This window comes from Colletotrichum karsti (assembly GCF_011947395.1).
Source record: "Colletotrichum karsti strain CkLH20 chromosome Unknown Scaffold16, whole genome shotgun sequence".
NCBI classification, from domain to species: domain Eukaryota; kingdom Fungi; phylum Ascomycota; class Sordariomycetes; order Glomerellales; family Glomerellaceae; genus Colletotrichum; species Colletotrichum karsti.
The window spans coordinates 715,488-978,620 of record NW_024065916.1 but is presented as its reverse complement, the minus strand read 5'-3'; the positions used below and the strand labels follow the sequence as shown (position 1 = coordinate 978,620).

General features: G+C 53.7%; 78 protein-coding genes across 78 annotated transcripts; 36 read left to right on the top strand and 42 right to left on the bottom strand.

Annotated features, from left to right (window-relative positions):
* Positions 1-416: 416 nt before the first annotated feature.
* CkaCkLH20_05816 (uncharacterized protein) lies at positions 417-4,231 on the top strand (the record flags this gene model as incomplete). The annotated part of the gene is made up of 5 exons (XM_038888534.1): positions 417-716; positions 774-821; positions 888-1,053; positions 1,104-3,505; positions 3,557-4,231. The coding sequence occupies 5 exons, from the start codon at positions 417-419 to the stop codon at positions 4,229-4,231; spliced, it is 3,591 nt and encodes a 1,196-aa protein (XP_038746431.1).
* Positions 4,232-11,590: 7,359 nt separating this feature from the next.
* Positions 11,591-13,355, top strand: CkaCkLH20_05815 (high-affinity nicotinic acid transporter; the record flags this gene model as incomplete). Its single annotated transcript, XM_038888533.1, has 6 exons — positions 11,591-12,069; positions 12,133-12,317; positions 12,378-12,553; positions 12,608-12,816; positions 12,872-13,041; positions 13,096-13,355. The coding sequence occupies 6 exons, from the start codon at positions 11,591-11,593 to the stop codon at positions 13,353-13,355; spliced, it is 1,479 nt and encodes a 492-aa protein (XP_038746430.1).
* Positions 13,356-14,620: 1,265 nt separating this feature from the next.
* CkaCkLH20_05814 (MFS myo-inositol transporter) lies at positions 14,621-17,119 on the bottom strand (the record flags this gene model as incomplete). Its single annotated transcript, XM_038888532.1, has 8 exons — positions 14,621-15,241; positions 15,298-15,439; positions 15,630-15,649; positions 15,701-15,927; positions 16,142-16,314; positions 16,367-16,502; positions 16,555-16,615; positions 16,694-17,119. 8 exons carry the CDS (start codon positions 17,117-17,119, stop codon positions 14,621-14,623), a joined length of 1,806 nt encoding a protein of 601 aa, XP_038746429.1.
* A 2,422-nt stretch (positions 17,120-19,541) lies between these two features.
* Positions 19,542-21,653, top strand: CkaCkLH20_05813 (uncharacterized protein; the record flags this gene model as incomplete). The annotated part of the gene is made up of 6 exons (XM_038888531.1): positions 19,542-19,625; positions 19,741-19,944; positions 19,999-20,260; positions 20,317-20,609; positions 20,668-20,786; positions 20,840-21,653. The coding sequence occupies 6 exons, from the start codon at positions 19,542-19,544 to the stop codon at positions 21,651-21,653; spliced, it is 1,776 nt and encodes a 591-aa protein (XP_038746428.1).
* Positions 21,654-23,333: 1,680 nt separating this feature from the next.
* CkaCkLH20_05812 (uncharacterized protein) lies at positions 23,334-24,418 on the top strand (the record flags this gene model as incomplete). The annotated part of the gene is made up of 3 exons (XM_038888530.1): positions 23,334-23,607; positions 23,663-24,044; positions 24,121-24,418. The coding sequence occupies 3 exons, from the start codon at positions 23,334-23,336 to the stop codon at positions 24,416-24,418; spliced, it is 954 nt and encodes a 317-aa protein (XP_038746427.1).
* Positions 24,419-24,550: 132 nt separating this feature from the next.
* Positions 24,551-25,190, bottom strand: CkaCkLH20_05811 (uncharacterized protein; the record flags this gene model as incomplete). The annotated part of the gene is made up of 2 exons (XM_038888529.1): positions 24,551-24,966; positions 25,025-25,190. The coding sequence occupies 2 exons, from the start codon at positions 25,188-25,190 to the stop codon at positions 24,551-24,553; spliced, it is 582 nt and encodes a 193-aa protein (XP_038746426.1).
* Positions 25,191-25,631: 441 nt separating this feature from the next.
* On the bottom strand, positions 25,632-30,548 carry CkaCkLH20_05810 (choline transporter; the record flags this gene model as incomplete). Its single annotated transcript, XM_038888528.1, has 11 exons — positions 25,632-25,834; positions 25,891-25,980; positions 26,055-26,900; positions 28,635-28,709; positions 28,768-29,004; positions 29,060-29,171; positions 29,243-29,448; positions 29,499-29,978; positions 30,036-30,132; positions 30,198-30,280; positions 30,338-30,548. 11 exons carry the CDS (start codon positions 30,546-30,548, stop codon positions 25,632-25,634), a joined length of 2,640 nt encoding a protein of 879 aa, XP_038746425.1.
* A 2,750-nt stretch (positions 30,549-33,298) lies between these two features.
* CkaCkLH20_05809 (uncharacterized protein) lies at positions 33,299-34,426 on the top strand (the record flags this gene model as incomplete). The annotated part of the gene is made up of 2 exons (XM_038888527.1): positions 33,299-33,489; positions 33,538-34,426. The coding sequence occupies 2 exons, from the start codon at positions 33,299-33,301 to the stop codon at positions 34,424-34,426; spliced, it is 1,080 nt and encodes a 359-aa protein (XP_038746424.1).
* A 538-nt stretch (positions 34,427-34,964) lies between these two features.
* CkaCkLH20_05808 (uncharacterized protein) lies at positions 34,965-36,168 on the bottom strand (the record flags this gene model as incomplete). The annotated part of the gene is made up of 3 exons (XM_038888526.1): positions 34,965-35,566; positions 35,641-35,739; positions 35,790-36,168. 3 exons carry the CDS (start codon positions 36,166-36,168, stop codon positions 34,965-34,967), a joined length of 1,080 nt encoding a protein of 359 aa, XP_038746423.1.
* Positions 36,169-36,876: 708 nt separating this feature from the next.
* On the bottom strand, positions 36,877-38,030 carry CkaCkLH20_05807 (gpi anchored cell wall; the record flags this gene model as incomplete). Its single annotated transcript, XM_038888525.1, has 2 exons — positions 36,877-37,295; positions 37,349-38,030. The coding sequence occupies 2 exons, from the start codon at positions 38,028-38,030 to the stop codon at positions 36,877-36,879; spliced, it is 1,101 nt and encodes a 366-aa protein (XP_038746422.1).
* Positions 38,031-39,605: 1,575 nt separating this feature from the next.
* CkaCkLH20_05806 (nucleolar gtp-binding protein) lies at positions 39,606-41,995 on the bottom strand (the record flags this gene model as incomplete). Its single annotated transcript, XM_038888524.1, has 4 exons — positions 39,606-40,345; positions 40,401-40,677; positions 41,009-41,747; positions 41,838-41,995. 4 exons carry the CDS (start codon positions 41,993-41,995, stop codon positions 39,606-39,608), a joined length of 1,914 nt encoding a protein of 637 aa, XP_038746421.1.
* A 355-nt stretch (positions 41,996-42,350) lies between these two features.
* On the top strand, positions 42,351-43,373 carry CkaCkLH20_05805 (uncharacterized protein; the record flags this gene model as incomplete). Its single annotated transcript, XM_038888523.1, has 1 exon — positions 42,351-43,373. One exon carries the CDS (start codon positions 42,351-42,353, stop codon positions 43,371-43,373), a length of 1,023 nt encoding a protein of 340 aa, XP_038746420.1.
* A 462-nt stretch (positions 43,374-43,835) lies between these two features.
* On the bottom strand, positions 43,836-47,313 carry CkaCkLH20_05804 (ABC transporter; the record flags this gene model as incomplete). Its single annotated transcript, XM_038888522.1, has 4 exons — positions 43,836-46,519; positions 46,573-46,869; positions 46,922-47,034; positions 47,162-47,313. 4 exons carry the CDS (start codon positions 47,311-47,313, stop codon positions 43,836-43,838), a joined length of 3,246 nt encoding a protein of 1,081 aa, XP_038746419.1.
* Positions 47,314-49,503: 2,190 nt separating this feature from the next.
* Positions 49,504-50,763, top strand: CkaCkLH20_05803 (aminotransferase class I and II; the record flags this gene model as incomplete). The annotated part of the gene is made up of 2 exons (XM_038888521.1): positions 49,504-50,007; positions 50,050-50,763. The coding sequence occupies 2 exons, from the start codon at positions 49,504-49,506 to the stop codon at positions 50,761-50,763; spliced, it is 1,218 nt and encodes a 405-aa protein (XP_038746418.1).
* A 382-nt stretch (positions 50,764-51,145) lies between these two features.
* On the top strand, positions 51,146-53,599 carry CkaCkLH20_05802 (elongation factor g 1; the record flags this gene model as incomplete). The annotated part of the gene is made up of 2 exons (XM_038888520.1): positions 51,146-53,490; positions 53,545-53,599. The coding sequence occupies 2 exons, from the start codon at positions 51,146-51,148 to the stop codon at positions 53,597-53,599; spliced, it is 2,400 nt and encodes a 799-aa protein (XP_038746417.1).
* A 1,256-nt stretch (positions 53,600-54,855) lies between these two features.
* Positions 54,856-55,984, bottom strand: CkaCkLH20_05801 (isocitrate dehydrogenase; the record flags this gene model as incomplete). The annotated part of the gene is made up of 2 exons (XM_038888519.1): positions 54,856-55,901; positions 55,960-55,984. 2 exons carry the CDS (start codon positions 55,982-55,984, stop codon positions 54,856-54,858), a joined length of 1,071 nt encoding a protein of 356 aa, XP_038746416.1.
* Positions 55,985-59,152: 3,168 nt separating this feature from the next.
* On the top strand, positions 59,153-61,077 carry CkaCkLH20_05800 (uncharacterized protein; the record flags this gene model as incomplete). The annotated part of the gene is made up of 2 exons (XM_038888518.1): positions 59,153-59,243; positions 59,435-61,077. 2 exons carry the CDS (start codon positions 59,153-59,155, stop codon positions 61,075-61,077), a joined length of 1,734 nt encoding a protein of 577 aa, XP_038746415.1.
* Positions 61,078-61,602: 525 nt separating this feature from the next.
* CkaCkLH20_05799 (40s ribosomal protein s8) lies at positions 61,603-62,091 on the bottom strand (the record flags this gene model as incomplete). Its single annotated transcript, XM_038888517.1, has 1 exon — positions 61,603-62,091. One exon carries the CDS (start codon positions 62,089-62,091, stop codon positions 61,603-61,605), a length of 489 nt encoding a protein of 162 aa, XP_038746414.1.
* A 1,157-nt stretch (positions 62,092-63,248) lies between these two features.
* On the top strand, positions 63,249-64,639 carry CkaCkLH20_05798 (uncharacterized protein; the record flags this gene model as incomplete). Its single annotated transcript, XM_038888516.1, has 2 exons — positions 63,249-63,444; positions 63,504-64,639. The coding sequence occupies 2 exons, from the start codon at positions 63,249-63,251 to the stop codon at positions 64,637-64,639; spliced, it is 1,332 nt and encodes a 443-aa protein (XP_038746413.1).
* A 4,126-nt stretch (positions 64,640-68,765) lies between these two features.
* CkaCkLH20_05797 (uncharacterized protein) lies at positions 68,766-70,219 on the top strand (the record flags this gene model as incomplete). The annotated part of the gene is made up of 2 exons (XM_038888515.1): positions 68,766-68,879; positions 68,957-70,219. 2 exons carry the CDS (start codon positions 68,766-68,768, stop codon positions 70,217-70,219), a joined length of 1,377 nt encoding a protein of 458 aa, XP_038746412.1.
* Positions 70,220-70,976: 757 nt separating this feature from the next.
* Positions 70,977-73,042, bottom strand: CkaCkLH20_05796 (uncharacterized protein; the record flags this gene model as incomplete). Its single annotated transcript, XM_038888514.1, has 3 exons — positions 70,977-71,742; positions 71,805-71,941; positions 72,107-73,042. 3 exons carry the CDS (start codon positions 73,040-73,042, stop codon positions 70,977-70,979), a joined length of 1,839 nt encoding a protein of 612 aa, XP_038746411.1.
* Positions 73,043-74,990: 1,948 nt separating this feature from the next.
* On the top strand, positions 74,991-75,901 carry CkaCkLH20_05795 (uncharacterized protein; the record flags this gene model as incomplete). The annotated part of the gene is made up of 2 exons (XM_038888513.1): positions 74,991-75,312; positions 75,366-75,901. 2 exons carry the CDS (start codon positions 74,991-74,993, stop codon positions 75,899-75,901), a joined length of 858 nt encoding a protein of 285 aa, XP_038746410.1.
* Positions 75,902-77,373: 1,472 nt separating this feature from the next.
* CkaCkLH20_05794 (MFS monocarboxylate) lies at positions 77,374-78,810 on the top strand (the record flags this gene model as incomplete). Its single annotated transcript, XM_038888512.1, has 2 exons — positions 77,374-77,639; positions 77,712-78,810. The coding sequence occupies 2 exons, from the start codon at positions 77,374-77,376 to the stop codon at positions 78,808-78,810; spliced, it is 1,365 nt and encodes a 454-aa protein (XP_038746409.1).
* A 69-nt stretch (positions 78,811-78,879) lies between these two features.
* CkaCkLH20_05793 (uncharacterized protein) lies at positions 78,880-79,671 on the bottom strand (the record flags this gene model as incomplete). The annotated part of the gene is made up of 1 exon (XM_038888511.1): positions 78,880-79,671. The coding sequence occupies one exon, from the start codon at positions 79,669-79,671 to the stop codon at positions 78,880-78,882; it is 792 nt and encodes a 263-aa protein (XP_038746408.1).
* A 2,449-nt stretch (positions 79,672-82,120) lies between these two features.
* Positions 82,121-83,290, top strand: CkaCkLH20_05792 (minor allergen alt a 7; the record flags this gene model as incomplete). Its single annotated transcript, XM_038888510.1, has 4 exons — positions 82,121-82,147; positions 82,452-82,537; positions 82,600-83,061; positions 83,110-83,290. 4 exons carry the CDS (start codon positions 82,121-82,123, stop codon positions 83,288-83,290), a joined length of 756 nt encoding a protein of 251 aa, XP_038746407.1.
* An 857-nt stretch (positions 83,291-84,147) lies between these two features.
* CkaCkLH20_05791 (uncharacterized protein) lies at positions 84,148-85,351 on the bottom strand (the record flags this gene model as incomplete). Its single annotated transcript, XM_038888509.1, has 4 exons — positions 84,148-84,463; positions 84,522-84,723; positions 84,798-85,012; positions 85,077-85,351. The coding sequence occupies 4 exons, from the start codon at positions 85,349-85,351 to the stop codon at positions 84,148-84,150; spliced, it is 1,008 nt and encodes a 335-aa protein (XP_038746406.1).
* Positions 85,352-86,736: 1,385 nt separating this feature from the next.
* On the bottom strand, positions 86,737-87,702 carry CkaCkLH20_05790 (uncharacterized protein; the record flags this gene model as incomplete). The annotated part of the gene is made up of 1 exon (XM_038888508.1): positions 86,737-87,702. The coding sequence occupies one exon, from the start codon at positions 87,700-87,702 to the stop codon at positions 86,737-86,739; it is 966 nt and encodes a 321-aa protein (XP_038746405.1).
* A 1,055-nt stretch (positions 87,703-88,757) lies between these two features.
* CkaCkLH20_05789 (uncharacterized protein) lies at positions 88,758-89,657 on the bottom strand (the record flags this gene model as incomplete). The annotated part of the gene is made up of 3 exons (XM_038888507.1): positions 88,758-88,900; positions 88,964-89,169; positions 89,224-89,657. The coding sequence occupies 3 exons, from the start codon at positions 89,655-89,657 to the stop codon at positions 88,758-88,760; spliced, it is 783 nt and encodes a 260-aa protein (XP_038746404.1).
* Positions 89,658-90,159: 502 nt separating this feature from the next.
* Positions 90,160-91,830, bottom strand: CkaCkLH20_05788 (major facilitator superfamily transporter; the record flags this gene model as incomplete). Its single annotated transcript, XM_038888506.1, has 2 exons — positions 90,160-91,111; positions 91,163-91,830. The coding sequence occupies 2 exons, from the start codon at positions 91,828-91,830 to the stop codon at positions 90,160-90,162; spliced, it is 1,620 nt and encodes a 539-aa protein (XP_038746403.1).
* A 12,912-nt stretch (positions 91,831-104,742) lies between these two features.
* Positions 104,743-105,756, bottom strand: CkaCkLH20_05787 (hard-surface induced protein 5; the record flags this gene model as incomplete). The annotated part of the gene is made up of 3 exons (XM_038888505.1): positions 104,743-105,285; positions 105,343-105,550; positions 105,605-105,756. 3 exons carry the CDS (start codon positions 105,754-105,756, stop codon positions 104,743-104,745), a joined length of 903 nt encoding a protein of 300 aa, XP_038746402.1.
* A 2,236-nt stretch (positions 105,757-107,992) lies between these two features.
* On the top strand, positions 107,993-109,274 carry CkaCkLH20_05786 (set domain-containing protein 5; the record flags this gene model as incomplete). Its single annotated transcript, XM_038888504.1, has 4 exons — positions 107,993-108,184; positions 108,238-108,512; positions 108,565-108,912; positions 108,968-109,274. 4 exons carry the CDS (start codon positions 107,993-107,995, stop codon positions 109,272-109,274), a joined length of 1,122 nt encoding a protein of 373 aa, XP_038746401.1.
* Positions 109,275-110,313: 1,039 nt separating this feature from the next.
* On the bottom strand, positions 110,314-111,477 carry CkaCkLH20_05785 (uncharacterized protein; the record flags this gene model as incomplete). Its single annotated transcript, XM_038888503.1, has 3 exons — positions 110,314-110,526; positions 110,578-111,216; positions 111,271-111,477. The coding sequence occupies 3 exons, from the start codon at positions 111,475-111,477 to the stop codon at positions 110,314-110,316; spliced, it is 1,059 nt and encodes a 352-aa protein (XP_038746400.1).
* A 469-nt stretch (positions 111,478-111,946) lies between these two features.
* On the bottom strand, positions 111,947-114,045 carry CkaCkLH20_05784 (fungal specific transcription factor domain protein; the record flags this gene model as incomplete). The annotated part of the gene is made up of 4 exons (XM_038888502.1): positions 111,947-112,856; positions 112,944-113,126; positions 113,181-113,831; positions 113,885-114,045. 4 exons carry the CDS (start codon positions 114,043-114,045, stop codon positions 111,947-111,949), a joined length of 1,905 nt encoding a protein of 634 aa, XP_038746399.1.
* A 600-nt stretch (positions 114,046-114,645) lies between these two features.
* On the bottom strand, positions 114,646-119,802 carry CkaCkLH20_05783 (uncharacterized protein; the record flags this gene model as incomplete). The annotated part of the gene is made up of 9 exons (XM_038888501.1): positions 114,646-115,476; positions 115,531-115,692; positions 115,747-115,779; positions 115,834-115,979; positions 116,038-116,406; positions 116,955-118,021; positions 118,072-118,820; positions 118,872-119,553; positions 119,609-119,802. The coding sequence occupies 9 exons, from the start codon at positions 119,800-119,802 to the stop codon at positions 114,646-114,648; spliced, it is 4,233 nt and encodes a 1,410-aa protein (XP_038746398.1).
* Positions 119,803-121,010: 1,208 nt separating this feature from the next.
* Positions 121,011-122,656, bottom strand: CkaCkLH20_05782 (uncharacterized protein; the record flags this gene model as incomplete). Its single annotated transcript, XM_038888500.1, has 3 exons — positions 121,011-121,849; positions 121,905-122,092; positions 122,226-122,656. 3 exons carry the CDS (start codon positions 122,654-122,656, stop codon positions 121,011-121,013), a joined length of 1,458 nt encoding a protein of 485 aa, XP_038746397.1.
* A 614-nt stretch (positions 122,657-123,270) lies between these two features.
* CkaCkLH20_05781 (uncharacterized protein) lies at positions 123,271-124,855 on the top strand (the record flags this gene model as incomplete). Its single annotated transcript, XM_038888499.1, has 9 exons — positions 123,271-123,528; positions 123,592-123,685; positions 123,741-123,847; positions 123,898-124,051; positions 124,106-124,129; positions 124,182-124,203; positions 124,254-124,296; positions 124,349-124,574; positions 124,626-124,855. 9 exons carry the CDS (start codon positions 123,271-123,273, stop codon positions 124,853-124,855), a joined length of 1,158 nt encoding a protein of 385 aa, XP_038746396.1.
* Positions 124,856-125,487: 632 nt separating this feature from the next.
* Positions 125,488-127,434, top strand: CkaCkLH20_05780 (uncharacterized protein; the record flags this gene model as incomplete). Its single annotated transcript, XM_038888498.1, has 1 exon — positions 125,488-127,434. The coding sequence occupies one exon, from the start codon at positions 125,488-125,490 to the stop codon at positions 127,432-127,434; it is 1,947 nt and encodes a 648-aa protein (XP_038746395.1).
* Positions 127,435-129,381: 1,947 nt separating this feature from the next.
* On the bottom strand, positions 129,382-131,031 carry CkaCkLH20_05779 (WD repeat domain-containing protein; the record flags this gene model as incomplete). Its single annotated transcript, XM_038888497.1, has 2 exons — positions 129,382-129,878; positions 129,936-131,031. 2 exons carry the CDS (start codon positions 131,029-131,031, stop codon positions 129,382-129,384), a joined length of 1,593 nt encoding a protein of 530 aa, XP_038746394.1.
* Positions 131,032-131,789: 758 nt separating this feature from the next.
* CkaCkLH20_05778 (uncharacterized protein) lies at positions 131,790-132,490 on the bottom strand (the record flags this gene model as incomplete). The annotated part of the gene is made up of 4 exons (XM_038888496.1): positions 131,790-131,882; positions 131,939-132,005; positions 132,064-132,219; positions 132,390-132,490. The coding sequence occupies 4 exons, from the start codon at positions 132,488-132,490 to the stop codon at positions 131,790-131,792; spliced, it is 417 nt and encodes a 138-aa protein (XP_038746393.1).
* A 1,631-nt stretch (positions 132,491-134,121) lies between these two features.
* Positions 134,122-135,517, bottom strand: CkaCkLH20_05777 (methionine aminopeptidase; the record flags this gene model as incomplete). Its single annotated transcript, XM_038888495.1, has 4 exons — positions 134,122-134,255; positions 134,311-134,857; positions 134,919-135,320; positions 135,377-135,517. The coding sequence occupies 4 exons, from the start codon at positions 135,515-135,517 to the stop codon at positions 134,122-134,124; spliced, it is 1,224 nt and encodes a 407-aa protein (XP_038746392.1).
* Positions 135,518-136,312: 795 nt separating this feature from the next.
* Positions 136,313-138,210, top strand: CkaCkLH20_05776 (kynurenine 3-monooxygenase; the record flags this gene model as incomplete). The annotated part of the gene is made up of 4 exons (XM_038888494.1): positions 136,313-136,424; positions 136,687-136,904; positions 136,960-137,379; positions 137,431-138,210. 4 exons carry the CDS (start codon positions 136,313-136,315, stop codon positions 138,208-138,210), a joined length of 1,530 nt encoding a protein of 509 aa, XP_038746391.1.
* An 882-nt stretch (positions 138,211-139,092) lies between these two features.
* CkaCkLH20_05775 (FMN-dependent dehydrogenase) lies at positions 139,093-143,911 on the top strand (the record flags this gene model as incomplete). Its single annotated transcript, XM_038888493.1, has 8 exons — positions 139,093-139,174; positions 139,231-139,541; positions 139,598-139,708; positions 139,762-140,062; positions 142,549-142,885; positions 142,938-143,067; positions 143,121-143,680; positions 143,734-143,911. The coding sequence occupies 8 exons, from the start codon at positions 139,093-139,095 to the stop codon at positions 143,909-143,911; spliced, it is 2,010 nt and encodes a 669-aa protein (XP_038746390.1).
* Positions 143,912-144,387: 476 nt separating this feature from the next.
* CkaCkLH20_05774 (oligopeptide transporter protein) lies at positions 144,388-147,242 on the bottom strand (the record flags this gene model as incomplete). The annotated part of the gene is made up of 5 exons (XM_038888492.1): positions 144,388-144,890; positions 144,947-145,004; positions 145,068-145,687; positions 145,735-146,673; positions 146,738-147,242. 5 exons carry the CDS (start codon positions 147,240-147,242, stop codon positions 144,388-144,390), a joined length of 2,625 nt encoding a protein of 874 aa, XP_038746389.1.
* Positions 147,243-149,380: 2,138 nt separating this feature from the next.
* On the top strand, positions 149,381-150,300 carry CkaCkLH20_05773 (uncharacterized protein; the record flags this gene model as incomplete). The annotated part of the gene is made up of 2 exons (XM_038888491.1): positions 149,381-149,982; positions 150,030-150,300. The coding sequence occupies 2 exons, from the start codon at positions 149,381-149,383 to the stop codon at positions 150,298-150,300; spliced, it is 873 nt and encodes a 290-aa protein (XP_038746388.1).
* A 2,893-nt stretch (positions 150,301-153,193) lies between these two features.
* Positions 153,194-154,068, bottom strand: CkaCkLH20_05772 (putative short-chain dehydrogenase; the record flags this gene model as incomplete). The annotated part of the gene is made up of 2 exons (XM_038888490.1): positions 153,194-153,653; positions 153,713-154,068. The coding sequence occupies 2 exons, from the start codon at positions 154,066-154,068 to the stop codon at positions 153,194-153,196; spliced, it is 816 nt and encodes a 271-aa protein (XP_038746387.1).
* Positions 154,069-155,868: 1,800 nt separating this feature from the next.
* On the top strand, positions 155,869-157,497 carry CkaCkLH20_05771 (phthalate transporter; the record flags this gene model as incomplete). The annotated part of the gene is made up of 5 exons (XM_038888489.1): positions 155,869-156,123; positions 156,251-156,497; positions 156,553-156,632; positions 156,745-157,051; positions 157,103-157,497. 5 exons carry the CDS (start codon positions 155,869-155,871, stop codon positions 157,495-157,497), a joined length of 1,284 nt encoding a protein of 427 aa, XP_038746386.1.
* Positions 157,498-158,114: 617 nt separating this feature from the next.
* On the bottom strand, positions 158,115-158,902 carry CkaCkLH20_05770 (GNAT family acetyltransferase; the record flags this gene model as incomplete). Its single annotated transcript, XM_038888488.1, has 2 exons — positions 158,115-158,353; positions 158,446-158,902. The coding sequence occupies 2 exons, from the start codon at positions 158,900-158,902 to the stop codon at positions 158,115-158,117; spliced, it is 696 nt and encodes a 231-aa protein (XP_038746385.1).
* Positions 158,903-159,395: 493 nt separating this feature from the next.
* Positions 159,396-160,621, bottom strand: CkaCkLH20_05769 (putative alcohol dehydrogenase; the record flags this gene model as incomplete). The annotated part of the gene is made up of 4 exons (XM_038888487.1): positions 159,396-159,570; positions 159,620-159,974; positions 160,043-160,136; positions 160,196-160,621. The coding sequence occupies 4 exons, from the start codon at positions 160,619-160,621 to the stop codon at positions 159,396-159,398; spliced, it is 1,050 nt and encodes a 349-aa protein (XP_038746384.1).
* Positions 160,622-163,380: 2,759 nt separating this feature from the next.
* Positions 163,381-164,976, top strand: CkaCkLH20_05768 (alpha amylase; the record flags this gene model as incomplete). The annotated part of the gene is made up of 1 exon (XM_038888486.1): positions 163,381-164,976. One exon carries the CDS (start codon positions 163,381-163,383, stop codon positions 164,974-164,976), a length of 1,596 nt encoding a protein of 531 aa, XP_038746383.1.
* Positions 164,977-165,492: 516 nt separating this feature from the next.
* CkaCkLH20_05767 (uncharacterized protein) lies at positions 165,493-167,486 on the bottom strand (the record flags this gene model as incomplete). The annotated part of the gene is made up of 4 exons (XM_038888485.1): positions 165,493-165,651; positions 165,707-166,256; positions 166,334-166,550; positions 166,616-167,486. The coding sequence occupies 4 exons, from the start codon at positions 167,484-167,486 to the stop codon at positions 165,493-165,495; spliced, it is 1,797 nt and encodes a 598-aa protein (XP_038746382.1).
* Positions 167,487-167,750: 264 nt separating this feature from the next.
* Positions 167,751-169,578, bottom strand: CkaCkLH20_05766 (vitamin H transporter; the record flags this gene model as incomplete). Its single annotated transcript, XM_038888484.1, has 5 exons — positions 167,751-167,978; positions 168,037-168,386; positions 168,459-168,811; positions 168,873-169,160; positions 169,214-169,578. 5 exons carry the CDS (start codon positions 169,576-169,578, stop codon positions 167,751-167,753), a joined length of 1,584 nt encoding a protein of 527 aa, XP_038746381.1.
* A 997-nt stretch (positions 169,579-170,575) lies between these two features.
* On the top strand, positions 170,576-173,350 carry CkaCkLH20_05765 (uncharacterized protein; the record flags this gene model as incomplete). Its single annotated transcript, XM_038888483.1, has 7 exons — positions 170,576-170,675; positions 170,752-171,446; positions 171,498-171,700; positions 171,752-171,772; positions 171,844-172,242; positions 172,304-172,626; positions 172,680-173,350. 7 exons carry the CDS (start codon positions 170,576-170,578, stop codon positions 173,348-173,350), a joined length of 2,412 nt encoding a protein of 803 aa, XP_038746380.1.
* Positions 173,351-173,406: 56 nt separating this feature from the next.
* Positions 173,407-175,008, bottom strand: CkaCkLH20_05764 (unsaturated glucuronyl hydrolase; the record flags this gene model as incomplete). The annotated part of the gene is made up of 2 exons (XM_038888482.1): positions 173,407-174,693; positions 174,745-175,008. The coding sequence occupies 2 exons, from the start codon at positions 175,006-175,008 to the stop codon at positions 173,407-173,409; spliced, it is 1,551 nt and encodes a 516-aa protein (XP_038746379.1).
* A 1,604-nt stretch (positions 175,009-176,612) lies between these two features.
* CkaCkLH20_05763 (phosphorylcholine phosphatase) lies at positions 176,613-177,695 on the top strand (the record flags this gene model as incomplete). The annotated part of the gene is made up of 1 exon (XM_038888481.1): positions 176,613-177,695. The coding sequence occupies one exon, from the start codon at positions 176,613-176,615 to the stop codon at positions 177,693-177,695; it is 1,083 nt and encodes a 360-aa protein (XP_038746378.1).
* Positions 177,696-186,651: 8,956 nt separating this feature from the next.
* On the bottom strand, positions 186,652-188,001 carry CkaCkLH20_05762 (HET domain-containing protein; the record flags this gene model as incomplete). The annotated part of the gene is made up of 1 exon (XM_038888480.1): positions 186,652-188,001. The coding sequence occupies one exon, from the start codon at positions 187,999-188,001 to the stop codon at positions 186,652-186,654; it is 1,350 nt and encodes a 449-aa protein (XP_038746377.1).
* Positions 188,002-188,591: 590 nt separating this feature from the next.
* On the top strand, positions 188,592-189,032 carry CkaCkLH20_05761 (uncharacterized protein; the record flags this gene model as incomplete). Its single annotated transcript, XM_038888479.1, has 2 exons — positions 188,592-188,899; positions 188,966-189,032. The coding sequence occupies 2 exons, from the start codon at positions 188,592-188,594 to the stop codon at positions 189,030-189,032; spliced, it is 375 nt and encodes a 124-aa protein (XP_038746376.1).
* Positions 189,033-190,001: 969 nt separating this feature from the next.
* CkaCkLH20_05760 (uncharacterized protein) lies at positions 190,002-190,648 on the top strand (the record flags this gene model as incomplete). The annotated part of the gene is made up of 2 exons (XM_038888478.1): positions 190,002-190,143; positions 190,425-190,648. 2 exons carry the CDS (start codon positions 190,002-190,004, stop codon positions 190,646-190,648), a joined length of 366 nt encoding a protein of 121 aa, XP_038746375.1.
* A 1,352-nt stretch (positions 190,649-192,000) lies between these two features.
* Positions 192,001-192,288, bottom strand: CkaCkLH20_05759 (uncharacterized protein; the record flags this gene model as incomplete). Its single annotated transcript, XM_038888477.1, has 1 exon — positions 192,001-192,288. One exon carries the CDS (start codon positions 192,286-192,288, stop codon positions 192,001-192,003), a length of 288 nt encoding a protein of 95 aa, XP_038746374.1.
* A 3,139-nt stretch (positions 192,289-195,427) lies between these two features.
* On the top strand, positions 195,428-196,215 carry CkaCkLH20_05758 (fkbp-type peptidyl-prolyl; the record flags this gene model as incomplete). Its single annotated transcript, XM_038888476.1, has 5 exons — positions 195,428-195,608; positions 195,668-195,725; positions 195,783-195,824; positions 195,879-195,952; positions 196,010-196,215. 5 exons carry the CDS (start codon positions 195,428-195,430, stop codon positions 196,213-196,215), a joined length of 561 nt encoding a protein of 186 aa, XP_038746373.1.
* Positions 196,216-196,673: 458 nt separating this feature from the next.
* On the bottom strand, positions 196,674-198,080 carry CkaCkLH20_05757 (uncharacterized protein; the record flags this gene model as incomplete). Its single annotated transcript, XM_038888475.1, has 1 exon — positions 196,674-198,080. One exon carries the CDS (start codon positions 198,078-198,080, stop codon positions 196,674-196,676), a length of 1,407 nt encoding a protein of 468 aa, XP_038746372.1.
* A 1,310-nt stretch (positions 198,081-199,390) lies between these two features.
* Positions 199,391-201,187, bottom strand: CkaCkLH20_05756 (putative alpha methylacyl-CoA racemase; the record flags this gene model as incomplete). The annotated part of the gene is made up of 3 exons (XM_038888474.1): positions 199,391-199,686; positions 199,755-199,906; positions 199,959-201,187. The coding sequence occupies 3 exons, from the start codon at positions 201,185-201,187 to the stop codon at positions 199,391-199,393; spliced, it is 1,677 nt and encodes a 558-aa protein (XP_038746371.1).
* A 1,969-nt stretch (positions 201,188-203,156) lies between these two features.
* On the top strand, positions 203,157-203,925 carry CkaCkLH20_05755 (uncharacterized protein; the record flags this gene model as incomplete). Its single annotated transcript, XM_038888473.1, has 2 exons — positions 203,157-203,343; positions 203,453-203,925. 2 exons carry the CDS (start codon positions 203,157-203,159, stop codon positions 203,923-203,925), a joined length of 660 nt encoding a protein of 219 aa, XP_038746370.1.
* A 2,732-nt stretch (positions 203,926-206,657) lies between these two features.
* Positions 206,658-207,937, top strand: CkaCkLH20_05754 (uncharacterized protein; the record flags this gene model as incomplete). Its single annotated transcript, XM_038888472.1, has 4 exons — positions 206,658-206,872; positions 206,931-207,140; positions 207,200-207,386; positions 207,440-207,937. The coding sequence occupies 4 exons, from the start codon at positions 206,658-206,660 to the stop codon at positions 207,935-207,937; spliced, it is 1,110 nt and encodes a 369-aa protein (XP_038746369.1).
* A 274-nt stretch (positions 207,938-208,211) lies between these two features.
* CkaCkLH20_05753 (uncharacterized protein) lies at positions 208,212-210,094 on the bottom strand (the record flags this gene model as incomplete). The annotated part of the gene is made up of 5 exons (XM_038888471.1): positions 208,212-209,115; positions 209,172-209,312; positions 209,378-209,545; positions 209,600-209,654; positions 209,710-210,094. The coding sequence occupies 5 exons, from the start codon at positions 210,092-210,094 to the stop codon at positions 208,212-208,214; spliced, it is 1,653 nt and encodes a 550-aa protein (XP_038746368.1).
* A 4,519-nt stretch (positions 210,095-214,613) lies between these two features.
* On the top strand, positions 214,614-215,267 carry CkaCkLH20_05752 (cvnh domain-containing protein; the record flags this gene model as incomplete). The annotated part of the gene is made up of 3 exons (XM_038888470.1): positions 214,614-214,882; positions 215,008-215,126; positions 215,179-215,267. The coding sequence occupies 3 exons, from the start codon at positions 214,614-214,616 to the stop codon at positions 215,265-215,267; spliced, it is 477 nt and encodes a 158-aa protein (XP_038746367.1).
* Positions 215,268-215,597: 330 nt separating this feature from the next.
* CkaCkLH20_05751 (uncharacterized protein) lies at positions 215,598-216,685 on the bottom strand (the record flags this gene model as incomplete). Its single annotated transcript, XM_038888469.1, has 4 exons — positions 215,598-215,776; positions 215,834-215,909; positions 215,967-216,577; positions 216,628-216,685. The coding sequence occupies 4 exons, from the start codon at positions 216,683-216,685 to the stop codon at positions 215,598-215,600; spliced, it is 924 nt and encodes a 307-aa protein (XP_038746366.1).
* A 1,010-nt stretch (positions 216,686-217,695) lies between these two features.
* CkaCkLH20_05750 (amidase) lies at positions 217,696-219,324 on the top strand (the record flags this gene model as incomplete). Its single annotated transcript, XM_038888468.1, has 1 exon — positions 217,696-219,324. One exon carries the CDS (start codon positions 217,696-217,698, stop codon positions 219,322-219,324), a length of 1,629 nt encoding a protein of 542 aa, XP_038746365.1.
* A 2,351-nt stretch (positions 219,325-221,675) lies between these two features.
* Positions 221,676-224,457, bottom strand: CkaCkLH20_05749 (uncharacterized protein; the record flags this gene model as incomplete). The annotated part of the gene is made up of 5 exons (XM_038888467.1): positions 221,676-223,069; positions 223,125-223,552; positions 223,606-223,815; positions 223,884-224,266; positions 224,392-224,457. 5 exons carry the CDS (start codon positions 224,455-224,457, stop codon positions 221,676-221,678), a joined length of 2,481 nt encoding a protein of 826 aa, XP_038746364.1.
* Positions 224,458-225,344: 887 nt separating this feature from the next.
* Positions 225,345-227,239, top strand: CkaCkLH20_05748 (MFS hexose transporter; the record flags this gene model as incomplete). Its single annotated transcript, XM_038888466.1, has 6 exons — positions 225,345-225,516; positions 225,574-225,738; positions 225,794-225,954; positions 226,014-226,512; positions 226,565-226,810; positions 226,863-227,239. The coding sequence occupies 6 exons, from the start codon at positions 225,345-225,347 to the stop codon at positions 227,237-227,239; spliced, it is 1,620 nt and encodes a 539-aa protein (XP_038746363.1).
* A 218-nt stretch (positions 227,240-227,457) lies between these two features.
* On the bottom strand, positions 227,458-228,334 carry CkaCkLH20_05747 (uncharacterized protein; the record flags this gene model as incomplete). Its single annotated transcript, XM_038888465.1, has 2 exons — positions 227,458-228,025; positions 228,153-228,334. 2 exons carry the CDS (start codon positions 228,332-228,334, stop codon positions 227,458-227,460), a joined length of 750 nt encoding a protein of 249 aa, XP_038746362.1.
* A 392-nt stretch (positions 228,335-228,726) lies between these two features.
* CkaCkLH20_05746 (gpi mannosyltransferase) lies at positions 228,727-230,036 on the top strand (the record flags this gene model as incomplete). Its single annotated transcript, XM_038888464.1, has 2 exons — positions 228,727-229,433; positions 229,481-230,036. The coding sequence occupies 2 exons, from the start codon at positions 228,727-228,729 to the stop codon at positions 230,034-230,036; spliced, it is 1,263 nt and encodes a 420-aa protein (XP_038746361.1).
* A 457-nt stretch (positions 230,037-230,493) lies between these two features.
* CkaCkLH20_05745 (FHA domain-containing protein) lies at positions 230,494-233,083 on the top strand (the record flags this gene model as incomplete). The annotated part of the gene is made up of 5 exons (XM_038888463.1): positions 230,494-230,530; positions 230,595-230,660; positions 230,715-230,797; positions 230,848-230,999; positions 231,052-233,083. The coding sequence occupies 5 exons, from the start codon at positions 230,494-230,496 to the stop codon at positions 233,081-233,083; spliced, it is 2,370 nt and encodes a 789-aa protein (XP_038746360.1).
* A 210-nt stretch (positions 233,084-233,293) lies between these two features.
* CkaCkLH20_05744 (heme steroid binding protein) lies at positions 233,294-234,376 on the bottom strand (the record flags this gene model as incomplete). The annotated part of the gene is made up of 1 exon (XM_038888462.1): positions 233,294-234,376. The coding sequence occupies one exon, from the start codon at positions 234,374-234,376 to the stop codon at positions 233,294-233,296; it is 1,083 nt and encodes a 360-aa protein (XP_038746359.1).
* A 1,732-nt stretch (positions 234,377-236,108) lies between these two features.
* On the top strand, positions 236,109-239,021 carry CkaCkLH20_05743 (uncharacterized protein; the record flags this gene model as incomplete). Its single annotated transcript, XM_038888461.1, has 1 exon — positions 236,109-239,021. One exon carries the CDS (start codon positions 236,109-236,111, stop codon positions 239,019-239,021), a length of 2,913 nt encoding a protein of 970 aa, XP_038746358.1.
* A 2,097-nt stretch (positions 239,022-241,118) lies between these two features.
* CkaCkLH20_05742 (phospholipase carboxylesterase) lies at positions 241,119-241,748 on the bottom strand (the record flags this gene model as incomplete). Its single annotated transcript, XM_038888460.1, has 1 exon — positions 241,119-241,748. The coding sequence occupies one exon, from the start codon at positions 241,746-241,748 to the stop codon at positions 241,119-241,121; it is 630 nt and encodes a 209-aa protein (XP_038746357.1).
* A 578-nt stretch (positions 241,749-242,326) lies between these two features.
* Positions 242,327-242,616, bottom strand: CkaCkLH20_05741 (uncharacterized protein; the record flags this gene model as incomplete). Its single annotated transcript, XM_038888459.1, has 2 exons — positions 242,327-242,487; positions 242,544-242,616. 2 exons carry the CDS (start codon positions 242,614-242,616, stop codon positions 242,327-242,329), a joined length of 234 nt encoding a protein of 77 aa, XP_038746356.1.
* A 3,763-nt stretch (positions 242,617-246,379) lies between these two features.
* On the bottom strand, positions 246,380-248,267 carry CkaCkLH20_05740 (uncharacterized protein; the record flags this gene model as incomplete). The annotated part of the gene is made up of 2 exons (XM_038888458.1): positions 246,380-246,642; positions 246,695-248,267. The coding sequence occupies 2 exons, from the start codon at positions 248,265-248,267 to the stop codon at positions 246,380-246,382; spliced, it is 1,836 nt and encodes a 611-aa protein (XP_038746355.1).
* Positions 248,268-252,816: 4,549 nt separating this feature from the next.
* CkaCkLH20_05739 (uncharacterized protein) lies at positions 252,817-253,543 on the top strand (the record flags this gene model as incomplete). The annotated part of the gene is made up of 2 exons (XM_038888457.1): positions 252,817-253,002; positions 253,088-253,543. 2 exons carry the CDS (start codon positions 252,817-252,819, stop codon positions 253,541-253,543), a joined length of 642 nt encoding a protein of 213 aa, XP_038746354.1.
* Between the last annotated feature and the right edge of the window lie 9,590 nt (positions 253,544-263,133).

Below are 263,133 nucleotides of genomic sequence, written 5' to 3'. Positions count from 1 at the left end.
TTAAAAATAATTTGAACTTTTTTCCTTGCCCCCCCCCCCCCCCCCCCCTCCCCCGTCCGTTCAATAAAACACAGAACGCGGCGACGCGGTTACGCGACTACACGATCCCTTCCGACGCGACCCCCAGCAACTGCCGGCCTTCCAGTCCCAAAAAGGTACACACCTACCCGCGCACGCCTACCTCACTCTGTCCCTTCTCTATTCGCACCTTGTTGAGAGATACTGTTGATTGAGGCGAGCGTTTCCATCCCGAGGGATTTGGTGGACTTCCGTAATACTCGTCGACTGTCTCTTCCTTTTACCGATTCTTGTCTACTCACGTTCCTTTGCCCTAGACTGGGAGCATTCATACTCGTCATTGTCTTGTTACAGCACTCTCCTTCCAAGCAGCTCCCGCCCTGAGAGACTCGACCATTATGGCAGGCAAATCGTCACCGGCGACTCGCACGCCTGCGAAAACGCCCTCCCTCAAGCGCCAGCCGTCTTCCTCCGCAGGAACCCAGAGGACTATAGTGCAGTTCTTCTCAAAGTCTGCCTCCAAATCGACGCCCAAGCCCACGGCCTCGGCTCCAGATTCGTCCCCGTGCCTAAGAGAATCTGCGCGAACGAACGAACTCCCCAAGACCAAGCGACCACCCAGCATAACTCATGTACCCAGTAGCGATGTCATTGAGCCCTCGAGCTCGCAGGAGAATATGGACGGTACTGGACTCAAGGTAGCTCAAGACTCCTTGCCATCTCCGTCCACTCCGGCTGAGACTGTGACCCCGCAGGTCACTGGTAGCAGACAAGTTCTGCCGTCTTCTAGCCCTACGCGAAAGGTAGATTTGCCACTCTCTTTCAGCCATTAACTGATGGATAGCACGCTGACTCTGCTGTCCGTATAGGCTAGGAAGCCCGTCAATTACACCGAGCAGTCCGACGACGAGGACGACGACCCGTTCGACCGCATTAGAGCTGCAGGCACGCGCCGTCGCACGAAGGCACCGGCCGCACCCGCTGACGATGGCGATGACTATGAGGACGCCGCTAGCAACGATGAGGATGCCGAAGGTAAGGGCCCATACTTGACCTGGACTCGAACTTCGCTGACAATGCACTAGAAATGGACGATTTCATTGCTTCGGACGAGTCGGACGCTCCTTCGCGCTCCAAGAAGAGGAAGCGCCCCCAAGCCCCGAAGAACTCTCAGCCCAGGAAGAAATCGGCTGTCTCTGCTCCCATCAAGGAGGAAGAAGAGGGCGATGAAGATGAGTTGATGGAAGACCTCCCTTCCACCTCAACAGCCCAGCAGTGGCGCTACGACCCCAACAACGTCGCTTCGTCTGCCCCTCGGTCTGTCCAGAGCCCGGTGGCACGTCGGCCGGCAGCTTCGAAACGCAAGGAGAAGGCTCACGTCACGGAGCCCGAGGCCAGGTACCCTTGGCTGGCTAACATCCAGGATATCAATAAGAACCCCCCGGGCCACGCCGAGTACGATCCCTCTTCCGTCTACATCCCCCCCGGTGCTTGGCACAAATTCTCCCCTTTCGAGAAGCAATACTGGGAAATCAAGCAAAAACTCTGGGATACTGTGGTCTTCTTCAAGAAGGGCAAGTTCTACGAGCTCTATGAGAACGATGCCACCATTGGACACCAGCTCTTCGACTTGAAGCTCACAGATCGCGTCAACATGCGCATGGTGGGTGTTCCTGAGAGCTCCCTCGACATGTGGGTCAATCAGTTTGTCGCCAAAGGCTACAAGGTTGCTCGGGTTGATCAAATGGAGTCCGCTCTCGGTAAGGAGATGAGAGAGAGGGGCGATACTGCCCCCAAGGCGAAGAAGGCAGACAAGATTATCCGCCGAGAGCTGGCCTGCATCCTTACGGGCGGCACTCTTGTGGATGGAAGCATGCTTCAAGACGACCTCGCAACCTTCTGCGTTGCCATCAAGGAGTCTGTGATCGATGGCAAGCCTGCTTTTGGAATCACTTTCGTGGACTGCGCTACTGGCCAATTCTTCATCTCCGAATTCGAAGATGATGCCGACCTCACAAAGTTCGAGACCTTCGTCGCCCAGACCAGTCCTCGAGAAATCATCCTGGAGAAGTCCCGTATTTCCACCAAGGCCGTTCGGATTCTCAAGAACAACACCTCTCCAATGACCATCTGGAATTATCTCAAGCCGGGTACCGAGTTCTTGGACGCCGACATGAGTCGCCGAGAAATCTCGAGCGGCGGCTATTTCTCCAACGAAGATGGCGAGGAGACCTGGCCTGAAGCCCTGGCCAAAGCCAAGGAGAAGGATCTGCTCATGTCTTCTCTGGGCGGACTGATCCACTATCTCAAGTTCCTGAAGCTTGAAGGGAGTCTACTGTCTCAGGGTAACTTTGAGTGGTACACGCCTATTCGCCGTAACGGTACGCTCATCTTGGATGGCCAGACCCTGATTAATCTGGAGATCTTCTCCAACACCCTGAACGGCGGCCCGGAAGGTGCACTCTTCACTTTGCTGAATCGCTGTGTTACACCTTTCGGCAAGAGACTGTTTCGCCAGTGGGTGTGCCATCCGCTTTGCGATATCAAGCGTATCAATGAGCGTTTGGATGCCGTCGACCTTCTCAACTCCGACCGAAGTGTACGAGAACAATTCTGTTCTCAGATGACCAAGATGCCCGACTTGGAACGTCTTATTTCTCGGATTCACGCCGCTTTGTGCAAGCCTGAAGATTTCGTGCGTGTTCTGGAAGGGTTCGAGCAGATCGAGTACACTATGAGCCTCCTCGGTGCTTTTGGTGGCGGTAACGGGCTTGTCGACCGACTCGTTTCGTCGATGCCTAATCTCAATGAACCGCTGTCTTACTGGAAGACTGCTTTTGATCGAAAGATGGCGAGGGAAGAGAAATTGCTCATCCCCGAGCGCGGCATCGAGGAAGACTTCGATAACAGTCAAGACCGGATCGAAGAGATCAAACAGGAGCTGCAGGGACTCTTGGGTAGAAAGAAGTCGGAGCTGAAGTGCAAGACCATCAAGTTTACGGACATCGGCAAGGAGGTTTACCAGATCGAAGTTCCCAAAGCAGCCAAGGTGCCTAACAACTGGCGTCAAATGTCCGCAACCTCGAGCGTCAAGCGCTACTACTTCGACGAGCTGACAGATCTGGTTCGTGAGCTCCAGGAAGCGGAGGAGACCCATTCTCAGATTGTCAAGGAGGTCGCGGCGCGCTTCTTCCAGCGCTTCGATGCCGATTACGAGACGTGGTCGCAATCAATCCGCATCATTGCTCAACTCGACTGTCTCATCAGTCTTGCCAGGGCTTCTTCTTCGTTGGGCGAACCCAGCTGCCGCCCAGAGTTCGTTGACGAAGACAGGAGCGTTGTCGAGTTTGAAGAACTGCGCCACCCTTGTATGCTCAACACGGTGGCTGACTTCATCCCCAACGACGTGAAGCTGGGAGGAGATTCGGCCAAAATCAACCTGCTGACCGGCGCCAACGCTGCGGGAAAATCAACCGTCCTTCGAATGGTGAGAACATTGTGCTTTCTTCAGTAGGGTTTTTTGCTAATTCTGCAACAGTCTTGTGTCGCCGTCATCATGGCTCAGATCGGATGCTACGTTCCTGCCGTGTCTGCCAAACTGACACCTGTTGACCGAATCATGTCACGATTGGGAGCCAATGACAACATTTTCGCTTCTCAGTCCACCTTCTTCGTTGAACTGTCCGAAACGAAGAAGATTCTGTCCGAAGCCACACCGCGGTCTCTGGTTATCTTGGACGAGCTTGGTCGCGGTACCAGCTCCTACGACGGTGTTGCCGTTGCGCAAGCTGTTCTGCACCACGTGGCGACGCATGTGGGCTGCGTGGGCTTCTTTGCAACTCACTACCACTCTCTCGCCACGGAGTTCGAGAGCCACCCCGAGATTGTGCCCCGTCGAATGCAGATCCACGTGGACGAGGAGGAGCGACGCGTGACATTCCTCTACAAGTTGGAGGAGGGTATCGCCGAGGGCAGCTTCGGAATGCATTGCGCAGCCATGTGCGGCATCTCGGACAGGGTCATCGAGCGAGCCGAGGTAGCCGCCAAAGAATGGGAGCACACGAGCAGGCTCAAGGAGAGCCTGGAGAAAGCCAAGTCAGGTTGCTACATCCCTCTGGGTATGCTCAGTGACGTGGCATCCCTGCTGAACGGCGGCGATGAGGTTGGAAAGAGAGGTGTCGAGGTGCTGCTGAAGGCTGTCGAGGCTCTCTAAGCCATCGACGTGTCGGCGTCAAAGTGTTTGTGAAGGCGGCTCGCGGCTTGGGATGTTTGCTTGCTACTATGATAATGTGGGAAGGTCCTGGCGCATGGAGTATTTGCAATTTTAGAGGGGAACACGTTCAGTGTTGTCCATGTATAGATAAAAGGCGTGTGTTGCTGGTATATGGATGGGCATATTGGCCCTCGACAGAGATGCGTGCTTTTAATTGCCAATTAAGTCAACATGACTCCCATTTCTCTCACTGCATTGAACATACTGCATGCATCTCGTGACGCTCCTGTGCATCATATCCAGGTGAGGAGCTTGTTCCATCACTCTTTGCCATTCGCAGTCCGGCAAGACGAAGAGACGAAAGACATGAGCATCAACGTCGAGGTGTAGAGAGCTGCAACGGGTCTTGGGCGCTCGTATCACGATACAGAAACCTAAGCAGACACGAACCGTCCGGCTCTTCACAGTTCGAAACTATTACGAGGTTGTGATACTGAACTAGGTAAGGACATGAGAATCCAGGACAGCTGTTCAGTTGGTAGTTGCTTACTTCTCAAGAGAGTCCACGCCCACGGCCGTAAAAGTCGTAAGCAATATATGAAACGCATATTAAAGCTGTTTAGCCGTCCGCCACCCCGGAAGCTGAGAAGACTTGAACCTGCCAGAATAAGCTCCGCGGTGTATGTCGTGTAATCACGAGCTGAAAGGTGCGCATTGCTGGTCGCACCCGACAGGAATCCTTCACGGCAAGTGCCACCTTGCCTGCCAACCGGGACGGGCTACCCTCCGGAGCGCATATGTTCGTTGCAGCGACAGTGAGAGGTCTTCTGCGAGAACTACCTTAAATAGCCGGCGGCGATGTACAAAGCACGCGGTTCATCCGGTCCGGGTGTGGTACACGACAGCGTTCTGTGCGTCCGAGGCGTAGGTGCGAAGCTGTCTATTCACTGATCGAGACTGCCCAGTTCCTGAATTCATTACGCAACTGGGACCGGGACTATTGACGCACCACAACGGGCTGGTTGTCGGTGAACTCGGTGAGACGGGAGACTGAGGACGAGGAGGAACTGGGGATCTGGGACTGACACTCTGAGTCGCTCTCACACAACTGGTACTCATCTGCCTGAGCAATTGCAATGTGACATGTTACATGGAAATTTCGCATACGCCGTGCTCTATAGCCGTGTCTGGGGAGAATCGCATGTCTTTCTCAATGTATTTCGACCAGGAACGTTTACCCAAAGCAGAAATGGGCGTGTTCTCAGGCTTGTAATTTCGCGACAGTTTTTGGTTGAGGATACGAGGTCTAGACTTTTTTGTCCCTTGAAAAAAGGAGGAGGACCCCTAGTAAGCACGCAGGCACGTAAGCGAGGACCTGCATGGCCTATGGTGAGGGATGAATGTGATTGTCTCATCATCCTGAATGTGGATTTCATGTCTGCTTTTTCATCAAGAGATATTGCTGCATCTGGCGCCACGCGGGACGAGAGCTGCACGCACATTCCGGGCGTCCTTGGGTAGCCAAAAAGTTCCTCGCGATCACCGAGACGCAAGTGGACAAAAGAGCACGCGTCTTGAGCTTGGGTTGAAGGAAGATGGGCAGAATTATCTTCCAGTTAAGATGAACGCCGAGAGAAGATCGGCACTCTATGATAAGCAGGCATCCATCATCCTCTACTGTCACGTCTCAAGACCTTGAGAGCAAGGAAAGCGTGGTGTACTTACAGGGGAGAGAAAGGTTGCCACAGACCTGGCACACCTGTAGTACTGCGTACTTCGTACACCATCGCGGGTGGGCTCTGCGACGTGGGTTTGTCTTTCCTCACAAGATTCACCCTTATTCTCTCCCCCGCGCGAGGGACGGCATGGCATTTGAGGCTGTCTGGGCGCCGAGACAGCCTTTCGTCCGACGGATGTGATGGATCGAGGATGAGGGTGTCGATGCAAGATGACAATGGTAGATGGATTGCTTGACCTTGTCTAGGGAGCAACCCGATGTGCGTGCCCGATCGTGGATAGCTTCCTCCCCGCTTGGGGCAAAGTCTGGGGTATCCCCTCGCACTAATTGGAGGCGAGAGCCAACGGCAGACGGCTCGATTGGTATTCGTACACAGTCCATCACTGTCGGTCTTGTGAAAACGAGTCAGGCTTTCCTGGCACTAGTAGGCCAGAGCAGGAGCGAACTTGATATACGCATGCTCGAGGCCAACCTCCAATCTCCCGGCGAGCGATGAAATTTGAAAGCCAGGCGAGCCGGTCTTGTGTCGTTGAACTCGCCATTTGATGTTGCTCAAGATTGCTCGCACGGGGCATAGCCAGCAACACGAGGAGGTCGACCTTCGATCTTGGTTCGCGGAGGAGTGAAATCAATGCCGTAATGATGTGCGTGGACGGAGGATTGGTCCCAATTCAGCCTGGTCTACTTGAATGGTGAGAGATGGTAGAACCAATTCAAGGGCTGCCGGGTTCAAGACCGGGGCGGTCTCGAAAGAAACGATAGGGTTGGTTCTATCCGTAGAGGCGCCATAAAGGAGATTTGGAAGAAAGAGGGCGGGGGCTGCGGCGTGAGCATTTGGATTCCGGGGGAACAAGACGTTGTGTGTAGCCAAGAAGCGCCAAGAACACCCTCATGTCGTTGAGTTTGGAGAGTTGTCGTTGGCTTGCAGGATTCGGTGTGGAAGTCTGGAAGGCTTTCTCGCCTAAAAAGGGGGCCTCCCCCATGTGCATGTCCATGTCCAATGCTCCCCCTCCCTCACGAGGCCCCCCCTGGTCGGGACCCGACGCGTCCCTGGGGACATGGTTGTCGTATGCATATCCATGGTTGAGGTTCGGATAATCCTAGGGTTGGCTGCAGAATGAAGGCAGATAGGCCATCCGTCAGCGTCGCATTCATCTCTGTGTTTCGTCAGCAACCAACGGGCCGGCAAGATCCTGAGGACGTCGTCCACCAATACCGTTCGTCTGGGTCTGCCGTGTTTGGGTGTGGAAGCGAGGTATTCGAAATGCTGCATCTTGATGCAGGTCAGCGAGGAGGTGAGGCGGTTGAGATGGAGTAAGATACTTTACTGTAGGTATGTGCCCAACAGCAGAAGCGCGTTAAAATGCAGGAGGGCAGGACAGGTGTCTTCCTCCGGTTGCTTATGATTGAGATCAGATATCAGATCTGTACTAGAGACGACTTTTCTTCCAGTTCCAGCTCATGAGGATAGAACGTCCAGCGCGCACCGGTCGCGACTGCCAATCGCCAACGATAATCTGAAGTGGTGAGAAAGTGTCCCACGGTGGTCGGCCCTAATCTCAGTTTCTGCTCTTCTCACTGGACGAACCGGTCCCACTGCAAATGTGGTCATATGGATCCAGCAACGCGCGAGCAACCTTGCACAAGCCACTCAGAGCTCTGGGAATTCGCAGTCAGCGCTTCTCAGCAAATCACAGACAGCGCGCGGGTCAGTGCCTCGACCCAACTGGTCCCTCAACCCCAACTACCCTGCCTAAACTTAAACCTAATCTGGCGGGGCAGCACACGTCGCTATCAAATCATGGGGTAAGTACCTACGTATCTTCCCGTTTAGTGTGTGCACGAATATCTTTCTTGCCTTCCATGACTGGAGATTCTCGTAAGTGACGCTCTACTTTTTTATTTTATTTTATTATTATTTTTCATAGATGGCGGCCGCTAGGGCCGAAGGATCAGCCATTTGCGGGAGCGCTGGCTAACGTTTAACCTTGAATAACGTTTGCTTATCCCGTATCTGTGCCTTGACGGCCGATGTCTCTCCTCGTGTCAGCCACGTTCTTGCTGGATCTAAGCGTCCATTTGATCGTCTGTTCGCTTCGTCCGTGTTGCATTTTTGTTTTGTTCTTTTTGCTTTTTCAATGCTGATCAGTTAGCTCAACTGATTACTTCTGGGAAAGGGATTCAGTCCAGCTTCGTACCCCGTATGGATACGCCCACAAAGAAGCGACGGCCCCTCTCCCATCTTTTCCAGGCCCGGCTCGCAGCTCCTCCAGTCTTTCCCCTCAACACTGGCCTGGAACAGGGACCTCTGAAGCTTCCAGGAGCGGGCGCACCCCGTGTCTTGTCAAAACATGTGCCTGCTTTGCCTGCACTGGAGTCAGCGGGGAACCGTGGCGGAGCAAGCTAGTGCGTGCCAAGCTGTCGGAAACTCGGTCTTCGTGCCTCTTTAGGTTCGCTTCGTCCGGGCCCCTGCCAGCCAAGACTACGAGTACACGACAACACCAACAACCACAACCACAACCACACCCACAACACGACATCTTCCATGGCTTTCTGAAGTTTTGAGCCTTCTGTGTCCAACACTCCCTCCCTCCTGAAGCGCGGGTTCGCAGCTCGACTAGCCTCCCCGAGAGGCCCGACCGTTTCTGGTATCAGTACGGATATCTTCACAGTCTCTCTTGACCCTTGATCCAATGGCCCTCCTCCATGCCTTCTCCCATTCCAACCCAGCCTGGCATGGCGTGGCGTATCACATTCCTCCCGTCTTGACTGCATTCGCCAGCTTCAATCCTCGTGGCGCCTTCCTCCCTCCCTCCCTCCCTCCCTCCTCCTCGCCCCAAGCTTCCCCTTCTACCGTCCATCTCTCTGCCGTCCTGCGCCCCAATCTCTTGTCGATGCTCTCTGAAGCCTGAAAAGCTTGCTCATTGAGGAAATTTTTCCATTCGACCGGCACTAATTCTCTCTAGTCCTCCCGTGCACGTGGCCGCCGGCTTTGCCAAGACCTGGGCAGCATGCCTTCATCACCAAGGAATCCCTCCCGCTGTCTGTGTGACTCTTGGTGCTTTTGTGGCTTGGGTATCCGTTGGTGACAAGAGGCAACATCTTTCACCTCTCGGTGGAAAGGCACATGGTATCATGACGACCATTCTCTTGGCTGCCGCATGCCGTTGCTCTGCCGTGTGATGGCTTGAGATTCGGATACCAAGCCCATGTCGTCACACTCATGGCGAGCGCCATCTAGATTATTGGGAATATCACCACTGGAGAAACCGCGCGCACTCGGTCAAGTGCCAACACCATCTTGGCTTGCGGAGCGGAGGCCTCGGCCGCTCGCTCCTTTCTGTGACACGGTGCAGGTCCGTATTGCTTGGGTGCCAACTGTCTTGCAGTCAATATTTCGGACTATCTGCTGTCTCAACCAGCCCTGCGGATTGCGACATCTTGATAGCAGTATCTGAGCCGCCTGGGAGGAACTCGCAGACCAACGTTACTTTACGGCTTAGCCAGCCGCATTCCGTGGCTGCTTGAGCTCTTCCGTCGCGTCCTGCATCCCTGCCATGGAATAATTGGGTGCAGATACAGTGCCTCAGACACGGAATCGCCCAAGCAGGAGCATTCCGATGCAGTGACACCTATCCGTACTATTCTCACGCTGACGAGGTAGTACGCCGGATGTGGGGCTTGACATGAGTTCTTGGACGAGGCGGTCATCAGTGAGCTGGGCATACTGCATAGTGAATCCCCAACGGCCAAGCAGGTTCAGCAGGCGCAGTGAACATCAGGTGCCCGTAATTTGGGAGCTCATTTCATGACGAGAAGCAGAGAGATGGTCGATATCCACTCACCCGAACTGCAGGCGTGGTTGGGGTTGGGGAACCCCAGCTCGGCCTCCTTGGCAGCTGCGTTTTCACGGGGTAAGCAGTGGGAGCCAGGCGGAAGAAGAGATTGGCATGCGGGGGAAAGATTGGATGCGGAGGTGCAAAGGACACAAGGGCCCAGAGTTTGTTTGAGAAGCTGGGATGGCAGCGACAGGGACCTTGGTGGTGGTGGTGATGGAATGAGCAAGTGAAGGAGTAAATGGTGAGGAACATGGGACAGGTGGCGACGATGCGATGCGATGCGATGCAGCCGTTGGCTTACTGTGGTTAAGGTAGCGTGATTGCGTGACCCATGGCCGTTGCTAATTACTCCAGGACTGCAGAGAGCTCTATATCAAGCCTGGCGCGAAGAGGCAGACGCAGATGCGGTGAGAACAAGCGTGGAGGGAGGATCGCACAGCTGAAGTGTTATTTTGGTGAAAAGAGCGGTCGTGTCCCACGATGATTCCTCAGATATCCAAGACGCATCTATGATTATCTCAAATGCCCACCACCATTCCATAAGCTGCCAGCTGCACATCTGCGGTAAGGCCAGGTCAGGTCAAGGTAGGGATACATGGACTTGACGGTGCAACCGTCTCAGCTACACTAGGGCGAGATGAGCATAGAGCGCGGGTGGAATGCGGCGTCGGGGAACCTATGACTGGCCCGGACTCGGCTGGCCATGAGCCAAAACGGGATAAGCTGACAGGATCCGAATCCTCAAGAGCGGTAGGGTGGTAGTTCTGTGGCTTCTAGTCTCGGAGGTTGATGTAGCGTTGAGTGCATGTACAAAGGCACTCTACTCTGTACGTGCGTCTCAGTCTCAGTCCCTAGTCCCCAGTCCCATGCAGAGTATTCGTAGGTACAGAGTAGAAGCCATACAGACCCCGGTCTGCCTGCTCGTCGAGTCGGACTCGGGGGACAGCCCTTCGGCTTCCTCGCCCGGCGAGACACCCGGACCTTTTTGGTCAATTGTTGTTATTTGTTTTTTCGTTCGATTCACACCATGAATTTTACGCAGATTGCCAAGAATTTAGGCAAGATGGACAGATGGATGCTACCAGGCTCAGTGATAGGTTCCAGGGCTCATGGATTCATTCACCTTAAGGTACCTTAAGGCGCAGGAAAATAACCTACCAGGTATTCTACTCAAACCTGCTCCTGCCCTTGCAATCATTTAAAGAGGGCAGCTTCGTCCGGGGCCGCCCTCGACTTGATCCCAGAGCTCCCTTCTTGCTCCTTCTTCTTTTTCTCACGCTCGGTTTCTGACGCTCTTGCACCTGCACTTGCCTTCGCATCTGCGCTTGCCTTGCGGCCGATCCAATTCTCTCCTTCTTTTCCCTGAGAAAGGAGTGAACGATAATTCAGCCGGCTTCAATAATACCCGTCATCTCGGACAACAGCACCGGCGCCTCTCAAAAATATCAACGCCCTCGTCTCACCTTACCGGTGTGTACGCCTTGCGAGCCCAGAACCTCGGGTCAGCTGGAGAATCGCGGATAGTCGCATCAGCCCTGCTCAGCTGTGTTTTCGTCCCTGCCGTCTCGATTGGCTTCCGAATCTCATCTCTCACTCATTTCCGAGACACTCATCGGCTTTTTGTGTGCGACCTGTCTCGACCCTCGTCCAAGCACTTACATCGAATCCTTCCGGCACCGACCTTGCCGATATTTCATCACCTTGCGACCCGGCTTTCTCAACCGTCGTGTTGGCTGAATACCTTCAACCCCGAAAACAACGCGTTTCTGAACATCATTCATCATGTCGACATCTTCCGAAAAGGACGTCAAGACCCAGGGCGCCGTCGACCCCTCCATTGAGGTCGAGTACGCGAGCGACCCTGAGAGAAACGGTTTTGACCAGGCTGCTACCAAGAAACTCCTGCGAAAGATCGATTGGGCTCTCATCCCTTTCCTCGCTCTGCTCTACCTGTTGTCCTTCTTGGACCGCACAAACATCGGCAATGCTCGTCTCGCCGGTCTTGAGACCGATCTCGGCATGAAGGGACTTGACTACAACGTCGCGTTGTCAGTTTTCTTCCCCTGGTATGTCGCCGCCGAGATTCCCTCCAATTTGGCCATGAAGCGCTTCCGCCCATCCATCTGGATTCCCTCCATCATGATCGCCTGGGGTATTTGCTGCACTCTGATGGGTCTCGTTCACAACTACGCTGGACTTTTGGCTGCTCGTATGGCTCTCGGTCTTGCCGAGGGTGGTCTCTTCCCCGGAATCACCTACTAGTGAGTACTTGTCCTCCCTCATCATCATTTCGCTGTTACGCATTCTAACCCACCGATTGTCAGCATCACCATGTGGTACCGTCGTCACGAGTGCGGTCTGCGAATGGCCATCTTTTTCTCGGCTGCCACCGCTGCCGGCGCTTTCGGTGGCCTCCTTGCCCGAGGTATCGTTGAGATGGATGACGTTGGTAACAGACCTGGCTGGGCCTGGATTTTCATCCTCGAGGGTATCATCACCCTTGCTGTTGGTAAGTACCTAAAACGTACTCGCTCACTTGTACTCTCATACTGACACTCACGTCCTCCAGCCATCGCAGCATTCTTCATCATGAACGATTATCCCGCCACCGCCAAGTTCCTCACAACTGTCGAGAAGGAAGAGGTCACCCGCCGTCTCGAGGCCGATCGCTCCGCTCTCGCCGATGAGTTCAGCATGGTTTACTTCTGGGATGCCCTGAAGGATTGGAAGATCTGGGTTCACATGGTGAGTCAATCTAGCGGCTAGGATTCCCCGGAAGTGCGTTCTAATGTGCGGCAGTTCATCACCATTGGCATCTACACCCCCCTCTACTCTTACTCTCTCTTCCTCCCGACTATTGTTCAGGGCTTGGGCTACACCAACAACACCGCCCAGCTGATGACTGTGCCTCCTTACGTCGTTGCATGTGTCTGCTGCATCAGCGGAGGCTGGTTGGCTGATCGCCAACGCCAGAGAGGCATCTACATGATCTTCTTCTGTGCTGTAGGGTAAGTAAACCCAGTGCTCAGAGTCACCCCAACGTCGTCTTACTGATGGCTCCAGAATCGCCGGCTTCATCATGCTTCTTTCTTCGCAAAGCAACGGCGTCAAGTATGCTGGCTGCTTCTTCGCTGCCTCCGGTATTTACCCCAACGTCCCCCAGGGTGTCGCCTGGAACGGCAACAACATCGGAGGCTCCGTCAAGCGAGGTGTTGGTATTGCCATGCACGTCGGTAAGTTTTTGGTCTCACTCTCATTCCTCTACTCCCAGATACTAACATACTTAGGTTTCGGTAACCTTGGTGGTGCCATCGCCGGCTTCCTGTACCAGGCCAAGGACAAGCCCCATTACTACCCGGGCCACGGCACTCTCGTTTCGACCATGACCATGTCCATGATTCTGTCCACCGGCATGACTATCTACCTCCGCCGCGAGAACGCCCGCCGCGACCGCGAGTACAAGGACCCGAGCCAGTACACGGCCGAGGAAAAGGCTGCTGAGCGCCACAAGGGCGACAACGCCACCTTCTTCCGCTACACTGTCTAGGGGGGCTTATGTTTATAACGATTTGATGCGAGCTGCTTTGCGTTCGGCGGAATTGCCATCTCCTCATGAGGACGGACAGGGGATTTAAAAAGGCAGGTACATGCTACGGCGCAAACTATAAGAGCCACGAAGGATAGCAAGGGAAGACTGGATATATTCAGCGGCTCCATAGAATTGCATCACAGAAATAGAGGACAATCCATGCCGAATCTTTCACGCATACTCCGTGTTCACTTTGCTTATCCTACTGAGTTCCACCAGAGGGCTTATCACGAGACAAGGCTCGACGTGAAAACTGCTCTGCAAGTTTCATGGTAAACAGTGATACTTCGGCAAGGCGACGTTCTCATCACATCGGGACGCCTCCGGATCATCCAGTATGGCGACCAAGTCCCAAAAGACGCCAAGAGTCTGTCACTTGACACCGGCGCCAAGCATGTCCAAGCCACGATTTTCACCAGACTAATGATTTCCGGATGACAGTCCGCCATTTCAGAGTGCGGCCCCGTTTCTAGTCGTTTCTGATGGCGCCGTCTGTGAGTTAAGCTTGTTTCTTGGCGCCCAACATCCGTTCTCCCGAAACGTGGGGTAAAAACGTGGGGAAGCAGGTTGGGGTAGCTCTGATGCAGGCACCGCCTGGATACGGTAGTCTGGGGCAGTGGAGGGTCTGGAGAAAGGGTTTGTTCCGTGAACCTGGACAAAGACGCTGACGGCTTTCACAAGCGCATGCATATCTGCCTCCATGATTCGATCCTGATGCTGCCGGCCATGTGTGGAACGCAGTGGATCTTGCAGTGGTTCATTGGAACAGCCCGGGCAGATCCAGCTCTTTAGTGGGGGTGGGAATGGCGGTTCCTTGTCTCCGGCTGGGGGTGGAGGGAAGCATCAACGCAGGGGATCCGATTCGGGGTTCGTCAGGTCTTAAGATGACACGAGGTTGGATGGCCCCGGGGCCAGGGACTCGGGATTAAGTGAGAATGTCGCATCTCCGCGGTGCTGTCAAAGTCACATGTATGACCTCATTTTCTCATCCGGCTGATCACCTGTTCTGCTTGCGGTCTGGAATTATGTCCATTCTTTTCCATTTAGTAAAGATAGAGTACACTGCCACTTATCTGGCGGGATTGCCGTGGACGAACGATAGATTCGTTCCGCGGTTCTTTCAGATATAAAACACAAAACTCCATGTCCAGCCTGCCCCTCTCGCATTCCGCTACCGCGATGGGTATCTCAGATTATAACATCGTCCTATCACTTCTCGTACATTACCTAGCGAAGCCCGTTTCCTTCTCACCGGTGTTGCCGGAAACCAGTCCACTCTCGTTGTGCTGAACGTCCGCCTTGTGTTGCCCATCATAGTGGTCGTGGTGATCGTCAACCTCGTATAGGGCAGGGAAAGGCGGCACATCCCGGCGGAATAAGTACTTGTTCATATACCAAGGCGCCTTGGACATGTAATACTTGGCATGATCGCGGTTGCGGACCGAAAACACGCTGTCGAGCTCCTCGAGCGTCAAGTTCTTCGTCTCGGGGAGGAAGAAGTAGGCGACGACAAAGCCGAATATGTTCCAGCAGGCGTACCACATAAAGGCGCCGGTCGGGGTGAAGGCATTGGACATGGATGGCCACGAGAAGCTGATGATGAAGTTGAAGCCCCACGTCACGGCCGTGGCGCTGCTCATGCCAATGTCGCGGATGTGCAGAGGGAACGCCTCGGCGCAGTACGTGAAGGGTACAGGGCCGGCTCCGGGAGAGTAGACGGCCGCGAAGATGTAGATACCTGTCGCGATGCAGGCGAGTCTCGCAGTACTGCCCTCGGGGATGTAGAAGCTGAAGGCAGTGAAGATCAGAGACAGCGACATTAGAGGGAACGTAACCAGCAAAAGCTATTCAAGGGTTAGTTGCAAGGTTGGCGATTCCTTGGTTTTGGGGGCAGACTCACGTTTCGGCGACCGAATGTGTCAATGGTGTAGAACGCTGGAAGTGCGAACAGCCAGTTGATAAGTCCCATTCCCATGCTTGTGAGCAGGGCCTCAGATCTCGAGAACCCTCCTCCTTCGAAAATGGCCGTGCTGTAGTACATGCTGTGTGACAGTTAGCTTATTTGTCTCTGTCTTCTGATCATGGTCGTAACAGTTGTTGAGGTGCACCGGATCCAGCGGTCCGCGACATTCGGCACCGTCGCCCCACTGGATATCGGCGGCGGCGACAGTGGGCCCCGGTGTCCGGCCCATAATTGAATCGGACTTGCTGAAAATGGCTGGGAATACTTACACGACATTGATTCCGCAGAACTACTCATCTGTTAGATTAACCGTGATTTTCAATCTTGGCCGTGAACGTACCTGCTGCATGAACATGACAAAATACGAGAATGTAGCAGCGCGTCTGTTCCTGCGGACGGTAAAGAAATCCTTCCAGTTTCTACCGCTCCGAGCTTGGGTCTCAACCTCGAGAAGCTTGTGCGCATAGTACATGTCCCTGGCTGCCTGGATTGTATGCTTGCGGAGTCGTCGAACCGAGCGGAAGGCCTTGTCGTACTTGCCCTTTTCCATGTACCAACGTGGGCTCTCTGGACAAAAGTAGACCTGAGAATATGTGATGAGACGGTGAGGTTTTGTGAAATATCTCGACAGGGCTTACCTGACACATGACGATCAATGGTGGAACCGAGGTGCTGGCCAGCATCCAACGCCATTGTGTGTTTTCGCCGAGGAAATCAACATTGCGGAAGGCGACAGATACGATCAGACCCAAGGCAATTCCGAATGCTTTCATTTGTTAACCATGAGTATCTTCTGCCTCAGGAATAGACTTGCCTGTCCACATCTGCCACATCATAGTCAAGGCGCCGCGGATGGTCTTGGGCGTGCTTTCGGCGCTGTACACGGGCGTGGTGCTACTCTTGGCGCCCACAGCTAGACCCAAGCCGAGACGAGCAATGAAGAGGTTATACCAGCTGAGGCTTGCATTAGGCGGGGTTCAATTCTACCTGATGAAGAGAGACTTACGAGTCGGCGGCAGCCATCCAGAAGCCCGTCACAACGGAGAAGAAACATGAGACGAAGATAGTACCACGCCGGCCAAACCATTTGTTGAGGTACGGGCTTGTCCAACATCCGAAAAGCGCACTGCACAAGTATGGAGCTAAAGCCAACTGTCAGTAAATCCCCTCATACCGGCCAGACGCATTGCATACCGCCGTTGATCAAGCCTTGCATCAAGGGATCTTCGATATTGAAAGTTTCGTAATAGTATTCCTGAGCCGCGTCAGTCCATCGGCCCCAAACTCGATTTCTTCCAGTCTGGCTACCCCAAGCCCTGTGTTTTGCACATACCTGAGCGCCATTGACGGCTGTTTGGTCCATGCCCTGGACAATGGCCGAGCCGGCACATAGAGAGCAGAGGAAGTAAAGCATGAATGGCTGTTCCCATCGATGCTTGATCTCCCTTCGAAGCACCTCCTTTTCTTCCTCGGAGAGTAGCGTGACATTTTCGAAGCCGTCGGGTCGGTTACTGGCTCGAGCTACTAAGGCGCCTTTGCGGAAGTCTTCCTTGTACTCGTTCAAGCCGAACTTTTCCGTAAAGCTGTCGACGTCTTTGATGAGCTCGTCGTGACTCAACCCAACGAGCGGGTTGCGTAGGAGGGCAGCGGTGGAAGCACGCGCCGCCTTGTCCAGATTGGCGTCGCTGGCGGATGTGCGAGTGCCCGTATGGAGCTCCTCCGATGGGGGAGACTCCGTGTCTACCTTTGGAGAAGGCATTGCGAGATGTCAGATGACAAAACCAAGCAGCGTTGAATCAAGCCCGCAAGTATGGTGGATCAATTCTGGGGAAGAAGCAGCAATCCTTGGGAAAGCAGAAAAGAGGAGAGTACGGGGAAATGGGGAAAGAAAGGCAATCGGTGATGTTTATAGTTATCAAACCCCACGGGCACGACCTTCTCGGCGTCAACAAGACCTTTCATGTGGATCCCGGGGCTCCAAGCTTGAGGGGTCTTCTCGATTCATGATGGCATACATTGCTGCGCACCAATACCTGTACACAACGAAGATGGAGGAGTGGAACATCCAAGACCGCACAACCTAAAGGACGGCATCAGAGTCGCAACCAGGCTTCGTTTGCAGGGCCATCTGACCGCCTCTGGATCGAATGTACGCAATTTTCCTGTCCAAGCCAAGCAACATTTAGTGGAGAATGGTGTTGCGAGCCTGACAAACTACGGCCTCGAAGGCGTAGTACCGTGTAAGCGGTCGCGGAGGCCGACCACAGCCGTGGGATCTCATGGCGGTGGGCCTCTCAGACGTGCAGAGAGCGGCAGTCGAGGGACTGGAGCAACCCACATGCGATGCTGCACTTGCATACGGAGTTCCATCATGCTGCCTGCCATCAAGATGTCAAATGACGTGGTTCAGCCTTTGCGTTGCTTCCAAACGGTCAGTCTTGTACCCCCTTGTTGCCAGTGCAATGCAATGCTGCTCGCGGTCTACCAGATGCAAAGCCGCCCCTCCGGCGAAGGCAACACAGTTGGAGATTCATAGGACACATCCATGTCGCGAGCCTTGCCGTACGACTTGGGCCGATGAAGCCACTGCGGCAACGAAGGACAATACCGGCAGGTAGCCGTCAGCCGTGCGGGCGATTGGACGTCAATAATGGACTTTTTGTCGGCCAGCCTCCCAAGCCGGAGACCAACAAGATGTTGGTGGTAGCCGGATGATGATCAGCGGCGCCGCCAAGCTGCCCTCGTGCTCGGCGGCGGGGCCTCCGACTGTAAGGCCGCGTTGTGCGGACTTCCAAGAGGTTGAAAATCGGCAGACCCCCTGAACTTGGTCTCGGCTCGCGGCGCGGCACTCGTCACACCCACGAGAGGAGCGCTCTCGAGACCAAAATACCTCGTCGTACCGGCCTATTGATGCACCACATCTCTTCCGTTTCCTCAGATAATTCACGAAATTTTCAGCCGCTTGGCAGAATATGACTTCATACCAAGCCTTTATCAAGTCTGGGCCTTGATCCTTCCGGTCGTTGTGAGGCACCTTGAATCCTTGCCGAAGAGCCATCAACGATCGCTCCCGTCCGCATGTGGACGAACTGCTTTCCGTTCTCCTTGCCACTGCTCGGATTTCTGGTCATTTCACCAAAGCTTTTGCTGTGCATTCATTGAGCGCCCGTCAATGGGCATCTGGGAGGCAGTGGCAACAATTCCTCTGCCGTCATCATCGATTGCAATCGCAGGAAATAATGTAACGACTGAAGAGGAAGGCAAACACGTGACAATGAGCTGGCGCGCGTTGCCTTCGGGTTCCCCGTTGTGGCTCTCCGCGCTGATCGGGCCAGTATTTCATTCTGCCTTCCTTTTATTCGTTTGCGTCTAGACGACCACTGTGCGTCTGACACCAATTGTAGTAGCCACAAACCACGACAAGACGCTACCCCCACACCAAGAACACCAAGACAAGACCAGAGTCTTCGTCGTCTCGTGTTCTATGGCGTGGGGTTTGTCCGTATATCGAAACAGCAGTGCACGGGAATCGACCAAGTATCCCGAGTGCGTTCCCGAATTTTGACTCCGTTTGAGCTTTGAAGTCGGGCCGGCGCATGATTCCAGGAATGTCCAACTCCTTGCGCAGGCAGGCGTATTATCGTGCTTAGAGTTGTTGAAATCCGTCTGGTGTCTCCACGTTGGTGCGATACTCATCCACAGCTCCCGGTCGGATATTGCCCCCAAAGGAGTGCCTGAGATACATTATCGAAGAGATAGAGCGGAGTGGAGGAATGAAAGCAGGACGATAAACATATATGTATAACCTAACCAGCTGAGGAAAGCAGAGGTGGAAGCATTCAGCCGGCTTGCGCTTGCCGCGCTTGAGGGATTTGTTCAAGTTAAACGGGCGATTTGAAAACGGTATGGCGTACCTTAGCGGTCGGGGGGACATGTGTCTAAGCACTGTAGGCATCAAACCAAGGTATATGCTGCTTAGCCCATTTTAACCTCAATCACCTTACGCCTCAATATCTCTATATCCAAACACTTCCTTCACCATCTTTCAGCTCCAGCGGTGGCTGAATCAACAGCATGCCAGTGGCCAAACTGTCCCTTTCATCTCGTTTTCAGCTGCTCAATATTATCACAATGCGACGTCTCGGTCTCATCTCTCGACACGTCAAGTCCGCTCAGTCACCATGGCCGAAGCATCGAAACCACCGCCGAAGAGGCGGATGAGAGTACAGAAGTCATGCACAGAATGCCAAAGAAGGAAGCAAAAGGTGAGTGATCGACGTCCCATGTGCTCCGTACGAGCCGTTCGGTTCTTCTAGAAGTGTCCCGGCTCGGCCCGGACTCCGAATCTACCTGAATCGACGCTGAGCACAAGGGTTGCAGTGCATACTCCGGCGGCCAGACGACCCCTGCGTGAACTGCTCGAGGCGCTTCCCTCCGGTGGAGTGTACCATCACGCAGGTCGAGTCGATCCCGAAGTTGGCCTATGAGGATCAAGTCCTCACGTTTGAGCTGCCTTCCTTCTCTGTGGGGTCTGGCAAAGGACCCGACTTACCATTCTTGAATCACGACTCGAGTGATACGCTTGTGTCCTCTTCTCCATCGGCGCCTGTATTATCAACTTCACGGTCAAAGTCGCAGAGCAAATCGGTAGCGAAGCGGTCTAGCAGTTCAGATGGATCATGGCCAGATTCGAGAAGATCCTCGAACGGCCAGCAAGATGGGCAAAAGGCCCTAGTCACCGCGAAGACTCGGTCCAACCTCTTCCTCGATGGCCACGGCGACCCATCGGCGTTGTCCCACAACATCATTGCGTCCGTCGGCGGCTTGCTCACGGAAGTCACCACCCTTAACGGAATGCCACTGCCTCAGGGGCCCAGAACCACGGAACTGCTTCATTTCTGTGAGTTTGTGAGCTGCCCACCACATTGTCGAGCCCAAGTTGACAGGCCGGCACAGATATTCGAGTCGTCGCTCCTAATATGGTGTCAATTGACGGTGAGAGCCAGCCTCCAGTCTTTCTCGCCGAGGTCCTGCCCTGGATGCTCCAGTCTCCTTTGTTTCCCAACATTGGGATCCTCATGTCTTCAATGACTCAGTCGCTCGAGCAAGGGCTGGAGGTCACCAAGAACCCAGAGTCGCTCGCGATCAAAGCTCGAGTCTTGTCAATAATCGCCGAATACATGGCACGACCTTTCGACGCGATCGCTGTCGAAATGGTCCGCACCGTTGTGAATCTGGTGGTCATGGAGGTGAGAAACTTTGCCAAAGTTGTGCCCCACGAATTCGTGTCTTGACCAAGGTTTTCAGTGGTTTTGGGGTGCCGATGAAAGCATGTTCGCGCACATGAGAGGCATCAAAAGAATGATCGGGCTGCGAAATGGCATGAGGGGCTTGAAGGACATCGTTGGCGAGTCCATCATGATTCTGTAAGATTGTCTCAAGACGGGCGGGCGGCACAGCCTACTTACGCAGTATCCAGGACCGATTATGAGATTGCGTGCTGCTTCGAGACGGATCTCTATTGGCAGGAGAACGACCCAGTCCGAGATGAGGAAATACCAATCCCAACAGCGTGGCCCGACCGGTACGATAGTCCACTGTTGGGGTCGTCGACGAGCTTTGAAAGCATCGCGGAAAAGTTTGGAATGTGTGTGGAAACGGCAAGAATCCTCGACGACGTGCGTTTCCTCACGATGTCTGTCACTTCGGTGGCGACAATGCCGACGGGTGCTCCGAAGATCCGAAGCACTGCGTCGTGGCTGTACGATAAGCTACGAGGCATGCCAGGTCTGCGGCCCACAGCGACCAGCTCAGAGGCGGACTGGATGCGTGAGACGATCAGGCTCGCGGCTCTGATCTACAGCTGGGCGGTGAAGTCTCTCCGCCAAATTTCAGAGTTTGACGATCAGGAGGTGCTCGAGGACGCGTACACGGCAATGAGAAGGGTGAGGCTCGTGACCTGGAAGAAGATGCCGGGGGTTTTCTTGTGGATCATGTTGGTGGCGGCACCCAACGCGGGACCGGACGCCAAGGGCAGATTTGTCCGGAGGAAAATGGCCGTGACCGGGCTCTCGATCGGGTTTGAGGACTTCGTGCTCGGGATATCGTATCTGAAATCATTCTGGACCGTCCAGCAGTGGATCGCCAAGGAGGGCGATGCAGGAGTGCAGCGGCTTGAGGACAAGTGGTCGAAGCTGGAACTGGAGCAGCAACTGAGAAGGGAAACGGAGCCGGAGCCCAACAGAACGGAACGATGTCGGTCAGGCTCTAGAGTTGGTAAGAGAGTTGGGTAGTGTGTCTGGTTCGTGTTTGGCGGTTACATTGCGTGTTCGAAAGGAGTCATGCGTCCAGTCAAACTCACGATCGCATCAGGGTCTGCGTCTGACTGACCTTCAGAACTTTGCAATTCGGTGGCGCAGAAGGAAGCATGTTTGATGAGCTGGTCGTCGACATGGAGAAAGGGAGAAAGGGATGAGCTTCTCGGATTGCCTAAAGGGGTAAGCCGTGGGGGTTTTCCATGCAGGGCCGCACCTCCAGACTCCGCATTTCCCCCAGACTCATCTCCACCTCGAGGATACATCGCCATGCTCACGGATGGTCTGGACTGGGGTGGAGTGTGGACTCAAAGTCTGGACTTGTTGTCCTGCAGTAATCCGCACCAACTTTGCAGTAGATGGGCAGGGTTCTCGGTCCCTGCGCGGTGGTCACGAAGACAGAAAAAAAAAGGGTTCACCAGACCTTTGACCCATCTGGCATGTATCGTAGCATCCCAATAGTGTTTGGCCCGGATCCCAGCAGAACCCCATCAGAACTCTGGACTCCCTGGATCAGGATTAGAAACGTCCATCCTACCCTTGAACCTGGGATAGCTATTCCGATGTTCCGACGAATCAAGTCTCCGTTTCATGTCAATCGTGAACCAACGGATCCCGCCGGTGTGTTCCGCCGCGGGGCCAAGGGTCCTTGTGGGCGCCTCCAACTGCTGTTTCTGAGCTTTTTTGGTGTTGTGTTTCTGCTGCATCTTCTGGCCTGTCGTTGCTGCCGCTGCCGTCGCTGCTTCTTGCTGCCCAGGAAGAGGGGGGGATCTCGAATCTGATATCTGACAACCACCGCATGACCTGTCTCGGAAACTGGTTGACCCTCTCTTTCAGCGTTCTAGCCTCCCCACGAGAGCTCATGCGGCCGCGACGTGCAGATGGGACGGACGATGAGGCCGGGGTTGGGACCTGGCACCGAGCCCGCGACCATGGCCTTGCCACCTTTCAGCGAGATTTGACGATGCTAAGAAAAGAAAACAGCTGAGGCGATGGCGGGAGCTCCGGCCAAACACGAGGCTCGTCGCGTCGCCAGTCCGAATCCGGACCGGGAATATTGTTCCAATGACCAACAGCGCCCCCTGGATTCACACCAATCCTATCCTGACATCCCGGCGCTAGCTGTTGGGCTTGGTGCAATCGTTACCGTGCCGTGACATTCCACGCTACTCGGGGATATGCTGATCTGAGAATTGGCAAATGGACTGAAGAGAGGCGTGAGGGGGGAATCCTGTGCGGGGAAGGGAGGGAAGACCCAAAGAGGCATGCCAAACCAAAGTCCACGATACCCGTCGACGAAAGGTATAAAGGATGAGAGGAAGAATCACTTCCCAGGTCCTGAGAATTGTGTAGCTCATCATCACTCAGACAACAAACATTCCTCATCACCCGAATAAACTTCCGCCTTCCCGTCATTGACGCCGCCCTCCTCCTCCCACCTTACAATCTTAGACTTTGCGACCAACCTACAACTCCAACTCCAACTCCAACGAGACCTACTCCGGACACACGATACCTTCAAGGAACCTCCGTTGGCCAGTTTCCTCCTGCTTCTTGACCTCCAAGGACCTCGTATAACTTCTCTCAATTGTCCAATTTGACAACATGTCTCGGTATGTAACCCGTCTGAGGCCGTTCTATCGGGGCGCCCAACTCAACATGGCGCAACATTCCAGAGTCGCAACCCAGCCCATCCCCGTGGCCACTCTCCCGGTCGAGCCCGCCGCCGCCCAACCTCTCGCCGTCGAGCCTCTCGTTGCCCAGGCCAGAAGCTTCCACAACAGCTCCAAGCAAGCCCTCAACATCACATCGCCGACCGTCACCCGCGTCCTCCCCGAGTTCAGCCTCCAAGGAAAGGTTATCGTCGTCTCCGGCGGCGCACGAGGCCTCGGCCTCACCCAAGCTGAGGCTCTCCTTGAAGCCGGCGCAATCGGTAAGAAGCGCGTGTAATGACTTTCACTAGAAGACAATGCTAAAGAAGTGCTCAGTTCACGCCATTGACCGTCTTCCCACGCCCGACCCCGACTTTGAAAAGGTCGCTCTCAGGGCCAACGTTGAGCTCGGCACTTCTCTCACATACCACCAAGTCGACGTTCGTGATGTCGCCCAACTCAACGATATAGTCGAGGGTATCGTCAACCAGCACGGCCGCCTGGACGGCCTCATCGCCGCCGCCGGAATCCAGCAGGAGACTCCCGCTCTCGAGTACAAGGCCGAGGATGTCGACAAGATGATGGGCGTCAACGTCACGGGCTGCTTCATGACTGCGCAAGCCGTCGCCCGTCAGATGATTCGCCTCAACACCCCCGGTAGCATTGTGATGATCGCCAGTATGAGCGGCACAGTCGCCAACAGGGGATTGATCTGCCCGTAAGTCCCTCTTGGCCCGCAAATGCGAATAATCGCCTCGAGTTGGTGACACAAAACTGACGTAACACGCGCGCAGTGCATACAACGCCTCCAAGGCGGCGGTTCTGCAACTCGGACGCAACCTCGCGGCTGAGTGGGGTGTGCACAACATCCGCGTGAACACCATCTCGCCCGGCTATATCGTCACCGCCATGGTCGAGGCTCTCTTCGAGACATACCCCGAGCGCAAGACGGAGTGGCCTCAGCACAACATGCTCAACAGACTGAGCAGGCCAGACGAGTACCGCGGTGCTGCCGTCTTCCTGCTGAGCGACGCCAGCAGCTTCATGACGGGCAGCGACCTGCGCATCGACGGTGGGCACTGCGCTTGGTAATGGAGGCGAAGACGAGAAAAGTCCATTTATGATTTGATTAGTTGTCATGGTCAGACAGCAGGAGTCTAGCGTTATCTTTATGGTTTTTATACATATATAATACAGTCTTACATCTTCAATTGCTGCTTTCCCTCAAGCAACACTCGTGATGCCACGTCGGCCGAGCTTTTCAAGGAGGCCCTTCCTCAAGTTGAGTCGTTCCTCGATTTCAGCCGGCGAGTGACCCTTGTCACGCATCAAGTGCATTTGCACAATGGTGTTGAGGTCCAGTAATGATCGTCCCTCGCTGCCGCTCCTGCCGAGGCCTTCGAACTCTTCGTCAGCCCGCTGTTGCAGGATTCGCCTCGCTTCCAAGGTGCCCAGTGTTGTATTCCTTGAAGTAGGAGGGAAAAGAGGGCCCGGGTTTTGGATTGCTGCAGCGTGAGGAGCTGGGCCTGCTGTCGACGTGGGGGAGAAGGTCGGGTTCGGCTGGACGACTCCCATCTGGCGCAAGCGAGAAGAGAACTCATCCGTCACGTTATTGGGGTCGACAGAGTCTTGGACGATATCTGATGGGAATCACGCGGTTAGAGTCGGCTTCCAAGAAAATCAAGGACAGGAACTCACCATCCGTCTTGGCCGTGGCAGCCTTCGCCGTCGGCCGGCCTGGTGCGGGATGCGAGTGAGGGGGCGCCGGAGCTGCTCTTCCGGCTGATGTTGGCACCGCGCCGGGCGTGCGGGTCGGAAACTTGCGCGCTGTGCCCTGTGCAGCTTTTGACGAGGATGCACCCATTGTGCTGTGGTAATGTGGTTTTCAATTGATCGTCGGCTTCAAGGCGAATCGAATCGGTGATTTGTAAAGTGGAAATCGAGCATCGCAACCGGGCGGAAGCTCGAGATTCTTTTCCAGCGGGCAAGCTTATCGATAAGCGCAATTACAGGGGCAACCGCTGCCATGACGCACCCATGATCACTGCACCCTTTTGGGGTAGAAGGCGGGGACCCTGTCAGACGATTTTCTGTTGATTTCATTGGCTCAATCAAGCCTGACATTCACACCACCAGATTTCCGTATCTGGCATCCCGAATATCTCGACATGAGTTTCTCATATTCCATCCTCTTTCCATTCGTCAGTTGCATAGAGTTGTTCAATATGTACAGCGAAGAAACTATTTGCGGCATCTCTCACCATCTTCTCACTTTCTCTTTTTCAACCACCACAACAGACATCACTCAACCGATAGTGGCAACGTGGTTCGTCACCAAGCAGGTCCATTCATCCGTGTTGTAGTAGATCGTGTTGCCGTCGTTGTGCGTCTGTCCGGTGCTGATAGTATCGCCAAGTTGCCAGAAAGCATCAGCAGCCATGCCGGGGGTCGTCGCCGACGTGATCTGCCAAGGCCTCTCCAGCTCGCAATGGCGCTCAGGGGTGCCATCTGAGGTTGTTTGTGTTAGCCTCGATTTACGTCGGCGGAAGGCTTCATCAACTCACATTCTTCAAAGAAGCAAGGCTTGTTTGCGGCGGCGCAGTGGACCGCATGGTCGGTCACCCACTTGTTGCCGGCGTCGTACCCAACGCCCCCTATTCCATGTCAGCCACTCCCCTCTAACTTCTAACTGCTTGTCCCTAAGGTGAGAGCTCGTCTCTGCACTTACATGAGTTGGGATAGAAATGGAAGGTCGCAAAGTCCAGCGTCGTGATGTTCAGCAGACCCACCCAGTCGGTTCCCTCCGAGTATCCATACGGGTATGAAGTGGCACCGGGCAGTCCCATGCCCTCGTCGCCCAGAGTCACCATGTGGTTGGCGTCGAGGCTCTTGACGTACTGGGACGTGGACTTGGCCCAGTTGTAGATGACATCGGTGCTGCAGCCCTGGCAGCGGGGCTCGTTCGCAAGCTCCCACGCGAGAATCGCCGTGCTCGACTTGTACCGGCTGACCACGGCTTCGATGTACTTCTTGTACTGCGTCTGGGCAGCCGTGTTGGTGTACCATCCGTTGTGGTCACCACCGAAAGCGTTCGTGTACGCCTTGATACCACCGTAGTCGTCCCAGTTGTTGACGAAGTTGATGACGAGCTTGATGCCGTTCTTCTCGGCCGATGCGACAACCGTGTCGAGGCGCTGCAGACCGTTCACGCCCGTGTTGATGGTCGAGCCCGACGCCGTCAGGTGCTGGAACCAGTTGTCGTACTGCGGGACCGTGTTAACGTCGTTGAAGCCCCAGATGCGAAGAATCTTGAGGCCGGACGTCTTCAGGTGTCCCATGACGAGGTCGACGTCCGCCGCGTTGGTCAAGAAGCTGCACCAGTAGCAGTTGGTGCCGGCGTAGTACTTGGTCACGCCGTCGATGTTGAACTTCGTGCCGCTGGCCTTGGGGAAGCCGGTGCTCGGGGGCGTTGAACCTGACGAGGTTCTGGTGGAGGATGTCCGGACCGAGGACGAGCTCGCTGACCGTGTAGACGTCGCGAGCGTGCTGGTCCGGGAAGTCGTCGCAGCGGTGCCTAGGAGAATGAGCATCCGATCCTTCTTTCAGAGGTTCGGGAGAGCATACCAGGAACACACTGAGAATACCACTGGTTCGCATACTGGCAAACTGAGCCCGAAACACAGGTTGTCGGCCCAGTCCAGCCCTGTCCACCGCATTGTCCATAGAGAGCCTGCTGCGCCGAAGCAGCGGCAACAAGAGAGAGCACTCCAGCAACGACCGACTTCATCTTTGGAAGTGTTGATGTTGTTCCTGTAGACAACTAAACAAAAGCTTTCCAATTCAAGCCGGTGGGATATTGCCATTTTGTAGTCTTACTGACATCACGCAGAGTTGTCGATTCGCCTGATCGGAAGCATCAGCCGCAGCGGATCGTCGTCTTCCATCCCCTCGAAAGCTTCTTGCCATGTGACTCTGAAATTCCATCAATGGCGTTCCCAGACTCACAGGCACCGCGGACGTCTGGACCCTGGGATCGACTGACAGGTCACTCCGCTTTGAAGGAAACACATCCGAAAAGACGGGGCGCAGACGGAGTTGCACCACACGAACGATCAACACCACCCCGGGTCTGGAGGCGGATGAGCCGACGTACCTGCACAACCAGGTTACTATGTTGCATTGCATATGCGGGCCGCCAAATACTTTCGCTTTGCCATCCTCTGGAACGATTGAACCAAGATCTTTGCTTTCGCTTCCATCGATCTACCCATGATGAGGGCGTCTTGTTTCACCACTGTGGTTGAGGAAGAAGACCCGACCAGGCATTTACCATCCACCTAAATCTGTTCTTCACGATCCTTTCACTTGAGTGCCGGCAAAAGATTTAGGTGGCAAACACATCCGGCAAATTCAATACTAACGCCGGTCGCCTTTCCTGGAGTTTACTTCCGCCTCCGTATGGGGCTGCAACAGCGGATGGTGGTCCCCCGAATTCCGCTTTTGACATCGCGCCCTCAACCCCGCGAACGGAAAACAACAACGCCAAGCTTCCCGTCTCTGCGTTGTTTGAACTATCAACGCCCAAAAGCGAGAACAAGGTCATAGTTATCGCAGCTCGGGTCCTGACATTCCTGGGTTGGTTCCAGTTAGACGTTCTCAACCTGCGGGGTGTAATCAATGTAAGTGGCGGGCTCACCTGAGCAGCTTTGATCCGCACACCAACCAATACAAGTAACCAAAACAACTCTGAACGACTCGGCATGCGATGAGATTCGGGGAAGCCAGGTTGCACAGCATGTTGACAGGAATTGTGGCTCTTGATATGGCTTGAGTCCGGACTATCTTGCCGAAGTGGTGCGAGGCGGCCAACGCATCACTAACACGAACAAATTGGATGTTTAGCGGCTCAGTCGGCACCCTAATGGAAGTATAGACATCTTTCAACGGCATAATTTCCCTTTTGCCACAAGCTTGGTGTTCGAGCTTTTCAGCAATGAATTTCTCACACTCCCAGAACATATAGGGAAGTACTGGTAAGAGTGCGACCGCAGCAGCCACGACATCGGCAATAAGGAAGTGGCATGGCGGATAGTTGCGACCACAACTATGAACGCGATGCTTGTTTGCGCAGCTTCAGTATCTATCTACCTTATGGTGTTTATCTGTTCGTTACTCTTAACGTCTGTCGCTGAGGATTCTACTCGGCTCTTCTCTGTTGTTATCGGCACGATCCCGTCAGTACTGATATATAACGCCATCACTTTCGGACCGGGATAATGTTTTACTGCATGAGCAGCCCACCAGAGACCAGTGATCGCCACAGTTCCCACCAGTATAACGCTGCTCCAGTTCATAGTTGCTTCCGTGGTTGGCAGGACGAAAGCTGGTGAACGGATCAGTATTAACCAAGTGTACGCCGTCGGGGGCTGGCTCAAACTTACGGAAGCAGAAGAGAATGTCAAACAAGACTATGAACAACACTGCAAGTCCGTTGACAACGTAACCTGCTTTTCCCAAGTGAAACGGCCCACGCGGAAAGTACTTCCGCCCCGACAACATGTTGGCCGCGAAGGGGATGGCGTAAGACACGGAAGTCAAGATGATGAAGGACCCAGCCAACGCAAGGAAAGCAGTTGGACTCCCGAGAGGAATGGCCCCCAAGCCAGTCGCGAGCATACCTGGGATCAGTTGTCAGCCCTGATACGAGGTCACGCAATGTTCAACATGACTTACAGACAAACAAGGTTGACCAGACGGGACAACTGAGTCGCTCATTGACCTTACCAAACAGGTTTGACAACGGCACAGCATTGTCTCTTGCCAACGCCCAGTAAGTCCTGGAAGTCTAGATTTAGTTAGCAATTGACACGACTCAGACTCAAGTGACAAAAACTATAGACGGGCGGTTGCGCTTACAGTCAATGTCAAGCCCACGCAACATGTCAGTGTACAGCCAAGCATGATGAACAGCAGCCCAAAGGCCGCGCCAGGATTTCGGACTCCAGTAGCGCTAGTTGTTGCTTGCACATAGATATTTGTCAACGGAAAGGTATTAAACCCGCCTTGAAGGGCGGCAATGTCCGTGATGGCATACGACAAAGCAACAGCAAAACAGAAGGCATCTGCGCCAAGTCAACTAGATGTTTTTCCTCAACAACACAGCGTAACCTACAGATGAACCCCAAGATGATTTGCAGCATGATGGCTTTGGGGAGATCCTTCCTGGGATGCGGCATTTCTTCAGCCATGTGCGTGACCGAGTCAGGGGTACCGATCGTGAAGGCGCCGTTCAGAACACCCAGAAGGAAGGCGACCCCTCCCGACCAGCCGGTTGCGTTATTCTCATCGAAGGAGGCCCAGACAAAGTGGTTGCTTGCGTGGCGTTTGGGCATTGCAGCAAGGATGATGATGGTGACGATGCCGCCGACAATGACGAAGAACGTTCCTACATGCTGCGTATGCGGGGCGTACTTATTCGCAAAGACGATGAAGGCCGCCGAGCCCCAGAGTATGATGAGATATCCGCTGAAGACGTGAGAGGGCTGGCTGACGTAGGTGTCCAGGTTGTACACCGCATACATACTCACGGCAATGTTGCTCGATATCTGCAGAAGCGACGCCAGAGAGAACATCCACCCGTAGAAGTTGATCCCTGGATTGTAGTCGTGAGCACAATGCTGCTGAGCTATGAGACGGAAATTGAACTTACACCCGGTGAAGAATCCGAGGAACCTGCCCCATCGCGGGCCGCCGGCGATGGTCGCCCAATGATAAACACCGCCAGCTGTAGGGACCGACGAGGCAAGCTTGAAGCCGGGTCAGCTCAACATCTCGACGTTCCGTGCGGGGAAGCATCTATTGTGACGCATACCTCTGACAGGCTCAATCCGATGAGGGAGTAGTAGAAGACGGCGACAAGAAGACCATAAATGATGCCAGGGGGTCCACCGTTAACTAGATAAACCCCGGTTCGTTATGAGCTTCAGCGGGGGAGGGTCGACCTGGACTCACGGATTGAAACCGAAATGGACGATCCCAGAGCGACCCAGGCATTGTCTACCGTGAGGGCCATGCTGGCGAGTCCGAGGAGTCCGTATTGACGCGACAACTGATCTCGGTGGCCAGCTGCGTTGAGAGGTACGCCATCTTGAACCACGACAATTGTTTCATCGTCGGAAGTAGTAAACTCCAAGACGCTGTTCCGTGTCGTCGATTCCCTCATCCTAAACTTTCACAACACTACGTTAACAAATTTGAGCGAAAAACTGCGCCGAATTTTCACTTGTGCTGTTAAGCAATGTCGGTGAGCTTATGTAGGGGTTGACCGCTCCCAACCCACTACGAGCAGACAGATGCGGAAGCTGACAACGTGCAAGGCCTACAGAGTAGTAGCTTGCTCGGGGTTTTAGTGTGAAGATGCAGAACAGACGGAATATTTATCAGTCAAAGCAGATATTGTATCTTCTCAAGCCGTGCCACCGTGGCATCGAATAGCGCCATATCTTGAGACGAAGACATAGGACAACTCATCCCTAGACTCGCTTAGACGCTGCGTGACGGCGTCGTGCTAAGACTGGCGTTACATGGCTTTCGGCCTGTCAGCCTGCAGGAAGCGTCTGCGACCTGTGTCTCAGATTACTGCTTGTAAAACCGAACCTTGGATAAGCAGAGCGTGGATCAATTGCACACAGGCATTGGAGAGATATTAGCAATACCCAGGACGTACTGTATAGTAATCCAGTTGTAAGGTTCGCTTCATATTCGCGCCACCTCGGAACGTGATGCGGGCTGTCCAATATATGCCGACGTGATCAACCACTCACAAGAGCAGGATAGCCAGTGTTTGGCAAAAATGAGGCGCAACGTTTGGCTGTGCGTACGGGAAAGCCCAAGCCGCCATCGCCATCTAAGCTTTTCGGCCGTCTTATAGCGTGGCGGCTACGTAGTATTCCCCCAACCTCAGTGCTTAGCAAAACGGAACGGAACGAAACGAAACGAAACGAAACGTCTTGGCCTATGATGGTCACGGAAGGGAAATGGTGCCGAGATGGGATAAATACTCGGTGTTCGAAGAAGAAGAAACACCAGCCGAGGCGCACTGTGACCTGTGCCTGGAGCGACGGCCACACTCGTGGGATGTGCTCACCAACGTCTTTCTGGCCAGATACTTCAGCATAACGGCGGATAGAGTTCACGATGGAACTCGTATCGCCGTGTTTGCCATCAAATTCTGGTCTTCTGGGCTACCATTCTCAAGATTACTGAAGTAGAATTGGCGCGATGTGACCCTGACACCTGCAGGAAAGACGACATATCCTGTGTCCGTCCGTAGGAGGCCTGAACCAAAGGTCTTGGTCATGTTTACCTGAGAATTACCCTAATACCTATATTGAACGATGCTAAGGGGGAAGTCTGGGATGGAGACATCTCATCGGGGCATGAGCTGCTTGGGTGCTTGAGAATAGAGTTGGAGATGCTGACCATACGTTGAGTGGCCACGATGATTGGGACTGACGATAGTGATCATTACCCAAATTGGCTTCTGGGTGGACTATAAGCTTTATGGATCAGGATACTTGGGATAACATCTGTTGAAAAGAGATGGTCTGATGCAAGTGAGGTCCTCTGAGAGATGGGCGAGTCAAGTTGAGTTGACGGGAATGAAATTGAAGAGACCAGAGGAATAAGGTAGCCGCTAAGCCGGGTCGAGTCCACCCCCCGTGGGCCACTGTCATTAACCCCGCAGTTCGGCAGCTTAGCGCCGATAGCGCCGTGGAACTGCCTCGGATTTCCATTTCGCGCTTAGTGCCGTCCCTTTTCGGTCGCTTTAGCGAAACCTCCCAAAGCTTAACCGACCTGATAGCGCTAAATAATGGGGAGGTGGCCCTGAGCACAGCATTTCAATCATTTGAACCAGTGTTCCATCAACATCGAACCTCACATCTCCCTGTCAAACACCGAGGCATATGCAGGTCATTCAAAGCCAATTCGTGGAATACCGATCATTGTTCCTAAAAATGAGTAAGTTATGCTAGTTGATCCCTGGGTCCACGTTGCGGCACCAGTCGGCAGTCGTGCCATTTGGCAGTCATTGGCTGCGAAACCGCCATTAAACCTTCACAGTCGTCTTACCCCTGAATGGCTTCTAATACCGGCAACTTTCTGATTGCACACTGAAATCTCGCGACCCCAAGCGCGAAGCCGCGAACTCTTATCCAGGAGCAAAGTCTCCTGCAGCGACCTGGTCATGCTGTCGACTGGTGACGCATCATTGGCAATCTTACTTCGACGGATCTATTCCCGTCCACCCTAATACCCCAAGAGATCTTACTCTAAATGGCAATTTTTCTTCTTCTGAGTTCTTGTCTACCTCTCATCAATTCCTCCAACTTACGCTGGAACTTTTCTAATGGCCAAGTGGCTCGAATGACAAGCATTCCCTTGCCCGAACGGCCGCCGACTAGCACGTCCTCGTCCAATACCCAACTTACTTGTACGAACTCAGAACATCTCGCCACTGCCGATATCGACACCCAGAAGCTGTCATTCTGAAATCCCTGACATGATCTTAACTGCCGGTTCTATCATCCGGGGATGATGTTGGTAACCCCCCTGCTGTTCCAGGTCACCCTTTCCATTCATAATCCCATCCTGAGTATTACCTTGCCATGCCTTCGCGAATCCTCCAGGAATGATTATCATGTCAGGAACATGTTAGGGACCCGTGGGAACCGTGGGAACAACGCTAGTTTCCTTGCAGGTATCAGCCATACGTCAAGTCAGGGACTAATTAGCCCAGTGGGGCGCGACGGTTGTGATCATCATGGATGCAGAGCATACATAGACAAGCGAAACCCGAAGGTGTATGGCATGAAGCTCCAGCGATATCGATTTCTGTCTTCGTCTTCATTTCTTTCGTTGCTGCTGAGTGTTTCCATGCTCTCCAGTCAAGAACGCACTGCTTGCTGGACAATGGGAGGCATTCGGCCTGTTCTAGCAGGCTTCGTCTTCGCCTTCATTGCCCTACTTGCCCATGTAGAAGCTGTTCCCAAACTCCCGAAAACCTGTCCTCCGTTTACAAAAGGGAGCTTCACAATCCAGCAGTACCAACTTTACCCCGAGAATGCGGACTGGGACGTTGACAACTGCATCGTTTACTTTGGGTGAGTCCATCATCAAACTCATTCACGTCAGCATACTGATACGTCTAGATCACTGTTTAACGCAAGCGTTGTCGTTTATGACCCCTACAAAGATTCGGTTATCGACATCATCACGTTTGACGGCATAACCCACAACCCAAACCTGCACATAGGCGGCGTGCAAGTTGACGCCCATACAAAACTCGTTTCTGTTGTCGTCGATGCCGCTGCTGCCTTCAACACCGCCGGCAAGGATATATCTGGCGATAACTTCATCATCAAGTACGACCCCGCCAAAAAACAAGTCGTCTGGAACAAGAACATCACTGCTGTGACGAAAGGTCAGTACGGCGGCTTTCAGGATATCGAGCACGACCCCAGCGGAAACACCTACGTCGTGGGATCATTTCCGGGGACCATCATGAAGGTCGACCCCAAAGGCTCTGCCGTGGAATCGTGGTTTCTCCCGCAGCAGTTGGTCCCTTCGAAAATGGGCTTCTCCGGACTTGCGGCAACGGGGAACATTCTCTTGTCGAACAACAACGAGGACCGCCAGATCTACCGATTCAACATGAAGGATGACAAGGGCAAGCCGGAGCTCGTCCCCCGTACCCCAGAAGCGAGCCTCGATGCAACTGACGCCATATACTTGCCGCCAAGATACGAGGGGAAAGTGCTGCTTGTCGCCGAGAACCTAAGGGGCATCACCGTTCTTCGATCGAAGGACGGTTTATGGAAGTCGGCCGAGCATTTGGGCACGGTTCCTAACAACTCTTCGGCGGCACAAGGCGGCATCGTCACGGCTCCCGTTCAAATTGGCGATAACCTCTTCATGGTAGAGGAGTTCTTCACGGATACACCCGTGCCTGGCTCGACTGCTGGAAACAGAACAAATTTTCCTTTGGTTGATATCACATCCGACGTTGAGAAGCTACTGCGCAAGTCGAACGGTTGTTAAGGACTAGACAGCCGCTGCATAGCGAGAGCGTGACAGCATGAGAGCAAAACTACAGTTCTTCTTATGACATTTAGGTACATCTATTACATACCCAACTATCTGCAATATTGGCCGGATGTCCTCATGACGAATGCTATACGGGCAGCCAAAGCATTCAGCAAGAAGACTCTTCCAATAGATATCGTGTACAACCAACAAGACGGTGAACGACCTTTGGGTGTCATCAACCCGCTGAAGCCAAATCAGGCCGCCGAAACCCCTCCAACTCTCAGCCAATCCTGCGCAATTTCCAACTTCAAGGATCGAGGCCCTTGTGATGGTCGAATAAATTCGAGAAGGCGTCGCCGCCGTCACGAATGCCTAGGACCTCATTTGCTTCCCTGATCCAAGCCGGGGTCGGTCCAAACTGCGCTTCAGGCAGCTGAGCTTCTTCGAACTGGGCTCCGGGTCTGGGTGACTTCACTCCCATCCAGGCGTCCTTGGAACGGAACGTCCATGGGTAGTTATCTTCCTTGGGCTGTATAGGCATCGCCGGATTCTATCCGGTGCCAAACACGCACGCAGCGGTGCGGCCCTCTTTGAAGCCATGGAACTCGCCCTTGTCTCCCCAGATTGGTATTCCACTGTCAAGTGGCGTGACCTCGGGGACATGTTGTCTCGTCCTAGTGTCAACATAACAGAAGCCTCCCTCACCATCGGGTCTCATCAGAGCGATTCTCTTGGGCTCACCAGTGTCCGTGTCCACCAGGCAGAGATACCGGCCGATCCGAAATGGTCCGCGGTGACCGATCTTAGCGAAGCAACGTGCTTCCGCCAATTGAGCGGCACAGTAGGAGTTGTAATCATTGGGCTGGCTCTTCCATGGTTGGATCTGCAGGTATGGCTGCCCCGTATTGTTACTGGGGTTGAAGGGATCAAGAACAGGAACCTCGCGAATGGGGCTGCTGCTCATGATCGCACCCGACTCGTATCGATGAGGAGAATGGCCAATGGTGCCGGTCGAGATCGTGTTCGAAACCGTCCCGGAGGAACAAAACCTGCGTTTGCGGAAGGCAGAGTGAGAGCATGGTGTTGATGGGAGGTCACTAGGCTGCGGGCTTCGGGATCGGACGACACTCGCTCGGTTGTTTCTATCGGTGTCTGAAAGATCAATAAGTTAGGGCATAAATTTTGGACAAATGAGGTGTGTCCTGAAGAGCGGGATAATTGCATACAAAGATAAGCTCGAATATGAGGATGGCCTCCAGATGAGAAAGCGGAAACCATGGGATTCTCCGTCGGTCGGCCAGACGGACTGAATAGCGACACCGTCGCTTGGTCTTGTCAGTCGATGTCATTCCAAGAAAATGCCTAGAAGACTCACGAGAAGACAGCTCCTGGCGCACCTGTGACGTAGGCGCACCATCCATATTCAGCCAAGGAGGGCTGCTGGAAATGGAATCTTCGGATGGAACTGCCGCAGCACTGGGATTACTAGACGACTGAGGTCTTCCATCCGAATCCGAATGATCCAAATCCGAGTGTGCTACCGTGCGAGGAAGATTCATGTTCTTGCGAATCTTGGTGGCCCGATGCATGATGACCTTCTCGGCGTGATGACCCGGAATCGCGAGGCGGCCGCGGACTTGGTTCGCTCGGTCTTGGAGTCGGGGCTCCGCGTGGCGGTCCGGGATCGTAAGTCGCGCCCGAACGACATCGGCACGAGCCCGAATTTCTTCTTCTGCTCCTCTTTTTGGGGCCATTGAACCGACGATATGGTTAGACACCGTCTCTGGCAGGAGGGTCGTTGTCAAATATCCCCTGTAGTCGTAGAGGATGCTGCAATCCCCGCGATCGACCTAGGAAACGAAAGTTGAAAGACAGAACCAAAAAGAGGGTGCTTCGTGGGGTGTTGGGATAGCCGGAAAAATAATCAAATATTTCCAAGCTAAGGATGGGAAGAAGGCCGGCAGGATCTCGGATGTTGAGTGTGCACGAAGGAATATCGAATCGTGTATCTCTATCGAGAGAATTAGCAAAAGATTCTTCGTCTACAGAGAAACACTGGCTGTGTGTTTGGAAGGCACACCGCAGCTGTCTTACCTAGGAAGGTGGCATCCCTTCTGCGGCGCCTTCCTTCTATGGCGTGAACACCTTTCTTTGAACCTCAGCAAACATGATCAGGAAACAACACCCTGCTTGTCTCGTCACAAGTCTTCGTCCATAAGATGAATATCTTTTTCATTCTTCCTCCTTCGCTCTGAGTTCTCGTTCTGTATCGAGATTCAGGCAGTAGTTCCGTCATTATCTACCTCCATACCCAGTTTAGACCACCCAAGATATCCTGCATCCACGACTGAAAGCAGCATAATTATCAGGCTCCAGTCCTGAAACTTCCCCGGTTTCCCACGTGCCCGGAAAAGGGCCTCTGCAGTGTCCGTTAACGCAACTGGATGATGCTGTCCTTGGCCTTACATAGGAGGCATTGAAGGCGGCGGCTTCGAGGTTCCGTTGTTGGGAACGGATGTCCCGTTATTCGGAGGAGAAGGGTTTCCTTTGCCGCCTTTGCCGCCCTCGCCTCCCTTGCCGCCGCCCTCTCCGCCTTTACCACCGCCCTCTCCTCCTCCTCCTCCTCCACCACCACCACCACCGCCGCCGCCGCCTCCACCACCTCCGCCTCCGCCGCCTTCCCGGCAGCCGTCGGCATACAAACTGACCTCAGCACAGTTCGCGCCCTGGTCGCCTTTGCGATAGACGTTGTACTGCTGGTTCTCGGCTTCACACTGGAAGAACCGCGTCTGATCCTTGAACTTGATGCGTCCATCACAGCCAACCTCAAATCCAGATTCAGGCTGCTGGCCGACATCACACTGAAGAGTCATAGTAGGGGCTGGAATATTCGTTAGCTTTCAGTCCCCGTCAGATATAAAAGGAGAAACTTACGGGTCCACCAGCAGCCTCTCTTCTTGCCATCAGTAAGCTCCCCCTTTTCCATTCTCAAAGTCACCGGCTCAAGTCCGATTCTGAGCTGTCCGCTGTCCAGTTGACCAATGGAGCCGGAAACGGAGCCCTTGGCCCGAAGCTTCATCGACTTGCACTCCTTGAGGCCACCGCCCCCCTTTCCTCCGCCTTCGCCTTTGCCGCCGCCCTCACCCTTTCCGCCGCCGCCCTCTCCGCCGCCTCCGTGACCGCCTCCCTTGCAATCATCACCCCCTTTTCCGCCCCCTCCACCGCCGCCGCCGCCGCCAGGAGGAGGCTTAGGCTTGTCACCCTCTCCCGGCTTAGGCTTGTCGCCTCCTTCGCCGGGCTTAGGCTTGTCACCTCCTTCGCCGGGCTTGGGTTTGTCGCCGCCTTCTCCCGGCTTGGGTTTGTCACCACCTTCGCCGGGCTTAGGCTTATCGCCACCTTCTCCCGGCTTGGGCTTGTCGCAGCCCTTGCCCCTCCCATGCTCGTCGCTCTCGATCGACGAGCCATCGCCGTTTCCGCCTCCGGGAGGTCCGCCCGCGGGGCAGTCCTTACCGCGGCCGTGTTCGGCATCCAGGGTACTGTTATCGCTCCTGCCAACGACGGCTAGAGCGAGGGAACTCGTAGCCAAAGAAACGACAGTAAGTATCGAAAGACGCATGATGCTGTCCTTCAAGAAGGTGTCGGGGAATTTATAAACGTATGAGTGTATATATGTGTGGCGGTCCGAGGACTGAAGAGAAGAAGACGGATGACAACGAGCGTCACACGGAAAGGAGCAATCCCACTTCGTCAGGGAAGCGATGTCCTGGGTCAAAGACCAAAGGAGTAAGGTGAAAAAGAAGTCTTCTCTTCTCAACGCAAAAAGCGAATGCTGATGAAGGGCCAGGAAGGTAATTTCCACGATGGATGAGGCCACAACGAGGTCTTTCTCTCTTATTTATGCTTTCTTGAACCCCTCAAAGGGCAGAAAGACGCCATCGGAGGGGGGATATCGCTGCGAACACGAAGCAAAGTGAATTCGTCTGACTAGCCGGTAGAAGCAGAAAAAGTCTGGCCGGAGGAGGGTCCGGCGCGGAAATGCGGGATGGTGAGGGGGATGGGGGGCACGAAGAGTCCGACGACGATGTCAAGATCATGAGAGACGGAGAGTCATTCAGGGGGTGGGCAGCAAAGACCAAGGCACACGACAAGACTCATGGCCGTCAGGAACACCAAGAACACCAGAAAAACATCGGATACGCAGTTCACGTGGGCTCAAAGCCACTTGCCGACCCTCCTGCCCATCAAGAGTGAAAGATCAAGCGAACAACATCAGATGTAAGTCCGATCGAGATGACAACTCGTAGAAAAGGGGGAGGCGATGAACGTAAAATCAACGAACTAATGGACGAACAAAAAACAGTGATTTCCCCGAAGAAGTGGTTCGATTGGGCCAAGAAACAAGAAAGCTTAGATGGCCTCCCAAAAAAACTCTCTTGCTTAGTCCTGGAGGAAGTTTAAACCTTGCCATCGAATCCCCTCCTCGCTTCCCCTCTCAATCGGCCGATGTTTCCGGGGAGGACGCTGCGAGAGCGGGAGGTGAAGCGAACGGCACAGGTCGAAACAAGAAACATGGAGAGGAACCGGAGGGAAACAAACTTTTCATTGTCAAAGTTTTCATCGACGAATCGTGTTTTTCTTTGACTGACTGATGAACGAGGCTCGTCGACCTCTTCTATTCTGAAATATCTTGCTATTCTTGCGAGAAACTGAGTCGCACGCGAGCACGGAGTAACAAAAGTTGTATCATCTCTGTCACGATGTCCTTTTTCCACGGGGTAAGTACGTTGTCCTTTTCGACAAAGTCATGGGTATCATACGGTTAACAAAAATATCAAGCTCGACTCTTCCCGGGATGTGCAGAGCCTCGGAAGAAACACCTGCGGCTGAAAGCCCGTGCTGAGCTCTGGACAGGGAAGCAGGGGGTTCGCGATCTCCGGAAGAGCCGCATTCGGGTCGCGGACTACCGAACGACAGCAGCCTTGGGCTGCATTCAAGTTTTTAAAGTACCGTCCTGACCCTCTGATCTCATACCAGAGGTGCGGCCGTCGCACAATGGTAGGCGCCCAACTTCGGACACGAAGTCCTGAGTCGCCCCGACCAATAATGGTTGCTCTTTTATCCCACCTGGAGTGGGTGATGCTGCCGAAACTTCGGCGGCGCAGCGGGTGAACATCATCTAGCTTTCCCAGCTTCATGTCTTTCTCCTCTTCTTAGCCGTGCTACTCCTGGTGCTCCGGTCCGAAATAGCCCGGACCGAGGTATTGTAGCTCGTCTCCGAGGCCGCGCCGTCACCACTCTCGTCATCGCTCTCAGAGTCGTCATCAGAGATGTCGTCGAGCGGGATCACGTCGTCTGAAGCCTCGCCAGCATCTTCGGACGCCTCGGCCAAGGATTTATCACCCTCAGCGTTATCATCGCCGGAGCCGAAACCCTCAAACTCGTCATCTTCCTCTTCCTCCTCTTCTTCGCTGTCGTCACCAGCAATGGTGGACGGGCCCATGGATGTGTCGGGCATGCTCTCAGCATCGTCTCGCTTCCGCTTCTGCGGCATCTCTCCGAGCCTGCCACCGCGGCCCTCAATGGCCTCATCAGTTTCGGCAGACTCATCAACCGGCGCAGGAGTGAACCAAGGGATCTTTCCGCGCATGAAGTCGTTCAGAACCATCTTGGCAACACCATCCAAATCGGGCTCTCCCTTGCGGAGGAGACGACCGCTCTTTCGGGCGATCATCTCCAAGAACTCCATGTGGTTCTTCCAACCCTTTAGCTCGTAGGTCCTCTCCATATGATGGGTCTTGACCTTGGCGAGCACCGCGGGGATGTACTGTTCCGGGTTCTCGACGTTCTCAACACGGACGACACCGCGAAGGAGCAAGTCCTGAGGGGTGTCGGATTGAGATGGGGGTACGATACCAGGGCAGTCGATGAGGTCTAGAAAAATCTTAGTCTGTGTTGGGGAAGGAAGCTCGACGACGGGTTGACTTACAGATCTTCTTGGTGAGCGTGATATACTGCCACACCTTTGTCTCGCCAGGAATGGGTGCGACGTTTGCAACCTTCTTCTTCCTCAATGTGTTGACAATACTGCTCTTGCCAACGTTGGGGTAGCCGATGAGACCGACGGAGATTTGCTTGCGCTCGCTGTGCAGCTTTGCGTACTGCCTGAGCAACTCGATCAAACTGCCCTTGCCAAAGGGGTTGGTGATGCTAGAGTGCATCGCGAGTGTTGGACGAATCTTGGAAAAGTATCGAACCCAGCGGGCCTGTGTTCAGTTAGTTTCCATACTGAGGAAAAAACAACAACACAGTCATGTATGAAAATTTGTATGCTTCGCTACTAAGAAATACCACCATCGAAAGGCTCGAAAGAGCACTGGCGGACTTCAACTCAATTGAGGCAATTTCATCTCATGATGGGAGATCCAAAACGGACCCCATCAGCTCTGGTCCGAAAACCAGAACAGCGAGACGACCCTTGATATTCCCAGCGTGTAACGGAGAACCTTCCATTGGGGGCACGAGTGTGCGAAAGGATTCCTGACAAAACGACTGGGGTCTGGAGAAAGAGATGTGAAGAAAAAAGAATAAACTTACAGCAACAGTGGTAGGCACCAAGTCAGTCTTGTTTAAGACGAAGATGAGGTGCTTGTGAGGCGCCTCCTCCTTGAGGTACTTCTCAACACTCAAGCAACGAGTTCCCAAGGGATCGCGAGCATCCAGGGCGTGGATGATCACGTCGGAAGAGTCCAGCACACGGTACAACTCGTTCCAGATACGCTTGCTCTGACCCTTGTTGAAGATTGGCTCGATCGACATGGTGACGTGACCCTCGTCCTCGCCGCCAGCGTCTGCTCCCGAGTTTCCACTCAGCAGCTTAGCCTGCTCGAGGCGCTCGTTGTAGGTGTCCAAGCTCTTGTCAGCATCTTCCATCAGGTCCGAGATGGTACCTGCGCCAATCTTGACGCGCTTGCGCTGCGACTTGGGGCCGAAGGTATCGCCGAACGAGGATGTCTCAATCGTCATCTTAGCCTGGTGCTGCTTGACGCCGTTGGCGTTGTTCTCGGTCTCCTTGATCAACGACATGGGCAGCTTGTTGCTCTTGAGCAGGACCTGGTAGGGGTCGTTGGCCTTCTCCGCCATGGCTGAACGGAACGCCGTCAAACTCTCCTGGGAGATGACGCGCGTGTTGTTGAACCACTTGCGGTTGGGCTCAATCCGGGCGTTGGGGATATCACGGCTCTGGAACGAAGCGGCCTTGGTGATCTCGCCGTCGGCGTTGCGCTGGGCCTTGCCATCCTTCAAAATGTTCAATTGGCGCACACGCTTGGCAGTACTGCAAAACCCCTTCGTGTCAGCGATGCGCGCTAAGAATGAAACGGTTCATGCTCATCCCATGGGAGAGCAGAAGAACAAAAAAACTTACCGATAGAAATTTTCGCCCTTAGTCTTGACATTGGCCATGCCATCGCCGGTCTTGCCTTGACGAACCTTTCGGTTCGCCTCCTTCTTTCCGGTTCCCATCTTGACCGCGAACTCGCCCAGTCGTAAACTTGAAGAAAGGAATGGGGTGAGACTGGGCAGGAGTTGAAGTCGGTGAGTTGTAAAGAATGAGAGAAGGAGGTTGGAGCTCGCGCAAAGTAGAAGTCCTTTCTGCGGTGGTGGGGTCCAGGGATTTTTTTAGTGGAGTTGCTGAAATTTTTTGGAGACTTCGGGGCGACCAAGCGCCGCTCCCCCGAACAGCCAATCATAGTCTCAGAAAATACCCCCATAGCTGTGGCATCAAATTCACCCCGGCGTCTGCCATTTTTGACGCAGCTCGCAGCCGACGAGATTCAAACTCGTCACCAAGTTACGCTACAAGTGTGACACACCGGCGTGGCCCTATCAAACCCTGACATTCGAGAATTTCTCAAGTCCATGATCCCAACACCACAGCTTGCATCTCAAGCCCCGACTCGGCCCTGTCTCCCGCGCCGCATCTCCCCTCACAATCGGTGCCATTGATCTGGCAGAAGCCGTCTTGCTCACAATGTCATCAAGATGCGCCTGCGCGCGGTTGACGCGGCTCCCCGTCGCCGCTGGATCTAGCCTCAACCTCACACGACCATTCTCGACTACGAGCGCGAACCTCAAAGTGCCCCCCGAATCCCCAGGCTGGATTCAGGTCCCAGTGCCGCCTCAATCTCAATCCTCCGAACAGAAGCTCCCGGTTGTGAAGGGAACCCTTCCCATCCCTCGAGACCCCTTCCCGCGCAAGGAGGCCGACCGCAAGGTCCAGCCCGAATACCTCGAACAAACGGCTCGCAAGCCCACCAACGAAGCCTCGCAGAAGCCCGCAGCGCCCGGCTCCCGCCTCGACCATCGCCGCCGTATGGCCGAAAACCGTCGCGAGAACCTCGAAACTGCCTTGAAGGGCCTCTACAAGCGCAAGAAAGAGCGCGTGGATGCCACCACCGCCGCCTCGAAGCAGCGCCTCTGGCAGCATCAACAGGCGGCCGTGGCCCCAGAGCGTTCGGACGATCTTATTACCCGCAGCTCGGTTCTCTCTTCCTTGGAGACCTCGACCGCCGTCGAGCTGGACCCCGCACGTTACGAGCGCGCTGCGGAGAGCAAGGCCAGGACCGCAGCCCTCGCCAAGCAGAAGAGTGAAGCAAAACAGGACGCGCTCATGGAAATGTACATCAACGCTGCCAACTTCATCGTCGACGAGCAGGATTTGAACGAGCAGTTGGACCAGCTGTTTTCCGAGGACTTCTGGAAGCGCCAGGGCAGGTCTATGGCTCACATGTCCGACAACGCCTGGGGTGTATGGGGACAGCCCCCAACGGTGCAGTCCATGCTGGACGAGATGTTGCGGAGACAGCAGCGTGCTATCGACTTCCAGCAGAGCGAGCAGGAGAGGACCGTGACGAGGCAGAAGACGATTGCCGAGGAGTTGACGGGCGGCAAGATGGAGTAAAGGGACTTGTTGAAATGGCCCGCTGGTTAGCAGGGAATCGGCTCATCTGGCGCGTTGTTATCAAAATCGTGTATCGACCCTGTGAAACCTCACATCTCTACTTAAGTTGTGGTGGCTCGGATCAGACAGCATCACGTCTACGCGCATCACATTAAACCTGGGTGCCAAGTCACCTGGAGCGCACAAGTCAAACTGTACTACCATAGATTCTTTGTAGCATTATAAAAAGCCACCAATTGAACTTAACATGACATGATACATCCGCCAACGCCTGCGAAGAAAAGTCCCCATATGCACATTGACAAACTATTGCCATTCGAAATATACCTGTTGTATGTGTCTCTGTGGGATCTCTATGAAAACGACCGAAGCCGCCACGATGGTCGTACGACGGTCTTGATGCTTCGTATTCGTACACACGTGTATATCAGAAGTGCATTTCTTACCCCCGCGGGAAGGCAATCACCTCTTCTCGACAAGAAGAATGTGCATGGCAGAGTATGCCAAGACGATGAAGACTACTCCAAAGCATCCTAGGCTGATGACATCGGTCCACAAGGCGTCGTTGTTGAAGCCAAAGGAGCTCAGAATGGCTGCTCCAGGGACCGTGATGTCTAAACCATACTTTTTGTCGACCAGAGTAAGTTGAAGAACTTCATTGACAATAAGCGATTCGAAACCGTAGTGGAAGATTGAAAGGGCTTGAAGCCAGAGAGCGGCCTTGGGGATGGCATTGTGGTTGAGCAGCAAGCCGGCGAAAAGCAAGCTGAAGAGCATGACCAAGCTGCCAATAAGATTGGCAACGCCACCATCCTTACAGATAATGCCAATGAAGAGGCAGATTGCAGCAGCGGCGAAGTTGAAGAGAACCAGGACCAAAATGAACTTGAAAAAGTGGCCAGCATCGGGAACCAGACCCGTCATGGGGTAAATAATGGCACCCATAATAAGGGGCGGAACGATGCGCAGCGGGATGATATCGAAGAGAATTTTGGCGGCGAAATACGTAATGGGATGGTAGTAGCCATTGGCCCTCTCGCGGACAAACAGAAGTCTCTCGGTAGCGAAAACGTTCAGACTCGTCAGAGTGCTGAAACCGAAGAGTGCCAGCAGGAAGAAGAATAGACCAAGACGATTTTGGAAGCCCGGAATGTCGTCGGTCAGACCGTAGAAGAGGTAGCCAGAGAGGACAGCGAGGAGGATGGCGATGGCGTAGTGCGTCAGCATAAGAATAGGGTTCCTGTAAAGGTTCTTCCATGTTCGCTGAGACAAGATGATGAACTGCCGACCGAGACCTACGCGAGCGTAGCCCTTGCCGATGGCACTGATGTTGATGTTCGGGCCCTCTGGGTTGTAACCATTGGCATTTCGACCGTTGGCGCCTTGTGCAGCTGTAATGGATTGCTGGATCTCGTCATGCGTGGATCCCGCAATGTCTGACTCGGCAAAGGAGCGAATCAGCATATCCAGGTCGGTACTGATGTAGGCAGCAGGAGGCAGGTCATGGGGGTCTTCGACGTGGATCGAGGGAACGAAGCCGCCGGGCTGGTTTTGCAACTTGTAAGATCCAACATCCTCGCCACCAGCATCAGAAGAAGCTGCTGTGTCCACTGTGTTCTTGCGACGAGTGAACAGTTCTCGTTCTTGTCGAACCTTGACCGAATCTCGACGCTTGTTTTTGGGTCGCGAAGACGAGGACTCAACGCCGCTGTCCTCGGCAATGCTTCCAGGGATGCTCGCGATTGACTTGACTGCGGTCGTGCTGCTTGGGCCTAGGCTGGCAACTTCGGCGTTGAGAGTGCCATCATCTTCGGAAGTTGTAGAGCCTGCGTGCATGGTAAGATCGACAAGGTAATCGGCAATGTTAAACCCAGGAGGACAAGAATATCCAATGCGGTCAAAGTAGTCTTGACACTGAGAAAAGGGGCCAGAGTAAACAGCCCCTCCACGGGCCAAGAGGACTAGTCTGTCGAAGAGGGCAACAATGTTGGATCGCGGCTGATGGATGGTGAAGACAACGGTGCGCTTGTAGTTCTTTGCCAGCGTGACCAAGCACTCGATGACGTTAAAAGCATTGTAGGCGTCAAGACCACTAGTGGGCTCGTCAAGGAATAGAATCGAGGGACTGGTGACGAGTTCGCAGGCGATACCAACTCTGCGCTTCTCTCCGCCAGAGATGCCTCGTCCCTTGCCCTCCTCCGAGCCGATGAGAGAATCCCGAATGTGGTGGATACCGAGCTGCTTCTCGACTTCGAATACGCGCTGCTCCTTAGCGGCCCGGCCCATGTTGCGAGGTAGACGAAGGAGAGCGCTATTCAAGATGGTTTCGTGTACAGTCAGGGTCGGCAACATGGTGTCCTCTTGATCGACGAAACCAATGACGTTTCTGTAGTCGGTGTCGTTGACCTTTTCGCCGTTGACGAAGAAGTCGCCAGTGACATTGCCTCGCTTGTTCTTCCGAGCCAAAATATCGAGGAACGTCGTTTTGCCGGCTCCGGAAGCACCCATGATGGCTGTAACCTCTCCGGGATGGGCCATACCCTGAATCCCATTCAAGATTCTCTTCCCGTTGAGCTCATAGGCCACATTCTCAAAGTACAAGGAGGCGGGTTTGTGGTCCGTCATGAGCTTCAAGCTCTCGTCGTCCGAATCGTCCAGCGTGATTGCGCCGTACTTGAACTGTCTCCGAGACAAGTACCAGGTGAGGAGGATGACGGCGACGACGAACAGAGAGCAGGCAGCGATGATACTCGCAATAAGTGGCGTGTTGATCTTCTTGACGGGACGTTCATAGCCAGGCACTTCTGTATGGTACAGACACTCGCCGGACCTGCAGCTCAGTTGGATGCTGCTGTCGCCAATCAAGGACAGAATGAGATCGTCCATTGCCGGTTCGGTGAACTTGCAGTTGTTGGTGCCTCCGTTCTTCTGAAGACATTCAAACCCAGCGGGGCCCTTAATCTCCTCGACGAGGAAGTCGCTAATGTCAACGGAACCATTTTCACCGCAAAGCATGCGCTCGGAGATGCAGTTGCAGTCGATTTTGCCGCACTTGTAGCTGGTGCTGTTTTGGCTCTCGTTGATGTCGGCATCGGACGTGCACTCGGTCAAATGGCAGTAGAAGGACTCGCGCTCCTCGACCCAAACTGGGAAGATTAGCAAGACTGGGTCGGAGATCGTGGTCACGGCTGGGACTTACACTGGAAATCGCAGTTGGCCTCCTCCTTCTTACATGTGAAGGTGACCTGGGGGCGCTTGTCTCCCAGGAGGTCGGTAATCTTCTTGTTGGTGACGTCGCAGAGTTGGTAGTTGTGGTTGATGACCTCGCCATTCTGGTAGCAGACGCCACCTTCCTGGGAAGGCATGAGAGCGTCGCAAGCCTTGTTGGAGGTGCAGACATTGCAGTTGATGCCGGTCCAGCCGTCGTCGCACTCACAGAAGTCGCCGGTTCGCCTCGGTCTGTCGGTGTTATCGCCACGGGAAAGAGAGCCGCATACTAGCAGGTGTGTCAGTACTGCGACAGAGCGGTGGGGAGGGTCATCGCATACGTGGTTCAAGGCAGTCGTCACCGCCGAAGCCCTCGGGGCAGTTGCATTTTCCGGTGAAATCGTTGCAGCCGGCGAACTGAGTACACTTGTGGGCAGGAAGCAGACAGTTGAAGCTGCGCGAGGCATGATTAGCTACTGGTCGTCATGGCAAGTTGGCCACAGTCGGCAGGCCGAGCACGGGTTGGGCGACAGCAACAGTAACAGCAACATCAACGGCGCTGGGTTGAAATGCGAACTCACCACGGAGGGCAATCGGCGGGGCGATCGTCAAGCAGCGTCAGCTGGGCTCGCAACATGTCGGCGGTGGTCGAGTAGTTGCGCTGTGCCACCGCGACGGCGGGAAGACATGCCAGGGCCCCGATGAGGAGGCTCCTCAAGGCGGGAGGAGCCATGATGGGCGATGAGATGGAGAAGGACGCCGAATCGATAAGCAGACGAAGGAAGCTTGCTCGAGGTTGTCGACGGGGTCGAGGAGGTTGTCGGGATAAGGGAAAAGAAGGCAGCCAGAAGAGAAGGATCGCAAGATGATGGAACAGCAGAGCGACGGATGGAGGAGAAGCTCTTGGCCGCTCGGGTTGGACGAGGAAGAAGAGCGAGGCAGGGCAAGGTATCCGTAGTCGGTATCCGTACCTTTACCTTGAAGTTGGTGCTTGCGCACTCTCGGATGGCTGGTGAACGAGATTAGACGAGGTACGGGTACCTGGTTGGTCACTGACACCGTACCAAGGCGCCCCAGCAACGACCTGCGCCTGGAGACCTGGAGGGAGGCCTAAAAAAGGTACGTACTGATAGCCTGAGGACCTGAGTGAGCGGAATCGGTGGCGTCACAGTGGACACGTCGGCCCCACAGCGCCTGTCCGCGTCGGAAACACGCACCAGCGTCCCGTGGGGTGGCTGAACACTGGACCTTCACCACGACCCGACTGGACACTGGATGAGCCAGATGCAGATGGACAAATGGACAGTTCCATTGAGGACGAAGGTTCGGGTGCCTGATCTTGGTGCGGTGTTTTCCGGGCAACCGACCGGTTGGCAGGCGCTAAGAATAACACCGGACAGCCCTCTAGGGCGATAAAATGCCACCTACCTTAACCTGTAGCGCGATACGTACTGGTCGATTGCTACAAGGAACACGCCAGGACAAATGTCATGAGCATTACACTCTACGTTCACATCTACACAGGACGGACTCAGCTGCCTGAAGATTGAAACGACACATTGCAATGCGATTTCACATCTAAGCGCGAAACAAAGAACACGTTTACAACAACACCGGTATAGACCATTACGCACCTGTTGATCTGAGCTACCTACCTTACCTTAGTCCGGAGGACACGACGCAGACCGAGGGCCTAGAGGCATCCGTCCAGATAGCCATGTACGGATACGTGCACCAAAGGCCTCAACTCATCTGACAAACAACTTGGCATGTACGCGTTTGACTTGTGACAGACACTGACATCAGATTCCCCAGGCGAAACCAAGAGCTGGGGAGGTGTGGAGTAGCCCAGCAAACAACTCGATCCTCACCGGACCTTACCTTATTCAAGCAAGAGGCAATCATGGCAACACATTGGATCCAACTCAACCACACAAACGTTGCTTCAGCCACGAGTCGTTGATGGCCACCAGAGGACTGGTCTCGTGAGCACCAGCCTAACTTGGGTAAGTTGTCTTGCCTTCAGGCCACAGCCGAGGTTGTCTACAGGTCTGCCTACCTTGCTGCATACATACATGGTTATGGAGTACCTACCTTACCTACTTGCCTCAACCTTGTCAGTCCATCTGGCCTGAAGAAGTCCCTTTCAATTCAGTGCTTACGCTGTTCGGTTTGAGCATCCGCGTCGGCTAAAAAAGCTGGCAAAACTGCACTGGACAATTCCTTCGCTGCAAACCCCGCAGTCAGTCACCGCTGTCCGGAGTATTTCGACCGGCTTGAATGGCAAAGCGGCGCAGCGCGATCCCAAATGGCAAGTTGACAAACGGCAACAGCCTGGTTTTCTTCTTCCGCCAGCCATGTTTGTCATTGAATTGCCTCGGGCGATTATGAGAGCCTCAACTCTCACACAACTCCCCAAGTGTTGTGTCTGACGTACCTAGACTCAACCCTGCAGGTCAGAGCTTCAACATGGAAGTCCGCTTAGTCTGATCTGGCCCCAAGCCGTTGCACCACTGCTGTGCGGTGGCCCGGATCTGAATTACCATCAACATACTTTCTCCAAGGATGCGAACCATCTGTTCGTGTGCCCTTTGGTCCCTCCGGCTGCTCTCCCTAGTCTTGCCGGTCTCCATGCGCCCTGTTGACGGGTCTTTGACATGCATTAGGCTGCGGGAGGGCGCTGTTGTCTAACAAGTCGCCTGCCCGTGCTTTGGCGCGCTGATACGCGATACGTACTCGTCAATAAGAGGTCGAAGCGGCCCTTGGAAGTTACCGCCGTCAACTGTTTGAGATCTCCAAATCCGCCGTCTTTGACTTCTTGGCATTGTATCAATCTACTTTTGCTCACTCCTGTCGCTGACCTCACGCAATTCGCCTGTTGGTAACCTGATTGCTCAACAACTTGTCAAACCCAACTTTCACAATGGTCCGAATTGCGGCGTTCGAGGTGGAGCAATGGATGGACGAGTACGAAACTACACCGGGATGCCTCAACATCGCCGAGACCTGCGCCGCTTCCGTCTCCATCGATGAATTGGTCGGTCTCTCCGAAGACAAGACGGTCCCGGGTCCCGTCGATTTTTCAACCAAGCTGGTTTACGGTCCCATCCGCGGCTCGCCCGCCCTCCGCCGACGAGTCGCCGAGCTCTGCGGCGGTGATGGCTCGGGCGCCCCCAGCGTGCTCGCCGACGAGGACGTTCTCATCACTCAAGGTGCCATTGGCGCAAACTTCTTGCTGCTTTATACCCTCGTCAACCCCGGCGACCATGTCATCTGCGTCTACCCCACGTACCAGCAGCTTTATGGCGTCCCCGAAAGTCTGGGTGCAGATGTCTCACTCTGGAGGTTGAAGAAGGAGAATGGCTTTGTGCCCGATGTGAAAGAGCTCCAAGGTCTCGTCAAGTCCAACACAAAGGCATTCCCGACCGTTCCCGTTTAGTACAACGGTGTCGAACTAACCGTGTTCCAGATGATCATCATCAACAACCCAAACAACCCCACAGGAGCTCCAATCCCCACGGCAGTTCTCCAGGAGATCGTCGCCTTCGCCAAAGCCCGCGGTCTCATTCTCTTCTCGGACGAGGTCTACCGCCCGCTGTTCCATAATTTCTTCGAAGATGACGCCGATGTTCCTCCCCCGGTCACGACCATGGGTTACGACAAGGTAGTCGTCACGGGCTCCATGTCCAAGTCGTATGCGCTGGCGGGCATCCGCATAGGCTGGATCGCATCGAAAGACAAGAAGATCATTGAGGCCATCGCCTCGGCAAGGGACTACACCACCATCAGTGTATCTCAGATCGACGACCAAATCGCTTCCTACGCGCTGTCGAAGTCCGTGTGGAAACCACTGCTGCAGCGCAACGTTGCGATCGCGAACACCAACAAGGCATTGCTAGAGGCCTTCATTGACAAGCACAAGAACGTGTGTTCCTGGGTCAAACCCAAGGCCGGCACGACGGCCTTCGTCCAGTTCTCCCACAACGGCTCGCCCGTCAACGACGTCGAATTCTGCTTAGATGTGCTTAACAAGACCAAGGTGTTTTTCGTTCCTGGAGCAAAGTGCTTTGGTGACGGCAAAGACTTTGCAGGCTACGTCCGTATTGGCTATGTATGCCACACGGAAGTTCTCAAGGAAGCTTTAGAGAAACTTACGACATACGTAGAGAGGAAACTGAAGTAGAAAGCAAAGCATGGTGAACATGAAGAAGAAGAGCAGAATACCTGACCTAGGTACTTCATTTGCAGTGTTCCCATCGTTGAAATACCACCTCCCGTCCCCCCCGCTAAACCGGCCGGCGTAATCCCGCCGCAGCGATTCGTCCGCTTCCGTGAAAAGACCCACTTCTCCACGAAAACACGTGCCGTCGCGGCCGGTGCGATTTCGGGACCCGCAAAAAAAGTTTCGTCCGCCGAGAGAGAGAAAAAAATAGAGGTGCCGTATCAGACCATCCTGTCCTGTCCCCCCCCAATGGGTCCCTACTCCCTTCTCTTGTAATTCCACCTTGTCCATTCTTTCCCTTCTTTTGCTTCCTGTTTAAGCCGCCCATAACCTATTCGTCACGATGAGGGCTCCCAGGGCCGTCAGAGTGCCGAATGGCGGCCTCTTTACAGGCGCAAAGCCAACGAGTAGGGCTTTCAGCTTCGCCGTCAACGTAAAGGCACCCACAGCGACCCAGGCGACACCGTCGTCATGGAAGCTCGCCGCCGAGACCTCCTCCAGACGCGCCTTCTCCACGACCTCCCGCGCCAGGTCCGCCGCCGCCGAGGCCCTCCGCATGGCCCAGGAGAACGCCGCTGCCCTGACCCCCGAGGTCGTCGCCGCCAAGATGAGCCCCGAGGAGGCCCAGCGCCTGTCCCGCGTGCGCAATATCGGTATCGCCGCCCACATCGACTCCGGAAAGACCACCTGCACCGAGCGAGTTCTGTTCTACTCGGGCAAGATCAAGGCCATCCACGAGGTCCGTGGCAAGGACTCCGTCGGCGCCAAGATGGACTCCATGGATCTCGAGAGAGAAAAGGGCATTACCATCCAGTCTGCGGCTACCTTCGCCGACTGGAAAAAGGTCGAAAACGGAAAAGAGGAAACATACCACGTCAACATCATCGATACCCCCGGTCACATTGACTTCACCATCGAGGTCGAGCGCGCCTTGCGCGTTCTCGATGGTGCCGTCATGATTCTCTGCGCAGTCAGCGGTGTCCAGTCCCAGACCATCACCGTCGACCGTCAAATGAAACGCTACAACGTCCCCCGCATCAGCTTCGTGAACAAGATGGACCGCATGGGTGCCAACCCGTGGAAGGCCGTCGAGCAGATCAACAAGAAGCTCAAGATCCCGGCTGCCGCGATCCAGGTCCCCATCGGTGCCGAGAGCGAGTTCCAGGGCGTTATCGACATCATCGAGAAGAAGGCTTACTATTTCGAGGGCCCCCGTGGCACCCAGGTCAAGGTCACCGACACCCTGCCCAACGGCTACGCGGACATTGTCGAGGAGAAGCGCCAGGAGCTCATCGAGAAGCTTGCCGACGTCGACGACGAGATTGCCGAGATCTTCCTCGAAGAGCAGACCCCGACCATTCCCCAGATCAAGGCCGCCATCCGCCGTTCTACCATCGCCCTGAAGTTCTCTCCCGTCATGATGGGTTCCGCCCTCGCCGACAAGGGCATCCAGCCCGTCCTCGACGCCGTCTGCGACTACCTGCCGAACCCCTCCGAGGTCGAGAACAAGGCTCTGGACAAGAAGCGCAACGAGACCGAGGTCAAGCTGGTTCCCTACAACTCGCTCCCCTTCGTCGGTCTCGCCTTCAAGCTCGAGGAGAACAACTACGGCCAGCTCACCTACATCCGCGTCTACCAGGGCAAGCTCCGCAAGGGAACCTACCTGTTCAACTCCCGCACCGACAAGAAGGTCCGCATCCCCCGTATCGTGCGCATGCACTCCAACGAGATGGAGGACGTCAGCGAGATCGGCGCCGGCGAAATCTGCGCCGTCTTCGGTGTCGACTGCGCCTCCGGCGACACCTTCACCGACGGAAACCTGCCCTACACCATGTCCTCCATGTACGTCCCCGACGCCGTCATGTCGCTGTCCATCAAGCCCAAGCGCACCAGCGACGCCGACAACTTCTCCAAGGCCATGAACCGCTTCCAGCGTGAGGACCCCACCTTCCGTCTGCACGTCGACGAGGAGTCCGAGGAGACCATCATTTCCGGTATGGGTGAATTGCATCTGGAGATCTACGTCGAGCGTCTGCGCCGTGAGTACAAGGTCGACTGCGAGACCGGCAAGCCCCGCGTCTCGTACCGTGAGACCATCTCCCGCAGGACCGACTACGACTACCTCTTCAAGAGACAGTCCGGTGGTCCTGGTGACTACGCCCGTGTCGCTGGTTGGATCGAGCCCTTCGAGGACCCCGAGAAGAACTACTTCGAGACCCAGGTCGTCGGTGGCACTATCCCCGACAAGTTCCTCACGGCTTGCGCCAAGGGTTTCGAAGAGGTCACCGACAAGGGTCCCCTCCTGGGCCACAAGGTTATTGGTGCCAAGATGATTGTCAACGACGGTTCCACCCACGTCACTGATTCCTCCGACTACGCTTTCAACCTGGCCACCCAGATGGCTTTCCGCAAGGCCTTTGACGAGGCCGGCGGCGCCGTCCTGGAGCCTCTGATGAAGACCACCATCACCGCCCCCAACGAGTTCCAGGGTAACATCATCATGCTGATGAACAAGCGCAACGCCACCATCCACGACACCGAGATCGGCACTGAGGACTTCACCCTCATCTGCGACTGCAGTCTGAACTCCATGTTCGGCTTCAGCTCCCAGCTTCGCGCCGCCACCCAGGGCAAGGGCGAGTTCAGCATGGAGTTCAGCCACTACGCCGCGGCTCCTCCTCACCTTCAGTATGTTTCCACTGGTCCTGCCATGCCGAGTATGACTTGCTAACAGCCGCACAGAAAGGAGCTTGTTGCCAACTACCAGAAGGAGTTGGAGGCCAAGCGCACCAAGTAAACGACACGAACTGCCCCCATCTTGGGATCGTGTAACAAAACCGTGGCCCAACAGTGGCATCACGTCGTGTATCAACATCGAGCCGATGCTCCCGGCGCCATGAGGTCGCCGAGAAGGGCCGGTCGTACGCCGCCTATTTGGGCAGCGTACATAACGTGTATATCTAATGTCATGTCAGGATTGTAGAGCCTGGACATAAAATCACCATCTGGCGCCCTGCATAGCCAGGGTTATAGGGGTATGTGATTCATGATAGAACTAGACTTTGAACAATACAGAACTCGTCTTCTCTCCCACTTCCCATGTTCGACGCAGTATCGTCACTGGATGGGTCATCATAGGGCGCGGCTGTTTGGGTGTTGTCACACGTTCTGCTCGATCAACCTCTTGGAAGGGCCTTTTGATCCGCGGCTCGATGCTCTGCTCGGGAAAGAGCTGGTCCTCTCGGAGATTTCCCACGTGTAGTAGGGTGTAGGCCGCCGACGCAGCGTCTTGCGCGGGACACCGAAGCAATCCAGACCCAAACAGCCCGTTTCCTTTACTGATGCGTCATATGTGCTTGGAAGGTTGATTTCGTATTTCTCCGCCTCCCGTGTTGTGGCTGCCGCTTCATACTTGGGCTGTCGGCGACGGTTGTGAAAACGCCCAGCCCTGTTTTGCAGCCAAGACCGCATTCTGCCGGGACCTGCCGAGACCCCGTGGTCATGGGAGTCGAGCGACGAGTCATAAGGCGAAGCCATCTGTGGATCGTAAGTCAGTAACTCGTCTTTTTCGTGTTTAATACACGACAGGCACGTCGAGGATTGGCATGCAGCTGAGCTTGGGTACAGACGAACATTACCATACCAAAACATCCTCGGGCTCTTATTGTCGGCGGAAAGGTACAAGTGATGTCGGGAGGGGACAGAGGCGCCAAATTAGGAAGACTACGATGCTTCGCGGTGCGTCGGCCAGAGATAGAATGAGGGCGCAATTGCTTGAAGGTGTAAGCGTCCGCAGAGGTTGTTAGAACAAGGCATAGGGCTTCGCTATATTGCTATTCGTTGCACGGCAGGAGCTTCCCTTACTCAAAAGTGTTGGAAGGAGACACGCGGATTATCACATCATAGGGGCAAGAGCATCCAAACTCGAGAGACACCAGTTCAAGTCCGAAAAAAATGTGCTTTTAGTAATATGGTAGGTATCATAGACGCAGATACTGCGTCGACTGCCATATCCAGTCACGGGAGTTGCCTCCTTCTAGCTTCTTTGGCTACTTAAAGTCTGCGCAGAATGTCCTCAACAACCTCGGTCGTCTTGGCAGAACCACCGAGATCGGGGCTGAGGAGCTTGCCCTCCTCGAGGTTGGCGTCAACGGCGGCGTAGATCTTGGCGGCGGCGGCCTCCTCGTTAAGGAACTCAAGCATCAGGGCGGCGCTGCGGAGGGTGGCAATGGGGTTGGCGATGTTCTGGCCCTGGATGTCAGGGGCGGAACCGTGGCAGGGCTCGCCAATGGCGAAACCCTCACCGACGTTGGCGGAGGGGACGAGACCGAGAGAACCGACGAGGGCGGCGGCACCGTCAGACAGGATGTCACCGTACAGGTTGGGGGCAACGATGACGTCGTAGTCCTCGGGCTGGCGGAAGAGCTTGTAAACCATGGAGTCGACGATCTGCTCCTCGACGTTGACGCCGGAGAACTTGGGGTTGGCGAGGGCCTGCTTGGAGATCTGGCGGAAGAGGCCGTCGGTTTGGGAGAGGACGTTGGACTTGTGGGTGATGGTGACGAGGGGGCTCTTGTGGATGCTGGCAGCGCCACCCTGGCGGATGTTCTGGCGGCGGAGGGCAATCTCACCGGCCATGGAGGCGATGCGGTGAGAAGCCTTCTCGCTGATGCGCTTGATGGCCTCGGCGACCTTGCCGTTGGGGCCGTCGTAGGTCTTCTCCTCCTTGACGTACAGGTCCTCGGTGTTCTCGCGGACGATGACCATGTCGATGGGCTTGGGGGCGGTCATAACGGTCTTGACGGGGCGGACGTTGGCGTAGAGGTCGAGCTTCTTGCGGAGGGCAACGATGGGGGAAGAGTAGCCCTTGCGGGGGGTGGTCGGGGAAGAGACGGCACCGAAGAGGGCGCCATCGCACTCCTTCTTGAGGATCTCGACGGTCTTGTCGGGGAGGGCAGCGCCAGTCTGCTCGAAGGTCTCGAAGCCGGCCTTGAGGTCGGTGAACTCGAACTTGAGGCCGAGGGAAGCGGGGAGGGCCTCGAGAATGCGGCGGCCGGCGGGGATGACCTCCTTGCCGATGCCGTCACCGGGGATCAGGCCTAACGGGCGTTGGTTAGTCAAATGGCCGTCAATTGGGGTAGACTGTGTGCGACCTACCGATTCTGAGAGTTCTGACAGACATTTTGGGCTTGAATTGACGGCCAGAGGGTTGTACGTCTTCTGGTTGCAACAATAAAAGCTCGACTGGACGCACGCACAACCAACAAGTCGCGAAAAAAAGTGACCTGCAGCTGCGGTCGATATCGGAGGTCGGGCCAGCCACACCGAGGGCCGTTCGGCGAGCGACCAACGGGCGGCCGTCATTTCTGGTGCAGGGTCCAACACATCGGAGCTTTCAAACGCGGCTAGCCCCGCGCTAATTACTGCGTCAAGTCAGAGGTGACAATGGCGCGTTTGCATTCAGAAGAACAATTCGAAGCATTCTCAATGCACGATTCACCGTCGCATCTCGTCTTGTGCAGTCTCATGCGCTGTTCGCCCTACATCACGATTACACTAGGACTTAAGGTATCCCCCCCGCGCGCGCGGTACGAGCCGGGTACTCGGACCACCGTTCATTACCGCCAGCAGCCGGCCCAGCTCCGGTCAGGCACTGAGAGCAAGAGCAAGAGAACCTAACCTGACACTGCAAACTTGGGGCCTGACCTCCCCAGCGACGGAGATTGTATGGGCAAGGTTGAGGCCGGCTGACGGCCGAGGGATGTGAGGGACGTGACGACCCCTGAGAGAGTCCCCCCACATTCTGCGCTTCTAGCGCGTTGGGGAGCTCAGAGCGCAGAGAGAGAAGAAGGAGGGCGGACTGGGATTGACTGGGATTGGAGAGGCTGGAGCTGCTTTCGAGAGCTTCCCCTCGCGCGCGAGTCTCCAGTCTCCAGTCTCCAGAAGCTCTTTTCCCGAGGTGGGAAATCATATGGAAGGAAAAAGGGGGTCGCTGGAGACTGGAGTCGTGTTCCAGATACAACGTCCATTTTCCCACCTTGCCACGATGCTTGTGTTTGTGAGTCTTTTTCTTCTTAATTGTTTTAAGGGAACGAGAAACACAGTTGCTGGAGCAGCCGGATGTACTAGCAATCATGATCCCGCTTGTGTAAACAAAGACGGCTGATTCTTTTTTCCTGAGCCGTCTTTCGCGTCGCCGTTTTCCCGTCGCCCCTTTCCGGAGTGATGCATACCTCGGATAATGGGTTAAGACCAAAAAGCGGTAAGGCAAGCCCAGCACCGTTAATGCACAGTTTGACTATGGATATTGACTTGACGAGGCGCTCTGAAACAGGAGGCCGTGCGGTGTCTTCGAACATTGGCTTTTCCCGCTAAGAAAAAAAAAATCAATGAGGTGAGGCCGGAGGGAAACCAAAGAAAGAAAATGCTCACAGAGAGAGACACATCACCTCAGAGACGCGCCTCGTGGTGGATCAAGTGCGGGAGCTTACATTTCGACCGAGACAACGCCTTCTTTGTCATTGCGTCCGGCTAGTAGTTTCCGATGGCTGCCAGACTGTCGCGGTTCCTGATTTCTGGCATCTGATTTCCCTTTTTGATCTAACCGTGCCCAACAGTCAGGCACTAGCTGCAGATGCTTAACTCAAGCGGAATAGCACGGCCTTCTTCGGCATCAAGTCTCTGGCTGCGAGCCTTCAATGACTCTACGCGGTACCCGTAAGGGCAAGCCAAGGTGTAAGGGACGGAGGGCGAAAAGTGACAACAGGGGGACGGACAGAGACAGAGAGACTCATGAGTCTTCGCAAGCTCTCGTGTATCCGTAAGGTAATGATTATTGACCAATTCTTGGGATCCCGGGGCCTATCACCACCCACCTCCAAATCCCAAATGACACCTCGTCGAATCTGTGACCAAGAGCATTGGCTGTTGATGAGCAGCTTCCAGAACCATGTTCGACGACCCTGGACCAATGGATCTGCCATTTGGAGCCCTGCAGACATTTCGACAAGCGAGAGCACCACGAGCACCACAGAGGAGAGGAGAGAAGCACATGAGAGAAAGAGAATACAGACTATCCGTACTGCAATCATACCTTGTACATGCATAACGCCTCCGGTCCTTGCATAACGCGTCCCCACCGCCTCATATCAGGACGTGAAGCGTGTCTCGTTCTTCTGTGACAGCACTGAGTGAGCTGGCGTCGGGGCGGTTTGGTAGTGTAGCAGTAGAAAAAGAGCATGTGCATGTATGGGAACCCCTGAATACTTCTTCCCACCCCTCACCACGCCGCCGCCGCCCCTTTATGATGTGATGTACAAGCTATCCTGTTCTGTCCTATCCTATCCCATCTTGTGGACGTGGTCTAGGTACTGTACACGAACTCTGTATTTACCTCAAGCCACGTCCGCAAGGGACAGCTCGTCAGTCCTGTACAGATACTTCATACATGACGCCGAGGATCGAGAAAGAGAGCCAGCCGTGGTCTGGTGCGTTCGAACTGGTAAATAGTGGCCTCCCGCGTGGTGGGCTTTTTGATCGATCCGGTCCCCTTCTGATTATGATTGTGATTATGGGATTATGGGGTGGCCGTAATTTAAATGCCAGCCCTGACGGGACAGCAACCTCACTTCCCCTTCTCGAACCACGTCCACCACCACTTTGCTCACCTCACGCATATCCACCAATCTGTTCCATTGCCTGTGCCCTTCCTCGCTTTGAGCCTGAGCCCGAATCTGAACCCGAGAGACAAGACAGAGACTTTGACTGAGACACCTAAACCACGCACACCACCACCACCAGTCCGCAACAACACACAACAACCATAACCTTTCTCCTTCCCCCCGTTCACAACTTCGACCAAACCACCAACACTCTGCTTCAATCATGCATATTGCATAGCGACTGGCTGCTCTCCCGTCTCCCGTCTTTCGCCTCGAACCCGCCTCTCCACACAACAATCCACGTCGAAATACCCACCGCTGATCGTCCGTCTGCCTCGCTCGCTGCACTGACACCGCCGCCCCCCGAACTCCTGCCCTCAGCCCCCAAACCCACGAACTACCTACGTCGCGACATCCTTCGACCACTCTTGCCAAAGTCACCGGCTCCTCTGCTCCGCGAACAGCACAAGAACCTGGAACCCCGACTCGGCATGCGCTTGCCTGCTGGACCCCTTCCAGCGCCGAGTCCTTGCCTTCACACCTTATAGCCTAGAGCACCTTGCGCCGCGCTCCCGTCGCCCACCATATCGCCAAACGAGGTCGCCGTCGCAACTCCCACCTCCCTCACAGCTTCCACCGAAAGCTTAGCTGAATACCTCGTCGCAAGGCAGCGACCCAACACCGTAGCCATGTCCGCCGTTAAGAATCTGCGGGCCATGTTCGAGCAAAAGCAGGACGCGAGCCCGCCAGATCGAGGCAGGTCCCCAGGCCTTTCCTCAAGTAAGTCTTTTGCCGTGTAGCTCATACCTCTCCTGTACTTCTGCCCTGCGGATGCACCTGCACATCTCGACCTCCAACTTGTGATCTGCTTGCCGTGGCATCTTGCTCCACAGATTCTGATCTCATAGCACATCATCATCATCGCCTGTCCTCGCCTCCGTGAAGCTTGGCTAACAAACCTTCTCTCCCAGACGGCACCGAAACCCCTCCTCCCTCTACCCGCCCACTCTCTAAAATTCGCACAAGCTTTGTCGCCATTGAAAAGGACGGCAGAGTAGGACTTCGCCGGGATCCAAGCAACGAATCGAGTCTGTCCCAACGACGACTGAGTAGCCACACCGAGGGAGAAGCTTCTGTATCTGGCCAATCTGATAAGACCATGGCCACGGAAGAGACTTCGGGCGGCTTCAAGACGAGCATCCTCGGCGAGACCATTCCCGAGTCTCCTCGCCGTGCTGAAGCGAACAAGTCCGCCAACGGAAGTCCCGCACGAAACTTGGGAGCTTTGACGGACAAGCCGAGCCACAATCCTGACAAACATGTCGATGTCGAGACACCCACTCCCGAGCTGCTGCCCGGCGACCCGACTCAGAAGACTCCCGCGCAGCCTTCGGCGTCCAACAGCCCTGCTGCCGTGAAGAAAACCACCAAGCCCAAGGATGCCGCAAAGCCTGCCCCGAAGACCCTCGCGCCCCCGGCTACAATCAAGGCCAGATCGAAGACGCCCACGAGGTCTCCCACTACCGCGAAGGCGCCATCCCTGCACTCCGGTACCAAGCCGAGTGCTCCCAAGCATGAACCGGCCAAGAAGACGACCGAGAAGTTGGCTGCCACCACTGCCGCCGCGAAGAGCGGGACCAGAGCGACCGGAGCCGCCAAAAAGCCTGCCCCAGTGAACGTCTCTCCTCCCAAGGAGGCTGGCTTCGTCAAGCCCAAGCCTAAGTCGCCGACGCGGCCCGTGAGACTCCCGGCTTCTCTGATGGCTCCGACCGCTGCGTCGGTATCCAAGGTCAAGGGGGAGACTCCTCGCGAGACTCTTTCTCGTGCTTCTGGCAATCAGGGACGCCCGGCTAGCAGAGCGAGCGCCGCTGGTGCCGGCCCTACCAAGACGCTGAAGCGACAGAATTCCGTCATCAACCGCCCCAGACCCAGCATCGGTCCCCCGCCGAAGAAACCCCTCCAGGACCACCCCATCACCAAAAAGGAGAAGGAGGTTGATGAGAACTTCCTGGCGCGCATGATGCGTCCCACCCAGAGCTCCAGCTCCAAGACGACAGAGAAGGCCCCCGTCACGCCTCCTAGACACCGTAGCTCTACCCAGGGTAGCGGCAAGCAGTCCTCTGTCTCGGCTTCAAGGAGCCCCAGGAGGACCATGAAGCCTTCGCCCGATTCAGCTCGCACGGGAAGCCCCTTCGCGAGAAGGGCCCCCCACATTGAGCAGGTTGCGCCGGAGACCGCTCAGGTCGAGACCGCGGAGGAGGTAGTTGAAGCTGCCCAGCAGGTCGAGGAGCCCGTCGAGGTCAAGGCTGAGCCGGAGCCGGTCAAAGCCCCCGCCACACCGGAACCCATCCCGGAGGAGTCCTCTTCCGATGACAAGACTACCGACCCCGAGCCTACCGCCGTTACCTCTGGATCCGACGGCGTGAACGACCAGCCCGAGTCTCCCGAGTTCGAGGAACTCGCCCAGCGGGCTGCTAGACTCTCCATTGATGAGTCGGACAACCACGAGCTTAAGAGCCCTGATGAGTTTGAAGAGCTTCTTGAGGAGGAGCAGGCGGAGGCTCCTGCTGCTCCCAGCCAGGCGACCACAGAAGTCAAGACTGAGACAGCATAAAGTACCGCGTCGGAGCGTGGCGGGAGGTGGATGTTTAGTTTTAGAACCATTGGGGTGTACAATGATACCTGACCGACAAAAAAGGCGTAAATTACTTCTTCGTTCGTAAGTTTTTCGGGTTCCGGAGCAAGGAAGCTGGGTGTCTGGAGCCTCTGAAGCCCAAGATTCAATATCAGTTATAGAATGAATACCAATTGTAAAGCATTTCAATTCTACCAGCCAATGTTCTCATCAACTTCGCAAGCCTGTGAATGGGTGTGATGTGTCCCTTGTCTGTCTCCCTCGATTGTATTGGAATCAGGCCCAAAACGTGAAGAAGCGCGAAAATGATTTGTGTTCAAGTCTTCTAAAATACAGATTTTTTACAGTATTTGGAGGACAGTAATTCCCGTCCGCAGGGCTCCCGCAGGTCAACGGGCTGGGCTGTCTTGTGGTCTTCCCACCCAAGCCCCGGGTTGAGGCCATCTACCCGAACGACCCAGTTTCTCGTCCTCACTCATCCCCTTTCGAGATTTTTGTTTTCTTTTACTTCGCTCGGCACAGCACCATACCGCCCACTTTCCTGGCCAGCGCCTCTCTCGCCTCCAATACGCCCTTGTCCGTAGAGATGAACATACACTCTCCCATCACGAGCCCCTTGATCAGGCCGTTTTTGCTGGTGAACCCTCTCACAACCTGTTCCAAGTCCTCGATTTTGATGTTGATGGGCCGCTTAGGCTTGGTGACTGTTCTCAAGCCGTTCAGGACGGGCTCGTTGTTCCAGTACTTCAGTCCGAGCCACAGGCGGCGGGTGGCCGCGTTGGCGGTGGTGATGGGTACCGGCGGCTCCGACATCTGCTCAGGATTCGGCGGCGACGGGCCGCCGCGGTAGACGGAGGAGATGAAGCCCGCGCGGTGCAGGGCCATGGCGAGGTTGAGGTTGTGCTTCGTGTTGACTATGGAGGTCATGCCGAGGCGGGCGCGCGAGGCGTTTTGGAGGTGCGAGCACATGTTTATCAAATTCGTGAAGCCCATCTTGAAGTTCGGTGTGAGCCCGGGGGGGAGCTCGGGTATCGTGGGGAGGGTAGGGGTTGTTGGGAGGTGGTCGCGAATCTAGAGGAGTCAGAACTGGTTCTGGCGGTGTCGCTGGCAGGGTCAATCGTACCACCGGATCCTCAATGAGGTAATCCACGGATCAAGAAGGTTCCCCTGAGGTCAGTGAGGGGTGTGCTGCGCGTCAGGTGGCTTCGAGATACCGCAAAGAATGGCCGGTCACCACATCCGTTCGATAAGGGAAGCTATCGCCAAATTTTTGGAACGCAGCCCCGGCCAGTCGTCGAAGGATGACTAAGACACCGGTACGGACGCTGATCCGTGCGCTGCTCTGAAAAAAGCCCCACCAAGCGGACCACTGCAAGTGCTCTCTCACTGTCACCCTTGCTGAACCATCCCATTGGCTCTTTTCAACTTCCTGTAAGCGCCGAGTCGTCCACTCGATGCGACCACCTGCAGGCTCTCCAGTCAACCCAGCACCAGCACCAGCATGCGTCTTGTCTAGACGCCGGCACATTCTCAAATGGCGGCATGGTCGCGAGACTTTATGGTCTTGCGACCGAGTACCGAGTGGTACAAAAAGGGTCACAGACAGGAGAGACCGGGATGTAAGAAGAGGGCAAGCTGGGCCGGGTCCAAGGAGACCTACCTTAATATCTAACCCGCATCATCAAACCACCAACCTCTTCTCGAACCCTCAAAATCCCTCCTCGAAACTCTTGTCCTTCCGTCTTGGTCCCCTTGCGCGAATCCGCAATTCTAAGATTAAAACAATCGTGCCACACCTTACCTCTACCCGTCTACGCGTCTGTTTCTATTGTCGTCCGCCTGCCGCCCTTGGCTGTCGACCGAGGCGGGGTAGCTTGCCAGCTTGTGCCCCTTCCGTACTTCTCTCGGCGGGCATTGGTTTTGATTGTCTGATGATCGATTCTTGCGCCTGAGGCCTTTTCCCTTGTTCGGAATCTATTCCTGGAAACAAGAGTTTCCCAACAAAAGCAGAATGGCGACCCGGCCCGGCGAAGAGAACGTAGCTACCCTGTGAGTTTCTCTTCTTCTTCACAACACAATAGGAAAGTAGCGGTGCTGCTTTGGTTTCGTTCCGTTCTGCGAAACGACCAGCCGGTCGCTCTCTTGACACAATGGCTGACTGGCCCGTCGTGCTTCACAGCTTCGGAGACATCCATTACTTCTACGGCCCGCCGACGAATGACCCGCCTCACCACCGCTTCGACAAGGGCTCCTACGTCTACCTTTTTGAAAACGCAAATGATCGCCGCGCGCGTATTGAGATTGCCAACCAGCCCGGCACCGATAACCAAGATGCCTTTGACGGATGTGGGTGTTCCCTTCACTTATTTCGAAGCTTGACGAGCAGCAGCTGACAATGCTCGCAGTTCTGGACAGGACGAATGTTCGATACTCATATAACCACCAGTGTATGGTGACTCTTACCGTCGGCGAGACGGCAGACCAAATGGAATGGCACCTACCCACCTACGACCCTCACAATCAGAACAAGTACCACTACAAGCTTCACTCACTCGACATCTACTTTTGGAAGCAGGACGATGCTCTCCAGTTCGTCAATGGGATCAGGAGAGTCCTCCCGCCGGCACAAGTCGAGATCCTCGACGAGCCTGCGCAGCCGTCGCACCACCACCAACAACAAGCCGAGCCCGTGAGCGCGGTGGTCCAGCAGCTCGAGCACGTCGCGATATCGGACCCGAACTACGGCACCTCGCAACCGCAGCACGTCGCCCCGAGCTTCAAGCCACCGCCGACGTCCGCCGTCCCCGCGCAGGAGCCGCCGGCCACTTTCGTGCCCATGGCCTATAACCCCGCCGCCCCCGCGGCGCCGGAGGCGATCAGACACAGGGAGAAGACGCCTCCTCCCGAGGACGGGGGCCTCGACCCGCTAGCAGCGGCAGTGGCTTACGATGCGCAAGCCCCCTTCTCGCCTGGATTCGTCCCTCCTCCGGGATTCCAAGCGGGACAGGTCGGGACCGCCGGCCTGCCTCCCCCGCCCCCGCCGCCACAGTTCGGAGGGCCGCCTCCGCAGCCCGGGCTCCAGCGCGCCGTGACCATGCCCGTGCAAGCCGTCCACGGCGGCCTGGCATCCCCGGGACTAGCCAGTCCCTACGGAAACGGCTTCCCGGGTACGCCGGGTCTGCAACCTCCTCCGCCGCCCCCGCCTCAACAACAGCAAGCCCAACAGCAGGCCATATCGCAACAAACACAGCAACCTACCCCACCGCCACAGACGCCGGGCGCCACGCCTCCCGTCGCGAGTCCGGGTGCTCCTCCGCTGGGAGGCTACTCGCAATTCTCGTACACCACTCAGCCGCGGTCGCCTGCGGTCGTCGATTACACGGTTCACCAGCAGGTCTACCGGCCCACAGAAGAGGAGGCAGCCAAGTACAAGGGATACATGGTCAAGCAGGAGCCGGCGGGCAAGCTGGAGGCCAACGCAGGACGGCTCGAGAGGGGCGTTACGGGTATGCTGAGGAAGTTTGAGAAGAAGTTTGGATGAATCCTTTTTGGTGTTTTAAAGTGGCCGAAGTTGTGTTATTGGGTAATTTGTCATATAATCTAGTCCAGACGGTTGAAAGAAGATATCCAGCCATTGAACCTTTTGGACATGATATCCACATTGTATGCGAGGATAGCTACATTGCGTTCGCATTTCATGAGTATTTGAACATGACTATTATTGACTGGATACCCGTGTACTGCGACATTCCAACATCAAGGTCGTTCCTATGGCGTGTCAGTGTGCAGAAGCGATCAACCGTTCCACTAACAGACAGATACCCTCCACAGCAACTCACTGACCACCGTCAGGGTGCGGTCCAATAGAGTATGACAGTGTACACAGCAGACAAGGGAATTTGATGCCCCCAGATCACCTCTAATCGCGCTACGATTTACGAAGAAAAGCTTTGTTCTTCTTAGCAGTAATACCAGAAAGCATAGGCAACACACCTAGACATACAAATTTCACCCCGCAGAGACGAGCCGCATCCTACGTCATGCACGGATGTAAGAATTAAGCTGTGGCCTAGGAGGATTTGCGGGTTGGGGGCCAGATGTCACCTGGTAAGTAATTAGTTACCCCAAAGTCGTGGCGGAGTGAGATGGGCTGTCTTTCACGGCAGATCGCCGTTGGGCGTCATGGCAGTGATTGCTGTGGTGGTGGCAGATGTGGAAGCAAGCTCACAGAATTTGGCCGTGGTTGACGAATCCTGCTAGAGCAAGCCGCAGTCAACATGAAAGTCGCCGCGGTACAACGGCGTCGGTACCGTACCCAGTTTTGATTTGATTTAGCTGCTGCCGACTCTTGCGGCGATTTTATTTTGCCTTGGATCATTGGAGGTGAGCTGAGCTAAGACGCGACGAGCATCGGATTCCTCAGCGGCAGGTCAACAACCACAAGAGGGCTGCACTGCGAACTGGCTCATCGATAGATGGAATGAGGAGGGACATGTGGGCTTTAAGCCACCGCTCGTATAAACCAAGACTGTGGCACGCTGGAGGCACGATTCAACGTTGCGTTGCGCCTGCCCCGACGCGGGAGGGATCACATATGTTTTAGCGTTGCGGACGGCGTGCTAAGGGCCGCCACGGTTGAGCAGAATCTCGTTCAACCCGAGGCATGACCAGCTGCCCTATGACGGGCCGTGAAAAGAATGATGGTGAATGGTAGGCCGTCCGTCTCCTCTGTCAGCGCAATCACTCGTAGCCAGCTGAGAATGGGATGGCAAAGCCAGGCGATTGGACCGTTTAAGACGACGTGCAGACAAGTCTTAGACAACAGGCGTTATGTCTGAGACTTGCATTGAAGCTGGCCATCCGCCCCTGAGGATAAGGCTCGTCTTGGGGAATCCGCAGATTTGGTCGTTTCGTGCTAATGTGGTATCCGCAATCATAAGTCGACATCGGCGCATGGCTGGCAGAAACCGCACGTCCTCAGAAATGTCAACGGCAGGAACCCAGCACTGGAGATGCAATAGGGCTGTGTTCATCCCGTCCTTTCGCGAAATAGTAGTCCTCCCAGCCACGTTGTTTTGGTGGGATGAGGCGGTGCGCGATGGCGGGACATCCTTGGGGTTGCGCTGAACATCTCAGGCGGTTCCAAATGACTTGTTGGCGGCTACTTTGCCTGAACCGGAGAACCCTGCAACGTCTGTGGCAGAGCACATGGTCATGGTTTCTCCGTGCAAAGGACAGACTGGGAGGACGGTGGCTGGAGAAGAGTTCGTCCAAGGCGTTGGCGAACGGTTGTCCGTTGCTGCATTTCTTCGGAGCAGAGGTATCCCGTTCGTTGATGGGCTGTTGCTAGGTTGTGTTGTGCTGTCACTGCTGTGCTTTGAGCGCTGATGTTACTCGAAATAGTAGCACGGGCAAAACTGGAGACGACCCTCAGCCTGAGCGCTGAAGTGTGGGCTGCTGCCTTTTCTCGACCAAGACGGACGGTAGGTAGCATGACGATATCTTCTTTCCCTGAAATTTCATGCTGTGGTAAAGTCGCGTCGCGCTAGGTGACAGAGCTGACCTCGGTGTTGTGGGATAAAGCTGGCAGCGCTTGATTTCAGGAACGATGCTTGTGTCGTCGTCAGGTGGAAAGCAGTGTCTCGTCTGATGTCACCCGTGGACCCGAGTCAAGGACGAGATGGAAAACCGATGGAGAACCGGCGCTTTGGTGGTGGAAAAGTTTCGGGTCTCTAGATTCGGTGGTGAGTGTTTGGAGCGTTTGGACAGGTGGGATCGAATGGAACCGTTGCAACAGCCAGGACAGCCATGGACCGAGAGGCTGGAGCAGTGGACACCAACTGGCGGCAGTGGCCTACCGCAAACAGCACCAGAGGCAGCACCGCCTGGCACCGCCTCAAGCCTCAAGCCCATCTAGTGTGGGTTGGGGTTTTCGGGTCGGGCTGACTGGGAGTGGCATTGAGGCGTGATGGCTGAGGTCGAATTGAGGGTGGAGGGTCTGACGCAACGACGATCGGCTTGATTCTTGTCTTCAGATTCGGTTGGTCCGTCCAGATTCGGGACCTGATGTGTCTTGGTTGACGTCTGTGTCGTAAAATAGAAGAGTACAGTCCGAAGGCGGGCGGCATTCCACTCGCTGGAATAAGTCGAAAATGACGGGGAACGCATTAATGGAAAAGTCGGTTCCCGAGGTTCATGTTCAGTTTGGTGTTGGTTGACGGATAGCGACAGGGCTATTCCCTCGGCGTTGTTTCGACTGTTGGTGTATCTTGTTGCCATCTTCCCGGTTGCATCGAATACTCGACGAACGCTTGTCATTGCTCTTGCCGCGAACCCAAATTCGTTCCGTCTGTCTCTTAAGGCTTGATCGGAGTGGTCCGTAGACGAGGGTGAACGCCATCCGGCACTGGTATGTGGTGTCGGGCGCTTTCTTGTCTGATATCATTGTCATCGTCAGACGTGTGAGGAGAGGTGCAGAGGACGCGACGACTCGCATTACTTCACTAGAGGGCGGCGCTAATTGGGCGTTCCCGCGAATCGGCGCCCACTAAGAGGCATACACGAACTCGGGGCGGGTCCTGTGTATTCCGTCGAGGCCGATAGCTTCGTGTTCTTGGGAACCTCGGATGGATTACTTTCTCTTGGTTTCCGCCGGTTCCATCGTCGCCAAATGCAGCGGGAAAGAATCATCTTTGCACAGCATAAATCACCTTGGTCAATTGATCAGGAAAGTGCAAGTGCAGAAATGGTATCCCGATCACAGGCGGCGGGCACGAGCTGAAGCTGACATAAGAGCAATTGGATGATACCTACCTCAGGTACGAAGGTACATCGTGCTGTACCTCGAGATCTCCACCTGTGCCACCTCCGCCAGGCTCCCTGACGCTGCTGCCTCCACGTCGCGGTCCCTCCTTCCCCCCTCCAACCATCCGCTAATTATTCCATTAAAAAACATCAGCAGGTTGGTCTTGGGCTCAAGGCACACTGCACCTCTGCAGATGCAACTGCGACTGCAACTGCAGCAGCAAGTGCAAATACCTAATGCATCCTGCACCCTGCCTGCCCGTATGCGGTTTAAGCAGCCTCAAGCCTCACATTTCTCATCTCACACCTCACTCTCAATCATCTCAATTCCGTCTCCGTCTCACTCCTCACTCACAAAAAAAGTCGCCTCAGCACACCCCCACCTCTCTACACCCGAAAAGGACGTCAGGACCCTCGTACCGCACTCTAAAACTAAGGCAACCTGGACCTTGACCCTTGACCTTGACCTGGACCTGACCCGACCCTGACCCTTGGGTTGCCGTTGCCCGGGACCTCACCTCTCACCTCTCACCTCATACACCTGTCAGCAATTCGTTTCTTCCCTCCTTCCTGTCTCGTCTCGTCTCGTCTTGTCCGGTCTCGCCAAAACATCCAAATCTCTGCCACAACAACACCACATCCCGCGCGTCGCGATCTCTTCGAACCGCACCGCTCAACAGTCGTCACTAGCATCACCGAGCCTCAATGTCCCAGCTCTGACGCTTTATTCTTTCCGCCTTGCGCAGCTGGGACGCCCCGCCTTAATTCGCCTCACGCCTTACTCACGTTCGTGTTCCGCCTCCTGGCTTCTCACCCGCCGCCACTTCCGTGCTATTGTCGCTCGTTCCGACCCTTCATACGCAATGAATCTCAAGATGCGAATACCCTTCAGTCCCTCTCTCGACGCCCAAGAGAATCACTCAGACTCTTTACATCGCCGAGATGAGGGCACTGATCCCAGGAAAATTACCATTATTGTAAGTCGTCAATCATGTGACAAACCTCCAGGCGCACTGTCATCAATTACTCCTGCTGACGCCCACGGCCAACGCAGGGGATTCTCGCTGGATTGGTTGTAATAATCTTCCTTGCCTTTGTATTTTTCTCCTTTCGCGCCTCCCGTCGGAACCGGAACACCTCAAAGACCTCTTCGCGCGGCGGCTTTCTAAAGATATGGAACACCGGTGCCAACCGGAGTAGGTACCAGCAGGCCCAGGACGAGGAGTCCAACTCGACGGAGCAACTAGCGAACCGCAACTCCCGCTCTCGCCCAACATCCCTCGTCTTTGACGCCTCTGCCACCAATCAGTCCCAGGCCGACAGCCGCTCCCCGAATAGCGCCGTAAACCGCAACACCTCCATCCGCTCCATCATGACTCTCCCAGCCTACAGGGTCGACGCGAACGACAACGAACAGGTCCTGGGTCGCGAAGGCGAACGCGGCGGTGTAGATGTTGTCATTGAGTACCCGACAGAGGAGAACGAGGAGGAATTGCGCGACCAAGAAATGGAGGCTCTGTACCAGATTCGTCTGGCTCGCCGGCAGGAGCTTGCTGAGCGGGAGGAAAGGAGGAGGGAGCGTCGCGAAGCACGAGATCGAGGCGACCACGTCGCTCTTGAGAATATCCGCACGAGAGCCCGCAATGCCAGCAACAACAGCGCCGTTGCTGTCCTGCGCGAAGAACACGAACGCCTCAAGGCCGAACGTCAACGAAACGTCTCCAGCGTGTCATACGCCGATCTTGGCGTCGCCCGCCACGACGGTACGCGAATTCGAGCCAATAGTCAGGAAAGCGAGAGGATGGGTTTGTTGTCGGACGCTGCTAGTATTGCCGCCACCTCGACCCGATCCGCACACAGGAGAGGGAGCTCCGTCATGAGCATCGACAGCGACCTTCCCTCTCCCGGGCTCACCAGATCCCGGGCGAATTCGCGACCTGACACGCCCCGCATAGATACCAGGGCCGGCTCGAGCCCCGAAATCGCCGAGGCTGACGTCGGAGAAGCTGGTATCCCTATTTACTCTCCTCCCGGATATGATGAAGTATCCCTCGACGACGAGCGTTCCCGCAGCAACACCCCTCAGCCTCACGAGCAGCCTCCTCCAGGCTATTCCGGGCCCGCTCAGCAGCGCGCCGAGAGCCTGGCCGCGAACATGGCCGACTTGGCGGCGGATGAGCAAGTAACAAGTGGTTCGACCGAAAACCAACAGAACAAGCAAAGACGGATACCGCAATTACCAAGCCTACGACTGCAGCAACTGCCGCAGATTGTTATCGAGCCGTCCAGCGCCAGACCGCGCGACGACGAGAGGTGACCGTTGGCACTGGATGAGCAAAAACACAGCAATACCGCATGATAACGGCTGAATTTAATGAGCCCTGTTGTAAATGACTAAAATTTGGAGACGGTTTTTTGATACATATGGGCATGGATTGTCAAATCACGTACATGTTGAGCGAGGGATGCCTGGATGAGGCATGCGCCGAGATCTCATTTGTATAATACCTTACCAGTAAACTGGATATCGGCGTTTGGCGAGTCTCGGTCTGGACAGGGAGTTGTAAAGGATACCAAAGCGTTGAAGAAGTTTGGCACCTCCACGGTCTACGTACCTGAGGCTGCATAGCAGTTTTTGAATCAATCATTTGAGATTTCAACGACTGGAAGTTGTGTGATGTCTGGTGAAAGATGCTTGTCACACTCGAGGTCGCCATTTGACTAACCGCCTTGAGATGCTTAATTGACCAAGATATTGGCCCCGCTGGTGAAGGGCCAAGCTGCCGAGACGATCTGTCGCGATCAGAGTCGATGTTGATCGGACATGTTCTCTTGGCAACTGTCTTGGCTCTCAGAGTGATTTCGGACGGTTCATGTTTCCCCAGGTTACTTGAAGCTTGGAACTCAATTCGTCTTGTGACATCTGTGGCCCTTCAATGACCCCAGTCATGTTGTAGACGAGCGAGTTTCGCTCGTGACTTCAGTACGTGACACAGATATGAGATAATCCGGTGTATTACTTGTTTCTAAACTCTTCGCCAACGACCCTCAACACACCTGCGCTCGCATGAAGGTTACCCATCTCCTGACCTCACGCCGCTTACGATCCTTCCTGGTATATGGTCTAAGTCCTTCACGTCGTCAGCCCTTTGGTCCTTGCTAGCGCCCAGTCGATCAGCCTGGCTTGCTCCAATCTTCATCATCGCCCATGCGTCCAGCTTGGTGTCCACCACTGATGACCTCCTCGCCGCATAAGCTGCCAGCCAAGCTAGAGCAACCAAGTACACCATCAGCAGCATACTAATGGTGATAATCCCAGCCAAGGATATGGACGGAATCAACGTGTCGATACCCAAGTCACGGTACACATGTAAGTTGTGTCTCAGCGCGTTGGTTTGGTGATCTAGCCACGCCTGGTTTGCCAGGAAGGCAGCCACCCTGAACAAGGTGCCGAGGCGCTCAGTATTGGTGTACTTTCCGAACAGGCTGGTCGCCCAGTTGGCTACCTGCACATATACGTTTTCATCATCCTGTCCGTTTTGTGCGTTTGAGATGCAATATCTTTGACTGGTCTCGGACGATGTCCCGCGCCCTATCGCCGGGTTCAAAAAGAGAAGGTTGAGCGGGCTGAGATAGGCACAGCCGTAGGGATTCGCAGTTTCGTTCATTCCAAGGTCGGTGTATGCGGAGGGGTCCGACAACCTTCTCTCCAAAAAGGAGTTCCGACCGAACAGCGCCAATGCGATAGTTAGAAGAGGTCCTTTATTTATGACACCTTCAAGGGCATTTGGATCCCACGGGTCCAGTCCCAGCCGTATGCGTTGGGCTTTATCCGGAGGACTTAGTATTGGAGCAAGGTCAGTATGATACCGTCTTGTTTTGGCGAGGAAATTTGCACTCACAAGTAATACCTATCGTCTTCTTCGTCATAGGGGTTATGCCTGATATCCTTCGCGCAACCTCGTTGACAGGCACCACCTGGACCAAAAGGATCCTTCTCGAGCAGCTCCCCTGCAGTCTCATTCCAATAGTTCGGCAACTGAAAGTAACCAGCTGTGGTGTTCAATGTGATTTTATAATATGAGCTCGGTGGACCCGTATTGCTTCTGCGCCTGGTAGTGTTCAAAACCATGTACTCAGAAAAGCTTTGCGCATCTCTCGTCTCTTTCCATGGCGTTACGGTCAGATTACCAGGCATACACACCTGGAGACCAAACTGGTATTTGTCGTCTGAGCCATCCGGAACGAGATACTCGGCCCAAAAAGAGCCAGACGTTGTGCGACAGGACTTCGGAAAATCATTGGCGTCGATGGGCGTGACCTCCGCGCTGGAGTTGATACGAGGAATGAACTGATTGATGAGCCCGGTTGAATAGCCAGAGGGCAGCTGCGCGAGAAACGGATCCGGCAATGTCATCATCTCATCCATCGTCGTCCCTGCGCGGCACGGCTGCTCTGACTCTCGAATGACCCAATCCTCCGCATCAGAACAACTTTCACCGGGGCCTCGCCAAAGTTGCGCCTGCGGTTGGCTGAGGCTCGTTGTCTCCAGCATTCCGCGAGTGATGAGGACGACCAAGTTGTCGTCGTTCAACATTCGGTCTCGCCAGTTGAACTGGTCTGGTATATCTGTGACATACCCTTCAACTTCTTGATAATACGAGGCTTTGATTGTCTTGATCGACAGGAAGTATTGTTGCAACGGAGAGAGAAGACCACCGAGAACGTATAGGAACACGGCGAACTTGAGAAAGGGGGTGCTGAAGTCCATGTACGTCCATTTCGACAGGAAGACTATGTCGGACCAGCTCTTGTCTGCGAGGACTATGAGCTGGCGTAAGCTGAGGTCCTTTTTGGTTCGTTGAACGTAGATGACTGCCGCGGCGGACATGACGGCGGTCGTCAAAGGAAGGGTAGAAACTGCGACGATGGATTGGAGAACTCTGATCGCTTGGTACCAGGACTTGTTCTTCGCAATCGTCTTAGGTACATCGAAAAACGTTGAACTTGAGCGATTGGTGGTCTCTTGGTACTCTTTGAGGTACTGAGTTGTGTATTGCGATGTCCATAATGGTCGGTAGGCTAGGATGCAGGTCGTGGTCCATGTGAATATGTACAGAGCTGCGTATAGAGCAACCATATATATGGGCACCAGTGTTCTGGATAGATTTGGCGACTGTTCAGACTTCAGTATCGACTCATTGTCCTCGGGTTTGGGGGTCGACTGTCTGGAAGTGTCCAGAAGGGATGTCGAACTCGGAGGTTCTGGAGAATGAGACCGTCCTTCAGCAGCCGTAGGCAGCGCTCGAAGCTCGAAGCTGCCCCGGCCTCGAGAACTCCCTGTCCGATTTGGATGCTCGTTTGTTGCCATTAGGAGCCTGGACGATGTTGGGACCTGTGCATATTTCACGTCTGCTTTCGCATCGAAGGTTTCTGGAGTATTATATTCTGCGTTGCGCAGCGTTCACTTCTGAAATGAAGCTGAATCCTCGTTCGTCTTCAAAATGTCACTGGAAAACTGCTCGGTCCCGACGAAGAGCAAGGAGCCCGAAAGCTGGACATGGATGGCTGTGTACCGCAAGGGATGAGGGCACTTGCATTCCTTGGCAGGCATACAGGGCAGATGATGGCGAATGGAACCTGACCGCCATTGGAAAAAGCTCTGTAGGCCCGCGGCAGAGGGGGAGGATCTCGTTAGTGCTTATCGCAACATTCCATTTCTTATTCCAGTTCTTAGGGTTAAGCGACGGCCAGTGAAGTCTGCCCTGAACACCACTCTCGGTCGAGATATAGGCATCAAAATGACGTGCATGAGTTAAAAATACATCTAGAATGTGTTCGAATGTGTAGCCAAGATAAGATGTCTCGTCGACAATAGCAAAATTGTGATGCCCAAGCCGAGTTTTTGGGAAGACCTCAAAATGCGTCAGATGCTGTCTCCAGGAGACCAGCTGCCGCGCTGCGATGAGGAATACAAGAGATCTGAAGCGAATAGCAAAGTTGTTGAATAGAAAGCCTCGTTCTCTGTCATGACAAGTGAACAACTCTACTTCTTTCTCGACGATGCGGACTGTGACAAGTTGAGGTTTCCGCAGTTGCTAGCGGAACGGAACTCATGCAAAAGTTTGGGTCGGCGAAAGCAAGGGGTCTTGAGCAGCCAACAAACCGGCCCGATCATCAATCTGATCCGATCCGATTACCGGGTAACTTGGCCGAGCGGTCTAAGGCGCCAGACTCAAGCGCGAGCTTGATCCTCTCAGAGGATAGTATTCTGGTCTCGCAAGAGGCGTGAGTTCGAATCTCACAGTTATCAGTATCTTTTGTTTTTTGCCCCATGAACGATTTCTCCAGGTACTTACTTCACGCCCAAAGCCACTGGAAATGTTTCCGACATGATTGAGGCAATGCGCGCGTGTTTTTTGGACTTGAGAAAAAGGAGCAGCACTCTAAGATGTTGTAAAGGTGAGGGTCCATGCGCTGTGCGCTGGCAGACGGAATTATGCTTATTTCTTAGGCTTTGAGCTTGGCTTTGGCAGGCTGCAAGTGCGAAAGTTGGCAGGTCACGACCGAAATCTTGACTGACGCTCGGGCAAAGTATCTCTTCATCACCACCAACTTCAATCAATCCATCTAGTCTCAACACCGAATCTCAAATTCGACCGTAGTATGGATCAGGCGAGCCGACGCAGACATGGGAAACAAGACTCCTGTGGCCCTTGTCATACCAGCGGCGCACCCGCACGGATCATAAACCCCGAGACGTTTCCCGCGCTCCGCCCATCTCAGACACGAAGTGTCGGATCCCTTCAGATCATCAGCAAGCCAGCGACGCCACGCGCCGCGGTTGGGAGTACATCAGCCCAGAGAGTGTTTCACGTTCGAGTAATATACCGACACGATGTCGTGTCGCTGGGATGGAGTTCAAAGAACACTGCAAGATTCTTTTCCGCCTTGTTGCAAAAAAAGTCAGGCTTTGATAGTCTGTATACTTCAATAATACTAGTTTCAATCGTTCATGTTTCTTTGAAATAAGTAATACAAAATTTGTTTGTGTTTGTCGAGAACCGCCTCCTGCATACATCGCGGCCATGAAGCAGAGCAGTACACCTTACTCAGACATCCGCCGAGATGCGGAGCGTCACAACGACTCCATGACCGACGTCAGTGAATCGTTACTCAGCGAAGACGACCACAAGCACTGGAAGCAAGCAGATATCGAGAACGGATGCACAACACAGAGAAGTCGATGCGCCAAAAAGTGCGAGGTCATTCGGCGCTGGCGCTGGCTATTCGACACGGCACTCATGCTCGTCATCGTCGGTCTCCTCGTCGAGAGACGACACCTACTGGCCCCAAGTCGCGACAAACGTCTCGAGCCCGTCGGTGACCTCACAGGCTTCGCACCCGAATGTACGTGAATGCACAACGTTCATGTGTCATCGTACCTAGCTGACAAGTCACAGTCTCCCAGCAAGTAACAACATTCCACCCGACGACAGACTTTGTCCCAGACGACCCGAAGAAACTATTCAGCAACACCTCGATTATGGAGAACTGGCTCTCCATCGTGCCCAAGGGCCTCGGATACCTCGAAGTCAAGGACCCAAAGGCACACGACAACCTCCCGGTGCCCCTTCCCGAATTTGCCCCGCGAACCGTTTTCACGACTTCGATGACCCACCAGTTGCACTGCTTGTACGCCATTCTCGAGAGCTACGCGGGTATGTCCGTGAACGGGAGTGCCAACGTCGACATGCACTCGCACATCCCGGAGGGCACCGAGGGCGCGGACGGGCCGTGGCATCTCCAGCATTGCTTCGAGTATCTCAGGCAAGCAATTCTTTGCGCAGGCGATGTCGCGCTCGAGGGAACGCAAACGACGTTCCCTCCAGGGTTCACTGGAAGCGACGGCTGGGATGCGAAGCATGTCTGCAAAGACCCGAAGCAAGTGTACGATTATCTGGACAAGAACAGGGCACTGGATGACCACTGGATTTGAAGCATGATGCGTAATGAGAACGGCGTTTGAAGGACATAAAGGGACTATATTTTTTCGGGTATATGGCATTTGTAGGGGAATTCATGTCCTCGCAGCTTGGTTCTGCGTTTTCTACATGGTATGGAGCTCAACAGGGGATGCCCGACCTTACTTAATATTGAGATAAATTTCGACACCGGATCGCCTGAAAGTTCTAGGATTTATTCGCCAGGGAAGAAGAGACAATTTGCAAGATTCCGTACGACAAATTGCAGGTGGGAGCTAGCAGGAAGTTGAAGAACGAAGATGTAGATGATGCAGAATACGAGGATCACAAAAAGACCGACATTCGCAAAAAAAGATGGACTCACTGGGGATTGAACCCAGGATCTTCCGCAGGATGATTCACCGATGTGAATGCAAAGCGGACGCCTTACCGCTAGGCCATAAGCCCTACAGGGATGATTGGTTGACAAGGAAGGACACAAGACTCTTTATGAAGCTAATTTCGACTGAGCACTACCCCCCGCCGTTCGAAGATCATCTCCATCCGTTCAATATCTCGGGACCCAGCGATCACCAAAGCTAATTCACTAAGGAAGGCGTCGGCGCCAAAAACCTCTCCGTCCGTTATCATCGTCGTCGTCAAGGTGGAAATCATTCGAGACCGCTGGAGAAGTCCCGTCAGTGCACCGGGAGGACTAGACTCGATTCTGTCTAGCTGGTGGAAATAGAGCGGAGACGTTCAAAGGACGGGAGTTGACGTCGGCATTCTGCAAATCCATCATTCGTTCTTCGCCGTCCAAACTTGTCGACTGTTCTCTCGCCAGAAGGTCGCCTATCACGAGACAGTCTAAGGCTCCTTAGTTGACCAGATGACTTGCAACATGGTACTACTGCAGATCTAGTCGCATCGACTTCTCAAGTCGCCCATCTTGACGACATAGCTAATGCAAGTCACAAGCGGTATCGACATCCGTCGGCAAACATCTACCGATAGCAACACAATGTGGCGGGACCACGGTCTCGATTCATTAACAAAGAATTTTCCTCCCCTGGCGCCCAATGATAACAATCAGTGGATCCGAAAATGGTGCAATACCTGGCAAACCCATCCTTTCAGTTCATCTTGCGGCGCATTTTTATATCCGGATCCCATGCTTACTGATTGCCGTTCCCCGTTCCCGATTTCTAATGCTCAGTTCACTTTCCTTCTTCTCGTTCGTCGTCAGATGAGAATAGGACCACGATCGTTCTAGACCACAAACCAGGGAACAATACTTAATGTTTAATCGTTCTTCCGAACTGTCATTCTCCAAGTCGAACTTGAGCCTCAGGGCAGAATCTTTACCAGCAGAACCGATCGCGATCTGAGGATCGCCGCCACGCGAGGTCGCAACGAGCAAGGTTCACCCGCCAAGAAACCTGCACGAGGATAATCCCATCCGCCCGCCTCTCGGGACAACATCACCACGAGAAAGACGTCAAGAACCATGTCGTCGGCCCGCACCTCGGCACCACGGGCCGCCGACGACGAAAAGCACGCCTCCGCCCCGGGTCTGCGCTCAGATCCGTCCGAGACGACTCTGACGCCCGGCTCCAACCCGGATCCCGAAACCCAATCCCCCGCTCCCGCGACAACGTCCGACCCTGGCCCCGTCCCGGACGGCGGTCTGGAGGCATGGCTTCAGGTACTGGGCTCTTGGGTCGTTCTCGCTGCCACCTGGGGTCTCGTCAACACATTTGGAGTGTATCAGACGTAAGCGCCGCTTCTCATAATTTTCCTCACTTACACTTCACGTTTACGAAGCAAGTGACTGACCCAAAGTAGCTATTATGAGCAGACTCTCAACGCAACGCCGTCGGCCATCTCGTGGATCGGGTCGCTGCAAGGGGCGTTGCTGATGATGGTCGGGCCCATCTCCGGGCCTCTGTACGATGCGGGTTACTTCAGGGAACTGCTCTGGGTTGGCCTGTTCCTCATTCTCTTCGGCCAGTTCATGACGTCCCTCTGCACAACATACTGGCAAGTTCTGTTGGCGCAGGGCGTATGTATCGGACTAGGCTGCGGTCTGACGTTTCTCCCCTCGACCGCGATCCTGAGCCAATACTTCTTGAAACGCCGCTCCTTCGTCATCGGTATCGCGGCCACCGGATCGCCCATCGCCGGCATGGTGTTCCCCATCATCTTCGGCAGACTGGAGCCCAAGATCGGTTTCGGCTGGGCCACGCGCATCATGGGGTTCATCCTGCTCGCCCTCTCCGTCATCCCCGCCGTCTCGATGCACACCCGGCTCCCGCCGTCTGGCCACAAGCGTTCCCTCGTCGACAAGACGGCCCTGCGCGATCCGGCCTTCATGCTCGTCATGCTGGGCTCGTTCTGCGGGTTCCTGTCCATGTACGTCGCCTTCTTCTACATCCAGCTCTTCGCCAACACCCATGACATCGGGACGACGTCGTTCTCGGCCTACTTTGTCACGTTACTTAGCGCGGGGAGCATCCCGGGGCGAGTGATTCCGAACTATCTGGCCGACAAGATCGGGGCGCTATACATCCAGATTTTCCTCGCGGCAGGCGCGGCAGTGATGATGTTGGCGTGGCTGGGCATCAACAACATGGCGGGCCTCATCGTCTTCGCCATCATCTACGGGTTGTTTTCCGGCGGCATGGTGAGCATCGCACCGAGCGTCATCGTGAGTTTGTCTCCGGACTTGGGCCGCGTGGGCACGCGCATGGGCATGATGTTCTTCACGTCGAGCATTTCTATCCTTGTCGGCACGCCAATCGCTGGAGCGATTCTGGGGGAATACAGCGAACATGAGTGGCAGGCTATGATTGGATACGGAGCTGCGGCATTGACTGCAGGATCTATCTGCTACACTTTGGCCAAGATCTTCCAGTTGAAAGGAGAGCGAGAGCTCAAGGCGTGAAGAGTACAAGTCACGACTTGATGGAGCTTGCGGACAGAGTGAACATGGGACCAGTGAAGATGATGGGGATCAGTGAAACCACCACCAGGCGCCGACGGCTGCTGCGACGGTACCAAACACAACAGACCACCTGCCCAATCCACGCATGATCTGCTGCTTCGCAAAGGCATCCATGGCGTCTCCGTCATTGATCTTGGGAAACGGCATGTCGGGCACTGGCTTCCCAAGAGCCTTGCACAGAGGCCCCCAACCTTCTTTCACATGGTAAAAGATCAACTGGTTCGCGGGCACGACTCTCTTGAGCCACGCTTGGTGGAGATACCACACATTGAGGTCCGGCAGTGGGTCTTCGTGAGGGAAGAGCTCTCCCCAGCGGCCTTTGGGAATCGCCTCGATGTAACGCGGGAACCAGCGCATAGTCGGGAGGAGGAACAGGGCGAAGGAGAGGAAGGCCTGCAGGGAAGCGCTGCCGGTCTTGCGCATGCTCTCGACCCAGTCGTCCGGGTCGCGGATGGTGCAGATGACCATGACGCCAGGGTGCATCTGCAAGAGCTCCTCGATGAAGAGCATGCCGGGGACGTCGAGGGTGGCGGCGTAGCCATCGTCGAAGTACTTGCGCAGGGTGTCCTCGACAATTTTCTCGTCTGAGGCGGTCTTTATGGGGGTGTGTTCGAGCACGTTGATCCAGTCTCGGATCTCGGACTCGGGACCGCGGGTGATCTGGGTGCCGCCGTGGTATACGGGGCCGTTGAGCAGGATTTCGAGGGCTTTGCTGAAGGAGGCCGTGCCGGTGCGTGGCATGCCGGCGCCGATGACCTGGAGCTTGGTGCCGGGCTTCGGCTTGGAGGCTACATGGCCCATTTTGACGTGGTTACCTTGGAAGAAAATGTGAACCTGGAACGAAATTACAAGTGAGTGAATGAAACATGCACCTCAAACAGAGCACTTGGAATTGAGGAGAAGGTTGATTCCCGAGCACTTTTCCAACTGGCCGTAAGCTTGAATTACCGCATTAGGGCCTAACAAGTCCCTGGCCAGGAACACTGCTGACATCGCACATGACGGGTGGCAGGCGTGCCAATCAGGCACATGCACCGGGACCGAGGACCCGGTCGATTAGCTTGGCTTCGTGAAGGTCGTGATGTCGTCTGGCAGGCTCCGGTGTGGTGAGGTGAAGGAAGGCTCACCGGTCACCGAGAACCTGATCCGTTGCGATGGGCCGGGCCCATCAAGGTCGGGGGGTAGGTCATTCGGGATCTGCGTGGAAAGCAATTTGAATGTCCCAGCTAGCAAGCTTTGTATTGGCTGTAGAGTGCGAGGACTGTAGTGGATTGCACTGCATTATGAACTGCGGTTGAGCCGATACCAGAAGCATCTCGTTTTCGCGATGCGGATCGGGTTGGAAACTGGCTACTCTCAGATCGAGTCAGTGAAGGTAGAAAATTGTCCAGAAATACCTAGCTATAGCTAACCATTCTAGGTCGAGTTGATCGATATTTCTGGGCGGGCGGGCGTCGCCAACGAGTCGTGCTGCTGCTATGGCGCGCGGGAAAGAAGAAGCGGCGTCGCAGGCGTCCTATCACGACGACAAAAGGCGCACCAGACCCGTCTTCTGCTGTGTGTTGCTGATTCATCGTAGTTCATGTCGCTGATGTAGCTTAGCAACGCTTAACTCAGACCCGCGCGGGAGGTGACATCGGTGCAGTCACAGTCATGGTGGCAGCACCTTGTGGAGTACCGCAGAGTCTCCACCGCATGCTGACAGCGGGAACTGTCAAGTAAGATAGGTACCTTGCTTTGTGATGCCAATAGGTAGTTTGTGCTTGTGATGTGATCCGTTGATGGGCAGAGGATCGGAGGAGCTAGGTGAGATGAATATGGCAAGGGAAAGAAGTCCGCCGATGTTTCTGTGAATCGCTGGTAGTAGGTACCTCGCCGTGCCTATCCTTCAGCAGCCGGTCGCCGCCATTGATTGGCTCGTACCTCTCGGCTTCGTGGGGGAACGGTGCGACTCTCAATTTGTCAGTCACGACTAATCCTCAGCAGCAGCAGCAACAGTCACAACATTCGCGATGTTCCCTCATTTTGGTCAAACAGATCGGAGATTAGGAAATGGCCACATGATTCGGCTCCGGTAGATGGGAAAACAACCTTTGGTACCTGATCCCATCCAACACGACGAGAACCCAATGACAGTTTGGATGGAGCTGCTTGGGCCTCTCGTCTCCTCCTCCAACACAACTCTAAGTGAAGAACACTCCTGATGTTGAGTTCGTCACACCGTTTTTCGCACGAGATTTCAAGAACGGCTGCGCATGAATCCGTGTGCAGCCTAGGATCCGAGAAGTGTTTACACATTTCCGCGGGATAAGAGCCTCCTCCCAGCCTCAGTGAGACTCGAGTGCCGCTCCTCCTTCTCTGACCACGAGGAGGGATTGACCGTGTATTCGTAAGGCTTATGATGATGGTGGTCTGCGTTGTTAAGCACTTATTCAGCGCCCGTTCGCGATCTGGCGCAAAGCAACATAGATTGACAAGGGCTCGGATGGACATGAAGGAGGTGTTCTGCGGGTAAGGTAGTTTGCATCATGACGCCGGGCCTGAAGCGACCCTGTCGTGCCTGTTGCGACTTTTGGCTTCGCGACCTGAGGTGCCTATCGCATCCGTCGCTGCCTCCACTCACTGCAAGTATTTGCGAGATGCCAACCTCGAGAGGCGTCACAGGTGTGAGTGACTCTTACAAAGAATAAGGTAAGGAATTCGATGTACCTTCCTGATGTCAGTAACGATAGGTAAGGTACGTACCTAACACCCCATCCCAACTCTGCCCCGCAGCGGAGCATGGCCCCCACATGGAGGGGCATCCCACCTTCCATTCCCGCCAGCTCCACCTCCTGCTTACCGTGACCTGACCTGAGCTTAGCTGAGAGACCTGAGCTGCTGCATCTCATCACTGAGCTGAAGGTGTGTGAATGTCTTGAACTGTGATGCCCACTTGGCCGTTGAAGCTGCCATGGATGAAACCGCATCGCATCGACCTTTCCAGATGTCCTCAAGGGTACCCGACTGGCCCGACGACGAGCCTGCAGAGCTTAGCGTGCCATTGATGATGCAACAACGCCCGTCTCCATCCCCCTCTTCCCATCTCTCAGCTGCCGCTGTTGGGACTGGACTAGGTGATATATAAGAACATGGCCTCCTTCCCAACAAAGCTGTCTTGCTCCAGCTTCAGCATCCTCTCATCTTAGCTTTGTTGAATTCATCTCGATACCCTATTCAACTTCCCACAAAGTCCACATCACCCGTCACAATGGCTCCCAAGATCGCCATCGTCTACGTGAGTAGCTCTTCTTTCCTAATCGGGCAATTTTCTCTCTGCCCTTCTCTAACCCTCGGCGTCCATCCACTCTTACTTTTCCCTACTCTCACCACCATCAATCCAAGTCACTCCTCGACATTTTCTTGCCGAGTCCTCACTTGTTGAGAGTCATTCGTCCCTATGCGCAGCAAATCACACTCGTCATGACGTCTCGATACGGTTGCCCGCACTAAGGCGCCCTGAACCCCGCCGCGATCGCCAACTCAACTCCAACCCTGCCATTAAGACCGCTTTGCTAATCACCGTGCCCCCTCGAACGCAGTACTCCATGTACGGCCACATCCGCACGCTCGCCGAGGCCGAGAAGGCGGGTATCGAGAAGGCCGGCGGCACTGCCGACCTCTTCCAGTACGTCCCTCCCCTCCGCCATCGCCCTAGTACGAATTCGGACTCTAACATCGCACCCGCAGAGTCGCCGAGACGCTCCCGGAGGAGGTCCTGACCAAGATGGGCGCTCCCCCCAAGCCCTCCGACGTCCCCGTCATCGAGCCCGACACCCTCCAGACCTACGACGCCTTCCTCATCGGCATCCCCACCAGGTACGGCAACTTCCCCGCCCAGTGGAAGGCCTTCTGGGACAAGACCGGAAAGCAGTGGAGCTCCGGCGGCTTCTGGGGCAAGTTCGCCGGCCTCTTCATCTCCACCGCCTCCCTCGGCGGCGGCCAGGAGTCCACCGCCATCGCCGCCATGTCCACCTTCGCCCACCACGGCATCATCTACGTCCCCTTCGGCTACGCAAAGGCCTTCCCCCTCATGGCCGACGTCACCGAGGTCCACGGCGGCGGCCCCTGGGGCGCCGGCACCTTCGCCGGCGCCGACGGCTCTCGCCAGCCCACCGAGAAGGAGCTCGAGATCGCCCGCATCCAGGGGCAGTCCTTCTACGAGGTCGTCGCCAAGCACTTCGGTTGACTGCATGGCAGCGGGAACGGCGCCACGGTGGAGAACGGAACGAACGGTGCCAACGGGACCGAGAAGTCGGCTCCCGCCCTGGCCAAGAAGGATTCGGCGACGGAGACGGAGGGCCGGGCCCCGGGGGAGTTGGACGACAAGGACGTCAAGTCGGGACCGTGTGGACTGCCCAGCAAATGTGTCGTGCAATGAGGCCATGCGCACTAAGCTAATGTCGTAAAATGACCAAAAAAAAGATTAATGACCCTGACCAACAATCCTCTCTACTACGATACTGCACATTGGATGTTCGATTCGCGCGGCGAACCAGTTAGAGAAACTCCGCATGCGCCCGCGCACCGTTTAGACGCCATCCGGCCCAAGAAGACTTCAATCTGTAGGACGGAGCAAGGTCCGAATAAGATTACTGCGCAGACATCGGGGAAGATCCGAACCCTCACGCTTCTAGTAAAGCCATTCCCGGCTGACTGCATTGCCGCGGTGATCCTTCCTTTCTCTATCACACACAGAGAGCCACAGTAACTTTAGGCTTTAGCAACAGCGAATAGGGGAGTGAACTCGATGCAGTTTGGTGGTGTGTCGGCAGTTTAGCGCATGGAACTGACATGTTGACATGTCCAGTGGAGGGTGGGAGTGAGGCTTTATGAACGGCCCTTGCAGACCACATATTGATCCGATCCTCTCGCGACTGGTCACCCGGGCTGCCCGCCGGGGATTGGCCGAATGATTGAATTTTCCGCATCCAATCCGTCCCATCTGAACTTGCGCTGGGCGTTACAGGACGGGCCGCCATCCTTGACACTTGTGCAATGATATCACCCCTCGTCGGTGACAGGCCGCGCGTTCTCGACTGTGCGCGGCGATGGTAGTAATCTCGAGAGATGGCCTGACAGAAGAAACGCGCTTTTTATCGTGAAATACAGTCCCAGTTCTTTTACTGAACTATCTATTCTGATGTAACGCCCATGTCCATGCAAATCGTTCGCCTCATGTTAACGCCTCTCAAGCAAGTTGGTTATAGCAAATCATGTACAGCAGTCGGCATCCATCTATCTGCGCCCGAAAATAATGTTGCGGCTGTCGTGAACGTTGAGGAAAGTGTACTCGGCCAGCAGCGGGTCCTTGTTACCAAGGTTGAGGGTGATGGCGAGCAAGTTGGGCTCGGTCCATGTAGGACGCAGGCCGCGTGCCTCAAGACGCTCCCACCAGTCAAGATATCCAGCAGAAGTCATGCCGTTGAAGAAGTGAATCTCAATCATGAGTTGGCCGATAGGGAGCTCTTCGCCGGATATCTGAGGGAAATCCGTAAGCAGACCATCCATGGCCTCGAATTCGGCAAACTCGATGTCCATCTTCAAAATATCGCTGCAGTGTCCTGTCAGTAGCTGCATCGTCAACGTATGCAAACATTCCATCAACTTACAGGTACTTGTGACCGTTCATGTCCATCAGGTCGCTGATACTGTAGAACGGAGGAGTCTTTGTTGTATCCGTCTTTCCTGCGATGCCCGCCTGAAGGAACTTGGCTCGATCGCGGTTGCCGGGTTCCAGCTGTTCGCCGAAGTCGACAACAGAAAAGTCGTACGCCCAGACTTTGCATTTAGTTCGGCTCAGCATCTCGTTCTCTGTGGCACAATTGCATCAGTACAAATCTCGTTGCCTTGATAGTATCCAGCGTAAGATGACAAGCTATACGTACCGAAGCTGGACTCATCGCGAACACCGAACGAGTAGATAATGCAGTCCCTGCCCTTGGGGTAGTTGACGTATTGCGACATGCCGCACACCCACTTGCCGCCGTCTCCCATACGACCGACGCGCTCCATTTCATGGGGACAGCTGTAAGAAGCTGGGGTAAAGTCCCAGATGGAGTACGGGTGTTTTCCGTAGGCCTCGGCGCTGGTGGCAGGGAAGCTGAGCAGAGTCAGTAAGTCACCGAAATCATGGGAGGGAATCGCGGAAGGTCAGGATGGCTTACAGTGGCATGAGGGAGGCGTCGCCGTAGTCAGTAGCAATCATCTCGTGACGCTGTCGGACGGTCTTCTCCCAAATGGCTTCGGCAGTAGCCATGAACTCGCGCATTGAGGGCCGGCTACCCGGGATGTTTTGGACGAGGTTGCCGACTTTGTTCGTGGCCCACTCCTTGGCCTGGTCCGGCGAGGTCATCGAGTGCAGAAGGGCAAAGACGAATAGTAGGCCGGCGGCCAGCCAGAGCATCTGGACGACGCGCCTGTTGTTCGCAGGCATCGTCATGGTTGGTTTCGGTTGTTAGAGAGCTTCAAATCGATGGCGAGGTACAACGTCCGCGACCTTGGGCGGAGAGTAGGGGAAGAGGAGAACGATTTGGATTCGATGCAGACAGACAGGCGGATGGTCACAAGAGCTGCCGAACGAACGAACGATATAGGCAAGAAGAAGGCCAGTCACGGACCGGACGCTCGGAAGTAGTGGAAAGAAAAGAATGGAAGAGAGAACGGGACCTAAGCGGCAGCCTGTCGATGAACCGAGAAGCAGACAGCCTGCGATCAAATGATGGGAGTTCAGGAAGGAAGGCACTAACGAGATGTCAAGATGTCTTTGGGTCACTTATCGGAAAGTGTGAAGAAGCCAGCAAGAGCGCCTGCTTCGTGAAAGGTAGCAGCTGCCACCCGAGTCATCCCGTCGAAGGGAAGGCGCCAAGATGGGAGGAGAGGTCCACGTGTAGCACCTGACTTTCGTGGATGCCCTTTCCTCATGGAGGAAGGATGGAGCATAATCACTGCGGTACTCTTGCTGTGAGTGCCTTACCTAGTAAAAAAGGTTGATGTGGTAAGTACCTTCAATTGCTATCAATTTAGCAACGTGCCTTCCTTGGCCACATTCAAACATGAAGCGTTTGGCGTCCGGTGTCCAGAGTGGGGATGGCCAGCCAAGACCAGTGCAAACGGCACCAAGTCTGACTTTTATTTTAGTTAAAGGGAACGAGCTTCGAAAGTCAGGAAGGAGAGAAAGCGAAAGTTTCCGTTGATGCAACACGTGACCCCGGCACTGCCATTTTCCAAGGGTCTGGGACGCCGATATGGGGTTTTGAGTTTGGGAGTAGCGGACTTGACGGGATAACGAATGGTGACCACCATGACCGCCGTGGCGGGTCGCCGGTCGCTGGTCGCTGGGCGATACGACTTGAGCCGCGAGAAGTCACTTCTACGTTTCTTGTATTACCTCAGATAATTTGCTAATCTGAAAATGTGGTGTTCGACGACACCGGGTATTGCTGAAGAACCTACTCATATCTGACGTGTTCCAGCAACATCAGCCACGACGTCGATGAGCGTGACGTTGCTATCCCTCTTGCACTGGAGCTCCTACCCAATTCCTCTCCGAGAGAAATCTCAAAGAGAGGCCTCTCTCCAACAGGAATATTCTAACATCTCGTCCATCGATTGAATCAACTCGCTTCCTCGGATGCCGCTCGCTTGCCTGGCAGTAGCTGGATTGCTGGGCTGCACGGCCTTGGCCCTTGGCTGGCACCGTCAGCTCAAGCCTGGGCTTGGCGAGCTGAATATTACGGACTGCCCAAGACGTATCGCTGCGTGGCTGCCGGACCCTGCTGTAGTCCTCTTTTATTTCCTTCTAAATCCTCTTAGATCGAACGTCCGTCATCTCTTGAACAAGTTCGTTTGCGAGCCGAAGAAAGGGTTTGGTTGGTATGACGTCCGATAGGCGTTCATCTCCGTATCATTGCACTTGCCGCCGTCCGATAAATCGCAAGGTGCCACCTTAATCTCGCCGCGTATAATCTCCACCATGGACACGAGAGGGAAGAGCAGCACCAGCAGCGAAAGAAGCTGCCCAAAAGACCACCCCTTCTCGCCTTGGTCGCTCAGTTCGTATACAGGTCCGTTTCCGAAGGCATCCGAAGCAATGATGCAGCGCACCGCCGCCCCTACCGCCGACGCCGCCATGAGGAGTATGCCGATGAGTTTGATGACATTGACAAAGCGTAGCGTCCGAAGATGAAGATACCAGCTCGCCAATGAGAAGACGACGACGTTGCCGGCAATCACGAGAATGGTCCCAACATAACTTAGTCCGGTCATTGATCCCGAACCCTCATGGTCGATCTTGAAGACACACGCAACAGGTAGCTTCGAATCCTGCATGCCCTTAGACACGCCCTGCAAGATGAAGACGCCATACACGACGTTGAAGACGAGATTGACGAACATCAGGAACTGCCGCAGCCAGCGCAGAACCCAGTCGCGGCGGAAGTCGTGAACGAGGGCGAGGAGGGTAGCGTTGTGAACTGCCATGGACATGTTCGAAAGGGTCCATATGATAAAAAAGTGGTATGGTACCATGGTGTTTATGCGTGCGAGGCCGACCGATGCGATTCCGATGCCCTGGAGGATCTGCTGATCTGAGTAACTATTGAGGAGCTTGCGGCGGATCGTCGAGGGCCTTCCCTTCAGCTCTTGCAGAATGATGGACGAGCTGAGGATGAGCGAGATGCCGGCGGTGATGATGAAGGATAGCAGGACTCCAATGCCGGCAACACCTGCATCGCTGGCTACTGGCGCGTCGTTCGCGACGCTGGTGCAGTTGGGACCATCAAACACCGACATGTTGGAGACTGTCGCTGTAGATGATTCTCGTGTGTTCGTCTTCTTCGAATTCGTACGTCAGGTCTTTCGTCGTCGTCAATGTCGTAAACCGCAGTCGAGACTCGGATGTTGGTGGTACTGATGTTGACGGAATGATGGCTGAAAGAGTGCGGACGCGCCGGTCAACCCAACCAGAACATACCACAACAAGAAAGGTCTTGTCAGCAAGGCGAATGTCCTGCACGACAGCTAAGGGAGATGTTGAGTTGGATTGGATGATCGCAATGGAAGGTAGTATTGAATTACGGATTCTGAGTAAAAAATCGACAACCCAAAGCCGCCCGGGTAGATTTGTGGCGGGGAGGATCTTCCTCCTTTTTGACCCTTATGACGTACGGCTAAGCGCTGCCCCTGTCGTCTGAAACGGCCATCCGCTGGGGAAGATCCCTGAGCTCGCTGAACGACTGGCTCACAGCGCCCTCTCAGCGGCCTCTAGGCGTTGATGCCCGCGCTGCCGTCCGTGGCTGTGCCCCACCAAAGCCACCACACGCGGCACCGGGCAGACGACGCCATCCAGGTCCAGGTTTCCTCGCAGATCCCTTCAGGTCGCAATCCTCCGCATCGTCCTTTTTCGCCCATCGATTTCCATCCCGGCTGCCTCAGGGACCCCCTTGTCTCCCATCGCAATGCGGCCATTCGCGCCGGTCGCCTGCGCCTCGTCGACAAAGGATTTCGAAGGCCATTCGATTGGTGTTTATGGCATTCTCGAGCCAGGCGCGACTTGAATGAGACAAAAAAAGGAGCTCCTGGTGGCCGTCGGTTGCCCTGCGGTTGCCCTGCGTTTATCCAAGACCAAATCAGTCGAAGCTTTGTCGATCCTCGTTTGCGACCACCAAAGCGCACCCGCAGCCATGCCGATTGCGCGATAGACTGCCGCTAGTCTAGCGGTCATCTCGGTCGGTCTTCTTGCTTATGCAGGTCCAACGATGTTGGTAAACCAAAGCAGGATGGCCGTAGGCGAGTTCGATTCGGAAAACACCAACGATACGATCGTTAGGCGTCTCCGTGGGAATCAATCATCGACGATGCCTGTACTCCCGCCAGCTGGCTCGGATGCCGCCGCCAGACCAAAGACCGACGAGCTTTGTCGGCGCCTTGTCACCCTTCGAGGTTGATCCGCGACTGACGCAAGGCTTGCCGCTGTGCTGGGCGGTTTGCTCTTTGCTTGAAGAAAGTCAGCTTCATGTCAGTCGGAATCAGACTTGATGCGAACTCGGCATACTCAGCTTTGTCGCCCGCCGGTCGGCCGGCTTGCGACCGATGTCCGCAACGATTCTAGCCCGACTGATGAAAGCCCATAACGCTGCTCGTCCTCCACCCTGCCGTCGATGAAGTCTCTCAAGGCTTAGAAGGAGGCTCGCGACGTCGGCCTTCACTTTACAAACTTCATTTTGCATCTCAGGCGTTGCTTCGTACGTCGTGTTAATACTAGTCGGCGGTTGTCAGACGTGTTCGCGAATTCCTCCGAGGCGGAAAACCTACAAATTGGCCACCGTCACACTGACACGGAATGCCATTTTCTGCACTGCAAGCTGCCTTCTCAATTCCGCGAACTCTTGCGCTTTGAATGAAATCTTCGCTTTCTTCCACACGCCTAGTCTCACGCCAGGCCGGCCGCCGGTGTACCTCTCAAGCGTTTCCTCAAGCAGACACAGGCACTGGATGGTGTCTTTGAGGACCACCTCCAGATCGCGAGCCGTGGAAGGATGCAGTACGCCTCTGACGGTTTCTTCATCGTCAATATAGCCCTGAAGCGTCTCAAGAACCGAGGAAGTGTCCTTGATGTCGGTTGAAAGCGCGGATAGGGCTCGCGGAGCATCGGAGATGGCGTCAATCTGGCGGCTCACTGCGATACCCAACTGTATGGTAGCCGCGAGAAGACCGGCGATGCCACTGACGCCGGATGCCTCGAACATCCCACGGCATGTCTGGCAGACGCATAACCGCTCTTCGTGTTGGAATCGGCCGCATTATCTTTCAATACTTTCGGAGACAAGAACACCAAGCCTTAAGTAGAGAAGTCCTCCGGGCCAGGCGGGGGACAGGCCCAGGGGGCGCAGTGCCGCATTACACTATGCCGGGTCTCCTCCCCGGAATGGGTCGCTGACACGATCTTTGCAGGGTAAAGCAAGGGAGACAGCGGGTACTACCTCCAAGAACTCCAGGCTCCGTCGGCACATTCACGGTGCATTCGTTGATGCCCAAGTGCTCGAATCATTACGTCGCGATCAAGTCATAGTTGCTCACGAGCATCCCATACCAGTAAGTTGGCGAATTGTCCACGCTTTCTAAGCTCTGGTTTATTGACATTATCTGTAGGTGATGTATCGCTCTAAACATTCTATGGTATCGAAAACAAACAAGGAAACCGCTGTCGGGAGGGGCAGCTTTACGACAAGGAACGAAGAGAGTGGATGCTCATGGTTGAGCAGGAAGGCTACTTTCACCGTCATCCTCAGGGGTCTTGCCCTCTGACGGTGGCAGCCTAACAAGAAGCAAAAGAATCAGAGCAAGCAGACAAAAAGCGGCAACGCCCAAGTAGGGCAACCCAATCCAGAGTCCGCCCATCTTCATACCAATGCTGAATAGCCACGCCAGCATGGGCTGCGCGTACGTTTGTCCGGCGGTCTCGACGAGCGAGATAATGGAGAACAACCGGGTTCGATGGGCCGGGTCAACGAACACGCTGCTCACGCTCCTCACATAACTGCCCCATCCAGTGCCTAGAGACAGGATGGCAAGTCCGCCGATAAAGGACCCCACCGTCGGCGACGCAGACATGCTCAGAGATCCCATCAGCAGGGCTATCGACGAAACACGGGCAAGGAAGAGATCGCGCTGGTGATCGTCCGGAATGCGCAACGTCTTTGGCATTTTGGGCGAAGCGAGGAGCTTGGAGAAGGCCGGCAGGATGAGAATGATCGAGAGGAGAACGCCTGAGCCGTACAGAGACGAGAGGTACCCGGTCTGGGAGAGCGAGACATGGTAGCGCTTTGAGGCGTAGATGGACATGAACTGCAATGTCGACAGAAGAACGGGGTACGAACTGAGCGTGGCGACCAGCAAAAGGACCAGCGACGGCGATTTGAAGAGGGCAAACGACTCCTTGAGACGCAGGAGCGTGTGCTGGATGGCGCCCAACATGGGGGATTCCGATTCATCCTCATCCTCGATCGGGTCTTCGGATACCTGGGCGGCTGGCTTCGTCTCGGGGATGAGGTGGATGGTGAATATCAGGGTCAAAAATCCGACGTACGCCACGGCCATGACGGGCCACGGGCCCGTCTTCTCCATCATCCAACCGGCCACAGCGGGAGCGCACAAATTTCCGATCATCGACGACAGATGTACCCGCATGAAGCTTTTTGCCCTGTCATGAATGTCAGCAGGATGAGCGCAGAACGAAAAGGACGTCACAAACCTGTTCTCGGAGGTCGTCACGTCAGCGAGCATCGAGAAGACGATCGCACTAAGGACAGCATTTCCGCCGCCGAGGACCAGAAACGTAGGGCCAAACCAGAGAGCCTCAAGAGGGAGCGTCTTGGGAAAAGCGCAGACCGCAGCAAACCAGGCCTGGTCGAAGGACATGCCCAGTATGGTCAAAGAAAACACCCACTTCCTTCCAAGTCGATCGGCCACGATACCCCAGGGAAAGGCGCAAGCGGCACCGATGGAAGCCTGCAGAGCGCTGTATATGGCAAAAATGTAGGCGACCTTGGACTGGATGGCGTCTTCCTTGCACAAGCTCTCGTCGATGTTTTCGCTGCTCAAAACGTCGTAGTAGTGGCGGCAGACGATATCCTCGACCTTGCGGGTGGTGGGGATGACCCAAAGCCCGCCGGAGGCAGATCCAACGAGGACGACGGCGCAAAAGATGCCGACGATCAGGTCCGGGTTGTGGACCTTGGGCACGTGGAGAGTGTTGGCGGCGCGGAGGAGCGAATCGGTGCGGCCACGGTTGGCGCCGGGGCGCGGTGGATTGCCGGCGAAGAGTGGCGTGGACTCGGTAGCGTCATCCTCGGAGCTCCTAGGCGGACGGTCGTGGTAGTCTCCGTTGAAGTCGTCGGACTGCTCGGCGCGGCGATGCATGTTGGCTGCAGTGTAACTGTTGCGTGAGCCTGGGCGAGGCACTCTGTAGTGTGGTTGTGCAATATACTAAGAAAGCGGCGCTGGTCCCCTGGTTTTTGACGACCGCAGGAGGAATGTGAGAGGGGGAACAAGCTCAAGAAATATGTGAGAGAGGCATCACTGATCCGTTTTAGGTAATGATGGAAGTGGTGGTGGTGAGGGACGCAGACTGCAATCTTATGAATCTTATCCCTTGGTGACGCGATAGGGGACCCCCCCAACCGTCAACGTTCAGACACGCGGTCTGAAACTGAAAAAAGCACTCCCTGCGGGTGCAAAGTGCCTCTCGCTCTGCCGCATCTGCAACCACGACGTATCTGCGACTGCGACGTATGCGTGCCGCGGTGCCGGGTGCTCGTCACTCGACGACGACGGGAGCTTGCGCTGGTGTATTCGTGGCGGTTCCCAGATGTGCGTGGCACACGATCAAGACGAGTGACAACATGAAGCAGGGCTGGTCGAGGTGGTTAACGAATGGCCGTGAGACTTTTCCTTGCTGTCGTTATCTGGCGGACCTTTGCTCCGGAGTAGGAAAGCAATAGACGCAGCCCCAAGTACGTCATCAAGGATAAGCAAGCAAAACGAAAAAAAATGCAGGCTGACTGGGTGAGATCTGCCTCACCAAACGCCGCCATCTGCGAATGAGATATGGAGGGAATCAGCAACGCAACGACAGGTCGAAATGCTGCACCAGCAACGCAATCAAGAGGTAGGGCTGCATGATTTGGGAGGGGCGCCAAAAGTCCCAACATGCTGGGCCGCGGTAACGTTTGATACACACACAATCTGGCTTACGGTCTCAAACTCACCCAATGAAGCAGCAAGTTTAGACTCGTACAGCATCCTGCGCACGCGAGGGTGAGCTTCGATGATGAGCTTCTCTCAGAGTCGCAGCAAATCAAACGGCGGCAGCGTTCCCAATTTCCAAGTTAGGGATAGCGTCAACGGGCACTGGTAAGCAGTACGTACCTCTCTGACAGTGGAGCTCGAGCCCCGAGCACCCAATGAGCGTTCGGATGCCGGTCGGCTCCCGATTGGGGAATCGAGGTACGTACCTTGGGATCTGGTACGTATTCCGTCTCACTGACGTGGTGATGCCCGCTTCATCTTGCAGCTTGCGCGGCGGGTTCATTCGAGAGTCCGGAGTCCGCGTTCTCCCTTCTCGTCCATCTGTCGAGCCGCGTCCTAATTCCTCGTCTCTGTGACTCAAGAGATTGGAAATGCAGGTCCCGAACCAAAATTCAAAAGCGATAGCGAATCCACTTCCCCTCTTTCTCTCCCTTATCCGCTGCTAATAAACTTATCGGGGTATCATAGATGTTGTGTAAGCTTAATCTAGCATCTATGCAGAAAAGGCAATGTACGCGCGTTGGCAGACGAGAAGACCGCGTCTCCCCTGCGACCGCGTCTGCGGAAGCGCAATGGGGTTGCGAGGGATTGGCGCCAGATAGAGGAAGACGTGATCTAGAATTTAGAGTTTGGGCACTTTTGGCTTCCGGTAAAGCTTTCGGTTTTGCTCTTCTGCGAATCCAGGAACGAATTCCTATCGCGGTGCTTGGCCCGTTGGTAGGGGATTCCCTCGCTCCTTCAGCTTTCTCGGCCAAGCAAAGCTGCAGCCCGTGTCGACCCGTCGTCCCATCTCATGTTCTGGATCTCTCCTCTGGAAAACCCTCGTCCCAGGTTCTTCCTGACGGCCGGAACTCTCCGCGGCGTCTCAGAGGTGGGAGGTTCGCCAGAACGCCCGTCTGGTTATGCGGTTCATGCTCCCGACTACCAGCAATCAGCACCCCTCACGCAGAAGTGTTCCCTGAGCTCATGTCCTGAGCTCATGTCACTAGGCAGAAAAGCCATCAGAGAAAACCCGGGTTAGGGTAAGGGTTCGGCTTCGGCTTCGGCTTGGGTCGAAGATAGGGTAAGGGTTGAGTATTTACCCTGAGGTTGTGCATAGTGATATTCACAAGATTTCACCCAGGCTTCATAGCCACGGCGCGACGAGGCACAAGCAAACGGTCGCAGCATGAACAACATATCAACAACACGTGCGATTCCGTCCGAGGCGCAAACCGTCTCTCCCCCTCGCTTAAACCCTCTCCGGAAGAGATCGGTCTGGGCCCGGAGCTCGGTTCAGGAAATGATCACTACTCCACCTTAGACGAGCTCCCCCGGGCCCACGCAGCATCCCACGATGGCTCACCTCGCGGAAGGAATTATACTTCCCGCCGGGCACATCCCGAGCGAGCGGGGATCGCGAGACCAGCTTTCATAGTGATATACCACAATGTCCACTCTCGAAAAGACATGGTAAGTGAGGGGGGAAACACACAAAGTCTGTCCTGGAAAGACGCCATTTGTGAAAGTTTGCTAATGCGTTTGGACAGATGGCTTTGAGTTTTGTCGTTCGATCCTTCGTACCTGCTTCTGAGGGTCATCGATTTGTGAAGATTAATGCAGGGAAAAGTCATCTCTTCTGTGAATAACCGCGAAGCTTTATGTCACGCAACTTTCCTCAGAAAGCGGGAAATCAGGTGCCTCATTTCCCGCTCCTCGGTCTTTCGCTTCTCGCTGCAACGCCAGTCTTCTCGTGAAAGTGAGAAAGCTCTTCCTCACAGCAAGATACCAGGGAGAAAGCTCTCCCCTCAAGCCCCTCATCTGCTCTCAGAAGCTGATCCCCGTCGACCTCCTCCTCTTCCTCGCTCTTCTCCTCTGCGTCTTTTCGTCTTTTCGTCTTTCCCCAAACGGTTTTCCGAAATATGTCCCTCACCGGGTGGCCATCCCGGATCCAGTTCCGGATCCCCGGGAGTACCTCGCGACGATGCCTTGCCCACCGGCGCGCATGTGTGATCGCCAGCCCTGTCACCTGTGTGTGCCATCAGCACATTGCAGTCTGCGTTCAACGTTCACCCGCGGCTAGTCTTGCACGAAAAGCCTCCCAGAGAGCTGGCATTTATTGCCGTCACGAGGGTATCGAGCCATCTCCCTAGCCGAGCGTGGTCTTCAAACCCTTACCACTTTCATTATTGCACTACTCAGAGCCATGACGGAGGAATCTCCGTGTCCCAACGACTGACAGTTTGAGAGACATCTGCATTGTGCCCTATCGACGTATCCACGGCCAACGCGACCCTACGCCTGGAAACCTGGTTCGAGGTTCTTGTCCCCCTCATCCACCTAGCCAGCCCAGCCACTGCGATGTCATGCCCGTCCAACGTGGATCTGGACGAAAACCACGGGCAGCGGGCCTGTTCACCGGCAGGAGGGGTATCCACGCTCTTGCAGCTCTCCCATGGACCGCCGTGATATCTTTATTCGTCTGGCGAGTCCACAAGGCCGATGTTATCCTCGCCCGGAGACCGTTCCGCGGACCGATGCCCCCCCCGCGGGACGAGGAACTCGAGGATACATGTAGCCCTGACTTCAACGCAGGGGAGATTGGCGCCGTTGGACTGTCATTGTCTTTGTTGGCGCCCAACTCGTCCCAAACCGACCGGCGTCTTGGTTGGTTACCAAGGGAAAGCCTCCCTCGTCGTCACCCTGCTGCCACCGATGAGGAGACGTACGGTTACGTTGGGCCTCTCTGGAGGGCCCACGTCGGCGCTTCGCAAACCTGGCTCATGGTATCTTGTTGTATTGGAAGAGAAGCTCATTGGTGCCGGAAGCCAGGGTGAACTTGGCGTTGGACGTCGTCTTGATACCGTCACATTCGACGACGAGCAAGGCTAGATGGGCGTGATTGCCAAGCCGCATATGTAATGGGCTAGTCTGCTCAATCCCACTCACGCCGGTTGATAGCGTACACTTTCCACGTACGTAATGATCCAACCGGTTGGGCGTCTCTCCACGATACCCAGCAGCTGAAGGTCGAAAGAGGCAACTTCTAAATGAAGAACTCCACCGCTCGAGGGCTCGACTGTCATTCCCATGACTACTGTTGCGCACCAAGTTGACGTGGACAGGTCGATCAATTGCATGTGTCCAGGCCAGGAGCTGTACTCCCTGTCAGCTTTGATGAGGATTTCTGATCTCGACGATGGGAACTCAGTGTCAGGTCTTGTCCGGTCATGTTTCCACGCAGAGAAGCGAAGCAGTCAATACCACCAACCCAGACAGTCACATTTCATGCCATGGCTGGTCTGCTGGGATGTCAACTAATTCCAAATCGACCTTTTGCAAAATCTGATGGTGCTCGGCCAGTGCTGGAGCAGCTTCCAAGACTCCCCCTGCGTGAATATTCCAGTCTCAACTCTGCTGTGAGCGAGGGAAGTTCAGGGAAAGATAGAGGGCGTCATTCTCCGCCTGTATCGTTGAGTTCCTAACTGTTCGTGTCAAGCCGGGCTCTACAACCTCGCCTGAGGGTATTGGGCATTTCTCGTGTTGTCAGGCGGGGGCTCTTTCCGTGAAATCACCCCTTCAAGTGCATGCGTCGACAAGTTTGTCTGCGTGAAGACTGGATAGTTCCCCAGCTAAGGAGACACCCCTCACGCCCGAAGAGCTGATCCTGTATCAGGGACATCTCCGTCAAAGCAGTCTCCTTGTCAGTCCCATGGTCCCATCGCACCAGGAAGACGGAAGTCGGTCAAGTAACCACGTCGTATCATGCGGGAGTCTTCTCAGAAACCCCCGGGGCACCTATGTTGTTGTCAACCCGGGCGCTCTGTAATAATTCGTCGTTGTTATTCCAATACTTCAGCAACTGACAAGAGTGATAGTAGTAGTTCTCGGCGAAGATCGTCGAACGGCGGTCAGGTTTCGGGCTTTTGCCCAACGTTTGTCAAGGCAGTTCTCATCCTGCCCAAAGTCGAGCGGTCAATGGAAGCCAATCCAGAAGCCCTCTGCTCGCCGACTGACAACATACGTGGTCTTGTGAACTGTTTGGAGAGGGGCTAGAGAGATGGCCGAACTGTCGACCTCTCATCCCACAACTGATCGGAAATTTTGACCAAACCGAGCACATACGAATACACCGCCTGGCAACCCATCGCGCGAGTCTTTGATATTGCTCTCAGATATAGATGCCTGATTCAATATTGAAGAGTTCCTGAGGAAACACCGCATAGTTGTAGTTGTCGTGCAAAACCATGAGGTGGGAAATTGAGACCAGGGGTTCAGGCAAACAATCATGCTATATTGACGCGCGATGAGGCAACTCTTTCGACCTCATGTCGCCGTAAAAGTACAAACAATGGAATGAAACCATCACCCTAGACTCATATAAGTGAAAATAGACGAATGAAAGCAACAGCCCGAGTCTCCTGACGGGCGCACGTCGCGAACCAGCCACAGCGCTCCGCGCCTAATGTACGTATCTGCGCTTCGTTCTTCGAATGTTCCAAATGAGCAGCGTATCTTCATCTGGGCGGCACGCCAGAGAACCGAGCGCAATGTTTGTCTTGAAGCGCGCAAGGTGGTTGGTTGAAACCGGTTTCTTTACCACGTTGCGACGACAAACCTGCAGATGAACCAGCGCCCGCTGCCAGAATCACGCCGGTGGTGTGAACGTTTCTTCGGTTAGAGGCCAACGAGGCCGTGGCCGAAGGCCTCATGATACTCAAAGTGCTGAGCAAGTTTGCTGGTAAAGACAGGAGAGAGCGTGACGGACCGCCGTTCAGCTTTTGTGCATGCGAAGCCACCTTCGCCAGCTTTGCCAGTCTCTCCCGTCTCTCTTGGCAGTCTTCCGAGGACACCACCGGAACGACATCCAACGAGAGCCAACCCGGCAATAGAAGGCCTGTGTCACTCAGAAAACCACGTATTGCCGCTGTTGGTCCCTCATAGATCTCGCCCGGGCCGCCCCACGGGTAGTCACGAACCGGGAATGAATCAGCTCTGCCACCCGCCACCTCCTTGAGACCAGGAAAACGACCCTCACATATGACACCCATCCAGCGGTCCGTTCCAGACTTGAGTACGGGTCTGAAATCCATTCTGGTATATGTTGATATCTGACGAGCTCTCAAACCTGGATAGATGACGAGTCACTGCGTCCCCGGGAGCTGTGTCATTTTTTGTGAGTATCAATATCCCGTTTTGGCAAACCAAGCCTCATCAGCGGCGACCTCGGTGACCTCAAGAACGTGGGGACGGTTCACAGTGACTATTGAGCGGCGCAAGTCGCACAGAGATCGTCTTCTGCCATGCTCAGGGATCGTACATGTGTTTGGCGCCCAAGTATGGCGGTTGATTTGGCCCGCTCCTGCGAAGAGTGTAACGTGATCGTTGACAGACGCAGCTGAACGACGATCGGAGAATTATTCGTCACTATTTTGTAGCTTGATCAGGTAATGCCCGACGCAGTGAAACGATGGATTGAATAGGCAACCCGAGCGCGACCATTGTTCACAGTGCATGTCCGGTCTCATTCAATTGAGAACCGACATCTCTGCGTGGAAATATGTCCGGAAGACCTCACATAACAAGCTGAATCTGGTGTACGGTGGAAAACGTTGCGTCAGATGGCGATACACCGTCAACGCCAACGGACTCTCTGCTTCAATATGGGACGTCCCGTGTCGCCACTGTTCTCTCCTCATCGGTCCCCCCCTCCCCATCTCTCGAATCCTGCTATCGTACCACTTAACGCACCCGATGGTCCATGAACGCAGTTGAAGCGGAGATCAGATCTGTGGGAACACGCTCATCGACCCGCACCCTGCGAGCAAACCCTGTATGACCGGTGAGCCAGTGTGGTGGCTTTCATGTCCCTCCAAGCGTTCGGTTACAGTTACCCTTGGTTGTGGCCCTGTCCAGGTACTCGGGGGGAAAGAGGAGCGAGGCGATGTGGCGCGTAGCATCCCAGATCATGAGAGATGCGCGGTGCTTTTACAAGTGACTTGGTATGAGAATACAACTCCAGTGTAAAAAGTGAGGGCTTGAGGACCAATGGTGTTAACGGAAATGATGGCCACGGGCGAGGAAACGGCCGGCTGAGGCCACTTACGCCCGTCAAGGCATGTCCAAAATGAGGAAGCAAATATGAGTTGCAGGGGTCGATCATGTCATCAGCATCATATCGGGGCCTGGCTGGGCAAAGAGGCACAGACCAGGAGGAGGGGGAGGGACGACACCATTATCTCTTTTCCCCAGACTCAAAGGTACCGACTACTCGGAGTTGGACGAGAGACACGATGAAGCTCGTACAACAAGAGGCTAACACTGGCGAAGTCGGTTCTCTCGAGCGGCCCGCATCGGGGAGCGGGCTTCCACTCCGATGAACATGGAGACTTGGACCCCACTTCAGTTGAAGCGCTAGACACCGGAGATCAAGGGTATGACGCTCCGGTGTCCTGCGGTGCCTCTCATTCGTGCTGGTGGTTTTGAGATCTCCAGCCGGATGCAAGGTTGGCTCCCGCGAAGTCTCCATCGGGATAAGAACAAGGCTCGGACCCATCCTTGATCGGTCCCGGTCCTCACTTGTTCCTTCAGAGTTGCTGAACGGGCAGACTCAAGGCCTTTGGGGGCGGGCAGTGTTTCTCTCCCCCTCTCTCGCAGCCCTGGCTTCATGACCCTCGAGGTTCAACCGGATTGACAAGGGTTGAAGACAAATGTGGCACACACCTGGCCGACTTCAACGCGGCCGCACCAACAAAATGTAACGACAGCTTTCATATGATTTGTTTCCGATTTCCCGGGACTCGCTCTCGAGGGCGCTACTGCACAATTATATGACTATCACACGCTAGCGCATTTGATATACTACGCAATCTCCCTTTTCCAGCTCATCAACCTGCACCCGCTGTTTGCTTTGCCATATAACGACCGTACGCGCTTTTGATGGTAGCGTCGGCGCTAGAGCATCGACAAGTCCTATCGTGTTGAGCCGGTCTCCTGCGAGACCCATACATACATACATAGAACTATCTTGGGGCCATCCGGTAAGGCTGTGTGGGCTTATCCATCATCGTTACTTGACGGTTCCAAATTGGCAACCTTGTCGCTGCCGGATACTGTATCCGTTAGATGTTAGAGATCCTCCCCTTGACCACTCCCCTTGCTGAGTTATTACGCTTGACGCGGGTCCTGCCCATAACCTGTCATGGTTCACCGCGGTTTTCTCCTGCCCATTAGCTTGGCGGTCTCTTTTCTCCCAGTATCCGGCAGGGTTCTTGTCTCCAAGGTATTCGTCTTTGGCCAGTATCCCGGATCCTGGGATCTACTGTCGTATATATCTAGTCGATCAGAGACCTGACTTCGCCCATTTCCTCCCTCACTCATCTCCATCCTATTCTTCCTGAATCATTCAAAGCTGCTCTTCCCTGTCAAATCCAAAACTTGACGCCATACTCTGGCAGGTCGACTTTGTTTGAAACTCTCGGGCATCTTAACCACCGACTCAATTACATTCCACAAAACTTATTCATCTCTTACGACACGATGGCGCTCACCATAGAACAAGCGCAAGGCCATGCTGCCAGAAATACGACTAGAAAGTCTACTCAACGACTTGCCTCGACAGATGGGCGAACGGAGCAACCGCGTGTTGGTGACAATGCCGCACTCTCACCGAAGCTTGAAGTCGATGAGACAAACGACCCATACAAAGGAGCAAGATACAAGAAGCGGCGAGCCGGAGAACCTCGTCTGCAAGGAGCCCCGCGAACACGTAACTTTCCCAGAATGCGTCCCCCGCGGGCGAAGCAAGTGCAGATCGACCCAGACATGGCTATCATACACAGCCCGTCGTCTGATCCGGTTTTCCATCGAGCAGACCACATGGACCTTGGCCAGATGGGAGCGTCTTCAGTGTCTCTATCTACTGACAAGAAAGTCCGTAATGTACAATCGCCAGAGCAGTCTGGATTTCACCGGACGAGAGAGACCGGCGGATCAGGTCAGAGTCACCCGTCGAAGACAACCAGGCGGCGGAAGCGGCAAGAAGAAGCGGAAGACGAGGCCTTGGAAACTCCAGCCAAGAAGAGAGAGCGGGGGACGTTCAGGTCACCTATTCTCAGACCTCTTGTTTATCCTCAACAGCGTATCGAGCCATTTCATCTCGTCCCTCTTTCCCAGCACGACATCATCGCCCCTCACATCAACCAACAAGCTCGCCGGCAAGCCAGGGCCTCGTGCTGTTCTACACCCCGGTCGCCACTTACTTCACCGCACCCCATTCAGCTTGGTTCTAGAGTGCTTCCGCGCCTGACACCTAGTCCCTGGCAACATGCGCAGCCACACATGGAACATCCCCAGCCAGACATGCGCTCTTATGAGAGACGAAGCACACTCAACGGAAATCCCGACAGACAACATAATGAACAGCTTAGCCACAACACCGGGCTCAACGAAAACATTGGGAACAGTCCTCCAATGCACAACTCAAGAGGTGTTACTTTTAGCAACATGGTGTTCGACTCCGAGGAAGACAACAACACAGGGATATTACTCGACGATGAAAGAAGAAACACGGGTAACGAACGAGCCTGTTATTACTCTTGCGGGAAAATGTTAGCGAGAGGAGCATTCGGCAAAAACCAGCCGCAACGTGCTATCGAATATCCCGGAGGAGAAAGGTTTGGATTCTACAACGAGGAGAACAACACCCCAATCCCGGATGGATGCCGGCTGGTGTCACTGCGCAACTTTTGCATGCCCTGTGGTGCTCGCCTAGGGTTCTACCAACCTGGTGCCCATGTCGAATCACAAGACGCAACATCATTCCCAGAAGGCTGGGAGTGGCCTGAAACTCCGGGTTATTGGGTGTGCAACTGCCCAGCGTTGCATGCTTCACCTGTCGAGGGCGTTCACCTGGGCGAAGAGAACTGCCCTACGTGTCTGAGAAATCGCCCCTTTTCGTCATGCCGATGATTCCGGACCATGCCATCAGTGGTTGATTTTCATGAGCGCGAACGAAGGTGGAGGCCCTGATCGAGTATTCGCTTCAGTCCGGTATCAAGCCTGTCACTCATAGGCTCAAAGGTTAGGACTCTTTAGCGGTAGAGTTTCTGTGTGTTTGCTTGGTTTTCAGCGATTTTGAGATGGGTATATGGCGGGATGTGGCGAGGAGGATAACAGTACTCCAACAGAAAAAGAATGTGGAAATTATACGGGAAAGGCTTGGGTTTGTTATTTGGTACTGGGGTTCGGCAGTCGGTGGTCTGCGGTCTTTCACTTGGGTTGCGTATGTATCATGGTGTAAACTGTCATTTCGAGTCCCTCATTAGTTGTAATAATCAGATTGGGCTGCCCATAACCCCGACTTTAACCACAATAGTGAAGTCCCCCTATCCAAACGCCTGTCTTCTATGATGCCATGCTGTCTAATCACTCCGCCGACTGCTCTACCTGGCTTGACGCCAGGACCACGGAATACGTCAATCAGTTGTAACCAGATCTCCCCTTGGTCGAAATGCCGTGATCCCGTACTCGGTTATAACCGCTACGGCCTTGAGAAAGCTCCCGACATCGCTCGCTTTCCGCTGTCTTGACGTGTCGAGAACCTCCCTTTAGTCTACTGTTGACATCTCTTTCTCTTGAACTGGGTCTCGGCGTTGCTCGATGTGTATTGCGGGAACTTCTGTAGTCCATGGCTAGAAGAGCGAGTGAGGCAACTCTGCCAGTTCTCATGTTAGTCCGGCAGTGTACCTTCAAGACGGATTCCGGGGGGACTCACCTTGACAAAGTGCTTTTCCCTTTCCGCGTCAGCAATGCCGCCTGGGAGATGATGAAATATCGGAGATATTAAAAGGCTGGCGAGTTGGTTGAACTGTGTAAGGTCCAATGATGCCAATGATCGAGAAGTAGGGTTCTCTCCTTATGAATCAATGATTTGGTTGTGAGGAGAAGTGCAGACTCAATGTGTTGCAGTAAGTAACTGATGGTCCAAAGTTGGGGATTCTGATGCTTCGTATATACTCCTGACGACGGCGCTCGGAGAGTTCGAGAAGGATGAGGATCTCATGTCTTGACGCGGTGCGCCATTCTTTGAGCGAACAAGACCGAAGGAAGGACGACAACGGGCGCAGAAACCTCAACGTTGCACTGGAACAGCCACCCGACATGTGTTTTTGGCCTGATCTACAATCGGCCGAGGAGGAAAAGCTTCATCCAACCTGGCTTCTTACCCACAAACGCTCAGGAGAATGACCGTCTGGGCATCATAACGTTCGATGCAGTGTTCAGACATGGAACGTGGGAAGAAGGCGACAGACCCCCGGGAAAAGTGCAACGAAGAGGCAAAATGGCCGGCAGCGAATAAGCAACAAGAGCAAGCTTTAACGTGCAGTAAGCTTAACATGGAACTCGGTGCTCATCCTAGTGGCCGAAAGTCTGGAAAAGATTGGACGTCTGTCACTCGTGAGGTCAAACGGGAGTTCTTTGACAGACAGGCCATGTCCACGGGCCACGGCGCGCTGCGCCGAAAAAGCTTATGGCTCAATATGGCACCTGGTTTTGGAGCCCGGACAACGTCCGTTGACGCAGTGTTGCCGCCGTCTTCATCTGTGAGCAAAGTATCTTTGCCGATAACCTTGTTGAGGGGTCAAATCTCGCAGGCTTAGGCATCGTAGCAATACTGTGAAGTGGTATCTCTGAAAGAAGTGCCAGAAAAGTGGGCGTGTCAGTTCGTCTTGGGGCAACATGTAGCACACGATCCCATGAAATAAGCACAGTAGTTTCTTTTTCCAGTGTGGCTGTTTCTTAGCTCTGCTGCATTTCGGCATCCTTCGATTCCTTCTGGATGGCCCTCTCCGGACGAAGCCTCCTCGTGGACGGTCGCTGTTGAACCTCTTTGCAGGGCTTAGCGCCGCTTGTCACAGAACGTCTTAGTAGACGCTTCCGACTATGCAGACGTTTGTTGCATCTAACGTGATACCGACTCCGCTTCCGTCATACAACTGCAACATTGCTGTCAACTCACTCTCATGTCATCATGTCATGAATTGCTTGCTTCCAAATATTGCTTTGGTGGATTGCGCCGCATGGACTCAGAGCGGCCGAGCGCGGAACATCTCATCGAAGACTTTCGAGCCCCCCAAACAGCTTGAAACGAAACCACGGGTACCAAACGAGCCTCCAAAGAGTAGATTTCCATTCATGAGGGCCGGGAAAAGGCAATGAAACTTTTGAACGGGAACAAACGCCGCGAAGCTGTATCTGGACCCATCTTCACATTACCTGACCCAGTGACCCTGGCCCCGACCCGATGCTCTCCTGCTTCCGCAACTTGGAAGAAAGTGAACGGACATGTCGCAAACCCCATTGTCATTAGTTCACACCTAAGTACCTGCTAGAAGGCTTCCTTCCTTCCACGAGACTTGGCAAGGCGTGAATTCTCGCTCAGACTCAGGGACGGCCCTTCGTTGCGTTCCCTTGAAACGGAACCAGCACCCGATTCGAAGAGGAAACATCTGAGACGGCGTCAAAGCCACCGACGGTAGTCGGACAAACGGCGGCCAAAGGCCATCTTACCACGACCGTTACCGCGCCGCTCTCCGATTCCGGGCGAAGTTCAGCCAGGACCGATGATGAAAGCCCCATTTTCTGTGACTCTCGCCATCGATTGGCCATCGCCTGATCCCAGATATTTCCTTTGGTTTCTGTGGCACATGCTACCGAACTGTAGATGAATGGCGGCACGGTACGACCGATCGACAACCAGCGGCGAGTCCACGCATGGATTCTCCATGGCCGGTCGTCGCCGTTTGGTTTCCAATTTCGCAGCCGGATGCCATGAGAGCGATTTCTTAAGCAGTATCGAGTGGGTACAATGGGTTCAATAAATCTCAAAGATGGTGGACTTGGAAGCATGGTGTAGCGCTGATGATAGGTTGACCTTAGGACGAGCAACTTCTTGTCAACTAGATAAAGTCCAGTATAGATGAGGTTGGCCTACTTGTTTTCCACCGTTCACATCTAAACCCACGGTCTCACTCACCGACAAGGTCACCGAGCCCCGACATCCTTCTTCATGAAGACACACATTGCCTCCATGCACTCGATACTCGAGACCTCATGAGAAAACGTGTACTTCTGGCCGCTCGTTTGCAACTGTAACTCATTGGGCAATGCGGGAACACTGATGTAGTCGTCCATGAGCTCGTAGACGAAGCGCATAAAGGTACGTCTTGTTGTATTCAGCCTGGTTGGGTCACCGTCATGGGAAGATAGAAAACTGGTATGCAAGTCTTCGGCGATATAGATGCCACCGGGACGAACATATTTCCAAAGTTCTTTGAGGCTAACCTCCTGTTGGGTCATTGTGTGACCGCCGTCATCGATGACTATGTCCAAGAGGCGGTCGGAGGTGATCTTGTCACCTGTATCGTGGAGGAATTCTGCCGAGGCAGGGTCGCCAAAGAAGACTTTTGCTTTTGGATTTTGGGTCGCCCAGACCTTGCCGCATGCCTGGTCTTGTTCGATGATATTGAGCTCAAGGTTCGCGAAGTATTGAATCCAGGTATCATAAGAAGCACCGGGGGCGTATGGCTGCAAGCAAACCCATCAGCAACAGATCGAACGCGGAGGTGTGGATATCCAACTTACCAAGCCGCAACCCAGGCCAATTTCCAGTATCTTGACCGGCAAATCGCGGAAAGCAGGGAGATGCTTGTCGTAAAGAAGCCCGTAGTTGTGCGTCGTCACCTTATCCGTACCAGAGTTGGCGGCCAAGTCGGCGAAGGTAGGCCGGTCGTCCTTCTTGCCTCGGTGGGTGGACGACATCGCATGTCCCGGTTCGTCTGGAATCGCGGCGCTAGAGGAGCAAAGTCAGACTATCGTTATATGAGAATCTGGTCTGCGAGCGCACCTGTTCCATCTTGTCGATGATTTCAGCACCGCTGGGTCGTCATCACTGGATACGCGCAGCGCGGTGATAACCAGGAGGATGGTTGCCCCGACGATGCAAGCCGAGAGATACCTCCTGTTAGTAGAGAGGCTGGATATTGGATTCTGCACCATATCGGCGATGCAAGGGCGGTGCCTTTGGCGAGATTCTCGGCCAGGGTCTCAGAGACGTAGTGGGCGAAGAAGAGTGGTGAAGCACAATGACAATTGGGTCGGACAGAGAGTGCCCCGCGTCCTGTTCATAATGCTTTTGTGGCTGGCCCAGTCAATTGGTCAAGGGAAGGAAGAGCATCCAAAAGCAGTATTCAATGACGGCGGGGTGTCTTGCTCTTTTCTTCCGGAGGCGTCAAACATTACGGATAGGCGCCGACAAATTGCTCGGCGGGGTCATTTGCCCCTTACGTGCCTGTCGAAGGTCTTCTGAATGCACTCAATATTCGCCCTGGAATGCCCTCTAGATGTCTCAACGGTCCCTCCATCCGTTCTACTTTCACTTCGACTGGGTCGTACGTACAGAGAGTATCACATCCAATCTCTTAATAGGAGGGTATCCCGCCCCTGAATCAGAATGATGGATGCCTCTAAAAGAAAACTTGCCAGTTCCTATAGTCTGTTTGGCCCATATTCTGTCAGGGGGTCTGGTGATATTGGGGGAAAAAGTGTCGCTGGATTATCTTCTACGGCCAGAGATCCAGAAATTGCAACAGAAAGAGACCTCAAAGAGACGTCTGGGCGAAACTACAACGTGACAGTCTTGTCCGGATATGCGTCTTGTTTGATTCGGCAGGTGGAAACGAGCCTCATTCACCTCAGATAATCGCCATTTTTATAGTAGAAGGTTCAAGCTGAAAGTTGTCACACTGAACTCATATAATTCCATTTAGCAACTGGATCTTTTGCATCTATTCATATTCATATACCATACTCACAGAACACCAAGGTTGACGGGGGTGGACTTGCCGCCTCTGCTTGATGTTTTAATTGAACGACCCCCTACTAAAGCTGAGCGCATCTTCCGCTTTTTCTTCCAGAACGCTGTTGCTAATATATCTATTTCTCTCACGAAGTTCTAGGAATCCGAAGTATTCCGGATCGAATACCTATAAAGCACTAGTATTGACGAAGGCTAGAGACACTCTCATGGTTTGGAAACTCTCACTCGAGCAGCCCAACCCAATGACTCAAGACAGGTCTCCTCTTCGGCGAAGCATATCGATCTTCTTTCCCCATGCAGACTTCAACAGCGATTTGAACGTGAAGGTGAGATATCCCGCGTCATCCTCCTTCCTCAGTGCTGCAACTACTTCAACCATATAATCTTCAACGGCTCAGCTGGGCTTCTTCAACAACAACCCAATACCAACACCTCGAGCAATTAGTCCTGCAGCGTCAACAGAAGCAGGTCGCGCTTTCCGGTGATTATCGAGTTCTTGCAACATCTTCGATCGCTTCTTGGCTTCTCACCTACTTCAGTTCGCATCTTGACTTTTCAACTTGCCTTGTATCCGACCCGGACCAAAGAGACGCAGTCTCACTCGCTACTTACCTTCAAAAACGACCAGCGATCGCCGGCATTCCTGTATGGGTTTAAAAGGGATCGCAGCTTCCCATCTTCGTCACTTCGAAACCCCCGAGGAACCTGAGTATTGAATTGTCGAGAGCTCAGAAAGTCTACGAATAGAAGCAAATACGACTCATTAGGAAGCTGCTCTCACAAGAAACAACTTGTCTCGTCAGGGCGTTGGCGGCCTGTCTGGCAGCGTTTTGATATTGAGCTACGGCAACAACAACGGCGACAACGACTACGACGACGACAACAACAACAACAACGGCAAAGGCGGCGCAAATCGCAGTGGCAACGGCAGCAACGATCCTTGGTTGATTTGGAATCTCAAGCCAGTCATTGAAGACATCGCCCAAAGAGAAGCAACCAGCATTATCAACATTTTTACCCTCAAACATCCTCATTCGTTTTTCCGGTAGATGTCCTTCAGCATCGGTTCACAGCAGAGCTAGCTTCCACACGTTCTTTACATTCTTTACGACTTCTTTATCTTCAGCACCTAGGTTCGTTTGAGACTCCCTCTGTCAAGACATTGGATGCGGTCTCATGCTGGGCAACAAAGACCAGCGTCTTTGCTACTTTTGCTGACAATGACACAAGCTAGGCGAAATTTCTCAATCAAGCGACGTCCTTATTTCTTGGATCACCATCATAGCTTTTTAGTCGACGGTCGAAGTCATATTGACAAGATCCCGTCCGCTCTCCCATAATCTCAGTCGGAAGTCCGGTTGACAACCCCACTGACAGAGTAAGGACGACCAACCCGAAGAACCAAGTCTGTCGATCATGGAAGATAACGGTGCCGATGCGATCGCACGTGGCGACTGGAACGACACATACGGCGGCCATCCTCATGGGGTGCCGAGGCAGCCAACGGAGAGAATCCGATCCCTCGAGCTCGAGGCCATCTTGCCTATCGGAGTGAATGCACACAGGGTCAACGATCTGATTGAAGCTCATTCAAACATGAGCCTGGATGTGCGTTTGCTCGAAGCGTGAAGATGTGGACCATAGCTAACAGGAGTATGTAGGTTCTGAAGCAAGAATTCGAAGTCTTCTTGGAAGCTGTGGCCCCCAAGCTCCCATGTCTTGCGAGCAAGTACATGACCTGGAAAACGGCCCCCTTACTCAAGAATATCTTCGTGGGAGGGGAGCCGGACGAGGACGATGACGACTACGACGACGGCAATGAGAGCGAAGGGGTTCATGCCGACCTCTTCTCTCCTTCTCAAACCGACTATGCAAGCGACACTGACTCAAGCGACATTGACCACTCAGACGAGCTGACCATCTTGCCCCTGCGAAAGTGAGTTGGGATAGATTTCATAGGAAGCGGGACCGCTGACACTTATCACTAGCTTGGGCTTCGGCCATGACCTCAAGGCCCCGGTTGCTGCGGAACGGCCTCTGCTGACGTACGTTGAAGACGAGCAGGGCGTTGTGAACCAGAGAGCATTCATCTTCGCGAACGACTTCTTCGAGGTCCGTCGATCTCTGGTTGCTGGCTGGGGAGCGTTCGCAAAGACGAACTTGCGTCAGGGAGACACCATTCTGGTCGAGAAAGCGCTCTACCATGCGACCCACAAGGAAGTTCAACCGTCCGTCGACCTGCTGTCTGAGAGTGAGAGAAAGATCGCCGATGATCTCCACGCGTACTTCGGTCGGGACGGAGAGACCAAGGCTGAAGCTGTCTGGAACACCAACGCGTGAGCTACCACGCCAAGTTCGACTCGATTGATGGTAGTTGCTGACGTTCTTCAGATTCGCTTCCAAGTATTCGAAGGCCAAAGCTCTGGCTCTCAAGAAGACACTGGCCGCGCGCCACGACACCGCTGGTCTGTTCCCAGTTGCTGCACGTTTCAACCACTCCTGCGAACCGACCATCCAGTATAAATACGACGCAGAGGACGAGGTCCTCATCTTTAGTGTTCGATCCTGGGAGATAGAGAAAGGAGAGGAACTCACCATATCGTATGGCAAAGAGCCTTCGGTGTTGTATTATAAGTTCGGATTCAAGTGCGAATGCGGCTTCTGCGATGGTTTCGATCCCACCAAGTGGAACTACTAGCAGTGAGTTCGACTTGTGATGGGCAGGTGGCTTAGACGTGGACGCGGCGGGAGTGGCAGGACGCTGCGATGGTGCAGACAACGGCGCTTTTGATTCTTTTCTTGTTTTATTATCGCGAAGTTCTCATGATTTACATAAACGTCGTTTACATAGACGTTAGTTACCGCCGACAATGGAGCTTGCTTTTCTGATTTCATCTACCACCGTCTTCAATCGGAGAGGCACTTGTAAACCACAAATGACTGCATACACGATAGACGGGATCGGGCCGAACGAAACAGCGCTTCACAATCCAAGCGATTCCAGAGCAGCCGCTCATCTGTAACCAGGGGCCTTCAATGATATTTCACTGTAAGGAACACGTATGATGGGACGAACAGCGGCTACACCACGTCAAGCCGCGGAGAAGCAGGCCATGCCCAATGGTATGCCCCGTCCTCACGAGAGTCAGGTGTCTTACTTCCCACTCGTCGCGAGGATCGTACGAATCATTGCGAGTTGAGCCCGGATTCTCGGAGTCGAAAAGATCAACTGGGATGGCCGACTCAGTCAGAGAGACGGGACGCCGGAGTCTCCATCACCGCAATCCCCACAGCGGCCCGTTAGAGCCCGGGCGCTAGCGACCGGTGATGGCACCGCCCATGCTCCTGCTGTGCTCGAAGTAAATGATGCACCGAGGTCCGGCATCATAGAAATCTTAACATTTACACCTCTCACAAGATGATAGATCATCGCCTGATGAACGACTGTACTTTAGTGTACTTTCCTTTATACATCACTGGTCTTACGTCTGAACTGAGAGTTCGGTAGGACACAGAAGCGATGGCCCTGAAGCGTTTGGAATTAGTGCATGAGTCGCTAACCCGAAAGCTTCGAGCCAGCATTGCCCAGAACCCCAGATCTGAATGGAAGAACACTACACCTCGATTAACCAACGGGCAACGCCAACATCTGGTTCTGGACTCAAACCGAGCGTTCATGAAAGAAATAAAACGAAAGATTGATTGTTCAACAAGAATGTACATCTTAGAGTTGTTCGTTACCCATCCTTCTTCGTTGGCTGTCTACTCGCCACATTGGGATCATTCTCAGAATAGGCGATGTAGGTCCAGCGCTCGTCGTACGGCTTTGTCTTGTCAACGAAGCGTAAATCCGTCGAGACTCTGATACGCCCCTGCGGCGACTGGTTCATAGCCCCGGCGTGAACCGCATACGGAGTATGAAAGACGACATCACCAGCCTCATAGGCGCCCTACGAAACAATCAGTAACTGCGAGGCATCCGATATCGAACTCTAACTTACCACGAGCCAGCCACGAGACCAGTGTTCCCCGAATCTCTTTGCGTTCCTATCAAGCCACCCACCCTTTTCCATGTTCCTGTTGAACGCCGAAAGCCTCTCTGAGTCTGGAAGCTCGGCATTCACCCTGGAAAAGTCCTCCTCATACCTCTTGCCGATGTCATGAGAGTGGTCCAGATAGATAAGACCGCCACCTTCCAACTCTACATCACCGATGGGTACCCAAGCCGTCACGCTCGTAGGCGGCCCCGCACGAAGGAAGATCTGGTCGTAGTGCACCGGCGTCGTCTCGCCACCCGGCACGGAACAGCGAAGTAGCGACCGCGGGAGACACCACGAATCCTCAAACTCGGCAAGTCGACCAACAAACGGCTCAAGCTCTTCGCCGACCTTGTCTTTGAACTCCTGGTAAAAGTCGGCGCTGTGGCTCTTGATCGCGTTGTCGACGAAGGGGCCTTCGTCCTTGAGACCACAGGCGACGCGAACAGCACCGGGCAGGAGGAACTCGCGCCAGTCGCCGCCGGAGAAGATGCCGTCTACAGGATCGGTGCCGGGCTTGAGCATCCCCGTGCCCTGGTCGACGAAGCTCAGGTAGTCCGAACGCATCTTCTTGACCATTGTGGGGTCGAGAAGACCTTTGACCTACGAGCAGTATCAGCCACATGTATCTGTAAAGGGATATTGGAAGTAATTTACCCAAACAACACCGTCTTGCCAGTATCTCCTCCGAATCTCCTCGATGGGAGTATCGGGATAGACAGGGGTGAGCTGCCTGACGTCGTCTAGTACCCCGCCATTTCCGTGCAAGGTCAACTTCTCCTCCTGCCGCACGACAACCTTCTCCTGCGCAAAGACAGGTTCGGAGTGTAGGCTGGAAGCGCTGTATCCGAGGACTTCGGTCATGATGGAGCTTTTAGTGACGAAATATGCGATGCACTTTGAACTTGAGCAAAGACAGATCCATCTCAAACTCCGTCACGGCCATAGTGCCTTTATGTCCTCCATTTCTGTCGCTTCGAGTAGCCACCGGTAGCAGACGCCATCACGCTTCGTTGCCGTATCTGGAAACACCAGTGTTCCCCGGATACCGGCCGGAAGCGGGGTCGGGCTCGGCCCCGGGGAAGCCACGATTTCCTAATCCGGTAATTCGTGCACCTTCCCCGAGCGGGTCTGCGCGGTAACCATCAGATGACGATTCAGGTATGCTGCGCAAATCAGCGGCGGCGTGTTGTAACTGCCTTGGTTCTGGACTCGAACACCTTCTTGATTCAATGAAGGGCGGTTCGGGGTTTCTGCGCGTTGCGGGTCGGACTGGTACTTTGAAAATCTGGTACAGGAGTAGCAAGCGCTGATGCTTCGTGAAGAGTCGACATTATCTAGTATGGTCTGCTATGTACTCGTCCATGGCAGTTACATCGAAGAAGAGATTAGAGAATGAGCCTCCAAAGTCCATCAGCGAATCATCAAATGCGGGTAACTCATCCACAGTGCATGCTCTTGCAAGCAGGTCCATTCCCATCGACGGCATAGCTGTAGACTTTGCGGTGATCTCTCGCAGTTCACTCAGTATCTCGACATATCTTTGGCCTACGAGATCTCCTTCGACACCAACAGGAAACTCGGCCATGGCATCCTCTGCCGTGTCCCTAACATGCGTTGCTTCGGGCCATAAGTGGGAGTACATATAGAGGGTGCCGACGGCTGCGAACTGCATGTAATTGACCAGCCAGAAAACCCTCGAAAACAAGCCTCGTTGGCAGAGGTACTGGCACTCGTTGACAACCATCTTTGCAGCCTCTATAGACTTATCATGGCATCGCTTGACCCACTGCTCAAGTCGCGAGATAGCGCTGGTGGATGGGTCCATGGAGTAGAGCATGAACGGACGGTAAAGAAGAAGACTGGCGTGCGCAAACATCAGCTTCAACGTGCATGTCTGCCTTTGTGTCATGGTTGAAAGAGCCGAGGGAGGCAGGACGACGTAGTTGAGGTATGCCGGGAGGTTATCTTGCCAGTCTACTAGGCTTCTCTCGAAATCAGTGGCGGCCTGGTATAGCTGCAGGACGTTGCTGTTTCGAGCCACAGGGCTATAAAATCTCCGCAATATTGTACCCAGTATCCTCGAAAGACGAGCATAATGCAACATTGCTGCTGCTGAGCAAAAGTCTCCGTCGGCAGTGACGCAGCAGCTTGTTGGGGTGATGTCTTCGTCGTTGGCCAGGGCACACTCGTCTTGGTCGATGTCGTCGTCATGTATCGCACAGGGACGACCGAATATGCTGCTGATTATCCTGTCATGAATGTATATGGTCCAGAATAATCGCTTCCGATACTCGTGCGTGACATGATTGGTAGGTGGTCCGACTGACCGACGATGGAGGCCGAGGGCCTGGGCGTGGCGAACGACGATGCCGAATGAGGACCATGCTTCGTGCATGCGGGAGTGGTTCAACAGATAATGCGTTGCCAGCATTCTCGCCTGAAGGGAGGCGAAGGTGATTTTGCTGGTATCCTTTTGGAGCTGCTTGTCGGCCATGTGGTAGAAGCGAACGCTGCTGAAAGTAAATAAGGTGGATATTTCCTGCGATGGACGAGACATAACCTACCTTGGAGCATACCCGCAGTACATGTTCTCGACTCTCGAATAGTGTGAGCCAAGAGTCATCACCATGTAAATCAGTGCAAGGTTGTCATTATTGAGGCCATCACACTGTCCATCGTTGTACAGTTTCTCGAAAGACTCCACCAAACTCGGCTCATGCACAAATCGTGACGTAGTTAGTCCAAAATCAAAGAAGACTCGCAACAGCTTGTCTGCGATGTGCTTCGGAGGAATGATTGGAGGGAAGTCTCCGGACTCGGCGAGCGGATAATCAGAAAAGCGAATCGACATTGATGGCAAGCTCGCCAGCTTCTGCTTTGCCATGTGAAGAAAGGCGAACTCGGAGGCGCCGCCGTGAAAGTGGCCATACTGGTCTTCCTGGAGTGGCCCATCTGGTGTTTCTCCTGATGCTTCGTTTGCTGAAGAGGGGTTTACGGGCGAGAAGTCGTGAAAGTTGGGTGCTTGGGTGCCGTCTGAATGCTGCTGATCGAGAGAAATAGTCGTCGCTGCCTCTACGGGAGATATCGCCGGGTTCGCGATGCTGTCTCGTTTCTCGGAAGGATGCGGTAATGCTGTTGTCGGCATATATTGACATTGCCGGTTGTGTTGTTGGCATCGGATACAGGGCATGTGGCCAGAGCATCGGGTCTTCTTCCTAGCGAAATGTAAGGGACTCTGAGACTCATACGATGCGTATCTTGAACTTACTCCCTGCAGGCGATACAAGCATTCCTGATCTTCAAAGACGGCCGATTGTGGCCTTCAACTTGAGTCCATCTTCGTTTGCGTTTCTTGCCCGCTTCTGGGGCCTGTCCCGGCGTCTGGTAGGGGACGATTTTCAGCTGGTTCGGCCTGAAGTCGGCGTCCATGAGTGAAAGTCTTATGCGAACAGCGCACAATGCCAAAGGAGCATGTCTTGACCAACGTGTCCTGAGCCAATGCAGATTGTCTTTCACTTTGCCATCTGTTTCTAAGAGAAGCAACCGAGGTATGTGATGGCGGAATTGACGCTGTACTCCGTAGAGGGAAGGGCCTGGGGGTCACTTGACATTGCTGACCAAACCCCTGTTTCCGACTCGCGAAGGAAGCCCCCCGCCGGCACATCGGCAGAGCGGGGAGTGTGGGGGACCGCCAAAGTTCACTGCAATCAGCGCTGTATTCATGTCGTCTCATCTCTCACACACTCACTCACTCATTTACTCATTACTCAATAGCATCTTTCATCTCTGTTCCTGTCTCTTACCAGTCATTTGTATACTTTATTGTATTTTTAGTCTCTTTCTTAAAAGCTTGAGACAGACTCATTGCATTATCGATTTCCAACTTCCGCCTTGGACAGAGCACTCAGACTTGGTTGCCGCGTCGCCAACGTGACCTGAGCAGGCGGCATAGATCTGAACAACCGAGCATCTCCTCGGTTGATACATGAAATCGAAATTGCTGGGACTCAGTCCTATATAAACCCCTTCTTACAAAATGTATCTGAAGCCACTCGCTCGTTGCGCAGCCGTCGGTCCGCTCTTACCCAACGCCTCACCATCATCCATCTTCCGATTCTCCCGGCGCAGATACACCCGTGTCCCCGTCGCAATCAAGATAGCCGCAGCAGCAGCGACCAAGTTGACAGTAAAAGCAGCAAAATACCTCGGTGCGCCGTTGTAAAGATACGGCGTCCATACGTTCGGCGTATTGCAAACCGAAATGATCAACGCAATAGCCGCCGCCCTCTTCGCGACGGGTTGGTTGAGTGTCCCCGTGATCCACGACAGCAACACCGTCGACCCAGCATAGAACGAAGCCGGCATCAGCATCATCGCCGTATACCTGGCTCCTGTATTCAAGGTCGAGACGGCAATGATGTTGGCTACTAACGTGACACACAAAGGCCCGACGATGTGCCAGTACCGCTCCTGCGACCGATCGGAATGGAAGCCGTTCGCCAACATCGTCAAGCAGCACAGCACGAACGGCGGGGCCGTCAGCGCGAAGGTGACTGTGCGCGAATACCCTAGAGTGGCGACAACTGGTGGGAAGAAGTTGGTCACGCCGGCCGAAGTGAAGATGCAGTATAGCGTCGCGAGCATGAGCCATGTTTTGGGATCCCGGACAGCGAGCACGAATCCCTGTCGTGCGGTGATCTCGGACCTGTCGTCGCTCTGTCCTTGGTCCTTCTCGTAGTTGAACTTGATCCAGGCCCGTTCGACTTCGGTGAGGCCTCTGATGCTGTCGGGGGAGTTGGGCAGAATGAAGGCGAACAGGAGGGCGAGACCGATTGTTACGACGCCCTCAACCAGGAAGAGCTGTGTGCTATCAGTATATGGCACGCCGTGGTTATCGAGTATGATGGGTCTTACCCATCTCCAGCCTTCAAGACCAAATCTCCCATCCAGTTTGAGAATCGCAATGGCGAGCAGCCCGCCGAAAGCGTTGCCAAGTTGAGAGCCTGAGTAGAACAGCGCGGTGCGGAACGCATATTGCTTTCGGTTATAGAAGATTGATAGATAAAAGAGAGCGCCCTGCGGCCAGATTAATCATGAGAACTTCTGTTAATCTGGATTGGGCGATATTACAGGGAAAAACACTGCCTCCACGAAGCCAATGAACTGGAACAAGAGAGTCAGTGTCCGAACTCCGCGTAATTCTTTCTGGCTACTTACAAAACGAGCAACTGCCAGACTAGCGAAGGTATGAACGACGGTTTGTGCTGCCGAGATGACTCCCCAGACTGCCATTGCGCCGCAAATATAAACACCTGGAAACTTGATCTTGCCGAGAATCATGTTAGACGGGATCTGCATGATGACTTTCAGATGTCAGCAACCTGTCTGGTAAAGACTATACGGTAGTATCATGAAGCTTACTGTAGCCCACGAAGAGAATCGACACGCAAGTCTGATACTGAGTCTCGGAAAGGTGCAAGTCCTCCATGATTCCTGCCAACTTCGCCGAGGCGATGTTGTTCCGGTCGAGGTAGTTGAGGATGTATGTGATCATTAGCGTGGGCAAGATGATGATGTCCATCTTGAGCGTTGCCTTTCTGCCAATGCTTCCGTACTCTTCAGGTGAAAGGTTCCTCAAAATCTCGGGCATTATGTGGGCGCCGGCTTCCAATTTCTGCTGCCGGGAAACATCCTCTTGGAAAGACTCATGGCTGAGGGAGCCAGTTTTCTCGACGTCCGCCATGGTGAAGAGTTCAGCAAATACATGCGAAGAGTCAATCAAGAACGAGTCTGGCTGGTTAGAGCATGTCACCTGAACTGCGCGGACGAACTTGTCCTATATGTACTTTCGAAGCTGGACCTCTTCGTGTCCATCTCTGTCTTCTATCAAATTTAACATATCCTTGACCCGCCTTCCCAACAACAGCACAACGCTTTCGACTCACTATAGTTAGCTCCGGGGAATGGCAGTCTGCGGGGTTTGAGAATCTGGGGTTCAAGTACCCCGGATTGCGGGGGACGGCTCTCCTTCCCCAGACTGTACTTCCTAAACGGTTCCCCGGATAGTCTCCAGATCTGCTCGGCGCCGATCGTTTGGGGTAGTTCGGTTTGGTGGAGGCTCAACTTGCGGTTACGTCGAGGGGTTTACTGGAATCATGAACGACGCACCGAAACCGAGCTCGAAGCATCCGTACCCATCGTGAAACTGAAAGATATGTTGATCGTCATTCTCATCATTCTAGTCATTATCTATCATCAAGCAGCACACTCAGCCAAATCTCCCTCTTTCAAAGCCTCAAGCAATACTCTCGCCGTGTCTCGGTCCGATTTATCCTCACCATGCGTGAGCTCACTCCACGCGGTCTCAATCCATCCATTAGGTCCGTCGTGTCCCGGCATGCCATCAAAGTACATGCCATCAAAGTCCCCATCCATGCTGACGGGCGAATCGTCAAGCGGAAACGCTGCCAGAACTTCCGCTGCCAAACCATCAATGCCCTCTGATGGCGGGCGGTCCGCCATATTCACATCGCCGTTGGTCAACTGATACTCGGCTCCATTGCGTGGAGACGTGTCGTCTGTCGTACTGTCTTGACTACGATCGCCCGCTGAGGCGGGGGAATTGGTTTCCTCGTCTGAGGGTATGACCGTCACAGTCCCTGGTTCCATACGGAAAAGACTGGGCCTCATAGTACCGTTTCCGTAGTCCATCACAGGAGAAGAGCTCACGCCTAAAGCACATGGGCCCGCTGTGCTCTCAGCCCGTTTCCTCTCGAGTAGCATTTTGATCGGGTTGAAACCGCCGGTAAAGAGGCCTCGAAGACTGACCGGGAAATCGCCATCCTCGGGCAGTCGTCCTTTGCTTAGCGAAAGATCCATCGTCAAAGCTAGACGAAGATACGAGCTGGGCTGAGACGCGAGAATGTCTGTCCAGTCTGCGATGACGGTACCGCCTTCGCCGGTATTGGCTGGCTCCCCTATTGGCGAGTCCAACTGAGCGAGGTTAACGATGTGCCGGATTGTCTCGCTGACCCAGTCGACCCCATCGTATTGTGGCTGGTATGTTTTCATGGCCTCGATGAGAATGTTGAGGCGATGCTGCTTCAGGGCAGATTGTGTGTTTGGGTCGAATGAGCGCGAGGCCGCCGAGAGTTTGACGTCGAGGATGTGAAGCACAAGAGGCAGCGCAGTGCAGGCGACTGCGCTGATTGGCAGCCACCGTGCGAGGCGGAGATGAATGAGTTCCTTCAAGCATTCTGTAACCCCGGAAGCCGCATCTTGAAGTTCGTGCCGGTTCTCGCCGATGATGACAAGGTCTGACGTAGGAATTGCGCTGAATGAGGGCGCCGCGGCTGTGATTGCGAGATGGAGGACTTCGTGATGGCTGAGGACTACTCGAGATGAGCTGTTCGAATGTTAGTCCTGAGCAGCACCGAATCCTTGGTATCGACTTACTGATAATACATGTACATCAAGTTGGTGTACAATATCACGGAATCATGTTGAAACTCGCTTCCGGGAGACTTCATCCTGGCAACAGAGCCTCCTCCAAACATGGGGAACCTCAGCGTTGCGCCCTTGTACCATCTGCGCAATGCCATTTTGCACCCGCGGACTCGATCCTGCTCCTCGGCACGCATCTCACGACCCCAGCCAGGACTGTCATCCAGTGGAAACACCAAGATCAGGATATCAGTCAGTACGACACACAACTCGACGAGCTGCTCCAAGATCTCAGCAAGACATCGTTTTGTGCCCGGGTTGTACACTCGACTTCTCTCGATCTCATCGGACAAATCGGAGTAGCCCAAAATACCGTTGGCATCGAAATCAAAGTGACTACGGGTGATCTGCACACCGCGACGCATGCCAAGACCGACAATGCGATCGCGAATGATACATGACCACCAGAGTCTCTTGAGGAGGTTGCGCTTCTTTGGCGGAGCCGTTCGGGTAGCGTAGTGATGCGCCTCAACCGTCTTTGCGTTCTGGATGGCGATGGTGAGCCAGGCTGTATTGGATTTGCGCAGAGCGGGCGATGAGGGAGGGGACCAGAAAGAGAGGAGGAGAGCTGCTTGTGAAATTGCGAGGGGTGAGGACTCGGACTCGAGATCGTAAAGGAGTTTGGCGCGTCTGTAGAAGGCGGCGCGGGCAGCGCGGATCGTGGGAAAGCCCAAGGTCTTGATGGTTTGGCGGGATACAAACTGGACATGTCGTCAGTATTCATTTGCAACACAAAATTTCCAGATGCTTACATTACAAGAAGCGAAAAGCATCGCCTGAAACAGAAGCAGAGAAAGTCTCTCGCTAGAGAAGTTGACCGGGTTCATACAGTAGACATCCCAGAAGTCACCCTCGTTGAGCATTGGAAGAAGAGGATGAACATGAAGGAAGTACTGCTGTACAAATTCGTCAAGAATAGTGCGCGTGGGTATTCTCAGACAACCCTGGAGCTCAAGAAAGTTGACGTCTTGCGGCGGGATGTTATGGAGATTGCCCAGGGCGAGAAACGGGTAGAACGAGTACGTGACATCAAGATTGAGATGCCGCGCATCGTTGGCTAACTGTGCTGTGGCCGAGCTGTTAAGAGGCAATGGATTGGCTAGAAGTGGTTCGCCGGTCGATGCTCCTGCCGCCGAGGTTTTGACATGCTGTCCATGTCCGGCATGATCATGACGACAGCTCTTCTTCTGCGCCGCCGGGCTCTTCTGTCGGTCGGCTCCCGTACCCAAGGGCGACGAGTGGCCATTTTGAACGTGACTGTGCGTCTGAGGCTGGTCTTGAGGTTCCGTCAGAGGTATTGAAATCCCATCATTGGTCGTTGAGGCAATCGGATCGATATCGTGGTTGTGCTCCCCTGCTTCGGGAGCGTAGGGCGGAAAGGAAGCATCCCCATTGTCCGCGTTCGCGCCATCGTCCCGCTGTTGAGCTCTCCGACTACGTACAGTCAGTAAGATCGCGGTAATGACATGGAGCCCACGTTCACACGTACAATCTTGATGCTCTCCCAGTAACAACACACGACTCGCTGTCGAGATAGCAGTTCATACACGGGCGACCGCGTTGTGAGACATCACATCTGACTTTGCGAGCGCGACACGATAGACACGCCTTGGGGGCGCGCTTTCGGGTCTTGTTTTGTGATTTGGGTTTGGAAGCTTCGGCAGCTGTAATCTCAGAAGCCATGATGTGGGTTTGGCTGGTCATTGGATCCGTTTGCATGAGGCCCGCGGATACAACAGGTCTGGCCGAGGTGAAGTTCGTCTATCGGTATTGTCTACGGGCCCAAGACACACGAGAGCTTCGGGAAAAGTTCAAGCTGCCAGATCAGGGTGGACCGAAGACGGAGGACAGCGACAGGTACGGAAAGCAGTTTGCGGGGTGTGGGGAATGGGGGGCAAGACTGCATGAGTTCTGGAGTTCAATTCTGGGGGTCTGGAGCCGTCGACGATCCTTTGACGCTAGATGTCTGGGGATATCAAGGGCGGTGGACTGGTGGACGCGAAGCCTGGGGCATGCAGCTCGCGGCCGGCCTTCTGGCCAGGGGCAGGAAGCTATTCCCCGTCCCCGTTGCTCCGGCGGCATGGTTTATGAAATCGGATTGACCGGAACTGGACGGCTCCCATTTGCTGACTCGTATATCCATGCCCCTTGGCAAAAGACTAATCAACTTCACGAACTGGAGGCTCGATCTTGAAAAAGAAGGCCGAGGTTGGGTGGTGGAGGGTTGGAGTTGACAGAGCAAATGAGAGTCAGGAAATCGTTTGCCGATGACACCAGCCGAGTCTCGAGAGGAGATATCCCCGGGAATGCTCCACACAAGCTCGGCGCTTGAGGCCAATGAGACGCAATGTAATCTTCTCCAACTGACGCTGCAGCTCGAGTCATTAGTGCTCCTCCGCACTGCATCTCGGAACATTTCCGTAGGGTGCCACACCAGCGCGGAATTGAGAAACGGATTCCGTCATATTGACTGCTTCATCTGCTGTGCTGTTTCGTTTTAGGTTCGATCTGATGTATCAAAGCCCGTCCACGGCATCCGATGTCACATAGAAGGCTCAATGCCGGGATATACGCGATAGCCTGGACCACCGCGAGTTCCCTCCCTCAGAATCGGAATCCGACGATGATTCTTCGCTCTCGATCGGCTTGAAGACCCAATCGCCGTCTTCCTCTCTCAATAAACACACTTTGACCTCTCCGACGCGCTCATCCAGTCCGTTTGGCAGATCCATCCCGTTGCCGACCCGACGGAGGATTGAGGGATCAATCCGACAAAATAGCATTGGCAGCGAGTCGCTCTTCCAGACAGACACGCCGTCGCGAGCGCCTCTGACGATGGTGTGGAAGAGATAGTAGATGCTCATGACGATCAAACCCGTCGGAAAGATCAACTACATCCAATCGACGTAGATTACTTGCTCAATCGTATACCCAGCGCCTGCGTAACGGGTTCTATTTTTCTCCCGGTCTTCGCCGTGGAGTCTGACTTCGTTCGTGAGACTGGTGCTGAGTCGGTCGATCCATTCATCCAAGTTCCCCCGGGCGTTGTACATTGCCTCGACCCATTCGGATGAGAAGTTGATGATGGTATCCCGTCCCTCGTACGTACCTTCGATAACACCGTCGAAGAAACTCTGCAGCGCCGACAGTGCGTCCTTGGTAATACTGTATCGAGACTGGTCGGCCTCCATGTTGGCCGGTACGTCCACGAAGACGTATTCGCTTTCGTGCGCGTTGTTCTCATTCTCGAAGCGCGTCGTGCTCCAATTGTGGTCAACCGTCTGCTTCAGGTCGCTCTCCTCTACTGTGATGTTGTAGGTCTGCATGCAGAACCAAAGTGCACACTCCTGGCCGATGGTCTCTGCGGGTCTTCCATTTTTCTTCTTCTTCTTCACCCAGAGGAGGTCGAATACGGAAACAAATGTGCGGTCGGTTGAGTTGCGACGACGATTGGCCTCATTCAACGGTTTGACATTGAATCGTTCTATGCTCGACGCATCATGGGCGATGTCGAGAGACGTCCCAGAGGCCATACTGTAAAGACACGATTGTGACTTGTCGGTGCACATGACTTCAACCTGCATCGAGTGGCATTCGCCACAGACCGCGAGCGTCGGGGTCAACGGCCACGTGCAGTTGATGGAGGCGCAGGGAACGTCAAGCTTGACCACATCGACGGACAAGATCCCGCTATACACAGCCGCTTTGGTGGACAAGTTCAAAACAGGCCCTATCGCGCGCGTTAGCCACTCGCGATTCCGACAAGAAGTACGGTCACAACTCACGGGGATCAATGCCTCGTTTGACTGTATTATTCCAGTAGTCGCTGCGGGGGACGGGCGAAGGCCGGTCGGGAGAATCAGGTCTGGTGTTGTCCGCTTGTGGCAAGTTGGTGTATCGATATAACTGCTGAGAGGAAGCCTCGAGACCATGAACCAGAATGACAATCAGGGCACCGATGCAAGCGAGGTGTCTTTAGTATGGTTAGTTACGATATGGATCCGATAAAGACGACAAGAACAGAAACGGTGAGGATGGGTATGATGTTGTGTTACCTTCCTCGCAGGCGCCAGATGAGGCAGATGCTTCCCTAGAGCCCGCGCGACGCCTCGTCGTATATCTTGAAGTCCTCCAGTCTAGCCCGCATGTCCTTTTCGCGGGCCTGTCGTGCTTCGGATACCCAGATCCAGGCGGCCTGACTGATGCAGGATTCGACGATGCCGCTCATTGCTACACGGATACAGGTGAACATGGCGACTATAATGACGTCGAAATCAATATCAAGCCACAATCTGGGGACAATTTCCTCGTCGTAGTGTTTGAAGACAATGCCCAGTGCGATGGCGGCAGTAATGCAGACCGCGAGCAGATAATATTCGTCTCTCCACCATTTGGATACGAACTTGTAGTCGCTTTTCGGGCGTGGCATCGGAGGACCTTCTTCGTCGTCGCCATCATCAACGGCGCCGTCGTGGTCGATATTGTCAAAAGGGTCGCGCTTTTTTAGGTGTCTCTTCCGAGAAGGGAGGTGACGCATGGTGACTGATCGTTTCTCGGGGCGTAGGGAAAATGATATTTTAGATCTAACGATGCTCGGGAGAAATGCAGGAATCGTTCAGGAGTTTTGGTACCACCATCTAAGAGGAGCAGAGAGACGCAAATAGGGTGTAGATGGCGCAATTGAGGTTGTTGTTGTTGATGGATAGAGCTGCGATGCACTTGACAGAAGACACCCGCCTCAGGTAGGTACGAGTAGGAGGGACGCTGCTTCCCAGGGCAAGTTCCTGCCGACAAATTGATCCTGTCATATCTATTCCCGCCTCCCTCGTAGCCTCCCTCATTCAACTTTCCCTTCACCCTTTCGTCACGGCAACAACCTTGCCGCGGTCGGCCGAGATGAACATGTGGCCGATGCTCCACGATGCAGTGACACCCCGCCTCATGCACCAAGATAAGGACTGCTGAAGTGAAGGGCGCGCAGGGCGCCGGGGACGATCAACTTGTTATGTAATGGCTGCCGCGACCCGATGCAAGTACTCGGCAGCAGTGTATTCACTCAAACTTTTCTCAATTCAATTGAATAAGTTTTGAAGTTTGAAATTTGGGTTTGATAAAGACAATAAACTCCAATTCTTTTCTCTATCTCGAGCCATGCATCCTTTTGTTGTCGTCGCTCTTGGTCTTCAGGGCTCAGCAGCGGCCTGGCAGCTCCCCCACAAAGCCCTCGCCGAATCCCCTCACGATCAGATACCGCTATCACTCAATGTCGATGACGTCGATGCCTTTGGCGCAAATACCATCGCAGGATTGAAGACTTTTGCCAATGTTCCCTTCGTGAACTGTTTCTCTGAGGATGGAGAGGAGGGGAAAAGATACGACATTGCCGTATTCGGCGCACCTCACGACACTGTGTGTCCCATACAACCACCACATTACTCAACTGTGCGAGATGATCTGACTTCTACATAACAGACAACCACAGGTCGGCCAGGTGCTCGCTTCGGTCCGCCAGTAATTCGCATGGGAAGTCAGAGGAAGGGTCCCGGAGAATGGAGTATTTTTACCGGTCAGCCATAATCTGCCATTCAACGAGTTTTCATTCTCACATCTCCCTGCATCAGGCCGAGACCCCTTGCAAAGCTGGGCCACCGTGGTTGACTGCGGCGACGCCCGTCTCACTTGGTTGGACAATGTCGTTTCCTTGAAGCGTCTGGACCAAGCACACAAGGTAATAAGCTGTATTTGACGTTTCTGCGACAAAGCACTCACAAAGCAAAGCTCATCTCGAGCCGGCCGGCGGCCAACTCCTCGGTTTCTTCCACCCCGAGGATCCTGACCTTGGGTGGTGACCACACGACAACTCTCTCGGCTCTTCGGTCGACCTATGAGAGATGGGGTCCTGTTTCTGTCATTCACTTCGACAGTCACATTGGTTCGTTCTTTTATCGTTCCCAGAACGTGGCCCTCAACTGATTTACTCTTCTAGACACCTGGGATCCTTCGGTTCTTGGTAAGTGCTCGCTTTGAAAGGTCACAACAGCACTGACACTTGAGTCTCGAAGGAGGTGGAATATCAGAATACGCGTGAGTAATGCGAATCTCATCGTTGCCGCTCGGTTCTAATTGCTTGTCAGAGGCCTCAATCACGGCACTTTTCTGCACATTGCTCACGAAGAGGTAACTCCACTAACTATTGAGAGTGTCTTCGGGCTTTCGCTGATTGTTCCAGAATCTGATATTGAACACATCAATTCATGCCGGCATTCGAGCACCCTTGATAAGAAGAAAAGGAGATCTGAGGAATGATGTCCGCTGTGGCTTCGAAATCGTCACCGCTCGTGATATCGACAAGATCGGCATCAACGGCGTCATCTCGAGAATCAATGAGCGCGTTGGCGATTCCAAAGTCTACATCAGCGTCGACATTGACGTGCTCGACCCAGCATATGCACCTGGTATTCCATCTCGGACAGCAGATACTTTGACCTGAAGCTAATTGGTCCCAGCAACGGGTACGGCCGAGCCTGGAGGCTGGTCCACGCGGGAACTCCTGACGATTCTTGAAGGACTTGAAGGGTTGTCCATTGTTGGCGGCGATGTAGTTGAAGTTGCACCTGTCTATGACAACGCCGGTGAAACCACAGTGCTTGCTGCGGCCGAGGTCGCGTACACCCTGATCGACCTCATGGTCGAGAAGCCTGTACAGTCCAAGTCTGATGTCAACAGAGGTCACTGAATGATAGCCAGGCCCTGCAGAGAATACGAAGGCAAAGATAGGGAAGTGAGGTCGAACCATAGGTGAGTAGGAGGCTCCAGCAAAGAACCATAGATATTCGAGGTGCATACCATCTCTTTGTCATGTTAAAGCATCAGTCGAGTTTCAAAGCATCGTTGTTCAATACTTCAATTCAAAGATTTTCTGCTTTGACACGTCACTGGGTTGCTAAGCAATCTCACAAAAAATGGAACAAAAGTCCTATGTTTCTCGTACCGAGACTGAGTTGACTCGAGAACTCACCTAACAGATCTCATTGTGAACAATGACTGACGCAGACACAGGAAAGAAGAGTCGAATCACTCGAAATGCCTTGAGATATGCTCACAAAGCCTCATTGTCACAAGTTACATATGCTTTGTGAGAGACCTACATTGTATCTTTTGGTAAAAAGTCATGGCCTATATATCCATGGTTCTCGCCCACCTCTAGTTCGAATTCTCAACTCAAGCCATTCACACAATCACAACAATCATTCAGCAAAGCATTTCATTTCTCACTTACAACTTTCTATCATAACTTTCAACTCTCGTCTCATCAATCGACCTCATCTTCGTTCCTCAACTACATCATTTCACCAACCAACTTTCAAAATGTCTTCCCACGCCAACACCCCTCAGTCCAACGTCCCCAGCACTCCCCTCAACAACATCATCCCCCTTCAAAACGAGCCGGCCTCGTCTTCAACCCCCATCCGCGCCCACAACAACGCAACTCGCTCTGAATACGACGATGAGTACCCCAGGTTCGACACCGCGGCAGGCTTCCAATTCCGGCGTTCCCCTTCTCCCAGCCCTACCTCCCTCTACGACTCCCGCCAACGGGTGTGGGAGAACAACGTGACCCTCCGACTGGACTTGCTCTCGGAGCGCCAGGATCATCTCCAGGAGGTTCAAGAATCTCTAGAAGAGAGACAAGGGTTCTTCAACGAACGTATGGACTTGCTCTCCGAGCGTCAGGACGTCGACGGTGCGCGCATCGATAAGGCCACTAGACCTATTCGCGCACTTCTTCCGGGCTTATGTGCGGCTGTACGCCAATCATCAAACACGAATTCTATGGCTATGAGCCGTGTACGCGGAACGTCAGGCGTATGCATCAAGCGGAGAGCCGACGATGTTGAAGACGATGAGGAACAGAACGATGACGCGAAGCGCGTTGTCGCTAAGACTTCCAAGCGCCAGAAGACCGAACATACTTCAAGCAACGACGACGATTCCGAGTCGGATGGCTCCGGACTGCACGCCCCCGGCAGCAGCGGTTACTTCAGCCTCAGCCCGGCCAGCCCGAGCAGATCTCCCAAGCGGGCTCGGGACGATGACGAAGACCAAGATGAGGAGGACAAGCCTAGACCTTCCAAAATGCGCAAGACGATAGCTAAGATGGCTTCCACGGCTACGAAGGCTTCCAAGACTTCCACCAAGACTGCTAAGAAGGGCACCGCTTCCAAGGCCAAGCCGGCCAAAGCCCCGGCTAAGAAGACCACAACCGCCCAGAAGAAGGCTCCCGCGCCTGCTCAGCCCGATCGTTCTACTTCAACCAGATACGGCCTGAGAAACCTCGCTAAGATAGCAGAGGAGAAGAGGAAGAAGGAAGAAGAGGAGCGCAAGGCCCGGGAGGAGCGGGAGAAGAAGGTTGCGGCAAAGAAGAAGAAGACTGGAGCTGCAAAGAAAACGACTGCTGCAAAGACTACTGCTGGCAAGACTACTGCTGGTAAGACTACTGCTGGCAAGACTACCGCTGCAAAGACCACCACTGCCGGAAAGACCACCACCGCGAAGCCAGCTACTGCGAAAACCACTTCCGCAGACAAAATTAAGGCTGCTGCCGCCGCTGCCGCTAAGAAGAAGGCCGACATTATTGCCGAGAAGATGAAGAAGACGGCGGTTACTGCTAAGAAGACACCAGAAGAGAGCGAGTCCGAGGAAGAAGAGGAGGAAGAGCAAGCGGTGCAGAAGAAGCCAGCACAGCAACAACAAAAGCAGAAGCAGCAGGACGAAGCTGAAGAGGAGGACGACGAAGATGAGGAGGAACAACAGCCGAAGCAGCCGAAGAAGCCGAAGCAGGCACAGAAACAAGATAACCAACAGCAGCAAGACGGGGCCGAAGAAGAGGAAGACGAGGACGAGGAGGAACAACAGCAGCAGCCTCAACAGCAGCCGCAACAACAAGATAGCCAGCAGCAGGATGACGAAGCTGAGGAGGAGGAGGATGAGGAGGAACAGCAGCAACAACAGGTAGGACAACAAGGAGAGCAGCAAGAAGAGCAGGAAGAAGAGGAGGAGGAGCAGCAAGAGGAGGTCCAGGTCCAGGGAGCCTCGAAAGACCAGGACGATGAGGACGACCAGGACAACAATGACGGTCAGGGAGACGGTGCGAACCAGGCAGACGAGGAGCAACAAGATGAAGACGATGAGGAGCAAACCGGGCAGCAGGACCAGGACGAAGACGAGGATGAGCAACAGCAGAATGATGGACAAGAGAATCAACAGCAGCAGCAGAAGAAGATTGACGCCGATGATGAGGAGGAGGAGGAATAAGGAGCAGAAGAAGGAGAGTGGCCAGAAGCTCGGGGCTGACCGCATTGCCAAATATGGCAGACCTCCCCCTCGCTGTGGTGTTGGAATGAACATTCACTTGGGGGTCGCTCTGGAGTAGCAACTGATGGATAGACTGTATGACTAGAAAGATGACCGTAGGCTTTTTGTTCTTGATTTCAACCGCTGAAAGCATTTATACCAGTCGATGAAGCAGATGAGTAATATTTTCATCTTACTCGTTTTTCCTCATCTTAAAGCCACTTAGTCTACACTGTCTAATCCATGGGAGCAACCGAAATCGAGCCCAAATATGCCACTGATCATAACTAATATCCCTCTCCATAGACCCTCCCACACCGCGATTCCAAAAAGACCCTCATTGCCATCACTTCGTGGAGCAGGTAAACACCACAAGCCCCTCGCATGCCCCGTACCCCTGGCATAAGCCATCGCGAAAACAGCTCTAGAATGACCTCTTCCAGACAAAAGTGCCATGGAGAGCCCTCCCAAGAAAGTTCCTGTCATGATATCACGGACATACTTGGGTATCGGCGGGTCCACCAACGGGAGAGACCTCGAAATCTTGACCGAGGAATAACCATGCCTCTCCCGCTTCTCCTCAAACCTCCTTCTCTTACTGTTCCTCCAAGTTTGCTGATTCCTTCGCGACGCGGCCGGCGGTGAGGGCTGCAAGATCCTCTGCTCCTCCCATCTGGCGCCTTCAACAGCCCAATAACTCCCTCGTTCAATCTCCCTCTCATCCCACTCCCACCCCTCGATCTCAACCTCACCACTTGACGACCACCTCGACCTCCTCCGCCCAGAATCGAAGCTCCTAATCCTCTGCTGCGTCCTCGGTCGTCGAGGATACACCCTCCTCCCACCTCTCACTCCCAAAAACTCGTTCTCTCTTGTCGCCCGCTCGTGAGTGGCCGTGTGCGTTGTGGCGGCAGTGGACGATGTATACGTCGACATCCACGACGGAGACGCGGTGTATGTCGAGGCGAAAACCGGCGGCACATTTGTTGGAGATGTCCCGTGCTTGGATCCTTGATGAAGGCCATCGCCGTTTTCCTCGAGGGGCTGAAGAACGACCTCGGGGATACCGGCAGCGTTGACTGCTGGGCTCGACGGGGCTGACCGATCCGGGAAACACGCCTGCTCAAGCGACGACTTCTTCACGGCGGTCGAGAGCTGTCGTCTTCTGCAGCGCCTGCATAGCCGACTTTTGTCTCTGCATTTTCGACACGGAACCTCGATCCCAGGCGTGCACTCGTCCTCCGCCTCCTCGCTCGAGTCCGACTCATCCGCCGGCAGGATATCCCAGTAAATCGAGTCCATTCGTGGATCGGACTACTAAACCGCAACAATGATGGTAATCCGAAGAGATCTTTTGAAGACAGATGCTTTGAGTGAGGGTGTGAAAGAGTATAAGGTTTCTGCGACATCAAGGGCGAGGAGAGATCAGACGAACATGTGATCTCAATGGCCAAGCACTTCTTCCCCTCGTTGATGGCGGTCAAAAAACAGAGGAATACGATGCGATGCAAACACTTTCGGCGTAGGAAAGTGAGACACGCATTTGGGGTAGCACGGAAGCATGGCGGACAACAAATGCCGCCGCTCCCCCTGATTCGCGGGGAGGCGCCGCCTAGCGACGAATTTGGCGCACCATGTGCGTGAGAGCTTTCCTAGACTGACCGAACCAATGCCTATTTTTATTCAATGATTAGTGCCAGAGACGGCGCGCGTTCCTGGATGGTAGTCACTAGTGTAGCTCGAATCAATCCAAATAATGCTCTGAAGCTGGCGATCTCCATGAAAGAAACACGATGATTGTGAGAACATCACCGTGACGAAAGAACGATCCCATTTTCATTCCCTCTTCCAACGCCAAGCAATGCCCGTGATAGAATACAACATTCTCTCCTCTTCGCAGGAGCAACATTAGTCCCAGTAGCGAATATCCCCGTCCGCGCCCGCCGACACAAACTTGCTCGTCTCCTGGGGGTGCCACGCGACGCAGGTGACGGCCTGATCTCCCGCCTTGAGCTTGTGGTACATCTTGCACGTCTTCCAGTCCCAGAAACAGACGTATCCCTGGGTGTCGCCACTGGCGAGGAACTGCCCGTCCGGAGAGACGGACACGTCGATGGCCGTGCCGGCGTTGTTGTGCCCGCGGTACGACTTCTTGCGGTTCTGGCGGAACTTGTCGTTGGCGCCGTACACGACGATCTGGTTGTCGGACGACTGGAACGCGACGTACTTGCCGCTCGGGTGCGGCGCCGCGCGCGTCATCGGATACATGTAGGGCTCGGCGATGTACTTGATGGGAACGGGGATGTTGTAGTCCCACGCGCGGAGGGACTTGTCGTCGGAAGTCGTCATGAAGCGGCGGCCTTCGTCGACGAAGGTGATTGTGTTGATTGCTGCCAAATGGTGGTCTGTCCGATGTTAGTACCGATGTTCACGAGTGTCCAGGGAGAAGAGGGTCGACGTACCGTATTCTTGCACAATCTCGTTGCCGGCGCGGGTATCCCACTGGATAATCTTCTTGTCTGACATACCCGCCACGAACTCATGCGCGTGCTCAGCTGACGGGTTGAACCGTATGACATGTGGCGTCTTGCCTGTCGAGAATCGTCCCAAACAGCTTCCTGTCTCCGTATCCCACAGCTTGATCTTTCGATCAAAACTGGCCGACAAGAACCTTGTGCCGTCGTTGTTGAAAGTGGCATCCGAGATTGCCTTGGAGTGTCCAGAGTATGTCCGCAGCAGCTCGCGCTCGTGGTAAACGTCCCAGATCTTGACCGTCGAGTCCGCCGACGCCGACAACAGCAGATGGCCCGAGTTCGGGAAGAAGCGCAGCGCGGTAACGGCCTTGGTGTGGTTCCGCCACGTGTGGATTTGCTTCTTGGGGATGTAGTTTGTGATGCTGCCGACGTCCTTGCGCAAGTCCACGTCCAGATCTTGCGGGACGTGCATGTATGTTCTGCCCTGGTAATCCCTCTCTTCCGACCCGTGGAACGTTGTCGTCTCTTCGCCCATCTCCTCGACTTCTTTCCTCCTCGCGAGAGCCGCCTCTGGGGCACGCACGATCGTACCGCTCTCGACAACGTCGTCGTCCTCGTCTGTGACTTCTTCGTATTCCTCGTCGCTAGCCAGCTCGTCGCCTTCGCGGACAACCTCGTACTCTGGGCGGCGATATCGCGCCCAAGGTCCGACGTAGGCGCCGTCTCCTTCCGCGATGGATGCGTCGCCCTTCTTCTCGCGTCCGGACCGTATCCTCGCTGCCTCATTCTTCGCGGCCTCGCCTGTTTGGTACTCGCGCTCGGGGCCTCCTTTCCGCTCGATCGCTCGGTGCTTGCTTCGGAATGTGTGCTCGGAAATATACGTCTCCTCAGCCGTGCCGGTGAGAACGTTCTTGCGCTTCAGGACATTCGTCTCGTCTTTGAAGGGATTCGCGGGCCCCAGCTTCGGACGGGCAAGGTCCTCGCCGGTGTAGGGGACGACGGCGTGGTCAGGCTCGGCCTGCTGCCGCACGATGAGCGCATCTTGCGGCGCCATATTTGGCGGGTAGTCTCCGAAGCCCGACATCTTGAGTTGTGTCGTCTCGTCGCGGTGTGTTGGATAGGGTGCGGGGGCTTGTGTCGCGGTTGAATCATTTGGTCGCGACTGTCCAGGTTTTGGTCGCATCCGCTGAAGTTCGGTCACGTGATCTGATGTCAGGCTTGACTTTTTTGCTCGTGCAACTGAGTGACAGCTCGGGGTGCAGGAAAAAAGCTTGGATGGCTGCGGCACCACAGACCGAAAGTCTCCAGGGCTACGGACTGACCCTGGAATTGCTCAAAGTTTGATTTCTCGAATTAGGCAGCAAAGCACCGAAGAGCATGGCATATCCACACATCTGTCATTACTCAATTATCGCAACCCGCCGCTCCCAAGACCAGCCGGCCTGGCAGCAACATGAAGTAAACAGCTAGGTGTTTGTCTTTCGCGTCGTAAACCTTCCGCAACCGTTCCGTCCTCTCCGTGATATTCCTTTCCCGTTCATCATCATCAGAATCCTATGTGGAGGCGACATGAACACCAAACCGCTGTCAATAAACTCCAGGAGCCCAAAGCGTAGTTAAGCATCAGCGCCGGATTCTCCAAAACCAACCCCCGCCGCCGTATTCTGGTATCATCACCCCATGTCTAGCAGTTGCCCGCCCTATGCTCTTCAAGTGAGCCACCTGAGCGCGTTCCTCTGTAGTAGCATCTGCGTTCGGTTTGCTCATTCTCGTCCACACGGCATGGTCGTATATGTACTCGAATCCGTCCCGTTGTCGTTCGTAGGGAGTGAACTCGGCTTCTTAGTGAGCCTCGTCGCGGATGAGGGCAACGATCATGCTGTAGAGGTAGAAGAAGAACATGACCAAGTGGAAACCGAGCTTCACGAAGGACTCCTGCGGCGCCGTTAGAGAACTGGATCTAGGGTTTGACGTGTTGGGTTGATAATTACCTTCTTGTGGACGTTCAGCTTGCGGAAAATCTCGGTGGCATCCAACAAGTGGGTGTTGTCGACAATCCTGGACCAAGTCAGCTTTCGTCTTTTCTTCGCGGGATTTCGGTTGGCATGTGACATACTTCTTGATGTTGTATGCAAGGAGCGGCAGGTTCAGGATCAGCGGAACCCAGTATCCGTTGATCAAGAACAAGAACGTCAGGAATCCATGGACGGCGGCTTCGGGGATGATGTAGGTGTTGAGGCGGTTGCAGAGGTCAATAGGGTTGATGTAGTCGCTAGGAAAACAATGTGGTTAGCTATCGATTGTCCAGGATAACAAACACGAGCACGCCCTTGCATCATGGCCAAGTCTGCAGCAAATGCATCTCACCCGAGCTGGCCAAACAGCAGCAGCTATTGTGCGAAGAGACAGGCGCGTCGTTTTGGAGGGGATCTCGGGGCTTACCATTCCAGATCGCTGTACATGATGGTGAAGAAAACTTGGAGGAACAGGTTGACGGCGTTTATCAACACCGCCAGGAGGTATAACCATGCTTCGCCGGACATTTTGACTGATTCGGCAGCGAGCTGCGCGTAGTAGAGGTGAAGAAGATTGAGGTGTTAGGTGACAGAGATACAGCACGGTTCTGGATGTGCTGTTGTTGGAGTTGAAGGGGAAGCTCGCTTTTTTTTCCTCCGCGGTCGAGTCTTGGTTTGGGTTTGGAGCTTTGTGCGAGTGCGGGCGGGTGGAATGCTTCGACGTCACTGGGGTGATGTGGGAGGGAAGCTCTGCGCCGCGGCAACGGTTGCAACAAGGAGTACTTGGAGGCGAGTAGGCGTAGATGTGGCGGCAGCTGCAGCTGTTGATAGCAAGACGACACGTGTGGAAATCCAATGGGTCGGGATGTGTTGATGTTGAGTCGCGGTTGGACCTCTGCGGTTTTTTGGAGGAGTAGAGAGACGGAGACGGAGACTCGGGCAGGCAGAGAACGAGTTGAGGTGATGGATGTGAGGGCGAGGCGAGGCGAGACGAGGCGAGGTAGAATGAGGTAAGGTACAGGTGAAGTATCTTAGCGAGAGCCCGAATGCTTGATGCTGGGTACTGGATGCTGGCTGCTGGACAGTATCCGTAGACGTGGACACGAAAATCGGGAGGGTGGGCTACGGGGCTTTAACCTCTGCTTCCCGATGATGAAAGAGGCTCGATGCCTGGGTTTGCTTGGGTGCTGAGCACCGCGCCGACCAGCGGCCAACAGCTTGACATCAGCCAGTTAGCGGCCTGGATGGCGTCCCATTCGTGGTAGGCATCCTGCACCTCACAGGTGCACCGGCGATGCCACTGGGTACGTACCTTGTCCGCACGGGCCAGTACGTACCGCGTCGAAATTCTCCGGAACGACTTTTATCGCGCTTCCGACCGGCGGCTCCAGCGAATCCTATCGACGACTTCGACGAATTCCAGACCCATCAGCTCAACCACACTGAGCAGTTGATGGCACAAGCGTGAGGGGAAACAGAAAATCCCCAGGGACCCCCCTCCAACACTGGCAGGACCCCTCTATCGAACGGGGTCCCAGCTGTCAAGTCGTCACCATCGAACTCATCCAGCTGTCAATTCTTGAGTTGCGCCTGTAGCCGGTGGCTGGGAAGGGCTGGGGCTCAAGCAACTGTACCGGGCCTGTCCCTGAGATAATGGAAGACTTCCTGCGGTCCGTCCAGTCGGAGTGGCCTTATGGAGGACACCGTTGTCGACCGGCCTTGGCCCGGACTCTTCTCTGCGGCATACGCGAGTGGATTACGAATCCCAAGTCTCAAGCACATGTCGACGCCGCCGACTCGGCAGGTCCCTGGCACGTATCCTCCACGAGTGACAGCTGTCGTCTTCCTCCACATGGAATAACCCATACCGTAGTGCTTCGATCCAAGTCTCACGTGGCTCGGTGTTCGAGATGGAATGTTTTGATTTTCCAAAGGCATCATGCTCAGACCCAGCAGCTTTGATTAACTGGCCAAACTCCCTGTATGAGCCAGACATGCTTGCATCACCTGTTCGCCGCCTTACTTTGATTTTCTCCCATCATGATCGCATGAAAACCAACCACACCACACCGGGTCCCTTTTTGTACTACACAACGCCTCGTCCTGCTTGCTCATGCTCATGCTCATGCTCATGCTCGTATCCATGCTAATGTCGATATTTATGCCCTCTTTCCGTTGGCTTCGGTGCTGGCGTTGGCTTCGGTGCTGGGCATCGGGATCTTTCCACCAGGCGAATCGGCTTTCCTGGCCGTCAGGACCTCTACGCCATCCTCAGTGACCAGGAGAGTGTGCTCTGCAGTCTTCATTAGCGGGCACTTACGGTTGTGGAAAAGTACATCGTCACTTACCAAACTGCGCAGTCCTCTTGCCGTCAATAGTCGTGCTGGTCCAGTTGTCGGGCCAAGTGATGTCCCGGTACTTGCCCAGAGCAATCATGGGCTCAATGGTGAAAGTCATACCGGGCTTGCACTCGCCCACCTGCTTGTTCTTGGCGTAGTGAGGAACGTTCGGGGGGCAATGGAATAGGCTGTTGATGCCGTGTCCACAGTATGTGCGGATGACACTGCAGTTTCTCTCCTTTGCGATCTTCTCGATAATGTTGCCAAACTCGCGAATCAGGGTACCGGGCTTCACCGCAGCAATGGCGGCGTCCAGGCAGTCGCGCGCAGCCTCCACCACTCTGACGGAGTCGGGGTCGGCCTTGGCCCGGTCGCCGACGTAGTATGTCTCGTTGAGATCGCCGTGGTAGCCCTCGTGGTAAAGGGTGACGTCGATGTTCAGGATGTCGCCGTCAAGCAGCACGCGCTGGTCGGGAATACCGTGGCAGATGACCTCGTTCAGTGACGTGCACACGGACTTGGGGAAGTGGTTGTAGTTGAGGGGGGAAGGGTAGGACTGTCGACGTCTCGTCAGCGTTCTTGGTCTACGTGCGCATACTTGAGCGAATGGCACTCACGTTGCGCTCAATGCAGGCGTTGTGGACGATCTCGTCGATGGCATCCGTGGTCATACCGGGCTTGATGGCGGCCGCGGCGATGTCCAGAACCTCTCTTGCCAGGCGGCAAACCTTGCGCATGCCCTCGATTCCCTTGGCATCAAGGATGTCGACCTTGTTCCGGTTGAGAATGGATCTGGGGTACTTCGGCTGGCCATCCTGCCACCAGTCGGGGTGGGGGATGGTCTTGGGAACGACTCGTCGCGGGGACAGAGGGTAGACGGGTCGAAGAGGGCCGCTGAATGGATAGGTCGGGAAAGGGTTGAAGACACCTGTCTCTGGATCTGGTTTAGAGACGACTTTTGGCGGAAGGATGTGGTGGAGTATACTTGTCTCGGTCTTGTGCATAGTCTTGTGGTTGCCCTGTGAGCTGTTAGCAGCTGTCGCGATGTTCCAAAGCAGAGTCAAAGCAAGTTCACCCAGTTCTTCTTGAAGCAGTCCTGCGAGCAGAAGAAGCTATCCTTGATTCCCATCTTCAAGCATGTCGGGCACTGGAGGGAGCCGGCATCGTTGGGGCAGTCCACTCCCAGGCACTTCTTCTTGGCGGGGGGTTCGGTCATGGCGGGCGTATCGTAGAGGTGAAAAGGAACGAGGTTCAATGCTCGAGGGTTTACGGTAAAATACGACCCAAAGATGTTGTTTCAACAGAACTTGAGAGGAATCTCGTGCAAGGAAGAAAGACCCTGAAAACCTGGATTGGCAGGGTTCGGATGGACAATGCAGCGCGGCAGCTTACAGCACACGCCCTAAAGTTGACCACTCGGCGGCAGAAATGACCTGACGAACAAATCTTTCCGGTGGAGGTCGAGGCTGTGATAGGTACGTTGGCGCAGACACCCCGCCACCGCGGCACACGAAAGGCGCGGGCGGGCGGTTCACCGATAAGACACCGATATCGATAAGATACCGTAATTTGGCGACAAGTGTTATCGATAAACAACGGCTATCGATGTGATAAGATCAGTAAGCGAGAAATGTTTGTCAGCATCACCGGCCAGCAATTGTCAAGTCGAACGAACCTGGAGACAGCGGAGCTTCCCTTGTCGGGGCTTCCGGGAAATAACCGACGTCTCCGAGAGAATCTTTCTGAAAGACTTTTCTGAAAGAAAGGTGCGCTCTGCGGCATTGCGGCACTCTTTCGGTGGCACTGGCACAAGTCATTGACGCTATCTTCCGGTCGCCCACTCGCACCTAGCACAGCGTCGCTTTTCTATGCCCCGGCCGCCGATGACTTGACCCGCCAAATGCGAATCATCATGCGACTCTTTACACGCCACTGGCCGTAAATTCTTTCCCTTCCCAGCTCCGTTTCCGTCTCGGTCTCTGGATTGGAATTTCTTCTTGGCCCAAGCAACATGGCCAGAAATCAGAAAGTTGTCGTGGTCGGTGCCGGCCCCGTCGGCTCATTGGCTGCCCTCTATGCTGCCCAGCGCGGTCACGATGTCGAGATTTACGAGTTGCGTCCTGGTGAGTCGCGTGTCGCTTTTCCCATTGAGCCGCCCAATGGTCCGTCCTATTTCGGCTTGGCCGCCGTTGCAGGATCGCGGATCATGGAGACCCCTTGAGCCCCACCAATCCTGCGCCGAGGCGGTGATGTGGATGAGATTGATAAGATTGCAAGCTGCTCGACCATCTCATTCCAACTCAGTCGCATTGAGTCAACAGGCTATGGACAAATCCACATGAAGTCAGCTGGTTTCATTGCACAATACTGACATTCGCAATGTAGACCTTCGTGACCCGACGACAACTCTGTTGAACTTCACCCGCTCCATCAACTTGGCATTGTCGGAGCGCGGCATCAACGCCATGCGCAATGCTGGCCAACCAAAGTTACTGGAACATGTCTTTGGTGCCACTATTCCCATGCGCGGACGCATGATTCACGGCAGAACCCCGAAAGGTGATCTGTATGAAGCCTCCCAGGACTACGATGTCCACGGCAGGGTAACCCAAACCGACCTAATTTCACAGTAGCTGAGTGACGTGCTGACCGTCCCAGGCCATCTACGCTGTCGACCGCGCGGGTCTAAACAAGCGCATGCTCGACATTCTCGAGGAGATGCCCAACGTCAAGTTCTTCTTCAGCCACAAGCTCACCGGCGCCGATTTCAAGAAGTGCAAAGCCTGGTTTGAGGTTATGACCTCTGAGTCTGCCACTGGTCGTGCAAGGGAAATCGAGATTGACTTCGACTTCATGATTGGGGCTGACGGAGCCCACTCCGCCGTCAGATACCACATGATGAAGTTCGCGCACATGGACTACAAACAAGAGTACATTGATACTCTCTGGTGCGAATTTCAGATCAAACCGGCCGATCCCCCAACAACGGACAGCGCCGGGCCTCACTTCAGAATCTCACCCAACCACCTTCACATTTGGCCCGGCAAGGACTTCATGTTCATCGCCATCCCCAGTGATGTAAGCTTCTTCGATGAGATATCTAGAGTTAATTGGACTGACAAGTTGCAGGATGGATCGTTCACATGCACATTATTCCTACCCAACGAGCAGACAGCTGCCCTCGAAAGCAATCCCGCCAGCCTTCCTGCCTTTTTCGACAAACACTTCCCTGGTGTTACCAATTTGATACCTGCCGACGACCTCATCGCATCCTTTAAGCAAAACCCGCATCTGCCCCTGATCAGCATCAAGTGCAGCCCTCACCACTTCCAGTCATCAGCAGTCCTGGTTGGCGACGCCGCCCACGCCATGGTTCCTTTCTACGGCCAAGGCATGAACGCGGGCCTGGAAGACGTCCGCGTTCTCTTTTCCACCCTTGACAAGCACAGAGTCTTGGACGAAAATAACAGCCCCACGGGCGAGGCGAGTGACTCCGATGCAGCAACTTACCATAGATCGGTGGCTTTTGCCGAGTACACGGCCAACCGAGTCCCGGACGCGCACTCCATCAACGACCTCGCGCTGCAGAACTACGTAGAGATGCGCGCCTCGGTCCTCTCTCCTCGCTACCGCCTTCGCAAGTGGTTGGAAGAGACCATGTCCGTCTACCTGCCGGGTTTGGGCTGGCAGACCAAGTACTCCCGCGTCAGCTTCGGAAACGAGAGATATTCCGAAGTCGTCGCCAAGAGTGACCACCAGGGCCACGTCCTGATGAAGTCTTTCGAGGCCCTGGTGTGCAGTCCTTTCGTAGTGGGGGCGGTGTATCTGTGGTGGAAGCGACCACAGTGTGTTATGGGTGCCGTTCAGGGGCTGTTGCGGTCGTTACTGCGAGCTTCGGAGAAAGCATAGATGCACTGCGGCCGGTTTGATTTGCCATCGAAATACCATATATGTCGCATATTAGAGCAAGAATCTCCCCTCAGGTTCAGACCTGCCATCAATAAGCCAACCTACTTATGTTCATTCTTCTGCCGCGTCTGCCTCTCACCAGACATCCAGTCCAGACTGATAAGATGCTAATTGGTATAGCTTGGGCGGGTTGATGCAAGAAATCTTGACACCCTAACATACGTCCTGCAAACCTCAATACGACGATGCGCCAGCTTCAGAGCCGTCATCATAAATCCCTCTTGCTGAAGAATAGTCTCCTCTTGAGGTCCCATTTCATCGAATTCCTTCAAGTCAATCTACACGACAACCTTTGACCCAGGCATTTCTCCTGAAAGTACCAAACATTCTCAATTGACAGTCACAAAGGCTTCACACCTCATCTTCGATAAGATAGGATGAGGGGGCAATTGGAAAACCTCCGCATCCTACTCTCATGAGTCGATGAGTGTGCTGTTGTTTTGTGGAGATCCCCCGCATCATCGTCGTCTCGAGGGAATCATTCATGCAGCCCCGCAATTCCCCGCGATTGTGGAGTTCCGAATCGCAGTTCCTCAGTGGCCTGCGCCCAGAGATGCTCGTCTCGAGGGAAAATGTGACGATGCATCTGAAGCACACTCAAACCGGTTTGTCGCGAAGTTGTGGATCGAAGTCGAGTATGTCTTTGAACTTCAAAAGCTTCTTAAAGCTCGAGAATGCCATTTCATCCTGCATAAGTGATTCGAATTTCCCAGCCATCAATAGCTTGTATCCTGACGCCCAACTTCGACCTCATCTCGTTTGCAAAGGACCGGACATTTTGACAAGGACCCGTGCCGTTTAAACAATCTTTCACACATCAACATGTCTTCATCCGATGCGCCAGCTGCGACAGGGGCCGTCCAGGTCCAGCCAATCCTCACCCTCAAGGGAAAGGTCATCGCAGGTGGGTTATCGCATCACCGGGATGCACTGAATGCCTGGCTTGCTGACGCTTCGAAGTTACTGGAGGAAACCGCGGCATCGGTCTCGGTGTTGCGGAATGCTGTCTTCTGAACGGTGCGGACAAGGTCTACTCCATCGACCTCGCGGCACCCGGCGAAGAGTTCGAGGCGGCCTCTAAGCAGTTCCCGGGACGTCTGTTCAATGTCCAGGCCAACGTGACGGAGGAGGAGAGCATCACGGCTGCTATTGACAAGATCGTCGGGGAAGCGGGAGCCATCCACGGTATCGTTGCCAACGCCGGCCGCACAAATCACAAGGCCGCGCTTGACTTTACAAAGGAGGAGATCGAGACCTTGTTTGGTGTTAACGTGAGTTGACGTCTTACCGGAACATGTACGAGGCCTTGCGCTGATGATGATGTTAGCTGTTCGGTGCCTTTTACACTGCCAGAGCTGCGGCGAGAGTTTTCATCAAGCTCGGCATCAAGGGCTCCGTTGTTTTCACGGCGTCGATGGCATCCTACCGTCCTAACAAGGTATGTCTCGCCCAAGTTATGGTGATTGAGTCTTCTGGCTGACAATTTCCCAGCGTGTGCCTTCAGCACCGTACGGCGCGTCCAAGGCCGGTATTCGCAACATGGCGCACACCCTCGCCATGGAATGGGCCAAGTACGGCATCCGCGTGAACAGCGTCTCTCCCGGTCTCGTCCGCACCGCGATGACTTACTGGGTTCCTCAACAACCGGACTGGGAGCAGCAGTTGAAGTACTACGGAGGCATGCCGAGGTTGGCGGAGGTGCAGGAGCTCGGCGGAGCGTACGTCTACCTCTTGAGCGATGCCGCAAGCTACACCACCTCGATAGACATCCCCGTCAACGGTGTTATTGGAAGTAAGTTGCCCCCGTTCTTGTTGATCTATGAGCCGGTCCTGACAAGTGACGTCGTAGTCTGCTGAGGTGGTTCAATCGAAAGAAAAAAGGGCGGTGATGAAAATTTAGAAGTTCACGAGATTTGAGCGCGGGCTGGAAAGGAAACGCCCGGATGATCATAACGCTCGCAGCGGTGTGTCGTGGCTCGTTGCAGTGGATACCAAATTAAAACTTTTGACGATCCTCTCTCAGTCCTGAATCAGTGTGTTGTTTGTTGTTTGTTTGTTGTCTGTTGTCGACACTGAGTCAAGACCTGCCGGTCGGGACATTGTCTCCCCCCCTTGTCTGCTAAAGCATTTTGCTGAGCTCCTGTGCCGAGCACCGGACGTATGCCGGAGATCCACCCCGCCAAGGTCGGATCCGAGAACGAAAAGTGTGCAGTCTCTCTGGAATCAACGGAGCCCGTATGCTCCGGATTCTGGGAATAAAAACTGTTCTATGTATTCTGCCCATCTTATGTCCAAGCTTCTGAACCTCTGGTGTAGCCGAGATAATAACCTGCCATTTTCGTTAAACACCGCCTTACAAGGCCCAGATTAGTTGAAAATCAGAGCGTGGGGGTCCATCTCAATCGACAGAACGCAACGCTCATATCGGCTCGCGCCCTCATTGGTAGGCTGGACCCCGTCACGTTGCGACTGTGCCATTTAAATCGAGGGAGCCTCATCTTGATTGATCAACGCATGGGAAGCGTCTAACGAGGGATACCACACGTGCGGATTGGAAATTGTTCTTGAGCCGCAATGGCCGCACATCAAATGACAATAGGTCGTTGATCAGCAAAGAGAAGATGCTTTCGCTCCTACCTTCCCTGAGCGGCGCTGGTTCAGAGCGTTCTGACTTGGCTATGAAGTTTCAATAACACCGCCTTTTGTCAAACGATGACATCCCTCTCTAATACCTTTTTATGTCTGGTGACATTCACAGCCTCCCTCGAGCGTTTCTGGGCACAACTTGGCAACTTACTGTCTCGGAATTACAGTCCGGTCTGAAGTTATTTCCGGTAGCTTCCACATGCATAGACGCAAAAACCTGATGAAAATTCCATTGGTGGAGAGTTGGTGATGTCGGTTAGGATTTCCTCTGAGACAACCGCGCGCGAGGATCCATCTCGGGCTATCGGAGAACCGGAGCAGCCCACCGGGCCCTGAAAATAAGCAGCAGAAGAAAACCTGGAGCCCCAATCGTGAGATGATTTTAAGCGGCAAACCTCCGCAGAGTCCGCCTCGACCCTTGGCGGACCCCCCCGGGGAATATAACTCAAGTCGTTAAAGAATCCAGTGGAGCGGGCGATGTGCGACGAGGAAGTATTTTACATCCGCGCCAAGCTTTCCGTCGACAACAGATCCATCACTTTATTCCAATTAAAGATCCACTCCCTCCTAGAAACGAGAACCTAATTTCATCTTGTCTCTCGACTGCGGTTCGTCCAAAGTCTTCAGACAAACCCACTACGGAGTTTATGTTGCATCTAGAGACAGAGAAAGCGCGCATGAACCAGACCAAGGCCAAAGAAGAAAACACTTCCGATCACTTAGCAATGGCACAAGCGAGTTCCAGTCACCAAAGTCTCGGGCTGCCAAGTCTTTCATGCCACGAGATGAGAAATGACCTGCTGTCTCTGGCAGGTCTTTGACAGGTCTCGGCATCTCGCAATCTTGGTTATCAGTGAGGAATTCTCATCAGTCGCATTTTCATCTCCGTTTCGACCCAGAACTACTTCTCACTCGGTTGGGTCTCCCAACTAGGATAGTCGCTACCAGATCGCTTGCACGATTTACCTCATTGCGGATTCTTTTCTCTTGACGAACAAACCAAGTGCCCTGTCGTTCCGACAACTACGACAGGACATCCTTGCCCAGTCTGCATGCGAAGGCCCAGAATCGTCCATTCTAGGAAAGTCGAGGCTTTCCAGGGCGGGCTCGAAAAGAAACAAGCTGTGTCTCCCTGTTATTACTAAGGATGACTGAACAAACCCCCACGGAGGCCCAACTGCTTCAGCCAAGGAACCCAAGCTACCGGGTATCTCGGATTGATTAGATTAGATCGTGACCAACCAGTCGGCGGGCTTGCTTCCTCTTCTCTCGACTCATGTAGCAAGGGAGGCCCTAGGTCCCAACTTGGCAGTTGACTCGACCAAGGCCCTGTGTGTTTACTGGTTAGGAAAGACTTGAGATGAACCAGTACCTGCATGTGCCCTCTCTGAACAGCATGCGGCACAACCCCGAGGCCGCCGGGGATAGAATGCCCCGACATGGAAGTGGAATCAGTGGATGCTCTTGATGGAGATCATCGTGAGACGGAAAGGGGCGTGGCTCGTAGAGACCGTTGAGAGACAGACATATAAGTCTGGCGGGACTCCCTGTACTTGCAAAGAAGGAACCGGTTCTACTTGGCAAAGATCTACACTCACTTTACCTATTCACTCCTTTCAACGGTCTTTACAGTACAGTTCACGATGCGTTCCTCGCTTTTCATCGCTGCGCAGTTCGCTGCCGCCGCCTTTGCGGCCGAGCCCTGGGAGAACGAGGTCGATACCGGCTTCGTCACCTACCTAGACGGAACCAACTACACCAAGGGCACCCAGCCTCTCCTCAAGGACATCCGTGCCATTCCCGACTTCGACTGGGCTGCTCGCCAGAAGCTCGACAACCAGAAGTACTCCTTCTACCGCACTGGTACCGCTGGAGAGTTCAGCTACCGCCACAACCTCGATGTCTGGCAGAAGGTCCAGCTCCGCTCTAAGCACCTGAGCGACGTCACCAAGTTGAACGAGACCATGGCGTATGTCGTCAACATGATCAACGGTGTTGCTCGTACTGACTTATACGAACAGCACCACCATTCTCGGTTACAACTTCAGCGCCCCCCTCTTCATCGCGCCTGCTGCTCGTGCTGCCTACGGAGACGAGGCTGCCGAGCTGAACCTCGTCCGCGCTGCCGGTAACGAGAACATCCTGTACATTGTAAGTCACTTCATTCAGTCTATCGCATTGGACTTCGCTGACATGAACAACAGCCTTCCATGTACGCCTCCAAGTCCATCGAGGAGATCGCGACCGGCAAGGTCAACAACACCCTCAACGGCCCCCAGGTCATCTTCCAGCAGATCTACACCAACGGCAACCTGTCCGTCACCTGGGAGAACATCCGCCGTGCCGAGGCCACCGGTGCCAAGGCCATTGTCTGGACCATCGATGCTCCCGGTGACTCCGTCCGCCACCGCGCTGCCCGCTACGACACTACCAACGCCAACTCCGTCTCCTCCGCTCTTACCTGGGACATCTACGACCAGATGGTCAACCAGACCTCTCTGCCTATCATCCTCAAGGGTATCACCACCGCCGACGAGGCCCTCCTGGCTATTGAGAAGGGTGCCAAGGCCATCTACATCTCCAACCACGGTGGCCGTCAGCTCGACCACACCCCTGGTCCTCTCGAGATCGCCTACGAGATCTACCGCAACGCCCCCGAGGTCTTCCAGAAGATCGATGTCATTGCCGACAGCGGTGTTCGTTACGGAAACGACGTTCTGAAGCTGCTTGCTCTCGGTGTCAAGGCCGTCGGTATGGGCCGTCCGTAAGTCATTTTTCTTCCTTCTTCTTTGTCGATCAGCACTAACAATCACACAGCTTCATGTACGCCAACTGCTACGGACTCGAGGGTGTCACCAAGGCCATCAACATCATGAAGACTGAGATCGTCCGTGACGGTGCTCAGATGGGTGCAACCAACCTGCACAACATCAGCATGAGCTTCCTCAACACCCGCCAGCTCGAGCAGAACGTTTACCTCTTCGACAAGCAGTAAACGTCGCATATCCTCGGCGAATAAGAGCGGCTTTCATGACTTACATCGAATTACGTTTCAACTGCATGCAGCGATGCTGTCGATAAAATGGCGTTCATGGGGCTGGCATTGTCAAACTCGATTTCCGGATTCATCTTCTTGTCCATATTTCATCAGATAGATACCTAGCATCAAAGCTGTTTTCACAAGTGTATGCAGACTGCGCCATCTCGTGAAGGTGACAACACTAAAAGTGACGAAACTAGTGATTTGGTACTTTTCGGAATTCAGGGGCTGGCATCTATATGTCAAACAGAACGCCAGTCTAGTGCATTGATTCAAGGTCTTGTGATGGCTCCACCGCCTCCGGCCCCCACGGGGGTCGTCTCCGCCCGAGTCCGGAGGATGAAATCCGATCAGACGGCGGAGCCGAACGGCCTTCTTTCATAACTATCTTTCTTCGCCGACTTCTTGATAAAGTGATCCATGTTCCATCACTAGAATGACCCCTTCTCTGGCCCAAAGTAGCCCCTTTCCGGGAGTGGGAGAACTCCGATTTGGCTGCCGTCGACTCCGGCGCCGCTCACGGTGTTTCCCCACCATTTCAAAGAAATCGGGTTGTATCCTACCGCGAAGAACATGACCAGCGCTGAGACGGCCACACCCGCAGTCAAAGCCGCCGATAAGACGTAGTTATACTTCTCCCACCACGCCAACCTATGTCGTGGCAGCCAGTACATAAAGATAAAGCCCAGGATCATGCCCGGTGTCTTGTACGAAAGGTTGGAAGGCGCCCAGTGTTGTATGCCTTGAATGACAAGAACTGGGTTCAACCAGAGAAGGGAACCCACAAATGGGAACAGAGTTCGGTCGAGAAGAGCAAAAGTCTTGGGCCTGAGCTTGACGCGGAGCTTCTCTCGTACACCTGGCAAGTACTTCGGGCCATATCCCTGGCCAACCAAGAAGACGACGGCGATGAGCGTGCCGATCAGGAAGCACCCTACAATTCATGTTAGCTGTGTTACTCTGGATGCGAAGCGGAATGCTTTTACTTACACTTCAGAATTGGATAGAATGCAACAAACATGCGTTCGGAGCCAAGCAAACCCCACATCTAGGTGACTGTTAGACCGTTTTGTTCTTGTTGGGAACAATATGTTATTGAAGGTAACTATACCAGTGAGTTGGTGTAGAGAGGCGCTCCATCGTTGGCGCATGTGAATCGACTGGGTTGGGTCGGGGTACACAAGCCCTTCACATTTTCAAGAATGAAGTTCTGTGTCGCGACGGCCACGAAGCAAGTGATGATGATCGTTCCAATCTGGCTTCGGAAAACAGCTTGCGGGGCGATCTTGGTGTAGTGGGCCATCTTTTGATCTTGGACATAGTTGTCTCCGTAACCTGCGAGAGCCCATGATCCCAGAGTCTGGGAGAAGAGGAAAGCGTTGGTGTTTCCAGGCAGCATATACCCGGTGATGACCTGGATGAGCGCACCGAGACCAAGGTTCGTTCCGGTAGTCGCAGAAAGAAAAGACAGGGGAACGGCGAAGACCAGGTTGATGGCGATCATGAGGAATACAATCCAGATTGGCGTGTCTAGAGGGTATATGCTGAGGAAGATGCACGAGACAACGATGGCAGCGACGAGGATCAACAAGAACCACCAGTCTGGCACTTCCTTGTACTTGGACATGAGTCGGCTGTGGATGTCCATGGCGCCCTCGTAGTTACCCTTCTTGTAGCGCAGCCCCTTGTAGAAGTCGACGTATGCTGCGGAGATCGTCTTCCATTGGTTGCCTGGACAGTGTTAGCTGGGGCATATCTTGGGGAAAGAAGTGACAAACCCATGATGTAAAGGAAGTAGATGGGATAGAAGCAGTAGTTGCCACCAACAGTGATGAGATATCCGGCGGAATAGAACGGAGGTGAATACTGTTGGTAGAGGGTCTCGTTCAACTTGTTGTCAACAACCACGTTCTGAACCACGTAAGGTGTCCCGTCGTTCGCGAACGGAGACGACGAGTTGATCGGCAGATAACCTGTGTTGTACATGTTGGTGTAGTATATTCCAAGGATAATGACTCCGCCGAGGATCGCACCACAGTATTGCGTGCACGTGGCGAAGAAGGGCATGGAGAGTGCTGCATACGACGACGTAGCAATGTTCCAGTCAAACGTGGTGATGGGGTTGAACAGGCCCAGGCCGAGCGAAGAACCCGTGATGATCGCAAGGGTGACATTCGTGGGAGAAATCCAGGTCATCCAGTTGAAAGTGGCCAACGCAGTGAAGAGGTATCCGGGCAGCCAGTAGTAGAAGAACATGCAGATCGTGCAGACGTAAAAGAACTTGTACCGAGAGATCGTCCAACCGTTGATGTTTTCACGTGGTTCGGGTCGAGTGAGGGCTCGGTTCATGGCAATGGTTGGCAGGATCGTCGGCCAAAGTGCCTTGACAGGATACACGCTGAATCGTCGCAGGTATCCTGCGAAACCCATTCCCATCAGCTGCACAAAAAGCGTGAGCATGATTTGATAGCCGAAGTTGACAAACTTGAGGCCGTAGTATACTGGCGACTTCTGGACAAGGATCATTCCATAGCTGTTCGTGGTGTAAATCGCGATGTTGTAAGTGATAGTCGCAAACATTTGCTCCTTAAAAGTCCAAGGGCCAGGATTCAGCGAGTGACGAATGCCAAAGACAGTGATGCCCCAATCCGGCAACACGAACTCTAGAACCTTGGCGCAAGGAAACAACAGGATCTGGATGACCTGACCGCTAAGAGCTGGACAGAGTTCTTATCAGCCAGGAAGTTCATGGAAGATCTCGCTGGGGTTCGAGAGACTTACTGATGGCCGGGAATCTGGAGTTGAAGAACGTGGAAATAAAGGTGCCAATTACCGCCCAACCAATTCCTAGGAAGTAGGCTCGGAAAGTCTCGATCGGAACGTTCTGATCGTCGATAATCTCGGCGACGGCGCGGACACCGGGGTATGGCGAGGAGTATCGGATCATGACGGCGTCTATCCTCAAATCGCGGTCGTACGACTCTCCGTACGACTTTTGGCCGCCGAGAAGCTTCTTCATGCGCTCCCTCATATCGGAAGGGAAGTTCCAGTCGTCCTTGAAGAATTCCACCGCCTCTTCAATGATGTCAATGGCCTCCTCCTCGGTCATGCCATTGATCTTCTCCAAAATGTACTCATGCTCGCCGTTTGGTGCCAATTCCTCGAGCTTCTCGTGAGAGATTTGGTCACCGATACGTTCATTGGTGTCGACCTTGGCGGGGATCTTTTCGATATCCTCCGGTGCCGGGGACGGGCCGTCCTCCGTGATCTCCGCTTTTCCGGACATGATTGCGTTTGGGCCCCCACGCCGATGTGCCGCCCGGGAGAGACAAGAAGAGGTTCGCAGAAGGATTCAAAGAAGGAACCTGCACCGAAGAAATTGGCATTCGCCATCACAAACGTGGGAACTCCTCTGACAATATATGTCGGAGGTCTCGTGTTCCGACTTAGAGTTGGTGGCGGACGCAAAGGCGGGGGAGCCGGGTTTCGGTCCAGCTATCGGGCGAGAGAGGTCGTCCGACAAGGGGATGCACAGCTATCTCCTCATCTCCTCACCTCCTCACCAACAACCCCCCAACAACGTTGCATTCTTCCGAATCAACGTTGCGCTATCATCCTGTTCAACAGAGGTTCTGTGATCGTCGCATACATATCCGTACCACCCCGCATGGTCTACAGAACGGATGACCTGCCAGACGTGGCCTGCGGGGTGCATGCGTGTGAGGGATGCGCGCCCCTGTACTTGCACTATCGAACGACGTCGAGCCAACGGCAATTGATCATTTGCCACGGCAAAATTACACTTACAGCCGATCCAAGCACCACCGACTGGAGGGGTAACGGTTTCGGGTAGTCACGGAAATGAATCTGGGCATGCTGAGGAATTCGAGTAAACACGGTTGAATAAGTCAGGGAGATAAATTCTCAGAGACACCGCGTCTGAAGCAATGGAGAGATATCGGCTTGGTTCGGTATCTGCCATGGAAGTCCTCATTCTTTCCAATGATTGGCCAATAAAGACACGGTCTCTGACTGCACGCGATCGGCTATTCGTTACTCGCAGAGCTGTGGCGTTAGCCATTTTGAAATAAATGCGTTTGATTGAGAGTCTTTGGATCAAATATCCTGCAAATAATACGGAACCCGATTCAACAAGGGCGCTGTTGACACTGACATGCATGAACCTACCACGATAGCTTCACATTGGCATGTCTACGGCCTAGATCTGCCTGTCAAGCCTCAACGCCACCGCAATTCTGCGTCTATCCGAATGTTGTAGCTCGGTCCAGACCACAAACTTTGGTGGAATTCCGTTTGCAGATGCAAGTCGAGCTCGCACGTGGAGCCACCTACACTACTCCTGCAGCAATGGTTCGAACGAACCCATCAGAGCACATGTGCATCGCATGCAACAAATCATATTTCACGACGAGCCTCCGGAATGGTGATGAGGTGTAAGTTTCGGCTCTAGCCGACGTGGACCAAAGGTCATGCGCTGCCGCCAGCAAACTCTCACTGCATATGCCATCGTGAAGTCCTCATTGTGTCGTCACGTTCCGAGACTACTCATCAAGATTCTTGTGAGCTGCTCTTCTAGCGTTTTACAATTTCAAGAGTCGGGTTGAAAACCCGGAATGAGACTCTGAGGTGTTAGCCAGACGGTCAGCGTTTCACCAGGTGCGGCTGTGTCGGTCTCATATGTTGTTGGACTGCGAGCTAGCCCAAGGATAGTTGTTTGTTCTTTTTCAATCTCTCGATCTTGATATGATTTTTGACTATTGCTGTGACACCGATTAATTCCTGGCCGAGCTTTCCGTCTTGTCTCTGTGGCCTGAACCACAACAATCATCATGCATGTCTGCGACATAGTCGAGATTGGACGTAAACGCGTACTGCGCTCATCATTAAGTCTCTGGTTATTTTCCGATGTTGCCTTACCAAAGAATCTGTTGGAAAAGCCTCATATTCTTGTGCAACTTGCACGTAAGATTGCATCGCGTAGGCAGTTTAGCGGGACTGTTCTGTTTCCGATGTCAGAGTAACAATTGAATGGTCTCAAAACCAGTAACCCGTATAATCAAAGAAACAGAATGATGGACAAGATCTGAGTTAGACAATTTATAAGCTTTCAGATTTCAATCTGTTGGTCGATGATTGGACGCCAAGCCGGGCCAGCACATGGTCGGATACATGAGTCTATCGTTACCCTCGTGACGACTCCTCCAACGACTCTGACCCACCTCATATTCCTCGACGCGAAAGCCAACCAACGCCGGGGACCCATCCAGTTGACGTAAGTTTGCCACTATGGATATCAGACCATGCACAAGGATGATGATTCAAATACTGAATGAGGGGAAGATTCAATGGTGAATGATGGCAGATACAACATCAACAACCTGACGCCATCCAAGTCCAACCACAATGACCGCATCAAAAGATTGGAGAGACCAAAACCGCCATATCCAGATCCTGCGCAACGCAGAGAAAGGTCGATATGGAGTCATCGCAGCAATCGCCTACAACCTCGAGCAGATTTACGGTCTCGTTGCTGCCGCGGAGCAAGCTCAATCACCTCTCATCATTCAGTTCTTCCCGTGGGCAGTGACCTATGCCGACGGCCTGCTCGTCCGAACTGCCAAAGAGGCCGTTTCCCGAGCCAAAGTTCCTATCTCCATCCACTTAGACCATGCGCAGAATGAGGATATCATCAAGCATGCAGCCGACAACCTCCCCTTCGACAGCATCATGGTCGACATGTCGCATTATGAGAAGGAAGAAAACTTGGAGAAAACGGCACGATGGGTGAAGTACTGCCATGAGCGTGGCATCGCCACCGAAGCTGAACCGGGGAGGATCGAAGGCGCGGAAGACGGCGTGATGGATACGGCTGGGCTGGAAGCGAGCAAGACCACGCCCGAGGAGGTTGACGAGTTTATCGCTACCGGTGTTGATGCACTAGCACCTGCTTTCGGAAACGTTCATGGGGAATATGGACGGCAAGGACCTCAGCTAGACTTTGACAGGTAAGCCTGGTGCTGGATCTTGAGGCCGAAGGTACTGACACCCCCAGGTTTGAGAAGATTCGGAACCAAATCGGCGGCAGAGTACGAGTTGCCCTTCATGGCACGAATGGGTTCCCTCCAGATCTCATGAAGCAGTGCATTGCCGCCGGAGCCACCAAAATCAACGTCAACAAGTTGGTCTTGGACGAGTACTACGTGCATCTCAAGACCCAGGTTGCAGAGATACCGCACACGACCTTGATTGAAGAGGGCACATATCATGTCACCCGGCAGACGAAAGAGTGGATGGAAATCTGCGGATCAGCAGGTCAAGCCTGATCTGACTGTGGTGGAGAGTCTCGTCAACAGCAGTGACCATATTTATTCCCCCATCTAGCTAAGACAGGATGATCAGTATATCAACTCGCCTCTGCCGTTTCCCACCTTATTTTGAGCTCCTCCCCAAGCGGCTTCACCGGCCAACCCGATCGTCGGCGGCAGGCTTCTAGCAATTCAAGAACACGTGTACGCTCCTTGTCATCTTCGAGAGGAATTCCCGCTGTGATAGTCAGCCCTGTTATAGACTGGACCTGAAAAGACGCAGGAGTTGTGACGAACCTATAAAGAGGCATTGAGAGCACATGACACTCGACGGATAGTCCGAAAGCGTCATGCCTATACCACACACTTTCTTCACGCATTCCATCAATCTCTTTCGTTGCCGGGTGTACTGCTCCAAGCCACCTAACACTGGGACATGCAGAAGAAGCAAAATGTGGGCACAGTAGTACACCTGGAATGCTACCGCTGTCAGGTATGTTAGCATCGGCTCGGATATCCCAGGTAGTACGATGTTATCATACCGAATGACGGAGGATGTATCCAGATTGGCTCAAATACGTCTTCCTCTGAGCTCGCATATGGAAGTGGTTGGAACTCTGCTGTCAGGTATCTCCTCCAAGTCTCTAGCATGTCCTTCAGTGCATCTGCTGCGGCTATTCGTGCGAGAGGATCGTTCTTCCCAGCCTCCGTGTCCTCGAGAGAGCAGAATGACACAACCTGGGCGAAGAAGTAGACAGATCTAGAAGCGAGCTCATAGGGATCTAACTCGTCCAAGGTCTTCAGAGGTCTCCAAAATGTGAATGGGCGGCGCTTCTCACGGAACGCCGCCCAAACATCCTGGCAACACCAAGCCCACCAAACAGCCGACTTCAGCCCCGAAGAGTCTCCATGTATGACTTGGGAGCGCTGAATCCAGAAGACTCCCTTTAAGTGTCTCTCCCAATCCTGTCGAGATCCGTCTAGCATCTCATATGCTGAGATGATTGATGATGTAGCGAGCAGCTCCAAGCTCGTCTTGTAGGAGTCGTACTGCATTGCTTCTTGAATGTAATGCAGAGTCTTGTAGTAATATCTGAGTGTATCGTTGGGGTCTTGATGATGTTTCGCTCCGGCGTCTGCGTTTAGAGATAAGTGGCGGGCCGAAAGTGCCAGAATTGCGTTCATAAGGCCGACGTTGTGCATCTGTGGAATGAGTTAGATCGCCAATCCTTGATGAATCGATGATGAAATGCCCGAACGATGGAGGAGCTTACCGCTAGTTGTGGAACATGCGTCCCGAATGGCCTTTTGGGGTCGAAAAAGTCCATCTAAAAGCAGAAAAGATGAGGCAATGGAATTCGTACTCTTGGTAACCTGATGATGGCTTACCCATTGGCTTATGTGTTGTACAAAATTCTGAAAGATAACGTGCTCGTTGGGTAAGATCTTAAGTAGATCTTTTGAGTACCATGCTTGCTTTTCGAAATTCTGGTATTCATTCAGATTAGATGCCCGCTCTTGCAGGTAGGGATGAGATGTGCTAGGTGTTGGTGAAGAAGCATCTTCAGGCCGTTTCGGTGCGGCCTTTCTAACAGCTGGCGATTGCACGACCGAGCTCCCAAAGATGTCGATTGCTTCCGTGTCAAGATTGAAATTCGTGAAGTCAAACTCCTGCATAGCCGCGTCTTGTAGCAGAAGATCGACCCATATTGCTGTGGCATTCTCCAAGTTGGCTCCGTAGGAGCTGTTGGTAGTAGCCGAAGTATGAGGGGTAGTCGCAAGTGTACATGGCGCGTCTGTCAAATTCAGTGCTGGAGATTCCTGTAGGACGTTTGATATTTCCGAGATTTCGAAGGCTGGCAAGGGCTCTTGATTTGCTTCATGATCGCCAGAGGGAGGTGGTGAAGCTTCACGACCCGCTGTGCTCGGACGTCGGTCGTCATGTTCCGCTGGCGCAGCATCCCAAGAGCCTTCTTGTTGCTCGATACATGTATCTTCTGCGGTCGGTAAGTCTGTCGTTGACTCTGGGCTGTTCGATCTTGGAGACGATCTTGAATCTTGCTGCGCAGCATCGGCTTCGCTTGGAGCGTGAGCTTGATTCTCGTGGGCGGCTTGTTTTCTGACAGGCGGGCGCCTTGGAACGTATGCGCAGGCATGTTTATTCCTTTCGCATCCGCCGCAGATAGGTTTCTTCTCATCGCATTTGACATGGCGACGGCGACAAGTAACACTACACGAATGGGTACTCGTTAGTTGAAACCCCAGGCATGCGGGGATCCAGCGTGAAGTGTGGACAAAGGCCGCCTACCATCCGGTCGTATTCCTCAAACCACGCCCTCGTGAAAGGCGTCCTCTGGTGAAATAGCGTGGTGCTGCATTCTCATCGGCCACCATTTTGTCGTTGTTGATGGCTTCCTCATCAATACTCATAGACTTCGATGTCCAGCCAGAGGCTACGCTAGTGCAGTCAACACTGTCAACTCAACAGTGGGTAGGCCTGCAAGAAGTGATGCTGCACCAGTCCGAAGTGGAGAGCATCTGACCTCAATGGGGGAAGAGCCACTTTAAGACTGATAAGGAATCCAATGTGACCGGGATCGCAGTCAGTGTACCTGGTGGTAAACAACATGACGCGGAGGAGCAAAATGTTGTCAGGAACGTCGTGCGGAGACGCGCGGAACCATGCGGGGTAACCCGGGGTTGAACCCCCACAATTTGGAGACGCGAGCGGCGGGATGTCCTCCGCTGGCGGCGCCATCATCCTCCAGCCCGCCGGTATGGTGAGTGAAAGAAGTCTCTTCTTTACTGGCATTCGAGAAGGCTTGATATTTGAAGGGGAAGTTTATTACAGCAGAAATATCCCAAGTTCGCTGGCCAACATGGGTTGAATCAATTACACGCTTACACGAACTTATTGCAAGTTCACGTACATGCCACCGTCCACGAGCACCTGAGAGCCGGTCATGAACCCGCTCATCTCCTGACAAGCCAGAAACACTGCTGGGCCTGCCATATCCTCCGGCTTTCCAACTCCCATTGGAATACGCTTCTGTAGATAGTTTCGCTTCTCCTCGTTTTGCATATCCGGCTCAGCTAGTTGTGTGTGGATGGTTCCGGGCAGCAGAGCATTGCATCGGATCTTATCCTTCGCGAGCGCAATCGCCATCGACTGAATCATCGACAGAACTGCAGCCTTTGTAGGAGTGTAATGTGTCTGAAAACCGCCTCCAACAAGTGCACTGATTGACGATATGCCAATGATCGATCCACCGCGTCCTTGCTTGACCATCTGGTTTGCCGCAGCTTGGCAGGAGTAGAAGGCTCCGTTGACGTTGACTTGCATGCTTTTGTCGAAGACATCTTTCTCGAGCCTACGAAAACCAAGTCAGTTTCTTGCTGCAAATGCAATTGAGATTGAGTTCCAACTTACGTTAAGAATTCGGCTGCTTTGAAGATGCCTGCATTGGCTACGAAGACGTCGAGGCCGCCCCATTTCTTGACTGCCGCGCTCACCAGCGCCTTACCGGTTTCTGGGTCGGTAACATCGCCGGCAAGCTCTATCAGTTGGCCGGTCGGCAGCTCGCTGCTTCCAGCTTTGCTGATTTTCTCAGCTTCTTCCAGCAGACTCTTTCGGTGCTTTTCGTCGCGAGTAAGACCCAGATGGTTGACAGCGACGTTCGCTCCCTGTCTCAGGTACTCCAGTGTTATCGCCCGCCCGATTCCTGTGGTGCCTCCGGTGATTGCGGCAGTTTTGCCTCTCAGCAAACGAGAAGCAGACAAAGCCATGATGTTGCAACAGTTATTAGTGTCAAAGAGGCGTCCTGACTGGCTCATGAGGCATGTCGAATTTCGAGAGCAAGAAGAGCTACTTGAATCCAGACAAGACTGCTGTACCGTGTACGTTCCCCACAGCGCTGTGCAGATCCTCCGCAAGATCGGTCTTCGCACCCTCGTCTCGAGGGAAAACGGACCCACCAGCCTGATTGACAGCAGTGACATTGTATGCCGCAAACCTACCTTGTCGACCGATAGAATTGGATTGCAATATATTAATAGAATAGCCTAATGACCTGTTTCCTAGTTGCATCAAAAGCTGCTCGTTAGGATACCTTGAAAAGTTTCTCTGCTGTTCATTCAAGCTTAGCTTCCAGGTCCTCCTGAAGACCGCCGAAAGTAGCGCTGAGGTCAGTACTCATGGCCAGTCCGCACTTTGCATTGTCATTTCTGGTCTACTTGCGACACAAGAAAAAGAACGGCAGTCGCTCTTACTTCGTGACCGATTGCAAGAAGCGTGTATTCGATTCGGCTGGTAATGGTTGCTGACTGACAGCCATCATGGTCCGGGGAGCGGAACGTTGGCTCACGAGAAGCTTCGGGGCCATCCGGAAGGGCCCACCCATACTCCGTACGCATAGGCCCCACATGAACTCGGCCCCAACGATCTCTCTGAGATATCACAACCCAGAATCTTTCATACCAAGTCTTTCACGGCCACCTCAATTATATTAATAAGCTGACTGTGGATGAGTCTCGGATGTGTAAATTTGAGTTTACCTGCTGCCAGAAAGTCATCAACAAGATCGGAAGTATCAAGCAGATGTCTTCTTAAGTTCTTAGACCCAGCTACCTGGAACGCTGTCTGCACGACTAGACAGTTTACCAGACTGTCAACTGGTTACTGAAATAGCGCAGCTGAGGCTGGGATTGAGTCTGCGTGCTTCTTTACCATTTGGTTTCGGATATTTACGATTGGATCTCCCATATTTTGCGACCTGGTGCCCCCACCAGATCTCCAAACATCGCGGGTTCTATTGGCGCTTTTCTCGAATCCCGCGGGCAACCGGGTCATTCATCGCCGATCAATTCCAGGTCTCCACTGAAGATCTGCTTACCCCCGATTATAATAGTCTTACCATTCGCACCCCCAGGCTTATCTCATAAGCAAGCGCGATGAAGTCATAGGCGCGCGGTATGAAAGATTCCACGATGGTTTATGGAAGCCTTCACAGCTGCGTCCAGTCGGGGAAACGGATATGGAATCGAGACAGTGATTCATACCTGATTATGCTGAATTGCCAATGGTTTCTCATTACTCACATTTTGCTCGGCGAGTTTTGTTAAGAGCAGTCGGCCTGTACAGCATACGAATGCAGTTGAAGGGGCTAAGTACCTATGTCACCTAGAGCCTCACACTTTGTAAGACTTCACTGTAGCAGGGCATACCCTGAGTAATTTGGATGACCCTGGAAGACTCTTGGGTCACAGAAAACCCGCCAAAATTGAATGCTCCATTATCGCTGACTTAATTTTCCAACTCCACGATGATTCCGCTGCTGCATAAGCAATGTCTTTTACATGAGCGGATCTTAGTAAACCACAGAAGCATTGACACACTGAGTTACGAGAATGAAGCGACATGTGGAACATCAAAGAAAGACACAACCAAACGTCACAAATCCGACATCACGAAGCTTGTGCAGAGTCTAGATGATAAAAGCCGTCGAATTCAGCTATGATTCTCAACAGGGCATGTATATAGCCTTCCAAGATCAGCAATAAAAACGAGAGAAGTCTTCAACAACAATCATGTCGACACAGAGCAAAGACATCTCGGAGAGTCGCCGAGATCACATCCCTCGTGGTGATACCACAACGACGTGCCCCTCTGACGACATGGAGTTCACCCCAAAAGAGCAAAGGCAAATCATGCGCCGAGTTGATGTCCGAGTTGTGGCCACTGTGTCGCTTCTGTATTGCTTTTCAGTCATTGATCGCTCGAATCTCCCATCTGCTGCAGTTGCTGGCATGACGGATGATCTAAAACTTACGGGCAATCGATATGTAAGCATATTCTTGGAGTCCATAACTAAGTAGGAGCTGCGGCCGTCATACCACTTATTCGACTGCTGGTCTATTGCGTTACACCAGGTTTTAAATACCACGAAAGCTCTGCTAACAAGACATGTAGTCAATTGTTAGTCTCGTCTTCTTCACGACTTACACCACCTTTCAGCCATTGTCGATCATCCTTGCTCGAACCATTGGACCAAAGGCATATTTCACAGGCGTCACAATGCTTTGTGGCTTCATTGTAATTGGAATGGCTTTCCTGAAACAATGGGGCCAAATGGTTGCTCTTCGAGTGATTCTCGGAGCGTTGGATTCCGGTTTCTTCCCAACCTGCGTCTACTTGCTCAGCACTTGGTACACCCGATGTGTGTTGAAGTCGCTTTGTAAAATGAATGAGGCAGTTTGCTAATATTGGTGCAGACGAAGTTGGCAAGCGATACTCAGTATTTTACGTCTTGGTGTGTCTTGCTACTGCATTTTCTGGGATCCTCGCGTTCGGTGTAAGTGAGAGCAACATTAAAAGATCAAGAGTCCCAAATCTTCCTATTGGTTCAACCGATGCTTGCAAGAGCTATCTCTTTATATAGCATCGTGCTTACTTATCATTGATAGCTTACCAAGCTGGACGGCAAGGGGAATCTCAGCGGATGGTCTTGGATATTCCTCATGGAGGGCGTCATCACATGCTTTCTCGGCCTAATTGGGTACTTCCTCCTTGTGGGATTTCCCGATGCAGACAGAACATCATGGCGGTTTCTTTCCCAGAGAGAGATCGCGTGGGTAATTGCCCGCGTCCAGCAAGACCGCGGAGATGCAACCCTGCCGGCTTTTAGTATCAGAAAGTTCCTCCGAGGTGGGACTGATGCCAAAGTCTGGGCCATTTCCTTGATATACTTCAACCAGGCGGTCATGAACTTCTGTAAGTTATAATGATACTGGAGAGAATATGGCTAACGGGTCTTTTGAAAAGCTTTATCATTCTTCCTTCCAATCATCCTGAAGGAGAACATGGGTTTCAGCACTGGACAGGCTCAGATCCTCATCGCTCCCCCTTACATCTTTGCAGCGATCATAATGTTCATATCCGGCTGGTTGGGAGACCGCTACAAGGTACGAGGCCCAATCATAATTGGAGATATGATCGTCGCTATCATCGGGACCATCTTGGTAGGCTTCCACAGCCATGTTGCCGTACGATACGCCGGTGTCTTTCTCGTCACTGGAGGATCGTTCTCTTCAATACCAGTGGTTATGGCCTATCAAGCAAACAACATTCGGGGACAGTGGAAGCGTGCCTTTTCAAGCTGTCTTACTATCGCTTTTGGTGGCATCGGTGGAATCGCAGGATCCCTGGTTTTCAGGTAAGTGAAGCTATCTGAGGCATGCACGCGTTGAGGCCACAAGAGACCACATGTAGTTCTTATGACGATACTGGTCCTTGGAAATCGTATTATCAGTCCTTACGAACATACAGCCCGCTCTATAGTCTATACTAACCTTCAATAGAAGCCAAGACAAACCCAAATATATGCCCGGCATCAGCACGTGCCTAGGATGCGCCGTCATGAACATAATTCTCGTTTTATGTTTGGGTATCTACTTCTACTATTGGAATCGCAAGGCGGAGAGTGGTAAGATTGAACTTGAAGCCTCGGAGGTAGGTTGACAAAATGGGCGATACAACGACATAAAGCTCATCTCATTAATGTTTTCATAGGAAACAGACGCGTCCGACTTCAGATACACCTTTTAGAGGCATTGGATACGGGGGGTTCAAGAGCCAATTGCGATGACTAGTTCTAATCATTGTCAATTTCCCTCTCTTCACTTTTTGCAGGAGTGGAACTGGGACGATTAAGCAGCAGTATTGTGGACAAGGAGTTGTGATAGTTGAGATCAAACGACTCGCGGTTTCAGCCTTCGTTCTTTACAAATAAATACACTCATTTATTGCGATCTCTGATACATACAACTTTTTGCTGCTACCGCTTCATCAGAAAGGCCTTTCTTTGGGGATCCTCGATGCCAAACTCCGTAACATTTGTTTCCACAGTTCGAAGATGTTGAAACCCAAGCTTCTCGTACATCGGCTGAGCTGTCATCGTAGCCATCACCCAAACCTTCATTCCAACGGAATCTGCCTGTTCTAGGCCTTTCTTGACAAGAGCTGACGCGATCCCCTTTCGCCGGTGGTCAGGATGCACGGTGAGATAGTCAAGAACTATTTGTCTCAGCCATAGTTTCGATAACAGGGACTTGTAAGAGTCTTGTATCATAGGTGTTGAAATCCTGATCGAGGGATGGAAAACTCACCCAGAAACGGCCCCTCATGCTGCCGCATCAGCTCCAGTTCAGCCTCCTCAAGGGGCATGCCCATAGCCGCCTGCAGTCGTGAATCCATTCCTGGAATCATGCCCCCTTCAGTGTTGGCTTGAAAATCTGCCTGGAACTTTTCGGCTTCCTCCTGAGTTGGCTCACGAACCAAAGCCTCGGGCCAGTAGATACTGTCGTTGTCGTCCGGCAGAACCCACCTCGCGTATCCGATGATCTCGCCAGTGGTCTCGTCAACAGCCTTCATATGACGCTTTTTGTCGCGGCCTGAAATGAGGCCTTTCGGCATACGACCTGTCGCGCCTTTGATAATGTCCTCCAATGGTGTGGACTTCCATAGAGCCCGCCAGTGTGGGTCGGTTCGATAGAAAGCCGTCATGTTGTTCCGTGATATGCCGGCGGCATCGTCGTAGTCAACGCCGCATATCTTGTAAGACATCGCAGGAGGGCTTGAATGGCGATTGATTGACAAGATGTATCCTTCAACTTAGGTTATAAGTTCGAGCAACGCCGTGGCGATTGACGGTGAAGGGATATGGGATGATTCGATAATTCAGTTGTTATCAAGTGAGGGAAATAGCATGAGAAAAATCCGGAATAGTCGACAGCTTTATACGCAAGATGGAGTTCTGATGAACTCTTGCAATGAAGCTTGACACATGAACTGAAGACGTGGCTGCATTCAATGCTATTAGTAGGGTGAGTCATGGAGCATCAGAAGACGGAACGTGGTCTTTTCGGGTTGGATTATTCAACATGTCTAGTGAATCCTTTCGGCCCCTCGGCCAGATTGGGAATGTGAGCCGCGACCAAGTGAGATCACAAACCACTATCGATATCCAGTAAGTGATCGCTGCTTCATGTTTAAAGAAAGGTACTGTAATTGTTCATGTACATAGTAGATGTTACGACTAAATCCTAGCACGTTTCCGTCAGATCTTGATCACGACCTTTCCCACATGTTTGCCGGAGTACAAGTAATCGCAAGCAGCTCGGGACTCGTTGAAAGGGAAAACTCTGTCGATGATGGGTGTGAGTGTAATCTTGTGTTGCTCGAGAAATTCGAAAAGCCGAATGTAGGCATTCTTAGATCCGACTTTGATACCCCTGGTACTTGGTTAGTTATGAAAACGCAACGCAAATCAAACCGACTAACCTCAGACTGGCTCTCTTGCTCATGAAACCCAAAAGAGCGCTCTGGTCCCACGTGGCGGCATAGCCATCCAAGAAACCCACAAGCGAGACGTGCCCATTCTTCTGGCGAAGCGCGTCCAAGTCTTGCATCACGGAGGCAGGACCGACGTTATTAATTACGATGTCGACTCCTCTCCCGTTGGTGATTCTTCGAGCCTCTGCGGCGATATCAGGGGTAGTCTTGTAGTTGATACCCTTGATGGAAGGGTGAAGCTTCTTGACAGCTTCCAGCTTTTCATCGGAGGACGAGGTAATGATGGGTTGGACTCCAGCGGCAATACACAAAAGAACTGCGAACATGCTGACGCCTCCAGTGCCTGTTTTACATCATTATCAGCTAAAAGTTTCACACGATAAACGTTGATGTAGGCTTGATGTTTCAGACCTGACAACAGAGCACTTAGGTTCCTTCCAGATGCATCACTAGGAAGATTCAGTGCGTTCCAAGCGGTCACACCAGCACAAGCCAGTGTAGAAGCCTATCAAAACAAGGCGGTTTAGCACTTTTCCTCGTCAGATTGCTGAAGGGGAGACTTACCTCTTCCCATGATAGATACTCAGGCAAGCGGACCAGGTGCTTCGCCTCGAAGATGGCGTATTCGCGAAGAACACCATCTACGTTTCCTCCCAGAGCCGCTAAACTGTCATCAACGTTCTCGTCGATATCGTTGATGTCGAAAAGCGGCACAACATGGTCTCCCAATCGAAAGTCTTGGACCCCCTGTCCAATCGCAACGACTTCGGCGGCGCAGTCGGACGCAACAATGCCTCTCTCAAGAGACTCCATAGGATAGCGGTCATGTAGCATTCCAACATCGCGGAAGTTCAAGGAAACAGCGTGAATCTTAATCAGCACATCGTCAGATCCAAGCTCGTTTGGGAGTGTCTCCGTCACAGTCTCGACGCTGAGAGGTAGACTGCCATGGGTTCGCCGGACAGCCTGGTAGGTATCTGGATAGGCCATGATATTGTCGCAGATTGATGCTCTTCACTGATAGTGCCTGGACGAACGCCGACAGTGGCAATGCAGACAGTGAGATATGGGCGCCTTCAAAGAGGTTGGGAGCCTCTGATATCTTCGCCAATTCCCAGATATATATAATGGCGAAAGCGGACTAGGGTATCAAACGGTGTCGCAAATGCTTACACCAATTAATAACACATATCCATTGATTGGCAAGACTGATGATCTGGTGTAAACTCCGCTATTCACATTAACTCCGCCATCTGGATTTGTAATCGGATGGCTCTGGGAACAATTTTGGGTCTTTCACATGCATGTAAGACTGCTTGATTCGAGTTTTCGCCGTATGAGTCTACGGCGACATGCATGTGAGACGTCCTACCTAGCCACTGAGCGTCAAAGACTCAGAACTGAGGAATGACCAGACAAGTTGTTAGTTTCGCACTCGGATGCAATGTTCACGGGCTGATGATCAGTCAGGATTACCGACTTCTGACTGAATGAGTCATCTTCGCGATGCCTCTTCTGCAAAAACAGGCTACTGCAGTCTTGGTTCTAAATGTTCAACTTCAACAGGAGGAGTTGCAATAATACATCATCGGACCTAGGTTTTTTTTCCGTCTCCTCAATGCGACATTCTTTCCAGCTAATGAAGAAATCTCATTGCACAAGTGTGATCCCGCCTATCCCGCACCTCAGTATCCTTACCTGTTAATCCTTCAATACTATTTCCCGTCAAAAAGGATGTGTTCGTTATAGAAAATGTCAGACGGTTCACCTAGCCGCTTCCAACATAGAAAAAAAGAGTCAGAACTGTATGAGAATATATCGTGTGGACTGCTATGGATCATCGCGATCAGCCAATTTCTGGTTTAACTTCCTCTGTTACTCCAGACTTAGGAACTGTTCAGAAGAAATGGAGAGCAGCTAGGACTCAATGATCCGATGTGACGGATGCCTCATGGAGATGAGGAGCCATGCAAACGTTAACGAGTATGGCCTAAATCACTGTGTAAGTTGAGTTAAACATGGACTAGCCTTGAGGCTTACGTTGGGCGCTCTGTGAAAACCCCCGAGGGCATGGATGATGATCTGTTAGTGGAGCGGTAAAGGGACGATGTGGCTGTTGAACAGGGTGGCGATTGGGTTTTTACGTCAAAAGAGGGCCATCATTGTCACCAATGCCAATCACTTTAACTCCTCAGAGGTAATACTAAACTTGAGCGAATGCCTTCGAGGTCACTGTGGGAGCAGCAGAGCTGTGGTGTTGTTTGTAGCCACATCACAAGGCAGGGACAGGCAAGTCAGTTCTGCGTGTCACATGCTGTGGCTGCTGCTGTTGGGCGTAGAAGAACCTTGAGCAAGGAATGGCAACGACAACCACACTCACTGAAAACTGATCCCAGAAGAAGTGACAAGGATCACAGTCAAGACAACCGGACGGTCCCGAGCAGGCTCTGAGAGTCGGATAATGATAACAGTGGAAGTTCGTGACGTCCTTGACATGCTTCAAGTTCTCCGAGAAAAGCATTATTTCACAATTAATACCATCGATGCGACATTGTCGATGAAGCGACGTCTATCAGCAACCAATCAGAGCTTCGACTCTTGAGAAAGGAGTTCTTGATCCAATGTGCACGACTCGATTACTACAACGGTACATCCCGGAGGATCGTAGAACGGACAGGGCATTGACCAAATGTTTGCTTTGATTGTGGGGCTGCAGAGACACCTGAAGCTGGTCAGTATCCCGAGCCAATACGAGATGCAACGATATCCACTGGGGAAGTCGGATCTCGCGCGTTTTCGCAAGGATTCAAGGTTAAGGGAGTATGGAAAAGTGACCGATCGGGAACAAAGGTGGGACTTCACCCCTTATTTTCTTCCATGTTGGTCGAGGTTATCCACATCGGACGTTTCTATTGACCCAGCCTAGACGATGCATGCCGAGAAGTAAGCCGCAATCCCTCCGGGAAGTGGAAGGTTGTGCGCCGTGTAGATTGCTTTTCAACTGCTACTCTTCAGGAGACTCCGCAAGAGATTTCTCTTCCATGCCTGGCTGTTCGAACGGTCTCCTGCTCAAAGTTGGCACCAACTCTCTTGCTCTTGTAGTTCTTCTTGCATTTGTTCTGGCATGTTGTGAATGTTTTGCAGCGTCTGCACGGACAATATGGAATGTCCCGGGCCCCCGGTCCATATCGATTCTGGGCCCGTCTGGGTAGGCTCCGTTGTGGATCTTCCATCTCGGATGGACACCGCAACCGGGGTCTCGTTCAAAACGGGCAAACATGAACTGACTTGAATCGGCCGGCACCACTCGATCTGGAAAGTTATTCATCCTTCGCTAATAGCACAGCCTTTGCGGCAAGGGCAAGTTGTTGAAGGGGTTACCAAGAGGGCGGGACTTTTGCGGCTCGTAGCCGCTTTCGCATTCTCGTGAACTCAGGAGTCTTTCATTCTGACTGGGGCCCCCTCGCTGAGCACGAATATATAATATCTGCTGTTCAGTTGCTGCCCTTCCGCTTCCTCTTGGTCTTTCCCTTTCAGTTGGTATCGCAGTTGAAGCCAAGGTCATCATCTCTCGTTCTGCCTTGCGCTATTGTCATTCGTTTGAGCCCTCCTGCGCATCTTAAACCCATCCTCCATCAATCAACTCTCTTTGCCTCCTATACCCAGTTATCCACTGTCTCTCTGTGTTCATTCCTCCTTATTTGGCTTCTACACCTTGCATAATATTTAAATCTTGTTGTCTACGAAACATGCCTTCTCTCACATCGACCCTTGCCTTGCTGGCCGCCGGAGCCCTCCAGGGCGCTTCAGCCTTGGATGCCGCAGGATGGCGAAGCCAGAGCATCTACCAGGTTATCACCGACCGATTTGCCACAAGTGATGGCTCCACTCCTGAGTGCGATATCAACATCGGCAAGTACTGTGGTGGAACTTGGAAGGGAATCACCAGCAAGCTGGACTACATCCAGAACATGGGCGCCACTGCTGTCTGGATCTCGCCCATCGTCAAGAACGTTGAAGGATTCATCGAAAATGCTGGAGAGGCCTATCACGGCTTCTGGACTGAGGATATCTACCAGATCAACGAGCACTTCGGCACTGAGGCCGACCTGAAAGAGCTCGCTGATGCCCTTCACGCCCGCGGCATGTACCTGATGGTCGACATCGCCCCCAACCACGTTGGCCTCAACAGCGACCCTGGTAACTACACCAAGTACACGCCGTTCGACAAGCCCGAGTACTACCACAAGGAGTGCTCCATCAACTGGAACAACAGAAAGTCTGAGCAGCTCTGCTGGCTCGAGGGTCTGCCCGACCTTCGTACCGAAGATGCCTACGTCCGTAAGGTGTACGCCGAATGGATCAAAGACTTCGTTACCAAGTATAACATCGACGGTCTCCGCGTCGACACGGTCCTCGAGATCGAGCCCGAGTTCTTCACCGAGGGTGGTTTCAGAGACGCTGCCGGTGTCTTCCTTCTGGGCGAGATCAGCCACACCGCCCTTGATGTTCTGGCCCCCTACCAGGAGGTCATCGACGGTTTCATGGACTACAGCGCGTACCACTGGCTCGCAGCTTCCTTCAAGTCCCTGAACGCCGATCTCACTACTCTCTACAAGGGCACTAACGAGATGGCGGCCAAGACTACCATCGACACATCTCTCCTGGGCTCCTTCGTCGAAAACCAGGACCAACCTCGCTTCCCCAGCCTCAACGGCGATATGGCTCTGGCGAAGAACCTTTACGCCTTCTCCATTCTCCGTGACGGTATTCCCATTGTCTACTACGGCCAGGAGCAGCACTTCAACGGCGGAAACAACCCGCACAACCGCGAGGCCTTCTGGTTGGACAGCTACGACATTAACTCCGAGCTGTACGGCTGGATTCAGCAGTCAAACAAGATCCGTGTTAAGGCCGCTCAGGGCAACGCCAACTTCCTGACCACCGACCGCACGCAAGCCGTCTTCTCCTACAGCAGCAAGGACAGCAGCCGCGTCATTGCTTTCCGCAAGGGTCAGCTGTTCTCCATGTACACCAACGGCGGTGCTGCCGCTACCAACAACGTCATGTTCTCCATTGCCCGCAACGTCCACCTCTTTGCCATCGGCTCCGAAGTCGTCGACGTTGTCAACTGCGAGACCTTCACGGTGGCTTCCCACGGACGTCTCTGGGTCCAGATGCCTGCCGGAGGTCTTCCCCGTGTGTTCTTGCCCAAGGAGCAGGCCGAGGGACTCTGCAACGACGTCAAGGCCCCTCTGTCAAGCGCCACCATCAAGGTCGGCGTCGACAAGAACATGGGATACGACAAGCGGTCGTTGCCCTTCGTCACGAGGTTGATGGAATAGGTGACGCGTGGTATGGGAACACCTATAAAAATGGGTGCCGTAAGTCATAGATATGAAGCGTTGAATGTAATGTTTAATCTTAATGTAAAATGACGTTCATAATATGTTACGATTCTTCTTTCCTGTATACTTCTCGACACGATGCGAAGCAACATAATCAGCTGATACGCCAGCGATTTACCTACATACTGTTTGCTGAGACCACTTATCCTTCAAGCCTCACTACGATAGCGTCTCCTGTCTCAATCTTCACTGCATCCGAAACAGCAGTGATGACTGGTGTATCCAGCCATCGTCTTTTTATATCAGCTGGTAATTGTCGATGACCATTCGCTGTCGCAGATATGGCGAAAATGAACTCCACCAAAACAAACTCGGACCCTGCCTCAAGCCCGGCAACAACACTATGAGAGACGGCGGGGATCAACGTCCGCTGACAAGCCAAGTTTGTGTTCGCGTCGGGCTTCAAGGGCAGACATGCCGAGGATTTGCCATCGCCAACCAAAGCCCTCGTGACTATCCCACTTGCGCCAACTGAGGAAAGAACCAAAACGGCGTTTTCGTTGTGCACGACTCCCTCGGAATCACCTGGCCTGGCCTTCTCTGGAACGTCTCGAAGGACGGGAAGAGGCAGGCCGTCTGCTTTCTTTCGGCCAAAGATGGCGAAGCCGCCCTCTGTTGTGTGCAAGGTCTTAAGCTTTTCGTGAATCCGGACTCGATGGACACGTACATGCCAGTCAGGCCAGCGATTCGTGGGCGGAATCAAGGTTGTGTCGACGCTGACAGCCCGGTCTCCCCATGGATACCACTTCACACTTGCCACCTGCACCTCTTCACGTCCAGATGCTCCTTCAACAGACGCAGTTGCAAATCGAACCTCCTCAGACTTCCACTTGACCGCCAAAGTCTCCCCGCCATCTCTACTAAGAGCTAGAGCATTGTCGGGCGCTATCTGCTGAATGAGAGGACCCGTGGGCACTGAAAAGGCGAAGGCAGAAGAGTATGCGAACTTGCAGTACTTCGCCTGGTTGGCTTTCATCGGCCATCCAACAAATTGACCCGGCGATAGCATAAAATGATGGTTGCCTTTAGGGTGATTGCAGACTATTTGCTGCGGTGCTGGTACAGCGGTAACCGATTCCAACGATGAGGGTTCAGGATACGGCGTCTCCTCATCTGCCCAGAAAGGGTGGTCTTCGGCAAGGCCAATGGCGACGAGTGTCTTAAGACACCAGTACGGGGATTGAGGGGAGTTGTAGTCCTCACACATGTACATGTTTCTGGTCTTGAAGTTAGTGAATTGGCGAAGACATGTGATGTCCATATTATCAGATCCAAGAGAAAGGGAGAGACTCACGGATATAGCCATCCAATGTTGAGGGTACCATCGGTGTTGAATATGTCAGCTGAATTCTTAGCCCACCATCTCAAGTGTCTCAACAAAAATCCCTTCACAGTCCCAGGAGTGCTGAGAGGGCTAGGGAGATCTTCGACCTGAGCGAGAGCGACGGCGGCGAAGTAGCCACCACAGGCGAATCTGTACGTCAAGGATCGACCGAACGGGATGGCAGAACCTGATTCGAGTCAGCAAATCTGACACATCATAGCCATCTCGCGTACGAAAGGATGGAAATTTCACCTTCTGAGTCAAAATATTTCCAGAATGTCGCTCCAAAGTCTCTTGCTCGTTGGCGATAGACCTGGGCCCTCTCAGGATCGAGGTCGGCGGCGAAGCGAGAATAAAGAAGTTGACTAAACTGGATCGCAAAGCTGCCTGAGTAGTAGTCCGCTTGTCTTCCGACTCCGATAGCATCGCGTCTGCCAGTCTTTTCGTATTGCTCGAATTCGGACTGTGCTTGCTCGGGAGTCTGCCATGGGCCATCTGCCGACCAACCGTCCAGGCGGTAGAACGAGTCCAAAAGATCTAGATCCGAATTCATCTCATCCCGAACATCTTCGAAGGGTACACCACAGACTTTGGACAGAGCTAGGTTGCCAAAGACACGGAACCAGCGCCAGTTGTTCTTCGGCATGTCCATCCCGCTCAGCGTGCGCAACCAGTTCGTCACGTTCTGCTTCGCATTTTCAGTCAAGGGGTCGAAGATCTTCTCCGGCGCAGAGAGTAACGCAAATGCCACGATTTCGGCTTCCACCATTCTCTGGTCCATGTTGTTGATCTTCCCCCAGTACTCCGGATGTTCAGGATCTGTTCCGGCAACAAAGCCTTCGATCCATGGCTGAACCACCTCATCGATAGACTTTACTAAGTCAGGATCCGACGTGGATTCAACGCCGAGAAGAAGTGCCCCCACAGCCCATAGTGGCCTCGCAAATCCCTCGAGTTGAGCTGCTGTTTCGTCAAAGTGGGTGGCTGTGGAGACCGGGACGCGGATCCGGGCTTTTGTCGGAGAGAAGTGGGGTAAAAGCGGCCGGAGAAGGGCGATTGTAGCCCGGATCAGGTCCGATCTAGTGCGGAGAGGGTTGTCGGAGAAACCTGGAAGTGGTGGCATTTTGACTGAGTTCGAAGTGCAATTGGACTGAATCAGTAGTATCAGAATAGAGCCTCATTGACTTATTTCTAGTTCTTCGGGTCTTGTTTTGTCACGGAGAGGGGTTTGGTTCCACAAATCACGGCGGGCATCGGTGCAAGTGCCGGGTAACGCTCCGAGTTGGCATCATCCACAAGTTACTTATTTCGTAATAAACATGGCACAAACACGTCCTCTGACAACCACCAGAAACTGCATAAGAGGCCGGAAGAGTCCCAGTTTCTTCTAGTCGACATGCTTGACGTCGTCACCCTTCAACGAATCTGCATCAAGGAGCTGCCGCTGCTTTCGACGTTTCTCCTGCCTGTCATATAGGAAGAAGCCCAGGGAAAGAGAAGCCCAGCAGCCGAGAATGAAGAAGAAGTTGACGATGTATCCCTTCTTCCAGCGAGGGGCTTCCACCACTGGGAAGACCACCAGTGGGTAGAAACTGGAGATGGCGAAGCCAAGAGTCTAACCCATCCAGTCAGCATGCCCAGTATCAGAAGTCTGTGATGAAATGTTCACTTACCAGCATGCTTCCAGTGCAAAATGCACGTGCTTCGGCTGAATCCTTGAGCCAGTAGTTCACCGTCGGAACCAGGATGGGTGTGACGGCTGCGCTGACGCCAAAGAGGTAGTATGAGACGAAGTGTAGTCCGTGGGGGACGAACCACACCATCTGTACGATGTTTGCAAACATGAAGATGGCCATAACGATCTGAAAGATAACCCAAGTAGGGTAAACCATGCATAGAGATGTAGCCAAGACTGCCGCGACGACTGAGACTCCTTGCGCTCCTGTCGGGATGGTGTTGATCTGGGGCACGGTATAGATGCCCCATTTGTCTGCTTGGTCCTTAAGCCAGAGGGCCATTTGACCTGTGTCAGAGGTCAGTCGGGTCATCCATGGATTCGAAATTCACAGGTTAGTTCCAAGGTGTTATGACGTACCGTGAGGATAAGCTCCAGACAGGAAGAAGACGTACGCCAGAACCCCGATATACCAGTGCCAGTGAAAAAATAGACGTTTCAGCATCTGAACCGAAATCTTCTTGGGCTCCTCGATGCCCTCCTCTCGCATTCTTCGCTGACCGATCTCGTGCTCTTGTTGAGTAAGCCACCACGGCTTCCCGCTGGTCGGCATGCCTGGGAAAATGAAGTAACCCATGATCCCGATCGGGAGACTGATGCATCCGTCTATGATGAATAGCCATCTCCAGCCCGCCATACCGTGAACCCCATTCAAGTTCTTATAAGCTGCTGCTTGAAGATATCCGCCAAACATGACTCCAATGTTGTTCGATCTGGTAGACCACCAATGTAAGCCCATGTTTGAGAGGAACAGGCTTGGAGGTGTCAACTTACACGTACCAGAGCCCTGCACGCTTGAACAGTTCTTCTGGCTTATACCACGAAGAAAGAATGAAGAGTGATCCGCTGGCAACGGGGGTTTCAAGCACACCAAGCAAGAATCGTGTACCATAGATCTGTGGGGCGTTCTGGAGCTTGCATTGAGCAAACGTCAGGATGCTCCAGAGCACCTCCATAGTCGGCAAAAAGTACCTCGAATACTTCGGTCGAGACAATAGGAGCATTGCCGGGACTTGGCAGATGATGTAGCCTATGTTGTAGAAAGTCTGGAACATCGAGTATCTGCACCCACCATCAGTATCTCCTTGAAAACCACGAATCGCTCGATCCCTTACTCGTTACCATATAGCTTCAACTCCTCCTTCATACCAGAAACGTAGGCACTGTTGATGTTGGAAGAGTCGAGCCATTTCAGGAAGAAAGCCAGTGATGTGAATGTCAAGAGGAAGGCGTCGAGTTTACGGAGAAACTTCTTTTCCTCCTTCGAAAGATGGGACGGGTACCAATCGAACATGTACAGCCAGGCAGTCAATAGCGGTCGCTTCTGCGGTTTGTTTTCGGCTTCGCCAGTCTCTTCCATTACCGTCGAAGCAGCAACAGCTGGGACCGAGGCATCTTTGACGACTGAGTGATCTGTTGTTCCATGTGGATGGGTAGTGGTTTCGTCCGAGACGTGTGCTATACTGGCTGTCGTAGCCATGGCGCCTTCCGGTCCTATCGATACCCCCAACAGTAGTTTTCGATATCTTTTTGAGACGAGCCGAGGCCACGGTCTGGGATTCGGGGTCAAGTATGGAGATGCTTGTCTCTCATATTTCTTCTCACCTTGAATCTGGCCATACCTTTAGTCATAACTTAATTCGAGAAAACATCCCGGCAAACATCAAACCTTCCTCCACACAAGCTGCCAGTTGAGCGGCAGAAGAACACTCGCGTGGCTCCGGGCATCGGATGAAAGGGGACCGGAGTGCTTATTCGCTTCTACCCCTGTCCTGCCTTCAGTTTCTCCGCACCAACCTCGTCCCACCAAACTGCCCATTCCTTGTCTTCACCCCGGTTCGACAAGTCCAGAATGCGGGGGAACAACCGTTTTGGTCTTCGTCGCCTTCTGGAGAATGGAGAGAGAAGAGAGCAAAGGCAGATCGTCTCCCAAAGTTGGTGCCGTCGATGCTCGTGTTTCCTCGGCGAAGTCGAACCGAACGAGCCCCCGATCCCCCACAACCGGCCCCAAATTCTCACCTCATAAACACTGTCAATCCTTTTCGCCCACTACTGCATCGTCGCGTCGCACGATTCTCAGTCCGACGATTCTCACGCGAAACCGAGGGCAAACACACTGAATCGAGCCCGGTGTGTGCGCGCGCGCTCTCGCTTCTGTTGCTCGTTGCAGCCGATCAGCCCTAGTAACATCGCGTCCGGCTTCTCGCCTGCCCGCATAACCGGCCACCGCCGCCGTTGTCAACCCGCTGCCCGGCGATCCTTTTTGCGGCCATGGATCTGAACACGTCGGGCTCGGCGTCACAGCAGCCCCACGAGGGGGCTTCCGAGAATGACATCCCCTCATGTCAGGGTTGCCGGCGCCGAAAGCTCCGCTGCTCGCGCGACCAGCCGACGTGTTCTCACTGCAAGCGATTGGGTAGGTCGGTCTCGTACGCCCGGCTGCGGCCGCCGATGTCTCATTTGGATAATAGTGAGCCATGCTGATTGGTTACGTAGATTCGCCATGTGTTTACGACTTGAAGAAGAACAAGCCGGGTATCAAGCCTGGAGCTGTCGAGAGTTTGAATCGAAGAGTAGGTATGTAGACTCCCTTGTAATCCGATGACGTGGAGTCATCATAGTCGCATAGGGAATTACGCTTACCATCTCTCAGAGGTTTTGGAGAATGCTTTACTGAACAAGACTAACAGCGAAGGAGAGAACTATTCAAGCTCCAGCGGATACGGGCAGCCGAGCAGCGGACCCGCCGAGTCTCAAAATGTTGTCGGCATTCTCTCTCTGCTGGCTCGGGAGTTACATAAACTGAACTCAAAGACAAAGATTGGATCGCAGGCTGGTACACCAGAGGGTGTCGCTGATCAAGCCGTGTTCTCTCCAACAACTTCCAGCTCGTCAAGACGGCACACAGTCGATGGCTTAGAGATTGTCTCGCATCCACATAACCAGCCACGAAAGAGGCGGAGAGTAGACAGCTGCGGCAACCCGAACATCGATCTCGCGTTCCCTCTAGAAGATTTGGAAAACATAACCACAAGTCTACCATCACCGGAATTGCTGGAGGATGTCATCAACATCCACTTCAACATCATCCAGCCATGGATTCCCATTCTTCACGAGACGCAGTTCCGGCGGCGAGTCCATGATCCCGAGCAACTCCCACGGCTAGTTGTTGTTCTTCATGCAATGGTAGTTGCCGCTCTTCGCTTTGTCGATAACCCCGAAACTCGACTACCAGCTCATGAGGTTGAGCGCCGAACGTCCAAGTCAAGAAATGTTGTGATTCTCAATGCAATGGATCACCTTTCAGTTGAGAATCTGCAAGCCTTGATTATAATTGCGTTCAACGATGTAAGCACAAGCTGAGGAGTGTTGAAACTGATCTCAGCTAACGTTCCCGAGATTGGAAACGGCGACGCCTCGAAAGCATGGTCAATTGTTGGGTCTCTTACTAGGACGGTAGAATACCTTCAGTTGAGCGTCGAATCGGATCACCAGGATAAGGAACCTCTCCTGAAGCCATTGCCATCAATAACTCCTCCTCAAAACTGGACAGAGGAGGAAGAACGGCGTAGGGTCTTTTGGAACGTCTTCAACTTAGACAGGTAACTTACTCGCATACACGTACTCCAACGTCAGTTACTGACTTTTCCTAGATTCTGTTCAGTAACAACTGGGTAAGAACTCTCATGAATAATTGACAAATTCGACATCCGTTGAGATTAAAACATGCTGATGTTGGCGGTAGATGGAATACAAGCTTGACCTCCGATGACGTCTATCGTAGATTGCCTGCAGATGGCGGCCTGTGGCATAAGGAAGAGCCCGTCATCACACCATATTTCGGTATCTGGGATCGATCCGCAGCAAAGATTGGCAACTCTATCGCCTTCTTGCCAGCGCACTACCCTAGTCCGGAACAGACAGCCGAAGCACCTCCGCAAACACCAATCACCACGCACCCCAATAAAGGGCCGAACACGGTCGATATGACAACAGTCGGCGCATTTGCCTACTGCATAGAGGCCACGGAATCATTAAGCAGAGTGACGACCTACTTCCTCCAACAGAAGATCAACTTCCAGGACAGACAAGAAGTCAGCAGCTGGCTTACAAGATTCAAAGAGCTTGACTTAAGGCTCGTGCAGTAGGTCCATCGGTAGACAGCAAGCGGTACTAGAAAAAGAATGCTAACACGAAAGATATAGTTGGAAGATGTTTCTACCCCAGAAGTGGAAGGATTCAAACATCTCTCGCCAGCCCGCATTGATCAACATGGACCCAAATTTGACCCTGGCCCATGTCACGCATAATACCTCAATGATTCTGCTCCATCAGCGCATAGCGTACCCAGATTCTCGATGGGCTAACATCGTCAAGCTTCCCAGCCTTTGCAGTTCGGAAACATGCCAAGTTGCTGCTATTGAGACCGCCACAATCACTCAGAAGTATCTCAAATACACGCCGGAAAATAGCCCGGCGACAAGCCAATTCGCATTTTGCGTGTTCATAAGCGCCAGGGTTCTTCTGGGTAAGTAATCAAAAGAGCCTGAATTCCATGTCGCTTCTCGCTAACAGCTTCAGTGCAATGGCGCAACTCTTCTGAAGCAGACCTGACCCCGGAATTCTGGCTGTTAGTTGAGGGCCTCGAGGAGATGGCTAAACGCTGGGTTGGCCCCATACTCCGACAAAAGCTTGGCCAATGTCTCGCCGGGAAGTACGCAGCTCAACTGCGAGAACTTCACAGCAAGTGTGAAACGGATGGTGACTTCACCGTGGACGTACTCGGGTATTCCAGCGGAATCAGTGGGCAAGGATGTAGTCCATCTACCCAAACCCCTGTCTTCAGCCATCAGCAGGGGAACGCTCTCTTCTCACAGCCATCCAACAAGTTGGCACAACCTCAATCTTCGAGCCCTTTAGCCCCTCATCAGACTGCTACTGTTTCTCACGGCGCACATTCAAGGCCGCCTCCCATGTTTCCCAACCAACAATCCCCTGGAAATCTTCGGCAAGGCTCAGTGCTTGGACATATGGCATCGCCTTTGCCCATGACAGGGTTCACCCCTCGGGATTCCGATGCTCCTGACGAGCTCTCCACGATTTCTCACATGTTAATGGATCCACGATTCATGGAGATGGACAGAATCATCAGTTTCGATGACATGATGTTCACAGCGCAGACTGCAAATCCTGGCAATTCAGGGTTGCCTGTAAACGGGTGGACTCAAGTCGACAACTCGCGTTTGGAGTAACCGGGTTTGGAATTCTATTCGAGATACCCTCATTCGCCTTGTCTATAGTATAAGCATTAGACCAGTCCCATCTTCAGCAACCTGTTTCCGAACTCAATGAGGTAGTAGTCTCCATACACCAAGCCGTGATCCCAATAACGCTTGTGATCGCGTGAGTTGTGATTCGCCGTCGCGTTCTTCAGAATGGCTTCAAAAGTCTTATCCTCTTCGATATTGATGGCTGAGATGTCTCCGTTTCGGAACACGAGCTTCGCCTTCTCGGTAGCCAACGAAAAGTCCAATGTGTCTTTGACAATCAGAACAGCCATGTCGCGCCATCTGACGCTTTCTTCGTTCAAACCTTGGCCAGCTAGAGCCTGAGAGAGGACGAGCATGCCGTTGGCAGCGATGACACCGGCCGAAGAGTCTCTCAGGGGGTTCGCTTTGTCTTCAATGGGTGCGTCAAAGTCCCAGAGAGGTACATAGCGGCCCTTTGTCCTGTTCTCGCCTTCCACGGGGAACTCAACTGACTTTGGTGAAGATTCGAGGCGGAAGATAAAGTATTCTGCCAGTCCTAGGGCCACATCCAAGAACTCCACATCGCCCGTCCACAGAAAGGTCTGCGCGTAGCCAAGAATGGCCCAAGCCTGGCCTCTTGCCCACGTAGATTCGGCGTTGTAGCCCTGACCTGTACGCCTTTCCTTGATATCGCCGTTCTTGGGATCGAAGTTGAGAACATGAATGGTGCTGTAGAACGGCCCCTTCACTTCGCCTCTGGGATCCTTTTCCGGTCGCAAGTTTGACTTGATCAATGTCTTTGCGTGTTTCGTGGCGGCTTCCCAAAGATACGTCTCTCCCGTGTGGGATGCAGCGTAGTAAAGCAAATCAAGGTTGCACATCGAGTCGATGATGACCAGGAAGTCATCTGTCAGACTGGTAATCGTGACTCCATGCTGGGTGAGAGCATCCCACGACCTGATCGCTCCAACGGTGTCGTTGTATCGGGTGTACAACGCCTTAGCCGCTGTGGTAATAGAGTCAAGGGCTTGCTTGTCCTGAGCAACTTCCCACCGCACTCTCATTGAAGGCTGGATCATGAAAGACATGTCATGGGTGTCCGTCCGCTTCGCCGTCTCATGGAGAGGCTCTGACCACGCAGCACCCAGTGACCAGAGTTTCGAGAGCAACGCACTCTTGTCGCTATCTCCGGGCATAGTCTGAGGAAATTTGACCAATCTCTCAATCAGAGAGTAGATGCTACCTGGGAAGAAACCGCATGTCCAGAAAGAAGCTTCCCTCAGGTGATATTCACCAGCTTCGGGGCCAGTCTGTAGCACGTACTCGGGATACGCTACGGGAGGATTCTTCGCTTCGTCAGTAGATGTTAGTCTGAAATAGAATCAAGCGGTGCTCACATTGTTGACAAGATCTTTTGTAGCTGTTCTGAAGATCTTAGCTGTGACATTCTCCTCATACAGGCCACCAAGCTGCTCCTTGATGGGCTTCGACGGAGGCATCTTGCGTCTTGAACGGGCTAACGTCTGTGTTCCGTTCTCAGATATACTGGTGTCACTATCAGCGTTCAGCTCTGTGGAGCTATCCGACTCGGCGTAAGAGTTGTGTACCACAGATGGGCTGGTGTCTGCGGTAGGCTGGTTGACGATCGCGCAAAGCGCCATGCTGGGGGTAGTCGCCGGCTTCAAGGGAGTCTAAGTTCGAGCAAGGATTGCTACTTACGATGGATGGATGGGCTGCCTGAGAGGTCGAGGGCAATATATTAGTTCTCCTTAAGAACCCAAAGGCTAGGCGTCCTGCTGTGAAGAAGGAAGGAAGATTGCGGAGCGCGGGTCCGTCGGCGTCTCAGTCGGAAAGATACGCCGCCTGAGGTGATTTCTCCACGGCAAAGTTCGATCGACTCAGTTCTCCGGTCCAAATGTCGGGCCAAAGTACTTACGGGAGCCGCATTCGAGTGGTGTTGTGTTGGCTCTGCGGAGTCGTCTCGCCCGAGCGATCCTCCGATGCCCGATGGCGACATCCCGCCTGGCAACCTTCCAGAAGCCGGTATTTGAGAGAACCCTAGCTTGAGTCCTTTTCTAACCCGATAGAGGCAAGTCTGTCAATGATGTAAAAGCCTTTCGCTCGTGAGTACGATGTGTTTCTACGAAGTATTGCAGGAGTAGGTGACATCTGCCCTGCAACGGCCATAGATGCAGGCTAAATGTGAGAGGCGGTTCGTTTCACGTTGCCGAGACAATCAAGACTTCTCCTGAAACTTGTGTCTTGGCTCTTGTACCCAGTTGAATCCTTGAGACTCTTTAAATCAAGCTCATCGTCGCTGGTTCAAGTTCATAATGGGACCTCGTCTTTTGTCAATCTCGGAGAGAAACTTCACCATATCTTAGACTTCACATCCGATTAATGAGGTTTCCATTAAGCGGTTATGTTGTGTCCGTTCCGGCTTGTTGAATTTGGGATCGAAGGCCTTCGGGATGAACAAACGTCTGGCGTCCCGAATCTTCCGGTGAGGTATAACATGGAAGTCCCGTCACCTGTTTCATGTTTGATCCAGTAAAGCGTTGAAGTCAGCTCCGGTGAAGAGACCGGAGCCACCGTCGAAGGTTCCTCGAGGACCCCGGCTGGACCCTTTGGTCCCTGAGCTGTGGTCCCGGGGATGTACACCCATTTCGTCTTGGCACATCGTGGGTGAACCCCACGTTATTATGTAGGGCTGAGAACCAGTTCATCCGATGTCGCGATACGTGAGACATTCAGAGTATTTGTTCGAATTCAACGACTATCGGCTTCGGCAGAAGACCCCCGCCGCATTACGAAAATCTTATCAGTTATTCATTTCAATAATCCCGCGCGACGTCACCAATGTGACCACGACCGGCCGGGGAAATTGGCCACTCCACAAAGTGGATGTTACACGACGTCGCGACACCATCGCCAGTCAGCGCCAACACTCGCATAGACCTTCATTATCTTGGCCACCCCAGTATCTACTAGACTCAGCGCGGTAAGCGAACAGGAGGAACCATGATTACCTAAATTGAGGAAAAGTGAACTTGGAGTGCAAATCCTCCAATCGAGTATCGCTTGTTTATAACGTGCCTCCGGCCCGGCCGCCGTTGGTTGAGTCTTCATCCCGTTCCCTCTCGGCCCGTCCTTTATAATCGCCGGCATCACACCCTACGTTGGTTTAGGGGTTTTGGCAAGCTGTAGCTAACTTGAAAAACACTAGCTCGTCACGGCCATCATCACTTTCACGATGAGAACCTCAATGAACCCCGTTCTCGCCTCCCTCGGGCTGGCTCTTGCCCGTGGCGTTGCGAATGCCGCGCCCTCTGTCTTCGCCAGCAACCACACCGTTGGTCCCGAGTTGAAGCATTGGCCCGCTGAGGCTGCCAAGTCTCTGAACACCATGATCGCTGCCAATGCCAACCAGAGCAACTACGCCGTCTTCGACATGGACAACACCAGCTACCGCTTCGACCTCGAGGAGTCACTGTTGCCGTTCCTCGAGAACAAGGGCGTCTTGACCCGCGACACCATGGACCCGTCCTTGAAGCTGATTCCCTTCAAGGACACCGCCAACCACACCGAGACAATCTACAGCTACTACCTGCGGCTGTGTGAAATCGACGACATGATCTGCTACCCCTTCGCAGCTCAGATCTTCAGCGGCATTCCTCTGAGCGAACTCAAGGGCTACGTGGACGAGCTCATGTCACTCAACGGCACCGTCTCAACTACCTACTACGAGGGCGATGTCATCACCCCTACCGAGATCACTCCCCCTAAGATCTTTGCCGGCCAGGTCGAGCTCTACAACAAGCTGATGGCAAACGGCATTGAGGTTTACGTCATCACTGCGGCTGCCGAGGAGCTCGTCCGCATGGTCGCTGCCGACCCCAAGTACGGCTACAACGTCAAGCCTGAGAATGTTATCGGTGTCAGCCTTCTGATGAAGAACCTGACCTCCGGTGACCTTACCACGTCGCGCAAGCAGATCACGGAGGGTACCTATGATGAGAAGGCCAACCTTGGTCTGGTCATGACTCCCTTCCTGTGGACGCCTGCCACATGGATGACTGGCAAGTGGGCTGCCATTCTGACTTACATCGACGAGTGGAAGAAGCCTATCCTGGCCGGCGGTGACACTCCGGACAGTGATGGCCCCATGATCTTCCAGGGTGTCGATGTTTCCAAGGGCGGTATCCATCTCTGGATCAACCGCAAAGACAGCGCCATGGAGGAGATGAACGAGATGATTGAGGAGTATTCCGCTGAACAGAAGAAGCTCGGACTTCCCGTGACTGCAGACAAGAACTGGGTTATCGTGAAGCCTGAAGACATCTTGTAATCGCCTGATTGCTTCATGGTCTCTTGAAAGCCAGGCAGAGACCAAAACGATAGACCAGCGCAACGCAATACAAGCCATCTTAATGTCTATATGCTTATCCTCACAACTCTAGACACGTGATAGGCCGGCCTCTCCGGCGACTTGCCTAGGCTGACAGGGAGGGCCCTTTGCCAGCTTCCTCTCTCCTTATAACCAGCAACATCAAAAAGCTTCATAGAGAGGCAAAATATTGGACGAACAGGGAATCGAACCCTGGACCACTCACAGACGTGTTTAGGAATGTTTCCCATGCTAAGCGAGTATTATACCACTAAACCATTCGCCCAGTTGATGATTTCGCCCGGACTTGAACCGGAGACCTTCAGTGTGTTAGACTGACGTGATAACCAACTACACCACGAAACCATTTGGATTGTTGAAGGAAACTTCAAAATTGAAAACTAAGAATCAAGAGCGGGTCGATGGGGTTGTGGGAATCGGGAACCCTGGTGGGGGCTGGCTTGGAAGATGCCGGCCCCGGTTCCCCGGGACTGGGGACTGGCCCGAAGGCACAGACTTCATTGGGAGAGAAGGAAGTGTCTCTCTCAAACATAGATAAGTATGTCAAGTTATTAAGTAGGCTGGCTTGTAAATGAATACCTGGTGAGTAGCTCTTATTACACACGCAAAGAGCAAAGAGAAACTCATCCACTCCAAGTCAATGCTTCGACGGTATCTAGGTCTCCAGTGAGTCCCTATAACTAACATAAATAACAAGCACAATTTCTAACTGTTGTCTTTCTGATAAACTTCGCCTCGGTTCAACTGAAACTGTCGCCTGCCGCAGTATCTTCGTGGGTTGGTTGGCGATGGAGCAATTGTAAGCATAAATCGAATCGGCTTGCCTGTGCCCCCACGACAGAGAACGCAACATCTTGAATTATGTGATATGAATAACCCCCTTTTTTACTTTGCCAGTATCTATATTCTGCCAGAATGTTATCGCTGCAATCGGTTGCCCATCAGCCATCGCACATTTGCCCCAGATGACAACACTTTGCGGTGTAAGTCTCGCAGCCGTTCTCGCATCTTCCAAACCTCCAAGATTACAGAAGAAAATTCATCGGAAGTCCTCTCTAGTCATAAAATTTCTGATTGACAGTGTCTCGGTACGCAAAAGAAAAAGTTGCCTCGTTCGGGCGAGTTGACATCTCTGTGGGGTATGTGGAATATGGGTTCCGATTCAGAAACAGAATCAAAGCTTCCAAATATGCAAGCCATAGTTCCCGTCGTAGGCTTAGTGTAAGGAGTGACGTCGTTCTTAGTTCACAGCAAGCCTCGGCGTCATCGCCCGAAAATATGGAACTAGTGGAATGACACAACTCGGCATCACCACCCGAGCGCTGTATTTGCAATTCAAGGATGGAATAAAATCTAACATCACGGCAGATTCTACCGAGGTGCCACAGTAAACCCACAAATCGTTCAAAACAAGTTCATTGAAAATAGATCCCATCCACTTGAAGGTCCGAAACTTCTTTCAATCTGACTGAAAATCTTGCATTGTCACGACATACAGCAAATATGGCACCGGCTACCTCGGACAACCTGGGCTTCCAATGCGCCGTCATCACCGGTGGTGCAGGTGGCATTGGCAAGGTCATGGCCCAACACTTCATCTCGAAAGGAAAAAAGGTGCTCCTGGCTGGTCGAACCGAATCCAAGCTACAGGAGACAACGAAGGAAATTGGAGCCGCAGGATATTACGTCCTTGATACAGGAGACGTGGCTTCGATTCCAGACTTCGTGAAGAAGATCACCAGCGAGCACCCCGAGCTCGATTGTCTCGTCAACAACGCCGGTGTTCAGCGGCCCCTTGAGGTACTCAAGGACGACGACTTTCTCTCGAAGGCGGATCAGGAGATCGACATCAACATTCGCGGACCGATGCATCTTGCCCTGGGTCTACTTCCGCACTTGCAGAATAAACAATCAGCGCTCATCATCAACGTCTCTAGTGTGCTCGGCTTCATCCCGTTCTCCATCATCAACCCAGTGTACAACGGTACGAAAGCCTGGCTACATTTCTGGAGCATGAACCTTCGCACACAGTTGAAGAACGGTGGCTCCAAGATTCGGGTCGTTGAGATCGCTCCACCGACAGTGGCTACTGATCTTCACCGTGAAAGATCGGATCCCAACGACAACAAGAAGGAGAACAATCCCGATGCCCTCAGCGTTGACGAATTCATGGACGAGGTTTCTAAGAAGCTGGAAAACGGCGACGACACTATTGGGCCTGGCATGGCAGGAGAGGTGATTGATCGATGGTATGGAGCTTTTGGGGACCAGTATGCAAAGGCAGCGGCCGGAAAGTGAAGGCTCGAGGAGCATAAGATGGGTCAAGGCAGAGACAAAGGAGCAATATCTTAATATTGCGTACTCATGTGTGCCGATGTTCGTAATAACAAGTCATGCTCCATGCTGCTTGATGATGTCATCATATCAAATGACAGATGTCTAACCAATTGCGACTTTCGATGCACTACTTGCGTTGGAAAGATCCTTCGGCTTGTGGTCATTTTATATAACACGTTTTATGAGGAGCCACGGCAGTCCAATCGCAACCCAGAAGAATAAGATAATGAAGACAAGGAATCGACCCAGTTGCGGACCGGGGGAACACCCCCACAAGACTTCCAGCGCAAAATGATGGATTGCCGATACGGAAAGCACCACGAGACCCCAGGCGCTTTGAATCGACTCCCAGAAGAATTGTACCAATGGCCGCATAAACCACAAGAATAATTCAGGCGGCTTGTAGACGATGTTGACGATCATGATGCTGAACCACCGCACCCACCACCTATCATCATCAGCCAGCGGAATCCGCTCGAGCTCACCAAGCAGTGGCCGGCTCTCGTTCTCAAATGTGCCTTCCTCTAATGGCTGTGATCAGATCATTTCGTCGTCATTCCGTCAAAGTTCATGAGATTGAAATCAGTTCATTGAACTGTCTTACCAGCTTCCCGTGTTCGATCCGACCATTGTAATTTGGACGGCCGTGTCCAGGCAGGTCGTTCCCAACGTCCAGGCCGTCCCCAATTGAAGATTGAGCCTGATCTGGAACTTCGGTTTCTGCGGCCACCGGAAGTGCGTCCCTTGACTCTCTGCATTTTCTTTGAGGGTCTGAGGTGTCAGCTAGTTGGTATCTGCGTTAAGTGTCAATGTCTTGACCTCACCGGAAACTGGTTGAAGGTCTTTTTTGAGAATGGCCCTCGTCATTGTCAGCCTCATCCGCGTGCTGAAATTTGATTTGGCATCAGCTGACATCGACAATTTTAGAACAGGCAGGGGGTTAGCACACGTGTACAGAGCCAAGAGGTTGAGGAGCATTGTCGGCCCGTTACGATTGCCTGATTCCGGCTGCATATTTTCACCACAGCCTAATGCGGAGGTCAGCATCAAGTCATCAACTTTTGTTCAAATCTCCGCCGGCGACAAGATGGCCGAATTAGTTGCAATAGGACTCGCGAGTAACCTATTGCAATTTGCTGAACAAGGTTTCAAACTGTTTGTTGTCGCTCGACAAGTCTACAAATCTGAGAGTGGTACCACCGCTGAACATAACAACCTCCGAAGCGAACTTGAGAGTGTGAAGACCCTCGCCAATAATGTACGCGGCTCTATCAAGAACTCGGACACCTCCGATCCGACGGGCAGCCTCCGAGCCATAGCTGACGAATGCGATGATGCTGCGGATGCTTTGACGGAATTTTTGGATAAGCTCCGGGTGAGCGTCGACAGGAAGGAAAAGATTTACAAAAGGGTGTGGGCAAGTGTAGAGGTAGCGCTGTGCCATCTCTCAGATAAAGGGGAGACAAAGGGTTTCGAGGACAAATTGAAGAAACTTCGTGATGAGCTTCAAAGATATCTTGTCGCTGCAATCCAGTAGGTCAACGTCCTGCAGATCATAGATCTCAACCGTGATATTCCTATCCCTTTGACTACGGCAGTAATCTGACAAGGCAATAGCCGGGAGCAGGTCGCAACCTTACGCGCAGTCAAGAGCCTGAAAGATCAAAACGACAGACTGGAAACCAATACAATCGGCAAGTTAGATGACATATTCAAAAGTATCCAACAACTTGTCGGGAGTTTGGAGAAACGTCAGAGTGACGATTTTCGTGGTCAAATCGAAAGTCTCCAACGCGAAATAGTCCAGTTTCTGGATGCCAAGTTGGTTGTGGAAAAGCAACAGGAGATCTTGCGAGGTCTGCGCTTCGACCAGATCAGAGCCAGAGAGAGAGCTATACCGAAGAACCATGAATCTACCTTCTCCTGGATCTTTGAGCGAAAAAACACCAGTTTTTCCACGTGGCTAGAATCTGAGAAAGGCATCTTCTGGATTCGGGGCAAGGCAGGAAGTGGCAAATCAACGCTGATGAAGTTTCTCGTTCCTCACATGACAACGAGATCGAAGCTCCAGGCGTGGAGCGGAGGGAAAAAGGTGGCCATAGCAAGCCACTACTTTTGGAACAGTGGCAACAGCATGCAGAAGTCTCAAAGAGGTCTCCTCCAAACTCTCCTATTCGAGATATTGAAGGGGGTTCCAGGCCTCATCGAAACGGTCTGCGCCCGCCGCTGGAGAGCACAGGACCGTTCGGCACTGATAGAGGCATGGGATGAGACGGAACTGATGACGGCGTTCGACACTCTAGCTCTTATGACCGAAGTCGACTTCCCCATGAGGATTTGCTTCTTCATCGACGGGCTGGATGAGTACACCGCAGGCGCTCAGAGATATCACGGAAAGTTCGAAGATCTTCTCCGAACCCTCTACAAGCTGGCGTCTCTGCCCTCGGTCAAGATATGTGTGTCAAGTCGGCCATGGCCCCCATTCCTGGAGTCTTTGAATCCAACGGTAAAGGAGTGGCAGCTCCAAATGGAGGACCTTACGAAGGATGACATCAAAACATATGTCGAAGAAAAATTGGAGAAAGAGCGGCACTACAAAGCGCTTGCAGCAAAGGACAGTCGATGCTCTGAGATTCCTGCGACAATAGTCCGGAGAGCACAAGGTGTGTTCTTGTGGGTTTACCTGATTGTAAAATCTTTGACGGATGGGATGAAGAATGCCGACAGCTATAAAATCCTCAAGAAAAGACTCGACGAACTTCCCGACGACTTGGAGTCTTATTTTCGCCACATAATAGGGAACATAGAGAAGTGCTACAGAGACAGCACCATCCGTACTTTCAAGGTGATGATCGAGTCGGGACAAGCTCTCCCTCTCCTGGCGTTCAAGTTTCTCGGGGAAGAAGAGGAAGAAAACGAAAACTATGCGCTAGAAATGGGGGTCAAAACCATTGCGCTACAAGGTCTCACCGAAGAATACGCAAACCTGACGAAACAAATCAACGCCAGAGGCGCCGATCTCCTCTATATATCAGCAGCTACCGAAGATCCTTCCTTCTTGCGATACCAGGTCGACTTTCTGCATCGAACAGTCAGGGACTTCTTCGTGGACACCAATGTCATGAGTGAGATTCCTGTGTCAGAGGAGGCAGGCGACTTCAAACCCCTCTTATCTCTGTGCAGAATCATGTTGGCCTTGAGCAAAGCGCTGCCATACCCGGATGAGACGCGTCTGGATTTCAATCAGGTGTTCCTTTTTGCTGACGGTTTGATGCACTATGCTTGGAGAATCCAGGACGATTTCGTCAGGAATTTCAGCCAAAATGAATGCGACGTTGCGTCTCTAGGTGAGGAGTCTGATCTTGGAAAGTCTTTTCGGATACTGGATGCTCTAGACGAAGTCAACATGCAGCGAATCACCCACGACGGGGTTCACTGGACCAATTACAAAGACGCGCCGAAAGGCAGCTTCAAAGAAAGCAACAAGAAGACCTTTCTAGGAGCTGCTATTCAGGCCAGGCTGTCTCTGTATGTCGAGCACAAGATCACAAACGACTCAAGCCTGGTCAAGAAGAAGGGGGGAAGGCCTCTCCTCGATTACGCCTTACGGCCCACAATGGTCACCCCGCTGCAGATATCAAGCCAGGAAGAAGGACCTGTCAGTCGTCTCGTCAAGTTTCTTCTTGATCATGGAGAAGATCCAAACAACAAGCTACGAGCATACACAGGAAAGTCGCCATGGGAGCTTTTCCTGGCCGTCTGCCACAGTCATGGTATCAAAGGAGACAAAGACAGTGTGGAGGGCAATGAGATTGCCGAGGCAATGGCATCTATGATCTTACATGGGGCGGATAGAAACGTCGTGATCGAAACGAAAGATGGCGTTCGAGTTGACGTTTTCAAGATTGCACAACGCCTACAGCTTTCTCGGGCGAATATTGGAAAGGTTGAGGATGCTATCGAGGAGGCTGAAAGGTTGAGGCAACAAAAGGAAGCCGAGTCTTCGGGATTCCTCGCTGGGCTTTGGGTTTCTATATGGGGGAGTAAAACACATTGAGAGGCATCATGGAAGAACAACGTATGTCGAGTTATGCTTGGGAGAAAGGGCTTTCAAAATTTGGACTTTGCCGGAACACGCTAGGTTGATGACCTTATCATACCCACGATGTAGTCGAACAGACAACAATGGCGGATCGTAGAAGATGTGTGCGGCCTCGTCAATCCGCTGATATGAAATGGTTGAGTTCTTTCCAATCACATTTGGTCTTTCTTTCTTCCATCTTCTTTTGATTCAAGGATATATGCTCTTCAGTTTTGGTTGCGGCTATTTGGCCTGCTTTCTCCATCGTTTCATATTTTGCTCTCGAAAGATTCCAAAGTAGCATCTAGTAATGCCAAGAAGCAACGAGCCCCGTCGCGTTGACGGGGCAAACTTGCCTACGGTACTTTCGACTCACCTCAAAGCCCAACTCAATCCTCTTTGTTCGTCACTCACACCTCGAAAGGAACAAAACCTCGACGCCGGCCTCAGGCCTCAAACCCACCGCGACACCTCTCTTCCACCAAAGCCAGCGGTACGTACCCCCGGCGGTGATGTGGTGGTGCCAAAGGAAGCGCAAACCATCATCGAGAACCTTCGCAAGCAACAGCTCCCGAGTCACCCGAATCCGCTTTCACGGCATTCGCTGGCAGGCACGGCCGGGCCCTCACTCCCGCCGCGACCGTTTCCGTTGAGCGGGCATTCTCTCTACGAGAAGGCCTTCAACGAAAAAGAGGCGGCGAGGATCGTTGCCGCCCGAGAAGCAACCGAGGCAGCGGCGATGGCGGCAGGTCAGCCCGGCAACTCGGCTAGGTCGAGACGTGCTACGCTAGTTGAAGCAAAGGTACGCAGCTTCTTCGATTTCCGACTTCGTGATCTCAGCTAATGAACCACAGAATCTCTCTCTCCCGACGGAGAACCCTAAGCAAGACGCCAAATTGCCGAACAAAAAGTCAACCAAGGAAGGAGCTATCAACGATCAGTCGACTCAGAAGAAAGTGGCAAGCACAGCGGAGACTACCCGACCCATCGCTACCAAGAAGATCGCAGAACCGCCGGCACGAGAGAAGCCTACCGAGCCGACGCTGAGCAAGGCAACGCCTAAAAAGACTCGCGATCTCATCGTCGAGAGCACCCAGGAGACGCCTGCGCAACAGAAGTGCATGGAGACTAGCCAGACCATTTTCAGGAACACCAAGCAGAAGTCGCCTACTCAGGGTGCCATAACGCAGAATTCGCTCAACTCGAAGACACCCCCGCCGGCCTCGCCATCATCTTGCACAACTTTGCCTGTCTCTCCCGTGGATCGATCTACGCCAATTGCTCACAAGAATACCGACACGATCATTGAACCTCGGGAAAAGAATCGGGAGAACGAGGCAACTGCGGAACAGGCCAACCAGCAACAGATTGTGCCAGAGCAGACGACTAAGGAGAACCCGAGAAAGCGCACTCGGGACGAAAGGCATGTTTTCATCTCACCTTCTGGCCGTCTTCCACTGACATGAGATCAAGTCCCCCCGAGACGAACAGACGATACGCGCGCGGCCCTCGCGCCTTTCTCTGCGATATCGTGCAAGATGTCTTCTCAGACGTTGAAGAGGAATCGGAGAATGGCGACGATGGCGGCAATGGCAACGGTATATTCGAGGGTGATCAGGGCAGCATAGCCAACTCCTAGGAGAAGTTGGTAGCTCAGATGCCGATGCGCGATGCTCAGCATGAATCACACTTCCAACCCTCTCTTCAACATCCGTCGTCATGCCGAGTCTGGCCCGGCCAGCCGCGACACGTGAAGCACACTGAAGTCCTCGTACGTAACCTCTCCGGTGGCATCTTACTCCTGATTTCGACGCATTCGAGCTAACCTTTGAGAAGGATGAGGAGTCGCGCCACTATCCCATGGCTCCTCATGTCACAGACATGTCGCTCAATGAGTTCGCTGTCGTACGTCGCTTCTATCATCGGGTATGAGAAACATGGAACTGACATACTTGCCAGGAGACTCATTTCCCAGTGGCGGACAAGAACGAGCAACAACTGCAGCATGCCGATATGGCTGAAGAATCGCACCGTCTGATGGGCTTCACGACGTGCGGCGACCCCGAGCTGACACTTCCCGCACTCGCCTCCGACAAAAGAGAGGGCTTTGCTGTTTGGGAGAAGGCCACTTCGCAGGGCATTTCCGCTCCGTTTTGCTCCGACTTGGATTTCAGACTCGGTGACTTGGGAAGGAGCGAGTGGACGCAGTACTTCTGCGAAGATGAGGAGAAGTAACCTAATGTATGAGATTGGACAACAGCAAGTTGAATGTACAACCTACACTATTACGCCAAAAAAAGACCTCCCACAACACAGTTAGCGTGGAACGGAAGAAGCATAAGCCAGTCGTCTGAAATCGCCATGACAACCAAGCTCAATGAGGCGTAGAACTCCTTCCAGGTTTCTCAGCAAGAGCCACGGAAAGCACAAGAAGCCTCGAAGGGGCTGCCCTCAATGATGAACAAGGCGTTTGCCAGGTTAGAAAGCCCAAGTCCGGCTTGATCGCAACAACTTGAATCGAGAGTTCTCCCCATCGGCTGAACGGTCCGTAACGATGCTGGCCGCCGAGCTGACATCGTTGTCATACCTGTTTTCGGAGGAAGATTTGGTAGCCAGGTAGAGAGGCAGAAGGCGGGCATAGGTGACATATTGATTACTGTCGATGAACAATAAGCTGCCCGTGTTGACCCTGAAAGCCTGTCCATTGCGACACAGCTCGATACAGAGATACCCAACCCGGGGGTTCGCTATGGACGGGTTGCCAGTTTGACTGAACAGCCGGCCTGTCCAAGCGAAGTATCTCTCTTCTTTTCCGGGAAGCATGATGATGACCAGCTCCACATGTAGTCCGCGGGGTGTGATTGCTGGTGGCACGGGAACATGTCCCTCTTCCGCTCGCCATGTGGGACCACGAAGGTGACGAAGAGGAGAGAGATAGTGCTGCGGCAACTTGACCACATCCCAGCAGTTGTTCAGTATCGCGAAGTGATGTCCCTCCGAGTCTATGATTTTGATTTTGGCAAATCCATCCGGGCTTGACGCGAGGATACCGGATTCTTCCAAATCGGAATCCGACGTAGTGTTGGGCTCGAGGGTCCATAGCAAAAGTGTCAGGTCTTCCGATGTGCGTAAAAACTCCTCCTGGAGTCTGATGAAAGCTCTCGGGCCCTCGCCATACAGCAACGGCATGTTGATGTTCAGAATCCCGAGCAAACAGTATGCGATGTCTTCTTCTCGCGATGTAGACCTTGTAGCCGCCCACGACAGGCGCTCGGCAACAGAGACAGACCAAGGCGATTTCGTTCCCAGAAGAACTCTGGATTTTACGCCCGTGATTTCCTTGATCAGATTTCTTAGTTGGGATTTGGTACCAACTCGGTTCCAGCCTTCATCGTAAAACTCGACGATCTTTGGTGCAATGAGCTCTTGCAGTGTCCAGCCCCGAGTGAACCACTTGGCCGACTTGAATGCTTCCTGGTCCAGGTTTTCCGAGATTTGGGGCGGCAAGTCTCTGATGTAGGCATAGCAGACCTCTGCTTCTTGGTACCATCGATACATGGAATTGATGGCTTCGGACAATTCTGCGCTCGAAGTCTTGTCGATACAACACGTGTCAACCCACACCCAGTCGTGTCCGTCGATGAGGGCCTGTGCGCAGCACTTCTTGATCTTCTGAAAACCCTTTTTGTCGGTGATGGTCTCGGGTCTGGCGAGATCTTGCAGGATAATTTCTTCTTCGTCCCACGTGTGAGAAAGAATGGCGTATGGCGGAATTAGGGGCGAAAAGAACTCCTTCAGCTCGCAGGTTTGGGCATCAAGAAGACGCATGGTATTGTGGTAACGACAGGAGGGCGACCGACTGGTTTCTATTGGATGGTCAAGTTTTGGTTTAAAAAACCGAGTGAGGAGGAAGCTTGAGACGACGACAGTTAGAATCAAACGTGGCATCATGATACTTAAGCATAGACGAGGGTAACACAAGGCAGAAAGACAGGCCGATCGTTCTGCGCTGGAACGCGTGAATGCCTTGAGGTGAAACACGATGACTGCAGCAAACTCGATGCCAATGAGATTGACACGGCATATTGCCGTGGGTGCCGGAGAGGGGTCTCGGCGAAGTGTCCGCGTTGTGTACGAAAGCTCAGCACACAAGTAGAGCCTCATTGATCTGCTTGTGCCGTGACTGCAAAGATATTGTTTGCCATGACTGCACCACTAATGGTGGCCTAGCGACCCCGTGCTGACGTGAGAACAGGAGACGGGAAGAAAGACCATAGGCTGGGTAGCAAATACCCACAGCCATCATAACATCACCTGGAACATGTCAGCACTGGAGCGTAGATGTGAGGATCGCGTTTCTAGCAAGCTTTGGACTGTGAACCTCAAAAATCCATCACAGTTTCAGCGAGTGCCACGATATGGCATATCTCCAGCCATCGACCTGGCGCACGCTGGGGCTGTCAGTAGCAGTGAGCTACGCCGGTCTCGGCATTTTCGACATTCTTCTCCCGCACCAAGCGGCGAACCATTTCTTCGGCCTGCCGCCGTCGGATCCGGTTACGCGACTGATGCCGCTTCTCGGGGCGCGGGGCCTGTCAATCGCCGCGGCCTTATTCGCGTTCGCGCGGCAGGGTAAGAACGCGGAGATGGGGGTCGTGATCCTGGCCGGGACGATTCTCTGTCTCTGGGATGCAGTCGCCATTTGGCAGGCGCAGGGGCCACAGCTGTGAGTCGCAAGTCGTGATTTCGCGACCAAGTCGTAGTCTGAGTACGTTGGCTGACATGGTGACAGAGGCGGAACAATCGCGGCCGGAAGTGTGGTCTGGACGGCTATCGGCGTCGGACTGCTCTGGTCATGAGGCGAGGCGACCAGGGGTTGTTGCGAAGCGAAATGGCGATTTGGTCCTCATGATCTCATCACCGAGGCCTGGCTTCGTCGGTGCTTTGCAGGGCAGGTAAGCAGGGTGCTGCAGCTGGATTGATGTCTTTGGTGGCGTGACTGGTGGTGGCTTGGAGGGTCCCCCGTGCTGCAGACGTCATCTGTCAAAGTCCGAGAGCTGCGGCAGCTGTGGCAGCTGTCTCGTCGCTCTCGAGCTTCGTTCGAGTGTCAACGGTCGTAGGTCTTTAAATCGAAAAAATGTCGTGAAGCTGCCGATGTTTCCGAGGTGACGAAGCTGGAGCTGAGTATTCACATGCAACGTCAGATGCAAATGGCAGTAAACAGAGATATTCAGCAAATGAGAGCTTGCCATGACAGCTCAGGCAGGCACGAAGCTAGCTGGGTGGTGCTTGCCGTGTGGTGATGCAATTGGGGGGCACTTTCCTCAGGGACCAGGAGGCAAGCAGGGTTGCGGGGTAAACACCAGGAGCTCTCACCTGCAGTGCATGCACCAAAATGCAGCATTCTCGACCTCCCTCCACGTCCAGGGCCTCCATTCATCATCCCATGTGCCTCAGCCAGCAAGCGCCCATTGCCATACCAACCGAACTTGATTGATCCTGCTTCTGCATCTCATTGGTTTTCGCTAGCTGTTCAGACTGACACCAGCTGCCCAAAGCGTGGCAGACCTCGAGCATACAAAACATACCACGACCGCCCCCTCATCTACCATTTCCCATTAAACATCAACACCATCTCCATCGCGAACCAAACTTGCACTTGCATCCACCCGATCACCTTACCCAACACCAAAAGGAAAAACAGGGCGACAGCATAAAAGATCCTTTCTCGCACATCCCAATACCACCGCAAAACAGGGCGAGACAGCATCGACGAGACATCCCCGCCCCATCCAACCCGCAGAATACGAACCGTCACCAAATCCACAATGGCCGACGAGAACACCAAGCCCGACACCAACCAACAAGCCGCCGTCGACGAGACCCCCATCTCCCCGTCTCGCGGCGAACGCAAGAACTCCCTCGAGGCTCACCTCCAGCACCGACCCGACCGCGCCGAACTGGTCGAGAGTATGTCGCCCCCTTAGCCTCACTTTCATTCCCACTCCCGTCCCGACATCAGCATCACTTCCCTGTTTTCCCCTTTTCGGCTTCAGCGTCGCCCCCATCTCATGCCTCCACTCTTTCCTCCAAGCATCCATCTGCAACTACCCCCACCGCCCGCCTCACCTGCCGATCCCAACCCTCAACTCCATCGTCGCATCTTGAATATTGTTTCCGCATATAGCAACCCGACCAACAAACGTGAACTGCAATTGACAAGACGCTGACTCCATCTCCACCTTCCGCAGAGAACATCCTCCCCGCATCCAACGCCGCTCCCTCTTTGATCGCCCACCAAAAGGAGCTCGAAATGCACATGCGCGCCGACACCCTCAACGACAAGTTGTCCCACCGCCCTGACCCCGAGAAGCTCGTCGCCGAGGGCGTGCTCAAGGAGGATCCGCGCACCGCAGACGACAAGTACGCCGAGGCGATCGAGGACGAGTACGCCAAGCGCGAGGGTGGTGCTTAAACAGTGACGGTCATTTCATCAATCCATGATCAGTTGACGGTATGAGGCGAACGAGGTGTGGGGAAAGATCAACGGTTGCGATGCGATGCAACACCAACGACCGGACGCACGGCGCCGAAATACGATGTAGGATTATCGGTTTCGCAGTTCCACGGTTGAGCCTCAGGACCCTTGAGGATGGGGAAGTTTCCTTGATGAGATATGAATAACTACACAAAAAACAAGTCTAACTGGTGCTGGAACCGGGCGATGCGGGAGTGTTTCCTTGTTATCGTGGGTAGCCATCTGGCCTGCATGTTTCTGAAAATACCAACAAACAAATCTATCCAACACTGCACTCAATCACGAACGTCCCATAATCCATCGCATGAAATGTTTCCTTGTGAGCTTCGCCTCAGCCTTATCGCGATTGTCGTCTATTAACATGCGATGGCATGCTCAGGGTCCCCGCCGCCCGTTCTATTCTTGGAAGCTCTCCCGTCCGTTTACACGTGAACCGTCCACCGGCCGGGGTATGACCTCATCGCAACCCCAGCGAGCCACCAGAGTCAGACGAAAGCTATTGCCTGCGAGCCTCGCTGTAAACGGCCCAGGCCAGACAAAAGAGAATGCTAGGACAGTCAGCATCAGACGCCCCCTTGCAGTAAAAGTACCATACTGCGGTAACTACTGTGCCCCGGAACACGGGAATCCTGCAGGGAGGGAGGGAGCCCACGGCGCGGCGAATCAGCAAGAGCAATCCGCTGCGTGTGTCATTGAATTCCAGCGTCGCAGCACCCTGAGACGGGACAGGGTCCTCGGCCGAATTCGGTAAGTAGGAGTGGTAGACACAATCAATCTCGCGGAGACTTCAGAATTAGAAGCAGTTCAGATTTGACAGGTGCCAAAAAAGAAGAAGGAAGTTTCCGATTAAAGGTCTTGGATATCGAAATCTTTCTTGATGAAAATGCCCCAGCCCAAGGTTTGTTTGTCCCGCAAATCTAGTCTAAACAGGCCCGGCCGACCGACCGAACCCCCCCGGCCGCCGTGATGTACAACATTCTGCAAGTAATCCATCCGGTTCTGTGCTCTGAGGCCCACGGCGCGTGGCCCATAATCCTGCATTATCATCCATGCCGTTTCCCGAATTCCCCGATATCCCTGATGTCCCATGAATTGGTGATACAAAAGTGTATGCCCGTACAGAAATACCGCCCGTGGTAGTAATGCCCCGAATGCCTCCTAAACGCCAACGCAGAAAAGAATATGCAAGTTACAATATCGAAACAGTGTAGTGTGTGTGTGTGTGTGTGTGTGTGTGTGTGTGTGTGTGTGTGTGTGTGTGTGTGTAAAGGTTCGACCCGTCCGTCTTGCTATTGCGTCCGACGGGCAAAGCTGCTGCCGTAGCTCGGGGACGGCGCGCCGTACTCGTAGCCGGGCTGGTTGCGGTTGACGACGGTGACGTTCCTGCCGTTCCGCATGGAGCTCGTGTGCTTGTCGGCGCCGTAGACGCGGAGGGACACCTCGTCGGACGGGGACATGGAGCGCGGGGTGGAGGAGTCGTAGGAGGCGTAGGAGCCGGAGGAGGAGGAGGCCGTGTAGCCGCTGCTGATCGAGGGGGCGGTCTGGTGGATGATGACGGGGTTTCTGTAGCCGGACATTTTTGATGTGTGTGATGTGGAAGTGTTGGTGGCTTCTGTGTGTGTCTTGGGTTGGTGGTGATGATGTTTGGTTGTGACTCGGCTTGGAGTGTGAGATGGAGTTGGAAGTTGTTTGCTTGCTTGCTTGTAGAGGAAGATGTCCTTGAGTAGATGGATGGATGGGTTTGGTTTGGATGCTTGATGAGACGAGAGAAGAAATAGGAGAAGAATCCGAGGAGACGGCTGATATATAGTCGAAGAAGACACAAACAGAGGTCCTAGGACGCATCTTCATGTACATTTGAGGGTGACCAGCACTTGCCGGGAGGCAGGGACCAGCCCGGCCGTGGAGACAGCGGACGGGGCCCATCTCGGGTTGCTTGTCTGGCCTTGAGAGGTACCCGGTCGAAACCAGGCCAGCCAGCCCTGGGCGAAAGAAGCCTTGTGGACGGCCTCGCTGGCTTAGCAAGAAGTAGAATAATGACTGAGGGTGACGGTGGAAGCTGGAAGATGGCTCGAGGGACGACGACGAAAGGTGTGTGGCAGTGGGGGCTGCCGTCAAACCCATGTCCCATGTCCCATGTCCCTGGGGCTGACCATCAGAGAAAAAAGGGCATCGCCCTGCGAGAAGAGAGTCCTTTGGGCAGCTTTGTCACGTTCAAGGGTCCTAGATGCAGGGAAGTTGGGCATGGAAAACTGGCTAAGACGGTTAGCCTCCGTTTGTTAACGTCCTGGGATCACCAAGGAAGCAGGGAAGAAGGTTGTTGTTGATGTTGCAAGTGCGGCAAAGAAAGGGTGGGTGGTGTCCAGTGGGTCCGCCTGCATGGAATCGTCCTGCTGCAGTCCTTACCGCAGTATTCGTACACCAGAGAGTCTGCGTCCTGCAAATAGCAGCGCATCTGGTTGATTGCAGTGCCTTGGTGGCGAATGGGTCGAATGATTGGGCAAAGACGAGCCAGACTGACCAGACGACACACACTGCAGGGCGGATTCGTCAGGGCCATGATTGACAGACTGCCGCCTGGGTGTGTGGTGTCTCGCCCCGGCTGCCGCGTGTAGTGACCTTGACCTTGAAAACATTCCCCTTTTCCCCTTTGTAAGCGCCAGACATTTCCTCGCCATCATTCCTCGTCATGCGTAGACTTGGGGAAAGTACACTTTCGTACCGAAAACCTGGATTGGTGACAGCCTGATGTCGATTACGAAGCAGGCGTGCGCGTCTGTCGTCTCGGCGTCATGGCTGTTCAGCTTTGGGGGCGGCACGTTTTGCAGTGAAATGGAAAAAAACGGCGACCAAAGTCGAGCAGGCCTTGTGTCACTGCTTGATGTCTGACTGAAGGCTGCGGCATAGACGGACGGGCGGTGGTAGGTCATGGTAGGTGGGCATGGTTGGCCACTCAAGCGCCGTGCAGCCAGCGTCTTGGAAAATCTCCCGAGTGGTCATCCGCCAGTGCCCTCTTGGGCAGGGAGAAGCCGAATGTGGCATCGCACAAAGTTGAAGAAATTTTCTTCTTCGCCGTGTCATCGAGGTTGACCAGCATAGCCCTTGGCGTACCGACGCCATCGCTGCCCAACGCATGGCCTGAATCATCCTCGGTCATCATTGCAATTTTGCTTTTCGCGCCTTTCATCTCAGAGTTTCCACCCAGACGGGACCGTCCGCGGTAGACAAGCGAAGACGTCTGTGTTTCTGGAACATGGAGGCGGTCCGGTCGGGCTCGCCCAAGGCCCAGAGTTCGGATCGTGCCTCTGAATGTTTGGGGGATTGCTGGGGCGGACCCTGTCCTGCGACCCAACCGGCCGCTGTCGAGCCCGATCAATCGATCAATCGGGTCTCCAGCGGGTGAGTCTGCATGTGCAGCGATCGCTGCGGTAGCGTGATCAGTCTGCAGCACGACTGCACGAAATTGGCAAGATCGCGGGAAGCCGTCTGCTGTGAGTGATCGATTTGCTTGGTGGAGTGGTTCATGCTTTTGGCGTGCAGATTGAGTTGGTCGAGCAGGGCGAGCCGCATGATTCGATCTGCGACTGGAGGTCGGGCGACGGATGAGTTGGCGGGCTCTGACAGTAGACGGCCGATGAGCGACGGACCTGCTGCAGAAACTACTTGAAGTGGAAAACGCTCCCAGATGCAAAAGTGGTAAGCCGGCTCTGGCTCTGTCCGCTCGCAATCGTATCGTTTTTCAGTTTCGATACACCCCACGCGTAAGAAAGCCCGTCGTCCAATGCATCTGTCCCGTTGCAGTCGTCAATCGAAGTTGACGTTGAATGGTGCGTGGACATTTCTGACAGGCACGCAACGTCGCCGACTCGCCGAGGTGGGTAGCACATCGAAAAAACGGCCGTGATGGTGGTTGATGGCGTTGACGTCCAGCAAATGAGACAGGACTTCGTGGACGGCGCCTGCCTCGGCAGCTCCAGACATGCCACAATGATCTGCCTTGGCCGCAATGACTCTTCACTTCGGTGTCCAGGTTCTGCACCGCCCGGCTGTGGTCGAGGACCTCGTGGACACGAAGTCGAGGCTTAGGAAAAAGAAAAGATCGAACCGCAAAGAGCAGCGGGTGCCAGACCAGGCAGGCAGGCGAGGCGATGCGTGTACCTGGGATTCCTGAGCGAGCTGAACGCGAGGTCAAGTGACTCGGATCCAGGATGATGAGAAATCCAGGGCGTTCGAGAATCTCACGTGCGAGCGAGGGCCCCCACTGCCCGTCATCATCATCATCGTGGGAGTGTTTTGGTTCAGTGTTTGGCGTCTGTCCGGTTTGACGTCACACGTCACGGAGAGCTGTCAGTGGGAGCTCTCGGTCCCCTGCTGCAAGGCAGACGCAAGGCGATAAGATAAGCCACCCTCGTCACGCCTTATCGATAAAGATGGATCCGAGCCCCGGAATATCTGATAAGGATCCCCTCAATCTCGGAGCCGATTGGCCAATCGGAGACTTGTCACCGGGGGTGGCCCGGGCACCGAAAGGCGGCGTGGCTTCAACCCGCCCTCCGCCACCGGTTGGCGGGCAGTGGTCCCCCCCGCCGCTGCAGCTGTCTTCCTTGTTGCTCGCCAGCTGTTCGTCTCTACCTCGACCAATTGACCGCCAAATCATTCATATCACGACCAATCTTCACCAAAACACTCACGCCTCGCCGTCCAACTTCAGTCACAATGCAGGGTCTCCTTCTTTCTCTCGGCCTTCTGGCCTCCAGCGCCATCAGCGTTGCTGCTGCCGACCTCCAGATCGACGTTACCCAGGCCGTCGAGTGCGAGCGCAAGACCAAGAACGGCGACAAGGTCAACATGCACTACCGCGGTACCCTGCAGTCTAATGGAGAGAAGTTCGATGCCAGTAAGCCGGAGTCACAGCTTCCAGACCAATGTATCAATACTGACGCCTCATTCTTCAAGGCTACGACCGCGGAACCCCTCTCAGCTTCAAGCTCGGCAGCGGCCAGGTTATCAAGGGGTCAGTTCAGTCATACGGTCAACAAACAGCGAAGAACTTTAACTGACAATTCGACAGCTGGGACCAGGGTCTTTTGGACATGTGCATTGGCGAGAAGAGGTGAATAAGAGCCGCTCAAACACTCCAAGACCAATCGATTCTGACGCCTTGCAGGACCTTGACCATTCCCCCTGAGCTGGGCTACGGCAACCGTGGCATGGGCCCTATTCCTGCCGGCTCTACCCTTGGTATGTGTCTGTGGCAGCCTGATTGAAAATTTCCAGGCTAATCACAGGGTTCTATAGTTTTCGAGACCGAGCTCGTCGGCATCGACGGTGTCCCCAAGCCCGAGAAGATCATCGTCAAGGCCAGCGAGAAGGCCAGCGAGGCTGCCGAGTCCGCCACCGAGAAGATCGCCGAGAAGGTCGCAAGCAAGGTTGCCGAGGCTGCAGATGTCGTCAAGACCATCGTCGCCGACTCCGACGACGGTCAGGAGCACAACGAGCTCTAATGGATTGTCTTCACAATTGTACATGCATTCGGTAGAACAAAAGAAGGCGTGCAAGGCCGCATGGCGCACGGGGAAATAGGGTCCGCATCTTCGCATGGACCGGCGAATACGGGTTGACATGAGAAAATATTCAGACGTGCAACGAAGTTACTATGATTCTAGGCGAGCAACATAATGCCAATTGATTTTCACACAGTCCCCCAAATCCTTGGCGACATGATTATGAGGAGTCAAGCGACCTACTCACCATTGAGACTGGTCACATTGGATGGAGAGAAATCAAGCGAAATACGCATTCAGATGAGTAAAGGTCCATTTACATGTTCATTTCATTAAAATTATTCGCTAAGCATTACAGTAGTAGGAAGTGAGCCAGAACAATATCCGTCGGCATCCCCCTGATCTTCGTTATGCTGATGACATTGCCGAAGCAGGTCTTATGTTCAGTTACTTGATGCTTAGCCAGCCTGGTACACGGCCAGAGCAGCAACATGCGGGTTGATCATGGTCAAGTTGTACGGCGTGACGTACAGATCAGTGTCCGTAAGAGCCAGGAACATGGTCGAGTTGATTGCTGGGTCATACTCCCAAGTCGACACGTTAGGCTGGATCGTGTACGCGGTACGATCCTCCATGCTGACATTCAGCAAAGCAGAGTACGTGACGTTCAGCTGCGACACCCACGCGGCGAACTTGGGTTCCTGCACATTGGTGGAGGTGATGTAGCTGTTGTTGGGGCCAACCGGCTGCCCAGGCGCGTCCCACTGCAGGAACACCTGGCGACCGGGGTACGACAGCGGCTCGGTGCGGTTGTGCGTGATGGCAGCACTGCAGTCCTGACCGGGGCCCGTGGCGTTCACGCACGACTCGGAGTCGGTGATGTTGGTCGTCGCCGCGGTGTTGGCCCAACCTCCAGTGGTCTCGTTCCAGACGTTCGACCCGTTGATGCGGTAAGGGTTAGGCTGGTTCAGGATGTGCAGAGCAGGGAAGTTCTGCCAGATCAAACGAGTCTGGTTCCAGGGGCAGGAGGAAATATAAGGGGCGAGCAACGTCCACGCCCAGCTCTGCGGGATACCGACGGTGTGCCACTCAGGCATCGGGAACAGGCCCTCGAACTGGCGGAAGATCATCTGCTGGCGGGCCTCGACCGTGATGCTCTGCAGCAAGAGCTGGGCGGCCGGGCCGGAGTTGAGGTGAGGGAGGAAGCCGTACACGCCGGCCTCGCCCCAGCGGGTGAGCTTCTGGTTGAAGTCGATGTACTCGCGCAGGTTTGAGACGGGATAGTTGTATGTGCACTGCTGCGGGGCCTGGGGACCGAGGAGGTTCGTGATGACGGTCGCGTGGCCGATCTCCTGGTCGGCCATGTGCTGCAGCAGGAAGCGGTCCTCGGCATTCAAGCCAAGCTCCTCGAAGTCCTCATCAGAGTAGGTGGCAAGACCCCAGTGGAAGAGGTCAAGCTCAATGTACTCCTGGTACAGGCCCAGAGCGAGAGACTGGAAGTCAAAGTCACTCTGGACGCGGTAGACCGGAGCAGAGCCATTAGTCCCGATGCCACCGGACGGGGTATACGGAGCTGGCTGGTCACCGTGAAGTTTTCCGTCTGCAGGGTAGTCGTATGCGTCGTCTGGAGGAGGGAGCTGAGGAACCTCGGATGCCAGGACGCTGGTTGAAATGGCACCAGTCGTGGTTGGCGATGGGCCTGTGTAAGGGCCGTGGGAGGTCACGTTGGTGTGAGGGACCTGAGAGGGCGTGAAGGCCGGCTCGGAGGTGACTGTGGTCTGCGGCTCTGAGACAAACGGAATGGCGTTGATGCTCGTGGCCAAGGCAAGCAGCCCGGCGTGCTGAAGAAGGCTTCTAGGCGCCATGTTGGACCTTCGGTATGAAGTTCCTCGTTGTGTTGTTGCGATTGGATTGCGCTGAAGGTCTCTTCTTTTTCCCGTTGCAATAAGCGAACTCAAGCTGGTTCTTATATCCCCTTTGGCTCGCTGGCACGAATCAAGAAAGTCGACGTCCTCCCCATATGCATTACCGCATCACGACCGCCAGTCCCGATTTCGGTGCGTCGATTCCACCGCCAGCCCCGGCGGGACGATTCAGAGATGATTTCATAGACTGAGCCTGCGCGGCTCATCGGAAATTTTCTCACCTGGTCGAGCTAATTGCGTAGTTGGTGTATTTCCGACGCGCTTACACTCGCGTTCCCGAGTCTTTGGCTGTAATTGTGCCGTCATCGCCAATTGCGCTCACTCAGGTGAGCTGGGGCAGATTGTCGGTAGCTCCAGATCTACGGGCAAGAAACAAAATGTCGCTCTCCATAACACGACCACAAAATATTCCCGACCAGCCAGCCTTACCATCAAATAGACGTCAGAAGTACCTCACGGAGTTGGCTCCGGTGTGGGACGAACCATTTGGCGGGCCCACTTCGCCGGGCCGTGAATGGTCGGCCCCGGTCTTGATGACGCTTACATCGGATGCATGAGGCTTTTCGCGCCTCTCATTCACGTCGATTTTGAGTAAACCCCTGTTCCGGATGTGGGAAAACGGCGGGAGGAGTTTCTTTTGAGATGAACTACGGGCTTTGGGTAAGATGATCTTTGCGAATTGATGGCTCGATATGAAAAGTGATGACTGTTTGTCTTGCTTGCCCGTTCATCCGGGATCGGACCCCGGATATGAAGCTCCGGACCCCGGTCGCATCGGGTCTACCTCCAGTTCGTTCCTGACTAGCCGGTAATTACTCATCCTTGGGCTAAGGAAATGGCTGATCGGTTTAGGCTTATTAGATCAAAAAGAAACGTGGCCTACGTGGATCGAGATGTGTGGGATTGCATCTCAAATTGATCAGCCTCATCTAACCGACTTCGGTAACGTTCTTGGGCTCTACTCCTCGGCGATAGATATGGCCGAGGGTATCTATTGTTCTAGCCTTTCTATCTTTTCAGCGTCCGTCGACTTTGTCGACCTCGTCATTCTGTCTACGTTCATCGACTACCAAATCTCTAAGCATCACCTACACGTCACATCTCGTTCGGCCCAGGACGTCTAGTCTCCATTCATAACACGGCCCAAAATTTGGATGAGATTAGCTGCCGCTTCATGTCCGCTCCTCTCACCACTGAACCCTACCAGAAGCGACAGTTTTCCTTCACCACTTGCCTGGCATTCGTGACGATTATTTCCCGTCCAACACCCAATCTTTCTTATTGTAACTTGCGGGCCATACGCCGTTCTTACCCGGTGCGATGATCCCATTAGGGTCGAGCGCGTTCTTGATGGTCTCATTGAGCTGCATTTGTGCGTTGTCGTTCCAGTTGAAGGCATCAGCAACGGGGTCCATAAGAGCCGTGTGAGCGCGGAACTGGCCCCATCCGTGAGCTGTCGTCTCTTTTATGAGCGCGTGAGCCAGCTGGCGGACACGAGTCACGTCGTCGGGCACATCGAGACGGTAGGGAATACCAATTACATGATCTGACGATAATCAGTAACATATCATGTAAGAACATGGAATCGCCGCAGAATTCGATTGGGAGACTTACGAAGCTCTCGCATTCCAACGGCGAAGGCGCCGAGGTAGTCAAAGCCGTATTTCGTGATCAGATTCTTGGCGACGTCGTGCTGCTTCTTTGCGTCCTCACCGGAGACCTTTGAGATGGGAGCCCACAGAAGTTGACCGCCGTTGGGGAGCCATCTGACCACCTCGTTAGCTGCTTTCGTATCTTATCTCAGACGAGCTGACTTACTCAAGACATTTCAACTCTTCCACTGTAGGAATCCCCTGCATCAGCAACTCTCGGGCCCGGAGAGGGCTTTCTCTTGGTCGGTCTTCAGGGAGGAAGAACCGCGAACCCGGTATGGAGAGGAACTCGTGCTTGATGACTCTTAACAAGACATCGCGGACTGGCTTCGGTCCGTACACAGCACCAATCAGCTGCCATCGTCCCATGTCCAGCTGCTTCGCAATGACATTGATCTCATCTTCGGACAACGGGCCCTCCTTGTCGGTATACTTGGTCTTAGGTCCGCTGTGTGCAGCATTCAGAAGTGTGTGACGAAGAAACGGCACATTCTGCAAGACCATCTGCAGACGCAGCGGACGAATGATGTCGACTACCTTGGGCAAGTCGGAGTCGTTCTCAAAGGTGATCTCGTACGGCTGATAGCCTCCAGGATTTGGCATCAGCCACATTCCGATTTTGGTCACGATACCAAGATTGCTCTGTGAAAATAGGCCGTCGTTGTACGGACCGTAGCCGGTGTTGAAGAGCTGCCAAGTCTCATTGGCGGGCTGCTCGTCGGGCCTCACGTTCGGGTCGGCGTTGGGGTTCGGCACGCCGCCCATCCCGGTGCGCACCAACTTTCCGTTCGGAAGTACCACCTCCATACCACAATGCATACCCCAATGATCGCCGTATGGCGTAGCTCCAACTCCTCGCTCAACAGCATTGCCGAGCACCGAGCCCTGCCCGACCGGGACGGAAAGCCACAGGTGCTCCCTCAGGTTGTGCTTCTCGAGGTACTCGTGGAGATCACGGAAGCTTACGCCGGGCTCGAGAAGAGCGTACGCACCCTCGACGTTGACTTCGAGGATTCGGTTCATATGGTGTCCGAGGTCCATCACCACCGAGCCCGGAACGCGCGGAGAGGCTCCGCCGTATCCGAAGTTGCGCCCGAGGGAGATGGGCCAAACGGGCATGACCGTCTCGTTGCAAAGGCTAACCAGGGCCTGGACATCGGGTACATGACGCGGCGTGATGACAGCTGAGGCTACGAATTTCGTCTTCTCGTAAAGCGGAAAGTGGTCGTGCGACTTCGGCTGGTTGAGGTACGAGTCGCCTTCAAGCGGTTTATCATTCGGGACGACGCGGACATTTTCGGCGCCGCAGATGTCTTGAGCGCGGAGGATAAATTCTTGGAACTTTTCTGAGGTGAAGTTCGGAGGAAGGGCCATGGGCTTGTGGGTCGGTGCCATAGTGCCGATTTGAGGGTTGGTTATAGCAATAAGGGGTTATCTCCAAGGTTTATCTCAGAAGTCAAGGCGAGAGGGAGGTATTGTAGCATTTGCCAATGACGAACCCTCATCACGATCAAATCAAGACTCTCAAGGCCATTTAACATATCTTCTACGATCAGATCCCCAGTTGCTGTGGACCCCAACGAGACAAGTCAACAATGCACGTCACGATATATTTGCTTATCTTGGAATATTGGAGGACGAACGACGTCGTGCAGTAGTTCCCACTACTCATGCTCTAACGGCTGGACCCATTCGTGCGGACATTCATGAACTACACCCGTTCGTTGCTCGGGGAGCTCCCAGAACGCGAGTTCGAGGCCGAAAGAGACCGAGCCGTCTGAAGTCTCGATTCTAATACGCGGATCTGCAGGCTTTTCGGCAAGCGAGCTGTAACAGTTGCTTTAGGTCTATGGACCGACCACCTGTTCGACGTCGACAGCTGCCTAATACGAACATTAAATGCAGGCCTAACTAGATTCAAACATGACAGATGCCCAAATGGTGGCTTGGAAACCTGTTGGGTGGCACACCGCCGCCATGGTGTAAGTGCAGTCGTGGCGCAAGTTGGCCACGGCTGGACTCGTCTGGGCTGAGTGGGGGGCACCATGTCATGAAACTCTCTTCTTCTTGACGTGGCGGACGTCGTGGAGCAGTTTTGGGTTGAAATCGAAAGCTTGAAGCGGTATAATATGCGAACAAACGGCACATCACAGCCATGTTCGTGTAGGAGATAGTTGGGGTAGGTGGGCGGGAGTCGCGGACTTGGTGGACGGGAAGAAACTTGTCATGAAACGTTATTTGACGGGAACCTTGAACACACAGACAGCCGTTCCCGTTGTGAGATGCGGCATGCAAGATGCAGTCTTGACAGACGGTGTCTTATCTTCGCGGTGGGAGACGCAAGTGAAACGAAACAAGTTGAGCTGGCCGTCCATGTCCGTGGGGTAAACCAGCCAGTTCACCGGCTATCTCGGCCGGCATTGTCCGAGTGCGGGCGTCAAGCAACATCGCACACTCTCGTTTTCTCCTGCATACATACATCATCCCATCTTTCCCTAACCCTACCTGCGTTCTCAAACCTGCCAAACGCCCAATGGCGTGCTTGACATTGCAAAGCCGCAGCCATGGGACAGACGGCGGGCGGACTGAGCCGGGGTGCGGCCAGCTCCGGAGGAGCGGCTGGAGAAGTTTCGCATCGGCAATCCTCAGTTGGCGCGGAGCGGAGGGCGCGGCGTTTCTAGAACGTTTCCCGCTTTGGGTTTCGCCGGCTTCGCTCCGTGAGAACGAGGGAGCTTGGAACACTCTTGGGCTCGACAACAAGCCTCGGCGGAATGGGTAAACTTGCGATTGCGACGCGCTCTCGCGAGGTTATTTCCCCTCTCGCGCGCCCTGACGGACGTCGACGAACCCATGAAGCTTTGATCGGGGGTTCCCACGATAGCCTCGGTGGACAGGGAGGGAGGGAAGTGAGAATATGCCGTCGGCGTTGCGCTTCGCCACAACCCGAACTGCGGTGCCAGACTGTCGGGCGAACATGAATACCGTTTCTCCCAGCCGGGAGGAACGTCATCAGCCTTGTTTCTTCTCACACACCTCCATCCAAAGCCAAGCTTCTCGTCTGGAACGTATTCTCCTACCCAGTCGCGTCTTGTTCGTTCTCGGTGAACACGGGTATTTAAGTTTAAGGTTGTTTCCACATCAGCTAGAAGGGGAAAGGAGTATTGCGACAGCTGAAAGGATCCGGACGTCTCCAGCTAGCTACCTAAGCTTAGCAGCAACTATAAATCAACTTCAAGTCATCTACCCGTTACCCGTTCGTCATTGTTGTGAGTCGAGAGAAATTCAGTAAAGAGGTCTGAGTAGGGAGCATAGCCGTCGAAAAGCAAGCCGCAGGATTGTACGCAGCCATCCGCTATCCGTCGCGATGGACCCCGCCGCCCAGCTTGCCAACGCTGTCACCGAGCGCGTGATTATTCCCGTCAAGGGTCCCATCGACGAGTGGAAAGAGCAGTTGAAGTCCATGCTCCAAGCTCTTCAGAACCAGCCCGGATACCTCCGTACTCGATGGGGCCCATGGAGCGAGGATCCGCAGAAGCTGGAGCTACTAACTGGTACGTGATGCCCTCTTTGCGCCCGGATTCGAATTTTCGCGCTGCCGATCAGCCGGGGAGAACTTCCACTGTTGGAAGATACCAAACTAATTCGCCTGTGCTCGATTAGGTTGGATCAACGTAGAGTCGAGCGAGGCCTGGAAGCGAACGAGGGACTATTCCGATGCCATGACCAAGCTGGCACCCGTGCTGAACGGCCAAGCGACGAGCTACCTGCTGCAGTTCAAACCGTACGCGCCGCAAGCGGTCATCAACTCTCCCATCGTCGAGACGTTGACCTTCGAGAACTGCCTAGAGCCCGAAGAGAGGATGCGCGAAGTTGTTGAGAGGGCCAAGACGATGCCTGGCTGCAACGGCGTGGCGAGCGGGTTCTCGCTAGGCAGGGGCAGCTCCGGAGGTCCAAGCAGCGGGAGCGCGAGCATCGGTGGCGGCAACGGCGGCAGGACTTTCGTCGCTGTCATCGGGTGGACGGGGATAGGGGCAAGCCGGACGGCGAACAAGACGACGTACACCGGCGGTATGAAAACCGAGAGTCACCACGTCAACTATGCATTTCCCGTCCAGGGATTTGGAGGACTTTAGAGGAATATGTGCATGTCCAGGATGCATGATGTGGTTCAGCGGGTTTTAGACGAGCAGGGCGTTTGTGTTGTTGATGGCTGCCCCCGTTTCGTTGCATTTTTCGCCCTTCACTTCTTGTCAGTAGCTTGGTGCCAATTTCTTCGGAGTGGAATCGCGTGCGGGTTAGTTAAACGGTTGTTTTCTGGTCGAGTGTTCTCTACAGCTTCTAGTCGGCGCCAGGGCGGACTCCAAAATATCATATACCACATCAGCAGATTCGTCTCGCCTTCGTCTTCGTCTTCGCGTGTGTGATGCTCGGCGAGAAATCCAGGAAGCTGTCGAGAAAGTGCGCCGGCTTTCAGCTCGCTTAGATAACACGGCCGAGGGCAAGATGATGACCGGACATAGTACCAAAATTTCCCCAAGTTCCAGACCTTGCCAGAGCTTCTCTTACCACGGTACAATGCGGTCACGAGACTGAACAATGGTTCATCCGGGGTTCTTGTTTGGTTTCTTGATATGTGAAGTGGCCTTCTATATGCCGAGAGACTTTCCGGATGCGGAACTTGAACTGCTGCAGAACGCGGATCTCTGGTTTTGGAGGTGGTTCCGAGGGAGTTCTTCAGTGTCACCGCAGTGCTGATCAAGCCAAGCCACGGGTGAGAGGGACGAAGTGGGAATAGTCTGGTGTTTCCAAGCGGCCGACGCCACGGCCGGTGCTAACGTCGGATGAGGGCTTCTCTTGACTCTTTGAAGCTCGAATTACTCAAGCAATTGCCCCTCTCCCCAAGCCACCGTTCGTCGCTAGAAGGTCTGCCTGTTGTTAGCTGACAGATAAATAGACGAGGAAGAGTAACAAAAGAGATGAAGCATCGGAATTCCATGTCCTTAGCGTGCCAGCTCCCCGCATTTCCTGATGTGTGTCGTCTCTGGTCCACTGGCACGCTGCAGAAAGTGGAACGCGAAAAGGAGATCGGGGGCCTCTTGAAGGTTTCTTCGCTCGCTTCTTACCCCTGGCATCTTATCCTTGGCGACTCAAATTTCAATGGCATGCAGATGTCCAATGGCAATGGCAATTGGCGGATGTCAATGTCGCCCGGGCAGAGACGCCATGCTCGACCTCTTATTGACGGTTATCTCGGCCTTCGTGTCCCGATTGATACTAGGTCGAAGCTTTCAACCACGTGGGAAATATCTCCGGAGGGAACAATGCGGCCCTGCAGCCCCCAAGGAATAGTTCCTCAGACGCCTGTGAGATCACGTTTCAGAACGCACGAGGGTGAGAATGTTCCATGCGCATGAACGGCTGTTCGGCGCTCTGGCTGGAAGTGGTTCGTGGCTTCAGGTTTGTTTGGCTGCTGGTCTCTACGAGAACCGGATGTTTTGAGTCTTTTTCCTTGCCGGAGTTGTATTTACACGCGTGATTTGAGAGGGAAACGTAACCTCTGGAGACCGTCTCGCTGGGAGATGCCTTCTTGTGTATTGGCAGCCAAGTCTATTCCTGTCTTTCACTCAAGAAGCAGACAGATGGGAAAGCCATTCGCCGTTGTCACCTTTCTGGCTGTTCAAGAGGAGCGGCGCACGGCCGCAGCTGCATCCGTCCATCTCGAGAGATGCCGATCTGCTGATCCCACAGCGTATTTTTCGTCGTGTCTCCAGCAAAACAGAGCATCTCCAATTCTGACTCGCCAGTTTGTTTCTCGCTCGCGAAGCCATGTTCGTTCTTGACCCGTTGTCCCCTTTTAATATTCCCCGCCTTTTTTGCGAGATTCTTGCAAGCAGGACCCATATGACCCATGTTATCCACGCTGCGCGTCTGATGAAATGGATCCGCGGAAAGGGGATACCTGCTTGTCCGGACCCCAAGTCGCATTCCAGGAGGGCCTCTCGAAAGGGTCCCCATTCTTCTGTTGCGTGACACTGATCCCAAGATCGACCGACGCCTGGTTTCTTCAACAAACCTTCCTCCGGCAGTTGACGATGAGCATGACGGCATATCGAAAGACTTGGCTGTTGTGCCTGTTGATCCTTTGTCTTCATGTTCGGGCAAACAGGATTGCCATCTCCTTGCGATTAACTTCTGAGATATCGTCGGCGGGCTAACCCCTGGCGGCCGAGAGTTAATCGGCTCTGTCTCGTTCAGTTCATTTGGCCGCTAGACTGGCTGGCGTGTCGATTGCAGAACCTGTCGTCTCATATCCCCTGTTCATAATAGTACGCAATCCTTTCCTCTCTGCCACTACGGCGTCGTAGTGAAGCGCCCTCCGACGTTACGGCGCGTGGCGTCGAGCTAAGGATGACACTACTTCCTGTCACCACTATGTGGGCTCTTGGCTGGGCCCAGCCCACCGAGGTCCATCAAGGACGGCTAGAGGTTCGTTGCCGCGGCCAAGGCAACCCTGTGCCGTTTTGACATTCTGCTCTAGGTATTCCTTAGACAGATTTTGCTGCTATTGCCACAGACGAGGTGTACTTGAAAAGGCTGTCCACCGGAAAGAGTGGGACGTGGAACTGACGAGGGATGTTTGAAGCAGAGCAAAGGAAGCCTTAAGAGTGGCTCTCCCCTCTCGATGCCGCCTCCTAGGGTCCTTCTTTTAGAGTTTAAAGACTTGACGACATCCCGCCGGCTTTCGCTCTGCGGTCCTTGAGTCCTTGCATACCCGGCGTACCCACGAGCATCTCGAGGACCGGACCGAACTTCGGCACCCTCAATACGAAATCGAACACGGACTTGGACCTTTCCACGACTCAAGATGGCGTCCAAGGCGGACTACCAGATCGCCTCTCTGGCAGCGGGCTTCACGATCGGCTTCGGATTCTTGACGGTATGGGAGGCTATGAAGCAGACGAGACAGAACCGGAACCCCCTACGAAGTTCATACATCTACATGATGTGGGGTGAGATCTTGGCCAACTTGGCCATCACGATCATTGGATGGCTGTTCCTGGATGGCATATTGGGACCAACGTAGGTTACAGCAGGATATCTCGTGGGCATCGCGTCGTTGTTAACCAAAGTCTTTCAGGGTTCCCGTACTATTCTTCATCTTATTCCTCTGGGTCTTCGAGGTTCAGCTGCTGATGCAAATCATCATCAACCGAATTGCCGTCATTGCAGAAAGCCAGAAGACAATCATGTGGCTGAAATGGGGAACGGCGGTGGTGATCACCGTTATCAACATCGCAGTCTTCATCATCTGGATTCCATCTCACTTGGACCCTCCTGCGGGCGACATGTAAGTCCGCTACCATATCTGCGTCTTCCGTTGGACAAGCTACTAATGTTCACCTGCAGTTTCGTTCAAATCAACCACTACTGGGATCGTACCTCGAAAGTACTGATTCTGATTGTTGATGCTGGCCTCAACTGGTATTTCTTGAGAATCGTGAAGACGCGTCTTCTTAGTCAACATGGCTTGGTCAAGTACAAGCCCCTCGTTGGCTTCAATGCCAAACTCATGGTTCTATCCATTGGCATGGACGTAAGTGGTTGACTCTCTCCTCTTCTGGAAACCTCTGTGGCTGACTTCAACAGGCCATGCTTATTGGTCTGATGTCTCTTCCGAACCAAGTCGTCTATATTCAGTTCCACCCCGTCGCCTACATGGTCAAGCTCAACATCGAGATGTCCATGGCATCACTCATTACCCGACTTGCGAAGGACCAGGATAGCGGCTTCAGATTCAACTCGCTCTCTTACTCCAAGGGCCGCTCCCGAACCAACCGAACCACCCAGCTCCACGATCGCGGCGAGCATGATGCAGGCCTCAAGAGCTACCACCGAGCCAGCGTCGGAGCGGTCCCTCCCGATTTGCAGCTGGATAGCATACCCGGTAGCTCAGCTGGAATTCACCGAAGAGTCGACGTCGATATCAGAGTCGAGCAGACACCCACAAGCACCCCGTCTTTCGGTGGCAGGTCCCGACACGATGACAACGGCAGTGGCAGCACTTTCTACAAACTCGATGACGAAGACTCTCTCACTGGGAACCCAGGCCACCCTCGTTCTCGATCCATCGAGAAGAGCCTCTGATTGATTTCATGGCCACTAGCGCAATTATTTCAAGGAATCTACGATCGATTGACGGATTTCAATGTTGGGTGCGGCACGCCATGCCCGATGGTTCAAATGTTGTTTTTAAACGTATACCCCATGATGTACTTCTTCAGGCACCTCAGATCTCTTATGTATAATATCGCCGTGTGGCAAGAACAGAACTCGCGGTAGGCAGGCAAGCGTGATCAAAAGTTATGATAATACTACCGCATCCTGTCTTGTATGTTCATTACCTAGTGGTTCCAGGGCTCTAAGAAGATTCAAAGACCTCGAAACCAACCAAGTCGGGCGCCCAATCACTCCCGATGGCCTTGAACTCAACCGTGTTGGAGGCATCCCCCTTAAAGCCGTCAACTTCGACCAACAGGCGCCCAGTATCATACCAGTTTCCTCCGGAGATGGGGAACGCCCAGCGTTTGGCGGTGCCACCGTTGACAGAGACAGTCAAGTTGCGCGAGCTGGAGCCAAAGTCCCAAGCCGTGCCAAGTGCGACATCATAGTTGATGAAGTCAACACCAAGAAGCTTCTTGCCTTCAGTCTTGGCTTCAACGCCTTCGAACTTGACAGCCGCCCCTGACCCGATGTTGCCCACCTTGGTTCCGCTGGGGAGGCACTGGCCATCTCCACAAGTCACCTTGGCCGCTGATCCGGACAGCGCGCCGTCGTCTGTAGCCGTGTAATAGCCGACGGAGCTGTGGACCTGCTCCGCCTTCGCGAGGTCTGAGAGCACCAGTAATCTAAGCTCATGGCCCTTGAGGGTGGTTTCGTAAGTGCCCGAGATGGAGCCGATGTCACTCGCAGCCCAGACGTCGCGGGCGTTGGCCGAGGTGAGGCCCAGGACACCGGCGAGGTCGACGCTGACGGGCTGGGAGTCGTTCCTCCAGTTGGCGATGCCGACGACCAGACGGTCACCGGAGAGCTCACCGGCCCAAACATCCCATTCCTCCTCGGTGTAGCGGCGGACGAGCTGAGCCTGCTTGGCGAGGGGGTCTTGGTTAATGGCGATGACTTCCTTGTTGGCAACGATGGACAGGGTGTGCTCCGGGACGAGGGCGGGGATGGCCGGGGCTCCCAGAGTGAGGGGCGACTTGTTAATGCTCCACATCGCCATGTGAAACCTCTCTTCCTCAATAGACAGGGCGTTGAGTCCAACACTGCAATGTTACGATTAGTTTGGTGATGCAAACAGGAAAATCATCAGGCCACTTACATCAACATATCCATGTCGGGGAAAGCACCCGGGCCGGTGTACTTGTAGAAAGGCACCACTTGGTTGGTGATGCGCCAGATGCTGCGCCAGCTGTTGTAAATGTCGTTGCTGATTCTCCAGCTATTTCCAATCTTAGGAACCCTACAAACGAGATTAGCATTCGGCTTTCTCCCGTACGAACAGTATGCATGTAATTGCGGACTTACCAGACGCCCAAGTCGGTTCCAGTGCCCCATTGGCAGACCTGATAGATCATATCTCGGTCCGTGGTGTTCATAGCCTCGGCCATTGTGACGAAGCGGTCTGGGGAGATGGCCTCCTCAGAGACGTAGTCGACCATGACGTCCGGCTCGACAGCGTAGCAGTTGTCGTACCTATGGAAACAATGTCAGTCATTGAATAGGCCACAAATCACAGAATCAACATACTTGAGGATGTCCGCACCCCAGTCAGCAAACGACTTTGCATCAGTAAACTCGTGGTCTTGGAGCGATGTCAGCGCTACACGGTACATGTTCCCATTCCCGGTATCTCTTACCCAAGGAAGCAGGTTGATCAGTAGATCCACATTGGTAATATCCGCCGCCGGAGTACACGCCGAACTTGAGGCCGAGATTGTGGAGGTAGTCGCCGAGCTCCTTAGCGCCTCCGGACGGGAACAGCTCCGGGTTCCACACAAGCTGTCCGTCGGCCGAGCGGTTCTTAGCTGGCCATCCGCAGTCGGTGGTGACCGTTGCGTATCCGGCCTCGGCCAGACCAGTATCCACAACGGCGTGAGCGTTCTCCTTGATGATCTTCTCGTTGGGGTAGCAGTTGTAGTAGTTGTAACTGTTCCAGCCCATTTGAGGAGTCGGGGTCTTGACGGTCTTGGCCGAAGCCTGGCCGGCAAAAGCCGCCAGGAGAGTGAGAGCGACGGAAGCCATGGCTGCACTGAAGCTACGTGCTTTCAATGGGATCGAATTGGGACGCTGAGAGGGTTGAGCTCATTGCATCTGCCGAAGGAGCCTCCTGTGTCCAAACCCTCGGATGGTTCCTGTTCATCTTATAGTTCATGTCGTCTCTCCATCGGTTCGCGAGAGCGACATGTTACCGTTACTCCCCGCGCGGCCCCGTCATCCCCGGCATGGATAGCTCGTCTTGGCTCAGGTGAGGTCATCGCGACTCTACGCGCACCATTGAAATATCGTTCCGGCGCGGTGAGCTCTCCACAAGCTCCCCGCCAGAGGCTGGTCGGGTCGGGGTAAAATGCGCGGGGAAATCGGACGAATACGTTCATCGGGGAGAAAGTCGCATCGACAAAGGCGTGTGACCAGTCGGAATAGGGCGCTTATAAAAAGCGATACGACGTCAGTGATCGGGTCATATTTTCCCCACACGCGACGCAGTAGAAAAGTTGCGGTTCTTTTAAACTTGTTTGGAGGCCGGTATTGGCAAACGGCTTCCCCGCAGTTGAGTTGCAATCCAGTTGGAGACGCGCCTGGGTTTATCACGAGGAAAATGAGAGAAATAGGAAATACAGGCGGGAATTGACAGGCCTGCGATGGCCGGGGTCATGGGTGAGATGGACCAATTTGTGTTGATACGACTCATGCACGCGTGAGAGTGGACCGACCTCATGTTCACATGCCTTCGGGTTGTACTATTGTAATCGTATTGCTCAGAATAAGTAATATTCCCACTTTCCTAAACAAGCGTCAAAATCTGGCGTTCCCAGGTCTCAAGCCAAGTCAACTTCGGTTCATCCAGCTTGGCGAACCCAATTCTCTCATATGTCTCCCCGGATTCCTCGGTCCTCCGGCGAAGGATCAAACAGAAAGCAGGAGATTCTGACCATACCGCCTCTTCTGTTGTGTTGTCGTCTGTGTACACAAGCATGAGGAGAAGATCATCCTCCAACTGGAGCCCAAAATCAACGTCCCAGTCAGTCTCATCACCCGGCCGGGTGATGATGGACAAGATGTAGTCTCCTTCTTCGGTTTTCATGCGAAATAGGCTGGGCCAACTCCTTGGAATCAAATCTTCTGGCCCAGAAGGCTCATCGAATTTCGCCGTTCCGAGCGAGCTTTCGTCCAGAACATTACCAATGACTTGACGACTCCGCACGAATGGTTTTGTCAACGCCTTTACTAGCAGCGTTCCAGATGTGATCTCTCCGTGCGGGTTGTCGGGAGATCGAGGGTTCACACTATACTCCAGAAGCTCTGCGCTTGATGAACTCGGCTTCAGTCTTGCTTGCTCCCCTATCAAGCCCAGGCTCTCGAAGAGAACCATGTCATCAGTCACAGCCCAAGACCATGAAGGCGCTCGAAAGGGTTGGGTAACATGCCGACAGAAGTTAGACTCTGGTGCCCAGAGCAAACCTCGTCTGAAGTCAGCGGTCCAAATTCCGGCCAAGTAGTCTCCACCGATAGCTGGTTGAAGTCGTTGTGCTAGACCAGAAAAGGCTGGCAGTTTGTCTGAACCATATGTCAGCCTTCGTTGTGAGAAGGCATTGACAAGCTCGTAGTAATCCCTCAAGATTGCGTCGACATTGGGAAGCGTGACTTGAGACTTTCTCAGGATGTCAGAGTAAATAACTTGCGAGGCATTCTCATAAGACGCCTGTGGAAATCTGTTCCAAGGCGGTAAGCCATCAGATGAGATAAACCCTCGAGGACAACGCCAATAGATCATGTTCTTCCCGTATAGTATGTGACGTGGAGAGAGAATGTATTCCTGGAGAGTCCATCCACGTTCTGTCAACGCACTGCTGATATCCAACGTCCGGAGGGTCTCCTCGTTCGGATCACTGCGGCTCACGGTGATCCGGCGTGGGTCATCTTTGCTTCTGAAAACGGGTACAGACACCAGGTTGTTCGAACTATACCGAATCTCGTTCGTATTCAGTATGCCATGTTTACTTCCCTCAGATACTACCGCTGAAATAGTCACTGTCGAGTTTCGATATACTAGTCCCATTTTCTTGGACTCCTTCTCCCAGTCGGTTTTTGAGTCTTGTTGAATGCAGAGAGAGTCGATCCAAAGATAACGGATCCTGAGATTGCGAGTAATAGTAATGGCATCGCGGAAGTTAGCGGGCAGTGTCGCTATCTCAATCGACTCCAGGAATGGCGCCATCGTCTGACTTGTAAGTAATGGAGAGATTGCCCCGCCCCAGCAATGGCTGAGAGCAGTATAATCAGCTTTCATGCCACCAGAAACAACCAAACGAACTGCATCCTTGGCCGAGGAGCTGTCCACATCTATGACCCGCGTTGGAAGCTCATGAGTTTGTAGCAAGAGACAAGTAGCATGGGATTGGAGACAGTTCGACATCCACTGTTTGGCCAGATCATGATTGATGGGCGATCCAAGATCCGGATCAACCTCATAACGGCCAATGCGTATTTCTCCTATATAAGGTGGATGCTCTGTCGAGATAACATCAGTAAATGACCAGAGTTTCTATCGTGCTGAAACGGCTTCTTGGGGCTCACTTCTGGGCACACTGAGCTTCAGTCTAAGATGTGGGAAGGACCATATGCCGTAGTTGTCATCATTCTCGACATGAAGGGTTCCGACTTGAACCAATATTTCGTCGAAGACCTTTACGTCTTTCAAGCACTGCCGTTCTAACAGGTGAGTAGCGTTGATGCATAACTTGACATCTGAGACGTCAAGATGCTTTGCGATTGAATACATGGTATCGGGGAACCCTTCCACGGAGGAATTAGGTCCATCATTCCATCCTGCCGGCCATTCAAGAGGCTGGCGTTTAGAACACGGTGTGCGTCGGAAAGAATCCAAAATGAGATGGCAAAAACTGCAACCGTCATTGGCTGACTTTTCGAGATCGTCGAAGGACTTATGATGTTGATAGAAGGCCTCTTGAGGGAACGAATGAGCTTCAAAGTCGATTTTCGCTTGTTCTACCAGAGCTTCAATGGAGAAGTCGGTGCAGTAAAGACATCTTCTGGTCATTTTGGGCGGCTCAATAAGTGTTGAACGGGCGTAAGCTGGAGCAGACGATGCGGGGTTGAGAAGTCTGGGGTTGGTGGTTGGGAAGACACAGGTGGGGTCGAACTGCGGCAGCGTCGCATCTAGCAACTGACCCCCACGAATCGATTCAAGATCGACGTTTATGTGCCCGCGTTGCAAAAGACAGACACTCGAACGGTGCGGCCACAGCTCTAGTGGGAAGTCATCTTAACTGGGTTGTAGCAATGACTCGACTTGCATGGGCTGTGAGCTAAAGTTGAAGTCAGAGTCCACGGTATCAAAATGGGAACTCAATAAAACTCAGTCTCTTTAAATATTTCAGTTAGAAAATAGAGCTATCTTCGAAAGCTGAAAATAGTTAATTAGCTATAATCCTGCCCCACTGCACTTGGCTCAAACAAATCTAAGGTGACAAAAATAGATCAAAAAGCAAAAAGGTATAGCACGACCTGGTTTCGATCCAGGGACCTCTGGGTTATGAGCCCAGCGCTCTACCCCTGAGCTACCGTGCTTTCTGTTGTTCTTGGATGACCTGGTTAGTAGAAAAAGCTCTTAAGAGGATAAAGGCGTGAGTCACTTGTGGGTGTGAGTGAATTGCAACCTGACATCCACAAGGTCCCGCAGAGGTCCACACAACAAAGGCACCGGATCCTTGAATGTGGAATACATTGGGATTATTTGACGACATTTTGGGGCATGACCACAATTGTAAGTTCTTTGTACAACATGTATCTCTAGGCAGACGGCTTCGATTGAGCTTGATAGTTGCCATGTCCAGGATATGCCATCCTCGACAGCTAGGCACTATTTTGACTGTTCTTGAGCTCGCCATTTTTACACTTGGCCCCTTGTACTACCCTATGAGGTATTCTAAGCCCCAGGAATCGATGATAGGGGCAGGAGCAGCAAGAGTGTAAGGCAGTGGCAACAAGCTCATTGGAGGGTTTTGCGTGACTGGACAGCTGGTTGTGGGTTATAACACAGCAACAGGAGGATGTTACTCGAACTTCCAGATAAGACCTTTAACTGGCCACCAGCTCAAACATGGGTTAGTGGTACAGCTTACACCACTTCATCTTGAGTTCTTGAAAACTGTGCATCGTTAAACAAAGGCACGTTTATCCCTGGCTCGCCTGAAGGGCGCGAGTTTCCTTACTTTGAAGACCATCTTTCTTCCGACTTAAAACTTTTGCCCCTTACTCCAAATTTTACTAATGTCAAAGAAATTCCTGCCCGAAACTTCTGGGTCACACATCTCAATCTCTTTCTAGGGAGTAATAGACATCTCTGTGTCGCACTTCTGAGACCATCTGAGTCCGTATTAAAGATGCGCATCCTCAGCAGCCTTCAATTGAGGAGTGCGTTATGCCAAACTCTGGGAATTTCATCATTTGTTTCCCTGCTTTTAAGAACTCTTCAAGTGAGAAATCCGGATGAAGTGAAGCCGCGAAGTCAGTCTCAACCATGAAGCCTACGAGTACCACTGCTACCTTCGTCATCTCCCTGTTGTACACTCTAGTCGCCGCCCGAAAGTGCCCTCTTGAATCGGACTGCATCCAAAATCTGTGTACGGATTTCACATACGACTCTGGCAGACCAGATAAGCTTTCAGACGTCAAACCAATTGTCTTGACAGCTCGCTGCAAAAATGACGCCGGTTCAGACGTCATCACCTCTCTAGATCTCAGAAAATGCATTGGCAACTTTGACGGCCTTCTCGCATGGGCTGATGAGTAAGTTTTCTCTCAGAGCAAGTTATGATACCCGCAGTCTGTAGGCTGGAAGGGCCCTTCGCCCGTGAAGCACCAAATTGCTAACCTCAGTGCCTTGTGTTATTCAGAGGAAGTCTGAACTGCAGGGAGTGCAAAGTAACACGAGATGACGATTCGGAAGATAAACCTCTGCTTTTGGAATGCGGCAACTGCCCGAAGAAGAACTCTTTCTGGAGGGGAAGTGGATGGTCCTGGTTGGACATATGTGAGTTGATAATCGCCCCGTTGGCTTGATTGATCTAATTTCTGGTGCTCAGCCTATGGTATCTGGGTCAAGAACGGCGTAATTGGTTGCTATGGCCATGAAGGCACCAAGGCTGAGACCCTCAAAGCTCTCCAGATCTGACTTGCACCACAGTGTAGCTCGAAGATTTGATGCATGGCATGTGACATTGATAGGACAGCACCCTGTTATTCTTGTTGATATTTTGAAGCATCATTACAGTCTACTCCCGAGTTCTGACCGCCGACAGCGTGTTCATCTGTGTATCATCTGCCTGCGGGAGCCCAATCCTGGCTTACCAACTTTCAGAGGTAAACATAGAAATGGCCGCTGCTTTGAGTAGAATGAAGACATGTAAACTCATTGGCTCTAAAATTTCTCGAAAGATTGGCCTGATGAAACACGACAGAATGAAATCCGTATGAATGTAGTCCGGTCAAAGTACCTAACTTCCTACAACCCTGTGCACTTGAACTTCAGCAAATTCTTGTCGATGATCTCCTTCTCCATCGTTAAAAGCGTAGGCATGTCCCACATGCAACTCAACCACCTCCCGCCGAGCCACTCCCGCTTCTGGCTTGTCAGGTAGGGGATAGAGTGGGCAGCAAGCTCAGGGGTATCTGTCATTCGAACTGGTTTTTCGCAAGCATCAATTGTTATCCAAGGAGATCGAAAATTGGTGAACCCACATTGAAGCTTCTCGGGGAGGTTTGAGGATAACTCGGTGGGGATTCCCCCGGGATGAATTGAGAATGCCAAGACCCCCTGGGAAAAGTCAGCTTGGGAACCATTGGTGCAAAGATGAGGATCGGGTGTAAGTACCTGATCACCGTACTCATCCTGAACGAACTCCGTGAAACGAATCAAGGCAAACTTAGAAACGTGGTAAGCACCACCTCCGGCGCCCATAAAATGCGCCGCGACAGAGGACATGTTGACGATCGTCTTGTCTCCTCCCTTCAGCATCAAAGGCAAGAATGCCTTTGTGACCCTGTAAGTGCCCCAGTAGTTTACGTCCCATGCCTTCATGTACTCATCATCATCTGTCTCCAATAGCAGCTTGAATGGCGCCATATAGCCAGCGTTGTTGACCAGGATATCAAGTCGGCCCCATTCTTCCGTCAACTTCTTTGCTGCCGCCCTCACGTTCGCCATATCGCTGACATCCATCTCCATGGAAAACACTGTTGGCTCATCACGTCCGGCCTTGATGGCAGCATCGCGTACAGCGGCGACGGTGGATGAGACATCCGATCGGGCCGCGACAGCTATGTGTGATGCTCCAGCTTCAGCGTAGCCGATGGCGATTGCCTTACCCAGCCCCTTGCTGGCGCCAGTGACGAGGACGGCTTTGCCCGTGCAGTTAGACGATGTCACGGGGTAGATTTCTGGATAAGTGTCGTGATGAATAACATCGCCCGTGAAGGTATCGACTGTGTTTGTCAGGATCGTAGGATCAATTTCAAGTTGGGTGCTAGCTTACCCTTCCGAGGTGGAAGACCGGCAGGCCCCGCTGGGGGTTGTTGAGATCCTGGAGCCATGAGTGCAGTTTTCTTCAGTTGAACGAATGTTCGTTCGATCTCTCGCACGACTCGGTCTCGTAAGGGAAAAAAAAATGTAGAGATGGGTTAACATCATGGCCAAAGTTCGATATCTCGGCGCTAGTATCGGAATGTCGGACTTCCCCACGCTTCAGGGGGTGGAAGCGTGCTAGGCTCGCGCTTGAGCGAAGTCTCAGGTGAGTCCGAAAACCCAAAATTTGGTCTTCGACGTTCCACGAGACTTTGCTGGAGAAACATGATGTTTTTTACTGGGAAGATTGAAGTTGGAAAGTCGGAAGTTTCAGAGTCTAGCTGCTTACCGCCTTAAGAGGCTGGACGTCAGCAACCAGCAATCACTACAACATTCAACCATTCACTGAAGTGCTTGCGGATAAAGAGCAAGCTGACTGCTGACTGCTGAATGTCGTTGCGGCGCATGTTTCATAGCTGTTCTGTGTTTTGCTCTCACTGCAGCCGGAGTTTTGGTCTCATAGGTGTTGCCCGATAACCCGACGGGCTGCTAGTATCGGCCGAACGGCCGTCAAAGCGCAATTCTATGTCCTGAACGGAACGCGGGACCGGACACGGAAGCCCCACTGAATCCGGAGCCGTCTCCGGAGACGCACCCTCCTTGGAACCAAATTCGCATCCTTGTGTTGGACATCTTCAAAGTATGATCGAAGACCGCCTTGTCACGATACGATATTACGAGGGTTTTTCTTGGTTGCCTCATGTGCCGCACGCTTCATGCGTGTAAGACGGAGGCTCCACTCATTGTATCTTAATGGCCACATGTCGCTGACCAGGGTGTTATCTCCCTGCTGTTGAATTGCTGACACTATTTCAAGCTCTCGTCGCCTCGTAAAACTCTGGGACAGATTTTCAGCTGCACATGCGCCACGCACCAGTTGCCCGTCGATCATCCGAACCGTTAGGCCCTCTACCGTGCATTGGGGCAGAAGATGTTATTCCGTTGGTTTCTCGGCATCGCCTGCCGTTCAATTTGCCCTATGTGGCATGCGGCCTGTCACTGCAGCCCCAATGTCAATAGCTTTCCGCCTCTCCTCGACGCAACACTCGATGACCTAAACCTAGGCTTGCAAACAGGCCTCTTCACCAGTGTTGACTTGGTGAACGCCTACATCGCAAGGATCGAGGAAGTTAATCACGTCGTTCGAGCAGTAGCGGAGATTAACCCCGATGCGCTCTCAATAGCGGCTACCCTCGATGAAACCCGACGACAAGGCCGCCCGCTCTTGGGTCCACTACACGGCATCCCCATCTTGATCAAAGACAACATAGCCAGTGCAGACAGAATGAATAACACGGCCGGTTCTTTCGCCTTGGTAGGCGCAAAAGTGGCCAACGACAGTACTGTGGTTGCCAAACTCCGCGAGGCTGGCGCGATTATCCTTGGGAAAACAAACATGGCGGAATGGGCTACATGTCGAAGCACTAACTCGAGTGCGGGATGGTCTCCTCGCGGAGGGCAGACTATCGGAGCGTACTATCCAAACCAAGACCCTGAAGAATCATCTTCCGGCAGCGGTGTCGCGTCTTCGATTGGTCTTGCGTGGGCGTCATTGGGTACAGAGACGTTCGGTTCCATAACGATGCCGTGCGATGTTAACAACCTCGTTGGAATCAAGCCCACTGTCGGTCTGACTTCGCGGCATCTCGTGGTGCCCATTTCGGAACATCAAGACACGGTTGGCCCTATGGCTCGCACAGTGAAGGACGCTGCACACCTTCTTGCAGCCATCGTCGGACCAGACCCTCACGATAACTACACCTCGGCCATTCCCTTCGCCAAGACGCCTGACTATGTCGCCGTGTGTGTTGGCTCAAGTCTCAAAGGCAAGAGACTCGGTATCCCGCGGCATCTCATGATAGAGACGCCTTTGTTCCCACATTCCAACTATTCAATCTCGGCGTTCGACTCTGCCGTAGAAATTCTCCGATCTGCAGGCGCGGAGATCGTTGACGACATTTTTCTTCCCGGCTTTTCCTGGTCTGAAATTGCGAATCTCACGAGCCAGGTCCTGGGAGCAGACTTTCTTGTCAACCTCGAGACGTACTTCTCTAAACTAGTTCCCGACTCTCACAACCTTTCAACAGTTTATGAGCTTCGGAGGTGGACACAAGCCGACCCTCGCGAAGAGTACCCTACGCACAACACAGAGACATGGGACAAAATCCTGGCGAGAGGGCTACGTAACACAGACCCCGAATTTTGGGATATCTATTCTCGGAACCGCTACCTGGCTGGTCCTCTCGGCTACTCTGGTGCAATACACAACTACTCCCTTGATGCGATTGTTCTGCCAACACGGTTTGCTCTGACTCCTGCGGCTATTCTCGGCACGCCTGTTGTGACGGTACCTTTTGGGAGTTATCCAAATGACACCCCAGTCATCAAAGATAGTCTTGGTAATCTTGACGTATTGGCGCCAAACCTGCCATTCGGTATTGGTTTTGCAGGGGCAGAATTCAGCGAAGAAAAGCTCATCAGCATCGCGTATGCTTTTGAGCAGATGACACAAGCTCGGGTAACCATCAAACCCTTCGTTCAACCCAAGAAGGAATTGGTGGATTTCGTATCTCTAAGAAACTGGCGGGGATATGTGCCAGATCTGTAGCAAAAGTGTCGTTCGCCTTCCAGGTTGTTTCGTGGTAAAGCAATGTTAGCTACTGACAATACAAACAGAAGTGCTTAAACTTCCTTCGAAGGAGAACTTATTTGTGATCTCGATCATTCAATTTTTCTGACTGACCTCATCTGCCACGCACTACATGCGAAAGACCCGCCTCATCTTTCCAGGTAGTTAATTGGTAATCTGGCCGCAGGGAACAACCATAGCTACAACCGCTAACAACGGAACACATATGGTTGTTCCCTGCCCAGGTTGGCTAACGTGTTCAATATTTGACCAAACTCTATTGAGACCTATTGAGAAGGTTTGGCTGGAATGACTTTCTAGTCTCAAATAACCTTCATAGTTACCATACATGGACTCAATATAAACATCCAGGCAAGATTAGGAACTTTGGATCTGGTGAGGTGGCTGACTCACAGAGACCTTGATGGCACCACAACGGAACTTGGGGGTTTTCCTCAATCTCATTCCCCCCCCTTTTGCTTCCCCTTTTCAACTTCTTTTCCTGATCGGCCTCTTCTTCAGGGCAAAATTCACGCCAATATCATCACGTCTTTTGTACAATCGGCAGCTTTGACAACCGCCCGAATACCAGTCTCATTTACACGTGATGTCTTCTTTGAACATCGACATGACGCTACAGTCGCAAGGAAATGTCACTCAGTACAACGCCGAGCGCCCTGGCCCTGAACGCACCTCTAATTTTCTATGGGCAAGCCTTCCACAGGAGCTGCGGCTTATGATATTGAGAAGTTTACAAAGCCCGGTTTCGTCCGACGAAAAGCATCCTATGTCAAAATTGGCTTCTGTTTCAAAAGAATGGCAGAGCTTTTTCGAGCCGTTGGTCTGGCAGACGTTGGCGTTTCGACCCTCAATTCCGAGTTCAGGTTTCCAAGGTTTCCGTCAATTCACAAGGAGCAACCGAAGGACTTTGGTCAGGAACATCTCGCTTCATGTGGGTATGGAAGAACAAACCTGTAGAGCATGTGGCCGAGTGGCTGATAGCCAGGCCATGTTCGCGGAAAACAAGAAGAGACTTTCAGGTGATCTGAGGAGGCTTTTCTCTCTTCTTGCTGAATGGTTTTATCACACAACAAGACCTGGCATTGCGCTTGAATTAGGCGCTGTTTGGCCGAGCGACGGCGGTCCGCAGCACTCGACCCGCCGTTGTCTCGGTTCTTCGTGGGATGTTTCCGACGTGTACACCTTTGATCGCGGGAATCAGTTGGACCTTTGGAAGGCCCCTATCGTCACCACTCTCTCCATCAAGCAAAGTCTTTCTTGCAGTCTTTCGGCTTGGTCAATATCTCATATCGTTGACAGTTTGCCCCACCTGGAGCGAATCAGTTGCGAGCAGCAGCTCGAAACCGAATCATTCAGAGTGATGCTGTATGATATCGCAAGCGCAGGAATTTTCTCTGCGAGAGACAAATCTCTTCCGCTGAGGAAAGCATGTTTATGGGTGGCCACTTCACGAGCCGTGCCCCAAAATCAAGACGACTATATTTCCGACGAGACAAAAGTACTTTTCGATTTCGCTGTAAAAGCAGCCTCGGCTAGTTTTCACATGGAAGAACTTGCAATCTCGCATATTTCCGACGCGAGGGACTTCTTCCGGTGCTTCTACTCGAAAGCCTCATCGTCCCCAGAAAAGAAATTCCGGTCGTTGCTTCAGCATCTTGTCCTCACCTGCGACATGGGAGACCTATCTACTGAACCGGCGGAGGTAGATGGTCTACTTATAGCAGCAAGCCGAGCAGCTGCGTATATGCCTCGTTTGAAGGTTATGGAAGTGTGGAGCCCCGGTGTGGGAGAGGGTTTCTTTTTTCGATATGAGGTCGGAAAGAGTCAGGTCAAGCTCACCGTAGCTGCTACTTGGCAGCATGGAACCACTCCATGGCGAGCGGTGCATGGCTTCGGCGTCTCACGAGCCTGGGAGAAGGTAGCGAGCAGACATGCGAATCGAAGGTTTGACTGTGTCACTGAGAACATCGATCCGGCGAGCTTGACAGAGACTGACAGCATTTGTCGACATCTGAAGCTATTCCGACTGGTTCGAAATTGGGAGAATAATTAAGTTCTGTAGTCTTTGTTGTCGTTATTATTATAGTCGTTATTATTGTAGTCGTTATTATTGTAGTCGTTATTATTGTTATTATTATTATTATTATTGTCGTCGTCATCGCTGGCGTATTCTGTCATTGTGTTGAAAAGAAAAGGAGAGAAGGAGAGAAACCATTATATCTCTAGATCATAGACATGCAAAAGTCAGAATTTCAGTAGAGAGAAACTATTCTATAAGCTCTATTCTTTTGCTACCGACAACAGTTTGACTAACCCGCAAAGCTAAAGCTCTTGGATATGTTTAGGATACTCTTGCCCTTAATATCCGCAGGGGCCGAACTTGTCGACACGAGTATCTCGTGGTCACCCGCCTCCACCTTCCAAGCCCGATCATTCTCAGACCAAAAGGCAACCCCATCTCTCTGGAAGACCACTTTCAGCTCTTTCTGTTCCCCTGCCGCCAGGAGAACCTTATCAAACGCGACAAGTGCCTTTGGTGGTCTCTCGTTTCCGGCACCACTGTTCGGCGGTGCCACATAAACCTGAATGACCTCCGAGCCTACGACTGCACTGGTGTTGCGTACAGTGGTGGTCACAGTGACCTCGGCATTGGCATTGTCACCGCTGAGAGAGCCGGACACGATGACACCGAAAACCTCAAAGGTAGAGTAGCTCATACCGTAACCGAAAGGAAACAGGACCTCTTTCTCGGTACCATATTGAGAGTCAAAGTGTCTGTAGCCAACATTGACTCCTTCAACATACTCAACTTCTCGACTTTCCCAGCTGTCAAGGCCGAAATGACCGTAACAAGCCGTGTGCTCAATCTTCTTGGGCCATGACACGGGAAGTCTGCCGCTGGGGCTGACTTCGCCGAAAATAACGTCCAGAATCGAGTTGCCAGTTTCTTGTCCTCCGTACCACGCCTGAATGACAGCCGATACTTCGTCGATCCATGGAAGCTCGACGGGAACTCCGGTGGTGAGAACCACGATGGTGTTGGGGTTGACTTTGGCAACTTCGGAAATCAGCTTATCCTGTGAGCCGTCGGCGGGAAGAATCATGGTGGCCATGTCCTGGCCTTCGGTCTCCCACTGCGGCGTGTTTCCGACAAATAGAAGAGCAATCTCGGCCTTCTTCGCGAGCTCCACGGCTTCCGAAAGGAGATCTCTCTCCATTTCCCTTTGGCTGACGAACCCGAGATGAACCGAGATCTGGTCATCGCCCAAATACATTTCGGAGTTGGGAACAGGCGAGATGGTGGACTCAATGACAATGTCGTACTTGTTGCCAGCGGAGAAGTCATACTGAAGATGCCGCTCCTCTTGGACACCGAGAAGGAACGACATTGCTTCTTCAGTTTCTTTGATCTCCCCTTGGAAAGTGCCATTGATGTACAACTTGGCAGGACCGATGCCGGAGAAACTCAGGTAGTGCTTTCCGCTGACAGGAGGGGTGTAAGTCGTGCTGAGGCGGGCAGACTTGGCGCCGGCAACGGTTTCGTTCATCAGAGTCATGAAATTTCCACGAGGGTATTCTTGGACGTGGAATGGTTCTCCGGAAAGATCTAGGGTCTTGAAAAAGTCCACGATGAATCCGGAATTGTTGTTACGGTTCACAGCCCCTTCAATGAAGTCTGGATACGCTCGAAAGATGTGCGCACCTGCGGTATAATGGCTTAGCTTTTGCACTCCATCTGATTTGTATGGTATTCTTACCCTCTGAGGTTGTTATCTTGCAGTCAGGAAGTCGTGATTTGAACGCATCATATGGACTGATCTTGTAATGACAGTTTAGTGACGCACTGCCACCACCATGAGCAGCTGCGATCTTTGCGAGGGGTCCCAGCAATGCTGCGCTCTTGATGGAAGAAGACTTCAGGGGAAGAGTCCGGTTGGAATTCTTGAGGAGCACAATGCCTTCTCCGCCCGCTTGACGGATCAGTTTCTCGTGCTCTGGGCGGCTAACAGCTCTTTCGGGCGGGGTTTCTCTCCTGTCGGTGAACTTCCCGGTTTGGCGAAGGAGCTTCAGTACTGCCAACACATGCTCATCGACATCCTTGATGTCGACATCACCATTCTCGATGAGCTTCTGTATCAAGTCGGGCTTCCGGCGGTGAGGTGGCCCCGGCATCTCAAGATTCAGACTACACCCGTCAGCATTGAAATAGGATGCACAAGATTGCTGACAATAACTTACCCGTTCTTTATTCCGCTTGCTACAGCAGCTGATGCTGCTCCCCAATCAGTCATTGTCAAGCCCTTGAAGCCCCAATCTTTGCGAAGAATGTCTTTTAGAAAGGTAGACTGGTCATCGACGTAGGCTCCATTGACTTTGGGATAACTCGTCATGATGCACCAGGGATCGGACTTCTTGACCACAATCTCGAAAGGACGCAGATAAATCTCTCTATTCTCATCGTCAGTAGGTACTCATGCATGTGAAGTCCAGCTTTGGGGTAGAAATGAAGTGCTAACCTCATTGCTCGCTCAGATACTATTTCGTTGATAGTAAACCGTCTAGTGTCCTGCTCATTGATGGCAAAGTGCTTGACGGTGGCCGCAACCCTCTCGCTCTGAAGACCGAGTACATACTCAGAAGCGAGTTCGCCCGCGAGGAAGGGGTCTTCAGAGAATGACTCGAAGTTACGCCCTCCCAGAGGCGATCTATGAGGACAGACTGTTGGGCCGAGAAGGGCGTAAGCGCTTTTCGTTTGAGCTTCTTCGCCCAGGGCAACACCAATTCGCCGAACAAGGCTGCGGTTGAAGGTTGCAGCCAGAGAGGCACAAGCTGGGAAGCATGCAGCCGTGGTGCCATCCATAAACTCGGCACCCCTTGCGCCATTGGGGCCATCGGAAACCTGAGAACTGTCAGTATGGCTGCGCGCATGTGGTAACTACTTGGTCGACTTGCCTTTAGAGAAGGGATCTTCAGACGCTCAATCTCTGGAGTCTCCCATGAGTTCTTTCCAGCAAGCAAAGAGACCTTCTCCTGAGTTGTGAGCTGGGAGAGGAGTCTGAGGAGCTCCTTGTCAGAGGGTTGCAATGCCATTACGACGACTAGTGGGTGTTGCAACGAGAAAGTTATGGCAACTGCAAGTTAGATCAAAACACAAACCAGAGACGTTCGTCACTGTTGACTACTATTTAGTCCGGGAAGTGGCGGGAAACCCCGGACTCCGTCCCCATGGGGTCTCGTTTCATTTTCCGATCTACCGTTCTCAATACCGACCTTGATCCTCCGCGTGATCTGTCGAGTCAGTGAAACTGGTCTTACCAGCCGAATATGAGCCGGCGCAGCATGAAGCTGCGAATGGGCAGCCTCCAAAGCGACTTGGGTAAGGCAGGGGTGGAAATCGTGACCCGGGCGATTGGCTTCGGAGGCCGAACTTCTCCCACGGTTTCTCCATTAGCGCCTCGAGCTGAGGTTCTTCATGCATCGGAGTGGGATATCGACGACTCTTCATGGCAGGGGTGAATGATCGACCCCGCATAGGATGGACATATTGAGAGCTCCCCCGCGCTTGGCGTGCCATGGCATATTGAAATTGGTTCAACACCGAGGATAACTGAGTCGAAGGAACGAGTCTGCCCTTGTACTGTGACGCTGATAGTTTCAGACGAAATGGCGGATAAGTATTTCCTGAGCTGTCACCAGATGTCAGGAATCCTAAACAGGTATGATTTGTCTGGGGTAATCGGTCTGGGGTAACTGGGGTCGTGTGGGGATGCTAGCGGTCAGGCATCGTGTTCTAGGCTGCGTAAGACAATGGCTGTGAAGTTGAGGACGCTGAGTACTTGTATTTAAGGTGTTCCTCCGTAGCCAAGCAGCTCATCGTTGTGTTCCGCGGGATTCTGTGCGATCTTCAGACGTTTCGCAGTTTTCGGAGCTCAACCGTTGCAAATCAGCCTTCGGAACCGTATTAGTTGTGGTCCACCATGTCTGACGACAAACAGCAGCATGAAGCAACGGCCGACCATGTCGAGTCCGGGACTGAGGATACGCCGGCCATTGTTGCAACATCCTCACTAGCGGCCCGATTCGAGGAACGTCAGCATTCTCTCACGAAGATAGAGTCCATCAAGGAGAACAAATGGCCACTCGTATGGTGTAAGTTGGACTAACATGCCATATCGAACTGGAGACGTCGTTGTTAACAGTGTTCAGGCTGCTACATGTTCTTCCTCTGCATCACCTGGGGCTTCGATGGTCTAGCAGGCGGCATCGTCGTTTCGATCACCGAGTTCCGTAAAGACTTCGGCACGCCGTATGAGGGGGATTGGGTCGTAGACGCCAACTGGCAGCTCGGCTTTCAAGCAGCGACCATCTTTAGTAGGGCTCCTCACACAAAAGTCCCAGTATTCGTGATGTAGCTGACCGAATAAAGGCATGACCTTGGGTGCATTTGTCTCTGGCCTCGTTATCAACCGGTGGGGTCGCCAGCCGGTCATTCTGGTAGCAAGTGTCCTGTCAATCGCGGGTGCGTTTCTGCAGTTCTTCTGCACGAACCTCACCCAGTTCATTGGGGGAAAGATTCTTACTGGACTTGTACGTCCATCCCAAGCATTGCCTGCGTTGACTGTCACTAACATTTGTCTCTTCAACAGCCGCTGGGAGCTTTCACATCAGCAGCTCCTACATACGCTTTCGAGTTGGCGCCCCTGGCAATTCGTGGCTCCGTTGCCGCGGGTACAAACTTCTCCATCGTCCTAGGACAGCTCATCGGGTACGCTGTAATGCGCGAAGCCAGCCAATATGCCGATGCACGCGCGTACAAGATACTCTTTGCCACGCAATGGGGTTTTGCGGCGGTGGCTCTCGCCTTCCTGCCCTTCTTCCCTGAATCGCCATACTGGTTGGTGGCGCATGGCCGCGCTGAGAAGGCGAGGAAGAACCTGGAGAAGCTCCATGGTACCTCCTACGACTACGACGGCCACATGGCAGAGATCCACGAATCGATTGCTCGCCATAACCAGGACAACGAATCCCAGGGGTCTTACGCCGAGTGCTTTTCCCAAGCAGCTTGGAAAAGAACATTGGTCGCGACTAGCATGTTCTTCATCCAGAACGCGTCCGGTCCTGTCTGGGTCGTGGGTTACATGAGCTGTAAGTTCCGACGTTTGCTCGAACATCGTACACGGATCTGACATATTTCTAGACTATTTCCAGCTGGCCGGTATGAGTGCCGCCAAATCTTTCGATACGACCGTCGGCCTAGCTGGTCTGATGGTTATTGGAAACATCGTCGGCTGGTTCTTTGTGGACTACTTCGGGCGAAGAGGAACCGCTCTCTACGGCGCCATCATTCTGACCGTCACGCTATTCCTCATTGGTGCTTCGTCGCTTGTGAAGACACAAGGTGCTGTCTGGGCCCAAGTCGTCTTCATGGCGGTCTGGTCTTTCTGTGAGTTGCTGAGACATTCTCTTGGGAAAGATGTCGACTAACCATGGCGCAGTCTATCAAGCAACCCTCGGCGCTGTCGGATGGCCTATCGTATCCGAAGCTGCCACGAGTAAGCTGCGAGCATCAACGCAGGCCTTGTCGGTGATTACCAACGGTCTAGCCAGTAGTATCTGGACGCTGAGTCTGCCATACGCCATTAATCCCGATCAAGGCAATCTCGGCGGGAAAATAGCGTTTGTGTTTGGCTCGACGCTGGCAGTTTGTATCATTTTCATATTTTTCATGATCCCTGAGACGAAGAATCGCACCAACATCGAGATTGATGAGCTTTGGAGTCGGGGCGTGCCACCTCGAAAGTTCAAGACGACGATTCTCATCACGCTGGGCGACAACAACGAAAGCAAGGTGGATGAGACTCAGAAGCATTGATGGGAAAGTAGAAATGAAAAGATAGATACTCACTCTGTATCTTCTTTCAATAGAAGAATGGTTCGATTTGCCGCCTAGAACCTCTGTAAAGTGCGTGATTCTGCATCATATTCGACGCCAATGCTTTTCAGCCACGAACTGCGACATCTTCGTCCTTCAGCGTCATACACTGCCACCGATTTTCCCACAGCAAGTTCCAACAATCAACCCTGCCCATCTCACTCCAATGAAGACGGATCGAAGTCCTCCTTCATGTCGGGTACCCAGCCCTTCGGTCTCTCCGTACCCCGAATCGCCAAGCCGTAGCCCAGCTTCTCCACCTTGCGCACCGACTGCCGCATAACTTCCATCTTCCCTCTGAAGTCTCTGGTAGGTATCTCTGGCAGAATCTCGAAGCAACTGCTCAACTCGTGGATATCCATCAGGATGTTGCGGCCCTCCATGCCGGCCAGCTGGCCTGTTTGAGCTGTGGTGACGGTGGCGAAGCGCATCATCTCGCCGAACAGGTCGAAGAGACCGTACATGTAGTCGTTCTCTGTCAACGAGACGTTGGCGGGCACCGCAGCCGCGGTTTCCTCGGGACTGATCAGGGTCTGGGTCCGCAGGTAGTGCGAGAATGAAAGAGCCTCGACGAGCTCCTCGAGACAGCGGAGAGAGTAAGCGTAGCGGTAGCGATTGATGCCTTGAATATCGCCCTCGATGGCGGTGAGGTGGTTTTTGATCTCCTCCATGCGTGTGGTGATCTCCTTCGTCGCGAAGTTAGGGAGCTCTCCCAGCTTGTTGACTCTACTGAGGGTCAGTAGCTGCACTTCCGGGAATTGATTGACAAGGGTGGATATCACCTCTGACAAGTGAAAATTCTGCTCAATTGTTAGCCAATTTCTATGTGTGATTGGAGATGGGAAATCTCTACATCTTCTTGCTCAAGGCAGTGACGTCTCTCGACGCCTTGATAATGCGCTCCCTGCGATCGTGGTGCTCGTCCAGCTCATCGCGGAACTTTGAGAACATGGGCGTGAACTGCGTCACGGGCGCAGCAGGCTTCTGCTTGGCCTCATGAGTCCGCATGTTGCCGTCACGATCGCGCTTAGACATCTCGTAAGTTCGTTGCAGCGACTGTGAGCAAGGAAGTAGCGCCGGTGGTACAAGTGAGGGATGGTCGAAGTGCCCCGCGGTGAAGTCGGTGATGCTGGTGCAGGGTCAGAATTGATGGTGGGGTTCAATGATTGGCGAAACGCCCCAGATGTGGGCCCTGCAGGAGGGTGTGGGGCGCTGAGACCGCCTCCGCCAGGGGCTTGCCGGTTTTGCCCACGTCACTCAAATTTCCCGACTTGGGAATTCGCGACCTCTTGATCTTGTAATAAAACGACGACGAATTCCAATCCGGCTGCGAATTTGAATCGGTTGAGATTCGATGGCAATAGTCTTGGACTGGCACAATTCAACTCACACCGGGGCTTGAAGATAGTCCTCCGCAAGGACCCGACATGGCTGGCCTCGACGCTCTCTTTCGGCCCGTGCCGCTCTTCGGGGCCGCCGCGCTCCTCCGAGTAGGCATGCTCTTCTATGGACTATGGCAAGACGCCAACTCCGCAGTCAAGTACACCGACATCGACTATCTGGTCTTCACGGATGCCGCTCGCTTCACTGCCCAAGGACGCTCACCTTACGACCGTGAAACTTACCGTTACACGCCCCTGTTGGCGTGGATGCTCGTTCCCACCGCCTGGGAGGGTTGGTTCTCGTTCGGAAAGGCCACCTTCGCCGTCGCGGACCTTTTGGCAGGATGGCTCATCGTGCGCATCTTGAGAAGTCGAGGTATCGATGAAGGGCGCGCTTTGAAGTATGCCAGTATCTGGCTACTCAACCCCATGGTTGCAACCATCAGCACCCGTGGCAGTTCCGAAGGACTGCTTGGTGTGATGGTCATGGCGCTCCTGTGGGCAGTATTGGAGAGGCGAACGACGCTTGCCGGGCTGATTCTTGGCTTTGGAGTTCACTTCAAGATCTACCCCTTCATCTATGCACCAGCAATCGTTTGGTGGATGGATGATGCGGCACTGGGACGGAAAGGGGCGAGCGAGGGAAGTAGTCCGGCGCAGATCATCGTCAACTTTTTGAATCCGGAGAGAATCAAGCTGGCCGTTGTCAGTCTCGCGACGTTCATGGGTCTCAACATCGCCATGTTCTCGATGTAAGCTCTCCCAATATGTCTTTTCTTCATGTCGCTAACGATTTCAGCTACGGCACGCCTTTCCTGGTGCACACCTACTTCCACCATGTCACTAGGATCGATCACAGGCACAACTTTAGCCCTTACAACATCCTTCTCTATCTTAATTCTGCATTCCCGTCGACGGCCAGCATCAAGATTGAATCCGTGGCTTTCTTTCCCCAGATTCTGCTCTCGACAGTACTCATTCCTCTCATCATGGCAAAGAAGGACCTTGCAGCCTCGATGATGGCCCAGACTTTTGCATTCGTCACCTTCAACAAGGTCTGCACGAGCCAGTACTTCCTCTGGTACATGGTCTTCCTCCCCATCTACCTGCCCAACTCCTCGTTTCTGAAGAGCCCGAAGTTGGGAGTCACCGCACTTGTTCTTTGGGTTGTGTCGCAAGCGGCATGGCTGCAGCAGGGCTTTCAACTTGAGTTTCTTGGATACAGTACCTTCTTCCCAGGACTTTATGCCTCTTCTGTGGGATTCTTCCTGGTCAACTGCTGGATACTGGGTGTCATTGTTGGAGATGGGGATGAGGCAACTAGAGCTGCTCCGATTGAGAAGGCTAAAAGATAGGAAAGCAAAATATGCGATGCAAATACGAAATATTCATTCATAGTCATCAATTCTTGATCTTTCTTCACACTGACGTCGTGGGCTAGAGACCGTGTGATACAGTTGGGTTCTATTCCGGGATCGATCAAAGTAGACGTTTTCCATGACAATGCCCGTCTATACCGATTATATTTTCTTGTAACTCAATCACATACTTATTTTCCTTTGTAACATTACAGGGCATTTGATCTGGTCGAGAGAAAGAAGAGGCGCTGTTGCCTGAAAAGTGGCCACGTGACCAGGCGTCATTTTCCCGCGAAACTCCGGGACGCGAACTCAGGCGATCTTTCGCGCAACTTCTCCCCGCAACACAATCCAATTCTGTTGTCACGACGCCCAACACCCCGCGCCGCAGCGGCACCCACATTGCGCAACGATCTGCACATACCATTCCGTGGATCAGAGAAGCGCCATCGCGATGTGGCTTCTGGAGAACGAGGCAGACGCCCTTAAGGGTACGAACGAAGCTTTCCAGCGTCGCATTGCATGCGACAAGAAGCTAACGCGATTGACTTGCAGGTCGGCGACTCTGGCTCCGTCCCGGAAAGCTGTATCTCTTCGGCCGAACATCCGAGAACATTGAGCGTATGCAAATCATCCGAGGCCTCTTTAGATGAGTCGTTTTGCTGACATCTGCAGCCGGAACTCTCGCGATCGCCCACAAGACCATCTCGCGCAAACACCTTACCATACAAGTCGACACAGTCCCCGACGGCGGCAGCGTACGTTTCGATGCATCAAGAACAAGAGTTTCTGCTTACATGATGTGCAGCAAGACCTGTCGACTCGGTCGACGGTGACGATTGAGGACCTGAACACGAAGACCGGCACGACCGTCGACGGACACAAGTACAAGGGCGAGAAGCATGTGGTTACCGAAGCCGCCGCGGAGATCAAAGTCGGAGGATGCCCGCAACTGTTTCGGTACGGGGAGACGCCAAGCGGGAGATGTTGACTGTTGCTGATCGTGTGCTAGTCTGACGTGGCACCCGGTGGTGCTGACGTTCAGCTCCTCAAGCAAGGAATTGCAGGCCGACCCGTTTGCCCGACTCCGTCCCGATCTCGAACAGCTCGATGTCAAGCTGATACCCGAGTACAACATTCAACACACGACCCACGTGGTAGTAAAGAAGCGGAATACATCCAAAGGCCTTCAGGCGCTTATTAATGGGAAGTACATCGTTACGGACTCATTCGTCAATGAATTCGTGGTTGCGGCCGCGGCGGACCCGACCGATACGTCTGCGCTGGAAAACGACTTTGATGGGCACTGGCCAGACGCTCTGAAATACTTGCCACCTCGAGGTGGCGAGCCTGTGGAGCATCCATCATCGGTATACGAGCCAGACGAAAGCCGCCATAATGTTTTCGAGGGTTACACATTTATCTTCTACGACAAGGGTCAGTTCGACAACCTACGCGCGCCAATCGCCAACGGCAAGGGCAAGGCGCTTTATACCAAGGTAGATCCGAACGTGACGACTGTCGATGAATTCATTCTCCACGTCAAGACAGTAGCAGGCGAGAAAGGACTGGGGTCCTTCGAGGACGGTAGCGAAGGACGTGGCGTAGTGGTTGTCCGCTACACCCCGAGCAAACACGTCTCTGAGTCGTGGTATGCCGATTTCTTCACGCAAGTCTCAATCCGTCTGGATCATCGCCCTATCGAGCAGAACGAGTTCTTAGAGGCCATCCTCATCAAGGATGCAAGCATCCTACGTCGACCTCTCGAGTTCGACCCTACACAAGGGCCCCGCAGCTCGCCGCCTCGACCGCAGGCAAGCACTGACTCCATGGAGATTGACCAACCTGCGGCTTCACAAAACACTCCTCAGGAATCCGCGCCCTCTGGACTTTCTCTCAGAACGACGCGCGTACGAAGAGCTGCGACAAGACGATTCGCCGGTTTCGACGCTGACGACGATAACGATGAAGAGGCCGCCACGCCTGCTGTGACTGAGAGGATTCCTGTGGATGCTGAACCAGAGGAAGGACTGTTTGTATCGCAAGACGCGGGTCCACCAGATGAGATCCCGGAATCGTCGCCGGAAGCGACAACGAGAAGATCACAAAGGAAGAGGCCTGCACCGCAAGATGACAATCTAGTGGATGACATGATCCCAACGGCGGCCGCAGCGAAGCGGCGTAGGGTCGCAGCCGGAGAAGACCCGATCCCTCGTCAAAAGGAACCCGAGCCTGAGAAGGCGCCTGAACCGAAGGCTCCAGCAAAGACCAAGAAGGCAAAGAAGGAGATTGACGTTCTCGACGTTGCCCGTCAACGACGCGAGGAGATGGAGGCCCGTGCCAAGGCCGAGAAGGAAGACCTCGCTAATCTTCCCGACGACATTGATCTCAGCGAGATTCGTCGCCTACATATCGTGGAGGAGATGCCTCTTCGTCAACCGTCGACCGATAGAAACCATGAACAAGACGCCGAAAATGGCCGCTGGGATCCTCGTTGGAACGGACGCAAGAACTTCAAGCGCTTCAGAGCTCGCGGGGAACTTACAGGCCGTCAGCCGCAGAAGGTCATCGTGTCTCTGGTGGAGGTCAAGAAGAAGGACTTCGGCATTGGTGACGATCACTGGCTCGAGGAGGACAGCCAGCGCAAGAAGAAGGGCAGTGACGGCCAAAAGAGCGGGACTAATCGCAGTGAGCCTGTTGCGCCTGCGCCTCCAGCCCCCTCTCGGCAACAGCGGATTGTTCTGAGTGACGACAGCGAGGAGGAGTCTGCCATGCCGGATGCCGAGCCCGCACCGGAATCGACGCCAGCGCCAGCCCCGGCTCCAGCGCCTCGAGGAAGGGCCTCCCGCGCGGCGACGACACAGTCACAGGCTACTAGCCAAAGCCAGACTCAGAGATCGACCCGGGGAAAGAGGGCAGCGCCGCCGCCTGTTTCAGAACCTCCGGCGAAGAAGACCCGGTCGACGCGGAAAGCAGTGGAGGTTGCCGATAGTGACGACGATAGCGACGATGAGCTCCAGTTCCGGTTTGGTCGGAGACGTTGAAGAAATGACGGTCTTCAGTTCCGATTTAGTTGGCGAGCGAGGTGTTCGGCGCAAGGGACGAAAGAGTAGTAATTTGCATAACTGCATTCGCTGTGGGCGTAGCGTCTATTATGGGGTATCTCTCTATCTGTATTTGCATGCAGGTCCTACCTGCGAATATACCTTTTTTCCCACCAATTTGTGTCCGCTTCTGATGCGTTGCCTCAACACTCAATCCATCTCGTCCATGGCGCTAGGCTTTACGACTTCTTCCTCATCCACCAACAACCCAACAAGACACGCCGAAAGCATGGTCTCGTAGTTGACCCAGGGATGAATCTCGCCGAACAACTTTGTCCCGTCCCGCCCCGCGCCACGAAGTAATTCAGGCTCGCCGGCCGGGTGATACGGCAGGTACGGCGTGATGTTATATACCCTGCCGCCCAACGCCATCCACGCATCCTTTCCCTTGCGACCGGTCATCTTCTTCAGCATCGACGGCGTGACCTTGAGATACGGCGTAGACGGCGGCAGGTTGCGCAGGTCCGCGTTGGGGCCCGAGATGCGCGCCCAGTCGAGCGGAGAGTGGCCCGGCGTGAGTATCACCTTCCGGCTCGGCTTGGACGGTTTGACGGAGTGCGTCGGGGGAGGCGCCAGCGAGGAGGATGAGCTCGAGGCGGGGCCGCGGTTGGGGACTGGGCGGGCGCGCTGGGGGGAGTTCATCGCTGGAAAGGCGGCCAGGCGAGGGGGCACTGGGCCGCGGGGTGCCGATGGCGGCGGCGGCGGCATCATACTGTTGGAGGTGGTGGTGCTTGGTGCCGGGGGAGGAGGCATGCTTCCTCGGCCCGGGATCGGGTTCGTTGCGCCCGTGGAGAGGTTGTTGGGAGGCTCGAGGGAGAACGAGGGCACGGCGATCGCCGGCGTGGAGGGCTTCGCCTTTGGGGTCGTCTGTTCCTCCTCTTCCGGTTCAGCTATCGTCGGCGGCGCGGGGGCCGGGCTCGGGCGGCGGATGGTGGGGGGAGGGGGCATGGCGAGGGCGTCTTTCGTCTTTGAGGGTGCGGTCGCGGGTTCTTCGGGGAAGTTGATGGAGGGCGGCGGCGGGGCAGGGGCGGCGTTGCGCTTCTCGTCGTTGGGAGACGGCGGTCGCTCGGGCGCGGATGCGCGACCTTTCGTCTCATCTTGCGGCGGCGGCGGCGGTAGGGCGTTGTGCCAGGAGAGGAGGAAGGGCGGCATGAAGGGGTGTATCCATGGCGGAGGGGCGACGATGACCCAGACGACGGAGGCGATGATGAGGGAGACGCCGACGTAGCCCATTTTTGCCGACCTTTGATGGGCCGTTTGGGGGGCCGCGACGGAGATGATGGGGTTTGGTCGGTTAGCTACGTGGGTTGAGGTGAGGTTGTCGTTGTTTGTCGTGGTCGAAGATTTGGAGATGCTGCGCTGCGACGAAGATGGGATTCTTTGTCAGCTTCCAGAAGGTCAGATTGCTGCTCTCCGAGGACCCTGAGTGGTCAGCTGGCGACAACAGACGGTACGTATCCTTCAAGGCGGCTGCTGAGCGACAGGGGGGCATGGGACCTCCTGCTCTGGCGGGGTTCGGACGGCGGAATGACGCGCTAAGGAGGTATCGGTACGTACCGAGAGCGCGCTAAGCTGGACGAGCCGGGCAACCAGGCGGCACTGGGCCAGCACTGGGCCAGGACCCCGGGACCACGGAGAAAAATAACAAACGAGATTTCTCCAATGCCAGCGAGAATTAAAAATAAAAATAAAAAAAGAAAGGATCATCGAACAAGTCCACACTGAGACTTGAGACTGATGAGATGAGATGTCACCGCCCAATCCTTTCCGCTTGCCTTGTCTGGCCTGGATGGCCCGCTGGCCGGGTTCGTGTTGTCCGTACAGATGGATATCCACCAGTGAGTGCATGTGTTCAGCCTGTTTACCAAGGCCCTGACACCAAGAATAAAAAACCACAACACAAGACAAAAATGTCACCTGTGTCAGAGGAGAGATCCGGGATTGGGTCCCAAGCGGAGTGGGTTGTGCAGGTGCGACGCATGAATAAACAAATGCCAATCGAGATGAAGGGATCCAACGGGCCTCGAGGAAGGAAAACACAACGGGAGGTCCAATGAATCCGGGACCATGGAAGAGTTGTGGCTGTTGTGAAGGGGAATAAGATGTCATATTGCATTCTTGTTGCATCTTTCCCATGTCCGTCTTCCCTCTCCTTCCCCTCTTTCGCTGCATCGTGAGTAGTGCGAGCTACTGATAGTCATTCTTCATCTGTGTCTCAAGCCGCCGCCTCCTACTCTTTTTTTTCTCCTTCGTCACACACACACTGGCACCCTCACACTCACACATCCCCTTTTCGGCAATCGAGGAACGTCTTTACACGTCTGTTCGAGTACTCCCGTTGATGACATTTGCGTGTTTCAGTCGGGGAACGTTTCGTGTCGAGTCAACGACTTTTGTTTTATTTTTTCCGAGACAACGCAGCCAACATCTTCACACACACGCCTCGTTCCACCGCACCTTTCTCCTATTCGGAATCGAGACTCGGAGGCCATCGATCGTCGCGGCCATCACCGCCTTTTGCCTCACCGACGTCGACACGAGCACACCTGACGGACAACCTTGAAGCGACATCGTCAACTGCCTCAAGCGGAATTACAGGCATCACAAACCCCCCATCTCACTCCCGAGGGACCCCCTCCATTCCCAAGGGGAACCCACCGTCACCGGTAAATTGGCCCGTGGACAGTCGGTGGCATCCCTGTTTCCGCCCTGTTTCTTCAAATCTCACTGCAGGCACTTCTCGTTCGGGTTCCTTTTTTTGCCCTGGGAACCGTCCAGGGCTCCAGGGGACGCCCAGGTTCGTCCAATGTGGTTACCCGGCCATGGTGGCCAGTAAGAAGCCGACTTGAGGCGGAAAAAAGGAGCCTGGAGGGTCTCACCACGTACCTCCACCACCCTAATACCTTTTTCACCACCTTAGTGCTGAAGGTGCACCACCACTACCAGCACCACCACCAAAGAAAACATGCGGTCTCTCACCTCGGCCAACACGCCGCCTGGCTGCAACAATCTTTCGACGCCCTCTGAAGACCTCCAGCAGGGCCACCAGAGGAAGCCCGACTCGTCCCGGTTCAACAAGAACATCAGGCCATCGTCGCTTTCGCCCGCCACTCATCGCAACCCCGCTACAACACCAACTCCTTCGCCTTTAGCAGGGAGAGCGGCATCGTCATTATCGACCCGTACGAGTAATAATAAAGCAGGCTCGCCGTTACGTCCAGATTCGCCCGCCGCGAATCGCAAACCCACGGTCGCCCAACTGCGAGCCCGAACCACAAATAATAATCCCGCTAGCACGCCCACCAAGGCGAGGACCACGAGGACTCAGAACACCAGCGCCAACACCAACACCGGCACCGGCACCGGCACCGTTCAGAAAAAGACAGTCGCTGTAACCGCTACCGCTACAGCTACAGCTGCCGCTGCCGCTGCCGCTGCCACTGGCCCACCAACCTCATCCGCTCCTGCAACGGGGCCCCGACGCATCACAGCTACCACCACCACAATTGGCTCCGGTGCAACCAAAACATCCTCCTCCTCCTCCACTGCTGCTGCAACCACCACTTCCAACACCACTTCCAACACCGCCAACCCAGAAACAACATCCTCCAACCCACCGCCATCTCCCACTACGGCTGCGAATACCACCACGACAACTACCCGCTCTTCATCCTCGCGGCGACTGCAGCCCGCCCTGTCCCCCGACTTGCGCACCCCTCTCCGCAATCGAGACCAAAATGTCCTGAACCCCTCTCGCCCTGCACCCGCCGCGCGAGCGAAGCCATCGCCAACACCGTCACCCACCTCATCCACACCCGCTTCCTCTTCCGCCTCCGCCTCCGCATCCTCCACGCCCACGATGCCCCCCTACGATAAAGGGGGCAGCACAACCTCCCGCCAGCCGGGAATGCCCTCCCTCACCGCAAAGGGAATCAGTCGAGCTCCTCTGACTCCGAAAGTCGCTGCGAAACCGTCCCCCGCCGTCACCCCCTCGGGCCGCCGCCCAAATAACAACACCCACAACCCGACACTACACGCAAATGCTGGAGGAGCAAGGGACGATGTCACGAGTGCGGCACCTATGCTCGGCAGCAAAAATAACATCACGCCACGCTCAGGAAGTCGCCAGAGCCGTGTCGACAGCAACAACAGCACCCCCAACGGCACACCGAACCCTGACCGAAATTCCGATTGGGATCACCAGCCCACTTTCCAGACCGAGCCCGTCAGGCGCCAAGTCGTCACTTTCAGCCCAGCGCCCTCCACCATCAACGGCCGCCACGATGCTGCCGACTCAAAGTTCTTCTATGCCTCCGACGCAAAGAGCTCGGCGCCTGCGCCTGCGCCGCAGCCAAAACCCAAAACAAAACCACCGGCCCTCGCCGCCCCGCAGCGAGGTTCGACCTTCATGTACGCCAATGGCAGTGCCGTAGAAAGGAATCGTCCCACGTCGCCCGGCTTGGGCTTCACTCCGATGCTGGCGCCGTCCCTTACTCCGTCGACGACACCATCGCAATCCCCGCAGCTTGGGTCGACTGCAGAGCCGCCGCAGAGCAAGTTCTTCTATGCGAATGGAGCTCCGAACCTGGCGCCTGGCTTCCGGCCATCCTCCGCGGCTTCGGGCGTCGGGTCAATCGCTGGGGAAACGAGAAAGCCAGCTAGACTCTCGGCCGGATCTGCGAGTGCTCTCTCCATGGCACAACGACCCATGTCTCCCAATAGGCCCGCGCAACCTCCGACGTCTGCCCCGTTGGTCAAGAGCAACAGCCAACCTAACCCCCGAGCCCAGATGACCAGCCCGCCACCACTGGCCCCATCAATACACAAGCGCAAGGTCAGCGTCGATGCCGTCTCCCAGGTAGCCAGCCATGTGGGCAGCAGGCCACCCAGTCAAATGGGCTCGGATGCTGCATCCACAGACGCTATGATCATGTCAAGATTTATGGCCTCTCAATCGCCGACGCCCTCCGAGATGCCATCCCCGACGATGTCCAGTTTCTTCCCCAATCAGCCGATCACGATAGCTTCGATATTGCAGGCCGCGGACGAGTTGAGTGAGTCCGAGTCGGAGGAGGAGGACGAGTCCAAGGATCTGGAGGAACTTCACAGCCCGACCAAGTCGACTCACGGCGACCCCTTGAACGACATGGTTGTGAACGCCAGACGGGAGCGTAAGGTGCAGGATCTGGAGATTACGAACGCCTCCCTGGAGGCCATCAACAGATCTCTCGAGAGGCAACTCAAGAAACAGTCGGCGGAACTGAGGCGGTACAAGAGGCTATCGAGGTCTGGTCGCCTGTCAGTTCCCGAGGCACCGCCCAGTCGGGTACCGTCCGAGTCAGCTACTGGTGGCCTAGGAATTGAGAACCTGGATCTTTCTGATCTCAGCGAGGAAGACGAGGCAGAAGGTGGCTTAGAAAATCTGGACGATTCCATGTTTGAGTCTTCCGAGCTTTCGGAGACGGATTCCGCGGAAAGCCCTGATGCTGACCCTGACCGCGACGCCCGCCGGAGGGAGCGAGACGAAAAGCGACTTCAGCTGGATCTCACCAAGCACAGGGAGTTGCTGGTCGACAGTCAGAAAATCAACCAGAGCATCAAGAGATGCCTGAACTGGAGCGAGGAACTCATCAAGGAGGGTAAGAAGGCCCTTGAATACAGTATCCGACCCATGGACGTCGAGTTGCCTCCTCGGGTGCTCCAGCCGCTTTACCTACGAGAAGACAACGAGGAGGAAGGGCGCAAGGACGACGCATCATCAGCACCGAGCAGCCCCTTGGACTCCCCGAAGAGTCTCACGCCGCCGTTATGGAGCAAAGAGCCGCAAGACCGCGATAGTGGAATCGAGTTACGCGGGGACAGCGCCGACGGCGGATAACATTCAACCAACACTACTTTCATGACATAATTCTTTCAGCAGACCGGATCTCCCGTCGCGGCCTGGACGTTGCGGCGGCATCGCACAACATCACCACTCTCTGACAAAATTTTCCTTAACAAAACCAACTCAAACATTGCATCAGCACGGGAGGCAGGATTAGTCGGAACCACGGCGTTTTCTCATTTGTTTTTTACGGACCTTTCGAGGAAAGATACGAAAGGGACGACATCATCGGCGAAGCATTGTATCTCCCCCCAGGAGAGCCTGCGAATTGCTCATCATTTTTCTGCAAAACACACCGGTTTTCCTTTGTCGCACTGTTTTTGTGTACCAACAGATACCCCAAAGCAACTTTACATATAAAGAAACGGAACATACAATTGGGCGGGCCGAAACGGGATTGATATCAAAAAGAGGCGCCCCCTTTTTTTCGGCAGCGCTTGGTTTGGAGGAAGTGTTGAGCTCTGCAAACGATTTTGTTGCAGAGGCGCAGGAAAACATAGACGAATGGCAAAGGGGCGGTCGAGAGGATTGCAGATGATGACGAGCCGATGGATAATATATCGATTCGAGTCAATAAGACCACCAGTGAAGCTGGTTAAGATCTATTTCTATGGCGTCGATTGAGGTGATGAAATTCGGGGCGGCTAACATACAAACAGTTGACGGCGTGGAGCTCCGACTGCGACTAACACCGTGGTCTATCTGGACTACCTTCTTGCAGCTCGCAAGCAGAAACAATCAGGCCCGTCACTCACCGCGATCGGGAGGTCATACCGGGTGCCATTGCTTCTCGACCGAGGTCGTCGCTCTCAACAGCCTCACTGACGGGTGGATATCAATGAGAGACAAGATCCACCGGGACGGAACCCCCTTTCCGCGCCCTTTGAATAGAAACACCACGTGGTACAGGAAGATGACGGACCCGGTCTGGACCCCGGGCGCGCATTTCTCGTCGACGGGGTTGAGAGACAGGAGAAGGACCGGGGTCGGTCGGGTCGTCGGAGGTTTTGAGGCTGTGAATGAACCCTGGGACCTGGGCTTGATAGGGGTTCCGGGATCGAGGTCGCGGCTTGGGAGAAGTCACGGAGGACCAAAACGACGATGTCTCAATCAAAAATGAATGAGTGGAGGTGAAATTCGAGTATGAGGCAAAAGGGAAGACAGATGACATGTTGCCTCGTGGGTGAATCGAACACCCGATCTCCTCATTACTAGTGAGGCGCTATACCACTTAGCCAACAAGGCGCTGAGAACCGGCTTCGAAATTGGAGCTCAAGGAGTGTGGGCGTGGGTCCTTGTGTGCTCGGCTGGGTTGGCGCTGCGGATTTTGGCGGTCTTTTTGGCGTTTTTGTGATTGAACTCTTTTGGTTTTTAGTTTTTGAGGTGTGAAGAGTTGGTTTTTGGTGTTTGGGTGATTGCGCTGTTGGTGGGTGGTTTTTGGGTTGGTTGTGGGAGTTTGGTTGGGTTAGTTGGCGGGCGGTTGAGGGAGCACTGGAACCGAGCCTGATGAACTCCTTTTTGGTTCATTGAGGGTTTCTTTAGGTACTCTGTTGTTATGCTGCTATTTTATTTTCTCCAGGGTAATGGTTTGAAGAGGAAGGAAGCTTGGCGATGTGATCTTAGAGCTTGATGTCTTCTCACTGATAACATCAGTTCCTGCTTGCCATGGCTTATCGTAAGACGTCCCAGATATTCAGCGCAGACCATGGGTTTATTGAATGAGTTAAATGAGTGACATCTTCGTACTTGGGATCCAGAATATTTGACTACTAGTCGATCTTCGAGTTGATACGGTTCTGCTGCCCTTTACATGTAGGTTAAGCACTGTCGGCTTAGTCTATCAAGCAAATACGCCGGTCTCTCTGTATATGGGTATTGATCTCTCATTATACAGCTTGTAAGACGACTTTCAAGACAAATCCATCGCATCATCAGCGGCCCCATCCTTCTGCAATATCGAACCTGCACCGAACCCCAGCCCGTTCAAAAACTCAACGACATCATCCATGCCCTTCGGAGAGTTAAACCAATGCCCTCCATTCTGATACTCCTTCCATTCCACCTCTGCCCCAAACCCCCGAAGCGTATCTCTCAAAACACACGCCCGTTGCCAACTAAGACCAGCGGATCGTCAACGCAGTGCTCCAGCAACATCGGCGTCCGCCGAAGCAGCCCGTCATCCTCCGGGACGTCCCCGAGCCCCAGTACCGCGCGAGTATCTTTTAGAGTCCTCCCGGGAAACGGCATCCGGCAGGAGAACCCCATAAAAGCCCCGATCCTCTCCCGGCCGTCCGGCAGTCCCAACTTGAGAATCGTATGCACGCCGGTCGCGGCGCCCTGGCTGATCCCGGCCAGGACGACGCGGTCATACCGCCCGCCCAGCATCTCCGCCTCCGCGACGATGATCTCCCGGACGGCGGAGACGCTTTCTCTGAGGCCCGCGGCCTGCAGCTCTTCCCGGTCTGAGAAGTCGGACACGTTCCAGACGTCGAACCACTGCGGGACCTTGTCCCGCGGGAACGCGGCGGGCGCGCTCGTCTCGGCCTGCGGGAAGACCCAGCGGAAGGACGGGAAGGCGTCCGCGAGGGTTCTGTCGCGGGAGTCCGTGGAGTATTGGAGGGATTGCGAGAAGGTGTGAGCGTTGTCGCCGCGGCCGTGGAGGAAGATTACGGTGTGGGTGTGCGTTGTTGACGGCGGGATGATGGTTTGAGGAAGATGCATTTTGAGATGGAGGTTCTCAAATGAGGTTTGCCTGACTTGGAGAAGTATGTTTGTTTTAGTTTTTATATGTTTGACAGGCTTACGCGAGTATTGTCTGACATACTTGTTCCGCGCTAGCACCGGTTCCAGGCAGCCACATGGTGTTGGCTGCCTGGTGAGGCTTGACGACGTATCAACATCCGGGCTTTTGGATGAGCTTGTCTATCCCACGCCAGGAAGACGTAGTTGACATCAATTACCTTTACCATTCAACGGAGAAAACAACTGTTGTCAGTGAGCTTTCGGCGCGAGAAGCCCAATACCAATCCCCCTCGTCATCATACTTTGCCTTGGAACATGGGAACATGACACAAGAAAGTGAAAGCTCATGTTATTGATGACTCCATCATCAACCCCTCGTCTATCGTAATCAGTACATAGTCATGTGGAGTTTCTTCACGAGACGAAAGTATGCTTTACTTGAAATCTCATTCACTTTCGCTAATTGGCATTCTGCTTTCCATACTCCATGTCATGTCCATGGTTTGAGGGCCCTCGAGATAGGTATTCATCGACTTTGTCCCCATGTAAACGCCGATTCAGTATGCCGGACGATTCATCCAGTTCTTGAGCATGTTTCTAACGCCGGTCCGCTGGTTATTCGAGCCCGTACTGCTCGTACTCTCTCGGCGACTGACGACGTTCGTCAAGTCGGAACCCCCGGACGGGGTTCGAGTCGCCATGGGCCTGTTCTTGTAGCCTGGAATGGTTCCGTTAGTGTCCATGTGTTATCTTGAGTTCTTGGGGTTAACATACAAGTCGTGTCGTATCGCTTCGGGTCTTCGATGATGGCGAAGAACTTCGCCTTAGCCTTGTCTCCGGGCGCCATGTTGAATGAAATCCACGGGTGATATGTTTGTTTTGGTTATTTACACGTAGTTTTTACACTAATTCATCGAAGACGCCGTCTACCAGACAAATGATCTTGCCCGACCACAAGAGGTAAGGAAAGAGGGGAAGACGGTTCTTATGTTCCTCCCAGCCCAGCAACCCAAGCTAGGACCCCGTGATTCCCTTCGCTGCCATAACCCGGGGTAAGGTTCGACTCCGACCATTCCTATTCGTTCGTCCCGTCTCTCGACGTTTCAACGATCTTCATTAGGATTTTGGAGAGTGCGGTTGCCTTTTCACCATCGAAATGAGGGGTAGGTAGCCCACCACCACCACCACTTACCATCTCCTCCAAAGTGCCGACTCACCGATGTACCCTCGCAGCATTATTAAAACCTTCCCGGTGGCTTGCGGACGTCCGGTTGGTCGTTCGACTTCTGGGTGTTTCGTGACAGTCGTTGGCAGCTTGGCATGAGTCGAACAGGTCCGACGAAGAGCGAGCCGGCGTTTTCGGACCGCGATGTTGCTGCTGTCTTTGTAATCAACATCGAGTTTGTCCAATCAGAGTTTCAGTCTTTCGCTGAAGGAGACTTCTTGAGCTTTTATTACACAATCTGTGTTTTCGGGGTAGTAGAGAGCATTAGCTCAGACATACCCGATGTGTATATTGTAAGTCATAGGAGCCACTACGTGCTCGTAGATTCAGGCCAACTTGCGACCAGCACTGGACTGCTTAAGTTAGTCCTTTTGAGTACAACGTGTTTGAGCTTGGCTAAGATTGAATGAACAAATTTATCCTGTTCGAGGACGACTTGAATCCAAGCATAACTTGAGTTAGAAGGAAAGCGCCTCGCGATCACCAAGTTGATTGATATGTGTCTCACATTCCAATTTTTGATACTCCGAAAGAATTCACTTATTAGTTCCCTCTGTAGTTCGCCCCTGGTATCAACAGATTCCTTCAGGGAGTATCCCCCTCGTCAAGGGGGCAGACGGGGGTAGAAGAGGACAGAAAAGGAATATCCTGACTATCCGTATTGACCCTTATGTCTTGAGCACGGCTCAGATTTTATAGCGTATTTTGAGTCAAATATAGCAGTTTACATGGGCAGGAAAGTGAAAGGCAAAGGGGAGGAAACATAACAGAGCACGGCTTGGTTTCGATACAGGAACCTATGGGTTAAGTTCCATCGCTCTGCCACTGAGCTACCGTGCTTACTCTTACTTTCCAAATCGAAGGAGATAATGTCTATTGAGGCTGTTTCAATAATTTGTGTTGTGACGCACCTTAACGGTGAAGCCAAACTTTTACCGATACCTCTTCGGCGATACTACCAGCATCAACCAACCTTAACGTCTTCAGAAGAGCCGCAACATATATCTCCTGAAGGGCTTGACCACATATAAAACGTGGTATCTGCTCTCCCAGCTTTAAAGGTTGATCCAAGGAACTTACCGATTAGAAGATCCCCAAGATCAACATGACACTCCAACGCCTTCCAGAGGAGCTCCTCCTCGAAATCATGTCCTTCCTCGACGTGCCCGGTCTCTACTTCATCCGCCAGGTCTCGTCCAAATTCGCCCGGCTCTTCGGGGACAGGCAATTCGACCAGTGGAGGAGCACAGAGAAACACGACAGGTCCAGGCCACGCCACCTGCGCTGGTATGGCGGAAAGATCGTCCTATTCCACACGGCACATCTCATAAGCTCGACCACCGCCCTACCCAATGTGAAGAAAGAAGAAACGTGGCAACGTCAAGAAGCTACCGCGTAAGGTCTTCGACCTGCTTGCCGATTGCGACTTCGAGTTCCCTTCCGACCACCACACCAGGCACGCCGCCGCCAACCAAATCATCTCGCTGCTCGACCGCCAGAAGCTCTGCGAGCCCTGCCGGTCCGTCAGAGACGGCCTGGACTTCGAGCGGCTCGTGCATAGCGTCGTAGATACCTGTGTGTGGTGTTACGAGTGCAAAAAAAAGGTATCGGGAAACGTTATCGTCTCTGGAACCCGAGCCACAAGAAGCCTTCAACTACTGGTCGTTCTGGGACTCGGCTTACAAATGTTACCCGACCGGACGCTACTGCCCCGTTCCTCATGGCCAGGCTCGTCTGTGCAAGCACAAGCATACCACTTTCGCCAGTATGCGGAAGGCAGTGGATCGTCACATATCTAATCGCTTTCCGCAGAAGCCCGAGGAGCGGTTCGCGAGCTTCTTGACCTGCGAAGAGTGCTTCGGACCCGACACCGAGGACGTACAATGTCCCGGCCTGCGCTTCGCAGGGCGGGAACTCGAGTACAAATGGAGAATCCCTCTGTCCAGGATCCAAGACGGCAAGATCGCCAACGAGCGGTTATCGCAGGCGGAGCTCAACCACCAAACCGGCGACGAGCACGACGACATACTGTGCCCCCACCTGTCCTTCGCCCCGGGCCCGAACTGCATACTGGACGGTATGCTTCCGTGGCAGCAGGAGGGCGTTTGGATGGGGGAAATCGCCTGCAAGGCCTGCGGCAGGGCGTACGCTTGGGAGAGAAGCCTAAGGGAGGTTGGGAGCGAGACCTACCTCACATCGTGGTGTTCAATGGGTTACGGTTGGGGTTTACGGTCGATCATGAAGCTCCGTCCCTTTGCGAAACCCGCGGAGCTGAAGCACATACTTTGGTGCGATAACGAAGGTTGTCACTTTCCCAAAGGGGCCTGGAAGAACATGAGGGAGGAGGAGTCCCACATGCCTCCTCCATCTGCAGAGGTGGAAATGTGATTGCAAGCATGCGCTTTGGAATTACGTGAACCAGGTATGTAGACTATCGCCGTGTGCTCTAAAGGGGCTTTAGCAATTTAAACCCTTCTATTATGGCGATTCTTATAGCAGCAATACTACTACTTGACCCCGTACAAGTTCTCAAGAAAACGTTCAGCGCCTAATTTAAATAATAGTAGAACTATTCTAAATAATGGGCTCAAACCAGGGCCTCTTATAATGCCAATGAAAGATAGGATGCCCTATTAAGGTCGCAGACCCAACTATGAAGATATCAACCGGCGAAGATCAAAAGATGAGATTCACAAAAGAACCTACTATATATTTCGTCTGCCCAAATTCGCTACAATCATAATCATAACAAGCGTGGAGTGGGTACACAACAAAGTTCCGTCTGGGGCTGCTCGTCAACCCACCTTCACATAAACGAAGCCAACTTCCTTCTCATGTACTGCAGCTTTTGGGACACTGTTGATAGATTTGAGCAGATATGTATGAGTGCTAAACAGACTTTTGGACGCACTAAGAATCTCTACAACATGCACAGACCGGCAAGACAGAAAAAGACATCAACCACGCGAAAACGAAACCATTTTGATGGCCATGTATGACTGGAGGACAAGCGGACAGGAAAGAAAACCCTCCGAAATGCGGGAGCCAAAGACGGAAATATGCCTCGAAGAAACAGAACTGCCAATGCTTGCCCCCCTTCCGCCCAGACTCCATATTATGACAATCCATGTGTCAGACCCGGACTCCGTCGACGAGACAAAATCATGAACCCAGGATTTCCCAAACCAGATTAGGGGTATGATGCTCTTTCTATGGCGCAGAAACCTCCCATTAACGCCCATTCCCCGTGATCCCTTGTTGCTGTGCTTGCATATTCGTTGTTGTCGTGATATGAAGGAAGAAAAAAGACCGAAACATGAGCTGCCCCCGCGCAAGCATGTTCGTTCTCGGTATATGACTCTCGATTCTGGTCGGGGTGGGGACTTCATGGCAGGGCAGCGACACTACCCGCCAGGAGTGCATAGTTGGCGAGCTTCAGAGACAAGACTCTTGACCGGGGATAATCAGGGCTAATGATCATGCGCCCGTCTTTGTTGAATCCCACTTCGCCAAATGACTCGCTCAGCTGTTCAAACTTTGCGTTTGGCCGGACCCGGTTCAATTCCGCCAGGATATTGTCGCTCCAGACGCCAGAACACCAGCCGTCTCGCAGGACAAAGTATGGGTTCAGTGGTGGGACAGGCGAGTCTGCAATAAAGATTAGCGAAGAGCAAATACGATGAAACAAGAGGAAACATACCCAAGTCCACAAACCGAATCCGCAGGTAGTCCAGCGCTTTGAGAGTCGACATCGAGTGGATGCCCGCAAGAACAAGCATCTCGAAGGCATGAATAAAGTTCATATCTTGAATCCCGCTTCCTGAGTCGTGGAACTGAGGAACCGGACGGCAGCAGTTCTTGACAGTCAAGTCGATTGTTTTGAGCCGCGTCGTTCTCGGGTCCGACCTGATAGCCGCCATGTTGAAGAATGCCTTGCAGATGCGGCCGGTGTAAGCCAGGTGCTCGAGCGCGGGTGTCGCATCCGCCAGTCGAGTGCAGAAGTGAACCTGGTTGGAGACCTTCATGTAGAATGGGGGGCACGTCAACTCCCGGCGGTAGTCGCTTTCCAGGCACAAGTTGAGATACGTGAGGTTTGTGGGGAGTTTGGGGAGAATGCTAGCCATGCTCAAGTAACTCTTGGACTTGGGCTTGCTGTAAGAACCGTGCCACTCGTTCAAGTTCGGAAGAGAGCCGAGAATGGAGGCAAAATCGGTGTCGTCGCGCATCAAGTTCCACTGACCCTTCGTCACCAGCGTGCGCACCGAATCAAGGGTAGGCAGGTGCCAGCCCGCAGGACGTCCTTGCCAGCTGTGTTGCACTTTTGGCGCCTTCTTCCTCTCGCCTCCCTCGATCGTGAGAACGCATACGTCGGGCAGTGCCTGGGAGACAAAGGAAAAGGCCTCCTCGAGACTGCAGTTGTTGGCGGGAAGGGTGTAAGTCGCATTCGTCAAACCGTCCATGGTGACGGTTGGGAGGGTGAGAGTAGTGCTTAGCGCCAGCGGTCCGTACTTTGGCTGAAAGACGGGGAACCAAATTTCAATGTGTTTCACATAGCGCCTGAGGTGGTTGTGTTCGCTAAAGTAGATCATGGCCATCTCGAGCGACTCCACCGTCGCCTTGATCTTGATATGGCGATACAGGCGCTCCTGAATCAGAATCCTCCAGACAGGGCTCACGAGGGCCAACTCCGACAGTTCTCTGCGCCGCGAGTGTCGCAGTGCGGTTCCCCAGCTCTTGGTCACGCTCTGCATGCCGACTGAACTCTTGGAAGACGTGGATACGCGGTATCCGAACAGGTGATCGAGGATGCACTCGTGGATCTCGGCGGGCAGGTCGTTGAGGTTCAAAGAGGGCGAAGCCTCGGTAGGCTCGAGGGAGTAGGGAGACGTGGTCATGGCCGGGCCTCCGTAGGCGTCGGCGTGATCGGCGTCGGCCATCGGATAGCAGCAATCCGAGTTCCGTTGATCGGGGTGCAAGAAGGGAGTGCTGCTCGGGCGTGTCGGGGGCACGAAGTCATTGCTCTTGGCCTGTTCGAGAGGAGGACTGGAGGGGCCGGGAGATACGGGGTTGGAGGCGGTGTTGAGGATTGTTGTGATGATGGAGGCGGTCATGATCGAGGTCAACTCTTGTGTTGCGTTGGCGTTGGCATGGTAGTCGTCTCGCGACGGTCGCCTATCGATAGGAGAGTCGTCTCGGTCTCGGTGGACGTTGTTCGTGACGTCGGGATGGTCGTCGTCGGTTGGGGGTAGAGACGGCTCGACGCAAACGGACATGGTCGTGTGTGACGGATGGTGGACGGGTTGGCGGAAGATCGAAAAGCTAAGATTTTCGGAAAGATTGAGGCGGTTCCAAGGTCATGGCAGTCAGGAATCGAAACGAGTCGAATCTTGTCGGGGATGGCGGGAATTGGTTGTCAGGCGGGACGGAGAGGGAAAACTGGAAGGTGAAGGGAGATTGGCCTGGGCTGCTTTGACGATGGTGGGGGAAATGAAGTCCCAATAATTCAGAGACCCTTGATGGCGAGACCGGGGGGGTCAACAATGCTGGGCGCAACTGTTTTGGTAGGCGGGCAGCCGTATTCGTCAGGTAAGGGCCCAGTCAGTTGGCCGAGGAGACGGAGACTGGGAGACGACTTGTTGGAGACCTTGGGGGAATGAATGGTCTGGCGTGGTCTGGTCTTGGTCCAACTCCAAGGGTGGTAAGGTTACCCTTTGCCTAGAGGCAGAAAGGTAGCGGCGAGTAGCGTTGCGCTGGGGTCGCTTCGGTTGCCCAAGCCACTTTACGCGGTCGGTCGCGTGCGCAGCGGCAGAAAATGGCCCAATGGGTGTTGATAAGGGAGGAGTCGTCTTTGACGGAGAGTGTGGGAGTGTCGATCGACCGGTGGCAGTCTGGAGCTGAATACCTCAGGTACCTCGAAGTGAGGCAAGGCAAGGTAAACGGAGAAGTGTCCTGTTGCAGGCGCAGGTCCCTTGCTCTGGAGAGGCCAAACAAAGGGGAAATAAGGCGACGGCAGCGGTAGCTCAGGGCTGTTGTGTCGGGTCGAGAAATGAAACGGGCGCCGGACACTTGGGAGGGTGTTTGGACGGGAAGATGCGCAAGAAAGGCTTGCTTGCTTCCTTTGCTGCGTAGGCGAGATATCCGTAGGTAAGTCGTGGTAGAGTCGCAGATGGCAGGAATGCAGGGCAACGACGCAGGGCAACGCAGCGAAGCACAGGGCGACGACGGCGGTGCAGTGGCGAGTGCGGGTGCGGGTGCGGCGTGTTCAGGTAATCTTAGTCTTAGTGTGCGTAGGAGCCGGGAAGACGATTTGGCGAGATGGTGTTGTATGTACGGCAATGCGACGCGAGGGACGAGGACGAGCTGGGCAGGCGGTCAGTCGACGTACGGTGTTGGTAAGATAACACCAACCAGGGTCGCCCAGTACGGAGATTTGATGATGATGATATGATCTGCTTTTTTTTTGTTTCCGGTGACGAGATGGGAGTCGTTATACGGCGGTATCCACGATGACGATGGGGGAAACAACGTGTCAACGGAAGATCAATTGGTAGGTGGTTTGACAAGAAATCAGGAAAAGGAAGCAGAAGTGGAAAAAGGAAACAAGAAATAAGGTAGCCCTGGAGAGGAATGACGGAGCCGAATGGAAGTCTGAAGAGGAGGCTCGGAACGGCAGTCGGTAGTTTAATTCTTGGGCCGCAGCTGGAAGGAGCAAACAGCATTATAATTTGGCCATCACCCAAAATGATATTTGATGAGGCAGGCGGGGGAAGGCCAGCATCAATCTTGAAGTCAGGAAGACACCCGATGACAGTCATTGGTAGAGAGTCGACAGTCAGGCCTCACTAACACCACCACCAACAGAACCTGACATGAACTGGAACAATGGAACCCAACACCGAATGCCTACCTACCTTACCTTAGGTAACCTGCACATTACCTACTTGATGAGACGTGCACAGCCGTCCTCCGCGACAAGTTCCGAGAGTCAGAGTCAGTCACAGTAAAAAAAAGTATACCGCGCAGGACAGGGCAGTAAGGATTCACCAGTCCGTCCAGTCCGTCCAGCCGGTCCCGTGCGTGGTTGGCCGTTGCAGCACCGCCTTAGCTTGCCGTAGTGGTCACACCCAGTGTGTCGTGTTAGTGAGGCCCGACGGGGACTTGCCGCTCTCAGCCCAAAGTCGACTCAGATACTGCCTTTTCCAGGTGCATTAGGTCAGCCACTGACAACACTACGGCCCGGACCCTCGACACGGGCCAGCAGCCAGTCGTAGCGGTTGGTCACAGCAGGATGGTCCGCCGCCGCCGCTCATTTGCCGGCGCCACCACAGCCCGGCCTCCGCACTTTTCCCAAGGTGCGTTATCGTTATCGCCGTCTCCCGATTTTTTTATCGTCCACCTTATCTTAGCGAGCCAAGCGCGTCATACCTATCCAGCTTACCTAATCCCGGTTTGCCCACCGAGACGCTCCACCAAAAGCCTGCGGCAGTTCCGAAGAGGCAATAACAACCTAACGCATGAGTTTAAGCCGCAAGTCATCCCACCTTCTCTGCTCGATGCATGAATCTGACCAATTTTCGCTCCATCACGTCAGTCCCTTTTTTTCACTTTTCTCCCGACCTTCCTTCTTCAGGGTCCAGTATTCCGCCTCCAACAGCGAATGAGATGTCGCGTATTTTCAACGCCGCAAATCTCCCGGAAAATCCCCGGCAAGACATCCACAACAGTCATCACCACCACCACCACACCACCACCACCGTCAATATCGTCGTCATGCCTCGAGGCGACCGCCGAAAGCCAAACGCCAGCCCTACCCCAGGAACAGGCCGATCAGAGTTCGGAGAAAACTGACAAAGAGATGACAACTCCTTGCAAATCCAACCGGAATGACGAAACCCCTTTCCCTCCGAGTTGCCAGAAATAGCCTTCGCCCAACCTTCCACGCCTCCGTTTCAACTCCTTCTACGGCAGGCATGGCAGCTGTTGCCGTCAACCTTCAACCTTCTCTCGCGGGGAAAAAAAGGTCACGCGCCCCATTTTAAAAGTCAGCCGCAGGTGAGATCTCGCGAGAGTTCAAACCTTGGCCCGATGTCATGACAACTCTGGCTGGCCCCGTCCGGAGCAAGCGCACCGGGCTCATCGCGCGACGGGCTGGCCGGACGATATCGTTTCCCGGGCGAAGAGCATTTCGGATGTCGGGCGGCGACGGGGGCTGCAGAACGGGTTATCTCTTCAGTTGGTGACATGATTCATCGAACTCACGCGGGTTGATCCGACGGCGGGGTTTCCCAGGACTACCGCCGCAGAGAATGTTCGGCGCTGGAATGCCAACGTCTCGGCGACGCACGCCAACTTTCTTGGAGGTGATTGACAGGGCGGACATGCTCTTTTTATCAACGCATTCTGGACGTGGATTCTTCACGTTGCCTTACTTGGCGGCAGTAGCCAAGCCGTCGGAGCTAAGCAGATGCCCAGGATGTGGCCAAGTCAAGTTTGAGGCGTGCCTGAGTCGGAACGTCGTGAATCACGCCAGCTTGCATTCACACGCGTGATTGATCGACGGCTAGGCGATTTCGTCGTGCTGAGTCGAGCCGCCGCGACGCGCGCTTCCCGTGGTACTCTGATCCATGTGGACAGTGACACTTCGCTACTCGTTATTGTTTGAAAGACCGGTCTAGACTAACAGATATGAGACGAAACTCACTTTGACAACAACTAGGCATCATCATCATCATCAACTCCGCGCATGAAGCGTGAAGGTCAAGTTGATGACGGATATCTGTGACTTCTTATCATTATCAAGTCTTCTTATTGCTGTCAACGAAACAGTTGCCGCGACGCTCACCAGGTCGTGCGCAATATTTCCGCTCAACAATGCTTGGGAATCCGTGCTTTCGTGGCATTTTTTCTGGACAGTGTATTTTGATGCAGATGTAATAAGGGGCACAGGAATTTGACATTCATATCGTGATATATGTACCGCTATAACCAGAAGCGAGCGCAGTCAACATCTTCAGGGTCCCCCACAAACCCATTCAAGGCTCTGCGCTAGGCGAATTTAGAACGGCTCTCGATTATCGCTGTCTCTTCGGAAAGAGTTATTCTATCCGTCATCTATGAGGGATGTGGGAAATGGATCGTGCCATTTATGCCGATGTATTGAACTGTGGTTACTCACGACATGTAAACGGAGACAATAGCGCAATATCAAATCAGGTCATTCAACATACGAATCTCCGCGATCAATGCCATATTCGAACGCCGAGCAGAGTATATGATGAGAGAATGTCTCATTGCCGCCGCTTTCGAGGTCCAGCTGGCTCCATCACGGGATTTGCAAAGCCACACTGAGTGTTGACATACGTTGTGAACCAAAGTCGAAGTCAACGTCACGATATCTCAACAGAGGCTTGTTGTCACAAGCTGAACTACGATGCTGATATCTGACACGTCCAGACCGTTTTCGGGGGGCGGAACGGTCATTTGAGACATGGCTTCTTCGACACCAGCTGAACTTCAACACCAGCTAAGCGTCAATGTCAGCTGAACTCGAGCACAAAGTCTACTGAATGGTAAGCCATTGAAGATTCGCAAACCCTAACACTTGCTCTGTGGTAGTTGAAAAGGAGTGCTGGTATCTGAGAGGTGTTATATCAACCCCGAGGCACACTGAGATATAAGGTTACACGTCCTCCAAGTCGCCAAAATCCAGACTTCGACTACAGAGACTTGCTGACCTCTATTCCGAGCATATCGGCAACAAACTGCCAGCAGCTACGCCAATGCGACGTCGGGTCTAGATGTCTCCTCCAGCTGAACATTACGATGGCACCGGAATCATCCCAGACAGGAAGGAACACTGGCCCCCATTGCCTCTTCAAAAACTGGCGCCTAGGCCCGGAAAAGCTCCCAGACACTCACATCAACAACGTCCTCCTCGCAGGATACTCACGCTTCGGCAACAAGACGCCCAAGGAGTTCATTGACAGATGGTACCCGAACAACACCACAGTACGTCCGGCGTCACTCCCCCTATTCACCCTGACAACGTTCCATCTCACATACCAAAACCACTAACACATCAACCCCCTCACAGCAAGCCCAATGGCCCAACCCCCAATGGGACGGCTTCCTCTCCGGCCCTCCTCAACAGCTTACCATCCTCCGCCCAACCCCCGGGACGAAAGTTCTCATCGACCGCTTCGGCAAGGAAGACACGCCCTACTTCGCCCCCTTCAACACCGCCTTCGCCAACCGCAGCCTCTCCCCGGCCAGCCTCAACTTCACGATCACCCCCGAAGCCGAGCTCGCCCGCAGGGTCGACGACTCCGACGCGGACATGTACCGCGTGTACGAGATTGCGAAGCCGTTTGAGGTCTTTGCGGGCGCTTGTGCGCCCGGGTTCGAGCAGCCCGGCGGCGGGACGCAGTATGTTGTTAAGGACAGGACGAGTGCGAGAGGCTTGGTTGAGGGGGGGTTCTTGAGAAGGCTGAGGTGGGAGGAGGTTGTTGCTTTGTATAAGGGTATCGTGGAGGGAGAGGATCGTGGCTAGTGGTCATGGAAAGGGTGTGATTCAATGTTGTCGTCGAGATTGTCTCTAGGACCGGGCCTTCGAGATAGATTCTGTTGTAAGCTACGAGGCAACTTTGTCCATACTGCACGTATTCGCCGGGCTTAAAGGGCAAGCGATAGATTGTGATAGATGACGATGGAGGACGGTAAGTCGACTTTGATAGCGTCTTGGACGACATGATGCAGCGTGGGCGAAGACATGGAAGCTATGAGCTCGTGTTAGCGTGATAGACGATGTTGATTCGGTCTCGTCTCTTGAACTCCCTTCGCCATTTCCAACAACATTATGAAGGCAGTAAACAGCATCATTGTGTATCATTGACGGCCTCATCGAGTACTGCAGGAATACAGAGCAGAAGTCAACTACGAATTCAACCAAGTCACAACCGTCAGGACTTCTAATCGCAGAAGCACCAGGCCGCCGAGACTACCAAGCCAACAGTCTCACAAAGCGAAACATCGAAGACACCATCCATAACCCACCATGATACTTGACCCCAAGTCACCGCCCAGAACCAACATCCCGCGTATCGAAAAGGATCAGCCCAAAGCCGCAGTCCAAGCCAGCAGTCGATCTTCTTCACAAGTCCTGCTACAGATCGCCCAACGACCACAAATCTCCCCACAAGGAAGAGACCACATCAAAACACGGCAAAAACACAAATCGACGAAGATCCCTTCTTGGCAAACAAAGCAAGCCTTTTTAAGCGTGTAGGGCGTCGTCGTCGTCGTCGTCGTCGGCCTTCCCCCGTCGATTCTACGGAGAGGCCCCCCTTGCCCCTCAAAACAAGCGTTATTGAAACAACACGCGCGAGAGAAAATCCAAAAAGACCACAAATACTCGAACCCAGCCAAACCCGCCAATCAACCTCGCTCACAACCCGCAAAACGCACCGACGTTGTAACGTAGAACATCGTCCCCCAGAGATCGGCGCTGAGAAAGATGGACGTCCCACGGTCGGAGGCTGACATCCGACAAAAGGATGGGGATTAGGTCGCACGCGGATATCTTATAATAGCAGGAGACAGGATACATATCCGTATGTAGCATCGGAGTCCCGGGAGGTACGTGTGCGGAACGGGCCAAGACCAGGGATCGCGGCGCCCTCGGTCGGTCGATCGGGGCGGACTCGTCATTCGGCGCCGTTGGAGACGCATCGACGGAGAGAGAGAAAGAGAATGATGTGCGATTTGTCAACCGGCGAATGCCAAAAAAGAAGGTTACACATCGGCAGAACCTCCACCAAAGACGCTCTTCTGCTCCATCGTCTCGAGACGGGGTCCCCGACATCAGACCACAAAACATGATCGACGTCGGCTGTCAGCCCAAAAAAACATGCTTGACTGATGTGTCTGCTGGCTGGCGTACAACACATGCTATGCAGCTTGCGACAGAGAGCAGGATTGTGGGGGGCCGTGGTTTCACGGGACTGCAACCCGTCGCTGCGGCGTCAAACGTCGGAAGTCCCGCACAGCTGAACAGGCGCCGATTTCACCGCGCGCGCGCACGCGAGAGAGGAGGCCGGCCCCTCGACGCGCAAGACTGTGATTCAGAGTTGCCAAGACGTACACACTTCTTTCACTCGCCAAACAAGCAAACGGGGGGCCCAGGTCATGTCGAGTGGTGTTGGTCCGAAGAAGATGGTCTTGGCGGTGTTCGAAGACGCGTGGGAACGACGTTGCTTGTTCGAGGTCATACTTACACACGAACAGGCGGGTCCAGTCCGCTTTCTCGAACTTCAGACAAAGGAGGAGGAGGAGGAGGAGGAGGAGGATGTCAGCTTCTCCTATGCTATGAGACGATGACGAATGTCGGGTCGCGAGAGAACCAACATGAACAACCCGGCCGTCTGAGAAGTGAGGACACGACGGACCGGACGCCTCATGTTCATTGTCCAACACTCGCAGCGCCGGGTGGCCCCTTCGTTCGAACGGTTCAACATATCTGACACAGGCACGGCGTCGAGGTTCAGATGTCGACGACGACCTTCTTTTTTGGATGGCAGGCGTTCTTTTCATATTGAGTGCGGGTGGCAGAGAAGCCGGGTTTGACGTTTAAACCTCCCGAAGGCGGCTGAACCAGTCCTTCCGTCGTGCGGGGGACGGAGAAATCGAGACTCTGCCGGGAAAAAGAAGGATTGCAGAGATGAGAGATCTCCCGAGCCGTCGATCATTGCAGTCGCCGCCGGGCGCGGCGATTTGTTCTCAAGTCCGGAGCAGCGGCGTCAACGACAAAGCCAAGCCGAACAATCATCAAAAACCCGCCGTGATTGCCGGCCCAGGGCCCCGTGGACCAAGAGGCTGGACCGCGACTGTATTACACACGATTGCAGGATTCTAGATTACCTTATTTCGGGTGCCGGATACGATTGATGGGCAGGACACAGAGACCAAGCGTAGATACGAAGTTGGCGAGCGATGTTTGCATGCAGAGTCGCATCGCGGACGGGGGTGTTGAGCGATGCGTACCCCCTTCCCAATCTCCAGGCGCAGCGGTGGTGGTGGTGGGCTGACGACGGCCCGGCCAATGAAGGGTTCGTCGAATGTCGGTTAGTCAGTCAGGCTTGTTGAAGCCATCTCCGTATCCCGTGATCCATATTCCGTCCCGGCGGACGAGCTTCCATGGTTGTTTTTGTTCCACCGTTTGCTAGATTCTCCGTTTACGTAGCCAGGCCTGCCAGTTTAGTTGACAACTTGGTTGAGTGAGAGTCATGGTCTAAGAGCATACGCAAGTCTATGTTCGACTTCAAGAACAGCAAGCCGAATGCCTGTCCCCGTCAACTATACAACAGACAAGCCGCGCCACGATAGATGGGATGAAAGAAAGACAGCGCGGCTTTTGAGACGTCAAATCGTCGTCGTCGTCGTCATCTCGCGCTGCCAGCAGTGAACATGCTCAAGTCTCGTCCGTCTCCAATGCCTCTCCAAAGTGACAACAAACACCCCTGCTTCACCACCGCTGTTCAGAGCCAACCAGAACCCCGGACAAATCTAACACAACGGAGAAGTTCCCTTTTCCCCTGGGCTGAGCCTGCGTCCGTCATCCCTGCCTACTACGGAATCCAATACCGCGCGCCCTTGTCTCGAGACCTGGCACGACGACTTGTCAAGCCCGCGTCGATGTTTCATCCGTTGTGAAAAGGGCAGGTCGTGGGCCAATAAGACCACGGCCGGGCCCGCCGCGCCCACGTCTGTTTCACAGTAGCCGATTGGGTGCTGGTGTTCTCGGACTGTCGTCTGTTCTCTTCGGCCAAGTCAAAGTCGCAAGTCAGGAAGAAGCGAACGCAAGTCAAGACTCAGAGGCCTTTTTGCTTCAGTGTCGGCCTTTTTCACGATTCACCATGGTCCATGTTCACTTCGAGTGGAGAAGACCCTTTCAGCCGCGCCTGATGACATGGTTCCGCCTGGCGGTGATAGTCTCTTTTTTCCCTCCGTCACGGGCATGGTCCACGGCATAAATCTTGGCTCCTATTAATCTATCCCCTTCATAGCGCACCTCACCGCCGGATTTCCCACTGGGCTCCCTTCGCCTCGCTCGGCGTCCTTCCACCAAGGAAGATACGCAGTATGGTACAATGCCACCCTTTCCAACTTGTACCGCTCCCCTAGACAAGGTCGTGCCCGGTCACGATCTAGGGCTGGCCGCGTGCTGTGCAGAAGAGAAGCGGTGTTGATCCGGGTTTTTGCGAGATGGGAGATGGAGCAGTCCACCGCGCTGCAACGACACCATCTCCGGCCTGGTCTCCTCCGTGGCTCCGTGGACGCCTCCAGACTCGGCTCCAGAGAGAGAGAGAGGCCTCACTCACCGACCGGTGATCTCGGTATTCGTTAATCAAATCCCGTAGTACATAGTGTAGTCATAGTCGTATGGATACACAAACGGGCAAACTTCATGTGGCGCTTCCCGCGGCGCTTCCCGCAAGCCAGTCGAGTTTCCAATCGAGTTTCTAATCAAGCTGTGGCTCCCTGTTCACATGGTCGCGGCAGGGACCAAAACATTTCCAGACTCTTCACCAAAGAAACAAACCTCACACACGCCGTCGTCGTCAGCACGCCTCCCGACAAGAAAAGACGAGTCCATCTTCTTCGACTTCAGGTAGCCACGGAAGGGTCTGCGCGGTTGTCCTCCCGCATCCCGAGAATGCCGCGTCGCTGTGTCGGACTAGTGTAAAAGCAGTGGGCCACGTCTTGAAGGTCAGAAGGGGCTTGCTCTCTGACTGGTTTCCAATCACTTGGCTGTCAGAAGAACGATTGGCAGGCCACCACTTCTTCACTGAAAGTAGTCAACGGGTTTGGCTTGTCGTGGCGTCCCCGGTTGGTGTTAAGTTGTGATGAACCAAAAACCATTTTTGTGAAGTGGAAATCAAGAGGCTTGCATAATTCTACGAGAGCCATATTACTACCATAGTAGTTCCCAGCAAGGACCACAGCCAAAAACCAAGACCAGAGAGATCGCTCCATTCCGAGATGGGGAGGCTCCCGAGATTGGGAAGAGAACGTGCGCCTCTCTCGTGCGACGTAGCTCCGATGATTGGCAGGGCCCCGACCACTTTTTTGGGGGATGGAGATGGTCGTTCAGGGCTAAACCGTAAGAGGGAATACGCCTTCATCCGTCTCTAATGGGCGTAGCGTGATATCTCCCAGCTCATCTCAGACATCGTGAGAACGAACCGTTCGGACCAGAGAGACTAGGTAACTCTGCCGATGATGGGTATCAGAACCTCGCCGCCAGATTAAGTGGCTGCCGACGACCAACACACGCGCCGTTCGTTCATGGGCTTTAAACTCGAAAGAAAGCCATCATGCGGATCGTGCGGCTGGGGAGGGGTGTTCGAACTTGACGCCATCAACCTTTCGCCTCATCTCGAGCGTAGAATTTTACTTCCCCATGAACGGCTGTGCACACGTCTGTCTGCCTGTCTCCCCTTGCGGCTCGTTTAAATGAAGAGACCGACCAAGAGAGTCCAGCGTCGGAACTTTACATATAAGCAGGGTTTCGACTTGTTATGGCCGCCCGGTTGGGCCCCAGCCGCAGCTGAGCCTCTCGGTCTTCCGCCTGGGCGCATTAACCTCCAAAATAGGGTACAGAAAAGGCGGAGCGCTTCTTCTGAGCAACAAGTCGAAGAACGAAGAAAAAAGGGTAAAAGCAACCTTGCTGATCGGCTGCGGCCGGCGAACCTTGCTTCGGAGGTCCTTTTTCAGGAGCTGGATCATCGAGTTGCCGGCGTCCAGTAGATGAATCTTGGCCCTCCGAATAGATCTTCTCCGGCCTAGTTCAGCATGTATCGTGTGTGACTTCGATTCGTGGCAATGTCATTCTTTGTTGGACACACTGAACCTGTACTTGCTGGAACAGGTAGTCATCGAGGGCATCTCCGCCAGATACGCTTATGCTGCAGCCGCTCCATGCATCGCCCAGAAGACTTGGCCTGGAGAAGTGGAAGACGGGGTAGGTTCTTGGCACTGTCTCCCCCCTTCTCGCTTGAGAGTTTTCTTGTTGTTAGTGCGACGACGAGAGGGACGATCGCGAAGATATCCTTTTTCCCACCGCCAATGCTACGGACCTGCATAGGTGTCTTAAGGCTATCTGTGCCAAGGAGACGGCGGACTTGGACGATGGGAGAGAGAGAGAGGAATGGGCCATGTCACTGCAGAAGTTCGCGGTTTCTGACAGGCCACGCCGGTGTGCGGTGTGCAGGGGGACCGAGTTGCGGCCCTGGCCCAGTCGGGGCGCATTTACGGTTCGGATTGTGCTTTTTCTTCTTCTTTTTTGCTCTGATCGTCGCCAAAGTCGCTTTGTCTCTTCTCCGCGATGGCGAGAGACTGGTAGGGGGGCATGTCACGTCAAAACCACAGACTTTCCGCCCGTCAATCTCCCGCGACAATCCCCAAGCAATCCCCTCCCCCGGGGAGAGGGGGGCGAGGAGAATGGTTCGGACGCGAAGGAGGTTCACGGGGTTTCAACGGTTTCGAAAGAAGCTCCTCGAAGGTGGTATTCTCGAACCCCGTATGGGCCATTTCCTAAAAAAAAAACACACACTGACATGCTGCGGTCGATCTGTTTGGTTCGTCTGCATGATGTTGCTGCATTGAAGCGTGAAATTGCAAGAAAAGTCCTTGGAGTGCGCATTGGTTTGGTACTACGCCGTGTAAACACTTTTACGGTATACACATTCCAGTTCAGGAAATACAATCATGGGGGAGGAGGAAACGGGCGGCGGCGTGGCTTACGCCGAGCCGCACGTTAGCTCACAAGCCAGGGAGGGGGATGGGGATGAGGAAATCGAGGGCGACATCGTGCCTCGGAGGTTTTTGAAGGGTATGTATTTTAGAGTTGCTTACACGGCGGGAACGGCCAGTCGGTCAGTCAGTGTGGTATGGTGTGATGAGTGACGTGAGGGAGCGGAGAGGCCGTGTGCATGTACCGATATGTGTATGCTGTGTCGGTGTCGGGAGGGGGAACTCGTGGACCTCGCGGCGGGCACACATGGCAGTCAGGGATGCCAAGAAAAGCCGACATGGAGACGGCAGCCGGCAGACGGCAGTGACGGCTTGCCATATGTATGTATGCATCGTCATCACGGACTGCATGTTATGGTATGTTGCGATGATGGGGAGGAGATGGGGATGATGAAATGCAAAAGCTTCATCCCGGGATGGCGGAGTCCGTGTGAGCCAATTGAGTCGACGACGGGGGCCCGGTGGAGGAAGGGAAGCAGGAGGCGGAGAGGAGGAGGAGGAATGGATGACGGGTTGGAGAGTGATGGCTGCAGATGCAAAGTGTATGTGCGAGATGGATGCAATCTTTTGACGGATTTTGGATTGGGGAAGTTCAGATCTGTACGGCTCACTCGCTCACTCACTCACTTACACTCACTCACTGCGTTATGCGAGGAAGAGGATGTGCATGAGTGAGGAGAGGGGAAGGAAGAGGAGGAAGAGGAGGAGCAGACGCAAGCCCAGAGGAATAGCGCGGAGTCAAGACTTGTTGGTGATGCTTACAGAGACGAGGCCAAGAGGATGGTGATGGTATCGAGGACGAATGCGATTCGCAAGACGAGTTGAGCCAAGAAGATACAGTACTCTGTACAAGATGTACATGATGGTGGTATCGGGAGTTAAGACAGACAGCATGGGCATGGGTGTACGTAAGGCTCAGTTTGACAGTTTGGCACAGTCAGTTACAGTCGGGTGGCATCCAGGCATGGCACGTCAGTAGACTTAGGTGCGTGATGCTAAGGTAAGGGCTAAGGGGCTTGTTGCGGTTGATGATATTTTGATACAGGCTGTGTCGTTGATGGAGTCGGGATTGAGAGTCAGTCATCAGGACTGTGATTTGTGGCAGTATTTTCGAGTATCAGTCTCGGTCTCGACGGTAAAAGTCCGTTCAGGTCATCAACGAAAAGAAGAAAAAAAAAGATGGAGGCGACTTGGACGTTACAGATTTATCGAAATGAGCAGGGTCGAAACCGGCTCCAGTGGGGGAGGATCTACGACCAGCGTCTCCAGGTGTTAGGCGTTGGTGCCTCGTTTGACTTGGCACGGCCACTCATAAGCGCGCTTGGCTGCCGCAGCGCCCAAAAAGGGAACCGCTACGGCTTGACGCTTTCCCGTTACGGGTCTAGTCTCCGTTACGGTGGATACCGTCGAAGAAGGTACGTACCCCGTCCACGAGTGTCGCCTCCTTGCAGACGGCAGGCGCTACTGTCCGTAAGGAGGGAAGCGCCTGCCAGTTTTTTTCTTAATTCTGCTTCCAGGGGAAAAGGAGAAAGACCCACTATGCCCTGGGAGTTCCTTCCTCTTAGACTTCAATTGTTGGGTGAAGAATTGGAATAAAATAAAAAATAATGATAAAATCAATAGCAACAAAAAGAAGGGTCTGGAAAGCTGGAATTGGTGGAATCAGAAAGGAAGAATCCCAAACAGCCAAAGCCAGATCCGGCAGGCGGGAACCAATGGAACCAAACCAGATCATCTGGGTCCCATTCCAAGCGCGTCTCGTCGCTGCGTCGAAACGGCCTCACTGTCACCTTGCCTTACCTCACCTTACCTACTCCGTACCTTTACCGCACACTCACTCTCACTCACCACAAATCTCACGAGTCACTTCACCCAACACCGGCCAGCCTCAGCGGCTATCACCAGCGGCATCTCCATCTTGTACTCCCGTACCTACCTTACCTTACCTACCTCACATCTGCACCTCAGACTGCGGGTGTTTTCCCCCTGTGGCGTGTCCCCGAGGGGCGCGCCTGGCTGCGGCTGCTCATTTGCTGCGAGCTGCGTAATACCGTCCAAGGAGGCGACGGTTTCGCGACGGCATGTTTCTGCTTTTTCGACGATGCGCCTCTCCCGCTTCGACGGTGTCCTCCTCGTCCTCGTCCTCGGATTCTCTGTCCGTCCAAGGTAACAGACCATCGAGCATGGCTGTTGCGGTAATTGCGCCTCACTCGCCATCTTGAGCATTGAGATCTCGCCAATCCATCCTTCCATCCGTCGCAAACAGCCAGGCCGTTAGCTCGACCCCGATCCATCCCATTCATTCGCCGCACGTCAACGAGTAATTGTCAGGGATGGTTGGCCTGCGTTGTTGGGTGAGTGCGTTGGGTGTGTGTGTGTGTGTGTGGCTCCCCGGCAATCAACGACCCCTGACACCTGGTCATGGTGGTTGATTTGACATGCTGCACTGGGCCTGACGCCGAATCGCTCGTGGCCCGAAATAATTCATGACGAAGAAGCAAGGGAAATAAGAAAAAATCACGGTAAGCTGCAAAACCCCTGGCCCAGGGAAACCCCCGTCCAATACATCCCACTCCCGCTGGTGCAGACCGACTGCAGTTCGCACCATGAGGCCATGACATCTAATGTACCTCACCAGCACTTCACATTTTAGCCTGGTGTCAGCGGCATGCATCTGGCATCCCGAGTCCTGAGTGAGAGGCAACAGACAGACTGCATGAGAATCAGAGAAAAGGAAAAAAGAAAGAGGGAAAAAGAAAGAGGGATAATGCAAGCTCGGTCGGGTTCAGGCTAAGACGATGCTGTCGTGTACTCGTGGCGGTTGATCTCATTTCGAGACCGCGTCTGCGTGGAATGGCTCTTGGTAGGTACTTGGCTGAAGGGCGCCGAGGTACTTGGCTTGCTTCTTCCTCATTGCTAGTCGTAACTGTATCGACACCTTAATTGTTCAGTCACAGTGCTCTCGCCCAACTGTCACTGCCACGGCTGCATTTTCCATGCACAACTGACTGAGATGCCAAGTCTCGGATGCATCGACCAAAAGCCAAGCCGTGGCCATGACAAGCAGACCAGACAATAGGTACGTATCTTTTTTTAATTCCCCCTTCTTTTCCCCAACTTGACTCTTGTGAGATACAATGTCTCTGCCAATCTCGAATCTGCCGGTGTCTAGACTCGCCGTCTCTTGTTAGGTATTCGTACTATGGTTTGGTTTGGTCTGGTTTGGTTTGGTCTGAGCCTGAGTCCTTCTCACTCTCATCTCATCCCCAAGTCACAGTCACAGTCACAGTCACAACCCATTGTCTCCTCGCATGTTTTGCATTCTTCTCG